The following is a 288358-nucleotide window of genomic DNA, read 5'->3' as shown; positions in this document are numbered from 1 at the left end:
CTTCCCAAGTGAGTGAAGGGAGTAGAGAAGGGGAGCAGATAGAGAGATCAATGGCAGAAAACGTACGGGTAGGCATATGGAAGAAGGTGTTTGTTGCAATATTTAGAAGGGAAAGGTTATTGTCATCTAGTATACGCTCTATGACTCGTCCCCTTCTATTGAAGCTAGCACTACCCCACAGAGTGTTATGTCCATTAAAATCTCCAAGAAGTAAGAAAGGGGAGACAACTGCGTTACAAGATCATTAAGGTCTTTCTGGGAGATGTTAGTCTCAGGTGGCAAATAAATAGGGCAGACGGTAATAAAAATCCCCCTGAAAGGTGAATTGCAACAGTCTCTATGCTGGTTGTAAGCAGCAAGGCCTGAACAGGGGTCCGGCTGCGTACAACGATAGCCACTCCTCCATGAGCAGGACCATCCGCAATTCTATCCTTACGAAAAATTGTGATGTTACGAATGTTGGTTGTTGTTGTTGTTGTTCTGGAGGCTTAATGGCACATAAGCTGCTAAGGCTATAATGTGCCTATTCACTTATTTTATTAAAACATGAGTTTTCCCTAAATCAAAAGAAAATCTGAAATCAGAAATAATTGAAAAGCCCAGTTTGCCTGAGAAAGTCAAAAAATTCAGAAATATTTGCCTTATCACCAATGAGATTTTCAAGAGTTATTGGTTTATGGAGATTAACCAGTGAGATCAAGGATGAAGTTCTGGCTTGTTTATAATAGGGGCAGCCAATAAGAATATGTTTTACTGTCAAATTATTAGAACAATGTGTACATTGTGGTGGATCATCTCCTGTGAGTAAATGAAGGTGGGTCAGATGGGTATGTCCTATTCTTGCCCTTGAAAGGACTACTTCTTCTTGTCTCGATGTACGGATACTGGACTGCCAGATTTTTGGATCATGTTTAAACTGAAAGAGTTTATTATTAGTCTGAGAGTGCCAGAGTGCTGTCCATTGTGATATGCAAGCAGCATGAACTGTTAGTGCATAATCTGATGCTGGAACAGGGATATTGGTTAAATCAAAAGTAGTTGGATTTTTTGCAGCTTTATCGGCCAGTTCATTGCCTAAAATACCAGAATGGGATGGAATCCAGCAAAAAGTGACCAGTTGGTTGCGTTTTTTAATTTTCAGTAATAAGCTTCTGATTTCATTAAGAATAGGGTGGACTTCATCTGAGGAATTACATAACGACATGATTGAGCTGAGGGAATCAGTGTAAATAACTGATTTGAAGGAACTGTCTGAACAGAGATTTTCTAAAGCTAGTTTGATTGCATATAATTCAGCAGAAAATATACTAAATTCTGATGGAAGGGAAACTGATACAGTTGTATTCGGAAACACTGCAGCTGCTCCAACATTTGAATTAGATTTAGAGCCATCTGTATAGATTGGGGAGAAGTCAGTATATCTTTGAGTGTGAACTGCATGAATTTGTTTGACATTTGATGCTTGCAAAGTATTCTTTCTCCATTGACAGAGGTAAGTGTCACAGGTTGGAAGAGGAGGAGGAGTCCATGGTGGCTGAGTACATGTGGCTACTTGTTGTACGGAATGGACGGAAATATTCCAAACTTGCTCCAATTCAAGAAGGCGAAGACCAGCTGGCTTTACTATGCTAGGTTTGTTTCTGTATAAGATTTCAAATGGTGGGTTGAAAAGGTATGACTGAACGGGATGAGAGGCACAACTTTGTATCTTTACAGCATATTTGAGTAACAGTGTTTTCCTGCGTAAAGCTAGTGGGGGCTCGTGAGCATCAATGTAGAGACTATGTGCTGGCGACGTTCTGAATGCACCAATTGCAATTCTCAAAGCACTGTGCTGAATTGGATCAAGCCAGCGTAATACACTCTTTCTGGCAGAATCATAGACAGGAGCACCATAATCGAGACGGGATCTGATTAATGCCCTGTATAAACGAAGAAGCGAGGTACGATCTGCACCCCATGTTTGGGCAGATAAAGCTCTGAGTATGTTTAACTTTTTTAGACATGACGTCCGTACATTTTTAATATGGTCTAGGAAATTTAACTTGTTGTCAAGGATTAATCCAAGAAATCTGATGTTGCTGGTGACTGGGACAACGATGTTAGAAATTTGAAGTTCAGGATCTGGATGGAGTTTGCGTTGTCTACAGAAGTGGATGGCAACTGTTTTCTGCTGCGAGAGCCGATAGCCGTTGAGGCTTGCCCATTGTTGAATTTTATTAAGTGATATCTGAAGCTGTCTTTCAACAGACCTCATGTTTTGAGAATGACAGGAGATGGAAAGGTCATCTGCATAAAGGTAAGTCTCAACTGTATTTGGAAGCTGCTTAGTGATAGAATCTATTCTCAGAGCAAAAAGAGTGGCACTCAGTACTGATCCCTGTGGAACACCTTCTTCCTGGATGAAAGTTGTGGAAAGGGCATGTTGGTATCGAACTTGAAATGATCTAGTATGTAAGAAGTTCTCAATAAATATAGGGAGGTTGCCTCGTAGTCCTAGAAGGTAAAGATCACTAAGTATACCATACCGCCAAGTGGTATCAAAAGCCTTCTCTATGTCTATTGAAACCATTACTAGATGTTCACGTTTGACAAAAGCATTACGGACGTCAAATTCAGCCTTGACCATAAGATCTAGGCATGACCTGTTTTGACGAAAGCCATATTGACTATGGCTCATTAGCTGTTCCGACTCTATGATCCAGACGAGTCTTCTGTGGATAATTTTCTCAAGAATTTTGCTGAGGCAGCTTGAGAGAGATATGGGTCTATAGCTATTCGGGTTGGATGGATCTTTTCCAGGTTTCAGGAATGCCAAAACTGTACAGTGATGCCAAGAAGCTGGAAAAACATTTTCTAAAAATATGCGATTGTAAAAGACCAGGAGGCAGCGCAAAGCTTTGTCATCAAGATGTTGTAGCATGACATAATAAATCCCATCTGGCCCGGCAGCACCATTGCGGGCAGTTTTAATGACATGTAAAAGTTCAGAATATTGCAGAGGTTTGTTATATGGGAGAAGACGGGCAGTTTGAAAATGAATAGCATGCTTTTCGTCAGTGTTTTTAATTCTTTGGAATGAGGTAGGATAGGCTGTTGCTGCTGAAATTTCGGCAAAAGTATTTCCCAAAGCATTAGCTATATCTACTGGATTAGAGAGATCTTTCCCATTCCAAGAGAGGATTGGAGAAGGTATGGTAGGAAACTTACCAGACAGCTGTCTAATTTTTTTCCATATTATTTTGGAATCAGTATTTCTGTGAAAACTAGAGGCAAAACGGATCCAGGATTCTTTCTTTGCTTGCTTTTGTATGAAGCGTGCTTTTGCCCTTAATTTCTTATAGTTAATAAGATTGACTGTGCTCGGACATTGCCGAAACAAATTCCAAGCTTTATTTTTTGCTCTCTTTGCTGTGGTGCATTTGTCATTCCACCAGTAATTATGATGTTTTCGGCCCGGGGGATTTGATAGTGGTATTGTATTTTTAGCCACATTTAGAAGATGCGACGTGATGTAATCTGTGGCATCATCAATATGTTGGAGGCGGATTTTTTCCTCATCAAGGTCGATTGACGATTGAAATTTTGCCCAGTCTGCTCGGACAAATTTCCACTTTCTGCACGGTTGAATTGAAGGAGTCTTTGCTATCAGAAAGTTGCATACTATTGGAAAGTGGTCACTGCCCATGGGATCATTTATTACATTCCACTCTATGGTTGGGACTAGTACTGGTGAACAAATTGTGAGGTCTATTGCTGATGTGTGTCCTGCTGGGAGCTGTACGTGTGTCGGTGCACCAGTATTGAGTATACTGAAATTTAGTGCCTCTAAAAAGCTTTCAATTAGTCGGCCACGTCTATCCAATTTGGGAGAACCCCATAATGGGTGGTGCCCGTTAAAGTCCCCTAATATACAGAGAGGTGGAGGTATCTGTATAAACAGGTCTTCAAGATCTCTTAAAGAGTAAGAACGGTTTGGTGGTAGGTAGATTGAGATAAGTGTTATTGCACTATGGAGAGTTATGCGAACAGCAACAGCTTCTATTTCAGTTTGGATTGGGATATGACTAGTTGGGATCTTCGAGTTTACTAGGATTGCTACCCCACCATGGGCAGCATTAGCGGTATTTCGATCTCTTCGATAAAGGCAATAGTTCTTTATCGAAGGAGAAATTTGTGAGGTCAGGTAAGTTTCCTGTAGACAGAAGGCAGCTGGAGAATATCGGTTAATTAAGTATTGAATATCGTCAGTGTTGCAACGAAAACCTCTGCAATTCCATTGTAAGATATTGTGGTTCATTTAGGTTTAGTTGAGGATGATTCATCAGACTGTTTTTTGTTTGAGCACTTTTTCCGGTCTTTTTTTGGGAAGCTGGGGCGCCCAGTATCCATAGTGTCATTTGCATGAAGTTCTAGTATGGGTTCCTCAAGATCTGAGTGTACATCTACTTCCATACTATTGGTGGATGATTCAGGTTTCTTGTTGTCTTTGGTAGTTTTTAATTTTTCTTTATCATGCGAGACTGTCCGAGTATCAGTTGGGATGCTGATTGGAGTGTTGGTCGATTCACTGGTTTTAGTTTGATGTGTGTCTTTTCCTGAATTAGATAGTGTATTTTTAACCCAATTAGCCATAGATGTGCTGGGGGGTATTGATACATCTGTTTGTACTGCTGTTGAAATAAAGCTTCGAGTGTGAGACGCATATGAACGACTGGGCATGGTCAACATAACCTGTCTGCGTGCCTCAGGGTATGTGACTTTGTGTTCAATTTTATATTTTTGAATTTTCTTCCCTGTTTTCCACATTTCACAGGATTTTGAAAATGCTGGGTGACTTTCTTTGCAGTTAGGGCAAATGGGACTTGATGCTGAACAGTCCGCTTGTGTATGTTCCTTGGAACCACAAATAGGACAAATAGCTTCTCCTCTGCATGCTTGTTGGGAATGTCCATATTTTTGGCATTTAAAACAACGAATCGGGTTAGGAATATAAGCCCGAATTCGGCAGTTTAAATAGCCAGCTTTTACTGAGGATGGCAAATCTGGGGTACTGAAGGTTAAAATGATTGACCTAGTTGGGACGAGATTTCCATCTTTTTTGGTCATTATGCGTTTGGCGTTGGTTACTTTTTGATTACTCAGTTCTTTAACTAATTCCTCTTCTGATATTGTAAGTAGGTCCCATTCGGTTATAACGCCTTTCGAGGAATTTAAGGTGTTGTGCGGAGTAATAGATACTGGCAGGCCACCGAATGTCGTTGTTTTGAGCAGCCACTCGGAATGTTTGGAGTTGGCTGTTTCAATTAATAGGTCTCCAGATTGCAGTCGTTTAACCATTTTTGGAGTTCCAGCAATCGATTCCAGAAATCTTTGGATGACGAATGGTGATAATTTGCCTACAGGTTGGTTGGAGAGAGAGTGTATCACCAGAAAGTTTGGCATTTCATTGCACTGAACTTCTCTTCGGAGCCTTTTTGCTTGGTTCACGTCTTCATCATTAGGTTTGTCTAGCCTTGAGTGTGAAGGCTCTAGAGGTGGATATTCATTTTTATCCATCGTTGCTCCTTTTAGCCCTGGGGGATAACTTTTCCCCCAGATTACCGGCCCCGCCACGGGGAGGCAGGAGCAGTGCCGCTCGGAGGCCAAGCGGTTGAAGTGTTAGTTGGTTAATAAAACAAGAAATATAGGAAAAAGAAAGGTGTGTTTCCTTTCTGTGTTCTAACTTGTGGTTTTCAAGTATAGAACTAGTTATAAAAGAAAGGCTTTTGCTAGAAACGTAGGAACTTAAAAGGAAATAACTTCAATCACTTTAGAAGAGCGCTCTATATATCACCAGAATATCGCTTGGCCTCGAAATACGCTTGGCACCCGGGGCCACGAATGTTGGGTTCATCATTTGCCATTAGATAAGTCTCCTGCAAGCAAAAGCAAACTGGCGCATGCTTTTGCAGGAGCGCCTTGATGTCATCAGTATTTCGCTGGAATCCATGACAATTCCATTGTAGGAATTTAGACATTATTTTGGCTTGGTGGGTCCATCAGGCGGCTTCCGAGGTGCTGAGGGCTTACTTTTGTCAGTCTTGGATTTATCTTTTTTTGGGGAAGAATGGACGCTGTTCCGTGTTCATTTCTTCCTCCACAAAGAGTTCCAAGACTGATTCATTCGGTACCTCCTTATTTTCTACATCCATTGTTTCTGGTATTACGGGTGACTCTTCAGAACGTTTTTGCTCTTTTTTACCACTTGTCATTGGTAGTGGTGGAGCACTAGGAGGTACGGATATAGGAGTGGCAGCCGATTGTGTTTTTTGGTGGGCTTTTGTGAACTCAATAAATAGCGTGCAATCGGAGTGAACGACTCTCTTGGTGGTATAGTCATCTCAGTTTGTGTACCGATCTTGCACTTAGCAGAAACCTTTTGGGCATATGAAGGTTTCCCGCTATTTATTGGTTTTCTGGCCTCTGGATAGGAGATATTCAGGTCTGTTTTCAGTTTTTGGATTTCTCTTTCATCCTTCCACCGCTGGCATGCTCTAGAGTAGGCGGGGTGCTCCCGTTGGCAATTGACACAGATCGGTTTTTAAGCTGAACATTCCTTGCTCTCGTGGTCTTTAACCCCACATCGAGCACAGGCACGGTTATCATGACAAGATGTTTGTGAGTGGCCGTATTTTTGTCATTTAAAACACCTCGGTGGGTTTGGGATATAAATCCTCACTGGGCAGTTTATATAGCCTGCCTTGAAGAAATTTGGAGGCCGTGGGGTGTTGATGTGAGGATAAGAACTCGGATAGGGACGAGATTCCCATCCTTTCGTATCGATATTCTCTTGACAGCTGTCACTCCTTGGTCTTTAAATTCAGAGCAGATTTATTCTTCGAAGACATGAAGGAGGTCCCACTCTGATATAACACCTCGTGAAGAATTCAGAGTTTTGTGGAGGGTTACGGTGATAGGTATTCCCCCTATGGATGTAGACAATGATTTTTGCCACTTGTTTTTTTTTGTAGAAGCTTCGACCAAAAAGTCGCCAGAACGCAGTCTTTTTGCAGATTTAGGTGACCCTGCCAACCCTTCTAATCCTTTCTGGATAAAGAAGGGTGACATCTTTCGAATTGACTGCTCTCCAGTGGAATGGAGATTGAGCAAAAGCGGTGCCACAGATGGTGGTGGTGTATCCTCAGTCCTGGCTCTTTTTGCAGAAGTGTTTCTGCGTCATCATCTCGATTAGGTAGGGGCCTTGTTGGGGCCCCAGAAGAATTTGAATTTATAATACTCATAGGAGTAAAATAAAAATTTCCGATTCCCTAAGTACCTCACCCATCACGGAGCCCTACGAGGGGACGCCCACTCGTGAACTAGCAGGTACTGCATACACGAATGGGACGCCAAGTTAGCTTAGGAGCACCATACCCACGTTTCCCATAAGCCTTTATCCGGGCCCCAGGACCAAAGGGAGGGAGACTTATTGGAATGCAGTTAACCCTAGCAGTAAGAACCACCCGCCGATTGATCTCAGTCGGACCGGTCCGGGACCATCCGTCTTGTCGAAGAAGGGGCCAAAGTGGTGTATTAAGGCTGAGCCCCTCAACCGCCAGGATCCCCCTTTCCGAATTCCACGGGTCGCGGCGCACGGCTGCACACACCGGATTACAACGATGTAACCCTGGAACCCAGTGATGCTAGTCTGGAAAACCAGCAGCATCACTGGGAGATCCCCTCACCACCTACAGGTACCCACGTCGAGGAGCTTTGGTTTGGTTTTTAATGGCGCATCGGCAGCTAAGGCCATAATGCGCCAGCGTCGAGAGGCAGAGCTAGAAATATGATGGTTAGTATACTAATAATTCAGAAACAAGTCCTAACTATTGATAATAAATAGGGTACAGGCCTGTTCCTTTTGAGAATTTCTCTTTTTGGCTGTTTTGAGCAGAGGAACGTGTAGTAATCGTATCATAACTTCGGCTTGTGCCTTGTAAGCCGAAATGAGAAACACTTATTTACGAGACAGAGAGAGAGAGAGAGAGTACGTACGTATTCCTGATAGGTCTTGTCCACTTCTCTTATCAGTTCTTCCTGATACTCAGGATGTAAAGCCAAGTGGTAAGCGACGAATGACAAGGTGGTTGCTGTAGTTTCGTATCCCACGACGAAAAATAGGACGCATTGGGCAAGAAGTTCTTCGTGCGTAAGATCTGTTGTAAGAAAGAGACAGTCTTAGTGCTATTCAACTATAAAGCAGCAGAATAACTTCACTGAAACTGGTATAAAAGGCACTTCGAGTATTTATTAAATACGGGGATGCTGAAGAGCCTTAAAGTGTTGTTAAAAACGCCCATCTTGTAAGAAACAGTGAAAAAGCAAGCAGTCTCAGCGAATTTAGAATTTTCAAGAAACCGTTAGCTTCCCTTACGGCCTTTACTATTCGTGAAACGCATCCCTACCAATTTTTGCAAATGTAATCCGATATTTTCCATTACATTCAGCCTTCAAAACGGCGACCAGTTTTAGCTATTTTGGGGGGGGGGGGATTTTTGTCTCTTCTCACACCCTCGACAATCTAATTCATCCCAGAGGTTTTCTGTAGGACGGTCAGGATTCTGGGCCGGTCATTCCAAATTTTGCACGCTCATGTCGAGGTGCAAAGAGAAGACGTAGAGAAGTACGATACGGAGCGTTGTCCTTCTCATACAGGTACGGGCCTTCCCCGACGGGCAGCCACAAGGTGGGTGAGCACTACTGTCCAGAACACATAGCTAGAACTCAGCATTCATGGTTTTGTCCAAAACAACCAATGACCCCAACAATAAAAAACAGCCCCAGACCACTTCGATGCCTCCGGGAAACTTCAGTGTCGGGATGATACAGTCTCCACAGATAACTTTCTCCAGGCATCCCACACACCCAGGTACGACTGTTGGAAACGATATATCATGTACCGTGACACGCCACTCCAACGCACAGCTTTCCATTGGTCTATGGTCAAAGAACTGTGAACTTCATACCAAGCTAGACGACGTCTGTCATTAGTCATAGTCATCATTTGCTTGTGGACGGCTGCACGACCGTGGTAACACATTATGCAGCGTCCTGCGCACTGTACTGGGTGTTGCCGCGTGTCCCAATTGTTTCAATGTGGGCCCGAAGCTGAAGATTCTTTGTGGGGCTCTCCTGTTTTGTGCTGTCAGCTTCAGAGATTTTCCGGATCGTTTAGTAATGGTTTCATCACCAGTCGTCTTCCATTAAAGCTGTAATTCGTCGATCTCAAGAGGAAGGATTTTCCAACGAGTTATTTCGGGCTTTTCAGCCCGCACATTATTGTTGTGCGCTAAAACTATATTTCAATAAAATTTTGCAAGAAATCAGTTATACATCTTTTACAAAGAAACTAGAGGAATATTTCTTTTTAAGATAAATATAATTTGCGATGTTAAGTGATATAATCAATCTAGTCTTATAACAAAAGTCTTACAGAAAAAATTTGATAGAATTCTAAGAAGTGCATATTTTTCTTGATGTCACAATTTTACGTTAAACAGTATTGGTGTCCAAAATATGAAGTTTGACTATCGAGATCATCATGGTATGGCTCCGTATAACATTTACAAAATATAGTGCAAAAATTCTCCACTGTATTATTAAAGGTGGGGAGAACGCCTCCTTTCTTGAGGACGTAATTCAACCGCTTAACACTAAAGTGTACTCTGTGATATACACTCGTTTTTTTTTTTAAAGATCGAAATCTGATGTTTCGTATGTGATATGCAATGTTAAGCGATATGCAAAATGACTGTTACCATAGAATTACAATTTCATTGAGTTCCACTCACTTTTGTATCGAGGAGTATAGCGAAACAATTCCTCGTTCCCCTCTTCGTGTCCGTATTCGGTGTACGTATCTTCCTCCTCTGGTGGGGTTTCCTTTGCAGCTTCCATCATCATCTGAAGGAAGTCGTTGCTTGGCTAAAAGAGTAAGAAATCAGGTTGGTATTAAAAATATTATGGCTTATATACGTTGGGAAACGTTTGCTGTAAAAAACAAATCACAAAGGATGTATTGTTATATTATGTACTGTCGTACCAAAGGTCGTATATCCTTCTGATTGCAAGAAATTTTGAGTACAAAATATGCAAATATTTCGTAGTCAAACATGTACTCCGGATGATCAGCAGAAGAGAATGATAGTTCAGTATTGTGTGAGTAAAATGTGTGCGTGGTGGAAAGGAAATATTCAAGTCCACGTGCTAAAGAAATGAAAGTACAGAGGTAACATTGAGCCTGAAATACTGACTTTATAGGAGCCGACGCAACTTGAGATGGCCGGTTACCTCATGTCGGCATCAGATCCTCAACTGTATAGAATCCAAGTTAGGTGTGGCCACAAGAGCGCCTTGTATTTCCATCATGAAAATGCTAAACACAAAATTTAAGCATAGCTAAAAACATAATTTAGGCATAACAGCTTGGTTGCGTTTACAGAGATACTTTAGAATTTATCATAAAGTCCAATTATTTTCAGATAAGAGAAAAACTCGTTGATGTTTGCATCATCTCCAATAATATGTTGCAATGTCATTGGTTCTCGTAGATTTCTCAGGGAACAGAGGACGGATGTTCTGTCCTGTTGATATTGAGGGCAGTCTATCAGAATATGTTTTACTGTTAAATTTTCTGAACAGTATGGACATTGAGGAGGATCTTCGCCTCTGAGCAGATGGAGGTGGGTCAGATATGTGTGTCCAATACGTGCCCGTGCAAGAACCACTTCTTCTCTTCGCACTGTTTTGGTGCTAGAGCGCCAATGCTTTGGATCCTGTTTCAACTGATAGAGTTTATTATTCTTTTGTGTGTGCCATAGCTCTTTCCACTTCGCGAAACCTGCTGTTCGTATGATGTGACAGTAGTCAGAGGCTGGAACCGGACTGGAGGTTAAATCAAAGGTTGACGGATTTTTAGCATTTTCATCAGCAAGTTCGTTACCCTTTATCCCCGAATGTGCTGGGATCCAGCAAAAGGTCACTGATTGATGACGTTCTTCAATTTGTAATAGGAGTCTTCCGATTTGATTTAACACAGGATGAGCCTTGTAGGAGGAGTTTTGCATTGCAGTTATTGAGCTGAGAGAGTCTGTGTATACAACATATTTTACAGATGGGTTGAGATTCAGGTTTTCTAAAGCTAATTTTATTGCATGAAGTTCTGCGGAGAAGCTGCTGTACTCAGGTGGAAGGGCAGCTGAGATGATAGTAGAGGGAAATACTGCCGCTGCTCCAACGGCTGAATGTGATTTGGAGCCATCAGTATATATGGGCAAAAAATCAACGTATTTCTGAATATGGCTTGCATGGAGTTGCTTCATATTGAGTGTTGGTAGACGATTCTTTCCCCATTTGTCAAGATAAGTATCGAAATATAACTGAGGAGGCGGAATCCATGGCGGTTGGGAGTAATTCATTAAATGTTGCCTGTTGAAAATCTGAACATTCCAACTCTGCATTAACTCAATGAGGCGTAAGCCTGCTGGTCTTATTTTACTGGGTTTATTTCTATAGAGGTTTTGAAGTGGTGGATTAAAGAGGTATGGCTGAACAGGATGATGACCACAATTTTGTATTCGGGCTACGTACTTTAGAAGCAGCGTTTTTCTGCGGAGGTGAAGGGGGGGCTCATCAGCTTCAATGTACAAGCTATGAGTAGGAGATGTCCTGAAAGCACCAAGTGCAATCCGCAATGCGCTATGCTGTATAGGATCCAGCCATTTCAATGTACTCTTACGGGCGGAATCATAAAGAGGAGCACCATAATCCAATCGGGATCTGATCAATGCTCTATATAAGAGCAACAAAGATGTACGATCTGCTCCCCAAGACAAGGCAGATAAAGCTCTTAGTATGTTCAGCTTTTTGAGGCAGGATATACGCACAGATTTAATGTGCTCAAGGAAATTCAGTTTCCTGTCAAGGATTAAGCCCAAGAATTTGATGCTGTTAGTCACTGGAACAGTAAAGTTTTGCATCTGAAGTTCGGGATCTGTATGCATTTTCCGTTGATTACAAAAGTGGATTGCAACAGTTTTCTGCTGTGATAGATGATAGCCATTTAACTCTGCCCACCTTTGGATTTTATTTAAACATATCTGCAGCTGCCGTTCAATGGATCTCATATTCAGAGAATGGCAAGAAATAGAGAGATCATCGGCATAAAGGTAGGTCTCAACAGTATTTGGAAGATCTTTTGTGATGGAATCGATTCTTAGGGCAAACAGGGTTGCACTAAGTATGGACCCTTGTGGCACTCCTTCTTCCTGTAAAAATGTCATAGAAAGCGAGTTGCGGTATTGAACTTGGAACGAACGAGTCCTGAGAAAGTTCCTGATGAATATAGGAAGGTTGCCTCGTAGACCTAGAGCATGGAGGTCACTGAGAATGCCACGACGCCAGGTAGTATCAAATGCCTTTTCTATGTCTATGGAAACCATAACAAGATGTTCGTTTTTCACAAAGGCATTACGAATTGCAAACTCAGCTTTGATCATGAGATCTAAGGAGGACCTGTTCTTTCGAAAGCCATGCTGATTATTGCTAATTAGTTGTTGCGTTTCGATGATCCAAACAAGGCGATTATGGATCATTTTTTCAAGTAATTTACCGAGGCAACTGGATAGAGAAATAGGTCTATAACTGTTAGGACTGGTAGGATCTTTACCGGGTTTCAAAAAGGCAAGAACTGTGGCATGATGCCAAGAGCTGGGATAAATGTTTTCCATAAATATCCGGTTATAATAGACCAGCAGTATTTGTAAATTTCTCTCACCAAGGTGTTGTAACATAATGTAAGAGATTCCATCTGGTCCAGCGGCACTGTTGCGTGTTGTTTTAATGACATGTATAAGTTCATGATATTGCAGAGGCTGATTATATGGAAAGAAAACTGAAGTTCGAAAGTTGATGGCTCGTTGTTCAGTCTGGGTCTTTATTTTCTGGAAATCCGGAGAATAATTTGATGCCGCAGAAACTTCGGCAAAAGTTTTAGCCAAGGCATTTGCAATGTCTTGAGGAGCAGATAGTTCTTGCCCATTCCATGAAAGAATTGGTGAAGGGGTGGTTGGAAATTTTCCAGAAATCTGCCTGATTTTCTTCCATATTAACCTGGAGTTAGTGTTTCTGTTTATGGTGGATGCAAACCGAATCCAAGAATTCTTCTTTGCTTCTCTTTGAGTGCGACGTGCTTTTGCTCTTAGTTTCTTGTAATTGATAAGATTAGCTGTGGTTGGGGATCTACGAAATAAATTCCACGCTTTATTTTTTAACTTCTTAGCTATTGTGCATTCTTGATTCCACCAATAGTTAAGGTGCCGTCGGGACTGGGGATTCGACAATGGAATCGAACATTTAGCTGCAGATATTATATGTGAAGTGATATACTCTGTGGCTTCATCTATCGACTGTGTTTGTATATATTGTTCATCCAGGGTGACAACTGATTGAAATTTGACCCAGTTGGCTTGAGAGAACTTCCATTTCCTGCAGGGTATGATTAATGGTGGTTGTGCAGTGAGCAGGTCGCAAATAATCGGAAAATGGTCGCTGCCCATGGGATCGTCTATAACAGACCATTCTATAATTGGATACAGAATCGGGGAACATATTGATAGATCGATTGCAGAGGTTTGTCCAGTTGGTAGTTGTATGTGAGTAGGTGCACCAGTATTAAGAACAGTAAGGTTTTCCTTATCCAGAAAGGTTTCAATTAAGCGGCCATGGATATCTAATTTTGTCGATCCCCATAAGGGATTGTGGCCATTGAAATCACCCAAGAGACAGACAGGGGGTTCTAGTTGCATTAGCAGGTTTTCAAGGTCTTGGTAAGAGAAGGTATGACTTGGTGGGAGATAGACTGATACCAGTGTTAAAGCAATCTGGGTTATCAAACGTACGGCGACAACTTCAATTGTAGTTTGCAAAAAAATTTGCTTGGTCGGGATATTTGAGCTGACTAAGATGGCCACACCCCCACGGGCAGTATTTGAATTATTACGATCGTGCCGATAGATTACATAGTTCTTTATGTTGGTGGAAATTTGCGGAGTTAGATAGGTTTCCTGTAGGCAGAAACCAACTGGAGAGTAGCGGTTAATTAAGACTTGAATATCGTTAAGGTTGCTACGAAATCCTCTACAATTCCATTGTAGAATGTAAGGCATTACTGATGTTTAGTAGAAGAAGCTGCTTCTGACTGTTTTTTTAATGTGACTGTCTTGTGACGTTCAGGCCTTGGTTTATCTTTTTTTGGGAATAATGGTCGACCGGTGTCCATTTCTTCTTCCGCATATATTTCTAAGATCGGTTCTTCCTGTCTGGATGAGTCAATAGTATCCATAGACGTTTCTTGGATATTCTTTTTTAAATTTGAGTTGCGATTATTCGGTATAGAAGAAATCACTGGGGAAGGAGAAGAAGTTGTAGCTGGTACTGTAAGTGCAGTATTACTTGCCTGGTTCAACTGTTTCGGGACATTGGACTGTTGCTGAGAGAGAACAGTCCGAGCCCAGTCAGAGATTGAGGTGGTAGAAGGGACTGTAACATCAGTTTGAGTGGCTACTGATTGATATTTTTGCGTAATATTGGCGTACGTACGTTTATTCATACTGGGAGCAATTAATTTCCGTGCTTCCTGAAAGCTCACTTTATTTTCAATCTTATATTTAACGATTTGCTTTTCAGTTTTCCATCTATCGCACGTCCTTGAGTAGGCAGGATGGTTTCCCTTACAGTTGGGACAAGTCATTTCTTTTGCCAAGCAGTCAGTTTGGGTGTGGTCAGCGGACCCACAATTAGGACAAACCTGGTTTCCTCTGCATGCCGTTTGAGAGTGGCCATACTTCTGGCACTTAAAACATCTCAATGGGTTAGGTATATATGGTCTAATGCGGCAGAGTAGGTAGCCTGCTTTTATCGATGGTGGTAGATTTGGCGTGTTAAAAGTTAGAATAATATTCCTTGTAGGTGTGAGTATATTTTCTCTTTTCACCATAATTCTTTTCACAGCAGTGACATTTTGATCTTGAAGCTCTTGTGTTAACTCCTCCTCCGTGACATTCAATAGATCCCAGCTGGATATAACACCCTTAGATGTATTTAGGGTGGCATGGGGAGAAACCTTTACTGGAATTCCAGCAAAACTTGTAAGTTTTAGCAGTTTCTCTGAATGTCTACTGTTCGCTGTTTCCAATAGCAGGTCGCCTGATTGTAATCTCCTGACTGTCTTAGGAGATCCTGCCAAACTTTCCAGTTGTTTCTGGATAAGGAACGGAGAGAGCTTACTGAGAGGCTGATCTGCAAGAGAGTGCATTATAAGAAATGCAGGACAATTTGTCGCTGAGGAAGTGGTTTTCAACCTCTTGGGTTGCGACGTATTATGGTCAGGGTCTAACTCTGGCCGAGAGCTTGTCGGCTCGAGAGGCGGAAAGGCATGTTGATCCATGTTTGCTCCTTTTAGTCCTTGGCAGATGAGCTTTTCTGCCAAGACTTCCGGCCCCGCCACGAGGAGGCAGGAGCAGTGCCCGGTGTGACCAAGCGTAGAGTATTAAGTGTTAGTAAAAGAAGTATGAAAAATAAAGAAAGGTAGCTTTTCTTTCTTGCTCTGTACAAGTACTTTTTGTGACAGTAGCTGATATAAAAAATAAATTTCTTAAGGGCAGTAACTTAATATAACTTTAAATCGCTTTTATATAATCACTTTTTAAGCACAGAGAAAACGCTCGATCACATTCGCTTGGCACCCGGGGCCCCTCATGTCGGCATCAGATCCTCAACTGTATAGAATCCAAGTTAGGTGTGGCCACAAGAGCGCCTTGTATTTCCATCACTTTCATCAAGCTGCATGCCACAAATTTTCACGGATTAGCTGCGGAACACAAGTATTTAATAACAACAACATAATTCGCTTGGCAGGGCATAAGGCACGCCGAACCTTGACTATGAATCAATGCAATTTACTCCTGTGGAACGAAATTTCAAGCTACATCCATCTTCCAGTCAGATGGACCTGTTTGGATATGGAGAACGTTAGGAGGGTGCTTACTACCAAAGTGCGGTTTCCCCAACTGCGAAGTGAGTTTCCCCAACTGAGTGGTGTTTCTTATGGATTAGGTCTACCGGTCGGTTCAATGAACCATGAATGCCACGTCTGCATTGATATTTTGGACAATTGTCTATGCCCTAAATGTGCAGTATTGTGGAAGATGCCTTTACAATTTCTAACTCGACAACGTACCACGAGAGAAATCAAGAACGTAAATGTGAACTTTTCAAATAGACCATCAACCTTAGTTTCATACGTCATTCGAAAAAACTAGGAATGTATTTTTACAGATTGGATTGGTGATTGGAATTTATTTTAGACATTTTAAAAGGAACGGGGAAACATAGACTAGTTGAAAATAGTTTTTCTAGCATATTTGGTTCTCTTCATAAAAGTGAATGTAAAATATTGGTTCGATATTTCTTTTAGAATTTTTAAAATCTTCGGGACGGTACGTGTGTTACAAATAAACTATTACGAAGGTCATCAATTTTATAAAATCGGAATACCCCTGTGATCGAAGCTTTGAAAGAGTAGTTTGCACTAATTCCGTTTCGGCCTTTAGAGAGGATTCCTTTTGATGGCAGTTATAAGTGTGCTCATAAGATATAAAAATGTACTTCGTCCACTTATATTTTACAATTTGAGTTGGATCAAAATCTATAGTTGACATCCGTCTCTATTTCAAATGAGCCACTCATCGTATTGCCTTAAGTCCTGCATAAATCGAACAATAAGAATATTACACGTGAGACTTACCCCTTTCTTCTGCTTCCTGTTGTCGATCACCTGCAGAACTACATTTCGGAAGAAATCCACTACACTCTTATCGAACAATTGAAGCTTCATGATCTTTCCTAAGAATGGCAACAGAACTGCAAGAAAAGTAATATTTCTTTGAAATAACTGCATTGCACGGTGATCTAATAGCTACTTCTAATAGTAGGAAAATACCAGTCATTAGCATTTATTTGTTTTTATTATTTTAATAGACAATGCAAGGTTATCCATTCATCATTGCTATGTCACAGTAGTAGTAGTAATGGCATGTGATGCAAGAAAGCAAGTGCAGCATGCAGCATCAGCCAAAAAAAAAAAAAAAAAAAATCACACCATTCCCTCCAAATGCCTGTCGAGTTCCTCCTTAAATTTATTCAACCTATCAACTTCCACAACGACAGATGGAAGTTTGTTCCAGCAATTAACCACCCGCTGGCTAAAGGCAAATTTCCACACATCGATTCTACATCTGTCTTTTCTTAATCTGAATTTAAGCGCCCTTAGGTTGGTAAACTGAACAAGTGGAAGGATCCCATCAGAATTCAGCGTGCTCAACCCGTCCAAGGCTTTATATACCTCAATCAGATCATTGCGCATGTGCCTAGTCTCCAGCCACTGCAATTTGCAGAACTTAAGCCTCTCTTGGTAAGAGGATCCCTTCATTCCCCTCACCAATCGTGTTGCTCTTCTCTGTACACGCTCAAGCAAATCTACATCCTTCCTAAAATGAGGCCTCCAGACCTGTACTCAGTACTCAAGGCGTGGCCTGACCATTGCTTTATACAGAGGGATAATCACCTCCTTTTCCCTGCTAGCAAAATTCCTATATATCATTGACAAAACCCCATGACCTGCCCTAGCATCCTGTCTGCATTGCTCAGAAAACTTCATATCTGACTGCACAATTACTCCCAGGTCTTTTTCATTTTCTACCACCTTAAGTGTAGTACCACACAGTTGGTACGTTTCTCCGGGGTTACTTCTCCCCATATGCAGTACTTTGCATTTGTCAAGGTTAAACTTCAGTTGCCACTTCTTAGCCCATCTGCCCAAATTATCTAGATCCTGTTGCAGTAGCACACTGTCATTAACAACTCTGCCAACCTTTGTATCATCTGCAAACTTCGACATTAAGCCTGATATTCCTTCATCATTATCATTGATAAATAGACAAAACAACAGTGGACCGAACACCGAGCCCTATGGGACTCCACTTATAACATTAGTCCAAGAAGAACAGCACCCATTGATTACCACCCTCTGTCTTCTCCCACTCAACCATCCTTTTATCCATTGTAGCAACTTACCCTTAATACCAATTTGTACAATAGTCTTCCATGCGCAACAGTGTCAAAAGCTTTCCTGAAATCCAAATATATGATATATGATATCCAATATATGATAAAATATATGATATCAAAATTATTTTTTGCATCCAGTTCCTTTGTAGCCACATCATAATATCCTATTAAATTTGTCAGACAACACTTTCCCTTAACAAACCCATGCTGTGTCTGAATTATTGCTGCAGTCTTGTCTAGATGATCCTGCAATGCATCTTTAACCAGCGACTCCATTATTTTACCCGGAACAGAAGTTAAACTAACTGGTCTGTAATTACTCGTGTCACCCTTCGATCCCCCTTTGTGAATTGGGGATACATTTGCACATCTGCAGTCCGTGGGAACCTCCCCTGAGTCCAAGGACGCTCTCATAATTATGGCTAAGAGTTTGCTTAGTTGCTTTGCCGCCTCCTTTAATATAACTGGATAGATCCCATCCACACCAGGTGCTTTTCTTACGTTTAACTTCAACAATTTCTCTTCCACTTTGCTCTCAGTTATTACAAAATCATTAAGTATCCTGCTACAATTTGATAACCTTCTGTCATTTTCAAATCTTAATAATTCCTCACGTGTGAATGTCGATGCAAAATACTCATTCCGTTTGTTTGCTATCTGAGCAGGATCATCAACAGTTTAACCATCGATGTCAAGTGGACCAGTCAGATTCATCCCCTTCCTTTTAGAGTTTATATAAGTAAAGAAATCCTTGCTGTTTTTCTTAGCATCTTTTGCCAAGGATTTCTCGTAATCTGCCTTCGCCTGCCTAACCTCCTTTGTGACCAGATTAAAGATCTGCCATAGGCTTCTGAGTCGCTTGATAATTTATATGCATCCCATGCATTTTTCTTCTCTGTTACGAGTCTCATTAGTTCATTTGACAACCATTTAGGCCTAAACCTTGAACAATATTTCTTAATAGTAGCTTTTAGTAGCTTCCACGATTAATTCCTTGAATGTTTCCCACTTAGAATTTACTGTTGGTAACATCATCAGTTAATCCCACTGTTGTTACTGATGATGTTACTGTTGGTAACATCTTCAGTTAACTGTACAGAATTTAAAAACTGTCTGAGACCACTGTACTCACCTTTAAGGAAGCAAAAACAGTTTTCTTTACCCGTGATGGTAATTATATCTTAATTAACAGCACATAACACCTCCTCCCTTCCTATCCTGTCTATCCTTTCTGTACACATTGTACTCCCCAAATTCCAATTCTGCATTCCTAATATCAGTGTGACACCACGTCTCTGATATCCCAACAATATCCGCCTTTGATGTCTTGAGAACACCTGAAATTCATAAAATATATTTACTATACTTCTAGTATTGGTATACATGCACCTATTCCTAGTTACCCTAACACATCCCATATACCCACTTGTTTCACGACGACTGCCATCTGTCCCTGAAACCCCCAACACCCCTCGCTCTAGGTCGCTACTTTTTCTAATAGAAGTTGTGCAAGAATCACCTTCTCTGCCTGCGGCTACTTTTAACCTTTTAGTTTGTGAATCCTCCCCAAGCTAGCAGTTTTCCGACCCACCTAACATTGCCTCGATAGCATCAGCAAATGTACCAAGGTAGTTATGGCAACCAGAAAAACACGACGTCATTGAGTTTGCCGTGAGATATTTTTAGGCAGATGGTAGGAGGGTGTTTCAGATTGCTCCGCATGTACTGTCTGAAAATTATGTGTGATCTGAGATCTATATTGTTTGCTGGACGAAAAACCCGAGATTCGGGAGTAAAAGCCATGCTGCCCTCCCCTGAGGCCGACTAACTGAGCCACTTTTTGAAAAAAGGCCCATAAACTTTGCTCTGGTCATCGACGGGACTCGAACTCTAGTCTTTTCACCCGGTGTGGGGATGAGTTTTTCCGAGAAAGAGGCATATTTATTTTGGATCATTGCCTTTCATTCAAACTCTGTGCTATCCTGAATGACCTCAATCAAAGAATTAAGAACTGTATTCCCACCGATGGGGAACATATTGTTAGTAGAATTTCAGACTATGGAGTGGATGCGCGTTTACTCGAAAGATGGAGCTTCCAAAAGAATCTTTTGGAAGCTCCATCTTTTAATAGCTTTGTAATGAGATGGTTCTAAATATTGTCTAAATTTAAGGCTTCCTTTCGTTTTGAAGAGCAAATTAAACTTACAGCTAACCAATATTACTCGTACTGGCATGTTCCCATCATGCATGCAGTTCTCAGTGAGATAAAATCACGCTTTATAATCAAAAACTGAAAATTTATTTTAACAGACAGCCTTTCTAATGATAATTCCTAATGCTGTTAATAAAATAAATTACTAAAAGAGAAACGGAAAATGGTACTTACACACAATCATAGCTCTGATGTTCACATTCCCGCCGAAAAACTTCCTCGCGTGCGTAACCATGGGGTTGTTGGGGTCATTGTGAGAGTCGATTTTCACTCCAAAAGCGCTGCTACTTATAACATCCATCGTGAAGGCACCAAACAACCTGAAATATTTCAAATCCTCAGTTTCAGCGAACCGCACTTACACTACCTCTTTGTTTCTGAAAATATTAATCTGATTTTAATTAAGTAGTTAATTCTTAGTGTATTTCTTTGTCATTACTTTCTAGGCAATACTCGATTATTCCACACTGGCTGCTCAATCCATCTTTTGTACATTTTTGAAGTCCTTTCTCTTCTCGGGGATCTCTCGTAATCCCATCTTGGAACTTGCCATTATCAATCTGCTCTCAGAATTCATATTTTTTGTTACCACTTTGCAAGTCTCTTTAGGTTTGTTCTTTGAAACAGCCAATCCTCTTCCTCCTACTGAGTTCATCTTAGATCTGATGGTTTATTTCAGCTCTCACCCTACTGCTAGTAGTTCTGTCGAAATTTTCTCAACGTACGACTCTTCGCAAGTATCCATTTCTTCCCTGCAAAGAACCGGACGTTGTCACTTTCAGGTTGGGGACCTTTTATAGTCATAATGATCTCCAAATACTGTCAGTGAATGGCTTGTTTCTTCACAACTCGATAGCGAGAAAATATATAACGACACGAGAGCATCTCCTTCCGTTACGGTGGAGAAAAATGGGGAATCTTATTCTGCTCTATTCTGGAATTTTTCACAATCTCGTATTACACCGGATTGAACACCCTTTTTTCAATTTAACTCCAAAGGTTGACATCCAGCGTGAATAGTTCTGGATATGTTTCTATAGTCATGTAAGAGCATTCCAACACTTATTCACTCGCATTAAAGCAATCCAGTATGTATTACTTATCAGTTGAAACGGATTAACAGATTTCTAGGATTATTTCTAGGATTAACAGAGAACTGGAATATTTGTTTCATCTGCGAAATTGTCAATTTACGTTAGCTTGGCATAGAGCTAAAAGATTAATAACTTTTCCGTGGCATTCACCATAACTCGATGCCATAATAATATAAAAGGTAATAGGAATCATTTTTCTAGATTAGAAAGAGGATTCATGTTACTCGAATTTCGACATAGATCGGCCACTTACCTTCTGCAGTCAACCGGGTTTTCTTTCTTCGCTATTTCCAAGAAGTTTTTTGTAAGTGTGTCAGCACAATCGTTAATGATCATTGCCATCTGAAAGAACAAAACAAAAAATGTGTAGATGCAGTATTTATCAAGATCAACTTACATTTTCGTATTCATAATTTATGAAGATGAATTTCATTCGTAACTTTTCTCATTTTGACTGTAATTACCTTCCTCATTTTGCCAGATGTGAATGCAGGTGTCATGATGGTTCGCACCCTTTTCCACTGTTCCCCATGCACGAAGGTCAGCATATTTTCTAATAATTCATCTCCACTATAGAAAACCTAAACGGACGAAAAGTATTAGCATTCTCATTTGCAAAAAAGACAAGGTTATAATTAAATTGTGTCAGTATCTGTTTCTGACGATTTAAAACAAGATTTTATTCGATTGGTGCGTATTCGCAAGCCTTTATTCCAACCACAATTATTCAGGGTAAGAATAAAAATGTACCAAACTGCAAGAAACGTTTAGCAGTTATTAAAGTATATTTTATAGTATAATAAAATTCGAATCAGGGGGGAAAGAAAAAAGAAACTGTGGGATAATCAACACCGAGGAAGTCATCTGAACATGAGAAAAAACTCAAGAATTTATGTAGAGGTTTATCATATACTAACAAACAAAATATATCATTTATATTTATCCAGTTTTTTTATCACGGCTGAGAAGCTGTTTTTTTTGTGAAGACTCTGTCATAAATTGACTCCATCAAAAACTTTTTCCAAACTGAAGCCTTGACTCGTTAATAAAGGTAATTATATCGCGTGAAGTATGGCTATTTTCCATACCAGTGAATCTAACTCCTACTAGTTGGATTACTGGTTGTTGAACACCTTTAAATCGTATATGTATCCTTCTATGGCTCGTTCTGTGAAGAAACGAAGTGTTTATGTTAGTAAAAGTACTACCCGTCTTAACACAGATGTAATTCAGAATTAAATTTCGAAATATAAGCGAGCCATGTCAGTTTACTGAGAAGAGATGCAACGTATCAAGAAGTCGGTTACCAAAAACAACTCATTTGTTTCATACCATCGTGTAAATTTAATATTAATGAAGTGATCTGGTAAATTGACATGTGGCTCACCCAGTATTTCGTTCAGAGCTTACCCTTCTTTTGAGAAAATGATTAAAGTCCTTCACCAAGATCTGCTTGACAATATCCGGGTCAGCCACAAAAAGAGTCGGACGCATACCCTCGTATAATCTGAAAAAGAAGCGCACATCGTGCTTAGTATTAACAAGAAAATAAAGTAGCAGTTATAAAGTGAAACCTGAAACATCTTTGAATATTTCAAGAGTTTAGCAACTTTATTTCTGTCTATCTGATCGAATTAAAACTCATCAAAGGAGTAATGAAAGGTTTTGACAACAAGGAAATGTCTTAATATCTTTTTAACCAGAATACAGTCTCGAAGAACCGGTTTATATATAAAGGATACTTCCCAAATTAATGTTAATAAGGGTAACACTCTAAAGCACGTGAAATGAGATAAATTATGTTTTATTATGGACAAAGGATTGTAATTTATCATAAGTTGGCTAAAATCCACAAGCAACACTTGCAAGTGGCGACGTTATGGATTCCATGCTGAATCCTATCATCAGGCTCAACCAACAAAACGCTAAATAAAATTTTCTTCAATAGACTTCTTCTGGCTTTCATTTTTGTTGATTAGACTGATGGTAAGATTGAACACGGAAGCCAGAAAGGTCATCATCGGTCAGGCGGTCTCTCCCAAATTTTGGCAACTCGTCGTATATTCACAACTATACATACAGTATTACAGACACCATTTATTCTACTGTACAGAGAATGAGGTACATCTATTTAAAAGTAGGCGACAATGTCGAAATTCCATGCAGCCCACTCAAATTAGTTCTACCCTTACTGTGAGCTGCAGAATGTTAGTTTCAAAATGTCTCATTCACTCTTAACCAGGGAATACAGTGTTAAAGCCAACTGATGCACTAAATAACTTCAATTTTTTATTTTTTTAGCCATAAGCAAAATATTAGAGCATAAATTGGGTTTTTAACGCTCAGTTAATCTGAGCCATCATGATTCTAAAAGAAAAGGTGCACTTTAAAATAAATAAAGTCAGTGCCGATATTTAATCATAACCTTATACAGAGCCACCCTGATAACACTCGTTATGAAGGTGATTCCTCCTATTATGTACACAGAACAGTTGAACATCTTATGGAGAAAAAATGCACTTACCCTATAAGTCTTCCATATTTCTTGTATACTTTCAGTTGTTTTTCATGAAATGACTGCGGAGAAATGAAATAGAAATCTCTTAGGTTTTGAAAGGAGAAGGTCTTAATGCAAATGCAATCAAACATTTAACGGTCACGATGTTGCGACCATCGAAAAGTAATTAAGCACCAGATAAGGTAACAAAAATAAGAAAGTTTAAAGAGTGAGGTTTCTTTTTCGATTAATTCTAATGCAAAAATTTATTGGAACCTATAGTCGGGAGAAAATGTACTGGCGGTTAAAGGTCATTCACTAGCTCCTCTTTCCTTCCTCCCCTATATACCTTGAGATGATAAATGTTGAATTTCTGGAGATGAACTGTGAATGGGGCGTGTATATTACTTTTGCGTTAACCCTGAAACCTTTAATTTATTGGGCCAGGTTACGGCATTACCCTGGCATTACATTGGACGAATCTGTACATAGTGTATATTCTGCTGTGTTCCTGAAGAAGAGGATATTGTACATATTGCACATAGTGTATTTCTGTGGAGCTTTTCAGAATTCGTGGAATTTGCTTTCACTGTGTTTTTTGTTAGAAGATCAATGATTTCTTCAACAACTGAAGACGTTCTGCCTACAAGGGGTTAGGCAAACTGTAAATTAAGTTGTTTTGCTGATCCTAGTTCCTAGGATGGGATTTTCCATGAGATAGGTCTCCATGGTTAGAGAAGTTAGTCCACTTCTCCACTTCTTCCTACTTTATTCTTGCTTTACTTCTTTTCACTTCTAACTATTGGAGAGTCCCTCTGTTGATTCTCCTCTATTCTATCCATTTACCTCCCCAGATCCCAAACTTCTCCCTCTGTATTCCTCTTTTTCCACTTCATTCTCTTTTTCGGGCACTCTCAGGGGTTATGCCCTGGGCTTGCCCAGCAGGAGATAATTGATCCTGGCCGCCTCCACGTGGCGGGGATGGGGGGTGAAACGTAGTGACCAGGTGTTACTGCTTCTTACCTGCTAAGAGCCAGGCACCGACCGATAACATAACAACAGAACACATCATAACACTTACACGTCCAACACACTACATACAATTGGCCGGTTTTGACATAAGCTTCAACACAAGAAGTACAATAGGGGCTTATGGGGGAAGCCCTGGGATCCGCCACAACAACACATGAATATCCATGAATATCCCTGTGAATGGGGCGTTTGGTGTACAAAGGCCATAATGGAAAAGAACAAGCGTAAACTTGACTCAATTCAAAGCTTCATGCTGTTGTCTATCCGCAGGGCATGTCGCACTGTCAACACCCCTGCCCTACAGGTTATTACTGGATGCTTCCCACTCTATCTTGAGGTGATTAAAAGGGGACTTTACCATCGATTAAAGAATGGAATTCCGACAGTGTTGTTAAATCTTCAACTGCAGCTTACCAATGACCTGAAACAAGAAAGAAAACGTATCTTCAAACACCCTCAAGGACTTTGGCAGCATTCTTGGGAAACCACGCCCAAAGGAGAAATTACCAGAAGATTCCTCTGATCCATTGACATGACTTTCCCAAAGTCTCCTTCCTGGTTTTCACCTGGTCTGCAAGTTACATTCCTGATCACAGGACATGGGCCCTTTCAACAGAAATTGACAGCAATGGGAATTGAAAGCAATCCATTCTGCCACTGTGGCGAAGAGGAATCATGGGGGCATCTCATGTATGAGTGTCCTGCTCATGATGATTGTAGGCTCAAATTTTTTACTGAAATCCAGGGAAACCCTCGTAACCATGAAACATACCTGCTTCAGAATGAAACAACATACAAAGCCCTAACGAGTTACGCACAAGCTGTCTTTACCATCAGACGGGCAAAGTTTGCTGAACTTAGAGCTGCTCAAAACAACGACCCTCAAGTGCAAACACAAACTGGGGTCGGATAGCATTTTCCCAACTGATAAAAGAGTAAGACAAAAGATTGTACTGAAGATTAAAATACTATGCTGGCATCATCATGGTTGGCACTCCTTGAAAAGCTGACTCCCAGAGAGTGCTTGGCCTTTGGCACTCGCACAGTGGCGCCTGTCCCTGTGACTTTTGATCCCTCTCCCCATCCCCTATTTCTCCTTACTCGGGTGGACTGCCTTCTCTATCTGTCCACTTTAGCTTGTTCCTCCCTCACATTCAGACCCCCTTCCGCTTGTTCCCCAGGCCTTCTCTTCTCTTCTCTTTTTCTGTCTTTTTTTTTTTTTTTTTTTTAACTTGGTCTTCGTCCAGGACACTCAGGCGACCCTGGCGGAGACCAGCCAGAGAATAAAGGGCAGCCTGGCTACCTCCTAGAGGTGTGTGCGGGCAACGTGAGGTCCCACCAGGGGCCCTGCGGCCAAATGCCAGGACACCCAACAGAACCTAACGGAACATGTCATATACAACAGACAACACTTTTCTGGCATTTACGGTAGTTCTGTATTTCTTCACAGCGAACATATGGCGCAGATGTGAGAAATCACAGTGGGGCCTGACCCTAACACTATGCACACTATGTGATGGGGCGTGCCACCTGCTCAAACACCCTATGGGAGGCCACTATTGATATCACTATGGTCTCAAGGCGGGGAGAGGGAACGGGACTGTCCCCTCCCTGCCGTCCTCCCGTTTACTTCTCCTGGTGCGGCATGGGCATGCCGCATTGATATCTGGGGTCATCTTCCCTATTGGCCCCATACTTCTGTCTTTCCCCCCACTCTCTCTCTCTCTCTCTCTCTCTATACATCACAGTGTACGCCACACACGACAAAAACTTAAACTTCCAAATTATAACAGCCAAATCGTGCATCAATTCCGAAATTTAACCTCATTAGCGAACCACCCCTTAAAATCGCGTTTTTATATTTATTTATTATTATTATTTTATTTTAATTTTTATTTCTTTTTATTAGGCCCTAGCCACTGAAATCTCAGGAAATTAGGTGGCAGGGCCTGCCAGAGTAAATAATTATGCTGGGTGTACCTGGTCTGCCTCCACGGGGCTGAGTGTGGGCAACGTTGGGCCCCAGCAGGGGTCTAGCGGCTAAATGGCCAGTGGAACAACGATACACAACACAATACTTCCAAATCCCATACACTTTTAAATCTCTGGCCTTAACAGTGATCTGTTACACCCACAAAGAAAACCATGCGGAGATGGGGGACACCCCTGGTGCCGTTTGACACGAACAAACTTTATTTTACTTTATGGTCTCAAGGAACATTGTAGGCAAAATTTTCAACTGGAAGGTCAACGAGGCGTGGACTACATCGGATCACAGGGTTATTTCCTTCCAGCTAAACCGATCTCTAGCTAGATCCCCAGCCATACCAGTCATGTTAAATAGATATGCAATTGGAAAGGCGAACTGGGACGTCTTCAGGACAACCCTAACTAATGAGACCCAACCCCACCTACTTCCCGACAACGCAGATGCCCTCCAAAGACAAGTCACTGATCTGATCACAACCGCCTGCAACTTGGCAATCAAAAGGAAACACCCTACCCCGGGCGCAAAGTCCTGGTGGAGCCCAGAGTTGCATAGGTTGCGCCGAGAAGTCATTATAAGAAGAAAGACTTTCCAGCGTGCCCGGAGGACCTGGCCGGCACGTGAAGTAGAGGCGCTCAGACAGAACTACAGGGAAGTGCGAAACCAGAATATGGCCCTGATCCGCAAACGAAAACAAGAATCCTGGCAACACCTGGTCACCACCACTGGCAATACCGACTCCTAGGGAGTGGTGTACAAGATCACCATAACCAAACTGCCCAGGGGAGATGTCACCACTGCACCAAGTCATTACAAGGTACGGAAGCAACCACCTGGCAGCAATCCATAACAAACATTTTGGACGCCATCATACAACCAGCAACAAACCCAATCACTCAGGAACAAAAATCCCTCTGTGCAGAGAATGAGACTTACCACACTGAAGAGCACGAATCTCGCTTTGACTTAGGAGAACTACAAACTGCTGCGGTCCTAATCAAAGATAGGAAATGCCCAGGACCGGACCTGCTGGAGCCGGAGCTTATAAAGAAAACAGTGGAGTGTGCCCCCGAATTAATACTTCATCTATTCAATACTTGTCTACGTGATGGTCACTACCCAACAGATAGGAAGTCGGCCAATGTAAAATTAATCTTGAAGAACCCGACGAAACCACCTGAACTCCCGAACTCCTACCGTCCCATCGCTCTCCTGTCGGTACTTAGTAAACTCTATGAAAGACTACTCTACTACAGACTTCTCAAACACTACAACAATGCAAACATGGCTTCTCACAGACAATTTGGATTCAAAACGGGACACTCCACTGTGCATGCACTCCTCAATCTCCTTGAAGCAGTAGGAATTACCCAAAAGAAATACTTTCTGGTCATCGCTGTCGACTCACTTTGGTGGACGAGTGTCCTAGGCAGACTGCGCCAATCAAAGCTTCCAGTAAAAGTATATAACTCAATCAAAAGCTACCTTTCCAACAGGCCAATCACTGTCAATGCTCCATATATGAAAATCACCAGACAGGTCTACAGCGGATGCCCACAGGGCTCGGTTCTGGGCCCATTCTTGTGGAATCTTGTCCTTGTTGAATTCCTTGGCATGGACCTGGGAGAAGTCACCTCTCAGGCCTATGCAGATGATCTTATTATCACCATTACCGGCGATTCTAGGGCACGACTGGAGACTTTGGCGAATAATGCACTACAGAAGCTACAGGACTGGGCTAAACACCATAATCTCACCATCTCTGCCACCAAAACAGATTCTATTCTTCTCAAAGGAAGTCTCAATGAAGCCAGACCGCCACAGATAAAAATCGACAAGAAGACCATAAAATTCTCCACTCAACTTAAGTATCTGGGAGTTATCCTTGACAGCAAACTAAATTTCCAGCCACATCTTAAATACCTAAGAAGAAAGATACGTAATTACACCGCTGTTGTCATCAGGGTCTCCAGACGGGACTGGGGACTCAATAGGCACACTCTGTCCTTATTCTATAAAGTGGTATTTACCCCGATTATCACGTACGCAGCAGGCATCTGGTACCCGAAAGCAATCACTGTTAGTGGTAGAAGAATCCTCGACTCTCTGCAAAAAAACATCCTGCTAGCTACAACCCATGCCTGCTGCACTGTCAATACCCATGCACTGCAAATCCTGGCAGGCGTCATGGCACTGGACCTGAAGGTGGTCCGCTGTGGACTACTCTTCCACATCTTCAAAGCAAATTCCAAGACCATCCTCGACTTCACAACAGACCCCGTAAACGACAGAACAGCAGAAAAGAAGCGTCTCCTCACGCATCTGCAGTAAACATGGCAAGCGAGATGGACTACTTCCAGCAAAGGCGAAATCACTAGAAAGTTCTTCTCTTACATTAACAGGGTGTGCCCCAGGCTTCCCCCCCCTGGTTTTCACCTGGCCTTTATGCTGCATACCTGTTAACTGGCCATGGATCATTAAAAGGCAAATTGACGGCCCTGGGAATCATCGATGATCCCACTTGCACCTGTGGTGGGACTGAGAGTTGGTCGCACCTTATGTACGAAGCACACGCTTCTTGATTAGACCGGGGTTCGAGCCCGTGAGCCACCAAATACGGAGGATGCGGAAAGGTCAGGGAATGACCACCGCAAATCCCCGGAGCAATATGGCCTTAGTTGCTAACGCTCCTAAAAACCAAACAAACACACCTTATGTACGACTGCCCCCAGTATGAGGATCTCCGCTGCACCTTCATCACTTCCTGGACCTACATACCCAAAGACCAAGAAACACACCTGCTTGATAGTAGGGAGGAATATACAGCTTTTACGCGTTTCGCACAAGAGCTCTTCAGCCGAAGGAAATCCTTATGTACAGTTCCTGTACCGGCACCACAACGGTCCCAACGAAGACAACAGACGGTTTAAGACCATGATGGACTTTCATCCAGACAAGATAATCATGAACTTGACCGTCACACCATCAAACCGACAACTATCCGACGATTGGAGTTTGAAAGCTACCATTGGATCGAATTAAACCCCTGGATTGGACACTACCCGATGTCAATGATGGCCGACCGGGCTAGCCGAGTGGGTAAAGTACCTGCCCGGTAACCCAAAGGTCGCGGGTTCGATTCCCGCGTCGGGCTTGGATCAAAGTACTGCAAAAACCTTGGGAGGTGCAATATGGCCACAGAAGCCGATGCGCCAACAACTGCCAAATCAAAAAAAAAAAAAAGATGTCAATGACAGAGGCGCCAAATGGCGATTCTATCTGTGCTCCCTTGTACAGTCACTTTCGACCTCATTCCTTCCCTTTTCTTCACCTTATGGACTGAGTGTCCACTGATTTGTTGGAGATGCCTTCGCCTATATCCCCTTCCTCTTACTTTCATTTCCCCTCTTCTTCTGTGCACCCTGCACTAACTCACTCTATTTAATCGCTTTTTTTTCTTTTAATTTATTTATTTATTTTATTATTATTTGTATTGGTATTTTTTTTTTTAACTTGGTCTCCGCTCAGACGACCCTGACGGAGACTAGCCAGAGAATTATGGGCAGCCTGGCTACCTCCTTGTGGTGTGTGCGGGCAACGTGGGGTTCCACCAAGGGCCCTGCGGTCAAATGCCAGGACACACAACAGAACCCAACACAATACTACACATCCAACACAGAACACTTTTCTGGCATTTACATTAGTTCTGTATTTCTTCACAGTGTACATATGGCGCAGATGTGGGAAACCACAGGTGGCGCCTGACCCTAACACTATGCACACTATGTGAATGGATGAATATCTATGAATATCCCCTGTAAAGAAACGTCTTCAGACCGGTTATAAAGGAAGAGGTACGAATGCACATCCTAATTCAAAAGAACAGTGCCCAAGGAAATATCTGTAGAAAAGCTGAGCAGCAGGAACTGAACGAATGTGTGGTAGGGAGTGGAGTGTGAGATCGTGATGATCATTAACTACTGCTTACCCGCTCGAGAAAGTCTCCTCAACTTCTCTGCTCATGACTAAAGTGGAGAAGCAAGTTGAACATTCATCGCTGTTGTTATTGGGTTTCAGGAGCATCGGCGACTAAGGCCATGTTGCTCCGTGTATGCTGTCTGTAAATGCTTGTGTCCTGAGATCGATTTTCTGTTTGCTGGACGAAAAACGAGTTTCCGGGAGAAAAAACCATGCTAACCTCACCTGAGACCGACTAATTCGGCCATTTTGTGAAAAAGACCCATAAAAATTCCTCTCGCCTTCGACGGGATTCGAACTCCTGTCTTTTCCATCCAGTGTGGGAAGGATGGTGATCCTTCCAACTGTGCTACCCAAGAGGACAGGGTTCATCGCATTAACTCCTTTAGTCAGATAATTGTAATATTTTTTGCTGGAAATAAAGATAAGAAGTAAAACTTTTGGGAATTAGAAAATAGATATTACACTTTAAGTACGAGTGTTAAGAAACATAAATCCTTATTTCATATTTTAAAATATTTTATTGTTATTCGTTCAGTTCTCTCAGTTGTGACGTCATTTCTTACCATTTACATTTCTTCCGTTTTATTCAGTTCAGCAGATTTCATCAAAGAGAATCCGAACTAGTCAAGAAATTCTGCTTCCAGTGTCTCTTTACCAATTAAATTCTACTTTTGTGTTAATGCCAGGATTAATTTAGATTTCGATGCCCGTGAGTTGCCCTTGTGGGTGACACAGTTGGTAGGGTCGCCGTCCTTCTCACACCGCTTCGACAAGACGTTTAGTTGGTCTCAGGCGAGGGTAGCACGTTTTTTTCTCTCCCGGAAACTGGGGTTTTTCATCCAGACAAGAGAAAATGAAGCTCAGAACACATGCTATTTATAACTTCAGGTTGCATTGTTCCATAAAAATAAGACACAAATCTTTAGCTGGAAGAGTAGAGTCTGACGTTACTTTTCCTTGCGGATGGTGATCAGCTTTGGTTCAAAATATTTTCTGAATTTGGTAAGGAAAAAACTAAGAATTTCGAGTTGTATTTCAGGTAATTGCTTTCGAGGGCAACTGCCTTCTGCGCAACTTGTTCTGCTTCTACAATTCATTTAAATAAATTGTTTTCTGCACGTGAACTGTTGTAGAAAACCGCTTTTTACAAAAGGAAAAAAAATGATTTACGTATGCAATTCAATTAAAGTTCCTTACCTTCCCAATCAAATGTATAATCGATCCAAATATTGGATAGGGTTTTAAATATGGAATGCCCCTCGATTGCCAGTAGTTGTGGTTTTTCGTTAAGTAGCTGAAAAATAAAGAATTTCGTTAGAAATTGTTAAATTATAAATTTCCATTAAAAGAAATAAAATACAAATAAAAATTTATTTCAAAAATCCACCATTTCGTTTTTAGTGCAAAAGAACGTGGAAGTATGTAGAAAAAAAAAAAAATCATTCCAATATGAATGCAGAGGTGGAACTACGAATTTTATCCCCGCCCTCCCGAGTGGTAGCAGGCCTGGCGGTTTGGTGGTGTTGCCGCTGAAGTAGAACGATTATTCGCGGAGAAGATTAACTGCGTACTTAACTGTCCACTTCAAGGAGACAGGAAATGATTGTTTTTTTTTTATGAGAGAGACAGAGACATTCATCGGCCTTATTCAACTTCCTCTCGTAGTTTGCTTTTGTATACCTTCATTACCGTTTTATTTGTACCATATCTTGACCCTTTTTGTCTCTCTAAATTAGAAATATCCTCATAAACAGTTTAATATTTGAACATAAACGAGCGTCTACTCACATGTATAAGATTGTAATGAGGCAGAAGAAAAGAGCGCCGGTGTACAGCGATCCTGCAGGAACGTCAACTCCGAACAGATCCATTCCGACGGCAAGGACGTGGCCGATTCACGTGGTAACCTGAAGAGACATCAATCACGATGTGTAGCATGCTTTTATTCAGCTACTGCACACATGATGCAACTACTGACGTCACCAGAGCACGTGGCTTTGATACGTCATGATTGCAGCGTCGTTTCATCTATTTTAATCTTTCGTGTCCGACCTTGGTTCGCGTTCATTGCCGTGCGCGTCTCTTCCAGCGCTGACGAGGGTTAAAAAATTATGCCCCTACATTTGAAAGCTTTCAGTGGGGGCGCTGACCTACCAAGCTGCAGTGTTGTTGCCAGTTGTCCGACGCCTCACCACCCTCTGAAGAGAGAGAGAGAGCAGCAATCTTCGAAATAGTTATGCGTAGCAAACAGACCAGTCCTAATGTACAAATCTGCGGTCATCGATTATTGTTATCTGACTGCAAATTGATAAACATTCGATACCATTAATCTCTTCTCTGGCTTCGTGGCAAGTTCTTCTGTTTTAAATAAATGGAAAACATAAAATTATGATGGTAATAATAATAATAATAATAATAAAAATCTCAGGGGGATATTGATGTGTTGTTGAGGCGGATCCGAGGGTTCCCCCCATCAGCCACCGTTGTACACCTTATGTAGAAGCTAAGGCCAAAACCGGCCATTTTTATGAGTGTGTTGGATGTGTAAGTGTAGTGATATGGTGTGTTATTATATTTTCGGCCGGTACCTGGCTGTTAGCAAATGGGAAGTATCCACACCTGATCACCAAGTCCCAATCCCATCCCCGCGACGTGGAGGCGGCCAGAGCAAAAGATCCGAGAAAGCCCAAATTACGATGAAATGAAAAGACTATAGAGGAGAAGTTTGGGTGCTGGAGAGTTAGGAAGAATAGAAGAAAGGAGGATCAAACAGAGGAACCCTCCAATAGTTAGAAGGTAGAAGAAATGAAGCAAGACTAATGGAGATAGAGGTGGAGAAGTGGACTGACTTCTCATGTTATTGGAAATAATCCCACGGAGAATCCCATCGTAGAAGCTAGGATCAGCAAGATTTCTTAAAATATAATTATGTCTAATCTGTTGTAGACATTGCTCCAAGAACTTTAATTTTTGTTCTACCCCAATCACGCTATAAAAAGGTTCCACGTCTTCAGAAGAACACCAAGAATTTACACACACTAGATAGAGGAGCACGTTCGATGTGCTGCAGGGTATATTTGATTACAATGAGTATCCAATCATCATCAACTTCTGATAAAATTATCCCAAATTAGCGAGTCTAAGCTCCTCTCTTCTTTTAAAAGCACGTGAGGCAAAGGTGTTTGTTCAGTTCTATAAATGTCACTTGAGATTGGAGAAGCGCAGGTTTATTTCCCACTGTGAAGGTATCTGAAACAAGCTGTAGTTCACGCCTGTAGTCTTGATAATATTGACAATCGAAAATAATGTGGTCAACATTCTCTTCCTGTCCACAGAGACAAAGCGGGGTAGGAGACAGTCCTACCCCGCTAATAATTTGCTATTAATACTCCCGTGGCCGGTGAGTAAAAATGTACCATGCAAGCCAGGTGCAAACCACAAAGATTCCCTCTTCCTTAACTCCTTCACCGATGGTAAGAACTCTCTGTTCACGGCGTCAAGTTCCGAAGCTGACCAGTCTCTTTGCCATTATCTGCATAAATGGAACGAAGCCTTCTTTTCTCAGGTGTTAAAGAAGCATCTAGGTCAAGTTGCGCATCATCCAAAGTGACAGGAATTGATTTCTTCAGGTGATACCTCATATATCTGCATTGTATTTCATAGTGCAGGGGAAATTTTCCCGATAACACCTGCAAAGCCATAGTAGAAGTGGTTCTACACGCCCGTGACATCATCAGGAGGGTAGCACGCTCGGCCTGCAGAAGCTGTTTCATAATTGCGGACTTGTTGGCCCTATGTCTCCACGCTCTAACTTCATAAGCAATGATAGGTAAAAATACACAATTGCAGCATAACCTGAGTGAATGACCTCTTAGGTCCCATTCCTGCCTGGTTACTTGTCTCAATCGGGATAAGAAGGACTTGCAGTTCTCTTTCACGTGTCTTGCATGGAGTAGAAAACTTAAGGCATCATCCAGTTGATGATATATGTTAGGAAGAAAGATAAGAAGGTGGATATTCTAATATGTAAAGTAATTGCAGAATGTTGCAAAAATGGGAAGCAGATACCTTGAGCATATTAATGTGTGTAAAAATTTTGTATAATACTGGGAATAAATCTTGTTCTGTTATTAAATTATGTTTCATCTTTGAGAAATAGCTCCACAGCTTCATAACAAATAACAGAATTGTCAAGGCAGAAGGGAAGCTAACAAAAGGAAAACGTACCTCAGTACTTGGATCTTCTGATTAAATTAAAAAAAAAAAAAAAATAAATAAATAAAATTTATTTACTAAGCAGCAGATAGCTTGTGGACCTTGGAAGGGAGGTTTTCTAAATTTAATTTAAAGCTACAGCCTGTACAGGTTCCAAGGTAGCGTGCAAAAAAAATACAAAAAAATATATTGTATGCAGATCGCGCATTTCCCACAAAGTCACAGACCACCACAATCGGCAAATAATACACGAAATATATTACATTATTTTCCGATCAGTTACCTCTATAACAACGTGGCACTTCTGAAGGCCATCCGCACAGTTGAATACTGGGCTGCCTGCCGTAGGCCACTAGGATCAGTTGAAGAGGAACGAGAGAGGAGAATAAACGAAAAAACAAGGAGCCACACGCTTGGGAAAGACGGCTTCAGCAGACGATAAAAGAATTAAGAGTCAAGTTATGCCAATTGATCCAGTATGAACGGGGGAATAGGAATAAGAACTTGATTGGAAAAGTCAAGAGTATCCTCAAAAAAGGCAGCTTCCGCAGCAAACACGAGAGCAAATATCAGAGAATACTTGGACATTGAAACAGAACCTTCTCGCATTCAGCAAGAGACTCTGGCAATATAAAGAGAGGTCCCAAAGGAAAATAACAAGAGTCTTCGATGAAAACTAAAGGGTATCGGACAAGACGGCAACGGAGCATCCGAACAGAAGGCTATCGAGGAGATGTACACAATGCTCACAAGCTGCTTAACAATGAAGATACTAGACAATTTGGCGAGCCAGAACATCCTGGACAAACAGCAGACAAGATGCAAGCGGGTGAGCAAAGGATGAAAGAGCAATTAACCATTGGTCCCACAGCTATAGAAGAAGCCTACAAGCCCCAAATTGTACTTGGTGCAAATCGATTACCGCAAGGCACTCGATTCTGTACCTCACAGTTGGCTAACAGAGACATTGAACATCTACGAAGTCAAGCCGACAGTGAAAAACCTCCTAGAAGAAACCATGGCGAATGGTGTACCACCATCAAGGTTGAGAGAGCACTAAAACTAGATTGATCTCTATCAGGAGAGGAATCTTTCAGGGAGATGCCCTGAGCCCACTGTAGTTCTGGCTAGCACTGAACCCGCTATCCACCATTCTCAATAACAGCAAGTGTGGATATACCCTCAAAGAAGGAATGAAAAACCTGTACACCCTCTGCCATCCGATTTACTTCGGTGATATTAAGCTCTACGGGACAACCGAGAACCAACTTCAACAACTACTCCGGATCAATGAAGAATTCAATAATGATGTTACGATGGAAGATGAACTAGACAAATGCAGCACCCACGGACTGAAGCCGTATTTCGGTACTCTTTCCATGTTCCGACTGAAAAGGCACTGCGCCTCTCGAATGCGGTGAACTTCCTTTCTTCAGATCAGTTGCATCTTTCTCTGTTTTCTTAATCCTACTATCGAACTGCCTGCCACGAATCATTAATTCAGGGTATGTTTTCTCCTGCGGTTTCTCCAGATACGCAATGCATTCAATTCCTTGGTCAAAGTCATCTACAGAGCTTAAAAAGGAATTCTACAGCAGGACTTGTGAAACGAGTTCAGTTGTTTCAGAATGAGTGCCGATCCAGCTAAGCCACGAAGCATCCGATATCGTACTTGTAAACTGCGTATATTCTGTGAAATAATATCCTGTGCTTCAGTATAATATACGATATATGGATAGCCTGTGTGTATGAAGAGGGTGGGGGGGGAGAGAAATTGGCGGATTTTTTATTAGTTCGGTTTTAATGAAATTAGTGAAAACGCAGTAAATCGTAGCAAACAAGCCAAATAAAACATTTTAGGAAAATTCATCCATTTACTACATGCGGACGGACAATGAAATAATAATAGCCGGATTTTTATTGAACCGAATTTAATGAAATTTCGGATTGATAAATTTTATTCTGAAAGGGCCAAATATAAAATTTATTGAAAGTCCACTGACTGGGAGTAGACGTACTACATGCGGACGGACAGCTATGATGAAGGCAATAGTACTTTACATATAGATGACAGCACCTAATAAAGTTTATTCTTCCTTAAAAAATAAAGTAAATTGTTTCTATTTTTATTTCCTTTTGCTTGAGAGCATTCGCCAAGAGATACACCATTAGAAGAGTCACGAAGAGTCATCTTTCCATTATTTAAAGACAATATTTAACCGCTTCTCCACTGAGACATCGCATATCTCCATAGATACTATCAGCTGATTGCCGAGTACTTGACAAAAAAGACAAGGGTCATTCAAACAGGCGCACTCTTCATGAAGAAACAGCTCCGAGGAGGATATTAATTGAAGATAACGCGTTTCTAGATTTCACAAACATCACTGAATACTTGAAACAGTTGTAAATTTGCCCTTTAATCGATTACTTCAAATGAGCAGTCCTGCTAGAAATTTTAATAGATTTCCTCTATCAGCCAGTAAAGCAATGAGTGTAAACACCAAAAGCGCTTTATCACACAAGTAGAGGCTATACAAAACGTGCTCGAGAGCTTAATTTTGGTGGAATTGAGCGAGGTTTTGGCTAACATAAACTGAGTTACACTTTTATCCATACAACCATAGATGACAGCAGTAACGGAAGACCGTTTCCAAGCAACGCATACACATACCATATTTGATACTGGTCTACAACACGGTGATTATCCCCAAGCGATTGTTGTCTGGAACTATCTGAACCCTGGTGCATTTATCCTTGAAGTGGATTCTTCACCATAAGCTTGCTTGTTCGTGTCACTTTTCGGACAACTATTCGACATCTGTAACAGTAGAAAGAAACCAATCCAGTGGTTTTCAAAAGGGGTGCCACGCAATTTGCGATTAAGTTACTTAAACTTATTATTATTTTTTAATTTATGCTTATTTCATTATAAAAGGGTGTACAGTATCTTTTTAATTTTGTGGTGATCTGTAATTGACGTTTACTTAGTATCTCTATATAAGGAATAAGATTATTATTATATATAATTTGCATTATGAAATGTAACTTTTATAATTATAAATATCATATATTTTTTAATATTATATATATACATAGAGAGAGAATCAGAGATAACAGGGAGAAAATTGAGTAGGGGTGCCGTTATTAAAAAAATATTGAAAACCACTGATTACTAATCCAATAAATTGCAGAGAAACCCGCGCATGTGCAGCGATTACGAAGAACAAATTTTTTTTTGGCTGGACCTCGTGTAGGAAATGGATGAAAACCTCGTTGATGGCACTGAAAGACATCGTAAAACATGTCCTGAATACCATCAAGAGCGATGCAACCATTTTATTTCGGCAAGTGGAGGAGGAGAGAACTTTTAAACAGAATATCATCGAGTCCATTTGAGCTGTGAGATTGTTTCCCCACAATTTTCTGTATTCTTCCAAGACATATTCTTGTGTACGTAATGTGAATATGAAGTAGTACGTGTTTGCTACATTTTACACTCAGAAACTGCTAACGAATGCATGGTACATAGTTGAATGGTGCACGATCATTGTCCTCATAATTCCAACACATCCATCTCGTCTCGATTTCTGCGCTTCTTAAAAATTTCGTCTCGACGCCAAACAAACGAGTTTCGAAGAAGCTGCAGTAAAACCTATCCGGACTTCCACACGTATTTGGTTGAAAAATAATTCCTCGAATTATTTCTCGCAATTTTCAGCAATAAATCCGGATTCGGTTCCCGTTGACAATGTGAGGAACTTCGAGACTTTTCGACCTTGACTCAGTGGGCTGTTTCAGTGCGAAGGTGAAGCATTTTTCATCCCACAAACAAACAGGATTTAAAACGCGCGATAATAAATAAGATTAACCCAATCGGTCCCGGAGTTAGCGCATACAATTTGTATGATTCATACTTGTTTTTGCAGAGAAATAGCTGCAAAATATGGCAGGGGAGGGCGTCTCTGAACTGATAGTATCTGTCGGGTGTTTCATTTTAATATCCTTTTCGGAACAGGACATTGCAGCATTCCTCAATGGACTCAAATAATTGGCACCTGTTGCTTAAAGAAAAACAATTCCGATTCCGTTGTCCGTAAACTCGGTGTTACTGCGCTATCCCACGGTTATGCAACGCGAGCTTGTAAAGGATGTTGTCACGTGCAGTTATGTTGCGTCATGTACTTCCAACTATCGCCAATAGAGCATGTATTGCGCCCGCAGAAGAGATTACGCAGCTGTCCCGGATAAAGGCTCATTAACGCCTTCTGTGTTTTCAGTGAAATTTTGTTGCAGTTGAGAGCATTTCGATAAATTTCCTCAGGTACAGCGTTCCTGGTTGGTTGTTATACGTGGTGCCGCTGTTGGCCTTGGTTGCTTCGTACTTGTAAGTACTCTTAGTGTGTAATAGTTAGTTCTGAGAGCATCGGCGTTTAATCACTTGTAAGACAGTCTGGCAAATATACTTCTCTTAGAAAGAATGGTTGGTGGAAGTAAAGCATTTCAGGAATAAAGAAAATCATTACGGAAATATTTCGATTAATGGGAGTAGTCGTGGAAGTAGGGCATTTGAGGAATATGGTGAACGATGGTATGGTACAGTAGTAGGTTAAAATTAAGTTCTCGACAATAGTTTAATCCTTCTATTACAACTTGAGGACGCGGCACTTCATGAATTTTGGAGAGGACGTCTGTATGGAGAAGTTCAAAGGTATGGTCAGCAGGAGATCTGTCGATAAAGATGAAAGAGTTCCGTTGTTTGGGAAAAAACAGGATGGGAGTTATGGAGGTATGAGAAGAGCGAGTTTAAAGAGTAACACCGTCATTGGGTCAGGTTTAAGTTAGATAGGTGGAGATAAGTGAATGAGGAGGAAATAAAGTTTTCGCCCTAAAAGTTGAGTGTTGTTGTTAGGCTTTTACAATAAGAGGTTTTATTTATACGATGTGTATTTTAAATTTAAATAAAATGTCTTTATTGTTACTAAGTACGATACAACAAGTACTAGAAAGAATAATTCCCATCACGGCGACATGGCCAGGAGTTTCACAGGAATAGTTCTACATTAGGAAAAGTTTTACAATAAAAAATGATACATTTTATTAAATTGGGAAAATGAATAGTTACATGCAAATTATAAGTTACGCAAAATTAAAACAGGTAAAAATAGAATTAAAATGGGAAAGCTGTTTGTTAAAAATTTTAGATAGTAGAAACCAGCCTCCCAGTGGACAGAGGTTACGTGGTTGATATATACTTTCAATTTTAGATTTCAGCATTGTTTAGCCCATGGCTCAGGTATATAAGCTGGACTGTAGCTTGGAGAAGGCAGTACCATCTCGAAGCAGATTGATGTTCTTCCAGTAAGAAAACAATCATCCAATAATTCATGTTCAAAAATAATCGAACGTGAGCCGTAGAAGAGGCATCCAATTATAAGAGTAGCACAACAATTTATTAAAGAAATCGGGTCATACAGGCTTGAGTTACCTTAATGAACATCCTTTCTTTTTATTTTTGGCCATCCGCAAATATCCCAAAGTTGAATAAAGAAAAATTCAACCAGGTTTCATTGAAAAACTTTTTGAAAATTTGTTATTACTTATAAAATTGTAATTTTGATGGTTATCTTTGTGGAATTCGTAAGAATGTGGTAGATATGTTAAAGATTTACGAAGAGCTGGACAGCATATAATGTATTAATAGCATGTTTTATTAGAAAATTAGACATTCCAATATTAATCTTGTCTTGTTTTCTGCTAGGTCCCTCTGGAATTTTTCAGTTCTGGTCTTCTACAGCCGAGAGCGGTTCAATTAGCAGTGGAGATTAGATCTGATGTGTCATCAACTGAGGAAACAGTTGTTTTGATGCCCAGATAAACAATGGAAAACAATCGACAAAAATTAGCGTATAATTTGCTGATAACCTTTGCCACAGTTCTCGAAGAAAACAGCATCCCTCCCAACAGTACTCAGGCTGTAGAGCAGGAAACGCAATATCACCTTAAATCATTCACGGTAATAATTACGTAATGTTATCGAACAACGTTCCTAAAATCTTCTATAATGTACCAAAGAAGCATTTACCAAAACCTTACCATGTTTATATTCACCACGTGTAGAGCAGTCTTATCTTCCTTTGTTAAATTCGTAAGATTTCTGCACCAATACTCTTATGTTGGTTCGCCCCCCCTTTTAGGAGGTGGGGAAGAAAACCGGATAGAAGATTACGTACAAAGTACAGAAGAATATTTTAAATGTCCTGAAATTTTGAAAAGGATCATATATGGTGTTACAAATTTATCGCATTTGTCTATACGGGGAGGGGACGGAAACATATGGAATTATAATTGGTATTGAAGGTGTCCCAGGTACCAACGGTACCGACTTTTCCTTCGAGTGGTCTGGGGAAGAACAAAATTGCTGAACGTCAAATCTTTTTAAAAGACCCAAATATAAATTTCAGGAAAATTCGTCCACCTCAGTGGAAATTCTCAATGGATTGTCAAGTTAAGTTCTACATGCGGACAGACACCGCTGAAGACAATAACACTAGAACAGAGAAAGTATACAGAATTGCAAAGGCATGACAAGAAAATAAATGAATCAACGTTAACAAACGATCCTCCATCATCTTAGATTACCTACATACATTATTAGTGGAAAATAGTTCCTTGGGAAACCTGTTCCCGCATTGGGTTACATGTTTGTTACACGGGGCGTTGTCCTAACCTGCGTCACGTAAAATACACAAATAACTATAAAATAATGTACGTACCATAAATGTTTACAACTTAAATCTAGTAGTTTTAACCATAAAGCAATTTTGCTCTGGTGACTTCAAACATGGCAAGGTACAGCCGCCGACCGGGCTAGCCGAATGGGTAAAGCACCTAACCGGCAACCCAAAGGTCGCGGGTTGGATTCTCGCCTCGGGCTTGGATCAAAGTACTGCAAAAACCTTGGGAGGTGCAATATGGCCACAGAAGCCGATGCGCCAACAACTACCAAATCAAAAAAAAAAAAAAAAAGTACTGTATTTAAATTTAGGCCTGTGGGGCTTCGCTAGCGTGAAGATAGATAGGGGGAAGCTGAGGTTTGGGGGAGGGGAGAAAGACAGAAGTATGGGGCCAATGGGAACACAGCCCCAAGTTTCAGTGGGGCATGCCCATGCCCAACAGAGTAGGAATGAGGTTGGGGGCCGAGAGAACCGTCCTCCCGGGAAGTAGAATTTAAAGTTGAAGGGGGCTAGGGTGTCCTCTTCAGGCTGCCTTAAGGCTTTGGGAGCTAGGCTGCGGTTTGTTGTCTCTCTTCCTGTCCACTTGATTTAGGTTGGGACACTCATAGAGCAAGCCCCTTCCTTTTTCTTCTTTGTTCCCTTCTTCTTCTCTTTATCCCTTTTCCCCTTTCTTTTCTGTTCATTTTCTTTTCTTCCACAGTTTTCGTTTCCAGGGGTTGACTCTGTTTTATGCGATTTGTTTATGATACTCTACTATCAGTCTCGATGTATGGCAATTAACACCTTTCTCCTTGTGAAGAGGTCCTGTGCGTATTGAAAGCACTCGGTACTCCTCTTCCGAGTCAATGAAGTGATGTTAAAATCCTTTGGGAAGGTAATGGTTTTTCGTGATGAGGGTGCATCTGTGATCTTCGTATTGTGGGCAGTCGTAAAGCAGGTGGTTCCAGTTTTCGACCTCCCAGCACGTGCAATTCGGGTCATCCGTGAGGCCGAAGCCGAACAATTTTTGGTTGAAGGGTCCATGTCCTGTGAGTAAAGAGGTCAGGTGCAAGACCGGGAAAAACCAGACCGGTTCCCTTGCATATATTTTGTTCGGTTCGAGTGATTTCGCGTTTTGTCGTCTCTGTCCATCTTTGCTGCCACTCCTTAAGGAGATAGGTCTGTAGTCGGGCTCTTTCCGTTTTTCGACTGCTTTCTGGGTTGATTGTGAAGTCCTGATGATTTGCAGCCACTCCCTTTGAGCGCAGGTACAGCAGTCCTGCTTTCACAGATACTAAATCCATTGGAAGCGCTCAAGTCAGCACCTGCAGCGCAGGTGTACCTACCGTTAAGCAAGCTCGTGTGGTTGTCAATAGGATGGTCCTATGTGTTATGTCCAGGAATTTCTTGTTGGTTGCTAGTAATGTTTTGGTTTACCATACTGCAGCTGCGCAGGTTACTGCTGGGGTGAAGGTTGACTTATAATATAGCATTAGAGTTCGTCTTTTCAATCCCCGGTCCTTCCTCATAATCCTAGTCACTACGGCTGAGTATCTTCTTATTTTCATTCTTATGTATTTTAGGTGGGGTAAGTAGGATAGTTTATTATCTAAGATGACTCCTAAGTACTTCATTTGCTTGGTGAGTTTGATGGTCAGGCCATTTATTTTTATTTGGGGCGGTCCCTGTACCTGAAGAGTTCCTTTCAGCAAGATGGATATGGTTTTCGTCGGTGAAATGTTTAGCTGGTTTTTTTCTGTAAAGCAATTTTCCTGGTATTTTTCTTAACAGCTCTTAGTTGTAGTTTCTTCTCTTGGAGGGCCGTCTTTAGCTTCTCTTTTTCTATCGCTTTGTCTAGTAGAAGCCTTTCCAGGTGGCTCCATATTTCTGTTATATCTGATATCAGTTTCTCTCTGATTTGTCAACCTTCTTTCATAGTGTCTAGGAGATTTCGCCTAAGAGCAATGACGAGTCTATTGTGGAGGTACCAAGAGAAGTCTCATCAGCTGTCTGAACTTCCTCTGCATCGTTTATTGTGGTGTCTTGCTGTTCTTGTATCCTTGCCGGGAACCTTTACATAAAATGTCCACTAGTTGGATGGAAGGCTCCTGTGATTGGTGCAGCGTTGTTGGTAGTTTTCCCTGCATTTCCTTCATTATTGGATTCTTCTTCGACTGAGATAAGTATATTTCTTTCCCTAACAGTGGGGTTGTTGTCACACTTTTTTGGCATTTTTGTTGGAGTGTGCCACGTCCGTTTTTATACAAGTAGTGTGTTTGGAAACAAGAAAACTAAGTTTGGCTGCCTGTAATTGAGGGATGCTCCCTCTTTCCGGTAATATCCTACTGCCACTTTTCCGATCTCACTATCAGGAGAACGGAGAGCTAGAAAATTGCACACGAATTGTGATTGCACTACACTGTGTACACACCAAATGGCCATGGGGAGGGGTGGTTCGAAAATTAAACAAAGACATAGTAACGTGATAGGGCATCAGACTTAAAACATTAATGGACTTCAGTATGTGTACTTAAGTCAGTATTTATTATTATTTAAGCCAATACTTCAGAGGAAAGCCATTTCTCCAGTAATCGCGGCGATAGAAACAACAACGGCAAGTAATGATTACAAATAACGGAAGGCACTTGTAATCGCAACGTGTACAAGAGCAGTTAATAAATTACAAGCATTGTAATAAATCAAATGAAGCACTGTAGCAGATAATATAGGCATTGTAGTATATCATTGTAATATGTATAATCACCAACAACAAGCAGTTAATTAATTAACGCAGCTGTAAACAGTAACTAATATCATCGCCCTAGAAACGTATTTAATGGCGCCTTGCCGACAAATAGAGCAAAGATGGCCACAGGAAGAAAACCAAATAGCAAGTAAAAAAAAAAAAAAAAAAAACCATAGAAAATACATAGCAACCAAGCAAGAACATTTAACTAATCAGTTTATAATAGGAGAGCACCAAGATTTGTGGACCATATAAATTAACATTTCACATTCCCAGATCATGGGTAATACACAAATGCATGGTAATAGACAGCAAAAGGGCCAGTTATCATAATTTTTAACAGGATTCAGTGTCATTCCAGAAGGGCATTATAAGATTTGTTGGCCTCAATGTAGTCTGTACACTAAACTCTTGATATACAGCTACATAAATATTGACCTTGTATCCGTGGAACAAATCATATGCCACAGGCATACGTCTCCTAAAAGTCCTCAGGATTTTGCAGGACTTACTATTGTATATCACATATACATGACTAAATATGTACACAGTAAATATATACAAAGGAGGGGAACAACGTGTGAGTATGGTCCACAGGATACTTTGTAAACTGTACTCTAAATAGATCATTGAGTCTATATAGATACATAAATTGTTCGTCTACATAAATGTTTCTCTGTAGCCGTACAGCCAAGCAGAGTGTCTCTCTCGCCAGCACAGCGTATTTTGTGGTAGAATATTATCCCTCCGCATAAGATAGAAGATAGGGAGGGTGGTACAGAAGAATTCATACCAATGTAGTTCTTGTTGCAGTTGAGGTAACGCAGTGATTTCTGATGATGAAAGAGATGCAGCAGTGGTCGATGAAGACGTAGTTGTTGTAGGAACAGTTGAAGCTGTAGTTGTTGAAGTGTCCACGGGAACAGAAGTTGCACTATTTACTTCTACTCTTAATGTCATTGGTGCCAACCTTTATTACAATATCACCTTTTGTGCCCTTAAAAGATGATATCTACTCTACACAGTCATCTCCTGCTCCTATTACGCCTATCCTTTTAACAAATTCTATACTATTTCCCATTTCACTGACAACAGATTCATCGACAACTAGCTCCTGTGGAACCAGATCATTCTTTCGTGGGGATTGCTGCTGTTTTAACGGATAATCAAGTGCAAACTCTGGTATTGATGTAGGTAGCTGAGGGCTGGATGGCCCCCATTTTTTAATTCCTTCGAGAGCATCCGCCCGGTTCTTCGATCTGTCATAAAGGCCCGTAACAACGCTGAGTTCGTGCCTAATATCCTCGCACTCCTTATCCACACACAAAGACATCACCCTTGGAAATATCATGTCACGATCCGGTCTTGACAGCTCTGCAAACATCAAACAATACATACCCCGGTCCAATCCTTGCACAACATATTTGCTGTTTCCCTGACAGTAGAATCACCGACAGTAACGAGCTCTTATGGTTCCAGCGCATTTTGTTTTGAAGATTGCCGCTGTGTTGTCTGATTCACAAGAATCAGCTCTGGCGTTGAGTTCTGCAGCTGAGAAAGCGTGTTGGGGCCCCCATTTTAATTCATTCAGGGGCATTTACCTTACTCTTCAAACTCTCATAAATGCCCATCAGAACGCTGATGTAGGGTCTGTCTCCAAAAACAGTGCTAAATTGGCCCTCCACTTTGAAGACGGGGTAGCGAAAATATCGGAGGGCATTTACCATAAAGTATGGATAGTGTCTGACCGAGACAAGAGGCTATCTTAAAGGTTAAAGGTTTCAGTACGCATTATTAGTTTCCTGTGAATAAAGTTTATTTTTAAATATGTAGGTGTCCCGATATTAACTGGTGGGGAGGATTTCTTAAATATGGACATGGCACCCTTTCTATTAAAGCAATACATTGTAAAAAAAGTTAGGAAACATTTCGAAACGTTATTACACAAATATTATTCCAAATATATTCTAAGGAGTCTTTCGAAATGACATTAGCAATGGAGGAAAATGAGTGTTCCAAATAACAGAGAAAGAGGAACAAAGGTCAGTGGAAACAATAACATTCCGGAAATATAACAATTTTAAGTGTTCTTAAAAAACAAGAATGGAGGTAACGTCACTCATTGTGATGTCAAAAAATATTTGAATAAATAGGATGACAAACGAAAGTCGGCTCATTGGAGATCCAGAACAGATAGACGTTAGGACAGTAACCTGGAAATTGGGATTTTATTTAATATACAGTGTATTTCAGTTAAAATGCAAGGGGATCTGTTTAGCTTATTTTTAGGTTTAGACTTATGTTAGATTTGTGATTATTGTTTTTCCAGAACAGTTTTACAACAAATAATGGTACACCGTAACGAATGGGCCTGGTGTACTGAGGCATTTTCGACTGATTTCTGTTTGTGTAATCCATTTGAGACTGAAGAACAGTTGAAGGTCTAGTTTTTGATACCGATTGGTTTGTAATTGCCTGAGAAATTTTGCCCTTTTATGAAAAATGGCTGGACAAGAACCTGCTTTAAATGGTTTCGATAGCTACCAAATATTTGTTGTTTGGAATCTATCCAACTTGAAACACCCTGTATGGAAATGTAAGTTTTAATGGCCTGTCTGGATTTCCAAATGATTTTTGAGGATTATTGTAAGAGTCGAAATTTGGGTCTGGGGGTGTCAGGGAAAAATTATCATGGTCAACTAGCTCCTCAAATTGACAGTGTTTGATTGTCAGCTTGGGGAGGCGGTTCACAGTTTAATGATCTGACTGCCGATCCGTAGGATTGAGGAAAGGTATTTCAGCTGGAGGTGAGCGATCTAGATTTTGCATTTTCTAAATTTAGAAAGTGCTATTTAAATATAGAAAGTTCACCCAATCATACACAAGAGGAAGAGGATGTTGGTGAGGTAATGTATGTGATACGTCGGACTGGTGGATATTCCATAATCGCACTGGACGGTGTATCGGATTGGTGGCGCAAGTTGTTTAAGGGCGGGGATGGTCAGAGGCCAGCTTGTTACCCAATTCCAGTGAGATTTACCCTGAATCAGTCACGGACGGATATGTCTCTCATAAACTGGCGTAATGCATAAGGTAGGGGTGGTGAGTGGGGCATTATGCTATGTGTTGCGCGCAGCGTATTCTGATTAGGGTTTATGGTCCAATAATTAGTAAAGTGCTAATACTTCTTGAATACCCATTTACAAATGGACTTATAGAAGACTATAAGTATCTGAAGGCCTTTGAATTACTTTATATTCTTTATTAGAGTATATTAGGGACTCTTAATCATTAGAGAATCCTGCTGATTAGAGTGCCTAATATACACAATTAGACCTTCAGATGCTGTAAATCATTAAAATTATTTTTCGAATTCAAAATTTGTTTCAAATGTTTCATGAAAATATTTCAAATGAAACTAAATACATGAATTTATAAAGGTTTCTTTGTTTAGAATTAAACTTTTACAATATCCAATTTGTTTTATTTCATTTCACGTAAATTAAAGTTTATTCTGATTCTGTAATACGGATAAATTATGGCGCAATTTATAAAATGACCATTATAGTTTCAAAATAACGTTTTTAGTTTCGTTACAAATCATTATTTGTTTAAACATATTTTTCAGCAGGATCTGAAATTTCCTTTCGTTTCAAATATACTCCATAGGAGAAACAATAAAAACAGAAAAAAAGAGGATAGTTGCAAGGTTAATCCAGTTATTCTCCTCTTGAACACGGCAACAAAATATTGTTGCAATGCTTCGAATCAAAATTTACTACACAATAAAGAAATTTCATTGCCATATTTAAAATTGTCAATTTGAGATATCAAACTTTCGCTTTGCACAATAGATACATTTAGTGATCACTGAAGAAGGCCCGCTTGTGCCCCCAATACAGTAGCTATCCGTCGTGTCATTGATTCAGGACCACTTAACATAGATGGGTTGACTATTGATGATGCTCAGGTAGCTGATAAACTGAACGAGTACTTTTGCATCTACATTCACACATGAGGGGTATTCGATGTGTGGAGTGCCAGAACTTTAAAGAACTATAACAGGAAGCTAAGTGATTTTGTGATAACGCAGAGCAAAGTGGAGGGGAAATCTATCCAGTTGTATTAAACTCTTATGTTCTGGCCACTTGGCTACCCAGAAGCATCAGTCACCTAGATACATGATTCTGGGTACTCGTACACACCACGGGAAGATGGGCTAGTTCCAGTAGATGGGACACCCATGGTGTGAGACAACAGAAAAAACAAAAGAAAAAAAGAATTTCCTTCTCTGGGGTCCAATCCAGATGAAAAAAAAAAAAAACCCAAAAGGAAGAGAAAGAAAAGAATAAAAATAATTAACTAAGATAACAAAAAAATATATAAATATATATACTTAGTATATATATTTATATTTATATATTTATATAATGTAAAATCCAATATATATATTTCATATATATATTGGATTTAGATTATATATATACACATACATACATACGTATATATATATAGCAAAAACCGAATGGGGGAAAAACCGAAGGGGGGATAGAGAGAGAGAGAGAGAGAGATAAGGAAAAGAAGAGTAGATCTTCCAGTTGTGCAACCATTAAGAACGGCAGCATAAAAACACTTCGATGCCTCCAACCAGATGGATTCGATCAACCTCGTATCACTGGAATCATACTTTTCCTCAGTTCAAACACTTCTTTAGCAAATACCTGGAACATCTGAAACTTACTACAGTCTCTTAAAAATATAGCTTCTTCTCCTGGAGCTATACTATCAAGAATTTCACGTATCGCTGTCCTGGCCTTGTCATATATTCGACAATCATACAGTATGTGCTGCCAGCCTTCTCTGGCCCCGCAAAAACAAAGGTCCATGTTACTTAGTCCTAATGCGTATAATTTCTCCTTCTTTGACCCCTGCCCTGTTAATAAAAATGACGACTGTAAACTAGGTGCAAACCAATTGCGAACCTCTTAATCATTCAGAAAAGTCACGTTCGGGATAAACAATTTGGACACTCTTCCAGTAGGTACGGTATCCCATCTTGTCTGCCATAAATTGATTACAGTACAGCCACAGATAGACTGTAATGCTTGATGATAGTTGGTACCGGAAATTTCTCTATGAAACAAACCAAATCAGGGCGTCCGGCGCGAACAACGTTGACGAATATTGCTGGTTGGGTCGATGGTAATTTAGTACCGCTCACCCCTTCATGTCAATTGCGTTTTCTGTTTTTACAACGACTGTATTGAAGATTAACCTCTGCCCTCGTGGGTAGCACAGGTGGTACGATTGCCATCCTCCCCACACCAGGTGGAAAAGACCTGAGTTTGAATCCTGTCGATGACGGGAGGAATTTTTATGGGTCTTTTCCACAAAGTGGCTCAGGCGAGGGTAACGTGGTGTTTCTGCCAGTAAACAGAAAATTGATCTCAGAACTTAAGCAATTTACACGAATCAACATGGCCTTAGACACCGATACTCCTAAAACCCAACAACAACCAACCAGTTTAATCTTGTGATATTGCATCCATTTCTCTGATACGAGAAGTGTCATCATGAAAATTGAATGTTTTTTTTTTTTTAAGTATGCATTTTTGTATATTCTTATTTTCCTAGGTTAACATATTTCATTCGTTCTTTAATGGAAATTGAACTTACACAGATCAGATTAAACAAGTTTAACTTGTTTAATCTGATCTGTTTGCTTTTTTGTTTTTGGGTTTTTTTTTTTTTTCATCCCAAAATATTTTCTGGGCAAGCATCAACAAAGTGCTGGCGACCAAATTTTATGCCTGAACCTTCTGGCAACTTTAAAAAGAAGAGTTTGGAATATGTTATGTTATGTTTATGGACGCTACCCACTGCCACAGATGCCACGGGGATAATTTAGAGTGCGCCGAAGGAAATTCGAAGATCAGGAATGTGTCCCACATTAAGATTAGTAGAGGTTTCCGTCATTTTAATTTTACTTTTGGATCCTAGCGAGAAAAGCTGACACGACCCTAATGAAATAAACTTTCATGGGGAAATGCGATTTTTATTGTAACAAAAATTAGATCGCGTTTATAACAAAAAATCAAATTTTAACAAAACAAGTCACCAACTGGTACTGGAAGCAAATTCAATTAAAACTGGAAGATTTTAACCACAATAACTGAATTGCGGGTGGTACAAGAAAGAGTCTTTAAAAACACGAGTCACTTCGTATTTCGAACATATCAAATGCATATTTATCTCTGATAAGATTGGCGCTATCCTGACATCACGTGATGTAGCTGCTGTCTTTGAACAACCAAAGTACCACACTCTTTCAAATATAACATCACAATATTCCGAAACAACTAACATTTTTCATTAGCGTCCCACAAACGGCTTGTTCACTTCCAGATTTTTAAGAGCATATTGGGATGATATATTCCCTTGACCCACAAAGATTGTTGAGTAATAATTCGAAAAGGAAAGTAACGATGTTTTTAAAACTATTTATTCACTTTTCCGATTTTTTGACAAGGGTATGAAAGGGGGAGGATATTCCCCAATTTTTCATAGTTTGTTGGTTAAAAACCCGATATCGGAAGTAACTTGAATTTCAAAATTGTTCCATTATAATTGTCCATTTACCTTTCCCTGTATTCTAATTTTCCCTTAAGCTGCACAGCAAAAAATGCGAAAGAGGAAACAATTCTGGTTTAAACAAATTCAATAAGAACGATTCATTCAGTTTCCTGCTTTTAAACACTGACATAAGGGGATATATCTCACTCTACTCACAACCTGTAGAATTTTTACCTGCTCTCCAATTCGATGTGTGTTACTAGGTTGTTGTTGTTGATTAAGGGTTTAAAGACACAAGGGCATCAATGGCCAAGATGTGTCTTTCCAAGTTTTTGATGGAAATCAAACATTAGATTTGTTTATCGAATCTGATTTGCCGAATAAAATTAAGTAATTCATCTATATTCGCAGAATTGTCTAAGATCTGTTGAAGGGTAACTGGATTATGGTTATTGCATGAACTCTGAAAACAAAGGAATCTGGAATTTCTGAATCGAGGGCATACCAAAAGAATGTGTTTTACGGAAAGCTGAACTTGGCATTGGACACAGCGTGGGGGATTTTTGTTTGCCAATAGATAAAAATGAGTAAGATGAGTATGGCCAATTCTCAGTCTGGCAAGTATTACTTCTTCCCTGCGACTCTCTCTGATGCTGGAGTTCCATATTTCTGGATTAGGTTTTATTTCCTGCAGTTTATTGTTGATTTCATTTTTCCATATTTGAGCCCATTCATTTTCACTTTCTCTAATAATGATTGGACTAAAATCAGTGTGTGGAACTATCATTGTTTTATTTGGCAGTTCTGATGCTGACTTAGCTGCAATGTCTGCTTTTTCATTGCCTTCTATTCCGCAGTGTCCTGGGATCCAGCAAAGAGTTATTTCAGATTGTTTCTTGTGACAGAGGTTGATTAGAAAGTCAATTTCTTGTAGGAGAGGATGACGAGAATGTCGTTTACCCTGTATGGCTGAAATAGCACTGAGTGAATCCGAATATATTAAGACAGAGAGGGACGACTGTTGACGTATTTCACTTAATACAAGCTGTATAGCATAGAGTTCTGCAGATAGAATGCTGCACTCAACTGGAAGGGATTTTGAAATTACATGCGAAGGGAACACGGCTGCTGCACCTACATGTGATTGGGTCTTAGATCCATCCGTATAGATTATGAGTTTCCCACTGTGTTGCGAAGTATAGTTGGCATGCAACTGTCGGATATTACATAGTGGAATGGTATTTTTTGGCCACTGAGCGAAATAAAGATCAGATTTTATATGATGTCTATTCCATGGAGGTAAAGGCATATTTTCACTTTCCGCAATTTTATTGAGATCGAGTTTCCACTTTTTGATTACTTCTTGAAGACGAATCCCAGCAGGTCTGGGTTCATTAGGCTTGGATTCATAAAGTGTTGGCCATAAAGGTTGGTTGAGGTATACCCAACAGGGGTGAGTTGGAAAGCTTCTAATTTTGACAGCGTATTGGCAGAGTAGGCGTTGTCTTCTAAGATAAAGCGGAGGGTCGTGTGCTTCTATATACAAGCTTTGTACAGGCGAGGTTCTGTAGGCGCCTAGTGCTGATCGAAGGGCACTGTGTTGAATGGTGTTCACAGACCGTAAGATGCTGTTTTTAGCTGATGCATATACTATAGCTCCATAGTCTAATCGTGACCGGATTAGAGCACGATACAAATTCAGCAATGACTGTCTGTCTGCACCCCAAGATGTTGAGGATACTGCACGAAGGATGTTTAGTTTCTGGAGGCACGTAGTTCGTAGATAGGTCACATGTTTACGAAAATTTAATTTGGTGTCTAAATTCAGACCCAATAATCTTATGGAGTCTGTCATCGGTATTTCTCTGCCTTTCAGTTTTAATACAGGTTCCGGATGAAGCGATCGTAATTTACAGAAGTGTATTGCTGCTGTTTTTCCTTCAGTTAATTGATAGCCGTTGCTTTCTGTCCAAGTTTCAATTTTGTTTATTGCTATCTGTAGTTGTCTTTCGATGGTAGCCATGTTCGATGATTGACAGGAAATAGCAAGATCGTCTGCATACATATAAACTTCTACCGTGGATGGGATGTCTCTTATAATGCTACTGGTACGTAATGCAAAGAGTGTGGCACTTAAAATCGATCCCTGAGGTACTCCTTCTTGTGTGTGAATTTTGGACAGCTCATTCTGGAATCTTACTTGAAAGGTCCTGAGGTGAAGAAAATTCTGAATGAATCTAGGCAGGTTACCTCTAAGTCCAAGTTTGTATAAGTCTTGGAGGATTCCATATCTCCAGGTTGTATCGAATGCTTTGGTAATATCGAAAGTTATCATTACCATGTGCTGTTTTTTAAGAAAAGCATTTCGAATCTGAGCTTCGACCTTGACGTGGACATCAGTTGTACATCTATTACGGCGGAAACCAAATTGATGGCATGATATAGCATCTTGATCTTCAATAATCCAGACAAGTCTCTTGTGTACCATCTTTTCCATTATCTTTCCTAAACAGCTGGTCAAAGATATAGGACGATAACTATTGGGAGAGGAAGCATCTTTCCCGGCTTTCGCTATGGCTACTACAACTGACTGATGCCATGTATCAGGGTAAACATTCTCCTCAAAGATTCTATTGTAAAATTTCAGTAGTATAGATTTTGAGTTTGAGTTGAGGTGGCAAAGCATTATATAGAAAATGCCATCTGGTCCAGCAGAACTATTTCTAGAATTCTGGAGAGCTTCGTTGAGTTCATTCATAGTGAACGGAAGGTTATAAGAATGAGATTGTTTTGTAACAAAGTTAATTTTATATTTTTCCATGGAAATTTTTTTGCGTCTAAATGAGTCTTCATAAGATTGAGATGAAGAAGTGACTGCAAATGTTTGTGCTAAAGCCTCTGCAATATCAGTTGGAGAAGAAATATCTATTCCTTTCCAGGACAAGATTGGGGCTTTGGTTTGTTGACACTTTCCACTGAGGATACGGATCTTTCTCCAAATTATTCTGGGGTCAGTGTTTCTGCAGATGGTAGAGCTGAATCGAATCCACGCATCCTGTTTAGCTTTTCGACGAATTCGGCGTGCTTCAGCTTTCAGCCGTTTATAGTTTATAAGGTTCTCCATTGTAGCATTTCGGCGAAAGGTGTTCCAAGCTTTGTTTTGTTTCCTTTTGGCAAGATAGCAGTCCCTTGTCCACCAATTATTATACCTTTGTTTCGTAAGGTTAACTTTCGGTATTGCGCTGGTAGCAGCTCCAAGTAATTGTTCTACTATATGTTTAGTGGCATTATTAATAGATGCAGAAAGAATCAAATGGTTATCAAATTGCACTGTTTTCCAAACCTTTTCCCAGTTATCTCTGTGAAAATTCCACGTAATTTTTTGGTTAGATGTATAGTTTGTATCCGTCTGTATTTCACAAATTATAGGAAAGTGATCGCTGTTGTGAAGGTCAGTTAATACTGTCCAATCAATGCTAGGATAAATGGACGAGGAACATATGGACAGATCCAGAGCAGAGCTAGAACCTGTAGGCAAGTGGATATAAGCATGCACACCGGTATTCAGTAGTGTTAAGTGATGGTTATCAAGTAGAGTTTCGATCATCCTCCCTCTACGATCCATGTTCGGGGAACCCCACAAAGGATGATGAGCATTTAGATCACCCAGAAAGCATACAGGTTGGGGTAGTTGATTATGTAAATTATCAAGTTCTGCAATGGAACATGAAACGTTTGGTGGAATATAAATGGAGACAAGAGTGAGATTAATCCCAAGAACAATACGAACGGCTATTGCTTCTAGATTAGTGGAAAGCTGAACGGGTTTCGCTGGTACATTACTACGAACTAATATTGCTACTCCTCCTCTTGCTGGAGAATCAGAACATCTGTCACGTCTATATAGTGTATACCGTGAGAAGTGTGGGCTATAATTTGATGATAAATAAGTTTCCTGTAGACAAATACATGCAGGATCATGCTGGTGCATTAGGTATTTTAATTCGTCAAGATTGCTTCTTAGTCCTCTACAATTCCATTGAATAATTTTCTGCATTACTTGGGTTTAGGTTAGATGGATTGGTCTGATCGTTTGTTTTTCCCTCGATCCTGTTTATATTTCTCTCGTTTTGAAAACACTGGGCGAGTGATATCCATCTCATCATCAGCATGAAGCATGAGAACAGCATCATCATTGTCTAATTTCTCATCGATTTCCATGGTTCGTTCAGTTGGTTTGTTTTGTGTACGATGAACATCTTTCTCTTTTAATAATGTACCTGAGTTTGGAATGTCTTGTTGTGGCTTGGATGGCTTTGTATTAGTAGAATTTGATGGACTCTTTGTCTTTGTTGCTGTTAGTGTCTCACCCTCCGCAAGGATGGATCTAGCCCATTGAATCAGAGATAATTTAGGAGGAATAGTAATATAAGTCTGTGTAGAAAATTCTTTAGTGTTTTTGACTGCATTGGAGTATGTTTTGGCAGGCATCACATTTAATATCTGTTTACGTGCCTCTTGGTAAGATACATTTTTCTCTACCTTGTACTTCATTATTTTCTTTCCCGTTTTCCATAATTCGCAAGTTCTAGAATATGCGGGGTGAGTACCCTGGCAATTGGGACACTTTGGCGTTGCAGCTGTACATTCAGTTTGGGAATGGTCTGATGAGCCACACAGGGGACAGATTGCTTTACCTTGGCATGCTGTTTGAGAATAGCCATACTTCTGGCATTTAAAGCATCTAAGTGGATTTGGTATATAGGGTCGGATCTTACAGGAAAGGTAGCCAGCTTTTACTGATTCTGGGAGATTCGGACTGCTGAAGGTAAGGATAACATTTCTTGTGGGTGTAAGGACACCATCTTGTTTGGTCATAATTCTCTTAGCTCCGACAACACGTTGTGCTTTAAGTTCTTCGGCAATTTCTTCCTCAGAAACATTAAGGAGGTCCCATTCCGAGATGACTCCCTTTGAGGTGTTTAAAGTTCTGTGAGGGGTTACCGAAATGGGAAAGCCTCCGAAGGTCGTTTGCTTCAGGAGTTGTCTAGAATGACTGGGATTGGAAGTCTCTATAAGAAGATCTCCTGAGCGAAGGCGTTTGACAATTTTGGGAGTACCTGCTACAGCCTCTATGCTTTTCTGCACAAGAAATGGCGATAAGCTACTAAGAGGTTTCGTTGATAACGAGTGTACAATTAGAAAAGCAGGTAGGTCATGTGAAGAATCATCTTTTTTGATTATTTTTGCTTGAGATGACTCAAGTTCATGCGAGCACGTAGGCTCTACAGTCGGTGATATTAATGGATCCATAATTGCTCCTTTTCGCCCTGAGTATTATATTAATACTCAGACTACCAGCCCCGCCACGTGGAGGCAGGAGCGGTGCCACCAGTGACCAAGCGATACGAGATTAGTGGTTAGTTTGTTAGAGAAATGGGTTATATATATATATAAAAAAGAAAGGTGTATTTCCTTCCTTGATACTAAGCTTAGTTCTTTATTTAGAAAAAGCCAAAATTAAATAACTTGAAATAAAGAAGGTTTTAACAATCTCTACAATCTATCACTTAGAGAAAAGACGCTTTCAAATCACTTTGGAAATATCGCTATGATCACTCGCTTGGCACTCGGGGCCTGTTACTAGGTTTTAAAGAACAACAGGAGAACTGTTATTATTATTTCTCCCTGAAGGGGGGGTGGGGTTCCATCACGTGACGGATAATCGTATCAAGTATACAGGGTGGGTGTTATGTCCGGCTATTATTACTGTAGGATAGTCAGAGGGGCCCCCTTCACTATCCTACAGGTGTTCAGGATTGCGACTTTCTGGAGTTCCTTGTAGGTGTTCTCTGGGAAACCTTTTGCTGCTAAGCTCTTGTGTAGGGTCTTTGGCACCATACCGGTGGTTGACACGATGATCGGGATGGCCGTTACTTGTTGCTTATGCCACACCGCTTTGATCTCCTGTCTTAGATTCGTGTACTTTCTGATTTTTCCCCATGGGTTTTCTGCAGGTTGCCAGGGTTGGTTACCGCTATGTCAATCAGATAGGTAGCCTTTTCCTTCTTGTCCCCAAGGGTTATGTCCGGTCTGTTGTGCGGGATTCATTTCCGTATTTATAGTTGTCACCAAATATCAAATTACTGCAGTAGCGCAGTGGTTCCAATCTTTGACTTTCACATCATATGGGGAGAAAAAAGAGTCGTTGATTTGAATCCCTTCAATAAGAGAATTTATGGACCTTTTTTTTTCTCGACTGATACATGGAAGGAAGAATTATGAGAATCTTCATGTGGGGCCAGTTAGTTGTTACAGTAGTTTTATGAGCTCAACAATTAAGGCCAAATTGTCCCGTATATAGTATGTATCTAAATTGTGTGTTCTGTGGTAGATTTGCTGTTTGTTCGATGAAAAACCAGACCAAGAAGAAAACTCAAATTTTTATTGCTTGAGTCACTGACGGGATTTAAACTCGGGTCTTTTCCATCTGGTGTAGGGGGGATGGCGATTATATTAACCGTACTACTCGTGAGGGAGACACTCTCGTGAGCAGCACATCTGGTATTCGTTGGTCTCCCTACACCAAGTGGGAAAAAAAAAAAGTTCGAAACCCATCAATGATGCGAGGAATTTTTATGGGTCTTTTTTCACAAGTTGGATGAGTTGATCGGTCTTCTCATGTGAGGATTGCGTGGTTTTTCTCCCGGGAACTCGGGTTTTTCCTCTATCGAACTTCAAATCGGTCATAGAATACACGCAATTTACAGGATGTCTCAAAAATACACGGCATAACTTCAGGAATGAGTCCCTCATATTTAGACAGTAAAAATATTTTATATCAACGTAGCTCCGGAAATGCTTGGTTTCTGATTTTTGAAGGTCTGTCTATGACACTTAACTGTTCATATCACCTTATAGTAATTGTTCAAAATGTCCACCTTCTGCCTCAAATACATGCCTCACATCGACGTCTTATGGACTCGCGAAGACGATGCCAAATTCCTACCATGTTTGATATTGTCTCAGAACCTGCCACAATTCGATTACGGAGAGTTTCCACATTAGCTACCAGATTCGAATACACCAATGACTTTAAATGGCCCCACAAGAAGAAATCTAGTGGCTTTAAATCAGTGAGCGTGGAGTCCAGGCAAGTTGGTCCACCTCTACCTATCCACCGACCAGGAAACTTCGCTTCAGGTAATTGCGGCTAGGTGGCTGAAATGTGCGGGAGCGCATTCGTGCATGAAGTGTGCTTGTTGACGAATGATTAGTGGCGTGTCGTCCAAGAAATCAGGCATGTTGTTTTCCAGAAAGAATCTGTTCGCCTGCCCTGTGAGTTTGTTTGGAAGTACATGGGGCCCAAATAACATATCACCAAAAACACCCGCCCAGATGTTGAGGTTGAACCGCTGTTGGTGATGTGACGGAAGAATTGCATGTGGGTTTTCCTCAGCCCATACATGCTGATTGTGAAAGTGTTGGATTCCGTCTCGTCTGAACTGTGCTTCATCTGTGAATATCACTAAGGCAGGAAAGTGAGGAGTTGTACCACATTGCTGCAAGAACCACTGGCAGAACATTACTCGCGCAGGGTAATCTGCTGGTGACAAGGCCTGTAACCCGTTGCAGATGGTAAGGATACAGTTGGTGTTCTCGCAACACTCTCCAAATAGTCGAACGTTGAACAGCCAGTTGCATTGCTGTTCTGCGTGTGCTGATTCCAGGAGTGGCATGCACAACATCCAAAATCTCCTCCTCTACTTCAGGAGTCGTAGATCTTGGTCGTCCTCTATCGACAGCACGAGGTGTAAAGGTGGCGATGGATACCTTCAAACGTTTTCCTGTCTGGACATCTTCGTTCTGGGAACCTTTCGCGGTACAAACGACGAGCTTGCAGAGCATTGCCGTCCACCAAACCGTACATAAAGTGCATATCCGTTTGCTCCTTATTTGAGTACATGGTCGGAATGGGAAACCACCAGATTCTGTCAGTACCTTGTGAGAAGGAAATCACCTGCAGGAGATAAGACATTCTGGTTAATAACTCGGGAACCAAGCATTTCCGGAACTATGTTGATATAAAATATTTTTATTGTCTGCATATGAGGAACTCATTCCTGTAGTTATTCCGTGTATTTTTGAGACACCCTATATACGCCACAATATGGCCGAAAGTTGCTGATGGGTCTAAAACCGTACACATTCCTTGGTCAATGGCCTTAGAATATGAGAACTGTAATCATGACTGTTCGTATACATAGAAGGTTTATGAATATTCGATGTCGAATTTTTGCAGAAATGTTTGAGTTTATGAACACCATAAATCAATGCGCACATCAATCAACGCAGTGTACTTCAGACATAGTTCACTCTGCTGTGAAATGCGTCAATTCTTTTTTGTTCCGCGATCACAGTTCTTGAGTAGAAAGTTTCTTGCTTATCAGTCTTTCATCATGCAGTGATATTAATGTTATAAACTCGTATATTACACGTTTCGTCGAACATATTCTCCTCTCTTGCATGAAAACTGTTGATTTTTTTTTCAGAGATGTCTAGAAAGGAAAGTCTGTGGTTACCGATCCTGCTTGGAGGTGATTCCCAAATGATTGTTTTTCTCCATTCAGCCTAAATTTTGACTTCAAAATAAAAAAACCAATTACATTACACCACAGACCTTCTGCATCCCAAGAAACACTGATTCCCGATGGCCAATTCAGCTTTCACATCTTAAGTATTTTCACTCTAAAACAGGAAGTGAAAACTATTTTATTTTCTGTATATCATTACCATACTGGATGTATAGTGGGCAAACTGGACTTATCAGTCGTTGACAAATTAATAAAATCGACTTCGCCATTGATTAAATCTGTTTCTCCACCCACGTATCCAATGCACTGCAATTAACCGATTCTTTTCGTCTAATAGTACTGTGACTTCCGAATGGAATATAATTCATGTCGTCTAATTTATGTTTCTTAAAAATAAAAAAAGAAACACGTTGGCCAATAATATCCTGTGAAAAACAATGTATGGCTTTTTCTAATATTTTATTATATCGTTGAACGGTTGAAGATCCAATAGGGGAATGCAGATACTTCGATCTCTAGGATTTCCAGGATGGGGCCCATGAGGACTTTAATATACAGGGACTCAACATTGTATGTGTGTGTTGTAAGCTGTTTGCGTGTATTTAGGATAAAAATCCAAAACTGCGCTTGCTACAAGCTGAATCCTCCCCTCATATTCATTTACATAATCTGTGCAATGTTTTCTTTAATGGAACACCGGACAAAGATTAACAATAAATATGACAGACTCGCATTTATTCATTAGAGAAACAAACTTGGCGATATCAAAAATTTTATTAAATATACATATAGAATACAAATGATGGGAGTTTTATAGTACAAAATAATGCATGCTAGCTTTTTATGAGTTGGTATTTAAGAACATTCATATAAAAATCACGGAATAAGAGAATTAATATTCGGATCCATTTATACTTTTCAAAGAAATCACTTCAAATTCTTCAGTTCTGTTGCCTGCCCTGGAGTTGAAACTTGCCATGCTATCACAAAGAGTTGCATTGGTATTGCACTATATACAATAGTTCCCTATCGAGAAGAAATTTTATTGATTCAGTGGAATTGCCATTTCATCGGAGTGGGAAAGCAGACCCCTGTTTAGTTGTTGTTGTTGGTATGAAAGTTTCACGACACAAGGGCAACTGTGGCCAATATGTGTCTGTCAGCGTCATTACGTTCATTTTAATGATTTAGGATGGATATATCAGAGTGTATTTATTATTCCTAGATGTTTAATGTATATAAAGAGCTCACTTAGGTTTGCTTTGTCACCAAGTACATGAGAGAGGGTTAGAGGAGTTTGCAAGTTTGCTAATGATTGGAAGGATGTGATACGAACAGCTGAATAGGATGGACAATCAATCAGGATGTGCCTTACTGTAAGTTGTATCTGACAGACGGAGCAGAGCGGGGGATCTTCTCTTAAAAGTAAATGTTTGTGAGTGAGGAAGGTATGCCCAATGCGCAGTCTTGCTAATATAACTTCTTCCTGTCTATTTGTACGTGAGCTGGAATGCCACAAACATAGATCTTCTTTTATTCTGCGAAGTTTATTGCACGATTGGTCCCTCCAAAGTTGTTTCCAGATGGAAGTATATTTCGTACGAAATACATCCCTATAATCTGTAAATGGTACAAACTGAAAGTTATCTTGTATATTTAGATCTGGATTTTTTGCGGCTTGGTCTGCATGATTATTTCCAGGAATTCCAGCATGGCTGGGAATCCAACAGATAGACACTTGTTTTCTTGCTCTATGCAAAACTTCGAGTTGTTTTTTGATATGCTGAATCAAGGAATTTGAGGAATATTTGCTGTTCTGTAAAGCTGCTACTGCACTACGGGAGTCAGTATAGATTAGAGCAGGTAGAAGTTGATGTTTGGTGATATCATCCAGTGCTAGTTTAATAGCATATAATTCTGCTGTGAAAATACTGCAAACATGAGGCAAGGAGACAGATATAATATATTCCGGTAAAACTACTGCGGCACCTACTGCGTTGTTCGATTTTGAACCATCTGTGTAAATCTGATGACTGTTTCTATTTTCAAAACTGTGCAGTGCATGAAGCTTCTGTATAACGATTGGAGAGATCTCTTTTTTATTCCTGTTTGTAAGATGTGATATGGATAAAGGCACAGTCGGAATCCAAGGAGGTTCTGAGTTTATATCTACTGCAGAAATGTGCTGGAAATGTATTTCCCAAACTTGAGCTAAGTGTCTGAGGCGCAGTCCTACTGGTTTATTTTCATTTGGCTTGTGATCATAATTACTCGTCCATGGTGGATTGTGAATAATGGACCAATTTGGATGTGATGGCTGACTGTATATTTTTGCCGCATACATGCACAGTAAATAATCTCGTCGAAGATGCAGCGGGGGTTCCGATGCATCCGCATACAGGCTGTAAATTGGTGAAGTTCTAAATGCCCCTAGAGCTATGCGGAGAGCATTATGGTGAATGGTATCTAAGCGACGTAAGAGGCTCCTTCTTGCTGAAGCATATATAGGAGATCCATAATCCAAACGAGATCTAATCAAAGTTTTATATAATAGTAATAATGTGGACCTGTCGGCTCCCCAGGCCATTGAAGATACTGTGCGCAAGATATTAAGTTGTAAGAGGCAACTAGTTCGAAGTCTTAGTATATGTTCATGAAAGTTTAGTTTTCTATCTAATGTTAATCCCAAGAAGGAGAAATTTTGAACAACAGGTAAAGCAATTTTGTTTAAGTATAAGACCGGTTCAGGATGAAGACCACGCATTTTACAGAAGTGTATAACAGCTGATTTTTTCTCAGATATTCTATATCCATTATTTTTGGTCCATACTTCTATTTTGTTTATGGATATTTGGAGCTGTCGTTCTATTGTGTTCATGCTTTGTGATTGAAATGAAATGGAAAGATCATCTGCATACATATAGATTTCCAATGATGGTGGTATAAATTTCGTGATATTGTTCACACGCAGGGCAAACAGGGTTGCACTTAATACTGAGCCCTGGGGAACCCCTTCATGTTGTATATATATTGTAGATAAACAGCCTTTATAACGTACCTGAAATGTCCTGTCAGCAAGGAATTTTTCTATAAATTGTGGAAGTTGTCCTCTGTATCCTAATTGAAAAAGATCTCGTAGAATTCCGAATCTCCATGTTGTGTCAAAAGCTTTTTCAAGATCTAGATTTACCATCACCATATGCTGCTTTCTTATAAATGAGTTTCTAATATTTGTTTCCACTTTGACATGTAGGTCAAGTGTTGATCTATTTTTTCTAAATCCAAATTGGTGGGGTGATAAAACATTATCTTTTTCCAGCAACCACGTAAGTCTATTATGCACCATTCGTTCAAGGATTTTCCCTAAGCAGCTGGTCAGTGAAATTGGGCGATAATTATATGTATAGGAAGGATCTTTTCCGGGTTTCGGAAATGCAAGGACAATTGCATGCCGCCATATGGATGGATACGAATTGTTCAGAAAAATTCTATTATATAGAGCTAGTAGGATTTCCAGACAATCAGAGTTTAGGTGTTGTATCATAGTATAATAAATGCCATCGAGACCTGGTGCGCTATTAGGCAATTTTTTAATGATTGTAAGTAATTCCTCTTTTAGAAATGGTAGATTATAGGGATGAGATGTCTTAGTAGAGAAATTCAACTTACTCCGTTCAGCTTGCTCTTTATATTTTTGAAAGTCAGTGTTGTAGCTTGTCACTGCTGATATGGAAGCGAAAGAGTCAGCCAGTATTTCTGATATCTGGTCTGTTGCAAAAACGTCCTGCCCTTTCCAATGGAAGATTGGAGATTGTGTGCTTGGATATCTTCCACTTAAAATCCGAGTTTTTTTCCACACCAAACCAGGACTCGAGTTCCTAGTAAGTGTGGAAGCAAACATGATCCAAGAATTTTTCTTTGCTTTTTTCTGAATTCTCCTCGCTTCAGCTTTGGCTTTTTTATACGCAATCAAATTGAGGGTAGTTGGATATTTTCGGAATCTATTCCATGCACGATTTTGTTTCGTTTTGGCTGTTCCACATTCTGCATTCCACCAAGAGTTGTACCGCGTCTGCCTTGCCTTACTTATTTGAGGTATTGTAGCTTTGGAAGCTTCTAATAGTTGTTCGTTTAAATATAAGACAGCATCATCTATTGGTAGGGATTCTATTAATTGCTTATCCAGTTTGATCAATTGAATATATTTACTCCAATTAGCTTTTTTAAAATTCCATACTGTTCTGGTTCCTTCTGTGAGAGTCGATTGTGTCTGTATGGAACATACTATCGGAAAATGATCACTGTTGTAAGGATCATTCAACACGAACCATTCTATATTAGGATAAACTGATGGAGAACACATTGTTAAGTCTATTGCAGAAGTGATACCTGTAGCCAAACTGATATAAGTGTGAGATCCGGTATTCAGTAAATTCAGTTGTTGATCATCTAGGAAAGTTTCGATTAAGTTACCTCTACTGTCTGTGTGAGAAGATCCCCACAAATGATGATGGGCATTCATATCTCCCATAAGGCAATAGGGAGGTTGCAGCTGCATAGTAAGATCGTTTAATTCCGATCTGGAAATGGGAGTATTTGGTGGAAGGTATAGGGACAAGATAGTGATAGAAATTCCGATGGCTATTCTCACTGCTACTGCTTCTAAGTTGGTTCTTAATGTTGTTTGCTTAGCTGGTATATGAGTATTCACCAAAATTGCCACTCCTCCTTTGGCAGTTCTGTTATCATTCCTGTCTCTCCGGAACAGTGTATAATTTTGAAATGTGGGTGAAGATTGAAGTGTTAGATGGGTCTCCTGAAGGCAAATGCAGGCCGGTTTATATTGCTGAATAATATCTTTTATTTCATCCAATTTTCCACGTAAGCCACGACAGTTCCATTGTATAATAATGTGTTGCATTATTTAGGTCTCGGAACGATTTGTTGAATCTGACTGCGCTTTTGAGTTTTTTCGTTTATCATATTTGGGTCTGTCTTTCTTCGGAAAATTAGGGCGAGGTGTGTCAATATCTTCTGCAGGGTGTAGTTCTAATACGTTCTCTCTCTGTTCATCAGTGTCCATTTGGTCTATGTTTGTTTGTTTCTGTTCAAATAGTTTACTAGATGCCGTTTGCTTTGTTTTTGAAGATGCTGCTTCTGATTTCTGCTTTCCAGGCACGGAAGAATCTTGCTCTTTAGCACTGGGTGTTTCTTCTGAAGCTGTTTTTGTCATTAATATTACTTTACTCCAGTCTATAATTTGATTTAGAGGTATTACTACCTCCGTTTGAGTGGCTATAGTTTGCTGTCGTTTCACTGCTGAAGCATAGGAACGTGAAGGTTTGGTTGCAAGTATCTGTTTTCTTGCTTCCGGATAAGACACTTTATTTTCTACTTTGTATTTTTGAATTTGCTTTCCCAATACCCACATTTCGCATGTCTTCGAAAATGCAGGATGATTTTCGTGACAATTGGGACAGAGTGGTATAGCAGAGGTGCAGTTTGCTTGATTGTGGTCTTTTGATCCACAGAGTGGACAGATGGGATCACTGCGACATGTCGCCTGAGAGTGTCCGTATCGCTGACAGTTGTAACACCTTATTGGATTAGGTATGTATGGACGGATTTTGCAATTTAAATATCCTGCTTTAACTGATTGGGGAAGTGAAGGATTGTTAAAGGTGAGAATTACTGATCGGGTTGGAATGAGAATTCCGTCTTTCTTCATCATTATTCTCCTAACATGTATCACTTGTTGTTCTGTTAGCTCACTCAGTAGTTCTTCCTCTGAAACAGTCAAAAGGTCCCATTCGGTAATAACACCTTTCGATGTATTCAGGGAATTATGTGGGGTAACTTCAACAGGTAGTCCTGCAAAAGTTTTCATTTTTAACAATTTCTCAGATTGATGACTTAGTGAGGTTTCTACTAAGAGATCACCTGATTGTAATCGTTTTATCATTTTTGGTGATCCAACCATGGACTCTATAGTCTTCTGAACTAAGAAAGGGGATAATTTCCCAACAGGTTGTGGTGATAAGGAATGTATCACCAAAAAGAAAGGAACAGTAGGCTGAGAACTGTTTATTTTCATTCTCTTAGCCTGAGACATGTTCTGCTGTAAGTCATCACATTTATTGGAGTTAACTTTCTCCAATCTTGTGTTGTTAGTTTTTTGGTCCATGTTCAACTCCTTTTAGTCCTGGGTGATGGCTCTTCACCCAGGTCCAGCCCCGCCACGGGGAGGCAGGAGTAGTGCCACCAAGTGACCAAGCGAGTAAAATAGAAGGTTAGTACACAGAAAAATTAAGAAAGGTTAATTTCCTTTCTGAAACTTCTTCCTTATACTTTAAGAAAGGGAACTTTTATTATATATTTGAATAACGGAAGAAAAAACGTGTGAACTCAAAAAGAAAACCTTATCTCTCTAATATAATCGCAATAGAATTCGCAGGGAAGATCGCTTGGCCTCAAGATTCGCTTGGCACCCGGGGCCCCCCCTGTTTAGTGCAATCTTACTTTCTTACACTCTGCGTAAATGATTAATGCTAGAGAATATGGACGGAAATCCCGAATTATGCAGTGAGAACAACAAAAACGGCCAATGAAACAATTTATTACATTTGTGTGACGTAGGAAATAAAAACCAACGTGTGCATACCCGTTAAATAACAGGCTCTAATTAAATATATTAAATATATTTAACAAAGACCTGTTCAGTATGACCATCTGGCATTAGTCAACTTGTGCGCAATTTTCGTTCATACTCTATAAATGAGAGGGTTGTAAGTGAACAAAAGGAGAAGGCATAAAAATCAAACAAAAACTGACTGGAAATTAAAACACCAAGTATAATTTTATCGATTGATTGGAATGAGTTTTCAATTTCAAGTTTTCCATTGTTTATCTGGGCATCATAACATTTTTTTCTCAGTTGGTGGCACATCAGATCTAATCTCCACTGCTAATTGCACCGCTTTCGGCTGCAGAAAACCAGTATTGAAAAATTCCAGAGGGACCTAGCAAAAAACAAGACAAGATTAATATTGGAATGTCTAATATTCTAATAAAACATGCTATTAATACATTATATACTGTCCAGCTCTTCAAAAATCTTTAGCATTCTCTCATATCTACTGCATTCTTACAAATCCCAAAAAGGGTACCATATAAAATATAATCTTATAATAACAAATTTTTAATAATGTTTAAAAAATAAAATATTCACAGTACTCTAAGAATGAAAAATCGATCTTCTAAGGATCCTATCTTAATTATTTTAAGATTAAGATTAATTACTTCCGAATAACCTAATAAGAAACGTGAAGTAATTGTTTAACCAGTATTAACGAATGAGCTTCAAAAAGTCATACGGATGCATGAATGAGCAAATGTGGGAAAGACATTAGCATGAATCAGGTGACAACTCTGCTTTAATCGGTGTGTATAAATTTCTAAAACGTGCCATTGTAGGCAAGTTGAGTCTTTTGAAGCATTACGATTTAAATACAAGACCAGACACCAGAACAATATTCTTAAATTGCCACATTAAATTTGTAAACAATTGTCCAAATATTACCTTTGTATCCGAGCACCTCGAGAACTTGATGTGACGTAACACCTTTGCCAGACACAGTTTGGCTTCCATCAGCGCGAACCTCATAGCGATGCAGTTCCTCGGCCCGGCTCCAAAAGGCAAATAAGTAAAAGGTGATCGTTTGGCTTTGGCTTCAGGCGCCCATCTTTAAATGAAAAAACAATTCATTTCATTTAAATTACTTCCAGATAAGGAAAGCTTAAAAACTTACGACAAGTGGATTATCGTGTGGTTATTTCAGAAACAACAACTGATGCAACCAAATAATCAACTTTTCTTTTGTTATATAGTTTGTTCAATGGAGTCCTTTGTGACATTAGTGGATCATCATGAGGGACGGAAATAAATGCTTCAACTTCTTCAGAATCAATGGCAGATGCGATCCTCAAAATTGTCATCACTTGTTAAGAAAGTTTTGCGTTATGTGGAAAAGATAAAACTTGATGAATTCAATTTTATTTCTAATCACAATGGACTTTCATGGCCATTCAAAGACGAAGTTCTTACCTTTCAGGAATAAACTCTTCTGGTTCTGGATAATATTCTGGGTCATGATGCATACCATACACTGGAACAGACACAATCATTCCTTTAGGGAGGACGAGACCCGTATCTCCTAATTTATAGTCGTATTCGACTCTTCGCTCTAAGCTGCACAAAAGGAAAAAAAAATAAAATTAAATAAATAGAATGCAGCACATGATGCATTAAACACTGTTCAGGAATTAGGCGAGATATGTTTTACAATTAAATATTACGAGATTCGAATTTGATTTGCTGGCGAAATTCCACACACACACGAACATTTCGAAATAAGGGGATTCAGTTAAAACAAGTTGGAGCTTTTTAAAGTATTTTGGTAAAGGCCAGAATGTGTAAGGATAGGGTTGAATGAAGTGTAGTGTTGAGTTCTGTTATTCTTCTGGCCGTGGGGCCTCTATCGGGACCTCACGTTGCCCATCACTAACCCCGTGGAGATAGGCCAGACAATGCAGTAGAGGGAAAGAACTCTGGCTCGGCAATACGCAGAGTCGTCTGAGCTTTCCAAAAGAAAAAGAAAAGGAGGAAATTAAAGCGAGTGCGACAGATAGTTTGAAAGTAAAATGAGAAGTGAGGACGAAGAATAAGGGCATCCTTTAATGAGTGAGGTGGGGAGCAGCGAAGAGTTCGGATGTCCCTGGGTTGGGGAGCGAGTCCACCCAGGGACAGGATAAAAGACTGCATGGCTAGGGTGCTGCGCAAAGATGAGCTCCATAATGGCATGGGTCATCCGAAGATGACAATTCCACCTGTTCCCCAACAAGGTATGCAGGTAAATTTCTACGCTTTGTGGGTTAGATGATTATATAGTCACGTCCGTGTAGATTGTCAAGTTCTGGTATTTATCTTCAGATTCGGAAGAAATCAAGTTGGTTTGCTCCTAAGTTTGGTGAACTCTTCCTAGGCGAACCGTGAGAGCGCGATGGAACTGTCCTGTACAGCGAGGGGAGATTGCTCTTGTCCAGATGGAAACAATATAATGGATGTAATAAGATGCACTCTCGAGTCTACATAGTTTGAGCAGTAGTAGTAGTTATGCTCCCAGCTTTCTGCTTGATTGTGGGTGCATGTTCCTGTTTGATGAGCCGTAGCAGGCTGCGCATCCTCATGGTGCAGTGGTCCAAGATGTTATTGACTGTGGCATTCAAAGAGCAACTCATAGTGCTTTCAGGAGTGATCGTCAACTGAGCAATTTCTCCTGTGGGGAGCTTGTCAGATACAACACGGTAGACAAGCCCACATGGGTCAGTGTTTTGCGTAGTCGACAGCAGGGTGCGCCAAGATTCTTTTTAGTTGGTATATCAAATCAACTGACAAATGGCAGTGAGTTAATTTTAAAGTGTACGTATATGAAAGAAAAACAGCATTTTAATTGACTTGAATAACTTATTATGATGGGCGATTCATCGCTATGTTTAATTATTTAAATAATTATTTAATAAAAATTCACATTGAAAAAAAAATACATACTTTATTGCAGGAGGGAATATTCGTAGAGTTTCTGAAACAACCCAGTCCAAATATTTCATATTGTTGATGGTGTCGTAGCTTAGTTCCCCCTGGAAATGAATACATTTAAAAATTAAAATTAAATTAATTTTTAAAAATTAAAAAATGAAACAAATTGGCAGAAAATTAAAAATCACAGAAAAAATGTTTACAATTTTAATCTATTAAAGTATATATTCAGTGAAAGGTAAAAAACGAAATTTAAATTTCTTATGCATGTTTCAAAACAGTAGCTTTAAAAAAACAACAAGACAAATTCTTAACATTTAAAGATAGCTCTAAATAAGATATTTTACTTTGGGTTGGAAAAGATAACTACAACATGGTTAGGCCGCATCTTGAGTACTGTATACAGGTCTGGAGACATCATCTTAGGATGCAGATCTGCCGGAACGAGTGCAGAGAAGGGAGAGGAGATTAGTGAGGGGAACAATGGGGTACTCTTACCAAGAAAGACTTCAGTTCTGCAAATTGCAGCATCTGGAGACTAGGCCCCTACGAGGTGATCTAACTGAGGTGTTCGCATCTGCCCATGACGTGATCGTCCTATTCCTGCAACCAACTTAATTTGTTTTTATTTTAAATGAAAATCCCCCAAGCACAAGTACGAAAGGTATTAGAAATTATATTGCTGAGTATCTTGCATGGATTGAAGGTTGAGAGGACAGAAAGTACTTGTTCACATTACATTGGCTTTCTGTAGATTCTAATACGCGCAAAGGAAAGTTGTTCGAAATAACAGAAGTAGAAGAATAGATGAAGAAAAGTTCGTTTTTTGAGTGCATAGTCGATCCTGGAGTTGGAGGGGGAGGGTGTTAGAGCTTTTCTCTGGAGACTGAACATGGTTTTTACCACTTCAAGCGTCCAATAAACACAGTAGAACAAAGGTCGATAAAGAAAGTAGAGGTAGATAAACACAGAGTAGTAGATAAAGAAAGCCATCTATGATAAGCTTGGTGAAACAAAGGAGCAGAATTTCTCTGTGCGATTTCAACGCCATACCTCGTTCTCTGATTACTTTGATTCACATCTGATTGGTCACTTCCAGTGTAATAGGTGCAGTGTATCTGTTCTTGCACGTGTGGAATACCCAAGTTACTAAGAGTCACACCATCGTGCAGGATTTCTTTGTCGCAGAATGATCATTCATTGTCGAAATTCGCCTCACCCTACTAATAAACTAGACCTGAATTTCATCACTTAGGTTTTAGACTCTACAGTAGCGTATCTGTGACAAATGCTGAGACTCCCTTAAATTACTCGAAGTTTATAAATGCATCGCAGCTCCGATTAGAACGAGAACTCTGGAATGGGTTACTCTCTAATGTGGCGTCAATCTTTCGGCCGCCCTTATTAATAGGAGGCCAACTACATATCAAGGGGCTGGTGGATCCTAGCTGAAGCGTTTCTTTCATCAGAATTAAGCACCTCACAAGCAAGCAGAAGCTGTCGTGCCCTGTGGGGTTTTTATTAAAGAGCACGGGAAGTATTCAACACATCAATGCTTGAATAGCGAAAGGCAAGAGACCATATCGTAATCACTCTCAAGACCGATTACGTGACCTTGGTCAAAGCGAATGGATGTAAATTATAAGTATAATAATGTTTATACTACGAGACCGTCACACAGGCTAAAATTCTTTGCTAGAATAGAGAATACAAGTAGGGTACAGTATTTATTCACGTGGTCAACTCAAATGCATGTACCACACCTCGTTTGACAACTCTTTCGGCGCCTCCGTAGCCAGGTGGGAAGGAGCAGCAGTGCGTAGCACACGCTTCTTGATTAGACCGGGGTTCGAGCCCGTGACCACCAAATACGGAAGATTCGGAAAGGTCAGGGAATGACCACTACACATCCCCGGAGCAATATGGCTTTAGTTGCTAATGCTCCTAAAAACCAAACATCAACAACTCTTTCTATCTGAACTGAATACAACTCGACTTCAAAGAGGTATTAGTGTTTTCAAGAGTGGCATAGTGGCTATAATCACCATCTTTTCCACATCCAGTGGAAAAGGCCCGTGTTCGAATCCTGTGAATGACGCATAGAGGTTGTGGGTTTTTTCACTCTGTGCTGAGTTAGCTGGTCTCAAGCGAGATAGCAAGGTCTCTCTGTCTCTCCTCTTTCGAAACTTGGGTTTTTCGTCCAGCAAAACAGGCAAACCGACCAGAGGGCACAAGCAATTTATGAACATAATACTCCTAGGTGGATGAAGTTATTGAGTCAGGTATCCCTAATGTGTATATATATATATATTTTTTTTTCTTTTTTTTTTAAATTAAGTATTACTTATTTGCTATAATGTGCAGTTAATGTTGAATTTCCAGGGAGTTCGTAATGGATTGCCACAAGAAACAAATACTGTATTTTAAAATAATAATAGTAAATACAAGGCTAAATCATAAGATACGTACATATTCGTCGAAGGTCCTGTCCACTTCCTCTATAAGCTTCTCCTGACAAGGTGGATTCAAGGCCAAGAGGTAAGAAGCAAAAGACAGCGTAGATGCAGTGGTGTCGTATCCAGCGATGAAGAACAGAAAACACTGAGCCAGCAACTCATCGCGAGTCAGTTCTGTAAGAGGACAGCGTGTGTCAGTCTATTTTACTACGCACAATGCAAGGAGTGGAGTGGTTTTTTAAATTTTTTATCACAAATGGATAAATTTCAGTCATAGTAAAGTACATTAAGTAACAACCGACTTACAGGAAAAATTCGACAGAAAACTCAATGAATCATTAAAAGTGTGCCATGGGAACAGTACGCAACATCAGCAACACAAGAACATTGGTTGAGGCAGAAATTCAGTTGCGAAGTCTAAATATACCGAACTGTCTCGACTTAAACAAAACACAGCGATTTCGAATTGTCATAATCGTGCATAATTGCTCAGTTACTACTTTGAATCAAAGAAGGACAAGGTTTGCTCAATATTTATGTGCTGAATTTTAACTGAAATTAATAGAAAATACTCGCGCCTTTCAACACGAAATACTGACAATACACGGTCTTGTCAGATCACAAAATCGAATCATGAAAGAATCACTTACAGACTCGCTTTCTAACTTAGGGCTCGGAAATAAGATTATACGTAAATTTGTAAGACGTAAAAAGCCAATCCATAGAATCAATAGATCAAAACAAATTATGTCAGCTGAATTTAAAATCTCTAATTGTTTTATCAGATGTTTGGATAGATCATATTTTTAACGACATAAATATGGAACGAAGAAACCAAATGTTGCGCTTTCCTTGACAAGAACCGGCCGTCTTAAGGTTTGCCAGGCCTGATTTACGAAAATTCAATATCCTTCTTATGTGTTTTTTAAAGATGTTTGTATTCTGTTACAGAAATGTATTCTCTTTAGAAAACTGTGAAGACCATATTCTACCTTTGTACTGAGGTTTATAACGAAACATCTGCTTAACGTTGTCAGTTCCATTTTCGGCGTTCTCGACGTCTTCAGTTTGTGTCTCCTTAGCTGCGTCCATCATCATCTGCAGGAAGTCATTTCTAGGCTGAAAAAACAATTTTGGAACAAAAATTATACGGATTTCTGTACTCAAAAAAGCAAACTAGATTTATGTAAGTTTAACATCCATATTTAACACCAATTTATCATCCCTAACCAACACCATTCTCAGTGCAGTAGAAGCTAAAGCAGAGCTTGCCGTCACGTACATTGAACTGGCAGCTGCCTTCGACTCCATCAGTATCCCCTCGCTTGTCCACCTCCTAGAAAACTACTTCTACATAAAAGGTGACATGTGGTTTATCACAACCCTGCTCTCTCACAGAACCATTCTTCTTAAAGCGGATCAACACACAATCTGGAGAAAGATCACTGCGGGAGTTCACTAAGGCGGAGTCCTCTCCGGAGCATTATTCACTGCAGTTATTATTCCGATTGTGCAACAGAGAGAAAACATAATATGCTATGCCGATGATATTAAGATGTATACTCTGATTAACCTAGGCGAACATTTCCCAAACATCAATAATAGGATCGATGAAACGTTACACGACTTAGGATCCTATCTCCATCAATTTGGTCTTCTGATTAATCGTGCCAAATCAGCCCGAATTGTCTTTTCTCTGAAGTGCAAACCCACTGAAATCCAAGCTTCTCTTGTCAGCATTCCCTTTCCAGTGGTCAGGATCTACACAGACTTGGAAGTCTTCGACTATAAACTGAGCTTCGCCCCAACATTGACAAGCTCACAGCAAAATTCTGTGAAATGAGCTGAACTACTAAACAACAACTGCTCCACGTTAGGGATCTGGATGTGACTCGTCGGTACATAGTGGCATAGTAATAGTATGGTATTTAGGGTTAGGCACCACCTGTGGTTTCCCACATCTGCGCCATATGTACTCTGTGATGAAAAGCAGAACTACTGCATAAGCCCGAAAAAAGTGACGTGTCTGATTTATGTTATGTTCTGTTATTGTGTCTCTGGCTACTTGGCCGCAGGGTTAGGGGTCAGCGGCCCCTACCAACATCAAGCGCGTGTACTCCGCCGAATACTAGCTCCTTCGTTGGATCATGCATAAACATCGTCGTCCACCCAGAAAAGGCCAACTGCGATGGCAATTCACTAAATTTTGCTCGACTTCCAGATCTTCCATTGGAAAAACGCCTTGTTCTCACTACCAAAATGACAACCGGAATGGTTTCGGAGCCAAGCATCTGGGAACTGTGCAGCTGGAGAATCACTCTACCCGGACTGAGGTCAGCTCCCACGTTCACAGCCCACTATAACAGACTAGCCCTTAGTGACCGCTTTCTCCCCAGGCAGATGCTCCCCACAATCCAACAAGATCCTTAAGAGCCTAACCCTGGCCAGGCAAACTGCACATTGATATGGGCAGCATAATAATGCCCAATATATTGTACATAATGTTCAAAGCACGATGTCTTTATGAATGTGTTGTGAACAAAGTCAAGAATATCTTTATGAATATAAATATTAATATAAATATAGATATTAATACATTGTAAATGGTGTCAAAAGCATAATATTCTGTAAATAATCTGATACTGATTCTATTGTTGGCTCTGGGGAATGAGCCCGAACTTCGATGTGGGTCCGTTCCCTCAAGGCTATTGTCCACCAGCCAATGTAAAATCCCTGGCATTACTCCTGTGAAGGGTGTATTGTACATACCACTTTTGTATACAATAAACATTATATATATATAAGTATCAAACGTCTCATTGAGTTAAAAATCACTCGAATTGCTTCAGTAATGTACCACAAATAAGCTTATAGTATAAATGCAGCCATTTATAGTCTTATACTATAAATAACAATATTTTTTCAGCAATTCCAATTCTTCAGCAACTGAATCCTTGATTCATAACTATCTTAAAGATCTCCGTTCACAATGCATTTCTCTATGAAATTTTGCACGCATCTCCATTGAGTATTTTTCCAGTCATTAAATAACCTTTTCAGTAGCAACACATCAGGGTTCAATGAACACGCGCTTAATTTTTGCATATTTTAACTGGGGTTTATTAAAATTGGTCAAGTTACCTTAGAATTATTATTAAGTGAGTATTATCGCAATAGCATCTTAGGCCGTATTGCACTGGTATAAACAGATTCTTAGATGATGCAATAAGCATGGCAAGTGTAGAATGCATAAAACCTTAACTCAGGCGGCGAAACAACATAACTGGTCAATTTAGTTCTTCATTACTCAAATAAGACCACTCGTTCTGCAAAAACAGGCAGCACAACCATCACCATGAAAGAATTGGAATTTAAGGAAAAATTTCGATCAGTGGGAAAGCCTTCCAGTGGCATAAACGATTTTTTAAAAAGCCTTCGCAATGAAGCAAAGCTAATGCCACTTTAAATAAAAGCTTTAAACCAGGACGTACTGATTTTGGAGCGGCAGCTGACTGTAATTTTTTTTTTTTTTTTTTGGGCAGGCTTTTGTGAGCTCAATAAATGGCGTGCAATGGGAGTGACCCGCTCTTGGAGTAGTCATTTCAGTTTGTGTCCCATTGGTACTCTTCCCAAAAACTTTCTGGGCATATGAGGGGTTGCCGCTATTTATTGGTTAGATGCGTTTTATGACGTCATGATAAGAGGTGTTCAGCTCTGTTTTCAGTTTTTGATCTTCTTTTTCTTTCTTCCAGCGCTGGCACGCTCGAGAACATGCAAGATGCTCTCCTTGGAAATTTGTATAGATCAGCTTGGAAGCTGAATCTTCCTGGCTGTCGTGGCCTTTGGCACCACATAGAGCACAGGCAGGGTAGCCTTGACTGGCTATTTGCGAGTGGCCGTTCTTTTGGCATGAAAAACAACTGTGGCTTTGGGACTTACAGTTTAAGTTTTCAAGCATTCGCTCAATATTAAATAAATTTTCTATTTATACTCCGGGACGACCAAACGATCAGGGGAGTTTACAAGATACAAGAAACAGCACCGTATTCAGCAGTCACGGGCTTGAACCCCGGTCACTCAAGGCACGTGTACTTATGCACCCGCGCGCCTGACCACTAGGCTACTGCGGCCTTTCCGATCCCTTCTATTGATGTAGCACCACCCAAAGAGTACAGTGTCTATTGAAATTTCCTAGTAATAGAAAAGTGGATGGCGACTGATGGCGAAGGTACTAAGAAAGTTTTAGATAACAAATATTTGATGGGTAAGAGTGTAAAATCTAGTACATTAAGTAACGTTAATGCTTCTGTGCCTTCAGCTGCTTGTACCTCAGGGACAAAGTGTTTCTACAGCCACTACTTTGGCCGTTAGCGCAGGCGTCAATTTGGAGGTTGGTGACACATTTTTGGAGGTATTTGGTGAGAAGCAGGTGGAAGCAATTGAACAAGGAATACAGATTTCGAGAAGGAATTCAAAAATTTCCGCTTTACCCTGAACAGTGTATTTCTGAAGAGTTGGAAAAGCAACATGATTTTTTGAACGTAGATGTTAACCTTTTTTGTGGTTAGTAGGAGGTCTACTGGAACTAATGTCAGGGAGAGTGATATAACAGTAGCCAACATACACGAACAGAGGTGCCGTTATGGTGATGTCAAAAACACATGAATTAATTATAAATTAAAAAAAAAAATGTTGATTACTCTACAAATGAACTTAATAAGGTGACAAAGTCAGCATCTAACTTTATACTCGATAAATGGGGGGTGGATATGGAGATCGTCATGACTGCACTTCTAATAGACAACGAAAGATTGAAAGCACTAATTGATGAGCTCCAAGTAAGGGCAAATTTGTTTGACAATTGGAAGAGGGGCCAACCTGCGGTAAATCCTTCAGAAGTTTTAGGAGAGTATCAGCTTTCTTATGCTGAAATATTGAAGGCAGGAGTTACGCAGAACAGGGGTGATGAAGTTGTAAGGAATTCTCATGTAGTAGGGAAGGGGAAGAGTAGGGAAATTGACGAGTCTAGAAATATTAAGTCCAGGGTTAATAATACGGTAATTTTGAGGGCTGATAATGATGCCAAGTTTAGCACTAGTCAAGAGGTTAAGGTTGCAGTGGTCACTTCTCTGAAAAAGGATTTCAGAGATATAAAAGTACGGAATCTGCGAATTAAATCTGATAGGATTAGATTAGCTAATCCAACAATTTTAGTATTTGATGTGCCCAAAGATATTAACCAAGGAAGAAATACTGGAAGATCTATATTGAAAAAATTTCGGGGATTTTGGTTTTACAGAGAAAGAAGTACAAGAGGGTGTGGCTTTTAGATTTAGTACAGGATCTAAACAGCGAGTGACTAATTGGGTAATTAGCCTGGTCCCGAAGATGTATAACAGTATCTTGCAGAATGCTAGAATATTTATTGGGTATAATTCCCATAAGTTTCGAAAGTTTGTAATAGTGACTAAATGTTTTAAGTCTCTCGGATACGGACATTCTTCAGTCTATTGTACTTACAAATCTATTATTTTGTGTCAAAATAAAGATTCGCCTCCTAAATGTATAAACTGTAAAAGGAAAGGCAGGAAATGTAAACACTCTGTGAGGGATTCACAGTGTCCAGAATACATAAAAGCATTAAATTTTGCCAGTACGCGTGTTTCTAATGAATAATAGTGGTATAAACTCTAGAGGTTGTGATGATAATAATGTAGAACTGATTAAGGTTATGCAATGAAATGGTCAAAGATGCAGAAGGGTTATGGATGAGGCCAGAGTTGTAATGATTGATTATGGGTTAGATGTATTATGTTTGCAAGAACCATATGTTGGTGTTTTTGCAGAAACCTATAAAGTGACTGGTTTTCGAGTAACATCCAAGGTAATCCATACAGTAACTGTGAAACCAAAAACAGCTATCGTTGTTTTAAATAAAAATTTAAATGTCACTGTTATATCCAGTTTTTGTTCAGAATGTGCTACATGTGTACAATATTGTCACTTCTGTTATATCGGTTTATGTAGTGTCTCTATACTGTTCTCCTGCTATAAGTATTGATGTTAGTATTCAGTATTTAGAAAGACTTATGAAATTTGTGGCTGGCAGTAATGTAATCATAACATTAGATGCAAATACTAAATCGAGAATGTGGCATAGCAGTTTTGGAGACGGCAGATGGGCACAGTTGGAAGATTTTATTTTATGTTATAATTTGAATATTTTAAATTTGCCTAATAAGCCGTATACATTTGACAATTTACATGGCAGTTCTAATATTGATATCACTTTAGTTAGTCAGTCTTCAGATAGAAGAATTTCTTATTGGGATGTTAGAGATAACTTTACTAATAGTGATCACAGATCCATTTCGTTTTATTTGAGTTTATACAAAGGTCAGTTAAATAAGCCTGTGTTACAAGATCACACTAGGTCAAACTTTAAATCAATTAATTGGAGAAAGTTTGTCTTGTTTGCATAATAGTATAGATTCAAATAATGTCCAATCTTTGAACGATGTTACAGCGACAGAATATGTGTTTTATGAATGCTTTATGTTTTACTGTTAAGCATAAGAGAAACATTTCACATAAAGTACCTTGCTGGTCAGCTGAATTAAGGCACGAGGTGTTTGACCTAAGGAGGAAGTATTACAGGCTGAGAAGTTGGGGTGCTTTTGAGGCTGACGTGTATAAGGATTTGTATAAAATTAAAAGCAGGTTGTATCATAAAGCCATTTATAATCAGAAGATTAAGGCATGGCAAGATCTGGTTTTTAATGATGGGAATACTAATCCCTGGAGACTTCTGTTTAAGTTAACCAGGAATAAACTAAATTTAAATAATGAAATAAGTACAGTTACTTCTGATAATGGGGAAACTACTGATTGGTTAACGACTATAACTACAATAACTGATAAATTATTTTTGATGGATGACCATAGTGACGATTTTGAGTATCAGAGGAAGGTTAGAGAAGAGAATATTGGTAATAATAATGTTGAATTGTTTAATAATACTGAACTTAGGTCAGTTTGCTCCAAATTGAATGTTAATAAAACTCCAGGAATTGATAACCTTGAGAATAGCTGCATTATTAAAATTGTAGATGTTTCCTTCCTGATCTTATATTAAATATGTTTAATAAATGTTTTATTTCTGGGACTGTACTTGGGTTCTGGAAGATGGCGTTGCTAAAATTAATAAGGAAACCTGGCAAACCAGTTACTGATCCAAGAGGATACCAGCCTATTTCATTGTTACCAAATCTTGGAAATATTTATATTAATCAGATTGGAGGCTTTATTTTTGGCCAGGAATTTAGATTTTCCACATCAATTTGGTTTTAAAAGAAAAAGCTCGACAGAGGATGCAATACATGTTGTTAATTATAGTATAAACTCTAATTGCAAATATGTCTTGGCCCGCTTCATTGATTTTGAGGGGGCCTTTGGCACTGTTTGGCCTCTTTGAGAGCACTACAGTGCCAGGATATATTATACAAAATAATTAGAGATTATTTAAATGGGAGGAGAATTATTGTTAAGGCACCACATTCTAAATTTGAAAGAGACATTATAACAGGGGTTGCCCACAGGGATCAGTGTTAGGTCCAGTCTTCTGGAATCTGGTACTTAATATGTGGCTGCATAATGATACAATCAGGGTAAAATTAAGATGGTTGTGGATAGTCTCGCCAATTGGGTTACAGATAATAAACTTAGTATATCCTACTAAGACGGTTATGATGTTGACGAAATGGAAACTTTATTACATTAGGCCTCCTCGTATACTTATTAATAATAAGCAGATACCTTTGGTCTCTAAGGTCAAGCACCTTGGTCTAATAAAAGACGATGTTGTTTGTGGCACATCTTGAATATCTGAGTGGCAAGGTAAAAAAATTACTGACTCTATTGTAAGGATTACTAGAAAGGACCGGGGACTCGGTAAAAGGGACCTTCGGTTATATTATAAGGTTATATTCTTAGCTATAGTATCATCTGCTGCTTCTGTCTGGTTTAAGAGAAATAATGTAATTAAATTTAGGAATAAGATTAACTAAATTCAGAGATCCATGTTGCTATATATATATTTTGCTCCTAGGTTTGGGCAGCCTAGAAGAGGGAGACACTGGCAGCCATCAGACTTGCACAGCTGCTGGTGGGTGCGGAAGTTTTGTGTTACTTAGACAGTATAGTAGACCCATGTGCGGAGAAGGACACCGGAATGCGGTTGCCTGTGTGTTGCCTACTGTTCATATATATATATATATATTTTTTTTTTTTTTGGATGTTTGGATACATTAATATATAAGTGGAGATGGACATCAGTCTAGGCGCCACCAGAGACAATTATACATAAACTAATGAAATCGTCAAGACCTGCCTGAGTGATGTCGTTTGATGAAACAGACAACACTTTTGATCGATTAGGTAGAGGCCGTTTTGACCCCGAGAAGAAACAGAAAGGTTTAATTACTCATTAGAAAAATAAAATTTTCTAATGCCCTAAGTATCCATCACGCATCCCTACGAGGGAACGTCCACTTGAACTAGCTGATACTGAGTGTGAATGGGACGCCAAGTTAATTATTACAGCATCATACCCACATTTCCAAGAAGTTTTGTCCCTGTCCCAGGCCAGAGGGAAGGAGACCTATTGGAATGCAGTTGAACCTAAGAGTAAGAACCCGTGAAGCCTTTGTCCAGTCGAAGCAGGGGCAAGGTATTAGGGTTGGGCCGCTCACCCACCAGGATCTCCCTCCCTTTTCGAGTTTCCAATGGTCCCGGATCCAAATAATGTGACCCTGGATCCAAGGTATGAGCATTGAATCCCAGTGAAGTTAATAAGGAAGCTTAGCAGCATCACTGGGAGGTCCCCTCATCACGTACAGGTGCCCACTTAGAGGGGTTTTGCGTATCAGTTTTGTCAGTAAGGTAACATTTTAATGAAAACGCATTTATTATTTATAATTCTGAGGAAGTCTGTACATTAACAAATCGATTACTAAAAGCCATTGAACTGTAAAAAAATACGCCAATGTAAGATTTACCTTGATTTGTTGCTTTCTGTTGTTAATTACTTCCCGAACTATGTCCTGAAAGAAATTCGTTTCTTTCTTCGACAACAAGCCCAGACGAAATAATCTTCCTAACTTTGGAAACAAAACTAAGTAAAAATAAAGAAATTTTATTATAACTATGTATCGATACTCAATTTAATTTGGTAATAACGTAAAAAACTTTAAATTTTTACATCTACTTTAAATATACTTCGCTTAAAGGGAAAAAATAAGGAGACTTTTCCCCTAATGTAAAGTGGCCAGATCTTAGGTATTCCAATGCGGGACATCCAGGGAGAGGGATTTTAAACCCCCCCTAGAAACAATATACACATAGAAAATATAAATTAAATATATATACTTCTTTGAAGTAAACATAAAATAAAATATGATATCTTATAAAATACCTTCTTTAAAAAAACTAAACAAAACATATCGTATAATTGTTTTCTTTTTTTTCACAGAAAGGCCAAACTGCCATTAATGACATATTCTGTCCAATCATCGAGTTTTCCTTTGTGACCTTTACTTCATTTGTCTCGCTGCAGATTTTTCTCATGAGAAATCATTCAAAATATTCTGAATGAATTTCAGGAATAATTTTCCTTTATCGGGATTGTAACCCCAGTTTCGTCAATGAGCCACTCTGCTAATGTTGATGAATCCTTACCCTCTGAAGACAATAATTGTCTTCAGAGGGTAAGGATTTAGCTTTCTAAATCTTAAATTGAGATATATGATATAAAAACACGATGTGACATATATACACACACTTACATTGAATAAAGAAGAACACGGCGATATCCCTATTGAACAATTTCCTAGCATTTGTTACCATGGGGTTGTTAGGATCATTGTGGGAGTCGATCTTTATACTAAAGGCACTGCTGCTTATAACGTCCATAGTAAACGTTCCGAATAGCCTAAAGAAGGATGAGTAATAATAATAAAAATTAGTTCAGAGAGTTTGCACAGATCTATCACAATTTAGTTCTAAAATATAATTCGAACAGTGCACTGAAATAACCCTGATTGGCACATTTCTTACAGCTAAGATGGTCGATGGTAAGATGGTCGTGTAATTACGATAGAGTTGCATACTTGACCATGGGCTGCGGCTGTCCTATCAAGGAACATATAAGAACTTGCATGTCACATCATGTATTGAACATGATGTGACATGTTACGTTCTCATCCACGAAAGATTTATTATGATCAATTCCCAAGGACCGATTTTGCAACTTAACGTACATTAAGTTAAACAAAGGCAGTGATACGTTTAAAAAAGATACGTACAGTTAAGCGATAATAAATGGTTTAAATTAGCACATCACTCAGTAGGGTCAATGGGTTATGGAAATAATTAAAATAATAAAAGAACCAAATCCCAAGTAGATGGGTGTCCTTGTTAGGCTCAAATATTTCACCGCTTGCTAACCTTCAAAGATTACATCAGATCTAAAAAAGGATTTCATTTGAAAATATAAAAATAAAGATTCCTTTTATGATTTAAGTTTTTTCTTTATAGGCTCTGAAAATAAGTTATATGTTAATGATTCACTTACTTCTTACAGTCAACTGACTTCTTTTCCTTTGCCGCTTCCATGAAATTCTGTATTAAGGTGTCACAACATTCGCAAATAATCATTGCCATCTAAATGAAGGGAAAAAATTAAACTAAATCATTTATCACTTTCTAAATCTAAATCAATTTCAATATTGAAGCTCCAATATTAATTTACCACGAATTTAGTATTCAAAAAGAGCTCAATCTGAAAATATATATTTAAGGAATGGCATTACCATCTTCATCTTTCCCGTTGTGAACGCTGGGGACATGATACTTCGTATTCTCTTCCACTGCTCACCTTCTTGCAAAGAAAGCATCTTATTTATAGTTTTATCTCCAAACGAAATAGCCTGAAAAAAAAATGTGATAGAAATTATGAAAATTAGAAGTAGTTTACAGCTGATAACTTCTTCAGGAAGATAGCTTCCTATTGATTAAAAAAAACAACAACATACTATGTTATATTAAGGTTCTTCAGAAACTGAAAAAAAATTGAATGATAAACAGTGGTAAGAAGAAAATGAAAACTAATGGTAATCACGAAATTAATAATTGGTTTTCTTAGAAATGCTACAGCAGTAAGATACATAAAATTTGCTGTAATTTTAAATGAAGTGTTTTGGCCAATTGAAAGTTACTTTATATTCAAGTGAAATTCCCTATCACCGGTTGAATTTTTCTTTATTCAACTTTGGGATATTTGCGGATGGCCAAAAATAAAATGAAAGGCTGCTCATTAAGGTAACTCAAGCCTGTATGACCCGATTTCTTTAATAAATTTTTGTTCTACTCTTATAATTGGATGCCTCTTCTACTGCTCATGTTCAAGTAATTATTTGTCGAACATGAATTATTTGATGATTTTTTCTTACTGAAAGAACATCAACTGCTTCGAGATGGTACTGCCTTCTCCAAGCTAGAATCCAGCTTATATACCTGAGCCATGGACTAAACAATGCTGAAATCTAAAATTGAAAATATATATCAACCACTTAGCCACTGCCAACGGGGAGGCGGGTTTCTACTCTCTACAATTTTTAACAACAAACAACTTTCATATACTTCTATGTGGGTGATTTCAATTTGCTTCTAATTGATTGGAGTAAATGGGAAGGAAACTCGACATGGGGATCAAAATTTTTAAATCAACTAGATGACTGTTATTTGTATCAATATATCAGGGAAAGTACTAGAGAAAAGAATGTCCTAGAACTCATCATCACCTAGGGCCGACCGGGCTAGCCGGGTAGGTAAAGTGCCTGCCCAGCAACCCAAAGGTCGCGGGTTCGATTCCCGCCTCGGGCTGGATATCACGATGGTGCCGAACCAACCGGTTGGTTGGATATCCCGGCCACGATACACGAAGGAAGCAAGAAAAAACTGGTTCCTTCGTGTATTGATCACATCATACGAAATAAATAAATAAATAAATCACCTATGAATCGGATGACATAACAGGGCTGACAGTAGAGGAACCAGTAGCAGGAAGTGATCACGGGGTTCTACGGTGGATGATAATGAGAGAGGTAGCAGCAATAAAAGGCAAAGGAATGGGTTTTAATTTCAGAAAAGGAAATTACGATGCCTTAAGGTACTAACATAGCCTCTATTAACTGGGTAGATATCGCACAGAGAATGAATACATTTGAACTGTGGTATGCTTTTAAAACATTAATCACAGATGCCTTGAATGCGTATTTACCATTAAAAAAATACTCCACGAGGAGGGTTCCAAGTCGGTTGAATAGTGAAGTGAGCAGAAAAAGGTGGAATGGAAAAGTTACAGAGCAATAAAAAGTATTGAAGTCTATAACAGCTACAAGGTGATCTGTAATACAGCCACAGAAAAGGTTCGACAGGCAAAGGGTTTATGAGAAATCGCTAGCAAACAGAGCAAAGGGGGGGGGGATAAGGAATTCTTCACATATATAAATGCCAAGAAGAGCGGGCCAAACCAGATCGGACCTTTACGTAAGGGAAAAATGGGAGAGTATTAAATACACCAGCTGCCGTTGCAGATGAACTCAACAGTTATTTTGCATCGATATTTACAAATGAAAAACCTTTTGTGGCAATGGGATATTGTGGGTGCGAAGTTGAAAAATATGTAATTAATGATATTGAAATTTCGCAAGATTATTTAATAAAAAAAATTTCGAGCCTACAGGACAGTAAGTCTCCTGGAGATGATGAAATATACTCAATAATCTTAAGGGAGGCGACAAGTCAGTGCATTGAACCATTGAAGTTAATTATGCGAGCATCACTAGACTCTGGGGAGATTCCGTTGGATTGGAGAAGTGCCAATGTATCTCCCATACATAAGGGTGGTTCTAAGAGTGAAGTGGGAAATTATCGACCTGTCAGTCTGACTTCAGTGGTAGGGAAAATCTTGGAGGCAATGATCAAGGGTGGAATTCAGAATCATTTGGATAGAATTGAAATTCTCAAGGATACTCAGCATGGTTTTGTAACGGGAAAATCATGTTTAACAAATCTGGTTCGCTATTTTGAAAGGGTCACTCACGAGCTGGATTTAGGGAATAATTTTGACATTGTTTATTTAGATTTCAGCAAAGCTTTTGACTCAGTCCCACATGAGCGGTTGCTTTATAAGCTGGAACAGGTTGGAATCACTGGGAAAATCCTTAGATGGATAGCAGGATGGCTTCAGGGCAGGAGGCAGAGGGTTGTGATAAATGGCTATTCCTCAGATTGGGTTGATGTAAGAAGTGGGGTTCCCCAAGGATCAGTATTAGGACCACTGTTGTTTTTAATTTTCGTAAACGACATTGATGAAGGGATAGAGGGCGTGATGTCTAAATTTGTAGATGATGTTAAAATTGGTAGAGTAGTTAATGATCACTGTCAAGCTGAGCTTCTTCAGAGAGACCTAGATAGACTTCAGGAATGGTGAGAAAAATGGCAGCTATGCTTTAATCCAACAAAGTGTAAGGTATTATACCTGGGAAACAGTAATCCCAAAATAACTTATTCACTTGGTGGAGTTAAACTAAACCCAGTACTGGAGGAAAGGGCCTTGGGTGTTACGATACGGTCAGACATGAAATTCTCTCAGCATTGTAAACAGGTTACAAGGAAGGCACATGGTGTCCTATCGATGATCTATCGAACTTTTGCAAGTAGAGATAGGGACGTGATAATCCCAATATATATTAGGCTTTTGTTAGACCACACTTGGAATACTGTGTTTAAGTATGGAAACTGCAACTAAAGAAACACATCGAGCTTCTTGAAAGGGTGCAAAGACGGGTAACTCGCCTGGTGAGATCGGCAAAAGGGCGTCCTTATGAAGAAAGACTTCGAATATGTGGGTTGCAGAGTTTGAAAACTAAACACCTCAGAGGAGATTTGATTGAGGCGTTTAAGGCATCAGTAAAATGAATGAGGACGAAATTTTCAAGATTATAAATGATGCTAGAACTAGGGGACATAAATTCAAGTTACAGGGGGAGATGTTTAGATTTGACTGCAGGAAGGTTTATTTTAGCCAGCGAGTTATAAATTATTGGAATAAGTAGCCTACATGGGTGGTAGAGGCTGACAGTTTGGGGAAATTCAAAGGTCATTTGGATAGTTACCTTCGGGTGAGGGAAACGCATAGAATGATAGGTTTAATTTCCTTTTCTTTTATTATTATTTTTTTTTATCATTGTTTTATTCGTTTTTTTTTTTTTTTTTGGCTGGTCCACGCCAAAAAAAAAAAAAAAAAAAAAAACGCCTTTTAATAACATTATATACGATATAAATTATTGTGTATGCTGATATTGAAGCTGCTTTTGACAGCCTAGACATCACAGCCCTTCTCAGTCTTCTGCAATCCTTCTTCAGGATTAATGGCAAGCTACTAGTTTTCCCCACCGTTTTATTGAGGAATATAAATGTCCACCTCACGACGAAGAAGACCCACTTTGCAAGGAAAATCAACGCAGGAGTGTGACAAGGTGGCGTCCTGTCTGGCCTCCTTTTCTCAGCCATTCTAATTCCTTTCATCAGCCCCCGTGATGATGCTCTAATATATGCCGATGATATAAAGTTCCTGACCTTAATCCCATCTGCAAACCCAAAGGCAATTACGCCTTCAATCACACGGAACTTGATCGCTCATTCAACTTAACTTGAAGATGTTTGGGTTAAACCTTAACTCTTCAAAATCTGAAATAATGAATTATTCATTGAAACAGCAACCAACAGTAATCCAACATTCAGCTTCTGGCACTCTCATCTCAGTGGTTACCTGCCACAAGGACGTCGGTGTCTATTTTGATCCGAAGCTGAGATTTGACGGGCACACAGAATACCTCCGGAAGTGATTTATCACCTTACGCTGGAGAGGGAAGCACCACTTACTTCATCCCAACGATGCTGCAACCACTACTAGATATCTTCAAACCACTGTTTATCCGGTTATTTTACACGCTGGTGAAATTTGGGCATCTGCGTCGCCCTCACTTCAAAAAAAATACCGTCGCATTCTCCTCGAGTGGATCGCATCTGTTGAACTTCAATTAAATTCTTCCAAATCGTGTTACGATGTTCATTTCTGTTTCTCTTTATATTTCCTATTTATTATAATTCCATTTTTACATGTTTTAATTTTGTGTAACTTATAATTTCCCATGTAACTATTCATTTTCCCAATTTAATCAAATGTATCATTCCTTATTGTAAAACTTTTCCAAATGTAAAACTCCTGGCCATGTCGCCTTGATGAGAATTATTGTTTCTAGTACTTATACCGTACTTAGCAGCAATAAAGACATTTTATTTAAATTTAAAATACTCTATTTACAAAAAAAAAAAAAAAAAACATTTACATCGTAGAAATAAAACCTCTCATTGCAAATGGATTGTAAAAGCATTTAAAGAAACTGTAAAAATGCCCCAAGATTTACCGGTGTCTTTCCACTGCACAATCGTTCACTATTTCTGTGATGCAGGTACGATGGACATAATCTTTCTTCATATAAGACTTTAAGGCAGAACTGTACATTCTGAGGCAGTAAGACGTGAATCAACTTAGTTGCAAACGCTACCTGTATTTTCTATAAATCTATTATAATTCAGTCTTAATCTACTAAGGCAAAATCGATGGACAGATGAGAAAAAGGCTGGAGGATCCCAAGGTCGGGCTTAGGATTGGTGTCAGAATTCCTATCACATGAAGGATTATGAAGTTAGATACTTTGTGAACACTGACCCAATGTCTGTCGAACTTAATTTATTCAGCTCTTTCGTTCAGTGAGTTTTCTTGTCGACAGTGTACTTTTAATTTTTTAATCGTTGGTATTGCTGTCATTTGTGAACATTTTAAACTAGCCCTACTAGTTAAATCTGTGTTTCCATCACTGTTCACTTTTTTGGTTTTTGTGTTTAGCAGTAAAGGAATATCCTATACTGCCAAAATATCCTGGCACACCAGAGATTTTAGAAAAATAAATTGCACCTGCCATCTATGCGTCATTTGAAATTTTTTTTTCAATAGTCTTTTAGCATTAGCATTAGTAGAGGCATTTGATGCAAGAAAGCAAGCTTATGCAGCATCCGCCAAAAAAAAAAAAAAAACCCACTTCCAGTTCACCCCTCTGTTCGTTCAAAATACCTGTCCAGCTGAGCCTTAAACTTATTGAGGCTATCAACCTCCACCACAAGGGATGGCAGTCTGTTCCACCAACCAACCACCCGCTGGCTAAAAGCAAATTTCCGCACGTTTATCCTACATCTGTCTTTCCTCAATTTGAATTTATGCCCTCTCAGGTGATTTTTCTGAGCTAGAGGAAGAATCCCATCAGCATTGAGCATGCTCAAACCATTCAAGGCTTTATACACCTCTATCAGATCACCTCGCTGGTGCCTAGTCTCCAGGCTCTGTAATTTGCAAAACTTAAGCCTTTCTTCGTAAGAGCACCCCTTTGTTCCATTCACTAATCTTGTTGCCCTTCTCTGTACTCGTTCCAGCAGCTCTACATCCTCCTTGAAATGAGGCCTCCAGACCTGTATACAGTACTCTAGGTGTGGCCTGACCATTGCCTTGTACAATGGAATAATCACCTCCTTATCCCTGCTGGAAAAATTCCTGTATATCATTGACAATACTCCATGAGCTACTCTTGCAGCCCGTCTGCACTGCTCAGAGAACTTCATATCTGCCTGCACAATCACCCCCAAGTCCCTTTCATTCTCTACCACTGTCAGTGTAGTACCACAGAGTTGATACGTTGCTCTGGGGTTGCTGTTTCCCATGTGTAGTACTTTACATTTGTCAATGTTAAACTTCATTTGCCACCTCTCAGCCCATCTGCTCAACCTTTCCAGATCCTGTTGCAGCAGTGTAGTGTCAGTAGTGTCCTTGACAACCCTGCCAACCTTTGTATCATCTGCAAACCTGGACATTAAGCTTGATATACCATCATCAATATCATTTATAAATACAGAAAACAATAATGGACCCAACACTGAGCCCTGAGGGACTCCACTAATAACATTAGTCCACGATGAGCAGTATCCATTGATTACCACTCTCTGTCTTCTCCCCCTCAACCACCCCTTTATCCATAGCAGCAATTTGCCTCCAATGTCACACTGCTCCAATTTGTGTAGCAGTCTTCCATGTGCAACAGTATCAAAAGCCTTTCTAAGATCCAAGTATATAATATCAAAGTTATTCCCTGCATCCAGTTCTTTTGTGACTGCATCATAGTATCCAATCAAGCTGGTCAGGCAAGACTTCCCCTTAACAAAACCATGCTGTGTCTGAGCTATTTTTTTTTTTTTTTTTTGATTTGGTAGTTGTTGGCGCATCGGCTTCTGTGGCCATATTGCACCTCCCAAGGTTTTCGCAGTACTTTGATCCAAGCCCGAGGCGAGAATCGAACCCGCGACCTTTGGGTTGCCGGGCAGGTACTTTACCCACTCGGCTAGCACGGTCGGCGTGTCTGAGCTATAACTGAAGTCTTGTCTAAATGATCCTGCAGTGCTTCTTTAACCAGTGCCTCCATTAATTTTCCTGGAACAGAAGTTAAGCTCACAGGTCTATAGTTACTTGTGTCAGCCTTTGATCCTCCTTTGTGAATTGGGGTCACATTTGCACATTTCCAGTCTATGGGTACCTCCCCTGAGTCCAAGGAAGCTCTCATAATTATGGCTAAGGGTTTGCTTACTTCTTTGCAGCCTCCTTTAACATAACTGGATAGATCCCATCCACCCCGGGTGCCTTTCTTGTGTTTATCTTCAACAGTTTCTCCTCCACTTTACTCCCAGTTATTTCAAGATTCTGTAGCTTACTGCTAGAGTTGAATACACCTCTGGCATTCCCCTTGCTGAATAACTCCTCATGTGTGAATGTCGATGCAAAATATTCATTTAGTTTGTTAGCTACCTGAGCAGGATCATCAACAGTTGACCCATCAATATCAAGTGGACCAATCTGATTCATCCCCTTCCTTCTAGAGTTTACATAAGTAAAGAACTCTTTGCTGTTTTTCTTTGCATTCCTTGCCAAGGATTTCTCGTAATCTGCCTTCGCCTGCCTAACCTCCTTTGTAACTTGGTTGCATATCAACTTGTATCTATCATAGGCTTCTGTGTCATGTGTTAATTTGTAAGTATCCCATGCATTTTTCTTCTCTGCCATATGCCTCATTAGTTCATCTGACATCCATTTTGGCCTAAACCTTGAACAATATTTCTTAGTTGGTATGTAAAGCCTAGTAGCTTCCAAGATACGTTCTTTGAATGCTTCCCATTTTGAATTTGCTGTTGGTAACATCATCAGTTGGTCCCACTGTATAGAATTTAAATACTGTCTCAGTCCATCGTAGTTGCCTTTACGGAAGCAATAACCCTTCCCTTTACCCCTAATGGTAGTTACCGCTTTCAGTAAATCCCACTTCAGCACACTGTGATCACTGCCACCTAGTGGTTCATTTATCTGCAGATTCTTAATGCATGAAGAATCACTGCTGATAATCAAATCAAGAGTATTACTCCCTCTAGTTGCCTCCCGAACATGCTGATGTAGAAAACAATCATCCAATAAATCCACAAAAGCCTTGCTAGTGTGTGAGTAACCAGCCCCCAAATTCCAGTCAATATCTGGGAAATTAAAATCCCCCATTATAAGACTCTCTGATTTACTGGCCCACTCTATTTCCCTGTACAGTTCCTTATTATACTCATCAGAGTCATTAGGCCTATAGCACACTCCTACGCTCAATTTTGATCTCCCAATGCTTATGTCACACCAAACTGACTCGACACTGCACTGTCCAGCGATGTCGACTGGCTTCACTTCCTTGGTTTTTATGTGTTTCTTAACTAATAGCATAACCCCTCCCCCCTTCCTATCCTGTCTATCCTTTCTGTAGACGTTGTACTCCCCAAATTGCAGTTCTGCATCCCTTATATCTGTGTGACACCACGTCTCTGATATCCCAACAATATCTGAATTTGATGTTTTGAGCAATACCTCAAATTCATCAAATTTATTTACCAAACTCCTAGCATTGGTGTACACGCAAGTATACCTGCACCTGTTTCTATTCTTAGCTACCCTAACACAACCCATGTGTTTATTTGTACCGCAATGGCTCCCAGCAGTCTCTGAAATACCATGCATCTTGTTTTTCAGGCTTCTGCTCATTCTAATAGAAGCAGTGCAAGAATCTCTTTCACCTCTGCCAGTGGCTACTGTCAATCTATTGGTCTTTGTCTCCCCCCAAGCTAGCAGTTTTCCGACCCACCTAACACTGCCTCGATAGCATCAGCAAATATTCTTGCACCCTTTCTATTTAAGTGTATCCCATCCCTGTAGAAGCAATCTCTCCTGTTAACAAGTACAGTCCTGGCTGAAAAAAATTCTACCCCTTGAGCCTTGCACAATCTTTCCAGGGCCGAATTGATCGACAAGGCTCTCATCATATACTCCCTCCTATCGTGTCTGGGCAGAATTGCAGACACTTTCAAATTCAACCCTAATTCACGGCTTTTCTTCAACAGTGACCTGTACTTGTTAAGTAATTCTGCCGGTCTCCTACTCTTAATATTATTAGTGCCAACGCGTACAACTATATCACCTTTTGTGCCCTTAAAAGATGATATTCGCTCTACAACGTCATCAACCTTTGTCCCTGGCAGACATACCCTGGTCCTGTTCCACCTATCTTTTTTACAAAGCATGTTCCCCGTTTCCCTGACAATAGAGTCACCAACAACTACTAGTTCCTTCGGGACCAGCGCATTCTGCCTTGGGGGTTGTCTCTGTGTCACGCGATGCCCAAGTGCAAGCTCTGGCGTTGATGTGGGCAGCTGAGAGCTTGATGGGCCCCTCAATTTAGTTTCTTCGAGGGAATCCACCCTGTCCTTCAAGCTCTCATATAGGCCCACAAGAACGCCGAGTTGTTGCCTGATATCGATACACTCCTTGCATCGCGCACACACAAAGACATCCCCCTTGGCAGAATCATATCCCGTACTCGATTGCTCTGCAAACGAGACTGAGTTAGAAAATCGAGACTTTTCAATCGAGACTGAGTTAGAAAACTTTACGTGATGGGTTGAGGTTCCTACTCTGGAGTTATTCGGATTTCTTTCGGAAGATTCGTCAATTGGAAGGTTCACGCTTGCACAGACATAAGGCACTTGCAGTCCCCAATCTGTCTGATCAGGTAGGGAGTAATGACCAATATACTCCCATGTAGCAGGAAACAGACGATCTTGTGGGTAGCAAAAAAGTCTGATGAAGATTCTTGTTATTTAAATCAAAGTTGAAATTAAGGTTAGGATTCGAGTAGTATCAGAACAGGTCAACCCTTCTCTCAATTCCTCAACGGGTCACGCTCTACAGTTAACGGCTTTCAAGGAAGATTGATCAAATTAAACTATTACCACAAGTAGCACTCCTATTCTATCAATAAGTCCAAAATTGCGCTTTTACATTATTAATTTTCTGAATAAATATACACTTTATTGAAAAAGTACTGTCAGAATATTTTTATTATAAGGGACAGAACTATTCTGATGTGCTGCATAGAGTTTATATGTTTCGCTCACTTCTGAATTGTGATATTTCGCAGTTTGAAACCAATAATTCGGAAAATATGCGCCTTTTTAACTTACCCTTCTGTTTATAAAGTACTGGAAGTCCTTGACTAAGATCTGTTTAAGGAGTTCGGGTTCGGCCAGGTTAAGAGTAGGTCGGGTGCCTTCGTACGTTCTGAAAGAAATAAATAAAAATAAATATTGAAAAGTTTTAAGATTGATAAAACGATGAAATAAAACTGAAAATTTAAATCTGTGAATGGTATATTTTTGGATGTCAATATGCGAGAAAATTTTGCGTTTGAATTTATAAATGACAAAAGGTAAACTAACCAAAAGCTGTTGTAATAGTTGTTGTTGTTTAAGAGATATTGGCGCAAGAGCAGCTTAGGCTATTAAGCGCCTAGCCTAGGTAGGAGAGTTTCGTATATCAGCATTTTTCACTTTTGTGGTTTAAAATAAAGCCAAGATTCTGCTTTATAGTCATGTAGCTTCTCTATAAATGGTATACTATTAATTTTATATGTTTTTGAAGTATCCAATTAACTTAAGAAAGAAGAAAACGTCAGTAATATTTGACTGGTTATCTAAAATTGTTTTAAGCATTAAGTTATTTTGTGCATTCGTTATTGTTTGAAAGGCTTTTAGTCGTTCTCTATGAACATCTGTTTATGTTTGATTTGGTTTATAGCTATTGAAATGACTTATAATTCGGCATTAAAAATACTGCATTCTTTTGGGAGTTGTTCGATGAAGGTACGATCCTCAAGATGAATTGCAGCTCCTACACATGTGGATATTGTTCTTTGTATGCTGCATATAACTGCTGGTAGTTTTTTCTTGATAGAGTGTTTTTTCCCCCCAGGTTTTAAAAATACATATCATATATGGGTTGAACTATGCACCATGGTGGAATGGTCTGTGCAATTGCAGTAGCTATGTTGTCATAATCAAGCTCTCGGCTTAGTAGTAAATCTTTCAGACGGATATTAGCAGGTCGATTCATCCGTGGATGGGCTTGGTATGTTTTCCCAGTTATATGAAAACAGAAAATCACTATTTGGATGATCACTGATAGATTTTATCTTGACTGCATAGTGTAATAACAAGTTCTGTCGTCTAAGCTCTAATGAAGGTTCATGGGCTTCTGCATAAAGACTTTGTATAGGTGAAGTTCGGAAAGCTCCGAGTGCTATACGAAGTGCACTGTGGTGAATGGGGTCTAACCATATCAATGCACTTGGTTTCGCTGAGTCGTAAACAGCTGCTCCATAATCTAGTTTGGAACGAACTATAGATCGATAAAGTTTGATAAGTGTATATCAATCTGTTCCCCAAGTTGTTGCGGAAAGAACTCTGAGAATGTTTAATTTCTTTAAGCAAAAAGCCTGAGTTGTTTAATATGATCAAGGAAGGTTAGTTTCGTATCCAAGAGAAGTCCTAAGAATCTTATGCTTATCTTATGCTTGGTAACTACTGGGATAATATGTCCATCAAGTTTCAATTCAGGATCAGGGTGTCGGTTTAGTTTTCTACAGAAGTGTGTGTGTTATGGGTGTTTATTGGCGCATAAGCTACACTGGCTATAGAGCGCCTGTCCATAGAGATGTGTTAGGAAATAATTCAGAATTGAAGACATTTCAATGTCATTTTAGAAATTATTCAGAACCGATGATAAATTCCAATTTTTTTCAAAATATTGGAATTTATTGGAAAAGTTCGTTAATGTTTGCCTTGTCGCCTATAATATTCTCTAGTGATATTGGTTCTTGTGGTTTATTCAGAGAAAGCAGGACTGATGTTCTGTCTTGGTTATATTGAGGACAGTCAACAAGAATATGCTTGATTGTTAGATGTACTGAGCAGTGTGGACACTGAGGAGCATCATAACCTGTGAGTAGATGGAGGTGGGTCAGGTGAGTATGTCCTATCCTTGCCCGTGCAAGTACCACTTCTTTCCTTCTAGTTGGTTGGATGCTTGAATGCCAAAATTTTGGTTCCTGTTTCAATTGGAAAAGTTTGTTATTAGTCTGGGTGTGCCATAACTCTTTCCACTGTTCAAGGCATGCTGCTTTTATGATGATATCATGGCCTGAGGCTGGAATATGAGCGGAGGTCAAATCTAATGTGGAGGGATTTTTTGCCGATATATCCGCCAGTTAATTTCCCTTTATCCGTGAATGTGCTGGAATCCAACAGAAGTTCACCAATTGCTGACGTTGTTCAATTTTAATTTTCAAGAGCAACTTCCTGATTTGGTTTAAAATAGGGTGATTCGTATGGAATGGATTTTGCATTGCTCTAATTGAGCTGAGAGAATCTGTGTAAATTAAATATTTTGAAGATGGGTAAAGATTGAAATTTTCTAGAGCTAATTTTATTCCATGTAGTTCTGCGGTAAAGTTGCTATACTCAGGTGGAAGGGAAGCTGAAATAATAGTGGCGGGAACCACTGCTGCTGCTCCAACGGCTGATTGAGATTTGGACCCAACGGTATATACTGGCAGGAAATTAACGTGGCTCTGAATATGATTTGCATGGAGTTGTTTCAGGTTGAGAGTCTGTAGAAGATTCTTACCCATCGAAGAAAATAAGTATCAAATTTCAGTTGAGGAGGGGTAGTCCAACGTGGGTGAAAGTAATTCATTACCTGTTGACTATTGTGAAGAGGAACGTTCTAACTCTGTGATATTTCAAAAAGCCTTAGGCCTGCTGGCCTTATTTTATTAGGTTTATTTCTGTAGAGATTAGTTAGTTGAGGATTGAAGAGGTATGGATGAATAGGATGCAAACAGCAACTTTTTATTTTGGCTGCAAACTTCAGTAGTAACATTTTTCTGCGGAGGTGCAAAGGGGGTTAGTGAGCTTCAATGTATAGACTTTTCTTTTTTTTTTTTTTGTTAGTTGTTGGCGCATCGGCTTCTGTGGCCATGATGCACCTCCCAAAGTTTTTGCATTTTCTAATCTGATCCAAGCCCGAAGCGGGATTCGAAACCGCGATCTTTGGGTTGCCAGGCAGGCACTTTAACCACCTGGCTAGCCCGGTCGGCTATGTATAGACTGTGAATTGGGGATGTCCTGAAGGCTCCAAGTGCAATCCGTAATGCACTGTGTTGTATTGGCTTCCTGCTATTTATTGGCTGTATGCGTTTTCTAGCCTCTGGGTAGGAGATGTTTAGCTCTGTTTTTAGTTTCTGAATTTCCTTTTCATCTTTCCACCGCTGGCATGCTGGAGAATATGCACGGTGTTCTCCTTGGCAGTTAGTACTTGGCTTAGAAGCTAAACAATCCTTGCTCTCGTGGTCCTTCGCACCACATCGAACATAGGCAGGGTTACCACGACAAGATGTTTGTGAGTGGCCGTATTTTTGGCATTTAAAACACCTCAGTGGGTTTGGAATTTAAATCCTCACTGGGCAGTTTAAGTACCCTGCCTTGGTGGAACTTGGAAGCCGTGGGGTGTTAAACGTTAGGATGAGAACTCGGGTAGGGACGAGATTCCCATCCTTTCGCATTGATATTCTTTTGACAGCCGTCACTCCTTGTTCTTTCAATTCAGGCAGATTCTTCAGAGACATGAAGGTCCCAGTCTAAAACAAGAACTCGTGAAGAGTTCAAAGTTTTGTGGGGGGTTACGTTAATAGGTATTCTCCCTATTGATGTGGCTTTCAGGATTTTTTCAGCCTGTTTCTTATTTGTAGCTTCGACCAAAAGGTCGCCAGAACGCAGTCGTTTTACAGATTTAGATGATCCTGCCAACGCTTTTAATCCTTTCAGGATAAAGAAGGGTGACATCTTCCCAATTGACTGCTCTCCGGTGGAATGGAGAATGAGGAAGAGAGGTGTCACTGATGGTGGTGTATCCTCAGTTCTGGCTCTTTTTACAGAAGTGTTTTCATTTCGATTAGGTAGGGGCCTGTTTGGGGCCACAGAAGAAATGGAATTTAAATTACTCATATGGGTAAGAAAAAAAAAATTTCCGATGCCGTAAGTACCACGGAGTACTTAGGGCATCGGACATTCATCCACCCACCACGGAGCCCTACGAGGGGTCGCCCACTCTTGAACTATCAGATACTGCGTACACGAACGGGATGTCAAGTTCGCTTATGAGCACCATACCCAATAAGCCTTGATCCCGTCCCAGGACCAAAGGGAGGGAGATTATTGGAAAGCAGTTGACCGTAGCAGTAAGAACCACCCGCCGATTAAGCCCTGTCGGGCCGGTCCGGGACCACCCGTCTTGTCGAAGCAGGAGCCAAAGTGGTGTATCAAGGCTGGGCTCCTCACCCACCAGGATCCCCCTTTTCGAATGAAACGGGTCGGGGCGCACGGCTGCACACGCCGGATTCCAACGATGTAACCGTGGAACCAAGGTACGGCCGTTAGATCCCAGTGATGCTAATCTGGAAAACCAGCAGCATCACTGGGAGGTCCCCTCACCACGTACAGGTGTCCACGTCGAGGGGTTTTCAGACACGGCATGAAAATTAGTTCTTGAACTTACACTCCTACAGATGCTGTGATAAGAAAACTAGATATTACAAATGAGATACTCCAATTTCAATACAACAGCAACTCTATCCATTTTTGGCAGATATTTATAAAGAAAATCACACGATATTTATGTTTTCTACCTTGCAAACAAATAGCAAAAATTTATAAAAGGTTTTATGAATTAATAAATAAATATTTAATTAATATTTGTATTTAAAAGTTATTTATTTATTTTTATAAATATATATATATATATATATATAAACGCGCTTAAATGAATCGAATTCTTACCCAAACATTCTTCCATATTTCTGGTACAATTCGAGTTGTTTTAGATGAATCCCCTGAAAGGACGAATAAATAACAGTTACCTGTAATTACAATGAAATTCTCAGTATGCAGAAAAATTTTAAAGAAGAAATGTTGTTAATGAATCCCCAAGTAGTCTATTAATTCAGAATCAGTTAGGAATAGAATACGCAAAAGTCCAGTAGCCAAATGTAAAATAATAAGCAAAAGTTTGGTTGTTTTATTTACTGATTTCGGTTATTCTACCGTAGGAGAGGGAAAAAGACCCCGACACTAGGACCCCAGGTTACTCACTCTATAAAAAAATATTTTATAATCATTTGGGTTTAACATACCGTGTTTCTCGCTTGAATTGTTTCACTATAAAATCATTTCTTAAGACAAAAATGTAAGGTTTCCAACTGAGTAAGCTGTCAATTGGCCTACTAGTGCCAAAACCCACTAAGTTTCAAAACAGTGTATTCCTAGGATATTGAGTGTTGAACAGCTGAAATTTAAAACCTGTAATTTGTGGACTTCTTGGCAGATCAAGTTAAAATCACTTCTCAGACACCGTTTCACTGCTGCTGACATTTCAGTGGGATGAAAAGCTTATCGATGGAAAAGCTAACGAAATGAAAAGGAAATAAATGTTTCAATCCCATCTATTACTGCAATCAGTTTTTAATTTTAATTAGATTTATCCATCTAGATGGCTGTCTTCCGAGTACATAAATGCCAACAACATTGAAACTATCGTCTAAAAGGTGTTTTATTTATTTATTTATTTTTTAACTTGAACATTAAAAATTGTAATTGGTGAAAAATTCCAATTTCGTCTTTTCAGAAATACAAGAACGGACTGCAAGTTGAACGCAGAAAGTCTAGACATCTGAAGCGTGGTAGACTACCGTGAACGCGATGAATGCATTGAACGAACCTGGTGTACAGGGTATTCTTTCACTGTAATTACATAAATGATCAACTCTTACGTATTTAAGTTTTAAAAAATAAAAGTACTTTACCTTGCCTAATACCTCTAGAAATGTTCCAAAAATTGGATAAGGCTTCAGACACGGAATACCTCTTGATTGCCAATAGTTGTGTGTCCTGGTGAGATAACTGAAATAAGATACAATATATAAGAACCTTCATTTATCTCACTTCACGTATAATTCTTTAAAACTTGCAGGGGAAATGGCCCTTTCACCAGGTGGAGAGGGGCCCTTCCGCTCTCTTCTGTTTTGAACTGATTTGGATCGGAAAGACTTGGTTTTAGGAGAAGTGTTTAAAGTGGTATGAGAGAAAACTTTTACAGGAATTCTTACGAATTCCTGTAAAAGTCGAAGTTGTAATTTTTAGGAGCAAATTCAGAATGCCTGAAAGGTAATATTTCAATAATGTTTCCGATTTGTAATGATCCTAACCTTTTCGGTGAGTCAGCAGCATTTTTGAATTAAAAATGGCGAAGGTTAACTTACTTATTTATATTTCGTAATTTAAAATTGTAAATTTTAAATTAAAAACTCCATAAATTTAATCATAAATATGTTCAATTGGAAGGTCCGATTAGTATCTTTCATTTGGCAACAGAATGATTTTTGTTAATTTTGCTGTCTGGTAAAAGCTGGATCACGTCAAATACAGGAACGTATTCTTTAAAATCATTAACAATACATCCAAAAGAGGGCGACATTATTTCTTACTTTCGAGCCAGATTTCTTGGAATTGGGTTAGATAATAAGCTAGCTGGGATATACTAATTACTACTGCACGCAACAAGACTTCCCCACTTGCGGTAATCTTTGCTAGATCCGCCACGTGGGTATATGTTCCCTTCTCAGACTAAAGTAGAGAGAAAAACAACAAGTAGTTCATTCATTGGGCTTCCCACTCGGTACTAACGCTCTGAAAGAGAAGGCTTGTAAGCTACCTGTTGTTTTGCTCTCTGTTACACTCTTTTTAATTCGGATACCAACAGCTAAGTAAACTTTACGAGAATCGATTCCATTCTCAAGGCAATCAATTTTAGACTTGTCTTGGATTGCATCACGGAGCGCGAGATACAAGGAACATCGTCAACATCTACCAGCTGTTCCTACAGAAATCTGAGACTGTCTTTGTTTCCAAATTCTGAACACACACTTCCTTCGTGTATTCAGGTCCTTTTGCACAGCAATAGAACAAAAAAAGACTTAACTTTGTTTTTTTTTTTACTTTTAAGGAAGCTGACCTGAAGGTCCGTTTTTCATAAAAGCCATCGGACAAAGACATAAAGGAGTAAAAGTCAGAAAAGCCTTCCTATGAATTAAAAAATTCTAACTCACCGAACAGGTTCAAGAAACTTCTGATAGAATACATTTGAAATTCTAATAAACTTAAGAATCAACTTTTCTAAACGTTACCTTCCTTAACTCCTGAATTTTTAGGAAGGTACCGTAAATGTGCTACCAATGTGTAAATACGCTGTTTAAATGTACAGTGCTCAAGAATGTTCTTCGGTGAAAATGGAGATATTCTGCAATTTTAAATTGCGGCTACTTCATAATTTTGATTATAAAAATGTTCATAATTCAATTGTAAATAATCACGTGAACCACGTAACACACGGATCGCTCTCTCTATTGTGGTTCTTTCATCCTTGCAACAGGTAATATTTGAAATCTTAAAATAATATACTGAATTGTATATAAAAATTCTACTTTATTTTCGATCTGATATCTTCAATATTACCTGTACCATTTCATAACTGTTCAAATTTCATACTTCTCTTTGCATCTCTTATCTTACAGGATACTCCTTTCTCCCCAAAAAAAGGCCTTTTTACAGTTATTTCCATACTAATACAACGAAAAAGGGCCAAAAACTTAATACATTATTATGTATCGCTTTAAGCGCTAATTCAGTGAACTTCGTAACTTAACGAGAACTGCTGTTGCATATTAGAGATATGCGGCTGGTAGCAGAGCGTTTGTAAGAGCCAGTGACCAATTTTATACCAATTTAGAACATCTGAGAGCGAACACAAGTTGAAAAGGCAAGTGTGGGTACAGCTGGTAAATTGTAAGCTTCCTTAAATTTATGGTTAATATCTTCCATAAACAGCGATTTATTGATACGCACAAACAGATTTATTCTCACATAAAGGTTTTTCCTCCATTAGATCTATTCCCACAACTCGTCAACTGTATGAAAAGTTATAATGGCGGCCAGAACAAAACTTAGCGATCTCTGTTATTCGATTGAATTTTTCCACGGTGCATTGTACTTGCTAATTATCCTCCTGCCAGAAGTTATGACGTCACTACTCACGCGACGCACTGTTTAGCTTAAGTTAAGGCCTTACTTTCAGGTCTCACCAAAACTAACCAAAGTATCACTACAGTGGTGACGTCACAACTACTGGCTTGAGGATAACTAGAAAGCACCCCGGTGCATTATTGAAATGAAATTTCATGCAAAGTTATAAAAATAGCACATATCTCGTTATAATTTTATCCAACGCCACGTGATAATACATTTATCAGGTGGCGTTGGAGTGCGACGCCAGCGCCACCTGAAAAATGTATTGTCTTTTTATAGTTTTTAAATAAAGGCTTTACAGTGATATTTTTTTATTTATTTTCATCAGTACTACTATATTTTATTGATTAAATTTTCCATTTATTTGTGTTCTAAGTTTTTGTTCTTCTTTGAAGGCTATCTTTTGCTTCACTAATCCGGATGACCTCTTCACCCATTTAATTCGGATTAGCGAGGATTTACTGTATTTCCATAAATTTTCTCTCAAATAAATAATTTTAATTCTTTCTACAACTGCAATCATTGAACTAATTCAATCCTACTCATTTATGCATATTGCAACTTCAAAATTAACTCAATATATAACAATTCCATTTCTCTCTCTCTCTCTCTCTCTCTCACACACACACACATTTTAACAATATAAATTTTCTTTACAATTTGAACCAACCGAATACTAACTAAACATTTCCTTATATATTTCTTGTAATTTCTTCAACTTCACCCTTACTTTTTTCTTATAATCTACAAAGTATTCTTAAAATAATATACAAAGTTGTATGTTATTTTAGAGTAGAATAATTTCCGATACAACACAGTTCAGAGGACTTTTGTTCCTTCTCTTTCAAGGTTCGGGTCTCTTTGTGTGGATTCCTTCCAGGGAGTGCGGTGAAGTATCTCTTCTTAGTTAAAGTCTGCCCTATGCTTCTTCCAGTACTCTTATTTTGGGAACAGTTGGCTATTAGTACTAAAGGAAATTGCCACTGCAGTAGTGAGGGGCACTGACTGTCTTGGCTTGTTACCCACCTTCCAGATCAACTTCTAGCAAAGGAAGATGCCCGACGACAGATAAGCTAAACTTTCCCTAATAACGTTACTGCTTGAGGAGTGACTGGACAAGAAGTACGTTTTACTTTACTCTTTTCGATACTTTCTCTCCTAACACTGAGACTTCTCTCTTTAACCCAGTTCTGGAAACTCTCCTAGAACTACAACAGCAACAACACTCAACTTTTAGTGCGAAAACTTTATTTCCTCCTCATTCACTTATTTCCACCTATCTCATTTAAACCTGACCCAATCACGGTGTTACTCTTTAAACTCACTCTTCTCATACGTCCATAACTCCCATCCTGTTTTTTCCAAACAACGCAACTCTTTCATCATTATCGACAGATCTCCTGCTGACCATACCTTTGAACTTCTCCATACAGACGCCCAGTACAAAATTCATGAAGTGCCGCGTCCTCAAGTTGTAATAGAAGGATTAAACTATTGTCAGGAACTTAATTTTAACCTACTACTGTACCATACCATTGTTCACCATATTCCTCAAATGCCCTACTTCCAGGCTTACTCCCACTAATCGAAATATTACGGTAATGATTTTCTTTATTCCTGAAATGTTATGTTATTTGGTTTTTAGGAGCATTAGCAACTAAGGCCATATTGCTCCGAGGATATGCGGTGGTCATTCACTGACCTTTCCGCATCCTCCGTATTTGGTGGTCACGGGCTCGAACCCCAGTCTAATCAAGAAGCGTGTGCTACCGCTGCTGCTTCTGCCCACCTGGCTACGGAGGCGCCTATTCCTGAAATGGTTTTACTTCCACCAACCATTCTTTCTAAGAGAAGTATATTTGTGAGACTGTCTTACAAGTGATTAAACGCCGATGCTCTCAGAACTAACTATTACACACTAAGAGTACTTACAAGTACGACGCAACCAAGGCCAACAGCGGCACCACGTATAAAAACCAACCAGGAACGCCAATCTCGAATAGTTCCATCGTGGAGATGAACTCGAACTCCGTGCCTGAGGAAATTTATCGAAATGCTCTCAACAGCGACAGGAATTCACTGAAAACACAGAAGGCGGTTAATGAGCCTTTATCCGGGATAGCTGCGTCATCTCATCTGCGGACGCAATACATGCGCTGTTGGTGATAGTTGGAAGTACATGACGCAACATAACTCCACGTGACAACAGCCTTTCCAAGCTCGCGTTGCATAACCATGCGTATAGCGCAGTAACACGGACAACGGAATTGTTTTTCTTTAAGCAACAGGTGCCAATTATTTGAGTCTATTGAGGAATGCTGCAATGTTCTGTTCCGATAAGGATATCAGAATGAAATACCCGATAAAAATACCCGACAGATACTATCAGTTCACAGGCTCCCTCCCCTGCCATATTTGGCATCTATTTCTCTACGAAAACAAGAATGAATCATACAATTCGTATGGGCAAACTCTGTGAGCGACTGTGTTAATCTTCTTTATTAATCCCTTACTAGAGGATTTTGTGGATTCTCTACCATGCAGATAGAGAATTATGTACGTGCACGAAGTCAGTTGCAGTAACGACCTGTGCGTTTAGCTGCTATAGAAAATAACTGTAAACTCCTCTGGCATTACATCTGTCCCGGAATACATAAGCAGAGAAGGATTAGATTAGCGCGAGGTAATTTAGGTCATGAAGCCCTTGGTCACGCTTTTAAATGCCGTTTGTTTGTGGGATGAAAAAATCCTTCACCTTCGCTATGAAACAGCCAACTGAGTCAAGGTCGAAAAGTCTCGAAGTTCCTCACATTGTCAACGGGAACCGAATCCGGATTTATTGCTGAAAATTGCGAGAAATAATTCGAGGAATTATTTTTCGACCAAATACGTGTGGAAGTCCGGATAAGTTTAACTGCATCTTCTTTGAAACTTCTTTGTTCGGCTTCGACTCCAAATTTTTAAGGAGCGCAGAAATCGAGACGACATGGATGTGTTGGAATTATGAGGACAATGATCGTGCACTATTCAACTCTGTACCATGCATTCGTTAGCAGTTTCTGAGTGTAAAATGTAGGAAACACGTACTACTTCATATTCTTTTTACGTGCACAAGAATATGCCTCGGAAGAACAAAGAAAATTGGGAGGAAACCTCACAGCTCAAATGGACTCGATGATATTTGTTTAAAAGTTCCCTCCACTTGCAGAAAGGCAACGGTTGAACCGCTCTTGATGGTATTGAGGAAAATTTTTTACGATGTCTTTCAGTGCCCTCAACGAAGTTTTCATCCACTTCCTACACGAGATCCAGCCAAAAAAAAAAAAAAAATTGAATTTAAGCGAGGTTTTTAGTAACCGCAGCACATGCGGAATAATGGAGCTGTTTCACAGCATTTTACTGGATTAGCTTCTTTCTACCGTAAAAGATGTCGATTAGTTATGCCCGAAAAATACACCATGCACGAACAAGCAAGCTTATGGTGAGGAATCAACTTTAAGGATAAGTGCACCAGGGTTCAGCTACTTACAGCAACAATCGTTAGGGTATTTTTTTTTTTTTTTTTTTTTTTATAGGCTTTGTGGCCATAATGCACCTCCCAAGGTTTTTGCAGTACTTTGATCCAAGTCCGAGGCGGGAATCGAACCCGCGACCTTTGCTCAATTCGACCAAAATTAAGCTCACGAGCACTTATTGTATAGCTTTTACCTGTGTGATAAAGCGCTCGTGTTTACACTCATTGCTGTTACTGGTTGAAGAAGCAGCATTCTGTATCGAAGCTGATAGAGCAAATCTGTTAAAACATAACAGCTCCTGCTCACTGGACGTAATCAATCAAAGGGCAAAGGCTACAACTGTTTCAAGTATTCAGTGGCCTTTGTGAAATCTAGAAACGCGTTATCTACAATTAATATCCTCCTCGGAGCTGTTTCTTCGTGAAGAGTGCGCTTCTTTGAATGACCCTTGTCTTTTTTGTCAAGTACTCGGCAATCGCTAATAGGATCTATGGCGATATGCGATGTCTCAGTGGAGAAGTGGTTAAATATGGTATTGTCTTTAAATAATGGAAAGATGACTCTTCGTGGACTCTTCTAATGGTGTATCTCTTGCCGAATGCTCTCAAGCAAAAGGAAATTAAAATAAAAACAATTTTATATTTGGAGCTTTCATAAAATTTGTTCTACCAGAAATTTCATTAAATTCGGTCCAATAAAAATCCGGCTATTATTATTTCTTTGTCTGTCCGCATGTATTAAGTCTACTATCAGATGAATTTTCGTAAAATATTTCATTTGGCTTTTTCGCTACGATTTCTGTGCTTTCACTAATTTCATTAAAACCGCACTAATCGAAAATCCGCCAATTTCTCTCTTCTCCCCTTCCCTCTTCATACACATAGGCTATCCATATATCGTATATTATACTGAAGCACTGGATATTATTTCGTAGAATATAAGTAGATTACAGGTACAATATCGGATGCCTCGTGGCTTAGCTAGACCGGCACTCATTCTGAAACAACTGAACTCGTTTCACAAGTCCTGCTGTAGAATTCCTTTTTAAGCTCTGTAAATGTCTTTGACAAAAGGAACTGAATGCATTGCTTATCTGGAGAAACCGGAGGAGAAAACATACCCTGAATTAATGTTTCGTGGCAGGCAGTTCGACAGTAGGATTAAGAAAACAGAGAAAGATGCGACTGATCTAAAGAAAGAAAGCTCAGCGATTTGAGAGGGGCAGTGGCTTTTTAGGGGGAACATGGAAAGAGTACCGACATACAGCTTCGGATCTTAATCCAGATGGCTGACAGGCCTTTATAGTAACTACAAGGACCGATCATCCAACTGAGAAACGGTTATATTTAGGCTTAATAGTCGGCAGTGTTATCTGTGGGAAGCTGGGATAGCTCTAAAGGATTTCCAGGGTCAAATCGTTTGATATACTCTATTGCTGATTATGCGTGGGGATGCAGAAATTCCCCTCCCCCAGGCACTAGAAGAACCATTGTTCGACCTGATAATGGATGTATAGAGAGCGAGTGGAGAACTTTAAGTGGAATTAAAGATACAATTAAATGTGGTAATAAACGCAAATCATCATAACTGTCAGTTGTTGTTGTAGATGGGTTTTAGGAGCATCAGCAACTAAGGTCATATTGTTTCGTGTATATTGCCTGTAAATTGCGTGTGTTCTGAGGTCGATTTTCTGTTTTCCGGATGAAAAACCATGATACCTTTGCCTGAGACCGACTAACTCAGCTAAGTTGTGAAAAAAGCCCATAAACGTTCCTCATGTTATCGCTGGGACTCAAACTCGGGTCTTTTCTACCCGGTGTGGAGAGGACGGCGATTCTTCCAACTGTGCTACCCACGAGGGCGTAACTATCAGATTATTATCGCTAAGCAGTTGAAATATCGATTGGTGATGGAGTGTTTTCAGGAAAAATCAAAAGACAGATCTGCAATTGATTCTAAGAAATATCAAAATTCAAGCAGGGTCAAAGAACAAATTAATTTCAAACTTCGTATATTATTGCGAACGTCGATAAAGCTTCAAGTAATTCTAAGTGCACTGAGAAAAGTTTCTCAACGGCGATTCAAAGAAGTTAAGACTGATAAAGGCAATGAAACTTGCGAGAGTGGGGGTTTGTGACTTTCTGGATATGCAGCCTAATCAAAAATAATTTCCATCCCAATTGGGGCGAATTTAATATTACTTTATGTTACTGCACGTGTTTCTTTTAGAACGCATATAACTTTCAAAAGTATTTAGATTATTAATGCCTTCCTTCGCACATTTTGAATTATGGCATTGATAAGGTCCTAAAACTCTACAACAACTTTCGCAGGACACTCTGGTTTTTCATCCAGTAAACACAAACAGATATTAGAATACAATCTACAGAACCAATATTGAACGGGTTTTTTACTGAAATTTGGTCAAGCATAATAAAAATTTAATTCCTTTCGATAATCTCGAAGATATCTTTTAATTAAGAATTGTCTTTGATTATTCTCCAAAATATTTGTAACCCATAAAATATCTTAAGAGTAACACCTCTAAAAAAACTTATCCCAAATTGTATGACGAAACTCACTGTCAAAGAGAATTCGCACTGCAATGAAGTGTTTCAAAGTGAAATAACGTAGCTCCATGAAAGATAACCTCGCATGCGATGAAAAAAAATACTGAGCTTCGCTTTCTGACAAAGGGAAGTTTAATAAGCTTCGCCCACTTCGCTGAAGGGTGTACGTTATGACGTACATCCTCCGTAGGGTTCATAATCATCGTTCATTTGGAAAGTGCGTGTGGCAAATTACAAAGACTACGTCACATTTCGTGTGTGCGCAAGTGCAATTATATCCGCGGTACTTAAGTACAGTTAACTGCTTTGGCAGAATTTCAAGTTCAGTTTGTTATTCGGCCAAATTAGTACATAAATTGCGGATAACCTTTGCCACAATTCTCGAGGAAAACAGCATCCTTCCTAACAGCCTGAGGCAGTAGAGCAGAAAACGCAATATTACTTTTGTGAAAATTATTCGTCGGTATAATTTTGTAATGTTATCGAACAACGGTAACACCCAGCTGTCTAAAATCTTCTACCCTACACTAACACGTGTAGGGTAGTCTTATAGTCTTATCTTCCTTGGTTAAATTCGTTAGATTTCTACACCAATACTCTGGTGTTGGTTCCCTCCCCCCTTTTTGGAGTTGGGGAAGAACGGTGGATTGGAGATTACCTTAAATGTCCTGAAATTTTGAAAAGGATCATATATGATGTTACAAATTTATCGCATTGTTTCTATACGGGGAGGGAAACATATGGAATCGTAATTGGTACTGAACGCTTCCCAGGTACCAATGGTAACGACGTTTCCTTCGAGTGGTGTCCAAACGTCTGAAAAACAGAAAAAAAAAAAAAATGCTGAACATTAAATCTTTCTAAAAGACCCAAATATAAATTTCAGGAAAATTCTTCCACCTCAGTGGATGGATTTTCTTGAAATTCTCAAATGATTGTCAAGTTCCTACACGCGGAGAGACAGACACGGTTGAAGACAATAACACTGCAGAACAGCGAAAGAGAAGTATACAGAATTGCAAAGGCATGACAAGAAAATAAAATGAATCATCATTTACAAGCCATCCACGAGCATCTTAGATAACCTACATACATTATCAGCGGAAAGCAGTTCCTTGGAAAACCTGTTCCCGCATTTCGTTACATGTTTGTTATACGGGGCGTTATCGCACCTGCCTCACATAAAATAAAAGTACAAATACCTATAAAATAATGTGCATACCATAAATGTCTATAACTTAAAGAAATCTAGTAGTTTTAGCCAAAAAAACAATTTTACTCTGGTGACTTCAGACAAGATCTATCTGTACATTAGCATTAGCATTAGTAGAGGCATAAGATGCAAAAAAGCAAGCTTATACAGCATCAGCCAAAAAAAAAAAAAAAAACTCCCATTTCACCCCTCCGTTCGATCGAAATACCTGTCCAGCTGAGATTTAAATTTATTTAGGCTATCAACTTCCACAACAAGGGATGGAAGTCTGTTCCACCAACCAACTACACTCTGGTTAAAGACAAATTTCCGCACATCTATCCTACATCTGTCTTTCCTCAATTTGAATTTATGCCCTCTCAGGTTCTGAGGAAGAGGAAGAATCTCATCGGCGTTGAGTATGCTCAAACCATTATACACCTCTATCAGATCACCTCGCAGGTGCCTAGTCTCCAGACACTGTATTTCGCAAAACTTAAGCCTTTCTTCGTAAGAACAACCCTTTGTTCCATTCACTAATCTTGTTGCCCTTCTCTGTACTCGTTCCAGCAGCTCTACATCCTTCTTGAAATGAGGCCTCCAGACCTGTATACAGTACTCAAGATGTGGCCTAATCACTGCCTTATACAAGGGAATAATTACTGCCTTATTCCTGTTAGAAAAATTCCTGTTTATCATTGACAAGACACCATGAGCTACTCTTGCAGACTGTCTGCACTGCTCAGAAAACTTCATATCTGCCAGCACAATTACCCCCAGGTCCATTTCATTCTCTACCACTGTCAGTGTAGTACCACAGAGTTGATACGTTGCTCTGGAGTTGCTGTTTCCCATATGTAGTACTTTACATTTGTCAATGTTAAACTTCATTTGCCTCCTCTCAGCCCATCTGCTCAACCTTTCCAGATCCTGTTGAAGCAGCAGCAAACTGTCAGTAGTGTCCTTAACAACCCTGCCAACCTTTGTATCGCCTGAAAACGTGGCCATTAAGCTTGATATACCATCATCAATATCATTTATAAATACAGAAAACAACAATGGACCCAACACTGAACCCTCAGGGACTCCACTAATAACATTAGTCCACGATGAGCAGTGTCCATTGATTACCACTCTCTGTCTTCATCTCTTTCATCCTCAACCATCCCTTTATCCATAGTAGCAATTTGCCTCCAATGCCACACTGCTCCAATTTGTGCAGCAGTCTTTCATGTGCAACAGTATCAAAAGCCTTTCTAAGATCCAAATATATAATATCAAAGTTATTTCCTGCATCCAGTTCTTTTGTGACTGCATCATAGTATCCAATCAAATTGGTCAGGCAAGACTTTCCCTTAACAAAACCATGCTGTGTCCGAGCTATAACTGAAGTCTTGTCTAGATGATCTTGCTGTGCTTCTTTAACTAGTGCCTCAATTAATTTCCCTGGAACAGAAGTTAAACTCACAGGTCTATAATTACTTGTGTCAGGCTTCGATGCTCCTTTGTAAATTGGGGTCACATTTGCACATCTCCAGTCTAGGGGTACCTCCCCCTGAGTCCAAAGATGCTCTCATAATTAGGGCTAATGGTTTGCTTACTTCCTTTGCTGCCTCCTTTAATATAACTGGATAGATCCCGTCCACCCCGGGTGCCTTTTTTTATGTTTATCTTCAACAATGTCTCCTCCACTTTCCTCAGTTATTACAAAATCATCTAGCTCGCTGCCAGAGTTTACTTCACCTCTGGCATTTCCCTTTTTGAATAATTCCTCATGTGTGAATGTAGACGCAAAATATTCGTTTAGTTTGTTAGCCAACTGAGCAGGATCAGCACCAGTTGAACCATCAATATCCAGGGGACCAATCTGATTCTTCCCTTTCCTTCTAGAGTTTACATAGGTAAAGAACCTATTTCTGTTTTTCTTTGCCTCCTTTGCCATGTATTTCTCCTAACCCGCCTTTGCCTGCCTAATCTCCTTTGTGACATGGTTACAGACAAGCTCATATCTATCATAAGCTTCCATGTCACTTGTTTTTATGCTCTGTCACATATCTAATTAGTTCATCTGACATCCATTTAGGCCTAAACCTTGAACAATATTTCTTAGATGGTATGTAGTAGTTTCCAAGATAAATTCTTGGAATGATTCCCATTTTGAGTTTGCTGTTGGTAACACATCAGTTGGTCCCACTGTATAGAATTTAAATACTGTCTCAGACCATCGTAGTCTCCTTTACGAAAGCAAAAACCCTTCCCTTTACCCCTAATGGTAGTTAACTCTTTGAGTAAATCCCTCTTCAGCACACTGTGATCACTGCCACCTAGTTGTGCCTTTATCTGCAGATTCTTAATGCATGAATAATCACTACGGATAATCAGATCAAGAGTATTACTCCCTCTAGTTGCCTCCCGAACATGCTGATTTAGAAAACAATCATCCAATAAATCCCCAAAAGTCTTGCTAGTTTGTGAGTGACCAACCCACAAATTCCAGTCAATATCTGGGAAATTAAAATCCCCCATTATAAGACTCTCTGATTTACTGGCCCACTCTATTTCCCTGTACAGTTTCTTATTATACTCATCAGAGAGCGATGTCGACTAACTTCACTTCCTTGGACTTTATGTATTTCTTAACTAATAGCATAACCCATCCTCCCTTCCTATCCTTTTTGTACACATTGTATTCCCCAAATTCGGGTTCTACATCCCTTATAACTGTGTGACACCACGTCGCTGATATCCCAACAATTTCTGCCTTTGATGTTTTGAGCAATACCTCAAATTCATCAAATTTATTTACCAAACTCCTAGCATTGGTGTACACGGAAGTATACATGCACCTGTTCCTAATTTTAGCTGCCCTAACACAATCCATGTGTTTACTTGTACTGCAATGACTCCCAGCAGTCTCTAAAATACCCTGAATCTTGTTTTCCAGACGGCTGCTCATTCTAATAGAAGCAGTGCAAGAATCATTTTTACCTCTGCCTGCAGGTATTGTTAATGTTTTAGCCTGTGAATTCTCCCAAGCTAGAAGTTTTCCGACCCACCTAACACTGCCTCGATAGCATCAGCAAACATTCTTGCACCCTTTCTATTTAAGTGTATCCCATCCCTGTAGAAGCAGTCTCTCCTGTTAACATGTACAGACCAGGCTGAAAAAAATTCTACCCCTTCAGTCTTGCACAATCTTTCCAGGGCCAAGTTGATCGACAAGGCTCTCATCATATACTCCCTTCTATCGTGTGTGGGCAGAATTGCAGACACTTTCGAATTCAACCCTAATTCACGGCTTTTTTTCAACAGTGACCTGTACTTGTTAAGTAATTCTGCCGGTCTCCTACTCTTAATATTATTAGTGCCAACGTGTACAACTATATCACCTTTTGTGCTCCTAAAAGATGATATCAGCTGTATAACGTCAGCAACCTTTGCCCCTGGCAGACATACCCTGGTCCTGTTCCAGCTATCCTTTTTACAAAGCATGTTTCCCGTTTCCCTGACAATAGGGTCACCAACAACTACTAGTTCCTGTGGGACCAGATTCTGCCTTGGGGGTTGCCGCTGTGTACAGCCACAGACTCTACTGCTTGATATCAGTTGGTCCCGGAAGTTCCTATAGAGAACAGACCACAAAAGGGTGTCCGGCGCACAACTTTGACGAATATAGCGGGTTGTGTCTATGATTCTTTAGTCCCGCTCACCCCTTCACGTCAATTGTGTTGTCTGCTTTTACATTGATTGTATTGAAGATTAATCTCAGCCCTCTTGGGTAGCATAGGTGGCAGGATCGCCGTCCGCCCCACACCTGGTGAAGAGACCTGGGTTTGAATCCCGTCGATGAAGGGAGGAATTTTTATGGGTCTTTTTAACAACGTGACTCAGGCGAGGGTAATGTTTGTTTGTTATTTTTCCCGGAAACTCGGATTTTTCGTCCAGTAAACAGAAAATTGACCTCTGAACTCAATTTACACAGATCAACATGTCCTTAGACACCGATGCTCCTAAAACCAAACAACCACCAACCAGTTTAATCTTGTGATATTGCATCTATTTATCCGATACCGGAAGTGTCATGAAAATTGAAAATTTTTGTATATTCTTATTTTCCTAGGTTAACATATTTCATTCGTTCTTTAATAGAAATTGAACTTAGACACTGTTAAACTTGTTTAATCTGATCTCTTTGCTTGTTTGTTTCTGGGAATCTTTTCTTCCATCCCAAAATGTTTTCTGGGCAAGCATCAATACGGTGCTGGCAACTTTAAAAAGAAACGTTTGGAATACGTTGTTTACAGACGCTACCCACTGCCTCATTGCCTTAAATGCCACGGGGATAATTCAGAGTGCGCCGAAAGAAATTCGAAGATCAGGAATGTGTCCCACATTAAGATGAGTAAATGTTGCCGTCATTTTAATTTTACTTTTGGATCCTAGCGAGAAAAGCTGACACGACCCTAATGAAATAAACTTTCATGGGGAAATGCGATTTTTATTGTAACAAAAATTAGATCGCATTTATAACAAAAAATCAAATTTTAACAAAACAAGTCACCAACTGGTACTGGAAGCAAATTCAATTAAAACGAAGATTTTAACCACAATAACTGAATTGCGGGTGGTACAAGAAAGAGTCTTTAAAAACACGAGTCACTTCGTATTTCGAACATATCAAATGCAGATTTATCTCTGATAAGATTGGCGCTATCCTGACATCACGTGATGTAGCTGCTGTCTTTGAACAACCAAAGTACCACACTTTTTTCAAATATAACATCACAATATTCCGAAACAACTAACATTTTTCATTAGCGTCCCACAAACGGCTTGTTCACTTCCAGATTTTTAAGAGCATATTGGGATGATATATTCCCTTGACCCCCAAAGATTGTTGAGTAATAATTCGAAAAGGAAAGTAACGATGTTTTTAAAACTATTCCATTACGGGTTTATTCACTTTTCCGATTTTTTGACAAGGGTATGAGAGGGGGAGGATATTCCCCCTCTCATAGGGGGAATATCCTCCCCCTTTTAACCAACAAACTATTTTCATAGTTTGTTGGTTAAAAACCCGATATCGGAAGTAACTTGAATTTCAAAAATGTCCCCTAATAATAGTCCATTTACCTTTCCTTATATTCTAATTTCCCCTTAGGCTGTACGGAAAAAATGCGAAAAAGGAAACAATCCTGGTTTAAACATATTCAATAAGAACAAATTCAGTTTCCTGCTTTTAAACAAGGACATAAAGGGGTTTATCTCACTCTTCCCACAACCTGTACAATTTTTACCTGCTCTCCAACTCTATGTTTGTTACTATGGTTTGAACAACAGGAAAACGGTTATTATTATATTATATTATTTCTCCCTGAAGGGGATTTCTACCCCGTGACAGATACTCGTATCAAGTATACAGCGTGGGTGTTATGTCCCGCTATTATTACTATACGATAGTCAGAAGGGGGAAGATACTTGAGTAACCTACAGGTGTTCAGGATTGCGACTTTCTGGAGTTCCTTGTAGGTGTTCTCTGGGAAACCTTTTGCTGCTAGGCTGTTATGTAAGGTTTTTGGCACCATACCAGTGGTTGTGTAAGAACAAAATTCTTACACTTATCCTAGCGAATGTTATGTTATAAATATTATAACATAACAAGAAAAAAAATGTATATATTAAATAATATTATTTACATAGGATGATTTTCAGCTTAGATTGCGATCGCTCTGTACCATACAGTCAAGTAGGGGAGGATTAACGTAACAACGGGGGGTAGCAGGACGGTACACAAGACAATGGGAGTACTGGAACACTAGTACAAAGGGAGCACCGTAAGGCCAGTTCATGGTCGCATAAACAGAAAGTGAGCAGCTCTTTGGAAGAAAAGAACAAGGGAACCGACTCCCCCTTGTGGAGAGGAAGATTTTAAGAACTAAGAGGGTGAAGGAAACCCTGGATGCGACATACACCTGTGGTAATGGCTAGCCGCTAGATGAAACAGACCGATTCCTTGAGCACTTATTAATTTCCAAGGAGCGGTAGAGAAGAAACAGAGTGGACTAATGGCGGTGAGTGAATCGGGAATGATCACAAGGAAATATCTAGAAATTTCTAGACGCCAGTAGTTCATCGAAGTTGCTGAAAAAAAAAACGTAAACAGGAAGTTACCCCAGGAGAGGGAAGGGCCAAGAAAAACGGAAGAAGTGGGAGAGAGCGAATGAGAATAATGAGATGATGGAGAACGAACGACGATTGGATAAAAATTAGAATGAGCGGCTGAAACAAAAAGGAGATGCAAGACAGGAAAGGGGAGTTAGGTTTTTTTTGTGGGAGAGTTGTGAGTTTTGGCAGTTTGGAAGTTTTTGAGAGTTCCCGTGGAGATGCCTGAGTGATGTGCGGCTGGAAAGAAATCCCGAGAAGTGCCGGGAGAATCGCCAGAAAGTAGCGGACAGAGAAATGAGTTGTGGGAGTTGCTGTTTAAGAGTTGTTGAAATAGGAAGGAGATAACCGATGAAAGATGGAAACACATATGCTGGAGCTGAGTAAAAAGGATCGAAAAGCCTCGGTATAGAAAGATAAGGAAGAGCTACATAGCCAGACTTCTTGATAAAGCAGTAAGAAGAGTCCTGATAATTCTATTATGCTTCCCAGTTTCGTCGAACTGATCAGACGCCCAAAAAGCAGGCCGGAGCAACTTATTTAATAGCCGTATGGAAAGAAGAGCGAGTTCCTGAACGTAGGAGAATCCCTGTAAATGAGCAGCAGTTCCTTTGCCGATGAAAAATTCCAGTTGGAGCCTGATGATGCCCTATGCCGTTGATGATGGTCGCCCCTGAACTGAGAAAAGGTAGTGTAGAGAGTGATTCCCTAAGTTATTATGTAAGTACGAGATAATAATTTTAAGCTAGATTTGAGGGGAAGGACTTTAGAAAAATGTCTATTTAGTTGATAGTAGATTTGGTATTGTCTAGCATAAAAGGAAGGAAAGGGTTCATAAGATATAGATATATGTACTTCATCTCAAGGATAAGTTAAAGCAAGGGAGATTTAGATAATGTACTCGAGACTGGTATATTCTAAGTTAAGATGTAAAGGTGGTCTATGTACATGAAACGTTACAAGATATTAAGATTGAATTATTTTGGAAGGGATAAATTAATGAAAGATTATAGCGGGGATTTATAAATCTAGGACAATATCCATAGAGGTGTTAAGCTCACTGCTGTAATTCCAGTTGGAAAGTTTAACTGTTAGAAAGTAAAAATAATGTTATGAGATGCAACCTAAACCAGAAGGAGAAAAAGCAGAAAGACACGAAGGGACATATTATATCATTTGCCATTAATTTTACACCTTAACACACATATAATGCCAGTTATTAACATTATACCAATTGATGTTGTATGAAACAATTCTTTAATGTATATACTGTGAAATAAACAAATTTGTATATGTTTATCATGTGTAGTATTGAGTCATTCTGAATACTCAGCCAGTCCAGAGGAGACATTCATGAACTATTATTCCCCCAGAATCTGTGATCTTCTGTGCAGTATACAAGTCAGGTGTTAACGTGGAGGAGGATAAATTAAGGGGGAAATTTAATTGAGAAATATAAAGTTAAAAGAGGTGGGTCTGGAAGGTTAACGTGATTTATTATATTAAGAAATAAATAATAATAAAAATAAAAGGGGTATTAACATAACATACACTAACCATCCCCCACAGTTGACACGATGATCGGGATGGCCGTTACTTGTTGTATATGCCACACCTCTTTGATCTCCCGTCTTGGGTTCGTGTACTTCCTGATTTTTCCGCATGGGATTTCTGCTGGTTGCCAGTGTTGGATACCGCTATGTCAATCAGATAGGTAGCCTTTTCCTTCTTGTCCACAAGGGTTATGTGCGGGATTGTCTTGTCCGTTATTATGGCGCGGTCCCAGTAGAGCTTGTGGATTGGAGCCTCTGGTACAGCCTGGGATTTGATTCGTACTTGTAATACGGTACACTTTCTAGAATCCACTTCTGATTCCTTGCTAGCTTCTGATGCGTTATCCTGGCTACCTGGTCATATCTACGAGTGTACTCAGTCTGGGTGATCACCTTGCACCCCGCGGTGATGTATTGGATCGTTTCTGAGGTCAGGTGGCATCGTCGGCATGTGTCATCTCTCATTCCCTGCTCCTTTCTCATGTATTTCATATAGTTCTAAAAAGTTTATAAAGCTGAAGAGAGCAATGACTCCGTTCCAATCATTGCTCTCTTCAGCTTTATAAACTTGTTAGAAACTACTTCGCTGATTGCACTGTCACCGTCATCACTAAAAGCACGAAGATTCACAGATCTTTTATTTAAAACAGAAGAACTTGCCAAGAAGCCAGAGAAGAGATTAATGGTATCGAATGTTTATCAATTTGCAGTCAGATGACAATAATCGATGACCGCAGATTTGTATTATGACTGGTGTGTTCTTTTCTACTCATAACTATTTCGAAGATTGCTGCTCTCTCTTCAGAGGGTGGTGAGGCGACGGACAACTGGCAACAGCACTGCAGCTTGGTAGGTCAGCGCCCCCACTGAAAGCTTTCAAATGTAGGCATAATTTTTTAACCCTCGTCAGCGCTGGAAGAGACGCGCACGGCACTGAACGCGAACAAAGGTCGGACACGAAAGATTAAAATAGATGAAACGACGCTGCAATCATGATGTATCAAAGCCACGTGCTCTGGTGACGTCAGGAGTTGCATCATGTGCTCAATAAAAGAATGCTACAGATCGTGATTGATGTCTCTTCAGGTTACCACGTGAATCGGCCAAGTCCTTGCCGTAGGAATGGATCTGTTCGGAGTTGACGTTCCTGCAGGATCGCTGTACACCGCCGCTCTTTTCTTCTGCCTCGTTACAATCTTATACATGTGAGTAGACGCTCGTTTATGTTCAAATATTAAACTGTTTATGAGGATACCGAAGATATTTCTAATTTAGAGAGACAAAAAGGGTCAAGATATTGTACAAATAAAACAGGAATGAAAATACACAAAAGGAAACTACGAAAGGAAGTTGAATAAGGCCGACAAATGTCTCTCTCTCTCATTTAAAAAAAAACCACAATCATTTCCTGTCTCCTTGAACTGGACAGTTAGGTACGCAGTTAATTACCATTGTGCAATCTCGATAAGATTGCACAACGAATCATCTTTCTACTTCAGCTGATTCTTTTTTTTCTTTTTTTTAAATTTAGCGTGAAAATTTCAAAAGCGTGTTTTGGCAACATCCACTTAAGATGAAAATAAAACAACGATAAAAAGAAAATCAGATCGATTAGTGGGTGTCTACGAGTACACATTAGGGGGTGCTGGATGAGCGCCTCATCGAGCAAATCTGGCAAACTGATCATAATTTCATTCCAAAAGCGTTGAAGAATTTTTAAATACCGCAAATATTTCTCGATATTTTACAAACAATCCGGAAATATAATTTGTACATTTTTTTTTTTTTTTTTCTGCGTACCTCCACGTTCTTTTGCGCTAAAAACGAAATAGTGGAAAAGTGGATTTTTGAAATAAATTCTTGTCTGTATTTTATTTCTTTTAATGGAAATTTATAATTTAACAATTTCTAACGGAATTCTTTATTTTTCAGCTACTTAACGAAAAACCACAACTACTGGCAATCGCGGGGCATTCCCTATTTAAAACCCTATCCAATATTTGGATCGACTCTACAGATGATTGGGCAGGTAATGAATTTTAATTTGCATACGTAAATAATTTTTTCCTTTTATAAAAAGCAGTTTTCTACAACAGTTCACACGCAGAAAACAATTATTTAAATATAGTGCAGAAGCAGAACAAGTTGCGCAGAAGGCAGTTGCCCTCGAAAGCAATTACCGGAAATGCAACTCGAAATTCTTAGTTTTTTCCTTATGAAATTTAGAAAATATTTTGAACCAAAACTGATCACCATTCGCAAGAAAAAAATAACGTCGGACTCTACTCTTCCAGCTGAAGATTTGTGTCTTATTATAGGGAACAAAGCAACCTGAGGCTTATGAAAGAAAAGGCAGAAGCCCTTTCAAGGTCACTTCCATTTACTTCGGTTGGATCTAAAAACACACCCAAGTATCACGATAGAGCTATTTTTCACTTAGGGACGAACTGATAAGACATTTTCTAACGTTTGAGAACACGTTTTACTGTCTACAAGATAGTAACATCCGTACACGAATTCCATAAAAGATTTAAAGTAACTCAAGCAGTTGCTTCCGATATATTAATCCCCTTTGTGTGGTAGTAGGAGGACTCGCATCATAGCGCAATGATTAAACTGACAGTCTTTTGTGTCACTGCGTAAGCGGTTATGCACAAATGATGGGCTGTTGTTGGGTTTTAGGAGAATCAGCAACTAAGGTCATATTGTTCCATGTTAACTGTTTATAAATTGTATGTGTTCGTTCTGAGGTTGATTTTGTTTGCTGGATGATAAACTCCAGTTTCCGGGAGAAAAAAAAAATTGTTTGATGAAATCTACTAAAAAAAACAGAAGAAAAGTTAATAGAAAGAAATGACATCAAAACTGAGAGAACGAAATATTTAAGAGAAATGAACGAAAAAGAATAAAATATAAAATAAGGATTTATATTTCTTAACACCCGTAATTGGGGCTTAGAGGGGAACAGGTATCCTGTGTGTTATCAGACACTCAGCCTAAAACACTGATGGATCCAATATCTCTCTATTACAGAAGATTTAGGAGAAGTCCGGTTGGCCTGCCTCCCTAAAATCCACTCATGCACACCTTCTCGATGGTAAGCCCTGTTACGTCACTTAGGTGGCAACGAACGTGTAGAGTGGTTCTCTTCAAGACGCCTGGTCAGCGTGAAGAGGAAAAGACCAAACCCTCCAGCAATGAGAGCACAACAATACAAATGGCCCTCAGTCCCCAGCAGCTTTCACTCTCCCTCTTACGGCAGCGAGAGGATCAGAGTGGAAGCAGAGGGTGCTAAGAATCTCTGGGTACGACCAGGCTGCCATGCACGGAAATTGAACTTGGCCTGTTATAACGTACGATCACTCATCGGTGAAGACAGGATATTAGAGCTGGAAAAGGAATTAGAAAATGTGAATTGGAATATCATCGGTTTGGCTGAAACAAGAAGAAGAAATGAATCACTTATAAGTTTATCAAGCGGAAATCTGCTGTACACCAATGGAAACAGTGAAAGGAGTGAAGGTGGAGTTGGGTTTCTGGTCCATAAAGATTTTAAAAACAACATTTTGGAATTCAAAAGTACATCACCAAGGGTGTCAAGACTAATACTCAAGATTTCTAAGAGGTACAAGCTAAAGATTATAATGATTTATGCACCAACATTGAGCCATGATGATGAAGAGGTTGAAGAAATGTACACTGAAATTGAGAGTCTTCTAGATGAGCAGAAAACCCACTACACTATTATTATGGGGGACTTCAATGCTAAGGTTGGAAAAAGGCGAAACAGCGCAGAAAGAGGAGCTATAGGAAATTTTGGAATTGGTGAAAGACTTGTGGAATTTGCAGAATCTCAAGGAATGTCAGTAATGAACACTTTTTTCAAGAAAAGGGTGAACAGAAAGTGGACATGGAAGAGTCCAAATGGATTAACAACTAATGAAATCGACTTCATCCTCACTAACAGAAGATATATTGTGACTGATGTTACCGTCCTGAATAAGGTAAATGTTGGAAGTGATCACAGAATGGTAAGATGTACACTTGATATAGATGTAGGAAAGGAAAGGAAAAAACTGACTCGAGTAAATAATACAAAGGTCTTTGAGATAACAGAAGAGGAGAAAAAGCAGTACGTACTGGAACTTAAGAACAAGTATGAGCTTCTGCAGACTGCTGAGGACCAAGATATCGACGAGGAATATTACAACTTTTTGAAAGTGATAAAGCCCAAGAAACCTATAGGGAAACAGAAATCCAAAGAAGAAAAAATTAGTCAAGAAACACTTGTCATGATGAACCAAAGACGACAAATGAAGAGCAAGAAAAACACTGACAGGGAGAAAATTGAGTATACTGAGTTATGCAAAGCCATTAGAAAGAGACTCAGAGAGGACATAAGAAGATTTAACACAAGAAAAGTAGAACAAGCATTAAGGGAAAACAAAGGATTTAAATCAGCAGCCATGAGCAGTAATACAGAAAGACAAATGATACTGAAACTGAAGAATAGCGATGGTGTACTTATAAACAGCAGAGAAGGCATAATTCAAATAGCAGAAGACTACTATAGAGAATTATACAAGGAGCGAGGGAATGATACCAGCAGTGGGGAAGATGGATTGCAAAGTAGCAACACATACGACATACCCGATATTCTTCCTGATGAGGTAGAACATGCATTGAAGAAAATGAAGAATCAGAAAGCCGCGGGGGAAGATGAAGTTACTGTAGAGTTGTTAAAATTGGGAGGAAGAGACATAACACAAACTGGCAAGGCTCTTCACAAAGTGCATTAGAAAAGGTGCGATGCCTAAGCAGTGGAATAATGCAATCATAGTTTTGCTGCATAAGAAAGGAGATAAATCAGAAATTAGAAATTATAGACCAATTAGCTTGTTATCCCATATCTACAAGTTGTTCACAAGGGTCATTACTAACAGATTAGAAAGAATACTTGATGAGAATCAACCGAAAGAGCAAGCTGGCTTTAGGAAAGGATTCTCAACTATGGATCACCTTCATGTAATATCACAGCTAATGGAGAAAGCAAATGAATATAAAACACCATTATGCCTGGCATTTGTGGATTATGAAAAGGCATTTGACTCCATACAGCATAAGGCAATGTTTCGGGCACTGGAAAGACAAGGCATAGATACTCCATATATTATGATTTTGAAGAAAATATATGAGAGTGCTACATCCTTTATTAGACTAGACAAAGACAGTAGGAAATTTAAAATCGAGAAAGGAGTTCGACAAGGAGACACAATATCTCCGAAACTGTTTACTGCTGCCCTTGAGGAAGCTTTCAGAAGATTAGACTGGTCGCAGAAAGGAGTCAATGTGAACGGAGAGTACCTAAACCATTTACGATTTGCAGATGACATTGTGGTCATAAGCCACGATCCCAAAGAATTAGAGGAAAATCTTAATCAGTTATGCACAGTTAGTAAGGATTTTGGACTAAAGATGAATATGGCTAAAACAAAAGTAATGATGAACAAGTATGCCACGGAAAGGGAAATAATGATTGAAGGAGCAGTAATTGAAAAGGTGGAGTCATATACTTATCTGGGACAAGTTATTAGCTGTAATAATGATAAATGGCTGGAAGTCAAGAGAAGAATAAATTTTGGATGGATAGCATTCAGGAAATATAGTCACATACTGAAGAGCAATATCCCAGTTTGTCTGAAACGTAAAATAATGAATCAATGTATACTCCCCACCATGACTTATGGAAGTGAAACTTGGGCACTCACCAAAAGAATGGAAGAGAAGCTAAGAACTACACAGCGAAGAATGGAACGAATTATATTGGGAATCAGACTGTTAGATAAGAAGAGAAACACGTGGATTAGGCAGCAAACTCAAGTAAAGGACATTCTTATCAAAACTAAAGAACTAAAATGGTCTTTGGCAGGACACATAGCTCGAAGACATGATGACAGATGGACTAAGAAAATAACAGAATGGTACCCAAGAGGAGCTAGAAGAAAACCTGGAAGACAAAGGCGGAGATGGATAGATGAAATTCATGAGTTTTTGAGTAGTAAATGGATGGCCAGTGCTCAAAACAGAAGGAACTGGAAAATTGCTGGAGAGGCTTTCATCCTGCAGTGGATTGAAAATGGCTGATGATGATGATGATGATGATGAACACCCGTAATTAAAGCATAGTATCTATTTTCTAATTCCCAAAATGTTTTACTTCTTATTTTCATTTCCAGCAAAAAATATAACTAGCTATAAACTAACGATGAACCCTGCCCTCGTGGTAGCGCAGTTGGAACGCTCACCATCCTCCCCACACTGGGTGGAAAAGACATGGGTTCTAATCCCGCCGATGACGAGAGGAATTTTTTATGGGTCTTTTTAACAACGTGGCTGAGTTAGTCGATCTCACGCAAGGTAGCTGGTTTTTTCTCCCAGAAAATCCACCTCAGAACACAAGCATTTACAGACAGCATACACGGAGCAACATGGCCTTAGTCGCTGATGCTCCTAAAACCCAGTAACAAGAGCGATGAAGCCACGTGCTCAACTTACTTCTCCACGTTAGTCACGAGCAGACTTTCTCGAGCAGGTAAGCAGTAGCTAATGATCTTCACAATTTCACTCCATTCCCTACCACACATTCATTCAGTTCCTGATGTATAGTTTTTCTGAAGATATTTCCTTGGGCACTGTTCTTTTGAATTAGGATGAGCATTTGTACCTCTTCATTTACAGCCGGTCCGAACACGTCTCTTTACCATCCATTCGCAGTTCATTTTGGGGTGGTTGAAATGACTTCCCCCCTGGGAAGTTTACTGGTGACTATCTTGTATACCACTTCCCAGGGTTCGGTGTTCCCTGTTGTGCTGACGAAAGTGTCCAAGGCCTTGCGTTTGCTCTTAACGATCGCATTTGTGCAGCTGTTTCTGGCGTCTCTTTATCTTTCCCTTAAAGTTTCAACCTCATGGGCCGGCCATGTGCGCCTTGCCCGTTCGAATTGTTTTTATCTTTTAATTGTTTCCCGTCTGAGCTGTTGAATTTCCAAAGTCCACCAGGGGACAGCCCCTCGGATCGGGTTTCTTCTTTTTAATGCTGCATTGCTGGCTTCTGTTATTATCTTGGTTACTTTAGTTGGGTTTTATTAGGTTCCTCGAGCTGATATGTCTGAGTTAGGTGGTGGGCCGTTGCTGGTATTAGGATTTCCTTAAAACGTTCTCAATTTGCTTTGCGAGTTGCATAGCGGCTTTGTATTTGCTTGGATATTGGGGCTATGTCAAGTGACCTTGCTATCTGATAGGTAACCATTCTGTGATCGGACGTTGCCCACGAATCCTGAACAAGCCAGTCCTTTATATGGCCTGCGACGTTCCTAGTGGACAGAGTGACGTCAATCGTGGCCTCCCACAGTGTGTTACAGAACGTTGGCAGTTGGTGCGGCCTATTTAGCACCACGATCGGGGAGTTGGAAAGGTATTCGTCTAGTATATGCCCATTCTGAGTTCCGCTTCTGTCCGGAGTCAGGCTGTGCCAGATGGGGGAGCGGCAATTGACATCACCTCATATGATTATTTTCTGGTTCGGGAGCATGTCCACCAAAGCTTGAAGGTATTTTGTAGCTGGGGTAATGTCCTCCCCCAGTCTCCTCATGGGCTACTTGTGCCCACGTCAATACGTGGGCACAAGTAGCCCACGAGGAGCACAGTTGTTTAACTTTCGTGATTGTGTAATCTGGGCTGCGCACCACTACCGCCGCCCAAGGGGTATCTTCATCTTCGTGTACTATCTTAGTTGGGTATCCGCAAACCCGTTTAGAGTGGGTGTACGGCTCCTGGAGTATGAGAATATTTGCATTGATTTCGTGAGCTTTTATCCTTAGTTGTTCTGCCACTGCTCTAGCTCTCTGCACGTTTTATTGGAGGATCTCTATTTTGGATGTATTATATTTCTTATTGTTTGTCTCCATAGTCGGTTCTCTTTTGGTATTGACCCTTTGCTTTGATATAGACCGGGCAGTTTGGATCTCTGATCGAATGTGTGTATTCTATTTTGGCTATTTTACAATTGGCACAGGTTAGATCCTGTTCCCTGTTGGTGCAAATTTTGTACTCATGGCCCTTGCCAGAGCAGTGGCCACAGATAGGCGTTGTCTGAGTACAGGTGTGGGTTGTGTGTCCGAACTTGCAGCACCGGAAGCATTTCGTCACTGCTGAATGCTCCTGGAACCGGTGGAATCCCCATTCTATATATATTCTGTTGCAGTTTTTCAGCTGTTGCCATGCAGATGGGGCTAGTTCAACTACCCAGTTCCTATTGGTTCCAGATCTGGTATCGGTTTACTGTGCATTTTTCTTGCGTTTCCTGTGCTAAATTCCTTAGATTTCTGGTGACAATTTCAGTTGCTAGTTGTTCAGGTTTGGTTTGGATTTTTATTGGCGCATTAGCAACTAAGGCTATAATGCGCCAAAATCAGGTGATATATAAAAAAATATAAGCTTTCACTGTCCTAATTACTTGGGTCACCATGCCAAGATATAAAATAACAAAAGGTATAAAATGTAGAAAAGATAAATCAATAAAGAAATAACAATAACATGTAAATTTTAAATACAAGTAAACACCTTTATTGATTTAAAATAGCTAAAAACAGCAGACACATTGTCATTGTCAGATAAAATCTGACTGAGTGTATACGGCTCAGTCAGATGGTTAAAAGCGGTAAAACGGATATTGCTAAAATCTGGACAGTCAATTAAAATGTGTCTGATAGTTAAAATTGTGCCACAGGACTCAACACATAGGAGGGTCATCAGCCCTCAGCAAAAAAGAATGTGTCAAATGATTATGTCCTGTGCGAGTCCGGGCAAGAACAACTTCCTCCTTACGATTCCTGCGCAGACTTGACTGCCACGGTTCAATTACAGGCTTTATACGATTTAATTTATTCGCAGTCTGTCTATTCCACGAATCCTGCCATTGGGAATGTATCTTCTACTGTATTGTTTTCCTGTAGTCTGTATAGGGAACTGACAGGCAGAGATTATTATTGGGAATTGCTGATTTGGCAGTGGTGTCAACCAAATCATTTCCCCTAATCACAATTTGGCTGGGAATCCAGCAGAAGTGGATATCGTATTCACGTTCACGGAGAAAGTGAATCTTCTGCTGAATGCTAGACAGAACTGGATGAGAATTATATCTCACAGTTATTAAAGCCTATAACACGCTGAGAGAGTCGGAATATAAAATTAACCGTTGGTGTTGGCATTTACTAACGTGATCCAAGGCTAACTCAATAGCGTGTAGCTCTGCAGTAAATATGCTGCATTCAGAGGGAATCTGCTCCGATGTAGTGCTGTCTGTAAAGACAGCGGCAGATCCCACATATGATTCCGACTTCGAGCCGTCTGTGTAAACTGGCACGAAGACTGAATGTTCAGCTCGGTGTGCTGAATAAAGCTGCAGGTAGACAGATGATGGAGAGTCCGACTTTCCCCAATTTCTAAGGGACAAGTCACATGCTGAAACATCAGCATGCCAGGGTGGAAGAGGTTGCTTTGGTGTTTGGGCAATCTTGTCTACCTTGATCTTAAGTTCTTTGAGTAGCTCTTGGAGACAAATACCAAAAGGACGATTGGCAGTCTTACGGGTGTTGTACAAATTTTCCCTTCGTGGCTCAAAAACGAATAGCCATGTAGGATGGTCTGGCCAGGAATTCAGTTTTAAGGCGTACTCTAGAGACAACTGCTTACGTGGAAGTGATAACGGTGGTTCGTTTGGTTCGACGTATAAGCTCTGGACAGGAGATGTTCGATATGCTCCAATAGCGATACGGAGAGCCTGATGATGTACAGGATCCAGCCAACGAAATACGCTGTCTCTGGCCGAATTGTATACCAGGGACCCGTAATCTAGTCTGGATCGTATAAGCGCACGATAGCGTGCATCTGTCTGCACTCCAAGATGTAGACGAGAGAAAGCGCAGAATATTCAGGCCTGTTGTGCACTTTGTGCGGAGTTGACGGGTGTGATCCAGAAAGGTCAGCTTTTTATCGAATAGGAGTCCCAAGAATGTTGTGTCCGCCTCTACTGGAATAGCATTTTGTCCGAGCATTAATTCAGGTTCAGGTTGAAGATTACGCTTACGACAAAAGTGTACGCAAACGGTCTTCTGCGGCGAGCATCTGAATCCATTAGACAGTGCCCACGAATTTAGGCAATCAATGGCTTTTTTGCAGTTGCCTTTCAATAACCCTCATGTTGCATGACTGACAAAATATGCTGAAGTCATCAACATTGAGAGCAGTCTTTACAGTTGGAGGAAGTTGTACGGTGATGGAATTTACTTTGATTGCGAAAAGTGTGACACTTAATACTGATCCTTGTGGTACTACCTCCTCTTGACAGAAGGGATGAGAGAGTAAGGATACCACGCGAACTTGGAAAGATCGATTGGCTAAAAAGTTTTTAATAAAAATGGGGAGATGCCCTCTAAGACCAAGGCTATGCAAATCTTTTAAGATGCCAAATCTCCAACTTGTGTCATATGCTTTCTCCATTTCAAAGAATACAGACATCAAATGTTCACGTTTTAGGAAAGCATCCCGGATGGATGTTTCCAATCTAATAAGATGGTCCAGAGTGGACCGGTTCCGTTGAAAGCCGCACTGGATGTTAGAGAGAAGGTCATTCGATTCTAAATGGCACATTAAACGAAAGTTAACCATTCTCTCTAGGATTTGGCACAGACAGCTAGTCGGAGCAATAGGATGACAATTAGTAGTTACTTTTGGATCCTTTCCTGGCTTAGCAACGGCAAGAACGATCGCTTTGCGCCAGGAATCCGGAAACTGCCCTTCAATAAAGATTCTGTTATATAGAAGGAGCAGGTGATCCATAGATTTTGGTGGAAGATGCTTAATCATTTCATAATGGATGCCATCTGGTCCAACAGCACTCGCCTTGGAAAGAGTGAGGACTCTTTTCAGTTCCTGTATAGTGAATGTCCCGTTGTAGGGATAAAGGCTCTTAGACTTAAAATTAAGTGCCTGGTTTTCGATTTTATATTTCAGGACCAGGAACTCAGGGGAATACGATGTCGCAGAGATGTTAGAAAATGTTTCCACAAGAGCATTGGCTATTGCAGTCGGCTCTGCAATAGTGCATTCATTATAATCTATGATTGAAGAATTCTGGGATGAATAATTTCCCATCATTTTCCGGATTTTGTCCCAGTCCAACTTTGTACTAGTGGACTGAGTAAATGATGAAGTAAAACGTATCCACGATTCCTTTCGACTCTGACGGCGGATGTAGCGTGCTTTGGCTGGTGCGCGTTTAAAGACAATAAGGTTGGTCGTGGTAGGATATTAGCGGAATATCCCCCACGCTTTGTTTTGAGCCTTTTTTGCTGCTGTGCATTGTTAATTCCACCATGGTTTGGGAAATAGTGGAAACTGGGCAGTTGTTTTTGGGACGGCATTCGCAGCTGCTTGGACAATAATTTCTGTGATGTACGTTACTGCATCATTGACAGGCTCCTGACTGACGGTACTGAGGTCAAAATTTGCCTGATGTTGGAAGGTAGTCCAGTCAGCCTGATCAGTCTACCCCCGTGGTAACCTGAAAGGAAGACACACACGGTCTCCCACTGTGTAACGAGGGAAGTGATCACTTCCGTATGGGTTCTCCTCCACTTCCCAAGTGAGTGAAGGGAGTAGAGAAGTGGAACAGATAGAAAGATCAATGGTAGACGATGAACGGGTACGCATGTGGAAGAATGTGTTGGTTCCTACATTTAGAAGGGAGAGGTCATTGTTATTTAGCATATGCTCTATGACTCGTCCCCTTCCACTATTGCTAGTACTACCCCACTGGGTGTTATGTCCATTAAAATCCCCTAGAAGTAAGAAAGAGGGAGGCAACTGAAAGCAAAGTGGAGGAGAAATTGTTGAAGTTAAACCTAAGAAAAGCACCTGGGGTGGATGGGATCTATCCAGTTATATTAAAGGAGGCGGCAAAGCAACTAAGCAAACCCCTAGCCATAATTATGAGAGCATCCTTGGACTCAGGGGAGGTTCCCACGGACTGGAGAAGTGCAAATATATCCTCAATTCACAAAGGGGGATCGAAGGGTGACACGAGTAATTACAGACCAGTTATTTTAACTTCTGTTCCTGGTAAAATAATGGAGTCACTGGTTAAAGATGCATTGCAGGATCATCTAGACAAGACTGCAGCAATAATTCAGACACAGCATGGGTTTGTTAAGGGAAAGTCTTGTCTGACAAATTTGATAGGATATTATGATGTGGTTACAAAGGAACTGGATACAAAAAATAATTTTGATATCATATATTTGGATTTCAGGAAAGCTTTTGACACTGTTGCGCATGGAAGACTATTGTACAAATTGGAGCAGAATGGTATTAAGGGTAAGTTACAATGGATAAAAGGATGGTTAAGTGGGAGACGACAGAGGGTGGTAATCAATGGGTGCTGCTCTTCTTGGACCAATGTTATTAGTGGAGTCCCACAGGGTTCGGTGTTAGGTCCACTGTTGTTTTGTATATTTATCAATGATATTGATGAAGGTATATCAGGCTTAATGTCGAAGTTTGCAGATGATACAAAGGTCGGCAGGGTTGTTAATGACAGTAATGGCAGTGTGCTACTGCAACAGGATCTACATAACTTGGGCAGATGGGCTAAGAAGTGGCAACTGAAGTTTAACCTTGATAAATGCAAAGTACTGCATATGGGTAGAAGTAACCCCAGAGAAACGTACCAACTGTGTGGTACTACACTTAAGGTGGTAGAAAATGAAAAAGACCTGGGAGTAATTGTGCAGGCAGATATGAAGTTTCCTGAGCAATGCAGCCAGGCTAGGTCATGGGGTTTTGTCAATGATATATAGGAATTTTGCTAGCAGGGAAAAGGAGGTGATTGTCCCTCTGTACAAGGCAATAGTCAGGCCACGCCTTGAGTACTGCGTACAGGTCTGGAGGCCTCATTTTAGGAAGGATGTAAATTTACTTGAGCGTGGACAGAGAAGAGCAACAAGATTGGTGAGGGGAATGATGGGATCCTCTTACCAAGAGAGGCTTAAGTTCTGCAGTGGCTGGAGACTAGGCACCTGCGCGGTGATCTGATTGATGTGTATAAGGCCTTGAATGGGTTGAGCACGCTGAATTCTGATGTAATTCTTCCACTTGTTCAGATTACGAACCTAAGGGGGCATAAATTCAAATTAAGAAAAGACAGATGTAGATTAGATGTGCGGAAATTTGCCTTTAGCCAGCGGGTGGTTAATTGCTGGAACAAACTTCCATCTGTCGTTGTTGAAGTTGATAGGTTGAATAAATTTAAGGAGGAAATGGACAGGCATTTGGAGGGAATGGTGTGATTTTTTTTTTTTTTTTTTTTTTGGCTGATGCTGCATAAGCTCATAACACTTGCTTTCTTGCATCAAATGCCACTGCTGCTACTACTACTACAAGGTCATCAAGATCTTTCTGGGAGATGTCAGTAACAGGTGGCTCATAAATTGAACAGACTGTTAATAGAAATTCCACTGCAAGGCGAATTGCAACAGACTCTATGCTGGTTGTAAGTAGCAAGGCCTGGTCTGGTTGCCTACAAGGATAGCCACTCCTCCATGAGCAGGACCATCCGAAATTCTGTCCTTACGAAAAATTATGTTATGCTTGGTGGGGGTCATCATTTTCCTTTAGATAAGTCTCCTGCAAGCAAAAGCAAACTGGCTTGTCCTTTTGCAGGAGGGCCTTGATATCAGTATTTCGCCGTAATCCACGTAAATTCCATTGTAGGAATTTAGCCATTACTTTGGCTTGGTGGGTCCATCAGGCGGCTTCCGAGGTGCTGAGGGCTTACTTTTGTCAGTCTTGGATTTATCTTTTTTGGAGAAGTGTGGACGCTCTCCCGTATCCATTTCTTCCTCCGCAAAGAGTTCGAAGACTGATTCATCTGGTACCTTCTTATTCTCTACATCCATTGTTTCTGGTATTACGGGTGGCTCTTCAGAACTTTTTAGCTTTTCTTTACCACTTGGTTTTGGTAGTGGTGGAGCACTAGGAGGTACGGATATAGGAGTGGTAGCCAATTGTGTTTTTTGGTGGGCTTTTGTGAACTAAATAAATAGCGTGCAATCGGAGTGAATGACTCTCTTGCTGGTATAGTCATCTCAGTTTGTGTACCGATAGTGCACTTAGCAGAAACCTTCTGGTCATATGAAGGTTTCCCACTATTTATTGGTTGAATACGTTTTCTGGCCTCTGGGTAGAAGATATTCAGCTCTGTCTTCAGTTTTAGGATTTCTTTTTCATCCTTCCACCGCTGGCATGCTCTAGAGTAGGCGGGGTGCTCTCCTTGGCAATTGACACAGATCGGTTTTGAAGCTGAACATTCCTTGCTCTCGTGGTCTTTAACACCACATCGAGCATAGGCACGGTTACCACGACAAGATGTTTGTGTGTGGCCGTATTTTTGGCATCTAAAACATCCTCAGTGGGCAGTTTAAATAGCCTGCCCTAATGGAACTTGGAGGCGGTGGGGTGTTGAACGAGAGAATAAAAACTCGGGTAGGGACGAGATTCCCATCCTTTCGTATCGATCTTCTCTTGACAGCTGCACTCCTTGGTCTTTCAATTCATAGCAGATTTCTTCGGAGACATGAAGAAGATCCCACTCTGATATAACACCTCGTGAACAATTCAGAGTTTTGTGGGGTTTACGGTGATAGGTATTCCCCCTATGGATGTAGACTATGATTTTTGCCGCTTGTTTTGTGGTAGAAGCTTCGACCAAAAGGTAGCCAGAACGCAGTCTTTTTACAGATTTAGGTGACCCTGCCAACCCTTCTAATCCTTTCTGGATAAAGAAGGGTAACATCTTTCTAATTGACTGCTCTTCGGTGGAACGGAGAATGAGGAAAAGCGGTGTTACTAATGGTTGTGGTGTATCCTCAGTCCTGGCTCTTTTTGCAGAGGTGTTTTCTGCGTCATCATCACGATTAGGTAAGGGCCTTGTTGGGGTCCCCAAAAGAATTTGAATTTATAATACTCATAGGAGTAAAATAAAAGTTTCCGATGCCCTAAGTACCTCACCCACAACGGAGCCCGACGAGGAGACGCCCACTCGTGAACTAGCAGGTACTGCGTACATGAATGGGACGCCAAGTTAGCTTAGGAGCACCATACCCATGTTTTCAATAAGCCTTGATCCCGTCCCAGGACCAAAGGGAGGGAGACTTATTGGAACGCAATTGACCTTAGCAGTAAGAACCATCTGCCAATTGATTCCAGTCGGGCCGGGCTGGGCCGAGACCGCCCGTCTTTTCGAAGCAGGGGCCAAAGTGGTGTATTAAGGCTGGGCCCCTCAACCACCAGGATCCCCCTTTCCGAATTCCACGGGTCGCGGCGCATCTGTGGAATCCGGCTGCACAGGCCGGATTCCACAGATGTAACCCTGGAACAAAGGTATGGGCGTTAAATCCCAGTGATGCTAATCTTGAAGCCCAGCAGCATCACTAGGAAGTCCGCTCACCGCGTACAGGTGCCCATGTCGAGAGGATTTGTTCAGGCATTACGTCTTTGTCTACATTAAATATTATATTATAATTGCAGGCCCACTCTTTTTTGGCGGTTCCGCTGTTAGTCCTTACTTGGCAAGTTTTTGGTTTTCCATTATTGTCTGTATATCTTCCTTATTTTCTGTTTCTATTATTAGTCCTGTGCTTCTTGTTTTTCTTATTGCTTTCATTCTGGTAGTCCTCAAGTCATCTTTCATAAATTTAGCCTTTAGTTCTTCGCTGGATTTGACATATTTAGTGTTTTCCAGGGCTGTCGGTCTGAGAACCACCAAGTTTGGTGTTACAAAGAGTGGTGGCCTTTTTCTTGTTGCCCTTCTTGGTTTGGTTGTAACTGGTTTGACCCATTCCTCAGCGCCTGGGCATATGTGGCGTGGGAGCACGCTGTTGCATTTGATTTGCCCCACATTGTTTGTAGAGTTGTATCTTAACGTTTGCCTTTTCATTTTCTAGGAAGGTCTATCAGCATGGCTTCCATCTTACTGAAAATCTTTGCAATCTGCGATCTGATACCTGTTGTAATTCTGTTTGATGGTTCTTTGAAAATATTCTCTAATACCGTCTTCAAGGCTAGAGATTTTTCATACACTGTGCCTTCAGGCAAGGTAGACGTTCCAGGGGAACGTCTGGTGGCTTCTCTTCTCCGGTGTCCTTTGTAGATGGCATACTCTCTGGTTGTGCCCTTGCTTCAGTTTGGGAACGTGTTCCCCGCCTTATTTTTCAACCAGTCGACTTTTTATTTTTTTCTCTCCATCTCCTTAGATTTCGGATAAACGGCGTTTGCGGTTAATCGGGAGTGTTATTTCTGGTCAGCTTGTGGCTGATAACAACAGCAAAACGATACCCGCTACAAGTCCGTAGCCCTTTTGGTTCTCGTACAGGTCACTGTTTAGGTAACTGGGGAAAGGGGGGTAGCCGGATGTGAAAATGCTTCTATAGAACCAGGGGTACTGAAACGGTGCAGTTTGGTTGAGCTGGGGTAACACCGATCACAGAAATTAGTTATTTCGATGTGGGAGCAACGGAAGAAAAAAGTTGCAGCTCGCCCATGTAATAACTATTGGTAGGGAGGGAGGGGGGAGAACTTGAAGACATTTACTTCACTATGTTGTTTGCAAGGTAATAGATTTGATGGAGCACAATCCTACGCTATAGTAGCACACAGGGGTGGCCCAAATCCCCAGTCTATAAGTGTGATTCAGGCGTGGTGACCGTTTGTTGTTACCTGGTCACTCTCTCCAATTCTAAGACAATGGCGCTTTTAACGGCAGACCCATTGTCGTTAACGTTGGATAAATAACGCAAATAGAATCTCACTTCTACCCAAAGTAAGTTAAAACAAAACTCACCATGGTGTTCCAGTTCCTTAATGGCTTTGATCCAACACAAATCCAGAGTTTGGCGCTAACTTCAAACTAGTAAACCTGAAATTCAATATTTATCATCTCAAGGTACATAGAGGAGGAAGAAAAACAGAGAAGAGGGGAGCTAGTGAATGACCTTTAACCGCCAGTTATTTTTCTCCCGACTATAGGTTCCAATAAACTTTCTTATTTTTGTTTACCTTATCTAGTGCTTAATTACTTTTTTATGATCGCGACATCGTGACTGTTAAATGTTTGAACTAAGCATTTGCATTAAGACTTCTCCTTTCAAAATCTAAGAGATTTCTATTTCATTTCTCCGCAGTCAATTCATGAAAAACAACAGAAGGTATACAAGAAATATGGAAGGTTGATAGGGTAAGTGCACTTTTTCTCCTTAAGATGTTCAATTGTTCTGTGTACATAACAGGAGGAACCACCCTTATATAGAACCACCCTCATAACGCGCGTGTGTGTGTGTTTAATGGCGCACAAGCTGCTGTGGCTGTAGTGCGCCTAACGTATGTTATTATGGTGGTTCTATATAAGGTTATGATTAAATTTCAGCACTGACTTCATTTATCTTAAATTGCACCTTTTCTTTTAGAATCACGATGGCTCAGGTTAACTCAGTATTAAAACCCAATTTATGCTCATGGCTAAAAAAAAAAATTGGCGTTATGTTAGTGGCTTTACCACTGTATTTCCTGATGAAGAGTGACTGAGATGTCTTGGAACTAACATTCTGGAGTTCATAGTACTGATTTTATTCTTGAAATGAGAATAGCGTCATCGAATATGGGTAGAATTAATCTCAGTGAGTCAGAACTTTGGACATTGTTGCCTACTTTTGAATAGATGTCGCCCTCATTCTCTGTACAGTAGAATAAATGGTGTCTGTAATACTGTATGTATGGTTGTGAATATACGGGGGATTGCCAAAATTTAGTAGATACCGCTTGATACAATAAATAAATTAAAAAAAAAGAAAACACTTAACCGATGACCTTTCTGGATTCCGTGTTCAATCTTACCGCCAGTCTAATCAACAAAAATGAAAGCCAGAAGAAGTATATTGAGGAAAACTTTATTTAGCATTTCCATCATCGTATACAAAAGAATCTGTTTCATTTTTGTTCGTTGAACCTGATGACAGGATTCAACATGGAATCCATAACGTCGCCACTTGCAAATTTTTAGCCAACTGATGATAAATTGCAATCTTTGGCCACAAAAAAACAATTTATAACAAGCCACGTGCTTTAGAGTGTTATTCTTACTTAACATTAATTTGGGAAGTATCCTTTATATATAAACTGGTTCTTCCAGACTGTATTCTGGTTAAAAAGTTGCTAAAAACTCTTGAAATATTCAAAGATGTTTCAGGTTTCACTTTATAATTGCTACTTTATTTTCTTGTTAGTACTAAGCACGATATGCGTTTCTTTTTCAGTTTATACGAGGGTATGCGTCCGACTCTTCTTGTGGGTGACCCGGATATCGTCAAGCAGATCTTGGTGAAGGACTTTAATCATTTTTTCAAAAGAAGGGTAAGCTCTTACGGAAATACAGGGCGAGCCATATGGCAGTTTACCAGATAACTTCATTAATATCAAATTTACACGATGGTATGAAACAAATGAGTTGTTTTTGGTAACCGACTTCTTGATACGTTGCATCTTCTCAGTAAACTGACATGGCTCGCCTATATTTCGAAATTTCATGCTTAATTACATCTACGTTAAGACGAGTAGTACTTTTACTAACATAAAACACTTCGCTTCTTCACAGAGCGAGCCATAGAAGGATACATACGATTTCAAGGTGTCCAACTAGTAGGAGTTGGATTCACTGGTATGGAAAATAGCCATACTTTACGCGATATAATTACCTTTATTAAAGAGTCAAGGCTACAGTTTTGAAATATCGTTTTTGATGGAGTCAATTTATGACAGTCTTCACAAAAAAAAAAAAAACAACACCAGACTTCTCAGGCGTGATATAACTGGATAAATATGAATGATATATTTTGTTTGTTAGTATATGATAAACGTCTACATAAATTCTTGAGTTTTTCTCATGTTCAGATGACTTCCTCGGTGTTGATTATCCCACAGTTTTTTTCTTCCCCCCCCCTTCTGATTCAAATTTTTATTATACTATAAAATAGTTTAATAACTGCTAAACGTTTTTTGAAGTTTGGTACATTTTTATTCTTACCCTGAATAATTGTGGTTGGAATTAAGTCTTGCTAATACCCACCAACCAGATAAAGTCTTGTTTTAAATCATCAGAAACAGATTCTGACACAATTTAATTATAACCTTGTCTTTTTTGCAAATGAGAATGCCAATACTTTTCGTCTGTTTAGGTTTTCGATAGTGGGGATAAAGTATTACAAAATATGGTGTCCTTGATGCATGGAGAGCAGTGGAAAAGGGTGCGAACCATCATGACACCTGCATTCACATCGGGCAAAATGAGGAAGGTAATTACAGTCAAAATGAGAAATGTTACGAATGAAATTCATCTTCATAAATTATGAATACGAAAATGTAAATTGATCTTGATAAATACTGCATCTACACTTTTTTTTTGTTTTGTTCTTTCAGATGGCAACGATTATTAACGATTGCGTTGACACACTTACAAAAAACTTCTTGGAAATAGCGAAGAAAGAAAACCCGGTTGACTGCAGAAGGTAAGTGGCCGATCTGTGTCGAAATTCGAGTAACATGAATCCTGTTTCTAATCTAGAAAAAGGATTTCTATTACCTTTTATATTATTATGGCATCGAGTGACAATAGATTTGTTTTAGGCACATCCTGGTGATTGAACATTGTAGATTAATATTTAAAACAGTGGCATAAACCGTTGATGTGAAAAACTCAACCTTAATCTTCGAAATACTACCAATGGCTTCTGCACGCCAAGTAAACACTTCTGCCACCTAGTAGCATTTAAAGAAAATGCAAAGGGCAAAAACAGATTCCCCAAATTTTCTGAGTACAATTTTCGTCGATCTTAAAACAATCGGACTGTCCAGTGGGTTTTTATATTTTATATTTAATTAAAATTTATATTTTTATATAATATTATATCTTTTGTGTTTATTATACTTTTGTAATTTCTGATGTTTATAAGCGAATTAAATACCTACAAATGATCAAAACCGATTCGAAATTATTTCTGTTTTTACGTAAAACAATATGCTATGTAAGGATTTGCTGAATCTTGCAAAGGAACTCAAACAATTTTTGCTTTCCATTAATTCAGGATCGTGTGCGCTTGTAATTTTAATTGGTGAATGTCAAGCAAAAGTTATTAATCCTTTAGCTCAATGCCAAGCTAACGAAAATTGACAATTTACCAGATGAAACAAATATTCCCCTTCTCTATTAATCCTAGAAATGATGTCTGAAGGACCGTTTCACCTGATAAATAATGCATTCTGGATTGCTTTAATGCGAGTAAATAAGTGTTGGAATGTTCTTACATGAGTATAGAAACATATCCAGAACTATTCACGCTGGATATCAACCTTTCGAGTTAAATTGAAAAAAGGGTGTTCAATCCGGTGTAATATGAGATTGTGAAAAATTCCAGAACAGAGCAGAATAAGATTCTCCATTTTTCTCCACCGTAACGGAAGGAGATGCTCTCATGTTGTTATATATTTTCTCGCTGTCGAATTGTGAAGAAACAAGCCATTGGCTGATAGTATTTGGAGGTCATTATGACCATAAAAGGTCCCCAACCTGAAAGTGACAACGTCCAGTTCTTTGCAGGGAAGAAATGGATACTTGCGAAGAGACGTGTGTTGAGAAAATTTCGACAGAACTACTAGCAGTAGGGTGAGAGCTGAAATCAACCATCAGATGTAAGATCAACTCAATAGGAGGAAGACGATTGGCTGTTTCAAAGAACAAACCTAAAGAGATCTGCAAAGTGGTAACAAAAAAGATGAATTCTGAGAGCAGATTGATAATGGCAAGTTCTAAGATGGGGTTACGAGAGATCCCTGAGAAGAGAAAGGACTTCAAAAGGGTACAAAAGATGGATTGAGCAGCCAGTGTGGAATAATCGAGTACTGCCTAGAAAGTAATGACAAAGAAATACACTAAGAATTAACTACTTAATTAAAATCAGATTAATATTTTCAGAAACAAAGAGGTAGTGTAAGTGCGGCTCGCTGCAACTGAGGATTTGAAATATTTCAGGTTATTTGGTGCCTTCACGATGGATGTTATAAGTAGCAGCGCTTTTGGAGTGAAAATCGACTCTCACAATGACCCCAACAACCCCATGGTTACGCACGCGAGGAAGTTTTTCAGCGGGAATGTGAGCATCGCCACTACGATTGGATGTAAGTACCATTTTCCGTTTCTCTTTTAGCTATTTATTTTATTAGCAACATTAGGAATTATCATTAGAATACATGTCTGTGAAAATAAATTTTCAGTTTTTGTTTATAAAGCGTGATTTTATCTCACTGAGAACTGTATGCATGATGAGAACATGCTGCTACAAGTAATAGTCGTTAGCTGTAACTTTAAATTGCTCTTCAAAACGAAGGGAAGCCTTAAATTTTAGACAATTTTTAGAATCATCTCATTACAAAGCTATTAAAATTTCTCCGTTTTCATAATACACCATATTTAAAAAAAAATTAATACAGAATTTAAAACTGTAACAGTATTTTTTAGAAGCTCCATCTTTCGAGTAAACGCGCATCCACTGCATAGTCTGATGAAATTGTACTAAAAATATGTTCACCATAGGTGCGAATACAGTTCTTAATTCTTTGATTCAGGTTATTCGGGACAGCACAGAGTGTGGATGAAAGGCAATAATCTAAAATAAATATGCATCTTTCTCGGAAAAACTCATCCCCACACCAGGTGAAAAGACCCGAGTTCGAGTCCCGTCGATGACCAGAGCAATCTTTATGGGCCTTTTCCAAAAAGTGGCTGAGTTAGTCGGCCTCAGGCAAGGATACCATAATTTTGCCCTTAGTCGTCGATGCGCCTAAAACCCTAATACAACAACAATACGTGTTGCATTATTTCTCGAATGTAACTACTGTCACAATGAAACTTCCTCCTACCACCTACCTAAAAATATCTCACGGCATACTCAATGACGTCGTGTTTTGCTGGTTGCCATAACTACCTGATAACCTTGCATTGTCTATTAAAATAATAAACGCGTTTAGTAGTCACGGGCTTGAACCCCGGTCCACTCATGGAACGCGTGCTATGCACTGTCGCTCCTGACCACTCGGCTACGTCAGGCCTATTGACTCATATTTCCCTATTATTATAAGTAGCTATTACATCTCCATGCAATGCAGTTATTTCAAAGAAATATTACTTTTCTTGCAGTTCTGTTCCCATTCTTAGGAAAGGTCATGAAACTTCGTTTCGTCGATAACAGTGTATTCGATTTCTTCCAAAATGTAGTTTTGCAGGTGATTGACAGCAGGAAGCAGAAGACAGGGGTAAGTCTCACGTGTAATATTCTTAATGCATAGAGAATTGTCCAAAATATCAATGCAGACGTGACATTCATGGTTCATTGAACCGACCGGTGGACCTAACCCATAAGAAACACCACTGAGACAAAGACAACTCCTCATCCTTCGCAGTTGAGAAAACCGCACTCTGGTAGTAAGCACCCTCCTAACGTCCTCCATATCCAAACAGGTCCATTTGACTGGAAGATGGATGTAACTTGACTTGTCACTCCACAGGATTAAATTTCATTGATTCATAGTCAAGATTCGGCGTGCCTTATGCCCTGCCAAGCGAATTATGCATTTGTTGTTGTTATTAAATACTTGTGTACCGCAGCTAATCCGTGAAAATTTGTGGCCTGCAGCTTGATGAAAATGATGGAAGTCAGTATTTCGGGGTCAATGTTACCTCTGTACTTTCATTTCTTTAGCACGTAGACTTCAATATTTCATTTCTAGCACGCACCCATTTTACTCACACAATATTCAACTATCATTCTCTTCTACTCATCATCCGGATGATATGTTTGTAACTACGAAATATGCAAATATTTCGTAGTCAAAATTTCTTGCACTCAGAAGGATGATTGTTTGTTTGTTTGAATTTCTTGGCGCATTAGTAACTAAGGCTACAATGCGCCAAGGCCAGGTAATATCTAAAAATTTAAGCTCTCGGTGATCTAGTTAGTTAGGCCACCATGTCCAGATATATAATTACAAATATCTAAAAAATAAATCAAAGAAATAACAGTAACATAAATTTTAAATACAATTAAAAACCTCTATTGATTTAAAATAGCTAAAAACAGCAGACACACTGTCATTGTCGGATAAAATCTGACTGAGTGTATACGGCTCACTCAGATGATTAAAAGCGGTAAAACGGGTGCTGCTAAAATCTGGACAGTCAATTAAAATGTGTCTAATTGATAAAATTGTGCCACAGGACACACACATAGGAGGGATATCAGCCCTCAGCAAAAATGAATGAGTCAAATGACTATGTCCTATGCGGGTCCGGGCAAGAACAACTTCCTCCTTACGATTCCTGCACAGACTTTCTAAGGGACAAGTCACATGCCGGAATATGAGCATGCCAGGGTGGAAGGGGTTGCTTCGGTGTTTGAGCAACCTTGTCTACCTTGATATTAAGTTCTTTGAGTAGCTCTTGGAGACGAATACCAAAAGGACGATTGGCAGTCTTACGGGTGTTGTACAAATTTTCCCATCGTGGCTCAAAAACGAATGGCCACGTAGGATGGTCTGGCAGGGATTTCAGTTTTAAAGCGTACTTTAAAGACAACTGCTTACGTCGAAGCGATAACGGCGGTTCGTTTGCTTCGACGTGTAAGATGTAAAATCTTACAAATATATTAATTCATAGAAAAGTGAGATTTATTTAAAGTAAAATTTATAATATGGCAATCTGGGGGAGCGAAACCATACGTCAAGAATATTACTAAGATCACCCAAGGGATTAAATTAGACAACGTCTTTACAAGGGGAGCGGTAAGTGAAAAGCTATTAGCAACCTAGGGACACTCGACTCTCAGCTCACACAAACAAACCAAACAATAGAAACGAGTAGCAACTGCTATTAGTAGAAGGGTCAACTCTGGTAAACAATAGCGCGGTGGACCATTTCTTTAATCGGTGACACCTGAAGAGGATAATAAGGTGGTAAAAACGGAACAAATGCTGGGAATTAGATTTAAGTCTGTCTGGCTGGCAGTGATGGCAAGTTACATAGATCGTGGGAAATTAGTCTGCTAAAGTATAACTATAAGCGGCTGACTTTAAAAGGTACAGACACAGCCTGAGAAAGTTTACAAACTTCTTAAAATAAGAAGTTAGATCGAGCAATAAGGAATCAGTTTGAGAAAATAAAATGGGCAAATAAGAAGAGAGAGAAAGTTGATAAAATGAGTAAGATTGGTTAAACAGAAAACTAGGGCGTCTTTGACATATGTAGGCGGTACAGAAAAGGAGATGAACAAAAAGTGAGTGAACGGGGAGAGAAAAAACACAGAGTTGAGAATTTGGGAGTGTTTTGCGAAGATGAGTTAGTGTCAGATCCCAGAGTTGAGCTATGTGGGTGTTGATGGAAATGAGTAAGGGGGAGACAAAGTTTAGATTCTCGTCGGTGTTTGGGAAAGTGAGTTAGAACGGACAGTTGAGTTTTTGTCGTGTTAGAAAATGTGAGTGGCAGACACAGAACTCCGAGTTGAGTTATGTGGGTGGTTATGGAAATGAGTTAGGAGGGAGACAAAAGTGAGATTTTGTTTGGGCTAGGGAAAATGAAATAGTCAGCGGACACAGTAGTCGAGATTTTCGTCGATATAAGTAAAAATGAGTTAGTAACATGGGCAGTTGAGGATTCTGTTGTGGTAGGAATTATGTGTCAGTTAACAGTGGAGTGTCTGGTCGTGGTGGGAAAAGAGAAGGGTAGCGCTCTGGGAAGTTTTCTTCTTAAAATAGTTCTTAATAGGTGGAGCGGAAAAACGAGGGTAGCACCCTATGAGTTTTTCCTTGTGATAAGTTTTAATAAAGTGGAGAGGAGAAGGAGTTAGTGTGAGATGTCCTATGAGTTTTCCTTGTGATAAGTTTTAATAAGGTGGAGAAAGAACGCCAGTTCCATGCAGCCAAGAGTTCCTAAAAAAAATTATCTGTAGCAAATTCAGGTGAAATCAGATGAAGGAGATCCTCAGTGATCCAAAAATAGCAGTTTGAAACCTCCCCGGAAAGGAAAGAAAAAAGATAATAGTAAGTACTGTAAGTTAACAAGGACTGTGAGTGCAACAGTATAGTGATTAATTAATGAAAAAGGGATAACACTAGAAGTAAATTGATTGATAAATTATCTCTTAAGTAAATTATATATATACTAACAGAGTTTAATTAATTCAAAAAGGTTATTGTAAAATGCAAAAGAAACGAAAGATAAGTAATAGATTAAATTTTGTTCAAATGATTATTATCCTTCTAACATAATATAAAGTATATAGTGAGAATATTTGAATGTTCTAAGGATAGATAATTGAATATAGTGTTTGTATCGACGAAGAATTGTTGGTCCAACTGAAAGACTAATAACAAATAGAAACTTTAGGAAAGTTAAGATTGGTCTTCAGTGTATTGTAACAGAATGGCGAGAACACAGAGTATAATGATGAAAATAGCATATTGATTGGTAATATAAGAATAATATATGCAAGGTATCCTTGACTTAACCTTGTATGCACATTACATGTTTTTTATTCAATTGTATATTATGTTCTGTATATATATGTAAATAAACTTTGTTGTTATTAATCTGAGCTTGTTATTTCTGAACACTCAGCCTTTCCGAAAGGAATTATACACAATTGAGAAGTTCCCACGAATCTGGAATTCTCCTAGGAAGTAAAGTCAGATGCGTAAGTGGGGGAAATAAGAATAAAGTGGACAACACAACGAAATAAAAACAATAAAACAATAGCTAAATATATAAACAATCATCATTCTTTTCCACCCCCCACAGACGTATAAGCTCTGGACTGGAGATGTTCGATATGCTCCAATAGCGGTACGGAGAGCCAGACGATGGACAGGGTCCAGCCAACGAAGTACACTGTCTCTGGCCGAATTGTATACCAGGGACCCGTAATCTAGTCTGGATCGTACAAGTGCACGGTAGATGCGTAGTAAGGTGCATCGACCCGCACCCCAAGATGTAGAGGAAAGAGAGCGCAGAATATTCAGCCCTCTTGTGCACTTTGTGCGGGCACTCAGAAGGATATGACTTTTGGTACGATACTATACAGATAACAATATATCTTTTGTGATTTCTTTTTACAGCAAACGTATGTAAGCCACAATATTTTTAATACCAACCTGATTTTTTACCCTTTTAGCCAAGCAAAGACTTCCTGCAGATAATGATGGAAGCCGCAAAGGAACCCCCACCAGAGGAGGAAGATACGTACACCGAATACGGACACGAAGAGGGGAACGAGGAATTGTTTCGCTATACTCCTCAGTACAAAAGTGAGTGGAACTCAATGAAATTTTAATTCTATGGTAACAGTCAATTCGCATATCGCTGAACATTGCAAATCACCTACGAAACATTCGATTTTGACCTTTTAAACAAAAGGAGTCTGTATTCTGTAACACAGAGTACACTTTAGTTTTCATCAGTTGAATTACGTCCTCAAGAAAGGAGGCATTCTCCCCACCATAATACAGTGGACTATTTTTGTACTATATTGTAAATATTATACTGAGCCATAACCATGATGCTCTCGATAGTTAAACTTCATATTTTGGACACCAATATAGTTCAAGTTACAAACCTAAAAGTGGAGACATCAAGAAAAATATGCACTCCTTAGAATTCTATCAAATCTTTTCTGGAAGACTTTTGTTATAAGACTGGATTATCACTTAACATCGCAAATTATATTTAACTTAAAAAAATATATTCCTCTCTGTTTCTTTAAAAAAATGCATAATTCATTTCAAAGTTTTTGAAATTTATAATTTACTAATCAATCACACTAAAAACAATTTTCTTGGAACTTTTTCCTGAAGTATAGTTTTAACTCACGCACAACAATATTGTGCGGGCTGAAAAACCTGAAATAGCTCATTGAAAAATCCTACTCCCTCTTGAGATCGACGAAATACAGCTTTAATGGAAGAGGACTAGTGTTGAAAAGATCATAAAACAATCCGGAAAATCTCTGAAGCTGACAGCACAAGACAGGAGAACCCCGCAAAGAATCTGCAGCTTCAGGCCCATAGTGAAACAACTGGGGCACGTGGCAACACCCAGTGCAGTGCGCAGAACGCTGCATAATGGGTTACTACGGTCACGTAGCCGTCCACAAGCTAATGATAGACGTCGTCTAGCTTTGTATGGCGTCCACAGTTCTTGGACCAATGGAAAGTTAAAAGCGTTGGAGTGACGAGTCACCGTACATGATCTATCGTTTCTCACTGTCGCACCTGGTGTGGGGGATGCCTGGAGAAAGTTATCTGCTGGAGACTGTATCATCCCAACTGTGAAGTTTGGCGGAGGTGGTCTGGGGCTGTTTTTTTATGGTTGGGCTTGAGACCATTGATTGTTTTGGAAAAAAAACATGAATACTGAGTTCTAGCTATGCGTCCTGAACAGTAATGCGTTACCCACGTTGTGGTTGCTCGTCGGAGAAGGCCCGTGCCTGTAGAGAAGGACAACGCTCCGTATCGTACTGCTCTTGTCTTGATGGTTTGAGGACATGAGCGTGCAAAATTTGGACTGACCAGTCCAGAGTACTGACCGTCCTACTAACTAACTACCAAATTATGATATTAGGGTCCCTTGTGAATGATTACATCTACCTATATATTTATTTTGTCTGTAAATTGCGTGTGTTCTCTGAAAGTAAAAACATCACTTTCTGGGAAAAAACCTTGCTATCTACGCCTGAGACCAACTAACTCAGCCACGGAGTAAAAAAAGCCCACTAAAGTTCCTCGCGTCATCGACGGGATTTGAACCAGGGCCTTTTCTACCCGGTATGGGAATGGCGATGACGATACCACTGTGCTACACGCGCAAACTTCCTGTCCGTCCGACAGAAAACCTTTGGGACGAATTAGATTGTCGAGCATGTGAGAAGAGACAGCCCCTCCCCCCCAAAAAAACCAGCTAAAACTGGTCGCTGCTTTGAAGGCTGAATGTAAGGGAAAATATCGGATTATATTTGCAAAAATTGGTGGGGAGTGGTCCACGGAGAGTAAAGGCCATAAGGGAAGCTAACGGTTTCTTGAAAATTCTAAATTCGCTCAGACTGCTTGCTTTTTCACTGTGTCTTACAAGATGGGCGTTTTTAAACAACACTTTAAGGATCTTCACCAAACCCGTGTTTAATAAACACTCGATGTGCCTTTTATACGAGTTTCAGTGAAGTTATATTTGAATAGCACTAAGACTGTCTCTTTCTTACAACAGGTCTTACGCACGATGAACTTCTTGCCCAATGCGTCCTATTTTTCGTCGTGGGATACGAAACTACAGCAACCACCTTGTCATTAGCCGCTTACAACTTGGCTTTACATCCTGAGTATCAGGAAGAACTGATAAAAGAAGTGGACAAGACCTATCAGGAATACGTACGTACTCTCTCTCTCTCTCTCTCTCGTTTCGGCTTACAATGCATACGCCAAAGTCATGATGCCATTACTATACATTTCTCTGGCACAAAACAGCTAAAAACAGAAATTCTCAAAAGGAACAGGCCTGTACCCCATTTATCAAAAACATTTAGGGCTTTCTCATTCATTATTAGTATACTAGCCGTCATATATTTTTAGTTCTGCGGTTATCAGCGTTTCGTCGGAGTGTGGCCAGGCATTCATTGGTGACGATCTTGCATCGCAGAAGAGGAATGTCAGAAGGTGCTACGAATTCGAATAGTAAGAATTTGTGGATGTGGACATGTGTTGTTTCCTACGTAAAGCTGTTTCTAAATGTTATAAGCAGCTCTACTCTGCAATGGTTCTCTGTGTTGATATACAAGACTCTGTACATGGCCAGAAAAGAGCGTGGTGCTGTGCTTGTGCAGTGTGCTGTTTAGTTGTTTCTGACCACCTTGCTACCGGGAAGCAACGATCAATAGGTAAGCTGCTTCGTGGTATCTGTGGATGTCACAATGAGGCGGACGACAACTATGCACGTATTGTCCTAAGTGGACTAGGGCCAACACCTATAGGAAGTAGGTGTTGGTTATCAACAGCTCCTATATTCAAGAATTCCAAGTCTTGGTACCAGCAGGAGAATAATCCAGTCTCTAGTAAACTGGAGACCACCGAATCTTCGTCATTTGTTTCTTGGTAGCAAGAATTTGCGTACAACTTAGTAATGATTCTATGATGACAATTTTTGTTTTGGTGCATCGATCACCTCCACATAGTACGCCACAACTTACATCGTAGATCAGTTAATATGGTCTTTATCATACATTTTCTTTTAAAGCGTGAACATACACTTTACAAGATGCTTTTCTGTGATCGAAGAGCTCTTAAAAGAATTATTCAGCATTCGATGAGATTCTACCCAGAATGGGATGTTCGAAAATTTTTCTTTAGCCAAAGAGTGGAATGAACTTCCACCCAGTCTTGTGTAGATTGGATCTTTATCTTAATTTAAGGTGGAATTGGATAAACATTTGAAAGCAATAGGGAATGAAGAGAGGGAAGGTGAAATTGGTTACTTTATTTTTGGCTGGTGCCACATAAACGTGCTGTCTTGAATCACTGCACCGCTATTAGTAGTTCAAGGAAGCAAACTTTCATCGCATCATCCAAAAAAAAAAAAAAAAAAAACCCCACAACACTTCCCATATCCCCTATCCATCCCCCTCTAACAGAATTTACTTCTTCCTTTAATTTATTCAAACTACCTGCCCACAACAACAACAACAGACTGGATTTTGTTTCAACAATCAACCACTCGCTGACTAGGGGCAAAACTCAGGCATCTATTCTGCAATTTTCTTCCTCAAATAGAAATAATTCATGATTTATATTTAAAAAAAATAAGAGAAAAATTAAAGACTTTTCACAGCGAACGATCAGAGAGCAGTATGTTTCTCAATCCGCAAATACCCATTCATTCATGTAAAATTTCACGAAAATTCATCTATTTGGGAGTCAAGTTATTATATGCTGATGAACGGATAAAGGAAAATTATCAATTCTACTCTTCCTGTTTTAATGAAATTTGGAATGCCTTTAGAAATCTTTCTGAAAGACGCAAATCTAAAATTTCATGAAAATCCATCCATTGGAAACAGTTATTACATGCGGACGGACAGACCAATGTGGCGAAGACAATAGGCGTGTTACACTCACACACGTGTGTGTCTATATATATATATATATATATATATATATATATATATATTTTTTTTTTTTTTTTAATCCCCCTAAAAAAGACGAGGTTTTTAAGCAAAGCTATTGTTTGTTAGATTTACGTAAATTTACAAATATCAATTTAAACACAGAAAACCTTTCATATAATAAACATTTCTGAATTGTTATTGAATTTATCCTGAAGTGTACAAAGGGAAAATAAAAATAAAGATTCGAAAATGAATGAAATCAGGAAAAGAAGAAATTAATGACGAATTCCAAATGATTATTTAATTGTAACTTTTCAGAAAATAAAAGCCTTGCACCCACACTGTACCTTTCGCACAAAATAAAAACTGACACTTTACTAAACGAATGTTCACTAATACAGTCTTGTACATGGATTTGTGCTATTGTTTTTGAACATAATTCTCTTTCTTTTCTCTAGGGAGAATTTAATTACGATGTTGTTCAGAAGATGACCTTCTTGGATTGTGTTATTGCTGAGACGCTACGAATGTATTCACCTTTAATAAGGCAAGTAATACCAATATCTTGATATTTGTTTTTCATGTTATGACATGTTTACATATACTCAACAATTTGTAGCTTTTTAAGAGTTACAGTACGCTTGTTTGTTTGTTATTGGGTTTTACACGCATCAGCGACTAAGTATTGCGTGTGTTCTGTGGACGATTTTCTGTTTTCTGGAAGAAAAACCCAAATTTTCGCGAGAAAAAACCATGCTACTTCCACCTGAAACAGACTAACTCATCCACGTTGTGAAAAAGGCCCTTAAAAATTCCTCACTTCACTGACGGGACTCGAACTCAGGTCACTTCCACCCGGTGCGGGGAGGACAGTGATTACACCAACTGTGCTACCCACTGTACAGTGAGTTCTCATACATACGACAGCGGTTACAAGAAAAAAGCCAAAAAGGACAGGTGAATTGTCGGTGACAATTCCTCCGTCAGTCACGACATCCTGCAGTATGCGCACCTTTTCCAGTTGAGTCCGTAGTTTAAGTACGGTAAAGATTTATTTAATAAAAATATCCAAATAAGCCTAATAAAATACCTTTAGAATTGTCCTCCCTAAAAATTAAACTAAAATTACTAATCTATCGCGATATCCTCTGCAATGTTGAAATTTTATTTCTGATGGCTGTTGGATTGCTTGGTGACAGTGGACGACTTCAGGGCTGCAAAATCTGCCATGGATATCGATCTCTGTAGGAGTTCAATGGCTAGTTCAGCTTATAGTTCTGTAGGGTGTCTCTTATGGAAGAGATGATGCAGTGGACCGAATTTAAAAATTTCAGAGCTTCTTAAATTCTTTTATTTACCACAACGAGCTCAAATAAAAGCATGGATGAGGACATCACAAAAAAAATAAATAAATAAAAAAAAATAATAATAAAACTGGTTGGTGAATACGACAAAAATAGTTGGACTGCTATACTTTTAAAAGAAATGAAGTTCTCTTTAAAAAAATTCAATAAGTGATTTTTTTTTATCCATTGCAGTCTGGACCGAACAGTAACTGAAGACTACACGTTAGGGAACACTGGACTAGTTCTTCCTAAAGACATGGTCGTTAATATCCCCGTCTATTCGATGCACCACGATCCGGAATTCTATCCTGATCCAGAAAAGTTCCTACCTGATAGGTACGTATATAAATGTCACAATTCTACGGTTTATTCTTTCTGAGTGTGCGCGCGCGCCATTCAGTATCTGCCTTATTTGGAGACCGCTTTTCTACATTACAAAGCAAAACATCGTCATTCAAAACCAGGCACGTTTTGAATGACGTGCCTGGTTTTGAATCATATCATATCGTTATCACATGTTCTATCATAAGAACTAATTTTTAATGGCTTTCTGATATTTTTCTAAAGCACATTTCTGGAAGTCACGACCATAAAAGAATGAAAACAATTTGCACTTTCCGGTTTATTTGGCTTTTCTTTTACTGCAAGCAATTATAAACGAGTAGGCCGCCGTAGCCTAGTGGTCAGGCGCGCGGGTGCCTAAGTACACGTGCCTTGAGTGACCGGGGTTCAAGCCCGTGACTACTGAATACGGTGCTGTTTCTTGTATTCAATCTATCATGCGAACTCCTCTGACCGTTTGGTCGTCCCGGAGTATAAACAGAAAATTTATTTATTATTTATTTAGTAAACTCGATGTTATTGAATTTGTGAAAATATCGATAGCAGGAATTGTGGGTTTTTACGTTATTATGGTGAAATGTGTTTGCCCTTTACTGAAATCTTCGATCGTATAAAAAACAAATAAATTTACAGAATCTTCTCTTCATTCGTTTTTTTAAGCTTCGTAAACTTGTTACTCCGCCCAAATCGTGTCAGTTGCAATTTGTGTGTTCCGTTAAAAAATGCTAATGCATGCTATTGAAATTTATAAAGAAAAGACATTATCTTGGAAATAAACGCCTCTTGAATCATTTCTGAAGAAGACGACTCCTTGTGCAACAAACCAACGTGTGCCGAGCCAATAATGAGTGATAAACGAGTGTGCATTCCGTCGATGATGATGATGAAGAATAAACATTCTTCAATATTTGTAAGTCGTAAATAATTTCTCTATTATTATAATTTGCTTGATTTTACGGGCAACGTTTTCATTTCTTTGGATAAACCAATCATTGTTTAAACAAACTAATTAGCTAACTAATTTCATTCCTGATAACATAACCCCTATTTTTAACGTTAGGTCTATGGGTAAATAAATTTTGTTTATGGGAAATGAGTTTTCGCTTTACGAGCGCGCGCTAGGAACGAATTAACTCGTAAAGTCGAGGACTACCTGTACTGCCACTACAAGTCAAACCACTTTAAATGACAATGCCCCATTCCATTCCATAGACTATGTACACAACAAGTATCCTTTATTAGGATTCATCTTACATGATCGAACTACAAGATTAACTATGATTTATCCAGCATTCGCTCCACATTTGTTATACTCCAATTTAAAGCTGATCTCCTTTGGTTAAGTCTAATTATACTGATTTAATAAATAATTATTTAAATGTCTTTTTTATGTTTTAATTCTTTTAAAAATTTGATATGCCTTAATCTTTTCAAATTTCCAGAACTCTTACTGAGCTCAGATTTGTGATCAATCAAACATTAATCAATAAAACCCTCAAACATCGTAAAATACTAAAAAAAACAAAGGGATGTTCCCCTTAAATAACCATTTCTAAGGTGACTCGTTACTCTGTGGATAAATTCTGTACGGATAACAAAAGAAAGATTTTTGAATTTTGCAATCTTCAAGTGGAATCCAAGCATTCAGGAACTTTTTATCCATGATGCGTTTTCCATCGTGGATGTTGGATTCATTCCAGTTATGTTCATCGGGTAAACAACACAATCGGACACGACACTGTGGTACCCATGCATTTCTACATTGATTAGCCGTGCCGGGCACAGTATCTTCCCAATACAAGAGTGAGTTTTCATAGTCGACTGGGACCGTCTACATATACGAAATAATTAATAACAATTACAGTAATAAAATCTTATTATAAATTATCAAGATTACACTTTTTATTATAATTTATATTTTGATTCCGACTATTTTTTTTAAACTAATGAGTTGCGTTTAAGAGAAGAGACTCAAATTGATACTTGTAGAACTGGCAGATAAACTCTCGCACTTTGGATGCAGATCTTAAAAATCTGTGTGTTTATTCTAAGAAGAGGATGTTTTTTTTTTTTTCTTTCAAGGTTCTCTCGAGATCAGAAAGCTGATCGCCATCCCTTCGTATATCTCCCATTTGGAGCGGGACCCAGAAATTGCGTCGCAATGAGGTTCGCCCTGCTGGAAATCAAGCTATGTCTGGCCAAGGTGATGCGCCATGTGAAGTTCTGCGTGTGTCCCGAAACAAAGGTAGGTGTTCTGTTCGACTTCAGACTGTGCTATTTTCATTCTGAATTAAAGATAATTCGACGAAACTAAGTCCTGAGCGAAAACTACAAAGAAATTTAATTTTTAGCATTTTGGAATTTTTCGTCGTGAGGTGTATCATCAATGAGTTGTCAATCAAGGGTTGTTGTTGTTTGGTTTTTAGGTGCATTAGCAACTAAGGCCATATTGCTCGGGGGATATGCGGTGGTCATTTCCTGACCTTTCCGCATCCTCTGTATTTGGTGGTCACGGGCTCGAACCCCGGTCTAATCAAGAAGCGTGTGCTACGCACTGCTGCTCCTGCCCACCTGGCTACGGAGGCGCCGTCAATCAAGGGTATGGCTGTCCTTCTGCCATTGAGATGGCAACGATCAAAGAAACAGCAGTCTTCGGTGGAAGCGAATACCGCCATATTGCAAACTGGTAGCCAGTGGCTTCCTATTCGAGAAGTGCTATTTATTTGTAGTGTAACAGTGGGGAAATTCATAGGAACAACTTCATATGGAGCTTATTGCAGTTGTGAGGATTTCTTTCTTTTATTTAGAGAAACTTTGGCTTTCTGATCTGTAAAATATGCCAGGTAGGGAACGAAAACGATTGCTATCTTTTGATTGAAACAGATTCCATTTCTTATTATTATAAAACATCAAATAACTACTTCATTTTGTCATTTCAGATTCCTTTGGATATCTTCTCTGGTCGTGGCCTTTTGCAGCCAGTAGATGTCACCCTAAAGGTTAAGTGCAGGGAGAGCCTGACAGGAGTTACGGGGGGAAATTCGTGATCAGATTTAGAGGAACACTGGGAATGAATGCTACTTTAATATTGTCAACACTTTCCCCGATATCTTCGGAATTCAGTGCTTTATCAGTTTAATGTTATGTAAAGGAACGAATACCCATCGACTTGTTGAAGAACACAAACTTGTATAGCAGTGAATAAATGACATACAATCTTGAGATAATAAACGTAAGAAGTTTTAATTTGTACGATCCTTTCTTGACCTTCGATACCTTGTAGATACAAACGTTAACCAAATTTCATTTAAAATGTTTTCGAAAATGCGAAAGTGGCCATTAATCGTCGCTTTCGAATATCAGAAAAAAATAAGGGGTGGGGTGGGGTGGGGTATAATGCTTATACGCTTTTGCTGCTCAATATTACTGATCTGGTTGTAAGTTTGCAAGATTGGAGCCCGACTATTTGACTGTATTGTTAGAGTAATTAATATTAAATAATTATATGATTAACTATTAATATAATAATTACAACTACGAAAATGAACGTGATACTAGTTTTCACGTAATTCGTCTAAGAGAGGAAGGCTGTAGCTTTGTAATAAACAATTTCATTTGTAGAGCGATTTTTCAAATTACTGTACTTTTTCTTGATGACATCACGTGGTTGTTCGTAATAAATTAATTTGAATCGTAAATAATACTAATCAAATCACGTGAACCGTTTTTTTTTTTTTTTTTTTTGATTTGGTAGTTGTTGGCGCATCGGCTTCTGTGGCCATATTGCACCTCCCAAGGTTTTTGCAGTACTTTGATCCAAGCCCGAGGCGAGAATAAAACCCACGACCTTTGGGTTGCTGGGCAGGTACTTTACTCACTCGGCTAGCCCGGTCGGCCACGTGAACCGTTGCTCTTGGCTGAATGTTAATATGTATAAAAGGGTTCCACTAATCAACTCTAACAAAACAAACTACTGTACTTAAATGACGTTCCTTGATTCCATGTTGAATTTTGTCAAAAGATTTAATAAGGAAAGACTAAGGCTGTTATCAGCTGTACAGAGTAATACTCTTCACATTTCAATTTATTTTTTGAAATAACGAGCAGAATATGGTGCTAATCCTAAACTATATGTCCACATGATCATTGGAAACGCTGTAACAGGCGAGAACTGCTGCAAGGTTCACCATCTCATAGCTGTCTGGAATGCTTTGCTAGCACAAATGTGGACAGGTCTACCAGATGCACCATGCTAGATCCAGAGGGAACGGGCGCCCTTAATCCAACCACTAAGCGTACTCAACTGACGGAAATGTCCTTGGAAACTCTCCAGCTCAAACAAGTTTGCGAAACTTACATCACAGCAGTGACTTCGCGGGCGAAGCTGTTCATCAATAGGCTAGCGCCTACTACCCAGGACACTGCTATAAAAAGCTTCCTGGACATAGAGCTTGGCGCAAAGGTAGATGTTAGAGCCATTAAAACAAAATACTCATTATATTTCTCGTTTGTTCTGTCTTTCCCGCGGACACATCTGCACAAGGTGCTTAACCCGGCAGTATGGCGGACAGGGACCTTAATTAAGCCATTCATGGAAACAAAAAAAAAGATACTAACCACAAGTCCCCTAGTGTACACCAATAGCAATCAATTTACAAGGTGCAAATGGATGTAACCCAAACAACAGTAACATTTTTTCTACAAAATGTTAGGAGCCTTACTAACAAGCTACACATCTTGCAATCCCTGATCCTCCAGGAAGACATTTATTTCATTGGTATCTCAGAAACATGGGTTGACGAGGGAATATAACTTTGATTGCTCTCTCGTCCACTCATTATCAATATATTGCAAACTCCAGAAAGGATAAGAGAGGAGGTGGTGTTGTCATATTCTACAAGACCTCTTTCAGGCGGATACATGTCTACAGCAGTAAAACATCAAACTATGAAGCAATCCCTGCAATTTTCAACAAAAATGAAAAAAGGATCCAAATCTGCCTTGTGTATCTCCCAAAGGACACACCTCATCAATCAGAGAGGATCTTATCTCATGGAATATCCAAACAACTATTTTAGGATATTTCAACCTGCCTCTTCCAAGGTACAATGATGCAAGGCAAGAAATGGTAGATACCATGCGGACCTGGGAGATCATCCCACTGAATACACCACCGACCAGAGGAAATCAGGTCCTGGACAGCGTCCACCAAAATTTTGAACAAATACAAATCATACGGTATATCTCCAAATTCGTGTCGGACCACCTACCAATAGTGTTTGAAATTGCACAGGCACCGGCAGCCTCAGTCGCTGCGACCAAACCAGCGGACCCGGTACAAACAGTAGCAACGTTTTCAGCCAACCTACTCAGGCCAAATGTTATCCTCGCTGTACTCAAAGCATTTAACTGTAATAATTTCTGCTTCAAAACAGTGGAAGAGGCAATTAATGCCATTTCTAAAGAATTGAGACACATTGCTTTCATTGGTGCGTCGAAGACAATCAAAATCTCTTCAAACTCTAAGTGGTGGTTCAACTCCGAAACGAAAGAGGCTTTTAATCTAAAGCAAAAAGCCTACAAAACCTGGAAAAAGTCTGGTTCCATGCTAGATCACATCACGTACAACAAACAAAGAGCGAATTTCCTGCGCGTTCGGAAAAAGCCACATCGTATATATATCCAGAGAAGACTTAGGCTTTCCAAGCGTATCGTTTCCACATGTGGTCGTCAGTTGGAAATGGATGAAAATAACGATAAAATTGTGGACACAGTCAACCTTCCTCTCTGACCAGGAAAAACATCCGCCCCTCCCTATAGCGGCCATCACAGATAACGCCAGGACCGAGCTTGCACACGTTAAGGTATCAAGAGAAGTGATTATGAAAGCAGTAAAGAGCCTTTCCAATAAATCTACAGTTGGTACCGACGGATTCTCACTCTTTATTCTAAAAATATGCAGTTTCTATGTGATTGCCCTATTACATCACCTCTTCAACTGCACCCTCGAGACTGGTATCACACCGATAATATGGAATGTCTACCATGCTTTACCAGTTACAAAAACCAATAAACCAAAAGATCCCAGAGACTACAGAGCAATCTCTATTTCCTGTGGACTACTACAAGTGTTTGAAAAAAACGATACAGTCCACCTTAGTCGATCACTGCTTCAATGGCCAATCCACAGCATCTTCATGCTGTTATTCCTAGGAGGTCTACGCTATCAAATCTATTAATGACCAGCTGGGAAATCCAAAAAGCCCTTAACTCAAAGAAACAACTTGAAATCTTATTCCTAGATATACAAGCAGCTTTCGACACACTCAGCACAACAGAGCTAACTGTGAAATTCTGAAGCATTATTTAAGAATCGAAGGTAATCTTCTTACTGTCCTCCATCAACTCCTCATCAACAGACAAATATTTATCAAATATGATCACAGATTGGAGATGATCACCACAACCTCTGTCGGCATCCCACAAGGGGTAATTCTCTCATCATGGTTTTTTTGCCGCAGCACTAGAGCCCTTCCTTGCGAAGCATCCAAACTTCATTTCATACGCTGATGATCTTAAGATGCTGGTCATATGCGATGATCCAGCAAAAGCTGAGGCAGTCGCCTATGAAAATCAGATAGCACTGTTCGAGCTCCAGGATTATCTAGGATGTATGGGACTTAAACTGAATCCTCAAAAAGCAGCTGAGATGACTTTCATGAAAAGGACTATTAATGAAATTATGCTCACAATAAATGGGACCACCATTAAAAAGGTTCACTCTCACATGGATTGGGGTTGAAGTGGGATGATGGACTTACTTTCAAAGACCCTTCAAGATGACTAGGCTAAAACGCTTACGGCGTACTGGGCAATCCGGCAGGAGTTGGTCGGTCTTAGGCCTCGGGAGTTCCTCTTGGAATACGTCCGAAGAAATTTAACACCCGTACCGCTATATGCTTCGGTACTCTGGTCAGGAGCTTCCTCTACTCAACTGAAGAGATTCCTGGGGGTTGAATATTGGCTCCTGAGATGGCTAAACAGGGAGATGGGCTACCCATTCACCATCTTCATGAGTGTAGTCTATACAAACCTGGGCATGAAACCCTGGGAAACCATAGTCAAAGAGAGGAATCTACACACCTGGCACAACTTTTATGTGGCCAAATGGATTCGCTTGATATCTGGGATGTTTCTGCAAACCCTCGGACCTCACAAAGAACCCGGTGCATTTCAACACTTTGTCTACAATCTTATCTGCAAAATGTGCAATACCTTAGGTCAGTGTTCCTGGCAAATACGTTTAGAATGTATAACTCCCTAGGAATTGATGCTTCATCTTTCTGCAGCTCGAAGCGCTATAGACAGGGCATAGTGAAAGAACTCTATAAACACGAACAATAAGCGCGTTGTGGAAAGAATTCCCTGTAAAAGTTTTCCTGGATTCACTACTGTGTGTTTTATTGTTTGGTATTTATTTATTTTATTGTTTATTATTTAATGTATTGATTTTTAGCTTGTTATGCATTTTCAATCTGTCTTGATCTCTTGCAATTCCAATGAATGTAATCAACTGGAATTTGCATAATGTACACCCTTCTAGCCGAACCAGGCTGTTTCAGGGCATTTTGTTGTGGAAATAAAATGATATTAATAATAATAATCTGTTTTTGATAGTACATCATTCTGTCCTCTATGCCAACTTAGTCGGCAGGATACATCGTCGTCTGCCTAAGTTTAGAGAGGTCGTAGTTCAATTCCGTCAATGAGTGGAGGAATTTTTAAAGTCTTCTTCAATCGAGGCTATAGCAATGAAGATAAGTCTGCGAGTTAATTCGATCATTTATGATTGAATATTTCTTGCATCATTTTGTGTAGCAGATTGCGTGTACTGTTAACACCATTTTGTGAGGAACCATGAATGCCAACGCCTACTTTAACATTTTGGACAAATCTATGCTCCCTGCGATGCGGCAGTCTTTGGTACAGACCCATGTTTATTTCAACAGAATAATGATCCAACGGTACTGTTCGAAGACCTGAATGTGCAAAAGTTGAACATGGTCAGTGCAGAGTTACGATTTGAACCCCATGGAATGAACCAAAACGTTGAATGAGGGTCAGAAAAACACCTCAGTAGTTCAGCAAGTTACTGTTCTGTAGGAGGAATCGAAACCATGTTTCTTATTTTAATAAACAACATCGATTAAGGGATAAACGGCGTGATGCATAGATTTTCAGACGGCGTAAAGATTGGGTATGTTATTAATGATTGGTCCAAACAGCGCTCTTTCAGGATGACGTGAACATGCTTCAGGAATGACAGGACAAGTGGCAGCTAAGTTTTAATACAGCAAGATGCATGGTCTTACACTCGGGGAATAGCAACCCACAAAAAATTACATACTTAATGGGGTTGAATTAAAACTAGTGGAGGAAGAAAGGGTTCTGGGAGATACGATACGACCAAATATAAAGTTTTCTGACAGTAAACAGGCAGCCAGGAAAGCCCATGATGTCCTATCGATGATTTATCGAACGCTATTCTGTAGAGATCATAATCCCATTGTATAAGGCAATTGTAACACCACATTTTGAATACTGTGTTCAAATATGGAGATTATCTTAAAAAAGATATCGAGCTTCTTGAAAGGGTGCAAAGACGGGCAACTCGAATGGTGATATAGGTAAAGGACGACCATATGAAGAAAGACTCCGATTATGTGGGCTACAAAAGTTTGGCAACCAGGCGCCTCAGGTGACCTGATCGATGTTTATAAGGCTCTGAGAAGTATTAGTAAAATGAATGAAGGCAGAATATGTTATAGCGAATTCCAGTACTATGTGCCGTCAACTCAAATGACAGGGCTTGAGGTTTAGATCAAATTGTAGAAAGTTTTCTTTTAGTCAGCGAGATTGATAGCCGGTTGCCCTCGCAGGTAGTTGAGACCGACAGTTTGAATAAATTCGCAGGTCAACTGGATAGTTAATTGTGTGAAGAGGGAAGCGCATAATTTGTCTTTTATATAATTTTTATTTATTTTTTGCAAACGCCTGTGGCTTCCTTGCACTATATAGCTAATCCCCTGCACTCTATCAGTCATTAGTGAGAAGCATATCCATGATGGCGGAGTGTGTCCTAAGCCAAAGGGCGACTGACACGCTATTGGAGTAGTGGCAGTAACGTGAATGTAAAACCGAGATGTGTCCAGATACTTTCTGGAAGGTAGTGTATTTCCTTAAATAAAACATTTTATAACAAAACTAAATAAACTACACCTTCAATTCCTTGTACTTTAGTCAATATATTGATTCTTTAAAGTGTTTTCCATTTGAAGGAAAGTTAGGAATTGACCGAAAATTGTCTCGCCACCAGCAAAAGGAAACCTTAGCAATAGCGTAAACGTAGAATAAACAGCAAAGGAGATATTCTTTAATCATGACGTACGTACAAAATCACGTGTTCTGCAGCAAATTACGTATTTGTGAACTCTGCTTTGCTTCAGCACATGATTGCAAGCTGTTCGCGTTGGGCCACTCTCTGTAAAGAACCCTGTTAAAAACATCAGAATGGATCTTTTCGGTGTTAACATTCCCGTGGGACTACTCTACACGACTGCACTATTTCTTTGCCTTCTCACAGCCTTATATATGTAAGTAGACACTTCCGTTTATTAAAACGAGGTCGCTTAGCGTCGTTCACGTTTGGCAACCTAAATCTTCATTCACGATTCAACTATAGTATAACTTTCTTTCTGTTCGATATCAGGGCTTGGCAACCTTTTTCCTAGCGAGTGCCATTTTTCATTACAATTATAAAAATCTTCAGGACTGAGTGCCACTTGAAAAGAATGCAAACGTAGAAATAAGCATTCTGAATCAACAGGAAAATCTTGTTTTCATTAATGCCCTTGTGAATTTTTGTCGTACTTCATTCCATATAGTGCGTATCAGGCAAAACAATACTGATTAAAGTCCTACAGTATCACCAATGCGATATGGATTTTCAACACAATCGCAAACTTAATAGCAAGATACTCCTAAACTAGAGTGTCTCGCTATTAAATACGTGATAACTTTGTCCAGAGGATAACCTTGAAATTCAATTGATATATTAAGATAAGAGACATTTTGAAAACTCAAGCACTATCATACAAAAGACTGAACCATCACTGAGAAGATGTACACTCCCGCTTAAGTTTGGAATCACAACGTTTGACAAGTTTTCGTTAATATTTTTGAAATTAACTATGACAATGCGAGGTTTAATATAAAAATCAACATGCTACAAATTATTTTAAGATTTTTTTTTATTAAGCAGTGAAAAATTTACAGCAAAAAATATTGAAATGATTAATATTAACAATTATGCAAATTTTTCATCAAAATATTCTCAATGTGATTTTATCTCTGCCTTAAGCAGACGTACTATTCTGGCGATTTACTTTATAATAGTGTCTTGACTAACATTCCAAGCCATCTACAAAATTACTCAAATTTTGTGAAGGTGGGCAAAACCTCACAGACTTTGACGGTCTAGATCAGTATTTCTCAGCCTTTTTTCCTCATGCATCCTTTTCACCAATGTAAGAATATCATTCAGCCCCTCTCCAAGATTGTCTGACTCAAAAGGGGCATTCCAAAAAGATAAAAAAGTGAAATATTTATCTTTATTTTTAATTTAATATGTGACTTCCAATAAAGTGTGATGTCCTGTAAATTACGTACAATCTGTAGAATTGTAGTAAGATCAATATTCCAACAGTTTGAGTCTGTCAATCTGTGGTTCCAATTCCCCCCCTTGAAACACTAAAATTCTCCCTTGGTTGAGAACCCCTGTTCTAGATGATCTCCTAAAAGCTCTATTGGATTTAAGTCAGACGATTGAGGTGGCCACACCATAATTCGCAATATCCCATCCTGTTGTTTAGTTTCTAGAAAGTCCCTGCACAGCTAAGAGCTGTGCTTTGGGTCATTGTCTTGTTATAATATAAAATTTAGTTCACAGTGTCGGAGTCCAGAGGATATTGCATGATGTTCAAGAATGTTTTTGTATCCTTCTTTTCTTAAAGTTCCTTCTTACGATGAAACCCACTCCAGAAAAATAGAAGCAACTGCAGATCATGATGGGGCCACCAATACTTGACTTTAGGCACTGAACAATGTGGGACAATTTTTTCTTCAGTTGATCGTCTCACATATATTCCACGCTTGGATTAAAAAGTTTTCAAATTTGGATTCATCCCTCCACAGTACGTTTTTCCACTCTTCAATTATCCAATGTTGATGGCTCTCAGCCCAAGCTTCTTTTGATTTTCCGGTTTTAATAAGGGTTTCGGACCTCTACCCGACCATGGAGTCCTGCTTGTTTAAGACGAAGTTTTACAGTTGATGTATACAGGGGAGTTTCTCTGTTAGTATTGAACTCAGCTCAGATTTCAGGTGCAGTACGTTGTCAATTGCGTTTAGAAATTGGAGTTATGGTCTTATCTTGTGCTTCCGTTGTTAAGCGCAGTTTTCCTGATCGTGGTTTGTCCTTTAACCTACCAGTCTCCTTGAATCGTAGTCACTTAAATGAACGCTTAGTTTTTGCCAATACGACTTATGGAATAACTTTCTTTACACAGAGTTATAATAGCACTTCTTTTTTAACATTCAGTTCCTTATTTCTTGCCATGTTTATCACTTGTAATAAAAAACGCACCAAACTTACCCTAAACACTTTCTGAATTAGGGGTGTTCGATTTTATAAGTTACATCTTTTACCTCGCAATTTATATTTTTGCAAAACCCTCTAGAATCGTCTACAATCTTCTATAATATCATAACAGTAATCCCAATTTCTGCGATATTCTAGAATCATCCACAACTTCCACCATATTCTGAATCTTCTACAATATTCTACCATATTCACGAGTCTTCTACACCTTTCTGGTTCTTGAATTTTCTTAATTTCTTAAATATCACGTAAGTTTTTTTTTTTGATTTTTATACATAGAAAATATTTTAATAAATATTGGTAAATAAGTTGGTCCTATTTTAATAAAAACAAAAAAAAAAAAAACACTTTGAAAATTAAGAAGTTGGGAATGGGATTCCCAACTTTTTTGGCGGGAGTGTACACGAAGTGTTTCCTGAGGGACACAATAACAAATAAAAGACCACAGACTTGAGATGAGGGAGTGGATTTTGCTTCATGAAAATGCAAAAGGATTGCTGCAAAAGGATTGAGAAAATATAAAACATTTTGATAAATGTTTAAGCTGTTATGTTTAAAAAGAATTTTTTTTCATCGCGCATTACGGCTCTACAAGAACGTGTTGTGGCAGATTTTCATATTATGCAGGCAAACTTCTGCTCCCTCTGCCTGAGATTGGCTAACTACCTTCTCGATTGAAGAGGCCTTTACGAATTCCCCCTCTCTGATAGAATTCGATTCCAAAATGAAATGGAATAAAGTGAATATTTAAAATTCAATTTTGTTCTTATATTTGTTGTCTTTAACAGATATTCGTTAAAATCTTAGAATAATTTGTAATGAAGAAATTCCTTATTTTCAGCTACGTCACCAAAAATCACAACTACTGGCAATCACGGGGGATTCCCTGTTTGAAACCTTATGCAGTGATTGGATCACTTCATAGGCTGCTTGGAAAGGTAATAATGAATTTGACTTACAGTTTTTTTTCTGTTCTAAGTAAGTTTTTCTAGGATGCGAAAACATGAGCAAGCTTTAAAATGTTTTCAGTATACTGTAGTCTGTAAGCTAAAATATGACAAGTTTCGGTCGCATTTTAGACGCTCTTAAACTCATACACAACCGAAGACTTATTTTAAATGCAAATTGGAACCAAGCTAAAATAAGCTTCTACTTTTAAGCTTGATATTATTCGAAATAAAATTTTGTACGAAACCGACTCCACTAGAAAGTCGAGATCATTAAATATGTATTTCGTGTTTTCCATACCTTCTCTGGATCAAAAATGAAGAATCGAAGACCAGATAGGAAACCAATCAAACCGCGGTTTCACAAAAATCCAAATCATCGCAGGAAAAATCAAAGGTCATCGATGGATCTAAGGGCATGCGATGCCCTTAGATCTAGCTTATTTTTTTGATGATTTTCCAATGATCTCCTTGTTCCAAAAATTGTCAATAAGGTTTGACGAAAGAGTCTTGCCATGGCAAAGCAGTAAAGGAATTCTGCCACAGTCCTTTCTTCAAAAAAGTAGTCTAAAAACAAAGTAATCACCATTTATTCAAAAAATAACAGGTTCGTTTTATTTTTATTTTGATAGCCGTGTGCTGTAGCTGTAAGTTGCGATAACTACTGTATTACAATCTCTACATTTAGGTGTGAATTTATTATTTGAGTTAAACATGCCAGCTCTTCAAAACTCATGGGATTTTTGTTTCTTTTTCACCAGTCATTCCATGAAAATCAACTTAAGGCATACAAGGAATATGGGAGACTTTTCGGGTAAGTGTGTTATGTTTTCATCGTAAACTAAGTCCTATGTCCACCTACAGAAACATGGAGACGATTCTCTCATTAGAGAGGGAAGTTTCTCCCAGGAAAATATATTATTTATTACTTAATTATCCATTACATAATGTTTAATATCTCCAAAAGTAAGTATCATTTACACAGCACTAAAGGTTATACCAAGTTTGCCCAATAATTTTATGTCCTGGATTTGATTAAATATGCTTCCCCCGGTCTAGCATTATTCTTTATCAAGGGTGAAAATGTTAAAACTTGTATTTGTTGGGCACCAGCTAGACAATAGAGGTGGCTGGGAGACTGTACATACACTCGGATGGCTGTGGCTGTTTTTTCCACATTATAAACTTTAAAAAAGAAGTAGACTCTGCTGTTTCTAAAGAATGCATTCAATTAATTTTTTATTTCATTAAACAAAAGAAAAAATCGGCTTTAACCACCTTCTTCCCGACAGAGGTGAATTAAAAACTCAATGTCTAATAACAGCGTTATCACTCATGCGTTATGCCTGGTATCAGACAACGCATGGGTGATAAAGCTGTTATCAGACATTGTCTGTGTATGGATACACGAGGATCACCTAAAGTCAAAACCGTTTACACACAATATACACATATTTCACAACACAGAACCTTGTCCACTGAAAAATGCTCGTACAAGCTGAAAATCTAAATTCGTCATTGTAATAAATATTATATACTTGTACATCTTACAATAGGTGTTTTAATTAAAACATAACCTCAACATAAATATCACATTTCAACGCAATGGAACTTGCATTATAAATTATAAACCAAAGATTGATGCAATGAAATCTTACACTTTAGAACTAAGAATATCTTTGTTAAATCAGAGTTATTTCTTGCCAACATTGATTCAGATGTAACCCGAAATTTAAAAAGCCACCATCTTGTTTTTCTCCAACTTAACTTTTGACTTTTTTGTACTTGACTTGAGTCTTGCTCCATTGACTCCAGGATGGATGAAAATTAAATGCATATTCAGGAATAGAAAAGCTCTGCTACTAGAAAATGTCGAGTACCGAAGATTGCTTACTGCATCACAATGTTATTTGGTTTTTTTTAGGAGCATTAGCAACTAAGGCCATATTGCTCCGAGGATATGCGGTGGTCATTCCCTAACCTTTCCACATCCTTGGTATTTGGTGGTCATGGGTTCGAACCCCGGTCTAATGAAGAAGCGTCCGCTACGCACTGCTGCTCCTGTCCACCTAGCTATGGAGGCGCCCCTTAAGGAGAGATCGCTGGATTTTTGGGAAATCCAAGTTGCAAACCATGCTCTATTCTCATAAGGTAGAATTTCTTCGTAGAGGACATTTAAACTTCACAGAAATACAGTGATGGTGTGTTCAAGGGAATAAAGAGTTATTAGAGAAGTTTATGGAATAAGAGGAGTGATGAATGATCCATAATTTTACTTGCCTGGGCTCAATTTGTTTTCATTTCAAATTCAGATGTTATCTCAAGTAATTTAAACACTTGAGGTATGTTAAAATCTTTTTTCGCGCTGTTCTTAACAGCAAAATTAAGCTTTGTAAGTATCCATAAGTGGCACAAACGTCGACGTCCTTACATTTATATGACAGCCCCTTTTTTGTTGGTCGTTAAAATTGTCAGTAATGTCAAATTTCTTTTCAGATCGTACGAAGGTATGCGTCCCACGCTCCTTGTGGCCGAACCAGATCTCGTCAAGCACATACTGGCAAAGGATTTTAACCACTTTTCCATGAGAAGGGTAAGCTTTGGATGAGAATACTTTGCAATTTAGTTCCTGATTACATTTCACGTACCTATAGTAAATATGACTTGCATAGAACGTGTTTCTTCGTAGAGGAATACCATTTGAAATTATTTACCAGTCAATAGCTGTTAAACACATGATTGACAGACACTTGGCATAAATATATATATATTTTTAAAGACAGTACATTGTCCTTATGATTTAAACGCACGCAAGATTTTATAATAGCAGTAGTTTGAAACAAATTATGTGCTTAAGCTTGTCATAAGAAAACTTGCAGAATCCAAAATATGCATAATACCACAAACCGAAGGGTCTATTACATGCTTTTAAGATAACGTTGAGGAACATTTTTGGTATCTAGCTGAGCCCATATTCAAATCATTCGAGACTGTTCCGAGAACTAAAGAAGCTTGTGTTATTCCAGATATTCTGATTCATTTCGAGAATTCATTTAGAGAATGTAACTTAAGTAATCTCCTGATTTACGAATATTTGACCTTATGAACGCAAATCTGGCACTACAAATTCCATTTAAGGACTCTAACCTCGATCATGCGAATTTTAGCTGAAATTTCAAACTCCATATAATGTCGAATTGGCCATTTGAGAATTCTCCCGCTATTTCCTCCCCCAAAATTGTTGAGTACCATCGTAATACAGCAAAATTATCATCTAATGGTAAGCTATGACATGTTGGTGTAATTTTAACTTAATTTTAAATTAATAAGATTATTTCAATCAAATATTTAATTGTTCATTTCTTTGTTCTTTTTGTGATGAAAATCTAATAAGCGCACTTTTAAAGAATGTCTCTTATTTAAGATTTTCATTTGTTCAGCTTTTTAAAGTCGGAGAGAAAATATTAGATGAGATGTTGACGTCATTACACGGAGAGCAATGGAAGAGGGTGAGGACCATCATGACCCCGGCATTTACATCAGGCAAAATGAGAAAGGTAATCAGAACGGTAAAAAGAGAAACTTTAATCATAAATTTTGATATAATTTTACTATGGCAAAGTTGTTCGAGGGATTAAATTTCAACCATGGCTCTGTTAATTGCGTCCTGATTATATGAAAAGATGTATCCTTTAATTCTTTTATCATGTATGGACAAAGTGCCGTTTCAGAGGAACTGTGGCTGAAGAGAACTCCCATATATTAATGTCATCAAGGAAGGGAGCGGTCTTCAGCTGTTTAATGGTAATATTATGTATTATTATAGCAGATCTATGATGGTTATTAAAAGATATTCTTCCGCTTTGGCCCAAATGTCTGCTTCTGTTTCTAACTTTTACAATTTTCAAAGAATTTTCTGATAATCCTCCAAATTCTTTTATTGCAATTAAGCTCCATTTCTTTTTGTGCATTTCAGATGGCAATGATTGTTAATGATTGTGCCGACACGCTCACAAAAAATTTCTTGGAAATCGCAAAGAAGGAAGATTCAGTTGACTGTAAAAGGTAACTTAGTCTGGATAAACTATTGAGCATTAATTGCAAGAAATATAATTTCTACTACAACGCGGCGTACTAAGGTTTAAGGTATTGCAATGCATATGAATTTCTTTAAAAAGAATAAACTTATATCTGTAGTACTAACTTTCAACATTTACAAGCACATATTCTTAAACATCTTTCAATAATGCCAGATTTTGAAACATTTTATTTCAAAATCAGACTCTAAATCCTTCATTTATATCGCTTCGTTAAAATTTTCTTGTCAAAAGAATCAAGAAAAAACTGTCTGGATTTGATCACATACACCAGACGTAATGAAAACTAAAGTCTATCTGGTGAAAGAATAACAAAAAATTAAAAAAAAAGATTAAATTCGAAATGCTCAAATAAAACTATAAAAATATGCATTTCTACTAAAGGCTTCTGCAAAAGATAACTTCGTTTAATGTTTTCAAAAACTTCAATCAAAAAGCCAATAACTGATGTAAAAAAACTAAATGACCTAAAATTATATTTCAAAACCTCCCCCAATACTTTTTAGTACTGAATTTGATGGATCCAATGAAACAAAATGTACTAAAGAGGAATGTGTCTTCCATCTGTTATACAAAGCTCAAAGAATTGTTGAACAGCATCTTTGCCAACAAAGATTATCAGTTTGTTTGTTATTTGGTTTTTAGGAGCATTAGCAACTAAGGCCATATTTCTCCGGGAATATGCGGTGGTCATTCCTTGACCTTTCCGCATCCTCCGTATTTGGTGGTGACGGGCTAGAACCCCGGTCTAATCAAGAAGCGTGTGCTACGCACTGCTGCTAAAGTTTATCAGATCCGCAGAATCAGCATTGCAGTACAACCTTCTTATTTGTATGATCCTGGAGAGTTTTTGAGATCCTTTATTTGAAGAGCTACAGCCCGTTTCCAAAGGTATTTGAAGTCCAAAAATTGTGGGTCAAACCAAGCGAGCTATTTTTTCTTCCTTTCCTACAATCAATCACACTAGGTTTGAACAGAAGAGCATTATTGCCAATGAAACTAAGGATTATTTTTACATCATTTTATAGAACTTTGGGTACAAGGGATCCGTGCGACCTACTCAAAGAAATTCCTATCCACAGAAACAGGGTCTGGATCGAGAAAGATTCGCATAAACTTATGACAGAACTACCCCGTAAACATTATTGAATATATACAGCACTTGGCCCAAAAGTAAGCGTTGTCTTGTCTAGGAATGCAGGGCAAAGGCAAGTGCAAACCATAGGCCGCAGTGCATCAAGTTCATCTGAAAATTTTGCATAATGTTCTTCAGGATACCGATACTTCTTTGACTGTACTTAAGGTCACGTCTTAGACGAAAAATTATTGCTTTATTTTTTGTATTCAACTGTTACTGCCAAATATGCATCTGCTCATGTTCGTCAATGTCCAGCTGTTCTAGAGATGCTTTCCGAAGAGAATCGGAAAGGGAGATGCCCAGTCAAATGTCTTCCAATTGGCTAACGTGGCATTTAGCGATCGCTGTGATCAGAAAACCGCTGACAGAAAAGATCGTAAACGTTCCCTTGATTTCTATAAATAAATAATATAAGGAACAACTTGAGAAAAGTAATGGTAAGAAAACTACAGAAACGGTCCCTGCAAAGAGAACCCAATAAAGAATACCCGACGGTAAAAAGTCAAGCAGCACAAGATTATAATTAAAACTAATATATAAATTAGGTTTTATTACGTACCAAATATTAGAGAAATAAGTCTACTTAACTTTCGTTCAAAATAATTTAGTAGTTAATTTGTAGCTGAAAAAAAAAATAATAATAATAAATAGGGCTTACTATTAGTAAGATTCCTTATGGTGCCCGACTTTGTCCTACTCTGTAGTAGGAAGAGTGAATGGCCAGTCAGTGGACTAATCAAGGTCTAAGCAGCAAAGAAATACAATAAACAGAATGGATTTTACTTAAATCACATTAGAGTTTTTGAGAAAGGCGAATATTGTTGATTAAACTCATTTTATTATTTCAGATTATTTGGAGCGTTTACCATGGATGTTATAAGCAGCAGCGCCTTTGGGATGAAGATCGATTCTCACAATGATCCAAACAACCCCATGGTGACTCACGCTAGGAATGTTTTCAGCAGGAGGCTAAGCATCGCCACTATTCTTAGACGTAAGTACAATTTCCCATTTGCTTTGCATAACTACTCTGACAATTATCAGTAGAATATTTGGTATCTTCTGAAATACAAACTATTATTTATACCAGAAAAAAGAAATTCATGGATGTAGTTTTAATGCAGTATTGTTAGCTTTTTGGACAATTGGTGCACCTTCTCGTATCGTTATGTACGACTCGTGAACGTACTATGGTTGTGCATAAACATGTACAGAAAGAAGAAGAAAAAAAAAAGACTTAAAAACAGTACACGGGAGAAGAGTAATGAATATTACACAGTTGTAATTAAACTGAACGGCTAAGTTTCGAGAACATAAAACTAGGTGGCCAGTTGGTGTGCTTTGTGCTCCTGCCTTTATTTTTAATAGTTTAATACTTCATTTCTGAAATAATTACACGCGGAGCAACGACTGTTCACTCTGAAGGTGACTTATCGACAAATCCTCCATGCTAAGTAATCTTTTCTTCTCTCTTTCGTGCTGTGTTTAGATCGCCATATAAGCGTATATCATTTCAGACCAGTTGCTAATTTTAAGTGTTCAAGATCATAGCAGAACGTCAGTGTTCAAGATCAGTAACATCCCTTCCTAAGATCAGTTGGCTTTCTACACTGTTTGCCCTACGATATATTTTCTCCACCTTTGTTTTGTAAAAGCTGACAGACTCTGTAGAAGTCCGTTAATTCTCACAATCTAAACAACAGCTATAAGTTATCTCCCAGACAGAGTCAACAAAAATGGGTCTCCCTACCACTACTTGCTCAACATTTTTTTTTTATTTAATATGAGAACCCCAAAACACGAAAGATATCAAAACCTATAGTACCATGCGTGGGTTGAACAACAGAGGGAATGCCGGAAGCTTTGCTCTGGAGACTAAACAGAGGTTTCACAATCGAACACTTCAAGCCTCCAATAAGGAAAGTGGTGGTATTGCGCCGGTTGATGAGAGTCAACTACCACCTAGTGAACTTAACGTACTGGTGAAATGATTCTCGTGATGCAACCCTTCTGAATTGCTCACGAACAAGTTTAGCTGTAGCTAATAAGAAACCTGTGCCATCTGAATGCAGTAAAACGTCCGTTTCAAACTTTTTCTGGTCTGGAAACTTCTCTTGTGCAACCTCGCCTGCTTACACTTGAAGCATCCCAGAAAATATTGAAGACGGAGATAATTTAATCGAACGCTACCTATCCTCCTGGGTTTTCTAATTTTTGGTAGACAATCTCGATGAGATAAAACACACAGAAGGCGACTTGACTGAATCACATAATCATCTTTTGCAGAAATACTGATTACAAAATCCCAGATGAGAATGGAGTGACATATACAAAATTTGTACTCCATCAAACTACGACTCAAGTGATGACGGCAATGTACTAAAAGAATTCCCACAACCCCTATTAAAAGCCAACAAAGTCTTCACCAATCTTCTTCAGTCAGAGACAATAAAGGAATATAAGGGTGGTCTCGAGAAGTATTAGCAAACCTCACCAATGCCACCTGGGTCAATGACATACATCAACTAGCTCAATCCTTTGGGAATCGCCGTGTGTTGTTAACATGTATTTGGACAAATACTTCCGAGATTCGAGACTGTTGACCTCCTCTGTCAGAGTGATCTGTAAAATGGCCCCCGATACAGTGTTATGAATGATAATACGCAGTCACCAACAACTGACCACATTCAGATGTCTTCCTCCGCTTATTTTTCCACTAATCCAAAATTAATTAAAATGCGGCATTTCATTGCAACGCTCCCATAATGTAAAAGCGGCAAGCAGGCCTGAAGCAATCAAGTCAACCCAAACAGCTGCAAGAATTCAACAGAACATTTTCACTTTGAACATAAGGATCTTCAGAGTGACTGTGCATACCAGGAAAGTCAAGAACACAAAAACGTAGACGACTTATCCAAAATATCTCAGATTGAAGTAGTGTTGGAGATGACGAGACAAAAACAGGGCAAAAACTTTCGACCATTTTTTCAGGATTATTATTCGAATAGAAGGTATCTTGCACACAATCACACCAAAGAAGGGTTCATTCGTGGAACTGCTGTACAGTCTACTCTAAAATCTGCCTCGGGGAAAGCTGAGGTTCATTACACGACTCCATCCACATACTAGTTTGGTATCCGTTAAGGAATTAATTGCAAAATAAAAAACTGGAGTTCGCGCGCAAGTCAGAAAGATGAATCATTCGCATTGTTTCATGTTTCCTGAGAATTCCACAACCCTCAGACGCATGCCTAGCAATTAAAATCAAAGAAATCTAGATCGAGAACCGATAACATCACCTGTTTTCTTCAGAATGTTGAGTATCTCAAACCCTACTATTTCATGATGAATTTTCACTCACTTGTCTAACGGAAACTTGACTTAATTATGAGAGACACTGCTAGCTGAGCAAATTTACAAACTATCACTTCATTAGTAAAAACGGAACGGACAAAAAAAAAGTAAAATTTAAAAACTCAGATATCCAAATATGTCTTATCAATCTTTGGTCGGATAAAACGCTGATACTAGAATCGAACGCCACGTGTTGATATCACTGAACTTGCAACCAACTTCTCCAAATTTCATAATGAGAGATGTTAACACGCCATTTACTGCACCTTTGGATTAATACAAGAAGGCACTGATCCTACAAGGACAAATCAGATATTGGACCTTCTGTACCATAACTTCCCAGGGCTAGAAAGAATAACACAGAATTTTGCTTTTTATTGCCTTCAAGTGTTCCATGAAATCCGAAGGCACCCAAATAAATGCTGTGACCTAAAGGAAAATTTCCTCCATTTGTATATGCATTTCGAAAAAATTCTCAACCTTCTAGAATCATATAACTGGGAAAACATTTGTAACCTCCAATTTGAAGAAGCAGTTAACCAACTCTCTACCAATCTCTCAAGAATTGCGGACCTAGGTGCTTCTAAAGTTATTCGTATTTCCTACAGAACTAACCATAGGCTTTCTTGCGAGATTGAAAAGTGCCTTCCTGAGAAAGAAAAAAGCGTTCCGAAAATGAAATAGAACAGGGGCACACCAAGACAAGAAATTTTATACAGTTGGACCAACTGATGATGTTACCAACACCAAATCCAAAATGGGAAGCATTCAAAGATTTAATCTTGGAAGATACTGGGCTTTTCATACCAACTAAGAAATATTGTTCACGATTTAGGCCTAAATGGATGAACTAATGTCAGACGAACTAATGAGACATGTGACAGAGAAGAAAAATTAATTAATGCAATTAAAATTAATGTATAAAATAACAGGTGACACAGAAGGCTATGATAGATATAAGCTGGTCTGTACCTAAGTCACAAAGGAGGCTAGGCAGGCGAATGCAGATTACGAGAAATCTTGTCAAAGGATACTAAGAAAAACAGCAAAGAGTTCTTTACTTATGTAAATTCTAGAAGGAAGAGAATGACTCACATTGGTCCACTGAATATCGATGGTTTAACTGTTGATGATCCTGCTCAGGTAGCTAACAAACTAAATGAATATTTTGCATCTATATTCATACATGAGGTGTATTAAACTCTGGCAGTAAGCTAGATAATCTTGTAATAACTGAGAATAAAGTGGAGGAGAAATTGTTGAAGATAAATACAAGAAAGGCACCTGGGGTGGATGGAATCTATCAGGTTATATTAAAGGAGGCGGCAAAGGAAGTAAGCAAACCCTTATCCATAATTATGAAAGCTTCCCTAGACTCAGGGGAGGTACCCATGGACTGGAGATGTGCAAATGTGACCCCAATCCACAAAGGAGGATCAAAGGGAGACACAGGTAATTACCGAACTGTTAGTTTAACTTCTGTTCCAGGGAATTTAATGGAGGCACTGGTTAAAGAAGCACTGCAGGATCTTTTAGACAAGACTTCAGTTATAGCTGGGACACAGCATGGGTTTGTTAAGGGGAAGCTTTGTCTGACCAATTTGATTGGATACTATGATGTAGTCACAAAGGAACTGGATGCAAAGAATAACTTTGATATCATATATTTTGATACTGTTGCACATGGAAGCCTGCTGCACAAATTGGAGCAGTGTGATGTTGGAGGCAAATTGCTGCTATGGATAAAGGGATGGTTGAGTGGGAGAAGACAGTGAGTGGTAATCAATGGACACTGCTTTTCGTAGACTAATGTTATTAGTGAAGTCCCTCAGGATTCAGTTTTGGGTCCAGTGATTTCTGTATTTAAAATGATATTGATGATGGTATATCAAGCTTAATGTCCAAGTTTGCAGACGATACGAAGGTTGCAGGATTGTTAATGAAACTAATGGCAGTACGCTGCTGCATCAGGATCTATAAAAGTTGAGCAGATGAGCTGAGAGGTGGCAAATGAAGTTTAACATTGACAAATGTAAAGTACTACATATGGGAAGCAGTAATCCCAGAGTAGCGTATCAACTCTGTGGTACCACACTGACAGTGGTAGAGAATGAAAAGGACCTGGGGATAATTGTGCAGGCAGATATGAATTTTTCTGAGCAGTGCAGACGGTCTACAAGAGTAACTCATGGTGTCTTGTCAATGATATACAGGAATTTTTCTAGCAGCGATAAGGAGGTGATTATCCCCCTTGTATAAGGCAATGGTCAGGCGACACTTTGAGTACTGTATACAGGTCTGGAGGCCTCATTTTAAGAAGGATGTAGAGCTGCTGGAGTACAGAGAAGGGCAACAAGATTAGTGAATGGAACAAAGGGTTGCTCTTACGAAGAAAGGCTTAAATTTTGCAAATTATAGTGTCTGGAGACTAGGCACCTGCGAGGTGATCTGATTGAGGTGTATAAAGTCTTGAATGGTTTGAGCATGCTCAATGCTGATGGGATTCTTTCTCTAGCTCAGAATAATCGCCTGAGAGGGCATAAATTCAAATTGAGGAAGGACGGTTGTAGGATAGATGTGCGGAAGTTTGCCTTTAGCCAGCGGATGGTTGATTGCTGGAACAAACTTCCATCTGTCGTTGTAGAAGTTGATAGCTTAAATAGATTCAAGGCAGAACTTGACAAACATTTGGAGCGAGTGGATGGATGAAATGGGAAGGGGTTTTTTTTGGTTTTTTTTTGGCTTATGCTATATAAGCTGGCTTTCTTGCATCATGTGCTTTTGCTAATAATGCTAATGGTAATAAAGACCGCATCGGTTTCAAGAAAAGGAGAACCAACTTTCTAAAATTGAGGACTACGAACCATAAGTTAATTTACAACCACCTGAAAGAAAATAAGCAGATTTGTTGTGAGCATCTGGAGAAGTGCAATATGAGTCAAACCACGTTTAATGCATGGGCTGAACCAAACTTCAGGCAACTTGAAGATAAAAGAAGTATATGCAATTTGAGTATTAAGAAAACCACAAGACCGATCCTTGCGACTATTCACATTTCTAAAGAATCGATAATAAAGGCAGTCAGTACATTTCCTAATAAAGCTACAATCCGCTCGGGTGGATTTTCCTGATTCATATTGAAAGTTCTATTTACATTATTGATATCCTTCACTACATTTTTAATGGAATTCTAAAAACTGGCTCCATGACTTTAATATGGATATCCTGTTAGGTCAAACCAGTTCCAAACTCCAAATCGCTAAAATATCTGAAGAATTAAAGACTAAATATCGATTGTGTGCTCGCTTCTGAAAGTTTTCCAAAAAAGCGATCCATACAAGAACAGTTGATCACTATTTCAGCCATAGACCTCCATATCTTTATAATGTGATCAGTGGGCAATCTACCATCACTAAACTACTCCAAACTCTGACCTACAAAAGGAATGCTTGCTTTATCTTTTTGACATTAGCGGTGTCGGGAAGCATTGCCATTTTAAATAGTCAATTCTCATAATTACAGTACTCCAAACATCAGGCATAAACACAAGGTCGTAAATAAACAAGAACCTTTTATGACAAAACAATGGGCTCTGTTCTTCTGAATTGGCGTCTATAATTCCTATTCTCTCTTTCAAACAGTCCGAACACGTGCCGAACCCAGTCAACATCTTTTTACTGTCCAACCTCAAAACACAACTAAGTTTTTCCTTTTCCTCGTTTTATTCATTCAACTTCCGTTTTCTGGAACAACCTCCCTTCATACGTATTTACTGAAAGTTAAAATCTACAATAATCTTATTTCATCTTCTCAACCTTCAGAAAGGATGAATCTTTAGTTAGAAGAAAAAAAAAATTGCAACTTGCTCGGGTTTGTTTTCTTTTCTGTGCCTATTGGTTATCTTTTACTCAATGACCTACAAAATGTTTATTAAATTGTGCGTTATAGATCGATACTGTTTCAGTATAGTAAAAAGAAGTTGAATAGCAGCCGTTCATAAATGAATCATCTGACAGATTATGAGGAAACATCCATAAAATTTAAATTGCACTCCTTTAAAATTCAATTTTAAAATGTTCAAATTCAAAAAACATTTTTTCCAGTGCGACTGCATTTAAACTGATAAGTGCGCGTGCTGACCACTGTTTATAGGATAACTTTAATGTCAATAAATTTCCTTACAGCGATTTGATTTAATTCAATCAACCCCAAATACCACGTGCAAGTAGCCGTAATTAAGTTATGCGTTCCCACTAATAATGAATTTTCATATTCAAATAATTAATGAAAGCCTGATTATTAACTTACACAAGCATTTATAGAAATTTCAGTGCAATTCGAGCGACATTTCATTCTTTGCAGCTGCATTAAAATTCCTGTTTTTCTATTTCTAAAAACTGTTAGGGCCCTAGGGGGTATTACTCATTGCGTTCAAAGATACGGATAGTTGATTTCACTAGTTGTACTTGGACTGTTTCCATCCTTCCGTTTCCAGGAGGAGGGGCGTTATTAATCCGGGCATCTTCCTTTCAATATTGTCGGTTGTGACATTTTCCTCTTCTTTGTTCATCCAAAGACAGATAAAACCATTTCCACTTTTTTTTTCTTTTCAAGTGGGCAGTGTGCACTTCAACATTGTCCTGTTGCATAAGTACATTTAAATTGGTTGTATGGTTCAAGAGTTGTTATTCAACAGCTTTTGGCGTACGTTGTATCTTTAATAACAACTAAAAGAACTTCGCAACTACCTTCTACAACTGCAATTTTACAAGGACGTGTATTTTGTAGATACTCTAACAGAGTTACATAAATAGTTCACATATGGAAAAAAAAAATTAAGTTTTGTCACTGATTTCAATAATGTTTATTTCTGGAAATAGCCTCTTCTTTTATCTAAATTCATGTCATAATAACTGCTTCTCACCCCCATATTTCTTAATTTAAGTTAGTAAAAAAAAAAAAAAAAAAAAAGGGAACCTCCATATTTGAACCACTTTATATCATTATGATCAAAATTTCAACATCGAGAAACAATAGACGCAAGTCTCACGAGACCATGGGCTGCCCGATATTATGAAAATGATTACAAAAAGGTAAACTTCAACCATTATTAATCCATCCACTGCAGGATGAAAGCCTCCTCAACGATTCATGTTGAGAGAAATGGACCATAATCTGCCACGCTGGTCCAGTGTGGGTTGGCAGATCGACTGTACTTAGCAGTCACGGGCTTGAACCCCAGCCTACTCAAAGAGCGTGTGCAGGTCAATGATTACAGTTTAAGGCAAAATAGCAAAACAACGCAATTTTATTCAGTAACGAGCATGCCCAACCTCGTGCTGTGATACATATGGCTAGATGGAGAGGTATTTAATTACTTTTCCTACCATCAATAAGGTGGTCAATTGTTTTTTGGGATGTAGCAATCCATTCGTCATTGATTCGGACACAACATCTGCAAGTCGGACGCAAGAGGGTTTCGGCTGAGTCGATCGTAATCATGGAAACCCATTTTCTTCATGCGATTTGCATGGCACAACGTCTATGCTTTCTCGATGTTGCAGTTTCAAGCGTAATCTTGATCACGACTCAAACCCACGAGCAAAGATGGAAATTATCTATGAAAAACAGTATGCAAATGCAAGTAAAGAAATTTAATGATTTCGACAGTCTTCGCGGTTACCACATTGGTTATATCACCGTGGTACACCATTCTTCCCACACCAGGTGGAAAAGGCCCAGGTTCAAATCTCAATGAAAACGAACTTTTATAGGGGCTTTTTTCACTCTGTGGCTGAGTTAGTCGGTCTCAAGAGAGGATAGTATGAATTTTAACGAAACATTTCTAGTAAATTTATACTTCAAGAACTACAGAACATTATTGTACAGGTAGAGCATAGTAATGTACCCTTCCCTTGGAGAGGTGCTTTTTATTAGTATTGAAATGGCAGGGCAACTCATCGTGAAGCGCTTCCACAACGAGATGGATGCATTACGCAAGAAACTTACTTCGCTCACTGGGATCTACGAAATGAGGCTATGCCCGACATGAACAATAATGTTTTACAACGAAAATTATGAAATTTTCTTCGTGTACAATTAAAGTATCTGAGTAATATTCGCCCTGAAATATAGTTTATTAAAGAGATAAAAATCATTTTTCTTGCAGTTCTGTTTCCAGCCTTAGGAAAAATTATAAGTGCTCCTTTTATCTCTAAGTCCATAACAGAATTTTTCCGCAATGTGATTCTACAGGTGGTAGAATCAAGGAAACAGAAGACAGGGGTGAGTCTCGTGTTTCACGTACCTGCAGTATTCAAAGGCTCATTTGTAACACAGCTATGACTACTGCCGATCTATATCTAATTTAAATTCTAGAATATAACTAAAATATAAATAAAAATAAATTAGTGTATTGTAAATTATATGCTGTATTTCTGAACTCTTTTATTCTGTTAAATATAAACTTAATTCCCACTTGTGAAAGCAATTGGACAATTATTATGCAAAGGGAAATTAATTTAGATGAATTTGCGCCATTTAGAATCTCATCTGGAAATTTAAATCTTAATTGGGTCTATCACAGCTCGGAGAACAATCTACAAAACATTTATTATGATAGCGGTAATTTACTATGAATAAATAACAGTATTTTTCTGATGTTTTTTCATAGTACACCGAGACAATTCGTGGTGAAAGAATGGCAATTGTCTTTTTCAAAGTGGATTTTTTGTCGCACGATTTTGTACGATATAACTAGTGGATGTAAGTCGTATTATTTCAGACTAGTTTTAACGTTTTCTCTTTTAGCCAAGCAATGATTTCCTTCAGATGATGATGGAAGCGGCAAAGGAAACTCCAGCAGAGGAGGAAGATATGTACACTGAGTATGGACACGAGGAAGAAAACAAGAACCTGTTTCGTTATACTCCTCGATACAAAAGTAAGTGACAAATGGATGGAATTACAGTTCAATTGCAAATAATTTCAGATTCACAACGTGTCCTTTTATAAGAAACCACCTTACTAACAACAATGTTATGTTTTGATGGGTGATGACAGGGTCAAACCATAAGGCTTTCTCAAGAAGTGCACCTTATGTTTAAGAAAATGTGATTAAAATACTTCCCAAGGTGTGGGGTGTCACTGAACCTGAGTACAGCCCAACTGAAACATCTTTTGCCACTTCTGGACTCATCAGAAACTGGTTTGGGTGACTATCAACCCTAAAAGCACTAACAGTTGTCCAATAGTACATCATGGGCTTTTAAATCCCCACTTAGCACTTTGCTGTCCAGGAATAAGATTATGATCTCCAACTGAATAAATAAATAATAATACTAGAGAGATTTTATTAACATTAGTAAAAGAAATGAATTACATAACCTCAAAGCAGTTCAATGATCATATTTAGATTATAATTGTCCCAATAATTAGAGTTTATCCCCTTTCTTTACACATGAAGTTTAAGTAACAAGTACGTAAACCTCATGTTGATCGTTTCCAGGAGTATAAACAAAAAATTTATTATATCAGCGCCAATGTACGTATGTTTCGGAAGTTAGGAACTGGGTTGTCAAGAATCGGCACCAAATGGAGGTCAAGTCAGACTACAGGCTCCATATCCGTAAATTTAGTTGAGTTCCGAGGCCCATACCATTAAGAATATTAAATAACTATTGGAACCAGATAAAAGGAAACGCATCCGTTACTGTAAGCGTCTCCTAAAGCCGGTAAGAACAATCTTGATGATATGCGTTTTACGAATGCATTTCAGATAGTGTTAATTAAATGAGTAGCTGTTCGTGGTTAAGCGAACAACCAAATACACTATAGAGAATTTCATTACAGTCAGAAAATTTGTTTTGGTGCAGTGCAAGCCAAAGTGCAACCAGGATTCCTTTCTTTTTCCTGAAAAAGATGTAACATCAGAAAGCCTGAGTTTTGTCTTCTGACAGTGCCCGATCAAACTTGATAGTGCAATGTCAGGGAATGAAATTCAATTACATGAGTTCAATAGGATGCTGCCTGAACTGCGGATACCCTTAAGTAAGTCCATCTAGACTCTAGATGGATTAGATTCTAGAGCCAATGATCTGCTTTTTCGTGTTTTTCACCAACGTTTAAGGACACACGAATGGCAAAGTTTACGTTCATTCTTAGTTAACTTAAAACGAGAATGAACTAGGTTAACCAAGAACATTCCCCAAGAAATGCTGTAGTCCGCGTGAGAAAACATCAGAGGAAAAACGTTTATTAGTCCAAAATGTTGTGAATGGAGCGTTTATACATCGAATATGGAAGTGCTCACCTTGATTTAAAATAAATTATGAATCTCTTAAAACATTGCTACCTTTTTCGCAATTCCATTAAAGCTCTTAAATATTTCTTACTCTGAGTTCTATAGCTTCTTAAGATATTTTATTGGAAATGCTGTAATTAATGAACAGTTTAGAAACACCAGTGCTTTTTGTATTAGTTACAGCATATTCTTTTCCCATTTTCCTACTTTTACATCTTTTTTAAAAATTATTTTTAGAAATATACTTTAACGGAAAACACTTTGACCAAGTGAAAGTATTTTTAAAATTTAGTTTATTGAGAAAATTAAGATACAAACACTATTAAAACGCTCTCAACATCAAAATATACAATACGAATATGAGATAGAGGATTCAGAATCCTTACCAAGTTGTGTATTTTGAGGTTAAAAGCGCTTTAAGGGAGTTCTTACCGCTTAAACTAAAATTTAAAAATATTTTCACTTGGTAATGTTTTACATCAAAATATATTTCGCAAGAACCATCCTGCAATGTCCTCTCCGAATTGATTGTATAATATAAATACGTGTCTGTCTTATAACAGATCTCACTCAAGATGAGCTTCTTGCCCAGTGCATTCTGTTTTTCATCGCGGGATACGAAACCACAGCAACGACCTTGTCATTCGTCGCTTACAACTTGGCTTTACATCCTGAATATCAGGAAGAACTGATAAAGGAAGTGGATAAAACCTTTGAAGAATACGTACGTACTCTCTAGGTTTCCCCCTTCTTGGTTTGAGTGAGTAAATATTTACGAATATTTGACGAGTTTGAACTAAAAATAAACTTATTTTTTTTTAAATAAAAGATATAAAGAATGTATAAATACACAAAAAGCACATCAATACTATCAACCATGATGGTACTGATCAGTACACGATGATTGACAAGACTTCAACATTAGTGCCATCTACACAGTGTTTTGGAGTTAAAACTCAAATGGAAGCAGGTATAGCAAAACGAATCTGTAGTTCGGGATTGATATAAAATAATAATCTTAAATACATCGCGTGTTGTCAATTTTTATTAGAAATGGTATTTTGTACTGAAATCTTAATAATCTTCGAGAGCTACCACGAGCCCGCGAATCACCGGTTGATCATCACTAGTTTATAGATACAATACAGTTGCACAGAGAGAGGGAGAGATCCACCTTAGCATTGTAAATGATGGGGTTTAATTAGACCTAAAAGTCTGCAAGGCAGGAGGAAATTTTAATATATATAACTAAGGAATACATTCCATTAATTCGATTGCACAAAAACTATTACGGAAACAAACTACAAAATTACTTCTAATTAACCAATTTTTTCTTTAAGTTACTATCATAAAGAAAATAAAATTAATTTATAATGATTCAACGTGGACAACGAATTCAATATTACACTGTGGCATCTATGATAGGTACTGTCCAAGGGAGAAAAAAAAAAAAACCTATTCAAGCCTTCTCTAGGTACTTTGATTATAATTTGGATATTCTGATTCCTAATATGACTAGTTCTTGCATACCAAGAATGCTTTGCCCGAAAATAAAAGGAAAGCAAGTATGCAATTATACTATATCACATGTATTAACGATTTTCTTTGGTGTACAAAATTGCGTACAATTGGAAACCAATAAATATGCAACCTTTCACTTTTTCACGAAACAATTTTGGATATAGAGACTGCTTATGCTTGAAGGTGTCACCTTGAGGATCCAATGTTTTAAGCAAGTGTTTGATCAGTTCCAGTTTGATATGGAAAGATGGAAGCAAAACTCTTGGAACCAAGGGCTTGTCTTTTATGTGTGGGCGCCAGGATACACCTCAATTTTAGCACACTATTCTCTTCTCCAGTAGTGTTCATCTACTGCCCTGCTATCTCAGAAGCAGAGAAAGCAAGAAAACTTGGAGAAACCACCTTGCAAATTCGGAAGGTACTCTAGCGTCTTGAAGTCACCCCATTTATAATGGTCATACTTGACCTTCTCTGACACGTTTCACGTTTTCGTAATCTTCTTTAACATTAAAGGTGTGTATATTCCCACTGCAACAGTGTAAAAACGTGTATAAGTGACGTGGCTTCTTCTGTATGACGTTTTGCAGCCGGGCTTCAGTATCGTCTTCACTTTTAAACGAAATCTCAGGAGATATGCACTGGATTTGGTTAGACAAAAAAAAATCTAAGTCATCCTATCCTCAATGATTAGGGAAATGTGTCATTTTCCGTGAATAGACTTCTGAGGTGTATTTTCAATTATACACCTCTTCAGTTTCTTCATCATATTCTGAAGACATCTCTCGAGGGTGGATTGGAAATTGACAGGTCTTTGTGTGGCACCGGAGCAACAGAGGGCATCCTCTGTTGCTCAGTACAGCTTTTCTGCCCACATTCTTTTTAAACTTGAATATATCTAACACAAAAGTAGAAGTCGTCATGATGTTTGGTGTGTTTTCTCCATATTCGAAGTATATAGGGAAATAGAAAAAGGCATACACTTACGACTAACACGAAACTATCCCGCAGCCATTATCAATCCACTGCAGGATGGAAGCTGTTTGTTTGTTTCGGGATTTATTAGGCGCATCGGCAACTATGGCCATAGTGCGCCATAGGATGGAAGCTTCCTCCTGAACAGTACAAGATGATGGAAATGGACCATAATCTGCACGCTGGTCCAGTGCGGGTTGGCAGATTGACCATATTTAGCATTCATGAGCTTGTACCCCGGCCTGCTCAAAGCGTGTATGCTACTGCATCCCGCTCCTGACCACTCGGCTACGGGGCCGTCTAGTGTTGACTTGCAACTATCGCAGCTGAAATGAGGTTTCAGCTGTGATAGTTGTTGATCAACCTGCAGGGCATTCCAAATTAGGCTTCACATGCACCGCAAAACTTGGTTCCACCAACGATACAATTACTTCATCTAATTCGGAGCTATGCAATATCTACACATGAACTTAGTTGTATAACAATCTCTAAATGGTACACGATGCTTTGATGCACCGTTTCAATATAAATTCTCTTCTTCGCTAGGGCGTGTTTGATTACGACAGTGTGAAGAAGATGCCCTTTTTGGACTGCGTTATTGCCGAGACACTGCGGATGTATCCGCCAGTGATAAGGTAAGTTGCAACTTGATTCATTTCTGTATTTACAGTTGTCACCAAATATCAAAGCTAGTGCGGGTGGCGCAGTGGTTACAAACTTTGTACTTTCACATCATACGGTGAGGAAAAAAAGAAAAAGACCTGGATTTGAATCCCCTCAATAAGAGAATTTTTATGGGCCTTTTTTCACTTTCGGTGGGGGGGGGAGAAGTTAGTCGTACATTAGTTTCAGGCCATATTGTGCCGTATGTAGTATGTATCTAAATTGTGTGTACTGTAGTCGATTTGCTGTTTGCTCGATTAAAAACCAGACCAGGAGAAAAACGCAGGTTTTTCTTGAAAGTGCCAAGTTTGTTACGCTCGCCTGGGACCGAATAACTTGGCCACGTTGTGAAAACGACCCATAAAAATTGCTTGGGTCACTGAGGATTCGAAATGAGGTCTTTTCCACCTGGTGTAGGGAGGATGGCGATTATATTAAGCGTACTACTCGTGAGGGACACAGTTTAAGGAGGATCGCATGGGTTTTTCTTCCAGAAACTCAGGTTTTTCATTCGAAAAAAATGAATTCTGGATAACATTCACAGTAAGGGTATAGTCCTTTGTTATTTTCAAGTTCCATACAATATGCACAGCAATATCTACTTTACAAAGATATAAAGGTCGATTTCCGCTTTTGTTGTACACTCAGCGGCACTTTTATTAGGTACACCTAATTCGCAGAATCATGTGTTTGTATCATGCGATATAAAATAGTTGGGCAGATACGTAGGGATTCTGTAAATGTGCAATTTATTGCAAGAATGGGCAAGACGCAAGATGAACGTGGTAGGGTAGTCTGTGCCAGACGCGACAGTACGAGTATCTTAAACTGCTGGGTTGTCATGTACGACTGTCTCCGAAGGTATTGAGAGGGTCAAATAGTCAAATCTTATCGTCAGTGGCGATCCTGTGGTAGAAAATAGCTCGTTGAAGGCCGACGAAGGCTACAGTCAGCGAAATAACCAGGCATAATAGCGGTAATCAAAGGGAGATTTCAGAACGCATAGCCTGTTACGCCTTGACACGGAGAGGGTATCGAAGCCGACAACCCAATGAAGTTCCACTATTTTCAACGAAAAACATGCTTTGAAGGTGGGAAAAATAATTAACAGTTTGGGCCAGGTCACGTTTCATCAAAAAAAAAAAAAAAAAAAAAGACTGATCGTTTGCATACACGGTCCGAAAATCGACAACTAGATTCAATGCCTCGAAATGTACACAGAAAAGACAGAATTTACGGTATACCTGGTTGCTGGGCAACGCGACGCTGTCACCCCCTCTCGCTAGTGGATGAACCCATCGCTTGGCAGGTATATAAGTACACTGCATTCACGCAGACGGTAATTCAATGTCAGTATGGCTAAACGTTGTGAATTTACCGACTTTGAAAGAGGGACGATAGTGGGCGCCCGAAGCATGGGTCACTATCGCGGAGTTTGTACAGAAATTGCACTGTCCCTGTTCGACAGTATCAACAGTGTATCGGGAATACGCCACTTCCGGAATCACATCTCACCGTAGACAGCGCTGTGGGTGGAGAAAGGTGGTGGATGAACGTGGTCGTCGAAGTCTCTCTCGTATTGTTTCAGCCAACCGGAGAGCGATAGTGGCACATATCATCGCCGACTTCAATGTCTCCACCGAGACCATAAAACGATCAATATCCGCAATAAGTCATGGGACCCACCAGAGTCCCATTGCTAACACCACGACAGAGGACTCTACGCCTCAACTGTGGCAAAGAACATCGGCACTTGACATTCGATGATTGGAGACGGGTCTTCTAGTCCGATGAGTCCCGTTTCCAGTTATTCCGAGATAAATAAACAAATTGTAAGAATATTGGGTTGGCTAAGATGTGGCAGAGGAGAATTTATGGAAAGGAAGTTTCGAGAGGTAGAACAGAAAACAAAAAAAAAAGGGGAGAGAGAGAAGTGATGTGAGGACCGGGGGGTCGAAGACAGGCAGTAGTGCAGTATGGAATGATGGAGAGAAGAAAAGGAGTAAATTTTTTAGTGAAAATCGCATGAGCCACGAGTGCGCGCTGTACGCAGAAGTCCGCCAAGAAAACTTGGCGTAAGATGGAAGAGATGAATGCAGTGGCAGAGTAGTTTAAGGATAAGAATATGACAAGCATGAGTATGAGACGCGCAAGTTGCATAAAAGCTCAGCTGGCGCAGAAGAGTGCCCAGGAATCTTTTGCCGAGGGACAATGTTTTGGAGGAGCAAGTATCATGAAGATGAAGTCTAGTAGAAAAAAAAAAAAAAAAAAAAAAAAAATGGGAGGTAGCCTTATGTGAGTACGCCGAATCCAATACACTCCGGAAACTAGAGACTTGACTTGGAACAGTACACGTTCTCGGAGAGTTTCAGCTAAGAAAGAGAGAGAAAGGAAAGAAAGTCTGCAATGATCGAGAGAACGAACAGAGGAACAGAAAGAGGCTTTCGGCGGAATCAGCTGTACTTTTTGAATGGACAAAAGTAAGTAGGGATGCTGATTAAGTCATCATCCCTAATGGTTCAAAGAAGTCTACAGAATACGGCAGTACCATCTCAAGTAAGGAAAAAAGGGGTGATTGATTGATTTAGCTGATGAAATTAGGATTAGTTTTACTTGAGAGTGAATGCGAGAGATAAAAGAGTAGAAAGAGAGCAAAGAGTTCCCTGTGAGGTACAGGCATTGGTATTAGATATGGTTTTGACTTACTGTAGTGGTTAACTGTAATTCTGATATGATAAACAAAAATAAGAAAATTATTGTAATTAGGAAAGGGAATTGTTTTTATAGGTGTCAGTTGCAGATGACGAGATTGTTTAAATCCAGTCATATATAAATATAAAGTATGATGATTTGTAAGATTTCTCTGGAAAGGAGAGAGTAGAGAAATATTGTTGATGTATAGTTGGGTTGAGTCTGTATATTGTGATTAATTCATTTGAGGATTGAGAGAGTAAGTGATAAATATAATCAAAGTTGGAAATAATCAGGATTATGTAGTTTTAATAAGATTTCGTGGAAATTTCAAAAGAAAGTGTGTTCATTTTTCATATTCATGTAAATATGTAATAAATATCCTATTAAAATTAATAATGTTAGCGTCCTGATTCTGGAGAATATGCACTGTCTATTTTAAGAACTTGGGTAAATCCTGGAGGTAAAAGAAAATAATCCTCCTTATCTGGAAGAATTCTGTTATGAACCACAGTTGGGTTGCTGAGAAGTGGACCTTGGAGAGACTGAGGAAACCTGTTGTGAAAAAAAGGGTTATGCAACAGCTACAATTTGTAGTTTGTAAGCTAATCAGATCGGACGCTTATGCACTGGATGTGGGAACTCTTAGATAATCCAGCCGATGTTGCGGATGAATTGAACAGGTACCTTGCATCTGTTTTTACTAAGAAAGAGCCTTCGTGGTGAGAAAAGGCTGTGCAAATGAGGCTAAGTCACATGCAATTAGTGATTTCGAAATTACAGATGACTGTTTATTAGAAAAACTTTCGAACATAAAGGCAAGTAAGGCTCCTGGTGTTGATGGCATAGGCCTCCGTAGCCGAGTGGGCAGGAGCGGGAGTGCAGTAGCACACGCTCTTTGTGTAGACTGGGGTTCAAGCCCCTGACTGCTGAATACGGTCGATCTGCCAACCCGCACTGGACCAGCGTGGCAGATTATGGTCCATTTCCCTCAACATGAATTGTTGAGGAGGCTTCCATCCTGCAGTGGGTTGATAATGGCTGCACTTGACTTTTTTTTTTTTTTTTAACCCAGTAATTTTAAGGGAGACCGCCAAGGCGTGTATGGTGCAATTGAAGTTAATTATGAGGGCATCTTTGGACTCGGGAGAGATTTCGTTGGATTGGAGGAGTGCAAAAGTATCACCAATACATAAAGACGGTTCTAAGGGCGAATTCAGTAATTATAGACCAGGTAGTCTGACCTCAGTGTTGGGGAAAATCTTAGAAGCAATGAATAAGAGTGCAAACACAACATGGTTTTGTTAAGGGGAAATCATGTTTAACTAAATTAAAAGCTATTTTGACAAAGTGACTTATGAGCTGGAGAATGTAAGTAACAATTTCGACCTAGTTTATTTTGGATTTAGCAAGGAATTTGACTCAGTCCCTCATGACAAGTTACTGTATAAGCTGGAACAAGTTGAGATTACTGCAAAAATTATAAAATGAATGGCTGGGTGGCTGCAAGGCAGAAGGTTGTGATTAATAGATATTCTTCAGATTAGTATAAAGTCAGAAGAGGGGCTGTTGTTGTTATTATGGGAGTTTAAAGGCGCATAAGCTACTATGGCTATAATGCCAGAAGTGGGGCCTCCCCCAAGGATCGGTTCTTGGACCATTATTGTTTCTGATTTTCATAAACGACGTCGACGAAGGGTTTGAAGGTGTGATGTTAAAATTTGCAGAAGACGTAAAGATTGGTACAGTAGTTAATGATCAGTACCAACCAGCGCTACTTCAGGATGACTTGAATAGGCTGCAAGAATGGTCAGAAAAGTGGAAGCTAAGTTCTAAAGCAGGAAAATGCAAGTTCTAGCAAACCCAAAAAAAATTATACACTTTATGGGGTTGGATTAAAAACAGCAGTTGAGGAAGAAAGGGATCTGGGAGTTATAAGGCAGATATGAAGTTTCTTGAGCAGTGTAAACAGGCAGTCAGGAAAGACCATGGTGTCCTATCGATTATTTATTGAACATTATCCTGTAGAAATAGGGTGGTCATAGTCTCACTGTACAAGCTAATTGTAAGACCATATCTGGAATACTGTGTTCAAATATGGAGACATCACTTAAAAAAAAGACTGAGCTTCTTGAAAGGGTCCAAAGAGGCAACTCGCAAGGTGTGATCATCAAAAGGGGTGCCCATATGCGGAAAGACTCTGTATGTGGGCTGCAGAGCTTGGCAACTGGGCACCTCAGATGTGACCTGATTGAGGTTTATAAGGCTCTGAGAGGGATTAGTAAAATGAATGAAGACGGAATTTTTGCTGTTATAAAGAATTCCAGAACTATGCAACACACATTTAAATTACAGGAGAAGAGGTTTTTAGACTAGATTATTGGTAGTTTTATTTTAACCAGTGAGTCGGTGATCGCTGGAACAGGTTGCCTTCGCAAGCAGTTGAGCTCACGGTGAATAAATTGAAGTCTACTGGATGGTTACATATGTTAAGAGGGAAGCAAATAATATGTATTTTCTTATATAATTTTTATTTTATTTATTTTTTGGCCAGTGCACCAAAAAGTCTGTGGCTTCCTTGCACTATATGGCTATTACTAAGTTCAGATTGGAATTGAATGGTTACCTTGTGGGAATGGGGTAGCATGAATATATTAGTTTATTTTATTATTTTTTCTGGCTGATGCAAGAAAGTTATTTCTACGCATCATTTCGCCTTACTAATACTATAATAAGACGATGGTCTCAAGAACACAAATAGTTGAGGTTGAAGAAACGCTGCTTGGTCAGATGATTTCCATTTCACGCTGGTGGGAGGACAGAATATGGCAAAAACAGCATTAATCCATTGGCTAATCCTACCAAGTGCCGACAATGCAGGCTGGTGGTGGTGGTGTTGTAATATGAAATGTTTTTGTGGTGCACTTTGGGCCCTTCGGTACTAGTGGTCCAACATTTAGATGCCACACGATATCTATAAATTGTTTCCAAATAGGGACATATGTTCACGTCTGTTGTGTATCTATCTGCGAATGGAGTTCTTCGAACGGGATAATGCACCTTCGCGTGTAGCACAGTTAGTAGAATCGCCGTCCACCCCACACCGGGTGTAAAGACTTGAGTTCGAATCGCATCAATGACGTGAGGAATTTTATGCTTTGGAAACGTGGCTGCATTATTTGGCGTCAGGGAGGGTAGCTCTGTTTCTTCTCCCGAAAACTCGAGTTTTCGTCCAGCAAATAGACCACAGAACGCACTCAGTTTACGGACATGCACGGTGCAATACGATCTATGTCCCAAATGCGCCTAAAATCCTACTAAAACATGAGGATGTACCACGTCACAAAGCCAGAACTAGTGCCAGGAATGAGAGCGAACTCAGCCCACTGAGCTGGCCTCCCCATCATCAGGTCTCAATATAATGGAGTATCTGTGGGTTAAGGTGGAACAAACTCTTTAGAGGAGAAATACATAACCATCCAATTTACAATAACTCTGGGAAGCAATCGAGTCAATATAGACCACCATCTCTGTGGCACGCATTCATCACTTTGAGTCCATGCCGTAATGAATCCAGGATCTTCTGAGGGAAAAAGGGCTAGTCGATGTTAGGTAGGCATACTTAATAAAGTGGCCACTCAGTGTATATATCTGCAACAATTAAGGCAGTACAGAAATTCCACTTATTCAAAGAATGGCAGACTTCCAAAGCGGAAAGTTTTAGTGTTTCAGAAACGTTGGGTATTCTCAGAATCCTCTTGAATGTGCAGAATGTGACAGTGGCAAAAGAAATGTTATCTTGTTGAAGACATGAGCTAACAAACCCTCTAAGAATTCAGCTAAGAATATGGCGCTTCGGACGTTAAAATTCTTCTAAATGTTTAACGAGAGAGAGTGCATTTTTAAACTTATTAAATACACTACCCTACTACATATACAAGAACATAATGATTAATTTTTAATTCACACGACAGGTAAACATGGTCCAAGCAGTACCAGTTAAGAGCAGAATATAAAAAAGCAGTGGCGAAACTACCATACCGCCAGATCCGCCACCGCAGAAGGGGAAGGAGTGAAGGGGCTCAACGGCTAGTTTGATATGGTTGTTAAAGAACACGTGGGGCCATTCGGCAATCTGATAGGGGCCAGAAATTTAAAATTTTCGCTTCTGTATAAGAGTAGATTCAGAAGGTAAAAAAAAAAAAAATAAAAAAAAAAATCGCGTTAAGTTAGAGAAGTAATCCTCTTTACACATTAATGAAATGTATTGATACTTTAAAAAAAAATCGATGTTAGTAAACATGAAGCATTTCTTTTATGGTAAAGAACGATTTTCGGTTATGATAAAACATATTTTAATCAGTTTTATAATAAAAGTAATTCCACGAACAAATTCCAATCATAAAAAATGGAGTTGTGAATTGGCTTTCTGAAATTTGTTGTTTGATACTCTGCAGCATAGAACGAACGACCACCGAAGAATACAAATTAGGAGACACCGGATTAGTCCTCCCTAAAGGGATGATTGTTTCCATCCCGGCCTATTCAATGCATCACGATCCAGAATTCTATCCTGATCCCGAGAGATTCATTCCCAACAGGTATGTATTTTAACCCCATATTTTGACCGCTATTCTCGCATGAAATTTTTTTTTTTAAAATTTCATTATGCGAGTGCGAATGTAGATAAGATTGTTCTAAATTGTATACGAATGTGTAGAGTATAAAAATTATCCCATTATCCACGGGATTTTTTCCAGCAAATAAACAGGATATAAAATTTAAAGTACAAAGTAAAGATTTACAATAATTATTCAAATATAGTTATAACTATTTTATCAAAAGCATTAGGGCAATATTTAATTAATTAGTAATTAGAGATTACAGTTTAATACGTTATAACAGGGTTTCTTTTCTCAACTGGTGGTACGCGTATAAGTTTTTGGTGTTTAACTGCATATCAGAATGCTATCAAGGAAGTAACACTTCTAGAAGAAATGGAGCAACTTGAGTGTACTGAAGACGTAATTCATGGAACTTAGCGATGGCTTCATATTCTGGCAGAAAATAAAGGATGAAATGATGTTGAGTCCACATGGCTCTCATAGAACAATTGGCATCAACCCATTCATGCGAGAGAAGTTTTTCTGTCGATCAATTAAAAACAAAACTGAAAAACGGTACCTCTCCAGAAAATGAGTAAGCTGTGGTTGTCAGCCATATAGAACTCAAGTTCAAAAGTTTGGTTTCGTCCAAACAAGCTTTCAGTTATTTTTATTTTTTTTATTTTTTTGCTTTAAACGAAATTGGGTCCATAATAATTGACGTATCGTAACCATGCAGATTTATGTAGTTTGTTCCAGTTTCATTTCCAGCTATCCCAGAAGAATCAATCTGCTTCGTTACTGTTAAAATATTGTAGTCTTTTAGGACATTACTATAAGCTTTTTGTTTTTAATGTTTCAAGGTTTTCTCCAGATAAGAAAGCTGAGCGTCATCCCTATGTGTATCTTCCATTTGGAGCTGGACCTAGAAATTGCATCGCAATGAGGTTCGCGCTGCTGGAAATCAAGCTGGGTCTAGCTAAGGTGCTGCGCCACGTGAGGTTCTGCGTATGCCCCGATACTACGGTAGGTATTTTTCGACTTCATTATTCATTTCATCATTAAATATTCAACATAACTTCGCGGAAAGCCAATACGGATTCATGCTTATGTAAGAAAGGCCTCTTCTTTGAAACTCCCAAAAATTCTAAGCTCAACTTTAGAAATGTTGGCCGGAATTAGTCTCAAGATTATCTGGAAACGACAAAAGGTATTTAAAATTAACTAGATAATTATGCCTGAAATGAAGCCTGTTTAAAACAAATTTAAAATTCGTTTAAGCCGTTTGAAATTGCTTAAACAGAGGAAAGCACATCACTTACATCTTTGTCTTTCTAGACTTGAAGTTACCATGAACTATAATTTTTACCTATAAATACAGAGTTGGTGCATACAGATACCTTCGGTAAAATGTAACCACCTAATACTTGCAATTACTCTTTAGAAGAGCCATCTTAGAAAGGTGAAAAACGTAAACGAATCTGTTCAGGAAACAATAGATTTAAATATAACAATTATTCAGAATTAACTTAAAGATCTCAACCGTGTTTTTTTCTTTTTTGCATATAAAATCACTACAAAGAAACTTCAGGTATTTAATTCATTTCTTAAAATGAATCAGGCTCTTTCGTGATCATAAGGAAATCGATCACTGTAATGACTCAGAACTAATTATGTAATAAGGCGCTCCCGAAGTTTTTAATAGTCCGGTATCGAAACAAACAAAAACTATCTATTATTATTATTAGCCATATGATGCAAGGAACCCTGAGGCTTATGCTGCACCAGCCAAAAAATATTTCCCGAGTTACCCTGAGAGAGAAAGAGCGGGAGGGAGAGGAATCACCAAGAAAGAGAAGGATGATGATATCCAGCTCAGGACCCTGGGTTTGCCAAGCTCATACTCACCAGATGTGAGCCCCATTTTTCTACGGCCTTGTGCAATCATAGGGATTGCACCAAGTCCGTAATTTGAATCTCTCAATGATTAGAGAATGTTGGCGGATCATCATCCAGTCTGGAGATGTTTCAAGGCCATTGTCCCGTTGCTAGAGGATCGTGCCCATATTTTCTAATCAACCTGAATTGTTATTGCTTAATATCCACTGGGTGTGTGATTCTCGAAAGGCTCCTTTTATGCAGAATTGGTGATTCTGCATAAAAGGGTTGGCAGGGTTGTTCATGACAGTAACGGCAGTGTGCTACTGCAACAGGATCTAGATAATTTGGGCAGATGGGCTAAGAAGTGGCAACTGGAGTTTAACCTTGACAAATGCAAAGTACTGCATATGGGTAGAAGTTTTTTTTTTTTTTTTTGTAGTTGTTGGCGCATCGGCTTCTGTGGCCATAGTGCACCTCCCAAGGTTTTTACAGTACTTTTGATCCAAGCCCGAGATGGGATTCGAACCCGCGACCTTTGGGTTGCCAGGCAGGCACTTTACCTACCTGGCTAGCCCGGCCGGCAATGGGTAGAAGTAACCCCAGAGAAACGTACCAACTGTGTGGTACAACACTTAAGGTGGTAGAAAATGAAAAACACCTGGGAGTAATTGTGCAGTCAGATATGAAGTTTTCTGAGCAAAGCAGACAGGATGCCAGGGCAGGTCATGGGGTTTTGTCAATGATATATAGGAATTTTGCTAGCAGGGAAAAGGAGGAGATTGTCCCTCTGTATAAGGCAATGGTCAGGCCACGCCCTGAATACTGCGTACAGGTCTGGAGGCCTCATTTTAGGAAGGATGTAGATTTGCTTGAGCGTGTACAGAGAAGGGCAGCAAGATTGGCGAGGGGAATGAAGGGATCCTCTTACCAAGCGAGGCTTAAGTTCTGCAAATTGCAGTGGCTGGAGTCTAGGCACCTGCGCGATGATCTGATTGAGGTATATAAGGCCTTGAATGGGTTGAGCACGCTGAATTCTGATGGGATCCTTCCACTTGTTCAGATTACGAATCTAAGGGGGCATAAATTCAAATTAAGAAAAGACAGATGTAGAATAGATGTGCGGAAATTTGCCTTTAGCCAGCGGGTGGTTAATTGCTGGAACAAACTTCCATCTGTCGTTGTAGAAGTTGATAAGTTGAATAAATTTAAGGAGGAACTGGACAGGCATTTGGAGGGAATGGTATGATTTTTTGGCTGATGCTGCATAAGCTCATACACTTGCTTTCTTGCATGACATGCCACTACTACTACTATTCCGCATCTGTTTGTTTAATATTTGCCAGTAGCGGCTGGCTATAAGTGCCACTGAACCATGAAACTGTCACACTGAAAACAAAAGTAATTAAGCTTTTGTGTTTATTTTCTGTTATCACTGACTTCAATTTATTTGTATTCATAACCGACTTTATAAATTATTAAACTGTTTATAATATATTCCTTCCTAAGTCACCAGAACGAAGTCAAGTGTCGCGATACTCAAACTGGCTCTCACGTTCCAGAGGAATATTGGCGCCGGTTTCTTAACATAGTGTGTTTATTAGTGATTAATTGCAATAAATATGATTATTTATTAAAATAACCTTTCGTTGCTGTCACACGATGGTAAACTTGAAATTAAACGAATAGGCAGACTTCTACCGATTTGAATATTGTGGATTTATCTTCTGGCATGCCACTCATTTTTAAACAAAATTAAAAGGCCACGTGAAATCTTTTAACCAACATGATTACACGTTTCTTTTTATGGTTCAGGACAAAATCTTGATCAATCAACAATGACCTGTTCATATCGCTTGAGAAACACATTTATGAAAATATTTTCTCGTTCCAGATTCCTTTAGATCTCTTCTCTGGCCGTAGTCTCTTGCAGCCAAAAGACGTCACCTTAACCATAGAGTGTAGAGAAAATCTCACAGGAATTACAGAAGCAGCGTCTTGATCATTATAGTTTCCCTCCAAAAAAGTTTCGGGGTCACTGTAACAGTCCACATGGATCTGATGTCTAATCCATTGTACTCAATGTAAAATCACAAGTGAATGTAAATGAAATTCTATAATTACTGTAACGCATAAACACAAAATCGTGTATAGTTAATGTACATACAATTTAAAATAAAAATAAAAAAATGCAGAACAAAACAAGCATTATTTCCGAGTAAACGTAAGAATTATTTTCTATTTTCGCTTTTAACGTCTGATCTTTTGTACACACCAAACTGTAACCAATTTTATTTAAATGTTTTTGATTAGTCTCAAGCTGCTTACAGTTTATTATTCACAATCCTTTGGGGATAATGACGTGTTGAGGGTATATATAATTCGTTAAGCATTTTTAAACGGAATAGTACACATTAATGACGTTCGCATATTGGAAGAATTAAAAGTGAATGTTGAATCAAAAATTTCATAGATAATTGTTCGAATACTGTGTCACGCCTCATCATAAATAGTGAGAGTATACGCTTACATTTGGGAAAGACACTCAAAATTTACTGCAATCGCAATCTCTACTATAATTATGTTTATAATAATAATAATAAATAAAACTAAAAATATACTATGAGTTTGACAATGGTATTACCCTCTATCTGATACTCATCTAGAAAGGTCTGAAACAAGTTACTTGTATCAAGAAAAAACTTCCAAAACTTAGGCAAGTGACAGAAACAAATAAATTATCGCGGGACCTCGTGAAATATTCGACTAAAATTTCGCAAGTAGATTTTCTTTAAAATGAGTGCTATAGAATTGTAAACAAAGTGTTACTTTTTCATTAATGACATGATTACACGTACAAACTGCACTCCCTGAGATTAGTCAGTTATACCACAAGTAAAAATTGCACATATCAATACCACAGTTACCACTTCCTCTGTCTACTTATACTCAGTATCCACCACATTTTCCTTTTCTTCATCCAGAATTCTCATGATGCATTTGGAAACACTTAAAAATCCTTAGAAACGGTTGATAAACCACATTTGAAATTCACTGTCCATACTTTGTAAAGACATTAATCACTTAAACAGAAGGGATGGTTTTTGTCAATGCCATTGAAGAGCATCAAGGGTCAGGGCAACTGTTAGTTCGGGGGGGATAGGGAAGTCGGCAAATGATGGATTCAGGTCAGTGGCATGGGATAAAAATCACCCTCTCTGAGAACAAACATTAATTATCATAACCACTAAAAGAGGGACTGAAACAGAGGTAAAATCCACAAAACACTAAAACCATATGGGAAAACACTTAACTGTAAGGGGTGTTGTCAAAGCAGTCAAAGCCATACTGTATAAAACTTAATTTATCTTAATGTCGGGAGTATTGCAAATAAATTAAATGAATATGAGCTTTTAATCAAGTCACCTAATGTTGATGTATTTGGACTTACTGCAACATGATGCCACTCAGAGATGGAGAATTTCATTTTGGTGAATGTTGTGTGTCCAGCAGAGATAGGGAGGGTTGAGATTGCTGTTTCTCATAAAAACTTCTTGAAGCATGAATATTCATAGAGTCAGATCAAGTAATGTAAATGTTGAGTCGAGGTCAATCACTGCGCCATATTACAGGTCCAATGACTGAGGAGCATGAAAATCTTAAATAGATCGAATGAGCTATTAAGTACGATTGTCTCGTATGGACAACAATCTCCTCTTAAAAACTGGAATACGTAACCATTCCCCGTAAGGTATCTTGATTAGATTCCAGCATGGATTCCTTGAGGAGAGATCACGCCTGACCAATCTGGTAAATTACTATGATGTAGCCGTTAAGCATGATGCAGGTAACAACTTGACATTTTTTTTTTCAATCTATACAGTAGTCTTCCCCGTGGAATGCTGCTATATAGACTGGAAGATTGGAAACATTGGATCGCACACTGGATGAAGACAGGAGAGGAAAGGGTTGTCATAAATTGTCAGTCTTCAGCATGGACCAGTGCAGCAAGTGAGGTCCATCGAAGACGATGATATTCATGAGTGTGTCCAATGTATGTTGTAAAAGTTTGTTGAATTGAAGGTGGGAAGGGTAGTTAACAATTCACGTGTTTTCTGATCATATATGGCCTGAAAAATGGCAATTAAAGTTTGATGTATCTAAATATGAGGCTATGTATTTGGAGAACTGGAATTACGTAGAAGCTAGATAGAGAGGAGCCAGAAGTGACTCAAAGTGAAGACTTGGGTGTTAGGATTCAATCTGACAAGGAATTTTTCCACGCAGGATTAAACAGGGAGCAAGGAAGTAGAGCGCGTGTTGTTTTATGATTTATAATGCCTTTGAAAGTAGGGAGAAGGACGTCATGATAAAACGCGATGGTTAGATCACATTTGGCGAGGGTTCAGGGAAGGTAGGAAGGGCCACTAGACTGGTGACAAATGCGAAACAATGAACATGTGAAGAATGGCTTAGAAAGTAAACTGCACAGTTTGACAAGTAAATATCTGACTGAGGTATATCAGACGTCTAAGGGGTTGAATAAAATGAATCTCGTGAAGTTCATCTATTGGCAGGGGGTTGTCAAACATAGGAATAAATTGACTCCAATATGACAGAGGCAGTCAATCTGACTAAGTTCAAAACGGAATTAGATGGTTACCTTGTAGAAATAGTAACAATATGAGTACATGTTGCGTTTTATATTGTTATTTAATTTTCTGGTCGATGCAGAGCAAGTTCTCAATAGTTGAACTGCTCATTGGAGCTGAACGAGACAGCTTTTCTTCTTTAATTCTTACTGAAGCATATCATCAAATGTAAAAACCATCCTGAAACGTTTAAGTTCTGGATGAACTACATGAAGTAGTCTTTTGTTGTTGATACAATCCATATTTTTGCAAATATTGATATGTTTTTTACTGATCTTACGCCCATAACGTTTCTCCTTTCTATTTAAATGAGCGAGTCTTTTTTGATGCCAACTTGTACGATAAAACTGTCTTATGAGAGTTAAGTCACATTCGCTGAAAGTTTGCAGATTTTCTCTGCAAACCTAAAAGCCTATTGTCGACGACTTCATCATATCCTATTCGGAATCAACGTTATATTCTTATCTGGGCTTTTACTTTTAAAGGAGAACCACTGATCGAAATAATTCTCACTCTATCCACTGGAAGATAACCTCATTGCTAGCTGGTTTTGTTGATTGGCAGATAAGTTGTTTTTATTAAGATTTTTTTTTTCTCGGTTGTAATAACTTTCCATTGAGTTTCTGAAACTAATTTTGTAAACAGCTGATAGCCATATTAGAAATGGCAGATGTTTCGAGCTATTTTGAAAGCTTTTTGATGAGTCATTAAAGTACCTTTCATTGGACTGGGCGTACTTAAAATAAATGATCCATGACCTTGAATTAAACGGAACCAGTGATAGTATTAAGTCCAATAATTTTGATCCTCGCAGAAAGATCAAAAGTATCGAGTTTGCCATTTTTCACGCATTTTCAGTTTATTTTTGTACTTCCCTTGAATATGGCTTCCTTCTCTTTTCATCGAAAGAGATTACAGTATTTTAATCGGAGACATCTTAATGTTTGTTTCTTTTAGTAAAAAGCTTGAGTGATGCAAAAGAAGGTTCTAATAAGACGTCTGTTTAACAAGTAATAGCCGGATTACCGTATATTCCAGAGTGATATACTCGGTGTCAAAGGTTGATTGTACCTTTGAAGTATTAAAAAGCCGCCTGAAATTATTGTCGATTTAGAAGCAGGGAATAAAATCCTAAACCTAAATTAATATCAGGGATTTAGGATTAGGAAAACGCGATTTAATGCAGATTATTTGAAATTCATTACATACAAATATAGACTCATGAACCAAAACATTATGATCATTAATCTAATAGCGTGTTGGGCCGCCTTTCGCCGTGATAACCGCTTGCACTCGGAGTGGCATCTATACTCCACGAGATCATGAAAGGTGTCCTCAGGTATCCCAGACCAAGTGGACAAAAAGGCGTCCTGTGTTTGGCAAAGGAGTGAATGCTGTTTCACTGAGTCCCACAAGTGCTCGATTGATATCAGGGGAATTTGGCTATCAAGGGAGTACATGAAATGCTTGGGCATGATCTTGGAACCATACTGCATAATGCGGCCTTGTTTCAACAAGACGACGGCCCGAACTGCGAGGCGTTGTCTTGTTGAAAGAGTCCAGTGCCATTTGGATACACAGCCACCATGTACGGCAAAATGTGTTCAATGGGGAGGAGGAAACTCAATGATATCCATGAAAACATCCCTTAAACCTTGATACCACCACACCCACAGTATTTTCAGGCGCCTCCGTAGCCGGGTGGGCAGGAGCAGCAGTGCGTAGCACACGCTTCTTGATTATACCGGGGTTCGAGCCCGTGACCACCAAATAGGGAGGATGCGGAAAGGTCGGGGAATGACCATCGCATATCCCCGAAGCAATATGGCCTCAGTTGCTAATGCTCCTAAAAACCAAATAACAACCGTATTTTCGTCGAATCGTGCGGTCTGGTTGCAGCTGTTCACCTGCGCACCCGAATACGTACATCGGCATGGAGCTGGAACCTCGATTCATCAAAACAGACGACTCTATTCCAAGAGACCAATGTGCTTCGGCGCTCACTGCAGACATGTGAACATGAACAGGTCGCCAAACCCATAGCCTTATCCGCAAAAGCGCTTGCTGGATGGTGTGCTCGTAAACGTTACTTTCTTCACCCTGATTATAATCTGCCGTTAATTGAAGGATGGTGAGCAGTTCGTTGTTCCTGACAACACGTGTCAACAGCCGTTTACCTCGACTGTGAACTAGTGGTGGTCTTCCTAGCCTGGCACATTGGGTGGTTGTGTGTCCCTCTTCAGACCATTCCGGCCACACCTTTACTACGGGGGTCTTCGAACAACCCGCAGTTGCCGAGATGGTGGCACGCCTACTTAGCGCTGCAAATCTCTCCTCTTTCAAACTCCGTCAGGTCTTTCCTTTCCCTATTAGACGGCCTTTTTTGACAAACTGACAGGCACTACCGTGCCATGGCTATATCTGCTCGGCCGGTCGGTGACCGCACTCTTAGATGACGTGAGATGCGCTTACTCGTGGATACAGGGGTAGTCATAATATTTTGGCTCGTGAGTATATTTTCACACAAACAGGCTACACGTTGCTCACTTTTAAAAAGTAAGAATTTGTCCATCTTCATCCGATGAAAAGAATTCGTGAAGTTTGTCGGGAGTTACGTTTGCTGGTTCACTTTTAGAAAAGTAAGCTTTCGAGATCAAATTCTTATAGCAAACGTGCTTTCATATTGACGCATTGGACACAGCCGAAACTAAGCAATCCTACGCCTGGGGCAAAAGTGTTATAAGTACACCCCCATTATATGCAGGTAGTCAATCTTTCAGTAGCATAGCTAGCTAGGGTTGTCGACGCCCGGGGGGGGATACATGTCTTCCAGGGGCCCCTAATTATAATAGATAATTCCTTCAGTTTGCGGCCCTGAACTCAGCACCCGGGGAGAAATACCCCTACCCATGTTACGCATCTGAAAACTTTGAATTTATAAAAATTACTATTACAACGGTCTACGATTTGCATTATATTTATTAATAAAATAATTTAAATAATACAATAATTAAATAATACAACGTATCAACATTCCATACTGTTGATACGTTGGAGAACGCAGGTAGCGCAGAAAACCAAATCAGAGGTAAACAGCGAGTCAAAATTTAAACATCTTGCACTAACCTAGCTGGGATATTTTTAATTGTCAATGTCAATCAGTTCTGGTTTCATGTTTTATATTGAGGTGTAAACGAAAGAAGACAGCCGCTCACTCTGTTAGAGATGTCTTGTGTCCAGAATGAGAGCTATGGAAACAGTAAGACAAAGAACCAGCCCTAATGATCATAACAGTGAATGCTGAAGAATCTATACTCTTGACCGCCAAATTAAAAATCAGTCAATTAAATGCCCATAGATCTAAGACGGTAACTGATGAAATTCAAAGACTTGCAGATATCCTTTGTCCAGACATTGTTTGTTTACAGGAACCGTATCACTATCACGGTAAAATTACACTATCCTTTATCCACCAGAATAATAAAATCCCCTCATGAAGATCCAAAAACAGCTATTATTGTATTCAATAGAAATCGAGACATTCTCACCGTCACTTCTCTCTGCTCACAGCATGCTACCTGTATACAAGCTACTAATGAAATTATGTCCTTCTACTTAAATTCTTTATACTGTCCGCCATCTTCAGATATTAATCCATTTCTGGAGTACCTAGACTGCTCTTCTTAAACTTTTACCAGAACCTGTTATTATCCAATGGATGCAAATGCCAAATCTTCACTGTGGCATAGCGAAACTACTGACCACAGAGGGCGGTTATTATAAGATTAATTTCTGCTCATCAATTGCATGTTCTTAATCTCCCAAATAAGCCTTCTACCTTTTGTAACACCCTGGGGCAGTCTTACATCGACGTCACTCTGGCAACAAGCAATATCTCTTCTCTAATTTCTGAGTGATATGTACATACAGATTTGACAGTTTCCGATAATCGACTTATCTTTTGATCTATGTTCTTCTAAAACTATTACAGCTCCACCTAATGATCTGATCAGATTTTCCCTACGAAATATAATTTGGGAAAACTTTAACAAATCAATGTTTAAAGATCTTCCATCTGATTCTACATAAAATCTACCAAAAATGTACCCAGTGGTGGACAATGAGCCAACAATTCAACGTCGCAAGGTTCATCACCCTAGGCGCTGTTATCAAAGAGCAAAACGAAACAGACAGCCTTTACTCGAGGTCAATAGGTTACATTCAAATTATAAAAATGAGAAGAGGATATATACTAAAGCAATATTTAATAGAAGAAACTTTAGTAGTTTCTTCTATGAGTAAAAAGAAGATTTTATTCATAGAAGAAACTGCTTAAAAACGCAGTTTCTTCTATAAGTAATAACAAATGCCCAGGAACTGATCTACTGGAAACCATTTTCATAAAAAGGTTCTTCTCTATTAGACCAAACCATCTTTTGAAACTCTTCAACAAGTGTCTTGTAGCTGGGAATTTCCCTGTTATTCGGAAGACTGCTCTCAGAATAATCCAAAAACAAGGTAAACGACCAAGTGATCCTAAATCATGAAGGCCTATCGCTTTATTATCCCACTTAGGCAAGTTACTAGAAAAGCTCATGGCATACAGATGTAATCAACTTCTTTTGGAAAGTAATCTAGCTTCCTCTCTTCGTTATGGATTTAAGCCTGGGTGTAGTTGTGAAGATGCGCTTTTTGAATTGAAAAGGTTAATTGTTAGCTCTTAAAGATCTACACTGGCAGTTTTTTATTGATTTTGAAGGCGCTTTCGACAATGTTTGGTGGGAGAGTTTCTTAAGGCGCCTTAGAATCGCTCGTTGTTCTAGACATCTCTTCCTTTTGTTTAAAAGTTACTTTGCTGAACGTACTGTCTACATCCAAACCAAACATCAGTCGGTATCCAAAGCTGTTTCTCGAGGGTGTCCCCAGGGTTCCATTCTTGGCCCTCTTGTGTGGAACCTTGTCCTTGATGATTGGCTGTCTTCTCCCTCCAACACGACCGATGTGCAAATGATTCCCTTTGCAGACGATCTCTCCATCTTAGTAAATGGTAACTCCAGGTCCCAATTGGAACAACGGGCTAACTCTGTACTCCATAACTTGCTTGATTGGACTCTGAAAAATAAATTAAGAGTGTCACCATCAAAAACCAAGATGATGATATCTCGCGGAAAACTAGGCCATAATAGACCTCCGGTTGTCAAGTTTAATGGAGTATCTCTGCCACTTGTTACCACTCGTAAGCATCTTGGTATTATTTTTGATGAAAAATTGTCATTCTTACCACACTTCCAAAATCTTTCCAAAAAAGTGAAAATTTTTATGGCCATGCTATTCAAATCTCTGACAGCAGGACTGCGGTTTAAAAAAGGGAACCCTCAGAATTCTATGCTACACAGTGTTTATTCCAATCGTTACAGATGCAGCCAGCATATGGTTACACAGAACCAAACTTATTACAGTTCAAACCAAACTAGACAGTGTTCAATGGACCTTTTTGCTAGCTCTCCTGAGAACTTGTAGAATAGTTTCAACTACATCTTTGCAAGCCATCGCAGGCTTGTTACCTCTGGATCTGTATCTTACGTACAAAGGCTTTGTTTTCTATATTCGTAAAGGATATCCTCTAACTTTGTCCGATTTGACCTATGATCCCACTGCCGATCCATAGATGAATGGAATTCCTTGACCAAAAGGAGTAGTGACCAGATGTTAAATTCCCTATCTCAAAAAGTAATCAGTTTTGGTTGTACCCAAACCTTGTTACATTCTAACTGGTCACTGTTCTTGGAACGCTCGCCTTCTTCAATTCAATCTATCCACGACAAATACCTGTTTCTGCGGCGCCTCTGAAGACTGGAGTGATGTCTTATTCTTCTGCCCAGTTTACCAAGATTTAAGACAAACATTATCTAGTACAGTGCGTAGTTTATCTCGTGGAAATAAAAGATATCTTATTGAAAAATCAAAATGCCTTCTCAGCTCTACAGGAATTTGCCACACTGGTTTTCAACAGACGACGTGGATTGCTGAGCAGACTTCTTTACTCAACAAAACTACTTTTTTTTTCTTTTTTTCAATAATAATTATTTTAACATTATCTAATTTAATATTATTTTTTATTTATTCTTTTTTCTTTATTTTTATGTTTTGAAACTTAATATTTTGTCCATTAAATTTTTTTTTTTTTTGCTAGCCCCTTAGGAGGCAGGATTCGCTGGACTCCAGTTTATTAGAGACGGGATTTTAAACTGCTTGTACCCAGATTTGGGCTTCCTGGCTACGGGAACTGCTAGTATCCATTGCTATTACACATTCTGCAGTGGATGCGGGATTCTTTGTGGTATTCACCACCGTACGTGATTATAGGAGACTGCGGCACCCATATGACTTGCGCTTATTCCTATGGGTGCTTGAAATGTTACATTTAGTTTAATACGTGTATAGTTGGGCCCGCCTCCTCGTGGCGTTGACGGGTACTGGGAAGCAGCCTTCCTGGTAGCAAAGCGGCCAGAAACAGCTAAACAACACAACACCACACAAACAATACTACACTGATTTCTGGCCATTGTATAGAGTCTTGTATATCATCACAGAGAACCATGGCGGAGATAAATTAACGTTTAGGAGCCGCCTTGCGTAAGACAACACATGTCCACATTGAGGTGTAATGGTTTGAATTTTATTTCCGGCATAAAATCAAAGATCAGATTCTGATCCCATAACAAGCCTAGATATTCGCATTTAAAAAAACATCAGGCGTTTGTTATCCAACCTTCTGTTCACGTGTAACAACGAACCACTGAATAAATATTGGGTATGCTGAAAAAACATATCGGAAATGAGGTCAACGTCTCTTTGTCTAATTCTGCACAAACGCAATGGAAGACTGTATGCTGAAAGCCATTTGGTTGGATTAACTCAATCTCAGGAACCTGCAACGTTAGTTTTATTTTTGGGGTGGGATTTATTTTCTCAAAGTGGATGCTGTAGTAGGTAACAGGAATGTATTTTATTTGGGTGGTGAAAGGATCCTTAGCAAGGAGTTGGCATGGAGTGATAAGGTGGTTGACGATGAGGGAGGTCACTGCCGTCAAAAAGAAGGGTTTCAATTTTACGAAAGGGCACAACAACAATCTAAGATGCTACATATCCTCAATCAACTAAGAAGCCAGCATGGATGGGAAGAAAACAGACACAGAATAACTTTACAGCCTCCATAATAGCTCAAGTCAAGAATGCGTAAATATCATTAAGGAAACATAAAACGAGGAAGATGCTAAAGAAGAAAATGGTTAGTCTAATAATAATAAAAAAAACTGAAGAGTGAATTAGTCTTAAAGCGCCGAAAACAATTGATGCATACAACAGTTAAGCTGGTGTCTAAAAGCTGGCAAAGGCCGAGTAAAGAAATCAGATAAACACATCAGCTCCTTACTTATAATTGCAGAAAGTCACTGAGGAGGACTGCAAATCATCTGACAAGATATTGAGCAAGGAAAACTTATGACGTATAAAAGGCGTTCCCAAATTACGTCAACAAAACGAGAGGTGGCGCCACGTACCTAAACAAGAAGAAAAGATAATTTCAAGGCAACGTTTTCCGGAAATGCATCTCTTTCGAAAGGGATGAGAAAAAAAAAACGCCTTTAACAGATGTGCTCTGAAATACAACGAAGAGTGAACACACGAAAAGACTTTAATGCGAGAGGAGAGCAATAAATATCACACAGTTGTAATTAAACTGAAACGAGCCAAGTTTAGAGAACGTAAGGGTTTTATTGAGCGTTTTATGAAGTCAATCTTAGAAATTAAAAATAAAACTTAGAAATTGACGAGGAGATAACTATTCACTCTTTTAACGTCTATTAATTACAAAAAATCAATTAAGGGGAAAATCAAAAATGTACCGCACTGAGTACATTAACTTGATTGTTTTAAATTCTGACTAAGCTCGTTTGAATTGGGATTTGAAGAGAAGTTCAGTGTTAGATTTAGCATTGCCATGGGAACACCTGTATCTTTTTCTGCGAATACTGATCTCAACACCAGAACAGTTGGCAGTCTATATTCTATTATTCCCTCAAATAGACTTTAAATTAAAAAAACGCTCGCGTGTCTCAATAAATATGAGTATCCATTGAACACAGATCGTGCGTCCGGGCTAAGTGTGGGTCGCCTTAATAAACAGCACGGTCGCAGATCAGTTGCGAAATACAAGGGTCTGACGTCATCTCACGTGAGTTACTGACATCATCGCAAGTACTGCGTTTGCATTTTGAAAGAAGCCAGCAGGACTAGGTGGGTGCTCTGCTTTTATAGTTGTGCTCGACATTCGGAGCTATCAAGTGAAAATCCGGAATTGGTGCTCCACACCACGATGGAATTCTCAAGCTCACCTGCGTGGCTCCTGTACAGCGTGCTTTTCCTGCTGCTGGTCACATACCTGTACTCGTAAGTAGAACTGTCCCTTTACGTGTCATTAAAATATCGTAGCAGAAGCAATATTACACAGCTTCAAAGCAGAAGCTTGGAGTATACATTGCCAAAGTAAATGTACACAAAGAGAACACAAAACAGTAAATTGAAGTCTATAGATAAAAATAGAACTAAATAAATAAAGAGGACGGATCAGTCAGTTTAAGTGAACAGGTAGTCGTAAAGTAGAGCTGGTGTTTCTTCATACACACATTACAGAATCAGTCTTAGAACTTGCAAGAAGAGTCAATTTTAAGGTCCATGTAACGGATGAAGTTAGCAATTTCAGTTGCCTCTTGAAGTGTCCAGGGGTGTCAAATATCTCCAGATTTGCTTTCTTGATTGATCTTGCAGTCCTGTTATAGAAGTTGTAGTATCCATAATTTGTTCTCGCATAGGATGGTTTCTTAAGGCTCTTGTCTCGTGTCAGTTTATTTTTGACACGAGATGAGGGGAATTCACGGTACCGTTTAACAGCTGGTTAAAAAGGAGTAATCGGCTTTATCTCTTCTTTCAGAGTTTCAGGTCCAAAGAATACACAGCACTCTTGGTAAGATTTCTCATTGTATTCAAGGCCACTTTTAAAGCAGACGTATTGGATTGCTCTTTTTTGAATATTTTCAATTTCTAATTTTTGGTAAGCAACATGTGGGGACCAGACCTGTGAGGCAAATTCTAGGGCTGGCCTAACAAATTTTGTAGATAAAGATGAAAGTGCCAATTGATTGAATTCTCGGTTAATTATTTTCAGGAAACCTAGTTTTTTGCTAGCTGCACATAGCCTTCACAATGTTTGAGACATGAACATCAAAGGAAAATAATTCTTTAATCACACTTATTTTCATTGACTGCCATTTTGTTCTCCTTCAGCCACTGAATAACTCGTTGAAGAGCTTCGTTTAGGATGATGCAGCCACTGGTACTGCGAATTGCTTTATAAATTTTTGTGTCTGCAAATATGTTGATTTTGATTTGGTAGTCTCCAAGAGTACTTAGTAGGTCGTTGATGTAGATAAGAAATAATAGCGGGCCTAAGGATGAACCCCGCAGGACACCAATTTCAGGCTTGAAATATGAGATTTTACCTTTAGATGTCACCGACATTTCTCTACCTTCCAAGTAGTTTGAAATCCAGTTTAGTGCCTGTCCTCCGAGACCATAGCGATGCAGTTTATTGATTAGTCTCTGATGGACTACCTTGTCTAAGGCTGTGCTTAAATCAAGGAAGATAGAGTCTACTTGTTTTCCTTCGTCAAGCGCCTGGGATATATTCGAGTACAAATGAAATCATGCCTGTGCAGGTGCCTGGAGAACGCCTGTTAGAACAGTGGGCAATGAGAACCCATGGGGATTTGTATATAAGCTATATACTGGCAAGACTAAAATATATAATGGAGATACAGCATACTCTATTGGAGGTGTTGACCAGGAAAGTACGAGTTGGAGAGAAAGTATGTCTGCGATTTTGGATCATGCTTACTCTGGGATACATGATGAGGATCAGTTTAGCCTCATTGAACTCTGTCATGCAGCAATACGCATAAGGAACAATAAATGCCCAGGGATAGACCTCATTGAAGGAGATGTTATTAAACGGGTTCATCGACTGATACCAGGGATCCTTCTTGAAGTTTTTAATAGCTGTTTGCATGATGGGGGTCTTTCCATCACCATGGAAGGATGTCCTATTAAAGCTGATACTGAAGGGACCATCTAGGCCAAAGAATGATCCACGATCTTATCTACCTATTGCCCTCCTCCCTGAATTAGGAATAATGTTTGAAAGAATGCTGGCGAGACGGATTACTGCCTATACTGAAAAAAAACTTAGGCTGGTCTGGCAGACAATATGGGTTTACTCCAGGTCGTGTGGCACAGAAGATGCGCTTCGGGCAGAGCATTGCGAAACTATATATTAGGCTCAAACAATATGCTATTGGAATCTTTATTTACTTGAGGGAGCTTTTGACTCCATTCAATGGAGCAGCGTTCTTATGATGTTGAGACTTGCAGGTTGTTCAACTAAGATCTTTAGTGTGGTAAAGGACTATGTCACGCACCATACAGTGACTGTTAAGTTGTTGGTTGGTTCTATTGTACGAGAGGTGACCAGGGGATGCCCACAAGGATCGGTTTTGGGACCACTAATGTGGAATCTAGTTTTGGAGGACTAGTTGTATATGGACTTCGAGCATACAGAGATGGTGGCATATGCAGATGATCTTGTGCTGCTTATTGAAGGTAATTCACGGATGCAACTAGAAAGTAGGTCACAGCAGGTTTTGCCTGAACTTAACTGGCATAGGTTACATAAATTGACTGTACCAGGAAACAAAACAAGGACAATGGTCATTTTTCGAGTAGAAGACCCCCAGTTGTGAGAATGAATGGGTCTAGCCTAAAATCGGCAAGTCAATTAAAATATCTAGGCATTATGTTTGACAGAGCTTGGACCTTCAACTCTCATGTTACTTATCTATCAGAAAAGGTGAGGAAATTTATTGGGATGATTACTCAAATTACTAGAGTTGGCTGGGGAATAAGAGGTAAGGCGCTGAGCTTGCTATATGAATATGTATTTATCCCCATGGTAACATTCTTCTTCTAGTCACATAGCTCCCCGAGGAGCTCTTGTGCCACCAACAAATTCCTCCAAGTACATCGATCGTGTGCTATACGAGCAGCATTACAAAGTGTCATGCCCAGAAGTTCACTGATCCCGTCCTTCCACCTAGTTGCAGGACTTCCTCTGCACCTCTTCCCCTCGGTTTTTCCTTCCATTATATTCTTCAAAGAAAAAGTTTTCCCTTCTTACTATATGACCAAAAAAACTTGAGTTTTATTTTGTTAATGCTATGAAGAAAAATTTTAGGCCTGCCAATTTTATTCAATACCAACTCATTTGTTCTTCGATCCAAGTAAGATATACGTAGTATTCTCCTTTAACACCACATTTCAAATGCCTCAATTTTCTTCCTGTCAACTCTTTTCAGATTCCATTCTTCACATCCATAAGTGGCAACTGGAAAAATTAACGAATCAATGATTCTCGGTTTCGTCTTTAGGGGCAGATCATGATCTCTCCATAATTTTATCAGATCAGCGACCAACGTTTTAGCAATTGCCTGTCGTCTTTACATAGTTTCAGCAGTCACTATTTTTATTTATTCTTGACCCTAAATAATCAAATTCATCAACTTCTTCGATATCTTGCCCATTAACCTTTACTTTACTGGAATCAAGATTATCACCAATCACCGTACTTTTAGTTTTACACACAAATTCAGAAACCATCTTTTTTTTTTAATTACTTGCTTCATATACTCTCCTTAGAGTTTCTTTAAGATGATCCTTAGAATTACAAATTAGCACAGTATCATCTGCATAACGAAGGTTGTTTATCTTCAGTCCTCCAATTTTGATGCCAGTCTCTAAATCTTCCAAAGCTTCACGCATGATATCTTGGGCATAAAGATTAAAAATGTGAGGTGACAAAATACAGCCCTGCCTGACACAGTTACCTGTTGTGAAAAAGTCCGTGTTTCCTATGTTCGTTCTCACAGTTCCTTCCTGTTCCTGCTACTCAGCTGAATTATGTGGATTGGGAAACCCATAATAATCATCATTTCCCATAATTTCTCATGTTGAACAGAATCAAATGCTTTTGCATAATCTATAAAACACAAAACGACTGGAACATTGAATTCTCTGCATTTTTCAATAATCAGTCGTAGGCTTAAGATCTGATCTCTGGTCCCTCTACCCCTTCTGAAACCTGCTTGCTCTTCTATCATTTCTTCTTAAAGTTTTCTTGAGATTCTGTTCAATATGATTTTAAGAAGAATCTTGCTAGCGTGAGAAATTAGGCTAATCGTCCTGTAATTCGAGCAAATTTTCAGATTTTTTTTTTTTGGTAAGGGGATGAAAACTGATTTCTTCCAATCTGATGGCCACCGTCCCGTTTCCCAAATTTTACAATCATTTTATGAAAAAACTCGCCGCCCTTCACACCTGTAGCTTTAAGCAATTCCGCTGGGATTTCATCAATTCCAGGTGACTTGCCACACGTTAGTTCTCTGATGGCTTTTTCAACTTCTTCCTTCAGTGGAACTGGTTCATGATCAAAATATTGAAAAGGGGGTGGCAGATCATTAGTGCCAGCAGGTGCTCGGAATAGCTGCTCACAGTATTCTTTCCACCTTCCTTTGATTGTGTTCTCTGTTAAAATATCTCCTTTGGAGTCCTTAATTACATTAAGTTTTGGTCGGAACATTTGTCTTAAGGACTTAATTACATCACACATCTTTTTAGTGTTGTTTCGTGTGTTGTGGTATTCGATTTCTTTACACTTTCGAGTGATATAATCCTGTTTGTCCTGGCTTAAACAGCGCTTGATGACTTGCTTAGTTCCTGATACTCTTCGTTTCCTTGTACACCCTGGGCTTTTGCGGTTCTTTTCTGTTCAATAAGTTTAAAAATGTCTTCTGTAATCCAAGGCTTCCTGATCTTTGACCTTTCTCTAATGTGTCTATTTGTTGAATCCTTAATAATGCTTTTTGTATTTTCCCACATATCCTCAGATAGTATATCGTCATCTAGTTCTAATAGAGCTTGAAAACGATTGCCTGTTTCAAGCATATAATCGTTTGGAATATTTTCTGCATCCAATCGTCTAGGAAAAACCTTATTCATGATCTTTTTCAGCTTCAGCTTGAGAACGATGTGGAGTAGCTGATGATCACTGCCACAATCTGCTCCAGGAAGCGCTTTTGCTGTGATTACACTGGAACGCCACCTTTGCTGCATAAGGATATAATCAATCTGATTCCTTGTTTTATGATCAAGAGATTTCCATGTGCAGCGCCTTCTCGGTGCTGCGGAAAGCAGATGTTACATATGACAAGATGGTAACGTATGCTGCACAAATTTGGTTTGGGCGTGTAAGTGGAGAAGTATTTACTAGAAAGTTCAGTTTCATTCAAAGAGTAATGCTCCTTAGGATGTGCATGGTATGCAGAACAGTGTCGACCCCAGCTTTGCAGGTTGTGACTGGAAAATTGCCTATTGATCTGTATTTGGTGTATTGTGCACTGGCTTACTTCATCCGTCGTGGCATTCCCTGTTCTTTTTCTGAATATACAGGTGGACATCTTGACAGATCCCAGGAAGGAAAGGGCAAGAATCTGGGATGCTTTGGTAAAAGTCTGGCAAGAGCGTTGGATTGTTTGTGATAAAGGGCAGATTACACAAATTTTTCCCAGATTTAAGAAATGCAACCTCGATAAAATTCAAATGGTTTGCCCCAAACTTACAAGTTATGTTCTTATTCACTGGTCATGATTCGATTAATGCAAAGTTGCATGATTTAGGAATTACTGAAAGATCTAGTTGCCATTGTGGCGAAAGATAATCATGGGAACATTATGTACAACTGTGAGGAATACAGCGATCTACGAATTGAATTGGTATCTCGGGTTAGTAATCTCAAACTTATGGCAGAAGGCTGCGAGAAAATTGTAGTTGATAAACAGAACTTCTTGGCTTTCCAAGCATTTGCAACTGCAATATTTCTTAGGCACAAGACTCGTCTGCATCTGGAAAGCCTTAGATTTGTAATGGGGTATGATGTAGTGCCGAATTACATAGAGTTCTGTGAAATCGTGGAGGCTTTAGTCTGATATATTCACTGCAATTCCAGTTCCTTGCGCTGGCATTTCTATTCTCGGCAGCTCCTGGCGCTGCTGGCTTTCCAACAGATTGAACGGATATGTAGCTCTTTCCAATGAAGTTTGGACTTTGTCTGAAATTTAATTATATGTATATTTATTTTTTATGTAATTTGATTATTTTCAGTTTGTCCATATCAATATCAATCTTTTTTGGTCATGGAAGGTTTTTTCCCTCCCTGTACTTGGGCAAACCGGAGAGGGAGTATATAAGAGTACTGCTAAATTATGTGTAACTGACAGCGGGGTTGCCAGTGGTTGGTTGGGACCGCTTTAAGTAATAAATATCAATGTGCACGTGGAACGACCGTTGATAAATCCATGAAAATAATCCGACAAATTAAGTTTCATAAAGTTAAATAGCTGCTTCATTACAATGGATTCAATTATCTTTGAGAGTATTCAATTGACAAACTGGTCGGTAGTTGTTGGGTGAGAATGGGTCTCTTTTTTGTAAAGAAGGTTAACAAAGGCCTTTTTTAGTTGAGCTGGATAGATTCCACGCTCAAAGAACAATTTTATTAAGTGAAGTAATGGTTTTACAAGTGTGGTTCCACATTTGTTCCATAATAAACACAGGTGCAGAAGACAATTAATGAAAACCACCATATAGTGTCTACAAAATCGCCAAAGACAATCCAACACAGTTAAAAGCGCATTTGGAAGTGTAATATCAACTTTAATCCACTTGTATATGAATATCATATCTTTTAATATCTAGAACCTTTCCCCAAATTTTTAAAAAAGGTTCCTTTCTCGCAGTTTGGAGGCACTGACGTTTAAGGTCTCCGAATTAAGCAAGATGAACTACAATGCCCTTGAGAAAATTGCTTTTTATTACACAAATTAACGTAATAAGGGATGTGAAACTTCCTTGATGCTAACCTGTTTTAAGAGGCGCATCGTATTTCCTAACGTACGAATTTTGAACCATCTCTTGGAGCAAGGAACGTGGCCGAAATACCAGAAGAAAAAATAAAAATTGAACTTTGTTTATTTGACACAACGTACAATATTAATTAATATATTACACATAACAACAGGCATTTCACGCTATTTTAATGCGCGTGTTAATAAAAATAAGACACAAAATATTATGCGTAATAAAAATATAAAAGTAAGAGCAGAGAAATAAAGCAGATGTGCTCTAACATTAGTACGAGTTCAAAAACACTACCATAATCTTTAAAAGAATTGTGTAAAACTAGATAACATAAGTAGGTAAGATAATAAATGATAATCCTTGGGTTCGAGGTACGTATTTCAATGGCAGCACTTTTTTTAATACTAGTATTAAAAAAGAGTCTTACTGCAACCTTTAGTGCCTATTATAGCACAGTTAAAAGAACAAGCATACAAACCAGATTAAATATCCTAATGTTGGTACGAATTCGTGCTTATTTTTTCTTCGCTGTTTATTATCGTTTTTCACTGCAAAAAGAAATAAATCTAAGTTTTGTTCACAACAAGAAGCTTTACTGAATTACTCATATGACACACGTCGTATATACACTTGTGGACAAAAAGTTAAGGTACAGTTGAATTTATAGTCTTTCCCGTTGTAAATCAAACTGAAACGCGCTTACACGAAGTAATTGATACAAATAGCGCATGCGCACATTATTCTAAAAATATTGTAGGTTTTAAACAGAGCTGTCTGAAGGCGCACAATCGAGTCGTTACTCCATTCGATTGTGCAGGGACACAAAGTAGCTTTGTATCGATACTAGATGAAAATTGGTTCAATTAGATTTCGCGTATCAATATTCTGTGTGTATTTAGTTAACAGCTGTAGTTGTACTAGTCTGTTGCGCTAATCATTCAAAAAAAAAAAAAAAAAAAAAAAAAAAAAAATATATATATATATATATATATAGACATACACATTGACGTTCAAAGAAAGTGCATCACTTAGGAATTTCACATTTCTAACCCTCTTTCAACTGATAGTTCGTGGTTCCAAACACGAATTATGGCTTCCTGAGGTTCACGAAGGGTCTTTGATTTCTTTCTGGCAACTTCAGATTCCACACAATGCCAACAGTCCTTTACAGGAATCAGATCCGAGCTGTTTCCTGGCTAGCTAACAGTTACAATGGACCGTTCTTCCAACCAACTTTTCACCTGTAACAAATGTAAACAAATTACTGTCGAATCTCTAATGCAGAAATGAAACTAAAGTAACTACAGAAGTGCCTATTTAAACTTTTCGTCCGATGACAAGGAGCAGGGTTGTCCTGAAAGATGCAGTTACTTGGCAGGTTGAAATTATCTAACGGTTGACAGCAATTTGCCTTCCAATATAGCCAGAGTATCCACTGGCATTTATTGAACCTTTTATAAACTGTAGGTGACCTATTCAGTGATACGAAATGCACCCCCATATAATTTGTCTGGTAGGGAATTTCACTGTAGACACTATAAAGTCTGGATGGTATTCTTCACCACATCTACGGCGAATCGTTTGTCTCCCATCAGAGACATGCAGGTTGAATTTCTTCTCATCCGAGAAAATAACTGACTTCCGCTGCTCCGGGGTCCATTTGACATGTTCCTTACACTAAATTAATCTGGCCTTTTTCATTTTTTGTGAGGAGGGGTTCTTCTTAGGACGACTGGCTAAAAGTCCATTTTGAAGAGGCGTCTTCTGACTGTTATGCACTTGCTACCACTGTTGTATGTTCTTCCCATTCTTTTTTTCATCTCAGACGAAGAAGCTTTACGGTTTTTAAGGCATAAGCGCTAATATTTAGTTGGACTGCCTCTGGCCCTGATGACAGCAACACACCACGTACAGACTTATTTGTGTCTGGTTCCTTTTTTCCTATCAGCAGAACCAGTATTCTTGAGTTTGGAAAGAAATCTATTCACCGTCGGCTGATTACAAGACACTCTTACAGATAAGCAATATGACAGCAAGAACATCCTTCCTCACATAAAGCAACAATAGCACTCTCTTCTTGGCGTCACCCTTTTTTTTTTTTTTTTTTTTTTTTTATGTGAACCCCAAACACGAGAGGTATTAGAACCTCTAGTACTTAGTACCGTGCTTGGGTTGGAGGATGGGAAGACGAAAGAAGATATTTGTTGACATTGGACTTGAACTTCTGTAGATTGTAATATTCAGGAAATACGTATGAAGGAAGGTTGTTCCAGAAAACGGCAGTTGAATGAATAAATGAGGAAGATGAAAAGTTGGTTCTGTGGGTTTGAAGGTGGACAGTAAATGGATGTTGGCTAGTAGCGGCACGTGTTCGGACTGTTTTGAAAGAGAGAGTGGGAATTATAGAAGCCAATTCAGAAGAACAGTGCCCATGGAAGTATCTGTAGAAGAGGCATGCAGCAGAAACAGAAACTAGGAGAGAGCGAGTGGAGAGACTCTGTTAGAGATGAATCATAATTAACCTAACTGCCCTCTTCTGAATGGAATCGAGAAGCCTGAGAGAGGTTTTGGGGGCACCACCCCAGATGTGGGAACAATATTCCATGACAGGGCGGATTTGCGATTTATACAGAGTGAGCAGCTGTTTGGAAGAAAAGTAACGCCGAGAGTGAAAGAGAAAACCAAGTTTTTTAGATGCAGAGGAAGCAATATTTGTAATGTGCTTGTGCCAAGAGAGATTAGAAGTCAGGGTAATCCCCAAAAGAGATATATCATTTTGCCTAGAAATCGTAGTGTCACTAAAGGTAAGCATAGGAGCAGAAGAATCCTTTTTGCGAGATATAAGACAAGACTGAGTTTTAGAAGGAATCAAATCAACTAAGTTGTCATTGCCCCACTGGAGAATTACCTGAAGATCGGCATTTAAGGAATTGGTAGCAGATTTTCAAGAAGTTGAAGTTGATTGAGCAGGACAAGGTTTCTCAAAATGGAAGGTGGATTGCAATGTGCTATCATCAGCAAACCTATGGATAGGATTTCCAGTCAAGGGAAGAATGTCATTAATATACAAGAGGAAAACAGTGGGGGAAAGAACTGAACCTTGGCGGACATAGGCATTAGTGGAGAAGTTAGAAGACAGAGAACCATCTACCATCACCCTCAGCGAACGATAAGAGAGAAAACTGGATAACCAATTACTAAAAACAGTTGGCAAACCATAAGATGGAAACTTGTTTAGAAGACCTTTATGCCAAACACGATCAAAAGCCTTTGAGAAGTCAAGAGCAACTACTTGTGTTTCACTGAACCTTTCCATTAAATTAGTCCATAAATGGGTGACATAAGCCAGAATATCACCAGTGGATCGACACTGACGGAATCCATACTGGCGATCGTTGATCAGACGGAAGGTTTCTAGTTAGTTTAAGAGTTGGCGGTTAATTGATTTCTCCATTACTTTAGAAAGAGTAGAAGTAATTGCAATGGGACGATAATTGGACGGGAGGGATTTGTCACCCATTTTAGGGACTGGCTGGATATGAGCAAATTTCCAAGCAGAAGGAAAACCACCTTTGGAATAAGAGAGTGAAAAAAGGCGGCAAAGAATAGGAGTAAGTTCAGGAACACAGGTTTTGAGAACAAGTGGAGAAATACCATCAGGACCTGGAGCTTTCTTAGCATCAAGATTCATCAAAATCCTTCTGATATCCTTTTGACGGAAGACCACAGCAGGCATTGAATGGAGCGTGTTGGGAATGGTGAGAGGTGTTTTACCAAGATCATCAATACATGAGCTGGAAGAAAAATGGGATGCTAGCAGGTCAGCATCCTTGGCTAAAGTGACGATAGAACCATCTGGTTTGGACAGAGGTGGGAGCAGAGATGGGCAAAAGTTGCGGCCAATAGCTTTGGCAAGAGACAAGAATGCTCGGCTACCATTAGGTTTTCGACTCTTAGCCTGTTCAAACTCTAGTTTGGACTGATTAATAACTGCTTTACAATTGTTGCGAGCTTTGGTATAGGCAGAAAATGCACCGAAGAATTAGAAACAAGCCAATTACGATATGCAACATTCTTCTCTTGAACAGCCTTAGCACATATATTGGAAAACCAGGGTTTAGATAAAGGACGAGATTTTAAAGTGGAGTGTGGGATAAAGGATTCCATTCCTGCAAGAATAATTTCACTGACACGATCTGAGCAAACGTTGACATCAGAAGTTTGAAACAGTAATCCGACCAAGGAAAAGAAGAAAATAAGTCTCGCAGGTCATCCCATTTTCCATTCTTGTAATGCCAAACAACACGAGGTTGGGAATAGCCATGAGATAAAGGCTCCATTGGAGAAGAGACAATCACCAAGTTGTGATCTGAAGTGCCTAAAGGACCTCTCACTTCGACCGTGTACTTAGAAGGGTTGTTTGTGAGAAAAAGATCAAGCGTATTGGCTATATTATTAGGATTGTCCGGTATTCTTGTAGGTAAATGAACAATCTGTGCAAGGTCATTACTAATTGCAAAAGCCTCAGCATCTCGACCTGCTGGGTCGGTGTGACTAGAAAACGGAAGCCAGCTGGAGTTTAAAATCACATTAAAATCACCAAGGAAAATTGCCTCACTGTTAGGAAAGTTGGACTGGAGAAAGTCAAGTTGCAAAGAGAGGAAGTCAAAGAGCTCCAAGTGATTAGTGGAGTTGGGAGAACGGTAGAGACAAAAGATGAATTTGACACAATGAGGTAGAGAGATTTTAAGCCAGAGAAGATCAAAGAGAGGAGATTCCAAATTGCCAAGTCTCTGGCAGGGAATATCAGAACGGACATATGTACAAGTACCACCTTTGAGGCGAAAGGAATCATACAGCGAATAATTTGGGCAACTAAGATGAGCAGTAGTTGAATCAACCGATAACTGAGATTCAGTCAGAAAAAGTACATGGGGTTTGGCAGACTGCAAGTGGAAATGGACATCGTTGAGATTAGAATTGAGACCACATATATTTGTGAAATGAATTAGGAAGTGGTTGGGAGGTTTAGATCTTTTCGCAGATAAGCTTGCTCTATTAGTTTGACAATTCATGGTGTATTCAGTAATAAGAAAAAGTGGGTGGAACATGCTGTATGACGTAATGAAATTTTTGGATATGGCGTACACGTGGTAAGAATATACCCAATCCTTGACATAACCTGGCCTCGATCATGCCCCCCCCCCTGCATACACACTACTCGGACTCCCTCCAGTCACTATCTGACAGAGTAGAGGTAGCAAGATTATACACTAGCTGATCCGGAAGCCTCCTAGAGAGTTACCAATAGGTTCGGTCCGGTGTACTAACTAGCGGCCGGCCTGCGAACACCGTTTTAGAGCTGTACTCTCGAAATGTAAGAAATAATGGATCTTGCCACGACGTTCATCATAACCTCAAAAGTCAATCATACTGCATGATGGAAGAGATATGGAAGGGTTGACCGGAACTTAGCTCTAGAGACTAAACATGGGTTCCACCACTTCAAGCCTCCAATAAGCGAAGTGGTGGTATTTCACCGGTTGATGAGAGTCATCTATCGCCTAGGCACGTAACTAACTGCACGTAACTCACCATCCTGACACAAGCAAGGATGGACTGCAACCCTTGCAGAGCGTGCTTATATAGCTGAAAGTAACAGCTGATGCAATATTACATCATCACCTAAGTGTGTCAATCTTATCTGATGCAATCTGTAAGACATATTGCCACATACTTACGTTATTCGAACGACAAATACTATTTTAAGTGATGATGCACTTTCTTTGAACACCAGTGTATATATACAGAGTCCAGTCACAATATGACACCCCCAATGCAGACATATCACCACCCTAGCGAATCATACAGCACAGGTGTTCAAGTTCACACACCGCAAGCATATAAGGCTTGATGTTCGGTATCCGTAAACACAGTAACAGCCTCTGTCATGGGCAAAGCACATGACCTATCAGACCTTGAAAAAGGCATGATCATCGACTATCGGGTCAAGGGTGGCAGCATTTCTGAAACAGCTGACTTTATGGAATGCTCACTGGTTGCAGTGATGAAAGTGTATCAAGACTGGACGAATGGGACAGTTTTGATGACCCGACGTGCCAATTGTGGAGCCCCATGCGTCATTGATCCCAGAGGTGAACTTCTGCTAAAATGGTTGGTTACGACCGATCGGGCGCTACTGTTGCTCAACTGGCCGTCCATATGAACCGTGGGGCCACCAGAAATGTCTCCAACACGACAGTGCAGTGAACCCTGTTGCGCACTGGGCTCTGAAGCAGACGCTTGGTGACAGCACCTATGCTGACGGCCATTCATCGCAAACAACGCCGTCAGTTTGCACAGCAATATCAACACTGGACCCTGGCCGAGTGGCAACGAGTGGCCTTCTCCGATGACTCACGGTTTCTGCTCCATCGAGCGGATGGACGATGGCGTATAACCTCCGAGAAAAGACACCCGGACACGATTGTTGGCAGAAGGCAGGCTGCGTTATGGTGTATAAGGTATGTTGGTGTCTAACGGCTCCTGAGATTTCTCCCATGTCCGCGAGTGAGCTTTGTACCGGGCCAGAGAATTTGAGGTATGTGGATTATACCCTTTGTTCATGAGGTCAATTAGCCGCCGGGCCCCTCGTGGGACCCAACGTGACTACACCCTGCCTGGGGGAGGCAGACCAAGTGTACCGTTGTTTTTAAGTAGGTCCTGGCATCTACTTTCCTGGGATTTCAGTGGCTAGGACCTAAATAAAGGGAGGAAAACTATGAATTAGAGTAGTAGTAGTAGTGGCATGTGATGCAAGAAAGTGTGTATGAGCTTATGCAGCATCAGCCAAAAAAAAAAAAAAAAGAACACACCATTCCCTCCAAATGCCTGTCCAGTTCCTCCTTAAATTTATTCAACCTATCAACTTCCACAACGATAGATTGAAGTTTGTATCAGCAATTAACCACCCGCTGGCTAAAGACAAATTTCCGCACATCTATTCTACGTCTGTCCTTTCTTAATTTGAATTTATGCCCCCGTAGGTCCGCAATCTCAAAAGTGGAAGGATTCCATCAGAATTCAGCGTGCTAAACCCATTCAAGGCCTTATACACCACAATCAGATCACCGCGCAGGTGCCTAGTCTCCAGCCACTGCAGTTTGCGGAACTTAATCCTCTCTTGGTAAGAGGATCCCTCATTCCCTCACCAATCTTGTTGTCCTTCTCTGTACACGCTCAAGTAAATCTACATCCTTCCTAAAATGAGGAATCCAGACATGTACGCAGTACTCAAGGCGTGGCCTGACCATTGCCTTATACAGAGGAATAATCACCTCCTTTTCCCTGCTAGCAAAATTCCTATATATCATTGACAAAACCCCATGACCTGCCCTGGCAGCCTGCCTGCATTGCTCAGAAAACTTCATATCTGACTGCATAATTATTGCCAGGTCTTTTTCATTTTCTACCACCTTAAGTGTAGTACACAGATGGTACGTTTCTCTCGGGTTACTTCTAACCATATGCAGTACTTTGCATCTGTCAAGGTTAAACTTCAGTTGCCACTTCTTTGCCCATCTGCCCAAATTATCTAGATCCTGTTGCAGTAGCACACTGCCATTACTAACCCTGCCAACCTTTGTATCATCTGCAAACTTCGACATTAAGCCTGATGTACCTTCATCAATATCATTGATAAATATACAAAACAACAATGGACCGAACCCTGTGGGACTCCACTAATAACATTAGTCCAAGAAGAGCAACACCCATTGATTACCACCCTCTGTCTTCTCCCACTTAACCATCCTTTTATCCATTGTAGCAACTTACCCTTAATACCATTCTGCTCCAATTGTACAATAGTCTTCCATGCGCAACAGTGTCAAAAGCTTTCCTGAAATCCAAATATATGATATCAAAATTATTTTTTGCATCCAGTTCCTTTGTGACCACATCATAATAACCAATCAAATTTGTCAGACAAGACTTTCCCTTAACAAACCCATGCTGTGTCTGAATTATTGCTGCAGTCTTGTCTAGATGATCCTGCAATGCATCTTTAACCAGTGACTCCATTATTTTACCGGAACATAAGTTAAACTAACTGGTCTGTAATTACTTGTCACCCTTCGATCCCCTTTGTGAATTGGGGATACATTTGCACATCTCCAGTCCGTGGGAACCTCCCCTGAGTCCAAGGACGCTCTCATAATTATGGCCAAGGGTTTGCTTAGTTGCTTTGCCGCCTCCTTTAATATAATTGCATAGATCCCATCCACCCCAGGTGCTTTTCTTATGTTTAACTTCAACAATTTCTCCTCCACTTTGCTTTCAGTTATTCCAAAATCATTAAGTATCCTCACTGAGTAGATGTCAGTGAGGATACTTAGTCTCTGTTTAGAGGGCTATAAGGGGACAATCGCTGAAAGATAGGTTTTCTAACAGGTCGGGCATGAATTTTGATGTTTTTTAGAATTTTGACATATGGGACGGATGCTGCGTAAGAAGAAACTGTGGGGTGGAAGGATGGGGGGTTGGAAGTAGGTGGTCAACAGCGAAGATAATCCCGGTTTGGTGGGGCATGCCCATGCCCCACCAAAAAAGGGGGATGGGAAAAGCTGTTCTCCCTCCCCGCCAGGAAAATAAAAGTTCCGCTCAAGGGAGTGCGGAAGTAAGATCACCCACTGGGCAAACGATCAGCAGAGCTGCTACAGGTCGACGAAGCTACCAGATGTATCTAGGGGTGCACGGCTACCCCGAAGTCGTTTAGTGAGACAAATCCAGAGTATGGTTGCCGATCAGGTCTGGTCGCTTGAAAGGACGTACAAAGAACGTCTTCAGAGCGGTCTTTGTTCTGGTGTCTGAGACAGTCGTCCGGGACTGGGTTGGTGCCCCATTCACGTTGGTGTCCGTTGGTCAGGTTCCACGATGGGACTAGATAAGGACTGGCACGGGACCAGAGTCCGAACTTCGTAGTTGTTGTAGGTTTATCTTAAGAGGTTTCCATAATTGGTGAGGTCTAGTTACTTTTGACTGGTGTTCCAGTCTCTGGTGAAGGAAGGGTTCTTCCAAAAAGCTCCTGGGAAAAAGAGAAAGCGTTATGTTTCTTTAGATTCGAGGAGAAAATGCTCCTAGTGTTTGGGGTTGATTTGGATTCTTGTGATTAGGATGAACCTTAAGTCCTCGTAGATGGGGCAATGATACATCAGATGCTGTCATGTTTCTGGGAGACCGCAGGAACAGGAAGGGTTTTTTCGTTAATCCCATTGCGATTAGCTTAGCATTAATGGCCCCGTGGCCAGTCAGAAGATCTGGAGAGAACAATGGTGGTGGGTCTGGGTGGGTTCTTCGAAGTTCGGGTAAGAATTTATTTGTTATGGCGCCTTTTAGCATTAGCAGAGGCATACGATGCAAGAAAGCAAGCTTATGCAGCATTAGCCAAAAACAAAAAAACAACGCTCCGATTTCACCCCTCCGTTCGTTCCAAATACCTGTCCAGCTCAGCCTTAAATTTATTTAGGCTATCAACTTCCACAACAAAAGATGGAAGTCTGTTCCACCAATCAACTACCCACAGGCTAAACGCAAACTTCCGCACATCTATCCTATAACTGTTTCTCCTCAATTTGAATTTATGCCCTTTCAGGTAATTATTCTAAGCAAGAGGAAGAATCCCATCAGCATCGAGCATGCTCAAACCATTCAAAGCTTTATACACATCAATCAGATCACCTCGCAAGTGCCTAGTCTCCAAACACTGTAATTTGCCAAACTTAAGCTTTTCTTTGTAAGAGCAACCCTTTGTTCCATTCACTAATCTTGTTGCCCTTCTCTGTACTCGTTCCAACAGCTTTACATCCTTCTTAAAATGAGGCCTCCAGACCTGTATACAGTACTCAAGGTGTGGCCTGACCATCATCTTATACAAGGGGATAATCACCTCCTTATTCCTGCTAGAAAAATTCCTGTATATCATTGACAAGACACCATGAGCAACTCTTGCAGACCGTCTGCACTGCTCAGAAAACTTCATATCTGCCTGCACAATTACCCCCAGGTCCTTTTCATTCTCTACCAGTGTCAGTGTGGTACCACAGAGTTGACACGTTACTTTGGGGTTACTGCTTCGCATACGTGGTACTTTACATTTGTCAATGTTAAACTTCATTTGTCACCTCTCAGCCCATCTGCTCAACTTTTCTATCTTCTGCAAACTTGGACATTACGCCAGATATACCATCATCAATATCATTTATAAATACAGAAAACAATAATGGACCACAACACTGAACCCTGAGGGACTCCACTAATAACATTAGTCCATGATTAGCAGTGTCCACTGATTACCGCTCTGTCTTCTCCCACTGAACCATCCCTTTATCTATAGCAGCAATTTGCCACCAATGCCACATTGCTCCAATTTGTGCAGCAATCTTCCATGTACAACAGTATCAAAAGCCTTTCTAAGATCCAAATATATGATATCAAAGTTATTCCCTGCATCCAGTTGGCAGGTCGAAATACCATCTTCCTCCTTACAGGACACTGCCCGTGTAAAGCTAAGCTTTACCAACTTAGCATCATAGATAACGCGAACTGACGCTGTGGCAACCCGGAGTCCTGGAGACATTTAATGTTTGACTGCAATCTGCATGACGACCTACGACTACGCCTAATAACGGCAGTTCAATATATACCAGACAACCAAGAACCCAGACTGTTAGACACTCAGTCTATATGCCCAGGATCTATTTTCCCAGAAGGAAAACAATGATAGAAATACACCAAAGGCAACCCGACTAAATGGACTGCAGGAGGTCAAACAAGTACATGACCATGACGTAAAAAAAAAAAAAAACCTCACCATAACACGGAAAGATAAGACTTCAGGGTGATTTGGATGGCCTACCCAAAACCGCAATCCCTTGTTTGGACCTTTTTTTTTCCTATTTCCCTGGGAGGGGGGAAGGAAGATATTCGCTCTTCTTCCCCCTATATTTTCACTCTGGTGGGGCATGCGCCTGCCCCACTGTAAATGGGGGTCATCTTCCTATCCGACACCTCTTCTTCCTATTTCATCTCCTATCTTCACCTTCCCCTCCCAACACTTTCTCTTGTACAGCGACTGCCCCACATGACCAAATTTAAATCAAATTTTTCCCGACCTTTTAAGCTCTAGAAATAGTTCTTTCAGCGTAAAACCCCCACGCAGCGCTTTCTAAATGCAATTTTACTTAAAAGAACCGCGATCGCGCCAACTTTTATTTTAATCCTAGTCACCGAAATCCCAGGAAAGTAAGTGGCCAGAGTATAATTAGTCTCTTGGTACACCCGGTCGGCGTCCCCGTTGCTAGGTACGGTAACGCCGGGTCCCACTGGGGGCCCGGCGGCCAACAGGCCGGATAAATCGAGCACAATAAACTACATACCATATGACTGGGAACCCTCTTCTGGAACATAGTTTTGGACAGCTGGCTCACGCAAAAACCTGATAATATCTCTGCCTTCGCCTACGCCGATGATTTGGTTCTTCTAATTCCAGGTCGATCGCGTCTTCAACTAAAACAATCAGCCAATATAACTCTTTCTGAGCTAATCAAGTGGTCAAGTATACATAAACTGCGAATATCTGCCACAAAAACAAAACTGATGTTTGTAAGGGCAAGTTAGATTACAGAAGACCTCCAAATATAAAGATAGACGGAAAGCAAATCCTTTTTATTCCTGAATTAAAACATCTTGGCGTAATTTTAGATGACAGGTTAACCTTCTTCTCTCATATTAATAAACCTCACCTCGAAGATTAAGAAGTTCACTGCAGCAGTTATCCGAATTTCCAAATCGGACTGGGGACTAAATAGGAAGACTCTCTTACTATATTATACAGCAGTATTCGTACTAATAACATATGCTTCGGGAGTCTGGTTTCATAGAGCCGTTAATGTTAAACTCCGTTCCAAGCTCATCTCCATTCAACGGATTATGCTGCTTGCCGTGCTCCGGGCCTGCAGGACAGTGTCCTCTGCTGGTCCTTGCTGGAGTCTTACCACTAGACCTGCATTTCATCTTCAAAGGACTATGCTATCGTCTAAAGCACGGAGTTCCCGGCGAGATTCTCAGCATCTCATGCAACCTAACTGCTAACATCAAAGACGAGAAACGGAGAATCTGGAATGAACTTATCAGTGTGGCAATCACGATGAGATTCCAGTACTACTGGTCAAGTCACTCGCTCTTTTGTTCCTACAGTTACCTTCTCTCTCAACAAGAACGTCCGCCAATGGTTTTCTCCCAGCCTAACAACATCGTATATACTTACTGGGCACGGCTCCATCAACTCCAAACTATTTCAATTTGGCTTGTGTGGTGTTGAGGAAACCTGGACGCACATTCTGTATCGCTGCAGTCTGTACCACGATGACAGATCTACACTAAAAGCTGCTGTCAGCAACTTCTCTGAAGGAAATGAAGTGGCGCTGACTGAAAATTCTCTATCGTTCTCAGCTCTACCATTTTGTTCTGCTGTTTTCACCAAAAGAAAGCAACCGTTCTCAAGTTTATCAACATATCAACAACAAAGAACCAACCCAACACCTGCAATGTCTATCGATATTTCTTAAAACTGATATCGCCTGCCATCTACTTTTTTTTTTAAGCTGGTACCCCAGTTTAGGCAGCTGTGGACACAGAATTAGCTAACACCCATTGGTATAGCACAATCTCCAGTGGGTACGGTTTTCGTTCTTCCTAGAACAGAAAAAGACTGCTGTCTTGTGGTTCCTGGGCCACAAGTAATACTTCTGATTAGTTGCGTGATGTGATTTGCTCTGTGAACATGTTACATGTTCATTACACTTTAACATTGTAATTAACAGGATTGTGTGTGTGTGTGTGTGTGTGTGTGTGTGTGTGTGTGTGTGTGTGTGTGTGTGTGTGTGTGTGTGTGTGTGTGTGTGTGTGTGTATACATAGCGGATTTGCCAGTTTCTGGCTTGGGGCCGCTTGTTGTTTTGTTAATAAAGAACAGAGAACAGAAAAAAAAAATACCACATGACCCATACATTACTATTAAACCTCTGGCATAGACAGGGTACTGTCACTTGATACATAGAACATACGCGGAGATGGAGAAATCCCTGGAGCAGTCTGACCCTCAACATACCTATATATATCACATACACACACGATTCCAGAGGGATCGTGTACATTTGAATAAGTTTATAGTTATTAACGTTTAACACATTCTTTAAAGTTTGTTTAAAAAATCGTATTATTCGTGATCTATTTGATTTTAGATCCGTGTTTCTAATAAAGTTTTATATTCCTCATATTTGTGTCCTAATACTATTTAAAATTAACATATTTCTGAATTTTGAATGAAATTGCTTGTTTTTATGAATCCACAACCAACCCGAAACAGGCCTTCAGGACCTTGCACAGGTCACCAACCCTGAATACCTTTAAATACAAAAAAAATAAGCATGGACAGTCTTCACGCGTACCAAGAAACAAGCTCGTCCACACTCTTATGGGAAGGCTTGATAGCTAAAAAACAAATTTTCCCAAGTCAGGTAATAACTGCTCTCTGGATCGAAATACACTCCTTGATTAAGCAGATCGCACCTTTCTAGGGTTGGCTTCCGATCCCTCTTGTGGTGCTGGTGTCTTTACCCCACTAACTAATAAAAACTCCACTTTCTTCCATCGGTCTGGCTTTTCATGCTGAAAAATATAATCGATCCTTCAGCTGAATACACGCGTTTGCAACCATACCTCTATCAGTAAACCGCAAAGTCCAAATAAAGGGCAAAATTCCCGTAAGGAATATAGAATAGTCTCAGTAGGAAGCAATATGCTAAAAATCTTTGGGAGAGCCAGTTTCAGACACAATAATTGCTTTGGCCACAAATCCGGTTACCTACACTTCGCTAAAAAGAACATCAACAACCTCAAACTTTCTTCAGATCTTCTGTTGAATCAAACGTTCCCTACACAATATATAAAATTCATATGCTTTACGCGGGTATCAAAGTAGCATACGGCAGACACTCCAATTCTCTACAAATCCTTGAGAACCATTTCCCAATTAAATCCCAGCAAGCCCGCCCAGAACACCATTAATTAATATATTTAGGAAAAAAAAAAGCTAATCTTTGACACCACCATTTTGTTTTCGTTCTGCGATTTTATTAAATCACAAAATGAAACTTAAAACATGAATTTTTCCTTGTCTGATGACATCTGACAAAGGAATAGTGCTCAGCCATATTTCATATATTTTTATTAATTAATAATATTATTAATATCATATATGCAATAATAATAAGTAATACATTCAATAAATAATTTAATACATATTTTTTCTATTTATTTTTTTTTACAGTTACTTCACTAAAACCTTCAGTTACTGGAAGGATAGGGATATTCCTTACATCAAACCGTACCCAATCGTTGGAACATTATATGAAATGGCCGGAAAGGTAATCTTTCTCTTTACGTTAAATAAAGGTGATAATAAATGGTGAGCATCAATAGTTGGTGCGAAATAATACACAATGCTATGTTGGAAATAATTGTTTTATAATACCGAGCTAAAATGTTAAGAGTGAACGTTACATAACGTTGTATTTGATAATTGTAATAAACTAATGAAATATTTCACGATTTTTATTTTTTATTAAATTTTCTTTCCTGGTGGCATTTCTTTAAACCTTTAGATGTAATTTGGTTTATTATTTATTTATTTATTTATTATTATTTTTTTTTTACAGGTAATCCACGAAAGGCAAAAGGTACTATACGATCAATTAGGCAGAATATATGGGTAAGTAACAAAGTGATTACAAACACGTGGTTTCAGTTTAAGCCATTTCTTTCTTTCCTTTAAATATTCGATAATAGTCGCACACTTTAATTCATAGGACTGGCAAATTTCTTATATATGAAACGTTCACTGAGGCGGGCTATCTGGTATTTATAACCAATTTCATTTGAGAACTATCAAAAGAAAAGAAAAAATAAAACACGCTTTTCAACTCTAAAAGACAACACATCTCTGGGAAAAGGGGTTCAGTGTGTAGAAAGTTCTGCTTTTTGCGTAGTGATCAAAATATGCTTTAAAAAAAACTTACAATAAAAAATACAAACCTCTTTTTCAAAAAATAGGTTTGTCATTTTTTGAAACCAAACCAAAAAGAGTTTTAGCTTCAAAAAGTCGTTCAGTAAGAAGTGTAGTGTCAATAATCTGATTTGTACGTGACTAAAACAGATCTGGAATCGAGATTAAATGATATGGTAAAGTAACAAGTATATCTTGCCATTTATTATAATTTACCAACTCGAAACATATTTTAATGAATTATCTACACACTCTCCAGCAGTAGCGAACGTGTAACGTTAAGTTTCTTGTCGAAAAGAGCAGTAAAAGTTTTGCTTTCACAGGGAGTTGCTCTGGTAGTATACTATCTTTCAACAGAGACCACCTAATATCTGATGAGAAAAAGGCCCAGGTACAAGAGTACAATCCTCCCAGAATGCAAAATGGATCACTCACCTCTCAGCAGAAGCTTGGCAAGTAATTAAGCAGCAGGATAGGGTGTACCTTGAGTGTATCAACCAGAGGTTCAAAGAACACATGAGTCCCAAAGTGCTTCGTTGTTGCATATTCGGCCATACTACACACACATGTACACAGGTCAGTGGTACGTGAGGGTACTGTGCCCCGAAAGCTTTAACACCTGTCCTAACAAAGCTGAAGTATGTACTAAATGCAAACTAGCTTATCTGAAAGCAAGAAGCACACAACAACAAAGAATCGACTATGGCCCCACAAAAGACATATACAATTGTACAATCATGAAATTTATGCAACTGAATTCCCAGCGAGCGTGCTGTCGTGGATCAAATAGGAATAAAGTATGACGAAGACAATACAGACGTCCTGTACAGGGGCTATCTCCTTACGTACAAAATTATACAGTCAGAAGAGGCCGTCCTCTTGGTGGCTATCCTTGTTAGGAACCCGCACATAACTGCCACCAAAATCGACACCTTCTGCACCCCCTGGGACGTGTGTGCCCAGCTTATAGGGCCAATTGGATCGTTCCACTACAACTCACTGTACTGTCTCCCAAGCGAGGACATAGCCCCTACCATCAGGTATCTACAAGCAGTCCCAAGCCCTCCTCCAAGATGGACACACTGTTCTCCATGTGGACGTCAACTGTCGTTCTGTAATGTGACACAGCAATTCGGAATACCGCCCGGGCAACTACAATGGCTGGCAACTCGGATTTCCTCGCTAAATCCTCTCTTATAATCCTTAACATGCCCAACAACCTGTCCAATTTCAGTAACTACCTATGGAAGTCCACAATACACATCTCAGCAGCCACAAGATCCATCGCTAATAAGATCTCCGACTGGCAAGTACGTAAGGCTTGGACAACTTCCGACCATAGGGCGATTACTTTAAACCTTGAATGCTCAATAGAATCAGCACGTCCTTCTAGAAACAATATCATCCGTTACGCGGTTAACGAAGTAGACTGGAACCTAATCTACAATTCAAAATTGTTATTTCAAAATAAATTCTTAATTCTACAATTCAAGCGCCAATCTTACCAACCTTAACCAGCATCAAAGGAAAATAAAAAAATAAATACTAAAATTAAGACAGTTTGGGTCTGTGGGTTAAAACAACAACTGGAGGAATTTCTAACGTCTTCTTCAATCGAGGCTGTCGCCAATCTCAGATGGTTTTCGGCGAGAGTTATTCCGAGTTTTTCATCCTGCACAACATATAAATCGAGCAGTGAACACATTTCTACAGACATGATACTTTTACTGTTATGAGCGCACGCTTGGGGAAATTAATATTAATATATTTATACACTTACAGTTAAAATGAGTTTCATAAATAAGTTCAGCTTATTTAACTCATAAGTGTAGCATTTCATTAGAATGCACTTCGAATATTCAAACTTCGAGGAATTCCATCCTGGTCTGATGAAGAATGACAAAGATGAATTCGAAACGTCACCCATAATATTCCTTCATACACATTTTCATAAGTGAAAGAGCCTTCATTTCAGTTACATTTGCTTTTTTTTTTTTTTTTTTTTTAGGTATATAAACATTTAATTACGATGTAATTCTAGGAGATTTTAACTGTTCCTTGTACTGTTTTAAATATGTAAACTTCTGAGAAGTGTAGCACTGAAAGAACTCGCGATTGTTGCACACATTTCTTTCCCTGATTTCTTTTCTCAATGTATTTTCAGGGCATTTGAAGGTTCCAGTCCGACCATTTTTATTGCCGTACCAGATCTTCTCAGGCGAATCTTAGTGAAGGATTTTCACGCCTTTTCTAGCAGAAGGGTAAGTTTGAGATGTAATTTTGTATTGTTTCATATTTAGAATGTATTTGCCACCATGAGAAAGTCAGTCATGTATTCTGTTCCTGTAGTAATATTTAAACACGATTGTTGTTTTTCAGTCTGTGAACTGTCGTCCCTCGTACAACGCAATTTTAGTTTTTATCACGCATCCATTTGTGTGTTTTCCAAAGACTACAAATACCATCCTAAAAATTGTAATTGTAATCTTCGCAACCCTTGGACACACAATTAATGAATTAATTGAATAATGAAAAATAAATGCAATACACGATGACTCTCCATAACATGGTACCATCACAAACTGGGTAATGGATTCAAAAGTGTCATCGAGTAATTAAAAATGAATTTATTGCTCGACGATCAGTTACCGTTCATCCATAGAAAAGGTCGACGCTGTTCACGACTTAACCTTGAAAGAACGCTGTAATGGATTAGAATATTATTCGCGTCCATCATACGGACAAAGATTTGAATGCAAACTTGATAACTGTGCAAAGATAATTCTTGCAAAATTTGATCATGAGTAATGAAGTAATCAGTGACCGTGTATGAAACTTCAATTTAATACAATGATCCAAAGACAAAATAATAAGTGGAGTCGCAATCGAAGGATCTTTCTATTAGTATATTTGTGTCCTCGTCCTGCTGAAAGCCTCATGGATTAAATAAAGACTTGAGGAACTCTGAAAACTTTTGCAGGATAATTTTTTTTAATAAGCTTGTTCTGCCTAGCACGTAGAAGGAATCCGTTTTATAGAGAGAGAGAGAGAGAACACATTTTGAACAAACCCCATTTAAAGGTCCTTGCCATATCATGGAAGAGAATTACGGGTTCAGGGAAAGTACTAATTAGGGAAGATAGGGTTGGTTTGCTACTGTCGGAATTTAGGCGCATCAGAAAATTAGATCATAATGGCTATAAATTTAATGTGTTCTGTGATCGCTTTTGTTTTCTGGCAGAATTGACATTGACAGAATTCGTACTCTGATCTCTTTCACCCGGTATGGGGTTTTAGGTTTTATTGGCGCATCAGCGACTAAGGCTATAATGCCCGAGGTGGGGAGGATACAGGTTCTTCCAACTTTGCTTGCTACCAAGGATAACGTAAGACAAGGGTGTTACAGTTCACAGTGATTGTAAGGACAACTTTACTTCTGATTACTAATCAGTTTCGGTCACTGAAACAAACAAACAAAAAAAAAGTTGAAAGGGTAAAGTTTTCGGAAAAGCAATGTTGTTCATACCGTCTAGGAGTTGTTAGAGAGCCGAGACAAAGGATTCAACCTAAGGGGATCTACAAAAGAAGGGAACGTTGCATCAAAGTATGCAGTCTTCAAAGATTACAATGTTGAAGAAAAGTCGAATCATTTGACAATTGTCTCATTCTTTCCGTGGTAGGCAGAGACTTTCCAAACACCCTACGCTTCACAAGTCTTATTATTATGGTATCTTTTATTATTTATTTCCAGGTGATCAAATCTGTTGACCCAGTAATAGACAACATACTTTCTGCTCTACATGGCGAACGTTGGAAGAGGGTGAGGACAATCGTCACTCCTGCATTCAGTTCTGGTAAAATGAGAAAGGTAAAACAGTCTTATTCTATTCATTTATAAAGATAGCTAAAGCAGTTGGTTGTTCAGAAACGGCTTTGAGTTCACTTAAGTAAAACTTACAACACAAAATACTATTTTTTTACTGTAAAATATGAATTAACTTTAAACTTAATTCATATACCCACGTGTATTGCGCCTAAATTACGCGTGTTCTCTGTTCGATTTGCCTGTTCTGTTGGACGAAAAACCCAAGTTTCTGTGGAGAAAAAACATTTCTATCTACGCTTGAGACCGACTAACTGAGCCGTGGATTGAAAAAAGCCCATAAGAGTTCCTCGCCTCATCGACGGGATTGGAACCCGGGCCTTTTCCACCAGGTGTGAGGTGGACGGTGAAGATACCACTATGCTAGGCGCGCCGATTAAACTTGATACAATAGAGAAAATAGAACGAGGCGTAAGCAGAAGTGAACGAGGCGTAAGCAGAACGAGGCGTAAGCAGAATATAACATTGGATCGTCAACGTGTTTTTTTTTTTTTTTTTATGTGCGATTAATAAAATTGAATTCTTATTCTCACTATTTCTTATTTAGCACACTGCCATTACTTTCATTAACAACCCTCCCAACCTTTGTATCATCATTAAGCCCAACACCGAACTCTGAGGGATTCCACTAATAACATTTGTCCTCGAAGTTCAACTTCCCCCAAGGTTCAGTGTTGGCCCCAGTGATGTTTTGTATCTTTATCAATGATATTGATGAAGGTATATCGGGCTTAATGTCCAAGTTTGCAGATGATACAAAGGTTGGCAGGGTTGTTAATGACAGTGTGCTACTGCAACAGGATCTAGAAAAGTTGGGCAGATGGGCTAAGAAGTAGCAACTGAAATTTAACATTGACAAATGCAAAGTACTGTATATGGCTAGTAGCCACACCAGAGAAACGTACCAACTCTGTGGCACTACACTTAGAGTGGTAGAGAAAGAAATAGACCTGGGGGTAATTGTGCAGGCAGATATGAAGTTTTCTTAGCAGCGCAGTGAGGCTGCCAGAGCAGGTCATGGGGTATTGTCAGTGATATACGGGAATTTTTCTAGTAGGGAAAAGGAGGTAATTATCCCTTTGTATAAGGCAATGGTCAGGTCAGGTCAGGTCACGCCTTGAGTACTGCGTACAGGTCTGGAGGCCTCATTTTAGGAACGGATGTAGAGTTGCTTGACCAATTACAGAGAAGGACAACAAGGTTGGTGAGAAGAACAAAAGGGTGCGCTTAAGAAGAAAGGCTTAGGTTCTGCAAGTCGCACCAGCTGGAAACTAGGCGCCTGAGAAGTGATCTGATCGAGATGTATAAGGCTTTGAATGGTTTGAGAAGGCTCGATGCTTCATCTTGCTCAGATTACGAACCTGAGGGGTCAAAAATTAAAATTGAGGAAAGACAGTTGTAGATTAGATGTGCGGAAATTTGTCTTCAGCCAGCGGGTGGTTGATTGCTGGGAAAAAAAAAAAAAAAAAAAAAAAAAAACACTTTCATCTGTCGTTGTGGAAATTGATAGCTTAAATAAATTCAAGGAGGAACTGGACAAACTTTTAGAGGGATTGGATGTGTGAAATTTTTTTTTTTTTTTTTTTTTGGCTGATGGCTACATAAGCTTGCTTTCTTGCATCATATGCCTCTACTACTACTATTTTAAAAATAGGTATTAGTAATACGTTTATGTATAATGTTGGAATTCTGATTTATTTTTTGGTTATTAGCAACATTTTTAATATACAATCAAGAGAACTGTTACAGGCAGATCAAGGTCATTTCACTAGCTATTCGCTCTACAATTCCATTTCACCTCCTCGTCAACAAACTGTTGGTCTAAGAAATGCATTGCTTACGAAAACAGTCAGTGCCACGAAATGTGGCACAGACTGTTTGCGGGTGAAAGGTAGAAGGAATAAAAGAAAGAGAGAGAGAGAACAACTAGCGAATGAACTTCAACCGCCTTTAGAATCTCTTAAATACAGAATACTTGACGTATAAAAGTCCTTGACAAGGCAATACTCATATTTTCGGAGTGGACTGTCCTTTGATGGAGGTCTGAGTCTGCTTTATTTATGATAATTTTATTCAAGCAGATTAATAAAAATAAAATATCTGTGGCGGTTGGTTATAAAGGTCAAAAATAAAGTCCAGTTTAACGTTCAGTGGCTAGTTATTTAATCATTCAATTCCCGATACATGCTTTATTATTTGTATCTCTCATTTATAGCACTTCGTTCATTTTTTATTTATTTTTTGTGTCAAAAGAATGGAGAAATAGTTAGGGAGTGCCTACACTTGAATTTGATCAGGTAAACTCGAAATAATAAATGCTCTTTATTATTTAAAAATTAACTCGTTTAATTCTGGTTAATATCAGAAACTCTCATCCTGGTTGACACTATCTGAATGATACATGATTAATCTGGATTTCCCCCCCCCCCCCAGAAATTGGGGTTTTTCATCCAGAAAAACAGGCAAATCGAGGAGAACACAATTTACAGACATAATGGGTTAATGAATTAACTTCCTGGGTGCCCTAATGTAATAGTTTGGAATCTTTGGATTATATCAAGTTAGTCACTAAGCCTTAATGTTGTTGTTCTTTTCTTCTCTGTATCAGGATTATTAACTTTGGGAGTCATAGTGAGGGATTTTTAATTTAAATTAAATGTAAAACAGCGGTATCAGTACAGAATTCACTTTGAAAACTGTGAACGTAAACAAATACAGTAATCACGTGAGTTTCCGTTTTTTTTTTTTTTTTTAGGCGCTGCAAGACATCTGCGCTGAATATATTTTTGCAGACTTTGGCTTGCTTTAAATTGGTAGAACCGTGAACGAAATGGTACTATGAACAACTAACCCTTTATGTATGTGATGCATCTCTGGCAATGAATTGGTACTTACTTCAAAATGTGCGCTAATATTAGCAGATTCTAATCATTTTCATAATAATACAGAATCTTCCCATCTCCACGTAACCATTATGGCCGTACTGGGGCGAGTTTAAAAAAGTGGTCGTTATCACCAGAATGAAAGCAAGGTAATCCCCAGACGTAGTCTATTTTTATGAGTAGAGATGGTTAGGTTATTTTGATTTTTAAGTTACTTTTTTTTTTAAATTTATATTAAATGTATAGAAGGAATTCGGATCCAATGTCGCTCATGGGACATAATAAAAATAAAATCTGTACTCTCCCTCTTTCTCCTGTTTCATGCAATAGTTCAGTAATCATTCTTGAATATGACGGTGACCTTAAGTTTACCCTCTTTGACCTCACTTTGACTGAGGGAGACAATAAAACTGAATTTCGTTATTTTCAGATGGCGAGAATCATTAATGATTGTGCTGAGACTGCCATACAGAATTTCATGGAGGGCTCTCGGAAAGGAACACCAGTGAATTGCAAACGGTAAACACAATTCTCTTCTATTTCAACCAAGACAAATAGCGCATGTGACTGTCATACGTTGAAACTAAACTAGCAATTGCTTCATTATAACATAATTATCTTACTAAAGGGCTAAAGTCTTTCAGTAAGAACCCTTAGCTTTTAAAATCTAACTCTTAAACACTAAATCCTATGGAACGGACAGACCGAATAAGTGAGGACAAACCGCCATTCTTTCATTACTATGGTTTCTCAGTGTAGGTACTGCATCTTCATTGTGAATGTGGATGATTGCATAAGGCAGCCTTAAATGAATTTTTAAATTAGATTTTAAAACAAGTGAGATTTAAGACAGTGTAAGTTATAATTCGTTGCGGTATTCCGAAGGTAAACATTTAATGTTTCATTGGCTTTGGACAAATATGCACTGATAAGTAGCATATAATATTTTCGTCCAAATTGCAAAACATCTGATAAAAGAAAACACAAATTTTGCAGGTTATTTGGAGCTTTCACGATGGATGTGATAAGCAGCTGCGCTTTCGGCGTGAAAGTGGATTCCCACAACGATCCCAACAATCCCATGGTAAGGAATGCCATGAAAGTTGTTAACAGGAGTTCCTGGAAGAATATCATCCCTAGTAGGTACTTTTCTTTTATTAGAAGTCTTAATTCAACTGCTTCTGTTGCTCTAAACTTCTTATAAACTTAAGTAAATTATATAAATAGGGCCGATTTGGACCATTTTATCCCCAACATCGCTTCCAGCCAAATATGTTATTTCAGTCGATATGTTTTGTCAATTAACGGACAGATACAATCGCTATATTTTTTTTTTTTTTTTTTTTTTGATTTGGTAGTTGTTGGCGCATCGGCTTCTGTGGCCATATTGCACCTCCCAAGGTTTTTGCAGTACTTTGATCCAAGCCCGAGGCGGGAATCGAACCCGCGACCTTTGGGTTGCCGGGCAGGTACTTTACCCACTCGGCTAGCCCGGTCGGCTCAATCGCTATATTCTGTTCCTGCTATTGTTCATGACAGTGTTTCAACTTTCTACCTCTGACATTCTATTTTGAACAAAACCAGAATCGGCGACTTTACCACGATCTCTTTGTTGATCATGACAAACTCTAGTTTGTTCAAATTTGTGATTCCACAGGACATTCTTAGACACCCCTAAATGACCGCAAACCATAGTTTGAGAACAGCTCTAAGTGAAATAGAAAATGTACTCTCTTCCACTCGCATGACCTTAGTCAAGTAACCTCTTCTGATCCTGTGTTGTTGTTCTGGATTATAAACAGAAAAGCAGGGCGTTCTTAGGGTATGCTGTACCCGGGTGTCAATGCGCCCGCGTGCCAATTGAAAATTTCCGCGCCTTTAAAATTTTCTTCATATGTGTATGTAGGTTTCAAGTTTTAAGGCGCCCTTTGAACGTTGGCGCCCGGGTGCAGTGCACCCCTTACACCCTCGGGACGGCTTGCCACCGCAGAAAAGTTAATTTTCTTATGATTAGAACTGTATCGATTGATATCTTATTGCTCAGTGTGAAAAATGCACAAAAGTTCCCATTTCCTCACTGAAAATGCTCTAGACACTCCGTCGGTTCTGTATTTTCGACGTTGCGATCTTCTGGTCCATTTCAATGAAAATTTTCTCTCTTTGAAAGTTGTTGTTTGTACTCCGGCGCAGTCAGGGGAGTTTACTATTAATTATTTTGACAATGAATTCAATCATTAGCCGTATTTAGCAGTCATGCAGGCTTGAACCACGGTCTGCTCAAATGTATGTACATTACTCCCAACCAGAAACTCCTTGTTCGGCTTCCGCTGCTTCAACAACAAGCTCAGCTTCCATGATTCAGTTATTGTCAAGCAGTGTAATGCCAGGCATTCAGCGCTGCTACTTATTTCTTCGAGTCCTTACTAGTCTTATGCATGAGCCTTAGCGGTGTTTTCAGAGACGATAATACCAGAATTTAAAGGTTGAAGCTCATCTGTAGAGTTTGCCTATATTATCCACTATGTTCTACAGATGGACGTTTGCTAGTTGCGCGTTTTATAGTAAAGGAGCGGAACTTTCTGCTACGGCTCCCATACAGTCGAAAGCTCTGCCTGAATTCACATCTATCGACCCAATTTATTACAGAATACATGCATAATACGAATTTCCCCTGAATACTTAGACTATGTCCCTAACTTTCAAAAACAAGAATTTTCAAAAATCCAAAAAGATTTTTAGAGGGCTGTTCTGAAGCTTTCTGATATCACCGATCATCAAATTCATATATATTTTTTTTTCAGTATCGTTCCCGCGGCTGGCGAAGATTTTGGGTATTGGATTTATGGAGAAAGATGCACGACAGTTTTTCCTCGACGTTGTCCTAAAAGTGATTGAAGAACGCAAACAAGGAAAGCCAGTAAGTCTTCAGTTAATTTGTTACTTTTTCAGAAAATTGTGGTTTTCTAAAGAGCCCCATTTTAAACTTCATTCAGAGTCCACAGAATGAAAACAGTATTTAAGTTAAATTTGTTTCTCGATTCTCAGGCCAAGAACGACGTGCTTGACTTAATGATATCAGCAGCCAAAGAAATTCCAACAGAAGAGGAAGATGTAAATACAGAGTACGAGGAAGACTGCGAGATGTTCCGTTACAATCCTCGATATAAACGTAAGTTAATTGAAAAGGCCTAATCGAACATGCACTTCACTTCTTCAGTTTAATATGATTTGCGACCTATTTCCCAAAAATGGAAAGCAGGCTTAGGAGATCGCAATGTTTGCCCGTGTCTGTTCTCCATTAACAACTGTTTTCAGTCCAATCGAAACCAAATCAAGTTTATCATACACATGGTAAATAACATACGATCTTTATTATGAAAGTACGATTTTCGTAAAAGATTATACCGGTACGTTTCTATTTCGATCTGTCATCATGAAACAAAGATCACCACTCAAATTATAAACACCACCTGTTTAGAACACGTAATTACAGTCCAGTCAAAATCATATTCAAAGTATAAGTGAAGAGATCTCGGGGATTCTCTCAATTACATCGAAAAGGGTATTTTGTACCAAAGCCTTTATGTACCATAAAGGTTATATTTTTATTATAATACATATAATATTCAGACTTTCTTTCTGTCTGCTCTCCTGAAAAAAGATGTTCGATAACGGTAGATTAACTTCTGTCGCTTAGAACTTGTAAAGGAAGATTCAAACAACAATGAAATGATTGGAAATTTAGTTCACAACCATCTGCGTAGTTCAGTTATTCGTATGCTGTTTGAGTTCGTATTCTGATACTGATTTATGTTGATATTTCAGATCTTACTCCAGACGAGGTGATAGCGCAGACTTTACTTTTCTTTATCGTGGGATATGACACCACAGCATCTACCCTATCGTTTTCTGCTTATAACTTGGCATTAAACCCTGAATGTCAGGAAGAACTCATCAAGGAAGTGGACAGGACTATTGAAGAACATGCAAGTACACTTTTAGTCTTATGCAACGTAATTTGCAAAATAATCGATTATTACTAGTTATGGAGAAGTGTTTTTGCAATTTATTATACGAGGGGAGGGGGGGGGGCTCGTAAAGTTCGTGGCCTGAGTATGAAAGGGTAGTGCTAAAATTTCTGTACTTAATGTATAACACTTCAAATAGTAACCCACCAAGTTCCATGCAGTTTCAATAACGTATTTTTTTAATTTCAGATTATGAAATCAAGTTTCGTGAATGAGTCGGTCACCGTATAGTCATCTAATATTTTAGGGAAAAGAGGACTACCTACAAAGGCAATTCATGAGGATATGGTTATAAGAGCTTGACAAACCCAGGGTCCTTAGCTGGATATCATCATCCTCTTTCATGGCGATTCCTTTCTACTTCTGACTCTTGCGCTCTCGCTCTCTCTCTCTCTGGAAATTTTTTTGGCTGGTGCAGCATAAGCTTCAGGCTTCTTTGCATCATATGGATAATAACAACAACAACATTGGGGAGGTGAAGCCAGCAGCAGAATTTAAAGGAGTGAGAACCTGGAAGATGATCCACGCTGTCAGGGGCGTGCCGTCCTGAGGGTGCACTCAAACAAGCGACAACGTTAAAGGGGTGCCTAAAAACCTAAAACTTACATACACATATGAAGAAAATTTTAAAGTGGTAGCCAAACTGCGATTTGCACCCGGGCGCCACATTCCCTAGGAACTCCCCTGAACGCTATAGAGGACCAGCAACGTCCATCATTCCAGAAATTGTTGACAGTATCAATGATCTGTTAATAAGTGATCGATGAATGACAGTTTGGTACACTGTCAGCGTTTTGGGAATCTCATCTGAATGTGTATACACCATAATAACAGAGTTTCCCACTATGAAAAAGGTGATAGTACGATGGGTCCCATAGTTGTTGACAGCAGATCAAAAACGCACATACATGAGTTGTCAACTGAACATTTTGCATCGTTTTCAAGCAGATCCAGCAAATTTCCTTTCAAGGTGTGTGACCATGAATGAAACGTGGTAGCATCACTCAGCCAGAGACAAAGGAGCAGTCTGAACAGCGAAAACAGTTCTCTGCTTCGAAAGAAAGCCAAGTCGATTCCTTCTGCTAGCAAGCTGATGGCATCGGTATTTTGGGTTGCTGATTGAACGTTGCTAATGGATTACCTTTAGAAAGTCCAAACAGTCACAGGGGCATATTACGCAGACCTGGTGAGGAGTTTGCGTGAAAACAAAGACAAACGACGAGAATAACTCAGCAAAGAAGTCTCGTTCCACTATGAGAATGTCGTCGCTCAAAAGTCTGTCATTGCCTGGCTACACTGCAATGATTGGGTGCTAGACCCAAGATTTTAACGCAGTTAAAATCTTGGGTCTAGCACCATCAGACTTTCACCTATTTCCTAATTTGAAAAAAATACCTGGCTGGTATCCATTTCCTCACTGACAGTGAGGTCATTGCTGCAGCGGATACATTCCTCGAGGTCCAAGAGAAAGCTTTGTTCGCAACTGGAATCAACGCATTTTATCATCGGTGAAAAATTGAAGGACCTCACAGGGACCTTTATTGAAAAGTAATATGTTACCAGACCCTTCAAATAAACCTTTTATGCTCAATCCACTAACTCTTTAAACGACCCTCGTATTAGGTACCTAACTTAGCTTCACAACTGCTTTCTCAGTAGTAGTATCGATATTATTGAACACTAAATAATATTACTTTTCTTTCATGTATATTTGCTGTCTTCTCCCCGTCTCTTGGTCTGAATTTCATCCTGATGATCCCCAGGGAGAATTTAATTATGACATCATTCAGAAAATGCGGTATTTGGATTGCGTGATCTCGGAAACCCTCCGAATATATCCTCCTGGCATAGGGTAATTATATTCCATTGCTACACAACTTGCTGTTTAATTTAATTCTTTGTTTTTATTACACTTGACTCGATTTCTTAACATGTTTATTTGAAGATCTTACAAAATTTATTCATGATTGTGATCGACATTGTCCGAGTCTCGTTTGTACTGATTACCGCGTGTTTTATTTTAAAAAAGGGGTCTTCCACTTTTTATGCTGATGATTACTACGTAACTAGAAGTCTTACACTATAAACAACTATCTTAATAATCTGCAAGTAAACACCACAATTTTAATCCAAAAATGTAGCACTACAGTCCCTCGCTTTCAAGAAAGTGGAATCAATGACAGGGCATAAGGAGGAGTGAGGGCACTTTGAAACGATTTTGTCAGCGGGTGGTCTACCAAAAGCCTGTTAGTCTAACAGCCTTCGGAAGGTACTATTTCTACCGATATCGGCTATTTTCAGTCGAAATACTGAAATTAAAAGGTGACGTTTCAAATGTATAAGTTTCCAGTTAAAAATTCTCTATTTTTCATGTGTGTGTGCTTCGAATTTTTCCTTTTTTCACGTATAAAGGTAAGGTATTGGATTGGTAAATGACGAATTATATAATAAACTCCGCATCTTATTATTTTATTATTATTACTAGCCATATAGTGCAAGGAAGCACGAGGCTTATGCTGCACCAACTAAAAAAAAAATTGAGTTACCCTGAGAGAGAGAGAGATAATCACCAAGAAAGAAGAATGATAATATTAAGCTCAGGACCCCGGGTTATGCCAAGCCCATACTCACCAGATGTGAGCCCCTGTTAAGTTAGTATTTATTTAGGAATTGAATTGTTAACACCAAAGGATATCATCAAAATTATAAAAAAATAAATATAGCTCTTTATTGTTTGTTTAGACCGTTTATTCAAAAATACAGGAGGTTGTGTTGTTTATGCCGTTTTGGGTTTTTCGTGAAATTCCGTCTACTCGGCGGTCATACACCCATGTTCAGCACGTTTACAGGTCGGTTGATACCTTGTTCATGAAATCTAAAAACACCTGGAAAAACAAATGTTATTCTGAATTACAATTCCAAACTACAGTGGAAATTATACCGTTCAACGCATTTACGGAGGTGCTGATTTTGGGTTTTTCTCAGAATTCTACCTATATTGAGTTTTCCAGGAAGCAGACAGGATTATGGACATATCAGTATACAAATTAAATGCTGGGAAAATTTTTGAAAAAAATAATGTGGATATCATTTTTTGCTTGTAATTGTGCAAAGGTGGTTTATGATTGGTTAAACTCGCACGTGATCATTGTGTTGACTTCAGCCGTGGGGTTGGTGTTATTACAATTTCTGTATCTTCAAATGGATTGCTCGTGTTGGTTTTCTGAATTTTCAGCCCTCCATTCAGATTCTTGTTTTGTTGTTATTAAAGTGGAGAAGAAATGTCCAGTATTGATAAAATTATTTGCAGCAAAAGGAAGACAACGAATCAGGGATTGTCAAGAGTCATGATTACTGCCAATGGAAGCGAAAAACACCTTTAAATAGTCGTGACATCAGAACAAAGGGACACTGCCCCCAGACCTTGCAGCATAGACCCATTATATAATGACAAAATGTAGTGCGAAGATTAGCTAACATCACGGAAGGGATAAAACCCCATAATGACAGTCAGTAGAGACTTGATTATGACCCCAAGATAATGACCAGAAAATAGGACCCAGACCACATGCAGTCTGGAAGGATGACAGCTCAGATTTAACCCCCTATTAGTGTCCCACCAAGATTAGACTCAACGGCCAGCTTTTTAGGGCCTGCAAACTGATGGAGACGACATACTGTGGCACTCTCCCGCCGGGACAGCCTATTGGCGACCCAAATCCGCACTCTCTTGAGCGGATCTTTCTTCCCGAACTCCTGGTGAGGGGGGAAGAAGAGGCTTGCCCCCCAATTTTCTCACTCTGGTGGGGCACGGGCATGCCTCACTACCTTGCAGGGGCCATATACTCTGTCGACCCCTTATTTCCAATTTCTTCCCCCAGTCTTCATCCCCCCCTAAACTTTTGTCTTGCACAGCGTTTAGCCCTACATTTCAAAATCAAAAGAGAACATCAAAATTCTTGCCCGAACCTATTTGGTTTTTAAAACTCACTTTTACCGCACAGCCCCATGTCGCATACTAACTTGCTAAGTATCACTAATATCAACCTCGATTTTTTTTTTTTTTTTTTTTGTCCTAGCCACTGAAATCACAGGAAAGTAAGTAAGTGGCAAAACCAGCCAGAGTACAAATATTGGTAACAACCGGCCGGCCTCCCTGTGGCGGGTACTGGTAACGTCTGGTCTCACTAGGGGCCCGGCGGCTAACAGGCCGGACGAACAATGAGCACAACAAACTACACAGTACATATCCCACACACTTTTAAATCTCTGGCTTGTCCTATACAGAGAACATACGCGGAGATGGGAGAAATCTCAGGTGCCGTCAGACCCCGAACATACCTAATGCACTCCATCATTTAACTCCTTATCAACTACAATACCTACTCCATTTCTTCCTCTCTCATCCGCTCACCTAAAGAACAATTTGTACCCTTCAGCGAGCTCTATTTCCCTTTCACCTTGTCTCTTGTAGGCATAGGAGCTTCACTCTTCTTCTTTGCATCAAATCTACAATCTCTGCACTCTTTCCATTCATCGTCCCGATGTTCAGTGTTCCTATTCTAACACTTTTCATTATCTTCTCTATCTGGACTAACTTCTTTAACCGAACCCGTCCTTTATTCGGTAGCCCTGACCCTTTTCTCAGTTTCTGGGCGATGTGACTGCGCGTCGCCTATGGGGTACGCCCTAGCCGTTCCACATCCACATTCTATCATTTTCTTTTGTTTTGGCATAGTTTTTACGGCCGAATGCCCCTTCCTGACGCCAACCCTCACCATTTATCCGTGCTTGGGACCAACACTTCTGAGGATAAATAAATAAATAAATCTTTATTGTGAAGTAGAGTTACAGCACAATATCCCATCACGGCGACGAGCGCCAGGGGTTCACATCTAGATAAGATAAGTACGGCATACAAATACAAAAGACTACAACATACAGCGAACATACAAAAAGACTACAAAATACCGATCACAAATGCAACAGAAATACAAATACAGCATAAAAACACAGAGCTAGACACAAATACAGAAATAAATACATAAGAAATACAAATAAATATCAAGGTTCAAGGGCTTTGATAAAGTTGTGTCCTTCTTGTTCCTTATTATGCTATCGATGTCGGCGTCCACACGGTTGAGTACGGGGAGCATCTGCTTGGGAAGAAATCTCTCAGTGAGTACAAGCCTATTGTGGTGAGCCACGAGTGCTGGTACCGACCTTGGGCTTGGCTGTGGAATCCTCCAAGAGCAAGCGTTCCAAATATTTGGAGATGATATCTGGCCTGTGATGAGTTTGGCTGTGAAGACCAGCCTCTTTTCCACGATCAGGAACTTCAACCTCGGGATGTCGAGTGCTTTTGCCATCACAGTGGTTGTGGTAGCGGGAGGTAGCCGAAGCTTGTTATTGGCCCATTTCAGTAGCCAGCACTCAGCGGTGTACACCCGCTTGAGGTTTGTAGGTGCAGCAGAGGCCCATAGGATGGCTTGGCCCCCCCCCGGTGGCTGGTTAGTTGCGTTCAAATAATGAAACTAATTTAAAATTGAGTTCAAAATAAGACAATTTGTTGATTAAAAGTAATAAAAAAATAACAGTAATTTAAAAAAAATAATCAGTTTGTGCTGCGTTATAATAGGAGTTTTGCGGTGCAGTAACTAAATATCTCGGTAGCCCAGTGGTTAAAACACTTTGGTTAAGGTCTTTGAAAGAGGTTAACCCCAGTTCAAATTCAACCAAATAATTTTTATGAAAAAACCCTTGGCGTCATCCAGCAGCAAAATTAAAAATTAAATTAAAAATTAAATAAACAAAGTTCTGCAAGCGCAAAGGATCATGGGAGCAACACATAAGCGTTCAGCTACGCGCAAAGCATTATAGGAAGGCGAAAATATCTGTCAGGAGGAGATCGCGCAAAGCATCATGGGAGAGAAAGTCGGAGATCGCATGATTGTGACGTCATCTTCGGTAGGCAGGCAAACCACCCACTGAAATGTAGGGCGGGTAGCGGACCAACCACTGAAATTCTGTTCAAAGTGCCCTCACTCCTACTGGCATATTAAAAAAGAACCGAAATAATCTGCATAGAATGCAAATATACAACAGCATGCATATTTTCGAGGTTAGTTCTTTGGGAGAGGGTGATGTGGATTGTATTCATTTCACAAGTGTACCTCAAAGCACAGCCAAGTCCGGGCTTAAAAATAGATCTAAGCCATTAAAAAAAAATCATCTAAACTACAAGAAATATTCTTTTTATTTGCCATACCTCGTTTAAAACAAATTAAATACAGTAATAATAAATAATAAAATTTATTGGACGGCTCTATATATCCAGATGCCAGTTGCACAAAACTAATTATTCTATTATAGTGATAGTGGCATGTGATGGAAGAAAGCAAGCGTATGTATGAGCTTATGTAGCACCAGCCAAAAAAAAAAAAAAAAAAAATTCACACAACCATTCCCTCTAAATGTTTGTTCAGTTCCTTCTTAAACGTATTTAACCTATCAACTTCCACAAGGACAGATGAATTCCAGCAATTAACCACCCGCTGGCTAAATGAAAATTTCCGCACATCTATTCTACAGCTGTCTTTCCTCAATTTGAATTCATGCCCCCTTAGGTTCGTAATCTGAACAAGTGGAAGGATCCCATCAGAATTCAGCGTGCTCAACCCATTCAAGGCCTTATACACACCAATCAGATCAACCTTGCAGTTGCCTAGTCTCCAGCCGCTGTAGTTTGCAGAACTTAAATTTTAAAAAAATAAATAAAAATTTCTGTTTACACTCCGGAAAGACAAAACGGTCAGAGCAGTTCACAAGATAATACACAGACAGAATAAAAAGAAACAGCACCGTATTTAGCAGTCACGGGCTTAAACCCAGGTCACTCAAGGCACGTGTACTTATGCACCCTTGCCTGACCACTCGGCTACGGCAGCCTTACTTGAGCCTATCCTGGTAAGAGGAACCCCTCATTCCCCTCACTAATATTGCTGCCCCTCTCTGTACACGCTCAAGCAAATCTACATCCTTCCTAAAATGAGGCCTCCAGCCTTGTTCGCAGTACTCCAGGCCAGGCGTGGCCTGACCATTGCCTTATACAGAGGGCCAATCACCTTTTCCCTGCTAGCAAAATTCCTATATATCATTGACAAAACCCCATTACCTGCTCTGGCAGCCTGTCTGTATTGCTCGGAAAACTTCATATCTGACTGCACAATTACTCGCAGGTGTTTTTCATTTTCTACCACCCTAAGTGTAGTACCACACAGTTGGTACGTTTCTCTGGGATTATTTCTACCCATATGCAGTATTCTGCATTTGTCAATGTTAAACTTCAATTGCCACTTCTGAGCCCATCTTTCCAAATTTTCTAGATCCTATTGCAGTATCACACTGCCATTAACAACCCTGCCAACGTGTGTATCTGCAAACTTCAACACTACGCCTGATATACCTTCATCAATATCATTGATAAATATACAAAACAACAGTGACCCAACACTGAACTCTGTGGAACTCCACTAATAACATTAGTCCACGAAGAGCAGCGCCCATTGAATACCACCCTCTGTCTTCTCCCACTCACCATCCTTTTATCCATTGTAGCAACTTACCCTTAATACCATTCTGCTCCAATTTGTACAGTAGTCTTCCATGCACAACAGTGTCAAAAGCTTTCCTGAAATCCAAATATATGATATCAAAATTATTTTTTGCATCCAGTTCCTTTGTAACCACATTATAATATCCTATCAAATTTGTCAGACAAGACTTTCCCTTAACAAATCCATGCTGTGTCTGAATTATTGCTGCAGTCTTGTCTAGATGATCCTGCAATGCATCTTTAACCAATTACTCCATTATTTTACCCTGGAAGAGAAGTTAAACTAACTGGTCTGTAATTACTCGTGTCAAAAACAGATGTTTAAATGTTTAACTGATGACCAGAACTGTTGGGAATCTACGATTCATACCCTTATTTTTACTTGCAGACTGGAGCGAATGGCTGTAGAAGAATACAAATTAGAGGATACTGGAATAACTCTGCCGGTAGGCATGATTGTCAATGTACCAGTGTACGCTATTCACCATGATCCTGAATATTACCCTGATCCAGAAAAGTTTATTCCTGAAAGGTACGTTTGGAAAGAGTGTTTTAATTTTAATATATAGAACTGTTTTTTTTTCCCCTTCTTTGGAGTAACTTGTGTCATTGCTTTTAAAAGACAAATTAATAATTATAACCAAAATAAACATCCAAACTAGAGATTTTTTAATGAAACCGAAGGAGGATGCATTTAAAACTAAATAACAGCGGATGCTACGATTTTTTTTTTTTTTTGTGTTCGATTTGTAACAAAAAATCTTTAGATGAGTTTCACATATATTTAGGACGGTTTATATATATATATATATATATATTAATAAAAACTTTCAAAAGTTATTAATTTCCTATTTTAGTTAGCTTTAAAATTAAGATACATAGCTAAAAGACAGCTAAGCTTTCTAAAAAGTGTTTTAGAATAAAAAAACGCATTCATGTGGTTCAAGTCCTCGTTGTCGGTCATGCCAGATAGATTTGGAAGTATTAAATTTAGAAAATTACTCATACATAAACACAGAAAATGCTATTGAGGAAAAACAAAAATCAAGGATTCAATATTAATATAAAATTGAGAACATCTGAAATATTTGAACATACAATCCTGAAAACATCACAACGCTCTTTAAAACTATTTCAAGCTTATAATAATTACCAGGTTTAGTCCAGTCCATTATTTACAGGACTTGGCCAATCTCAGGAACAGATTGTAAAACAGTAGACTTAACTCATGATCAAACCAAAAGGCTTTTTAAATGAGTAACTCTGAAATACATTGCTAGTTCATTTTATTTTCTCTAATCACGACTTTAAATATGTCATTTACTTCGGGTTATGTCTATTAAACGTTAACTACTGATAAGTACACTTATAATAATATCAGCATGTTCCGGAAACTCTTCTGGTCTTTGGAGACATGCAACTAACACTCGGCAGACCTGATAAAACGCTACTAAAGTTGATAGATCGGGTAGAACGGGTGTGCTGATTAATAAGATATGTTGTGTTCCGTAGAAATGTTGAAGCAAGGAAAGCGAAATCACTTTGGGTCGGAAGAAATTCCTCGGTAGACTCAGAAGAACTGTACTATTTACGCATTCCATTTCGGTCTCAATGTCACCACAGTCTTCTCTGGACTAAAAGTACATTTGGTGTCGAGGTTTGTATTCCGAGCAGGTTAGTTACATTTGACAAGGTAGTGTTGGTGGTTGAGGAAGATGAAACGTTACGTTAGATAGTATGGATGCAGTGCATGGCGTACAGAGCTTCAGCTAGCTTAGTGATTGGCAATTTCTCTGAGAAAGTAAGCGGAGATAGACCTTCACAACACTTGTTGTCGCAAAGATCCATGGGTAAGATTCTTGTTCTAAAGACCAACCTTTATTTTTAATTTGCCGATGAAAGAACATTGCACTCTTCGTTCATCTAATGTTTAACTTGACTGACAGCAACTGTCAATTACCATTAAACCAATAAGAAATGCTTGCTTGTTTGTTATTTGGTTTTTAGGAGCATTAGCAACTAAGGCCATATTGCTCCGGTGATATGCGGTGGTCATTCTCTGACCTTTCCGCATCCTCCGTATTTAGTGGTCACGGGCTCGAACCCCAGTCTAATCAAGAAGCGTGTGCTACGCACTGCTGCTCCTTCCCACCTGGCTACGGAGGCGCCTAAAAGGAATCATCAAGAAAGAGAAGAATAATGATATCCAGCTCAGGACCCTGGAAGTACCAAGCCCATACTCACCAGACGTGAGCCCCTGGGTTTTAACTATTGGAAGAGTAACTTACAAGGCAGGATTAAAGCGTGTTACTGCTCTTGGTTTTGCAGCGCATCGTAGGCATATTGCTTTGGTGTAGTTGTACAATTCCTTTTTTATTGTTAGTATATACTGCTCTTGCTTAACTATTCCAATACTGATTAGAACAACGATATATTTAATACACTGCCATTTTCTTTAAGATTTTTACCAGAGAATAAAGCCGAGCGCCATCCGTTTACCTATTTGCCATTTGGAGCGGGTCCCCGGAACTGCATCGCAATGAGATTTGCACTGATGGAAGCAAAGTTATGTCTGGCTAGACTGTTACGACATGTCCGATTCGAAGTTTGCTCTGATACCAAGGTAGGTTGGTTCTTTAACTTTATTTATTCTTCTTAAGTAGCAGTTAAAGTGCATACAGAAATCCAGTAAGAAAATTCTTTACAATTCATGTGGTGAAAAATGAAATACGGGTGATATGTAATATTAATTTAAAGCACATTCCGCTGATAAATTAGCAAGGTCACTCCGGATCTAAGTCACACGATCAAATTTGACCTATTCAGAATACAGGGAAATCTCTACCTTTTTCCCTGATGAATATGTAAATTCGTGAAAGAAAGACATCAAATTGGGGTCGCTCTTTGCTTAAAGCAGATTTTATTCACATATGCCAACGATAAAGTGTTCCTCACTAAGATTTACCCAACAGCAAACAGAGCTTGCCTGCTGTTCTGAGTCTATATCGGAATAACTGGTAACCATGTGACCCGAGTGAGTCTTTCAATATCATGTTCCACGCACATTTTTTTACAACGCCCTCACTTATAAACAGGCGCATGAGACGCTGGCCTCTGGCCTCACCATAGAGGGGGCCTTCACATGGCCAAGGTAATATCAAATTTTTAGAGAATTCTTTGTATTGCAACATTTTGCAACGTTTGTGTTTAAACAGAGTTGTAAAAATAATTGTTTTTACAATTAAAACAATCGACAAAACGCCACTAAAATTTGTTATTGTCATTGCTGGGAACTTTTCACCCAGGTGTGGAGGATGGTGATTATATCTGCTTGCTAACCATGAGCAGCAGGAATTCGCAACCTGCTGAAGAAATGGAAGTCCAGTACCCATGAAACGATGAAGTATTCGTTAAATACTGACTGACAGGTGTCAATAGGCCATCGGACGGCTGCTTGCCTGATCCGGCCATGAGACTCGTTGAGAAACTGATTTGGAGCTGCAAGTAGCAAAAGGCAAAACTGTTAAAAGTTTCTACGACAGGAAGAGAGCTGAATGTTATGAAGTTTTATGCAACAGCTTCTGAAAACTGTAACCCTTTCATAACAAAAACAAATGTACTCTAGCGACTGGCATGGTGCAAGACACCTGGACTGCAGATCAGTGAATGGTCCTGTGGAACATGTAATCCCACTACATGCTGTTCCATCATGTCTATATGGGTAACAGTGTTATGATTATCATCCTACCTACAAAGGGTGGAAAACGCCCAGGTTGAAATCCCGCCGATATATATACCAGCGCAGACCTTAGCAAGGAACTTATATGGGCTTTATTCACTATGTGGCTGAGTTATCCAGTGTCAGGCGTAGAAAGGAAGATTTCCCCTGAAAACTTGGTTTTTCGTCCAGAAAAGGCAAATCGACAAGAGTATACATGCAATTTATCGACATAATATACTTGGGCATATAATTTAGTTCTGTGACGACCCTAATGACAGTTTTTGTTCCATTCTGATGAAAGAATTTGGGAGTGGAAGACTTACTACACTGCTTGACAAAATTAATGGAACACAAAGTTTGGTGTAACTTGTGCAGCTTGCATTGAAACAGGACAAAATTTGGCATAGTGGTATACCCTAGAATAATGATGAAATGATGAGACAGCGAGAAACTTCGGAAAGGCATAAGGGACATTTATAGAGGTTGTATAAGAATTACCGAAAAGATCACATTACTGAAGTTGATACAATACTCGAAAATACGGTCACATGACATCAGTACAGTGTATGTTCCTCTCCAACTAATAAACAGCCCTGTTAGCTGTAAGCCATACTTTATATTAGGGTGTCGATATCATTCTCTGGCAACAAATCCCCATTCTTCCACAAGTGCTGATTTTAAGATGACTGAGGAGTTGTCTGTCGGCATGCAATGCGATGCCGAAGGGTATCCCAAACGTTTCAGCGGATTTAAGTTAGGTGATCAGGCTAGCCATGGCTATTGTTGGATGCCTTCAGTTCCAAGGTATTCCTCCACCACTCGAAATCTATGTGCAATGGCATTGTTGAGCATGAAAATAAAATCTGGGCCAATCACACCCTTAGAAAGTTGCACAGAGTTCAAGAATCTGTTCTCGGTACCTCTCAGCAGTTACAGTACCCCTAACAAAAACATAACGAGAGTTACAGCCGATGATCAGCAGCTGAACTACTGATAATCAGTGACTTTGCTTTTCATTATTTTTTAATAAATTATTAATAATTAAATTAATTAATGAATTTAAAGTTCTTTATTATATAATTTAATTAAAATTAAATATTATTATAATATAATTGTAATTATAATATTAATCTAATTACAAAATAAAATAGCAATATTAACAATTGTAGTAATGTTTTATAGTATTTCCTATAAATGAAATTAGGTATCTAAGGTAAATCGGCCCAGTAGCTGGGATCACATTTTCCCTACTAGATATGCTACTGCTGATTATAACCACCCTGTATCTGATGCCGGACTCATCATATGAACTTTGAAACAATTCTCAAAAATGCAAATTCTCATCAAGTCATTCTGTTTCTTGCCAGATTCCTTTGGAGTTCCACGCCGGTCAGAATCTTCTACAACCGAAAGCAGTGCATTTAATGGTGAAGATTAGAAATGACGTTCCAAAAATTCAAGAATCGCAGTTGTAAATACTACCTGTTAAGATCACTGTTTCAGTGGCAGAAAAGGATCTTTCTTTCTCTCTCAGGGCTTGTACAGAACCAATGCAATTGATGCAATTAATATTATTTCTATAAAGAGTTTGCATGAAATGAATCTGAATTTTTACAAGTGAAATTACTGTTTGATATTAAGAATATACTGCAGTTGATCAAAACACTCCTATTTCACGTACAGTGAACTGATATATTAATTTTAAACTAACTATTCTTTCCAAAATGTTACATCTAAAGTCTATTCTATCAAAATAAAAGTTCCTTTACTTGAAAAAGTAAGCTAAGGTCTAACACAATGTCTTACAGATAACATGGATTAACTTGTACTGAATATCAGTGGCCATTGGATCAAAATAGCTTTGCTTTTCTTTTTCTACCATCACCCCTCAAATGGAATCGGAACTTCAAAGTGCTCGCAGACGAAGCATATTTCATTTCAAATGAGCAACTTTGTCAGTCTCGAAATGATTAAGAGCAGTGGCAGAAATTGTCACCATCAGAAACAAGATATCACTTTTAGTTTTTGCCCATTCAGCTATCTCATTAAATTCTATCCTCCAAGGCATGGCTTCAGCCCTTCACCATGATCCAGCCTAATCTCACCCTGATATTTTTTATTGGGAACAGCCGGCCTACAGAACATGGCTACGATAAATATCATTTCAAATCAGAGTGACTGCTTTTAATTGGGCTCGCCTTTGAATGCCTCTGTGGCCAAAAGATACAAGACAAATGTACTATAATAAAGTGTAACATTTATGGTAAAGACAAATAAATATTTATTAAAGCTTCTTGACATATGATACATGCTCAAACTAGAAGGAAAAAGAAAGGAATGAACAATTCTTATGGTGTTTTGGTTCATAAAATTTCATTGTGTAAGACATTAGACATTTTGATCAATTCAGCCTAGATACAAAAAGAGATTTAAAGAAAGTATATAGACTACCATTCTTTGCATCGTTTATATGCAATAAATGTGCAACACCTTAAATAATTAATCTAGAGGGGAACTGTGAGCATCTGAATAATCAGCCAAAAAAAGGACTGGTTCAATTTGATGTGATCTGTCCAAGTGCTCAGTTGTGTACGAAACAAGACCTCACTGTCTTCCAAAATGTGTGATCATATTATATAAATGAGTCTATATTATAATAATAATAATATAATTCAAGAATAATAAATGCCTACAAAACTGCATAAGTTCTGTCACTTTCTACAGTATGCAACACTTCGATATCCATCACTTACATGTTGCAATGAACACCGTTTAGTTCCAAAGCCAATTTTACTAAGTCAAATTTGCATTTATTTGTAAGATATCTAAAACTACACAACTACCAGTTTCATTTGAAATATCAGTCACACTTCCAGTATCAGTAACCTTTGTTTGCACGAATCAAATTTGTAAAATTGGACGTTTATGTACTGAAGGATTACCCAGTGGCAAAACTACTATACAGCCGCGTTTGCCACCGCAAGGAGTGGAGAAGAAAGAGTCAGGAGAACCTGAGAAATTGGTTTGGTATAGTTGATAATGAGTATACGGGTCTCTTCTTGACTCTCTGTGTTGGGTACAGATTTATTAGTTTCATTACTGGCTGGATGGCACAGATATTAGATCTTATGCACAGAAAAATTGAAGACAGAGACAATTCTCAGGAATGCCTTGCATGGCATCGGGCGTAAAATCGACCCTCCTCTTCTAATCTGCTTTCCACGAAACACCGCATTGTGGTATAAACGAATATTTTGATGACCACTTTGGCTGGATGATTGCTCGAGCAGGCACCCTTCATGAATTTTCCATACCATGCTGAACTGTAGGTCTACTTGTTGGATTCTTTTTAAACTGTGTTTAAAATTTCCACACAACAGCTGAAAAAGGCTGCAGCTTTTTGTACCAAAGTAGGCACTGCACCTTCTTGGTGTTGGTAAACTTTTTGATGATGCTACCATCTACTCTGTTGCACACATTTTCCAGGTGGCAGGGAAAAAAAACAAAACCTTCAAGTGACTTTCAGGTGATAGAGCTGTTTTCATCATGTACCCTATTCACGTCTGCGCGTGTAGCACAGTGGCATCGTCACCATCCTCCCCACATCGGGTGGAAAAGGCCCGTGTTTGAATATTGTCGATGACGCGAGGAACTTTAACGAGCTTTTTTCACTCCGTGGCTGAGTTAGTCTGTCTCAGGAGTAGATAGCATGGTTCTTTCATGGCAACTCGGGTTTTTCGTCCAGCAAAACAGTCAAATCGATCAGAGAACACTCAATTTACAGACACAATGCACGGTAGATGAATTCAATTATTCGGGTGGTCTTAAAATAAGTTTTTTTTTTAAAAAAAATAAGTTTTTCTACCCTATTCACACAACGTTTGAGTTAGGAAGTTTGTGCACAACTTGTATATACAACTAATTAAGGAAAGTTTTACTTTTGATTATATGCAGTTTTCAAAATACCTTTTACTGATACAATATTCAACTACATTGTAGGCCCACCTAAATTACTTACTACTAAATTAGTCTATAATAAATTCATAAAGGAGGGTAGGCAAGTTAAGGCAGATTATGAAAAATCTTTGGCAAAGGATGCAAAAAGATTTCTTTACTTATGTAAGCACTAGAAGGAAGGGGATGAAGCACATTGGCCCCTTTGATGGTTCAACCGTTGACTGCTCAGGTTGCTGGTAAAATTGAATAAGTATTTTTCATCTACATTCATGAGGAATTCTGTAGGAAGTGGATGTCGGAAGTTCAAACTCTAACAGTGAACTAAATGTTTTTCTAACAGCTGAGAGGAAAGTGGAAGAGAAATTGTTGAAGTTAAACATAAGAAATGCACCTGAGGTGCATGGGATCTATCCAGTTATATGAGGCAGTAAAGGTGGTAAGCAATCCCTTAGCCATGATGACTTCGGTTTTTTGGGAGTGTGGAGGGAGTGTTGCTAGTGGATTGTCTTCAGAAAGGCCAGAGGATATTAGCAAAGGCACATGATACAAAAAAGCAAGTTATATAGAAACACAAAAAAGCCCTCTTCTCACTTCACCCATCCACTCACTCCAAATCTTTGTCTAGTTCTACCTTGAATGTAATTAAGCTATCAACTTATATGACAGACGGATGTTTGTTCCAGCAATCAACCACCCGCTGGCTAAAGGTAAACTTCCACACATCTATCCTACAACTATCTTCCCTCAATTTGAATTTATGCCCTCTCAGGCAATTATTCTGAACAAGAGGAAGAATCCCATCAGCATTGAGCATGCTCAAACCATTCAAGGCTTTATACACCTCAATCAGATCACCTAGTCTCCAGACACTGTAATTTGCAAAACTTAAGCCTTTCTTTGTAAGAGCAACCCTTTCTTCCATTCACATAATCTTGTTGCCCTTCTCTGTATTCGTTCCAGCAGATCTACATCCTTCTTAAAATGTGGCTTCCAGACCTGTATACAGTACTAACGGTGTGACCTGACCATTGCCTTAAACAAGGAAATAATCACCTCATTATCCCTCCTATAAAAATTCCTGTATATAATTGACAGACCTTCTCTTGCAGACCTTCTGCACTGCTCAGAAACTTCCTATCTGCCTGCACAATTACCTCCAGATCCTTTTCATTCACTACCACTGTCAGTGTAGTATCACACAGTTTATACGTTACTCTGGGGTTACTGTTACCCGTATGTAGTACTTTACATTTGTCAGTGTTAAACTTCAGTTGCCACCTCTCATCCCATCTGATCAACTTTTCTAGATCCAGTTGCAGCAGCACACTGTCATTAACAACTCTGCCGACCTTCGTATCATCTGCAAACTTGGACCTTAGGCCTGATATACCATCATCAATATCACTAATAAATACAAAAAATAATGGACCCAACATCGAACCCTGCGGCACTCCACTAATAACATTAGTCCACGAAGAGCAACGTCCATTTATTACCACTGTCTTCTTCCACTCAACCATCTAATCAAGGGAAGAAATTTTCCTCCAATGCCACGCTGCTCCACTTAGTGCAGCAGTCTTCCATGTGCAACAGTATCAAGTCATTCTAAGATCCAAATATATGATATCAAAATTATTCTTTGCATTCAGTTCCTTTGTGGCCACATCACAGTATCCAACCAAATTGGTCAGACAAAGACTTCCCCTTAACAAACCCATGCTGTGTCCGAGCTACAACTGAAGTCTTGTGCATAAGATCTGTCAATGCTTCTTTAATCAGTGCCTTCACTGATTTTCCTGGAACAGAAGTTAAACTAACAGGTCTGTAATTACTTGTTTCCTTTTGATCGTCCTTTGTGTATTAGGGTCACATTTGCACATCTCCAGTCCATGGGTACCTTCCCTGAATCCAAGGAAGCTCTCATAATTATGGCGAAGGGTTTTGCTTACTTCCTTTGCTGCCTTCTTTAATATAACTGGATAGATTCCATCCACCCCAGGTGCCTTTCTTATCTTTATCTTCAACAATTTTTCCTCCAAATTACTCAGTTATTACAAGATCATAGAGCTTACTGCCAGAGTTTAATACACCTCGGGCATTCTCCTCCCTGAATAACTCCTCATGTGTGAATGTAGGTACAAAATATTCATTTAATTTCTTAGCTACCTGAGCAGGAGCATCAACAATTGAACCATTGATATCAAGTGGACCAATCTGATTCATCCCCTTCCATTTAGAGTTTACATAAGTAAAAAACTCTTTGCATCCTTTGCCAAAGATTTCTCGTAATCTGCCTTTACCTACGTAACCTTCTTTGTGACTTGGTTAGATCAGCTTATATCTATCATAGGCTTCCGCGTCACCTATTAATTTATATGTATCTTATGCATTTTTCTTCTGACATATGTCTAATTAGTTCAGCTGACCTCCATTTAGATCTCTATCTTGAACAATATTTCTTAGTTGGTATGAAAAACCTAGTAGTTTCCAAGATTAATTCTTTGAATGCTTTCCATTTTGAATTTGCTGTTGGTAACGTCATCAGTTGGTCCCACCGTATAGAATATAAATACTGTCTCAGACCACCGAAGTCACCTTTACGAAAGCAAATACCCTTCCCTTTACCCCTAATGGTCGTTACCTCTTTGAGTACGTCCTACTTCAGCACACTGATCACTGGAACATAATGGTTCCTTTATCTGCAGATTCTTAATGCATGAAGAATCACTACTGATAATCAGATCAAGAATATTTCTCCCTCTAGTTGCCTTCCGAACATGCTGATGTAAAAAACAATCATCCAATAAATCCATAAAAGCCTTGCTAATGTGCGAGTGACAAATCCCACAAATTCCAGCCAATATATAGGAAATTGACTGGAATTTGTGGATTGACCTGTACTTGTTAAAATCCCCCATCATATCTGATTTACTGACCCATCTATTTCTCTGTGCAGTTGTTTATTATACTCAGAGTTATTAGTCCTATAACATATTCCTACTCTCAGTTTGATCTCCCAATGCTTATGTCACACCAAACTGACTCGACACTGCACTGTCCAGCGATGTCGACTGGCTTCACTTCCTTGGATTTCATGTGTTTCTTAACTAACAGCATAACCCCTCCTCCCTTCCTATCCTTCCCTGTACACACTGTGCTCCCCAAATTCCAGTTCTGCATTCCTTATATCTGTGTGACACCACGTCTCTGATATCCCAACAATATCCGCCTTTGATGCTTTGAGCAATACCTCAAATTCATCAAATTTATTTACCAAACTCCTAGCATTAGTGTACATGCAAGTATACATGCACCTGTTCCTATTCTTAGTTACCCTAACACAACTCATGTGTTTTCTTGTACCACAATGACTCCCAGCAGTCTCTGAAATACCCTGCACCTTGTTTTCCAGTCTGCTGCTCATTCCAATAGAAGCAATTCAAGAATCACTTTCATCTCTATCATCGGCTACTTAACAGTAGCCAATATATATTAGTTTGTGTATCCCCCCCCTCCAAGTTAGCAGTTTTTCGACCCAGCTAACACCTCCTCGATAGCATCAGCAAGTTTTCTTGCACCCTTTCGATTTAAGTCTATCCCATCCCTGTAGAAGCAGTCTCTCCTGTTAACAAGCACAGACCAGGCTGAGGAAAATTCTGCTCCTTGGAGACTTGGCCAAACTCCTGAAAAATTCTCCAACGCCGAATCGGTCGACAAGGCTCACATCATATACTCCCTCCTATCGTATTTGGGCAGAAGTGAAGACACTTTCAAATTCAACTCTAACTCACGGCTTTTTTTCAACATTGACCTGTACTTGTTAAGTAATTCTCTCGGTCTCTTACTCTTCATATCATTAGTGCCGTGTGCAACAATAACACCTTTTGTGCCCTTAAAAGATGATATTTGCTATATAACGTCATCAACCTTTATGCAGACTTCGCGAGATGTTTACGTATAAGCATCAAAGGAAAACTCAAAGGAGTCTTGTTCCAACAGGACAATGTGCCTACTCACAAGTCTCTAATGGCTATGGCTGCACTGCACAAGTGCAGCTTTGAAATCTTGGACCATCCTTCATATTTATCACATCTAGCACCGTTTCACCTATGTCCTAATTTGAAAAAAATACCTGGTGGACATCCATTCCTCCACGGACAGTGACTTCATTGCTGCAGTGAAGCATTCCTGGAAGCCCAAGAGAAACCCTGGTGCTGGAATCAATACATTTCAGCATCGGTAGCAATGGTATATTGCAGTGCCAGATTAAGGTACGGGCTAGCAGGGCTCTTTCCCAGTTCGCTATTCTTTAAGGGGATGCCAAACACAGAACAATGAGACAAATATATATACATATCCTTAGTAAAGGCAGCCGAAAAAAAAAACTTTCTACCCGGTGTGCAGAAATACCTTGGTATCGAGCTGGTGTATTGACCCCCAAAGGGACTATATGTTGAAAAGTAATGTTGCCAGCCTACTCCGAAAAGCGATCCAAAGCCTATATAAAAACTCAAGTCTATAAAATATTCTAATGGCCAACTAGCAGACCCAATTAACACCAATAAAGGAGTCAAAGAAGAATGTGGACTATCACCAAATTTATTTAATATCTGAATCAATAAAATTCTTAAAGAATGGAAACAAACAATTAACAACGGAATACAGTTGATCAACAGGAATAAAATCCAAACTATATTATATGCTGATGATCAAGTTATAATTGCAACATCCGAAGATGAACTACAGATAGCGGCAAATGAACTTAATAAAATAGGTAAAAAGTACGAGATAAAAATCTCCACCTCAAAAACAAAACCAATGGGAATATGTGGAAAAAACATACAAAGAGTCAAAATTGTTATTGATGATAAAATAATAGAACAAATATCTGACTTCACCTATTTGGGAAATTTAATATCAAATGAAGGGAAAGACGTCCACACTAATCTACAAAAATATAATAAAATGAATGGAACGATTAAACGCCTCTTCGGAAAACAAATGACAACCGAAACAAAATTACGACTGCACGACATCACTTCAAAACCAGCCCTCTTCTACAGCTGTGAGACTCGGGTAATAATTAAGAAAGATGCACACAAACTAGAAGCAGCACAAATGAGATTTTTAAGACCATTATTAGGCTTTACAAGACTAGACCACCAAAGAAATTTAGACATCCGCGAGAAATTAAAAGTAGATAACAGTAAATGACATGAAACGGTATCAGGAAAAATGGATCAGCCACATAGAAAGAATGAACCCAGACCGGATCCTAAAATTATCCTTTAACTACAAACCTACAGGCAAGAGAGATGTTGGTCGACCAAGACAACGATGGCGAGATCAAGACCACCTCCAAGAGCTACAACGGAACGGGTCTTAAAAGACCTAAGCCGGACCAAGTTCATGATGATGAATGAAGTTTTGAGACCCATATACAACAACATTCAAGATGTTATGTGATCTTTGTTCTTCAGCAGTCGGCTGCTGTCTGCATCGTGAGGTCAGTTACACTCCCACCACTCATAACAAAGCCAGTTGTCAGTCCAGCGGTTTGGCAAGTGCCACTCGGAATATACAGGAAGATGGAGTGCACAACTGTCAGAGCTCGGCTGCCTCAGAGGCTCCGTCCCTCTCATGTCCCATCATCATATCCTCCTCAACCTGGTTTCATTTCAATCACTGCTGAGCAAATCAGCGAAAACTTAAGAGAAAAAAAAAATAGGACGGCAGAAGTATCCTACTGCACCACCCCACTTCCAATAGTATTACGCATCCGCCTTTGCCAGAAACAAGTGGCAACACGTCGAATGGGACCCACACTATTGGTAATATTGTCTAGCAGTGTACAGCACCTTGCTTTTCTAATCGCAAGGGTCGCGGTACTGGCGTTCGTAGCACATCCAACCGAGATTTGAATAGGCTGGCCAAATATAATATTACAGCTGTTCCTACACGAGAGAAGATCTTCATCTCCAGATTAGTTCCTGCAACGCAGCCCAGTAACATTAAAGACATGTGTAAAACTGAGTTTGAATTAACAGTAGAAGTTAAACAATTAAAGACGAGGCATCCTACTTACGCCTCATTTGTTGTCACGTGCCCAATGGGACAGTCCTCGTTGCTACTGAATTTTCAGGACAGGCCGGCAGGATCACTGTTCAAACCATACAGGGATAGATGGATGATAAAATCAAATAGCCCTTCTGAAACATCACATTAGCAACCAAATCCTCCCCATTCTCTGAGACAGGGCAGCCTGCGGTGTTTTTTTTTTTTTTTTCAGAACGTTCGAAGCATTTCCAACAAACTCGCTAATCCGCTTGGATACAAATGTACTAGAAGAACTGAAAAACGGGGTGGAGGAACCATGATCCTGTATAAAGATGAATATCAGTCTTCAAAGGAACACCTCTCCAAATCAGATAATTTTGAAGCAACTTATGCTACCTTTGTCAATGGGAAAATAAAATTACAAATCTGCCTTATATACCTGCCTCCTGAGCACACCAGAGATTCAAGAAAAGAACTCCTTGCATGGCTTACCATTAACCTCAATCCAGCTGTAGATGCGATCCTTTTAGGAGATGTTAAGACTATGTATAAATATAGTGCAAACGCATCAGAAATACATAGCTATATCTGAATAAATCAGAATATTAGTAAAACGGCATCGTTTTAAGTTATATCTCATATTGTGAATACCTTCACAACGAGTTGCCATGATATTGCACTACTTCGAATAAGTAACGCTTCACCTAAGGAGAAGACTAATGTTATTTATTCTCAGATGGATACCACCACCCAGACGGCACCGTTTCAGGGCTACTTGGCCCTTCTTCGGTGGGTGGGTAGGTACCCGAGTGATGCAATGATGGCAAAACAGTTATGAAGTATAACTCCACAATATGAGAGATGCCTGATGGTGTATCATATATTTAGACTCAAGCGTTTAGGGCATAAGCCTCAAGCTATGAAGGAGTCTAGACTATGTATAAATATATCTCATATTGTGAAGGTATTCACAATATGAGATATAACTTAAAACGATGCCGTTTTACTAATATTCTGATTTATTCAGATATAGCTATGTATTTCTCAGAGCACTATATTTTGCACTATATTTATACATAGTCTAGACTCCTTCATAGCTTGAGGCTTATGCCCTAAACGCTTGAGTCTAAAAAGGAGATGTTAAGCCAATTCCAAAACATACCGACGCAAAAAGAAATCTTGACTATTGTTGCACAACTAAATCTGAAACAGCTGGTTACTCCATCAACTAGAGGGAATCAGCGGTTAGATGTCTATTACAATACACTCAGCATTAGATTAGCAGATAACTTGTTTCGCTTTAAGTCAGACAACAATCCCATAGCTGTAGAGACCACACTCAATGTTGCTGGAACCAATCAGAGGGATGGCAGAAATATTAAAGGCATGCACAGAACGACCTTTTCTTTAAAAAAAAAAAAAAAAAATCAAGCCAAACATCATTCTCAAAGAACTTCGAGAATACAAATGGCAAGAACTAAGCACTAAGCCGGCAGAGGAAGCTCTCCAGCTACTGGCCCTAAAGCTCACAAAAACTGCCTATGAAGGAGCATCGAAGGTCATAAGAATAACGGGGAAATCCAAAAACTGGTTTAATCCAGAGATTAAATATGTCTTTCGTGAAAAGCAAAGACTTTACAGGAAGTGGCTGAAGACAGGACATCTTAATGACCACATTCTGTACAAAAAAGAGAGTACTCACTTTATAAAGCTGAAAAGACAAGCACATTACGCAGATGTACTATCAAAGCTCAAACAAGGAAAAAGGATCGTTCGGGACAACAGAAAAAAAGGGTCTCATGATTACCGAGATCTTCACCGAATGGTCCAAGAAGGCATTTGGACAACCTCCCGCGCCCAACAATTAGCAACAGAAGAAAACAGGAAGAGAATAACTGATCTCCTTCACCGAATCGTAGAAAAATAAGAATCCGTTTCAAACTTACTAAGAAAAACACCTCTAACAACCATCACAATTACCAAAGAAAACCTCATGAAAGCCATAAATGAACTTCCTAATAAAGCAACTATTGGTCCTTATAACTTCCCTCTTTTCATGGCAAAATTCAGCAGCCCTTACATTATTGAGGTGTTGCATCACACTTTCAATCAAATCATTCAAAAAGGTACTCTCCCCTGTATATGGTACAGCTACATAGTCAGGCCCATTCACAAAATAAAGAAACCAAAAAACGCCAAAGACTATAAGACCAATAGCTATAAGCTGCCCCATCTTGAAAATTTTTAAGACCCTTCTCTGAGCTCTAACCCAACACTGCTTCGGGTATCATCCTCTGCACCTACACTCCGTGTTATCTGGAAGATCAATCGTCACAAATCTCCTTGAGGCCCTTTTCCGGATGCAGAAAGCTCTCAACAATAAGAAACAGCACGATATTATCTTCCTAGACATGTACATCTAAAATATCTTCGCCCACGTCCCGGTCTATCAATTCAAGCGACATCAACCCCCACGATTGACGCTGGTATGTGTATGCACGTTGTGTATATATACGCACTTGTGTGTGTATATGTATCCTGAGCAGACTGAGGGTATACAAATACATATAAATATACGTATTTGTTGTATAAATACGTATATTTATACAACAAGTATAAATGTTACTGGCGTAACACTTATTTACTCATATGAATATTTCTGGTGATCTAACTAGTGATTTGGCCACGTCCAAGAAGGATATATTACAGCAGTTAATGTGAAAATGGAAAGAAAGTGGGATTCTAGTGACACTGGGGAGGTAACCAGGTTATTTGTCGCCACTGTCAACTTTACTTTTTATAATAATATTAAAAGGTTTTTCCTGGCAATGGAAACATTACATGTTCTTACTGGTCATGGGTCACTGAACTTTAAGTTGTATTATTTTAATTTGGTAAGTTCCCTATTGAGTATTTATTGATTGCCTGAAACTTGGAGGCAAATCCTCTATGACTGTAATCTACACTGAGTGATCACTTTATTATTACCACCCTTATGAAAAGTGAATGCGACTCGTTGATCACGTGAGGTACAAGAGTGCGGAGTTAGTCGTTCTACGTAGCATAGATAAGGTTGATTGATTGGTTGAGTTTTATTGGCGCATCAGCAACTTAGGCTATAATGCGCGAAAACCATAGATAAGGTGTTAGTGGTTCAGTGGGTAGTAAAATTCCGAGCGTGATGGGTAAAAGGAAGGATTTATTGGCTTTGATAAATTACTGACTGTGGGTGATCGACCAGCTGGTGTCTCGATTTCCCAAACGGCTGAACTGGCGGGGTGTTCGAGAGTCGCCGTAGTTGAAATGTACCAGGACTGGCGCCAAATTGATCAAACAACGACCCGACGGAAAACTGCAAAGGTCAGCGAATGGTTGAAGTTAGAGGTGAACGCCAGGTCCGGCGACTCGTACAGGTGTCCACTGCCGGGCTGTAGGTGTTGCCCGGAGCGCTACCCTTGGATCTACATTTGTTGTATCGTGGTTTTTGCTACGTATTAGGAGGGAAATTCCTAAAGAACTTTTTCGTATAGAGATCAATATTCGCTCTGACTGTAGAGGCCAAAACAAAAGATGTAGGAATGAAATAATCAATTTATGGCAGACAAGATGGGATACCGTACCTACTGGAAGAGTGTCCAAATTGTTTATCCCGAACGTGACTTTTTTGAATGATTAAGAGGTTCGCAATTGGTTTGCACCTAGTTTACAGTCGTCATTTTTATTAACAGGGCAGGGGTCAAAGGAGGAGAAATTATACGCATTAGGACTAAGTAACACGGACCTTTATTTTTGCGGGGCCAGAGAAGGCTGGCAGCACATACTGTATAATTGTCGAATATATGACAAGGCCAGGACAACGATATGTAAAATTCTTGATAGTATAGCTCCAGGAGAAGAAGCCATATTTTTAAGAGACTGTAGTAAGTTTCAGATGCTCCAGGTATTTGCTAAAGAAGTGTTTGAACTGAGGAAAAGTGTGATTCCAGTGATACGAGGTTGATCGAAACCATCTGGTTGGAGGCATCGAAGTTTTTTATGCTGCCGTTCTTAATGGTTGCACAACTGGAAGATATACTCTTCTTTTCTCTCTCTCTCTCTCTCTATCCCCCCTTCGGTTTTTCCCCCTTTCGGTTTTTCCTATATATGTATGTATGTGTATATATATACTAACATCCAATATATATATATATATATATATATATATATATATATATATATACACACAAAGTATATATATTTATTTTTTTTTTTATCTTAGTTAATTATTTTTATTCTTTTCTTTCTCTTCCTTTTGGTTTTTTTTTTTTTTTTTTTTTTTTTTTTTCATCTGTATTGGACCCCAGAGAAGGAAATTCTTTTTTTCTTTTGTTTTTCCTGCTTTCTCACACCATGGGTGTCCCATCTACTGGAACTAGCCCATCTTCCCGTGGTGTGTACGAGTACCCAGAATCATGTATCTAGGTGACTGATGCTTCTGGGTAGCCAAGTGGCCAGAACATAAGAGAACACACATAATACACACAAACTTCCGTCACACACGTACATGGCCCATTTTTAGTGATACTGTTCTTCACAGAGATACGAGGCTGAGTTGAACTGAGGTTCTAGGAGCCGCCCCTTACATAAACACATGTCCGCACAATGATTGGCCTACTAAATCCACCGATATCAATCCCACAGAGCACTTGTGGGATATTATGGACAGGCATACCAGGCGTCTGGGTACACCAATCACCTCCGTACCTGCATTGCTGACCGCATTGCACACAGCACGGTTGGCCATACCACCCGAACACTTCCGACATTTTGTTAGCATTAACATTAGTAGAGGCACACGATGCAAGAAAGCAAGCTTATGCATCATCAGCCAAGAAAAAAAAAAAAAAAAAAAAAACACCCTCCCATTTCACCCCTCCATTTGTTTCAAATGCCTGTCCAGCTCAACCTTAAATTTATTTACGCTATCAACTTCCAAAACAAAAGATGGAAGTCTCTTCCACCAATCAACCTGCCGCTGGATAAATGCAAATTTCCGCACATCTATTCTACATCTGTCTTTCCTCAGTTTAAATCCGTGCTCTCTCTTCATCTGAGCAAGAGGACGGTGAAGAATCCCATCAGCGTTCAGTTTGCTCAACCCATTCAAGGCCTTATACCCCTGAATGAGATCATCTCGCGTGTACCTACTCTCCAGGCATTGCAATTTGCAGAACTTAAGCCTTTCTTGGTAAGAGCACCACTTTGTTGCCCTCACCAATCTTGTTGCTCTTCTTTGTACTCGTTATAGCAACTCTACATCCTTCCAAAAATGAGGCCCCCAGATCTCTACACAGTACTCTAGGTACCATTGCCTTGACTATTGTGATTATAAAGGGATAATCACATCCCTGTCCCGGCTAGCAAAATTGCTATTATCATTGACGCTAACTTACTACTTGACTGTACAATTACTCCCCAGGTCTTTTCACTTCCCTCATTGTAGTACCGCACAGTTAGTAGATTTCTCTTCGGTTTTTGCTACCCATATGCAGTGCATTGCATTTGTCAATGTTAAACTTAGTTGCCACTTCTCAGCTAATTTGCCCAACTTATCTAGATCAATTGGAGCAGCATACTGTCTTTACTGTCGTTAGCATCCCTGCCAACCTTTGTTTCATCTGCAAACTTAGACATTAAGCCTCATATACCTTCATAAATATCATTGATAAATATATAGAAAACAACAATGGGTCCAATACTGAACCGTGGAGTACTCCACTAATAACATTTGTTCATGAAGAGCAGTGTCCATCGATTAACACTCCCTGTCGTTTCCCACTCAACCATCCAACCAACCTCCAGTCAACGGGAACCTCCCCTGAGTCCAATGAAACTCTAGTAATTATTGCTAAGGGTTTGCTTACCTCCTTTGCTGCCTCGTTTAATACAACTGGATGGATTCCGACCACCCCATGTGCCTTTATATGTTTAAAATTTCCCCTCCACTTTGCTCTGCGTTATCACAAAATCACTTAGCTTCCTGTTATAGTTCTTTAAAGTTCTGGCACTCCACTCATCGAATACCCCTCATGTGTGAACGTAGATGCAAAAGTACTCGTTCAGTTTATCAGCTACCTGAGCATCATCAACAGTCAACCCATCTATGTTAAGTGGTCCTGAATCAATGACACGACGGATAGCTACTGTATTGGGGGCAAAAGCGGGGTGATCACTAAATGTATCTATTGTGCAAAGCGAAAGTTTGATGTCTCAAATTGACAATTTTAAATATGGCAATGAAATTTGTTTATTGTGTAGTAAATTTTGATTCGAAGCATTGCAACAATATTTTGTTGCCGTGTTCAAGAGGAGAATAACTGGATTAACCTTGCAACTATCCTCTTTTTTTCTGTTTTTATTGTTTCTCCTATGGAGTATATTTGAAACGAAAGGAAATTTCAGATCCTGCTGAAAAATATGTTTAAACAAATAATGATTTGTAACGAAATTAAAAACGTTATTTTGAAACTATAATGGTCATTTTATAAATTGCGCCATAATTTATCCGTATTACAGAATCAGAATAAACTTTAATTTACGTGAAATGAAATAAAACAAATTCGATATTGTAAAAGTTTAATTCTAAACAAAGAAACCTTTATAAATTCATGTATTTAGTTTCATTTGAAATATTTTCATGAAACATTTGAAACAAATTTTGAATCCGAAAAATAATTTTAATGATTTACAGCATCTGAAGGTCTAATTGTGTATATTAGGCGCTCTAATCAGCAGGATTCTCTAATGATTAAGAGTCCCTAATATACTCTAATAAAGAATATAAAGTAATTCAAAGGCCTTCAGATACTTATAGTCTTCTATAAGTCCATTTTTAAATGGGTATTCAAGAAGTATTATCACTTTACTAATTATTGGACCATAAACCCTAATCAGAATACGCTGCGCGCAACACATAGCATATTGCCCCACTCACCACCCCTACCTTATGCATTACGCCAGTTTATGAGAGACATATCCGTCCGTGACTGATTCAGGGTAAATCTCACTGGAATTGGGTAACAAGCTGGCCTCTGACCTCTATTATCCCCGCCCTTAAACAACTTGCGCCAATCCGATACACCGTCCAGTGCGATTATGGAATATCCACCAGTCCGACGTATCACATACATTACCTCACCAACATCCTCTTCCTCTTGTGTATGATTGGGTGAACTTTCTATATTTAAATAGCACTTTCTAAATTTAGAAAATGCAAAATCTAGATCGCTCACCTCCAGCTGAAATACCTTTCCTCAATCCTACGGATCGGCAGTCAGATCATTAAACTGTGAACCGCCTCCCCAAGCTGACAATCAAACACTGTCAATTTGAGGAGCTAGTTGACCATGATAATTTTTCCCTGACACCCCCAGACCCAAATTTCGACTCTTACAATAATCCTCAAAAATCATTTGGAAATCCAGACAGGCCATTAAAACTTACATTTCCATACAGGGTGTTTCAAGTTGGATAGATTCCAAACAACAAATATTTGGTAGCTATCGAAACCATTTAAAGCAGGTTCTTGTCCAGCCATTTTTCATAAAAGGGCAAAATTTCTCAGGCAATTACAAACCAATCGGTATCAAAACTAGATCTTCAACTGTTCTTCAGTCTCAAATGAATTACACAAACACAAATCAGTCGAAAATGTCTCACAGTTCTGGCGAAATCGTAAAATAGTCACTCAAATACATCGCTGTCAAATAATCATAGCAATTTGTCCATCTTCAATAACAACATTATGTACCATTATTATGAAAAATATATACAATGATAACCCAGTTTAATATAAGTTTTATATTAGACTGGGTTATCATTGTTTATGTTTCTCATAACCATGGACCTCAGTACACCAGGGCCATTCGTTACGGTGTACCATTATTTGTTGTAAAACTGTCCTGGAAAAACAATAATTACAAATCTAACATAAGTCTAAACCTAAAAATAAGCTAAACAGATCCCCTTGCATTTTAACTGAAATACACTGTATATTAAATAAAATCCCAATTTCCAGGTTACTGTCCTAACGTCTATCTGTTCTGGATCTCCAATGAGCCGACTTTCGTTTGTCATCCTATTTATTCAAATATTTTTTGACATCACAATGAGTGACGTTACCTCCATTCTTGTTTTTTAAGAACACTTAAAATTGTTATATTTCCGGAATTTTATTGTTTCCACTGACCTTTGTTCCTCTTTCTCTGTTATTTGGAACACTCATTTACCTCCATTGCTAATGTCATTTCGAAAGACTCCTTAGAATATATTTGGAATAATATTTGTGTAATAACGTTTCGAAATGTTTCCTAACTTTTTTTACAATGTATTGCTTTAATAGAAAGGGTGCCATGTCCATATTTAAGAAATCCTCCCCACCAGTTAATATCGGGACACCTACATATTTAAAAATAAACTTTATTCACAGGAAACTAATAATGCGTACTGAAACCTTTAACCTTTAAGATAGCCTCTTGTCTCGGTCAGACACTATCCATACTTTATGGTAAATGCCCTCCGATATTTTCGCTACCCCGTCTTCAAATTGGAGGGCCAATTTAGCACTGTTTTTGGAGACAGACCCTACATCAGCGTTGTGATGGGCATTTATGAGAGTTTGAAGAGTAAGGTAAATGCCCCTGAATGAATTAAAATGGGGGCCCCAACACGCTTTCTCAGCTGCAGAACTCAACGCCAGTTGTTTTTTTTTTTTTTTTTTTTTTTGGCGCAAGGGCTACTATGACCAAATTGCGCCTATTTCTGTGGAGAGACACTGTACAGGTCAGTAAAGGGAGTTTATAAGAGCATATATATATTAATCTGTTTCAGAAAGTGAAAAAATTCAGATAGATTAGAGTTGTCTCCAAGTATATGTCTTAGTTGAAGAGATTCATTCAAGTTACGGAGGGATCTAAATGATGTTAATCTGATAGACTGATAATGGTCGCACTCTACAAGAATATGTTTTATAGTTAGTGGTGAATCACAATGCAAACATAGTGGGGGGTTATTTCCTTGCAATAAATAGAGATGCGTAAGGTGGGTATGTCCAATACGTGCTCTGGCAAGTACAACCTCTTCGTGCCTGTTTGAGCGGAAACTAGATTTCCATACCTGCGGATTCTGTTTTATATTTCGTAACTTGTTTTTTAACTGATTGTGCCAAATTTCTCTCCATTTTTCATTGCATATTCGATGAATGATTAATTTATAGTCTGTGAAAGGAATCTGGATATTGTCATTGTCAGTGGGATTTCTTGCTGCTTTATCTGCATGCTCATTACCTGGTATTCCTGTGTGCCCTGGGATCCAACAAAAAGTAACACTCTGCTTATTTTTATGGAGATCCAATATTTGAGTTCTTATTAGAGTTATCAATGGATGTGGAGAGCGAGAATTGCCATGGAGCGCTGTCACTGCACTCAAAGAATCTGTATATATTATAGTCTTCGGTGTGGAGTTAGTAGCAATGAAAGTCAAACCCATCTTAATGGCATAGAGTTCTGCAGTGAAAACACTGCATTCCTGAGGCAACGAGACAGAGACTGTTGATGTTGGTAGAACCACAGCAGCTCCCACAGCTGTGTCACTTTTGGAGCCATCAGTATAGATTTGCAGAGTTTGTGCATTTGCCAAGGAGTGGGCTGCATGTATTTTCTGAAAAGTTTCATTGTTCAGGGATTGTTTCCCCCAACGTTGAAAGTAATAATCACATGAAGGTATGCATGCTTTCCATGGAGGTTGCACAATTTCTCTATCTTGATGAATATTGGTCAAATGCATATTCCACTGCTGAATTAGTTCTTGTAGACGGATTCCTGTAGGTTTGTTTTCATGCGGTTTATTTCTAAAAAGGTTTACCCATTGGGGATCATAGAGGTGTGACCAGATAGGATGATATGGAAAACTATTTATTTTAACTGCATAGTTGAGGAGCAGCATCTTTCTCCGTAGATGGAGTGGAGGTTCATTGGCTTCTATATATAGGCTTTGGATTGGCGAAGTCCTGAATGCCCCAAGAGCAATCCTGAGCGCACTGTGTTGTACTGTGTCAAGACAGGCCAACAGAGTCTTTCGAGCGGAATCATAAACTGGAGCGCCGTAATCTAATCGCGATCTTATTAAAGCTCTGTATAGATGGAGCAGAGTATAGCGATCAGCTCCCCATGTCATGGATGAGATAACTTTAAGTATATTCAGCTTTTTCATACAGATAGTTCGTGTTTGTAGTATATGCTTCTGGAATGTCAGTTTGGTGTCAAATGTCATGCCCAAGAATCGGATATTGTTAGTGATTGGTATCGGTTTATTTCCCAATGTTAATTCAGGTTCTGGATGTAACTGACGTTTTTTACAAAAGTGAATGGCTACAGTTTTGGTTGCGGATAGACGATAACCATTATGTGAAGTCCATGACACTATTTTGTTTATGGAAAGTTGCAGTTGTCGTTCAATGGAACGCATGTTCTGTGAATGGCAGGATATTGCAAGATCATCAGCATACAGATAGGTGTCTACGTTACCCAAAATGTTGGGCACTAAATTGTTTATCCTGAGAGCAAAGAGTGTAGCACTGAGTACCGAACCCTGTGGTACACCTTCTCTTTGGACAAAAGATTGTGAAAGAGCATTACGGTATCTCACTTGGAAAGTTCTTTTTTTAAGGTAACTCTCTATGATCATTGGGAGCCGACCTCTGAGTCCTATGGCATAGAGGTCTTGTAGAATGCCATAGCGCCAGGTGGTGTCAAATGCTTTTTCAATGTCTAGGCACACCATGACAAAATGTTCTTTTCGGATAAAGGCGTTTCGTATACTACACTCTGCTTTCACCATCAAGTCTAATGTGGATCGGTTTTTGCGGAAGCCATATTGATTACAGTTAATGACTGAATGAGATTCTATGTACCATATAAGCCTATTGTGTATCATCTTTTCTAATGTCTTGCCCAAGCAGCTGGTAAGGGATATTGGTCTATAGTTGCATGGATTCGTCTGATCTTTTCCAGCTTTAGGAAACGCTAGCACTGTTGAATGACACCATGAGTGAGGATAGTGGCTTTCGGAGAAGAGCCGATTGAGAAACAGCAATAGGGAGTTTAACGCCTTTTTGTCTAGATGTTGCAGCATGAGATAATAAATCCCATCAGGACCTGATGCCCCATTCGTTGATTTTTTTAGAGCGTCCTGTAGTTCCAAAAACGTAAACGACTGATTATATGGATGTGTTAGTTTTGTGCTGAAATTTAATTTGCATTTCTCAACCCTTCTTTTATGTTGCTGAAAGGATGATTGATATGCAGCAATATCTGATATTTTGGCAAAGTTTTCTGCAAGAGCATTGGCTATATCATTTGGAGAAGATAAGTCTTGTCCGTTCCATTTCAGTATTGTATTGGGCGTTGGTAAGAATCGTCCATTCAGTTTTTTTATTTTATTCCAGATTATTCTGCTATTGGTATCTTTCGTTATAGTAGAGGCAAACTGAATCCAAGAATCTTTTTTAGCCTTTTTTCTTACAAATCGTGCTTTTGCTTTAAGTTTTTTGAAATTTATAAGGTTCTCCGTTGTTGGGTGTTTTCGAAATAGGTTCCATGCCCGATTTTTCTCTTTTTTGGCAAGCTGGCACGCATCACTCCACCACAAATTTGCATGTTTAGAAGAACCGGTACGGATTTTGGGTATAGCCTTGGTTGCGGCATTTAGGATCTCAACTGTGATGTGTTGTGTAGCATCATCGATGGATTTATTTCTGATAATTTCATTGTCGAATGAGATATTAGAAGCAAACAACTTCCAATCTGCTTTGCAAAATTTCCATTTTAAGTGCATATTATTAGCCTGAGGTATTCTAGATGTTTGGATTTCACAAATTATCGGATAATGGTCACTGTTTAGGGGATTATCCATTGTTGACCAGCGAATGAGGGGATACAATGTTGGAGAGCAGATTGTTAAATCTATAGCTGTAGTTGTTCTAGTAGCGAAATGAATGTAAGTATCTGCACCAGTGTTCAGCAGTGTTAGATTACATTTGTCAAGTAGCGATTCCAGAATTTTTCCTCGTCTGTCTGTATGCGGGGAGCCCCAGAGTGGATGGTGGGCATTAAAATCCCCCAATAAACAAAAGGGGGGTGGGATCTGCAGCAGAAGTTCTTCTAGATCATTATAAGTATATACTTTGTTTGGTGATAGGTAGATAGACACTATTGTTAACAGGATTCCTAGGGAGACACGTACTGCTACTGCTTCTAAGGGGGTCTGCGGTGGAATATGGTTAGTAGGAATTCTTGAGTTTACAAGAATGGCCACACCTCCATGCACAGTGTTATTGTTATTTCTGTTATGCTGATATATAGTATAGTTCTTGATTTTTGGGATTACTTGTGATGGTAGATTAGTTTCTTGTAAACAAATGCTTACCGGACTGTACTGTTGGATTAGGTCATAGATATCATCAATGTTGCTACGTAGGCCTCTACAGTTCCACTGTATGATGTGATCCATTATTTGTTTTTAGTAGTTGGGTTTGGTTCAGTCTGCCTTTTAGGTCCAGTCTGTTTCTGTCTCTCCAATTTTATTCTTTCTTTTTTCGAGAAAATAGGTCGTCCGGTGTCCATGTCATCTTCTGCGTGTAGATCTAAGATTGGCTCATCCTGGTTAATGGTTTCATCTGTATCCATATTTGTTAAATTTGGCTGAGTTTTTTGCATTGGAGCTACTATCTTAGTTTTTATGATTTCTGAGGAGGACTGCGATACATTTGATGGTACTGTAATTGGTGTATTACTTGCACGATCTGTTGCATGTTGTTGTTTAGTGAATTGCTGTGAGGTTGAGAGTATTTTTCGGGCCCAATCTGAAATAGATATGGTTGGGGGAATTGAAACGTCTGTTTGAGTGGTGGCTGACTGGAATTTCTTTGCTGCTGTTGCATAGGTATATTTTGGTGTCGTAAGCATAATTTGTTTCTTCGCCTCCTGGTACGTCACTTTCCGTTCTACTCTGTATTTTTGTATCTTTTTTCCTGTTTTCCATAGTTCACAGGTCCTTGAATAAGCGGGATGTTGGCCTTGACAGTTCGGACAATGTGGCGTTTCAGCATCACATTCCGTTTGTGTGTGAGATTTTGAACCACAGTTTGGGCACACTGCATCCCCTCGACAGACGGTCTGAGAGTGCCCAAACTTTTGGCACTTATAACACCTGATGGGATTAGGAATGTATGGTCTTACACGGCAGTTTAGATAGCCGGCTTTAACATTCAATGGTAAATTTGGTGTGCCAAACGTTAGGATGATGTTCCGTGTGGGAACAAGCTGACCATCTTTTCTGATCATAATCCGCTTAGCTTCTGAGACTTTCTGTTCTTTTAATTCTTGGACCAGTTCTTCATCTGTGACATTCATCAAATCCCACTCAGCAATTACCCCTCTGGAGGTATTTAGTGTTGCATGGGGTGTAACTTGTACTGGAATACCACCAAAGGTTGAGAGGTTCAGCAGAGTCTCTGATTGCTTACGACTCGCACTTTCTATTAGCAAATCTCCGGATCTAAGCCTTTTCACCATTTTAGGCGAACCTGATGAGCTTTCCAAGCATTTCTGTATCAGAAATGGGGAGAGCGTATTCATGCATATGTTTGTCAAGGAGTGGAAAATTAGGAAAGATGGGAATTCCTGTTGCTCTTTGTCAGTTCGCAGTCTTTTCGACTGTGATGTGTCATGATCTGTGTCATTGACTTTTGGACCTGATGAGCGTCGAGGCTCAATTGGAGGAAAATTATCAAATTCCATGTTTGCTCCTTTTAGCCCCGGGAGAGGGACTTTCTTCTCCCAGGTTACCGGCCCCGCCACGTGGAGGCAGGAGCGGTGCCACCAGTGACCAAGCGAAAAGTGGTTAGTGGTTAGTGTGTTAGAGAAGTTACTTATATATATAATAGAAAGGTGTCTTTCCTTTCTTGTCAGGAAGCTTACTCCTTTATTTAGGAAGAGCCAAAATAAATAACTTTATAAAAGAAAAGGTTTTAACAAACTCTCTAATCAGTCGCTTGGAAAAAAGACGCTTTCAAATCGCTTTGTATATCGCTTTGATCACTCGCTTGGCACTCGGGGCCACTCAACGCCAGAGCTGATTCTTGTGAATCAGACAACACAGCGGCAATCTTCAAAACAAAATGCGCTGGAACCATAAGAGCTCGTTACTGTCGGTGATTCTACTGTCAGGGAAACAGCAAATATGTTGTGCAAGGATTGGACCGGGGTATGTATTGTTTGATGTTTGCAGAGCTGTCAAGACCGGATCGTGACATGATATTTCCAAGGGTGATGTCTTTGTGTGTGGATAAGGAGTGCGAGGATATTAGGCACGAACTCAGCGTTGTTACGGGCCTTTATGACAGATCGAAGAACCGGGCGGATGCTCTCGAAGGAATTAAAAAATGGGGGCCATCCAGCCCTCAGCTACCTACATCAATACCAGAGTTTGCACTTGATTATCCGTTAAAACAGCAGCAATCCCCACGAAAGAATGATCTGGTTCCACAGGAGCTAGTTGTCGATGAATCTGTTGTCAGTGAAATGGGAAATAGGATAGAATTTGTTAAAAGGATAGGCGTAATAGGAGCAGGAGATGACTGTGAAGAGTAGATGTCATCTTTTAAGGGCACAAAAGGTGATATTGTAATAAAGGTTGGCACCAATGACATTAAGAGTAGAAGTAAATAGTGCAACTTCTGTTCCCGTGGACACTTCAACAACTACAGCTTCAACTGTTCCTACAACAACTACGTCTCCATCGACCACTGCTGCATCTCTTTCATCATCAGAAATCACTGCGTTACCTCAACTGCAACAAGAACTACATTGGTATGAATTCTTCTGTACCACCCTCCCTATCTTCTATCTTATGCGGAGGGATAATATTCTACCACAAAATACGCTGTGCTGGCGAGAGAGACACTCTGCTTGGCTGTACGGCTACAGAGAAACATTTATGTAGACGAACAATTTATGTATCTATATAGACTCAATGATCTATTTAGAGTACAGTTTACAAAGTGTCCTGTGGACCATACTCACACGTTGTTCCCCTCCTTTGTATATATTTACTGTGTACATATTTAGTCATGTATATGTATTATATGTGATATACGTGTTTTGTTCAATAATAGTAAGTCCTGCAAAATCCTGAGGACTTTTAGGAGACGTATGCCTGTGGCATATGATTTGTTCCACGGATACAAGGTCAATATTTATGTAGCTGTATATCAAGAGTTTAGTGTACAGACTACATTGAGGCCAACAAATCTTATAATGCCCTTCTGGAATGACACTGAATCCTGTTAAAAATTATGATAACTGGCCCTTTTGCTGTCTATTACCATGCATTTGTGTATTACCCATGATCTGGGAATGTGAAATGTTAATTTATATGGTCCACAAATCTTGGTGCTCTCCTATTATAAACTGATTAGTTAAATGTTCTTGCTTGTTTGCTATGTATTTTCTATGGTTTTTTTTTTTTTTTTTTTTTTACTTGCTATTTGGTTTTCTTCCTGTGGCCATCTTTGCTCTATTTGCCGGCAAGGCGCCATTAAATACGTTTCTAGGGCGATGATATTAGTTACTGTTTACAGCTGCGTTAATTAATTAACTGCTTGTTGTTGGTGATTATACATATTACAATGATATACTACAATGCCTATATTATCTGCTACAGTGCTTCATTTGATTTATTACAATGCTTGTAATTTATTAACTGCTCTTGTACACGTTTTGATTACAAGTGCCTTCCGTTATTTGTAATCATTACTTGCCGTTGTTGTTTCTATCGCCGCGATTACTGGAGAAATGGCTTTCCTCTGAAGTACTGGCTTAAATAATAATAAATACTGACTTAAGTACACATACTGAAGTCCATTATTGTTTTAAGTCTGATGCCCTATCACGTTACTATGTCTTTGTTTAATTTTCGAACCATCCCTCCCCTCCCGTCCCCATGGCCATTTGGTGTGTACACAGTGTAGTGCAATCACAATTCGTGTGCAATTTTCTACCTCTCCGTTCTCCTGATAGTGAGATCGGAAAAGTGGCAGTAGGATATTACCGGAAAGAGGGAGCATCCCTCAATTACAGGCAGCCAAACTTAGTTTTCTTGTTTCCAAACACACTACTTGTATAAAAACGGACGTGGCACACTCCAACAAAAATGCCAAAAAAGTGTGACAACAACCCCACTGTTAGGGAAAGAAATATACTTATCTCAGTCGAAGAAGAATCCAATAATGAAGGAAATGCAGGGAAAACTACCAACAACGCTGCACCAATCACAGGAGCCTTCCATCCAACTAGTGGACATTTTATGTAAAGGTTCCCGGCAAGGATACAAGAACAGCAAGACACCACAATAAACGATGCAGAGGAAGTTCAGACAGCTGATGAGACTTCTCTTGGTACCTCCACAATAGACTCGTCATTGCTCTTAGGCGAAATCTCCTAGACACTATGAAACAAGGTTGACAAATCAGAGAGAAACTGATATCAGATATAACAGAAATATGGAGCCACCTGGAAAGGCTTCTACTAGACAAAGCGATAGAAAAAGAGAAGCTAAAGACGGCTCTCCAAGAGAAGAAACTACAACTAAGAGCTTTTAAGAAAAATACCAGGAAAATTGCTTTACAGAAAAAAACCAGCTAAACATTTCACCGACGAAAACCATATCCATCTTGCTGAAAGAAACTCTTCAGGTACAGGGACCGCCCCAAATAAAAATAAATGGCCTGACCATCAAACTCACCAAGCAAATGAAGTACTTAGGAGTCATCTTAGATAATAAACTATCCTACTTACCCCACCTAAAATACATAAGAATGAAAATAAGAAGATACTCAGCCGTAGTGGCTAGGATTATGAGGAAGGACCGGGGATTGAAAAGACGAACTCTAATGCTATATTATAAGTCAACCTTCACCCCAGCAGTAACCTGCGCAGCTGCAGTCTGGTAAACCAAAACATCACTAGCAACCAACAAGAAATTCCTGGACATAACACATAGGACCATCCTATTGACAACCACACGAGCTTGCTTAACGGTAGGTACACCTGCGCTGCAGGTGCTGGCTTGAGCGCTTCCAATGGATTTAGTATCTGTGAAAGCAGGACTGCTGTACCTGCGCTCAAAGGGAGTGGCTGCAAATCATCAGGACTTCACAATCAACCCAGAAAGCAGTCGAAAAACGGAAAGAGCCCGACTTCAGACCTATCTCCTTAAGGAGTGGCAGCAAAGATGGACAGAGACGACAAAAGGCGAGATCACTCGAACCGAACAAAATATATGCAAGGGAACCGGTCTGGTTTTTCCCGGTCTTGCACCTGACCTCTTTACTCACAGGACATGGACCCTTCAACCAAAAACTGTTCGGCTTCGGCCTCACGGATGACCCGAATTGCACGTGCTGGGAGGTCGAAAACTGGAACCACCTGCTTTACGACTGCCCACAATACGAAGATCACAGATGCACCCTCATCACGAAAAACCATTACCTTCCCAAAGGATTTTAACATCACTTCATTGACTCGGAAGAGGAGTACCGAGCGCTTTCAATACGCACAGGACCTCTTCACAAGGAGAAAGGTGTTAATTGCCATACATCGAGACTGATAGTAGAGTATCATAAACAAATCGCATAAAACAGAGTCAACCCCTGGAAACGAAAACTGTGGAAGAAAAGAAAATGAACAGAAAAGAAAGGGAAAAAGGGATAAAGAAAAGAAGGGAAAAAAGAAGAAAAAAAAAAAAAAAAAGGAAGGGACTTGCTCTATGAGTGTCCCAACCTAAATCAAGTGGACAGGAATAGAGACAACAAACCGCAGCGTAGTTCCAAAGCCTTAAGGCAGCCTGAAGAGGACACCCTAGCGCCCTTCAACTTTAAATTCTACTTCCCGGGAGCACGGTTCTCTCGGCCCCCAACCTCATTTCTACTCTGTTGGCCATGGGCATGCCCCACTGAAACTTGGGGCTGTGTTCCCATTGGCCACATACTTCTGTCTTTCTCCCCTCCCCCAAACCTCAGCTTCCCCCTATCTATCTTCACGCTAGCGAAGCCCCACAGGCCTAAATTTAAATACAGTCTGTCCACGTATAGCACGATAGTTGTGTTCCTAGAAACCCTCGTGCAATGCAAAATCGTGCAATATAAACAACAGGCCCTATGGGTAAAGTGGGGTTAGGTGCTGACCACCCAAGATTGAACACACATTTGGAACCAAAACATTACCAAACACAATAAATAATCGGGTAATTTTAATCGTTATAAAATACTTACGTATTTTATAACGATTAAAATACGTAAAAAAATATTATTATATTTTTTTTTATTATAATATAATAAATAATAAAAATATTTTTTATTATTTATTTAAATAATAAAAATTTATTAATAAAATAGTAAAAATTATATTAAATAAAATAGTCGTAATAAAATACTTATGTATTTTATTACGACTATTACGTAATAAAATGTTGCTAATGCTTTTGCTTCTATCGTAAGCAAACTTGTTTTTTGTTTGATTTTCTATCCAAACAGATGACAGCCGTTCCAACTCTTCTAATTCTTTGTGTCTTAATCTAATGGATTTTAATTACACTTTGAGTTGTTCCCGCTATGAAAGTTGTTTTTATTTTCTCCGCATTCTTTCTAATTCTCGGCGTTGCCTCATTTCGGTCTGTAGCACGTGCAATATCACATGGTCTTTCATTTTGCTCAAAGCGTTTCACAATTTCATATTTTTTCTCTATCGACAGAGGCGGACTGGCCATAAGCCTTACCCGGGAAATCCCGGTGGGCAGAGGCCGGTGTGATTTTGGCTATAAACCATAGTATGAGGCCACTATAAATTTTCCCGGGTAAGTATTTTTGACCCAGTCCGCCTCTTTTTATCGATATTGCTTTTTTTTTTTCTCTCTGAATCTGCAGTGTCTTCGCCAGGACGCTTCCTTTTCACACCTTTTAAGTATCTTACTAATTTTTAGGGAATAAAGCACAATTACAAAACGAGGAGGCACACTTGATACACATAAACAAAGCTGCGCCCGTGTAACAACTGAATAAACGACACCGTAAAGGCCGAGATACACTGTTAACACCTCACATTTTATTAAAGCACATTTCTGGGGGTTACTACCATAAAACAATTTCCAGTTGCCTTTCTGTTGGTGGAATCTGTTATAAACTGGTAGTAAACGCCATCTAATTGGATTTGCGATTATATCGATAACTGGAATTGTGTTGGTTTTTACGTTATTATGGTGAAATGTGTTTCCCTTTCACTAATATAAAAAACATAAATACATTTTCAGAATCTTCTCTTCATTCCTATCGTGTTGCGTTCGGTTGGGGTGATTCTGCGTTCGACTGCCATTTCTTGTAAACACAAAGGCGAATCGTGTATAAGCGAATTCGGTCGTGTTATATAAGATATCGTTCCCCTATTTATAAATCGTGTATGATCGAATTCGTGTAATGTAAACACGTGTTATACGAGGACCAATTGTATCCGCAGCTTTTGATAATATCTCGATAACGGCTCTGGAACAAATTTTATCTTTCTACTTCAAAATACAAGGCAATCTCTTGAAGATTTTATGTAGCATTCTGAAGGAAAGACGTCTCATAATTCGTAATGACGATTTTATTGCCCATTGCTCCATTTCGCAGGGAGTGCCACAGGGAGGCGTTCTCTCCCCACTGTTATTTGCTGCAGCTCTGGAACCATTTTTTGCATCCCATAAAGACAACTTCATAACATATGCTGATGACCTGAAATTCTTCGTCAAATCTAAAGATCTACAACAAGTTAAGCAAACAAATCAACAAGCCAATAATACAATAAATGAACTAGAGCATTACCTCGATTGTATTGGACTACGTTTAAACCCAAGCAAATCCGCCCAGATGACAATTACAAAGAAAAAGAGCAGGAACAATATCTCTATGCTGGTAAGCGGATGCGAAATTCCAAAGGTTAAATCGCACCTAAACCTAGGCCTAAAATGGGACTAACATTCTCCGAGCACTTTGATTACATCAAAGCTAAAACATATGCTGCGCTCTGGGTTGCCACCAAACAGGAGTTAATTGGCATTAGAAATCCAGATCTTGTTAAAAAGTATATCTTGAAATGTATACTTCCCATTCCACAGTATGCGTCACAGATTTGGTCCTCAGCCCCACAGAGCAACCTGAAAGCATTCCTTAGTATTGAATACTGGCTCTTGAGATGGCTGAACAGGATCTCGAACCACCCATTTACTATCTCTAGAGCCATCCTACTTTCCAATCTCAGCATTCCTCCCTGGAAACAGACAATCAACACAAGAAACATTTTCACGTTAGCCCAACTGCTAACAGGAACATTAGACACTCCCAGTACTGACGGTTTGTTTCACTCTCGTCGAGAAGCGACCAGAATTGCTAAAACAAGACATCCTCTTCAAAGCAACTTAAAAAACCTGGACAGCCTAAGTCGCTTTTTTCCAGCAAACACAATAGAACTCTTCAATCAACTAAGAATTGAACCGGAAAAGCTCTGTAACGAAAGAGCTTACAGATGGCATGTCTTTGCCGACTCCTGTCGTCTCCTGTAAGTAGTGCACAGCCACTCGGCTCAAAAAACTATATATTCTCGGTACTCTAGATGCCAACCTAAGATGTCAAAATTTTAAATATTCTATGGTGTTCAAAGATGCCAAAAATGTAAATATTATATTATAAAATCATAATTACTCACGTATTCCAAAATTCCGTATTTAACCTTTCAGGGTGAACGTCCAATGAACTTTGTAACCTTTTGCTCATGAGTCCACTTCACATTTTAGAATGTAACTCACCCTTCTAGCCAATGGCTGTCCCAGGGGTGTCTCTTAAACAGAGAAATAAATTGATAATAATAATAATATGTAAGTAAATTGCATACGTCTTTCCAATATTATAACATTGTGAATAACGTTTTTGAATATGGGAAATTAAATCTTGGTTTTACATTTGATTACCATGTCCATGGAGTCTTTTTACTCAAAGAGAACAACACACAGCCCGAAAACATTATGCTGATACCACCTTGGCTGGGAAACAAGAAAGAAAAAAAAAAAAACTCAGAAACTGGAAACTTCTGATTTAAGAACTTAGTCAGGTTGCTTGTGGATTGATCCCATCTTTGAATTTAAGAGGGAAAAAATTTAATTAGAAGTAAGTTCCCACTACTGGCGATAGCGAACAAGGATCATATAGCGTGGTAGATGGCTTTCATCAACCGGTGCAATACCACCACTTTGCTTATTGGAGGCTTGAAGTGGTGAAACCCATGTTTAGTCTCTAGAGCAAAGTTTCCGGCATCCCCCTCCCCCCATACTTCTCCTTCAACCCATGCACGGTACTAAGTACTATAGGCTTTGATACCTTTCGTGTTTGGGGTTTTCATATAAAAAAAAAATCCCCACAATATGCTGAAAAAAATATCGGAAATGAGATTAATGTACTTGTGTTTAATTCTGCACAAACACAATGGGAGACTGTATGTTGAAAGCCATTTGGTTGGATTAATTCAAAATTTCAGGAACCTGCAACGTTTTTTTGTGGGAGGGAGAGAGCGTTATTTTCTCAAAGTGGATGCCGTAGTAGGTAGCATGAATCTATTTTATATGGATGGAATATATTAGAACAAAGGTGGTATAGGTATATTTGGGTCTAACAGCTCCTGGGATTTCTTCCATCTCCGCTTGTACACTGTATCGGACAAGCCAGGGATTTAAAAGTATTCTGGCGGGTCCTGGCACCTACTTGCCTGGTATTTCAGTGGCTAGAACCTAAAAAAAAAAAAAAAAAAAAAAAAAAAAATGCTGCTCGCGGTTAGTTATTAGCGTTTGTTAGAATAATTTAGAAGCTTGCAAAGGGCTATACGCTGAAATAATAATATTTTCTAATGGCTAAATGGGTCGGGCAGGAAATTGATGTAGTTAAATTTGGACGTGTGGGGCTGAAAACGCTGTGAAAGCCAACAGTAAAGGTGGTGTGAAGACTGAAGACAAGAAAAGGAAGTAAGGGGCCTATAGAGAGGATGGCCCCGCGACTGCAATGGAGCAGGCCCGTGCTCCACCAGAGGAAAAAGATTTGGGGAAGGGAAGGAGTGGGGACAAAGCCCCCTCTCCCCACGGGAAGGGAAAGAAAGCACCGTTCAAGAGAGAAACAGTATGTTGAGTCATATGACAACCTTGGATGTGCTTTAGTCCAGGTGCACAACAGGGCAAGATGGGGTTCTTCTGGTCTTCTGTGGTATCTTTGAATAAGTGGAGTTAGTCTTAACTGTGTTTCCATTACTCTGGGCCATTGAGGGATTGCTGTTGTCTCGTGATTGATATTGTCCTATTCATGGATTTGTGAACTTTTGGGATACCTCCACTCAAGGGGAGGAGAGGGTCTGTTATCTTGTGAACAGATTTTGCGCAAAAAGTGCGAATGCTTTGTAGGTCTCTTCCTCTTGTAGAAGGATGTTTTCGAAAAAGCGAGTGAATCTTGGTGTATGAACAAAGGTGGTCAAGGTATCAAGGTGTGTGTGTTTCAATTGCGGTCTCCAGGGTTTCCCCTATATGCCGCTGTAGCATCTGAAAAGATGAAGGTCGGCAAGTGTATGCATGTAGGTGTGTAAGTATGTGTCTTGTTATGATGAATGTTGAGTGCCGGCACTGGCGACTTTGCAGCCAGGGGACAGGGGACACCTGGTCTCCTGACTGCCAACCTTGGCCACGAGGAGGCGCGCCAGGGTTCACTTTCTAGTTGAGACTCTTACTGGGGCTATCAAGCAAGCCTGGGAGCCCCAAGGGAAAGGAAGTGGGGATGTTGGTGAAAGAGTCTTTGCGAATGTCACAGAAGAGTCGTTAAGGGATAAGAGCATAGAGAATTAATGGAGCGCCCTGTTGCAAAGTGCGTCACAGACCACATATATTTGTCTGAGCCCATATCAGATCAAAGGGTTTAGAAACAAAAGGTCATATTCTAACGTATAATAAATCAATAAAATAAAAATATTTTTATTATTTAAAGTTCGTAGTATACTTCGCGATTATTAAAAATAAATTTACTTAAAATATAACATTAATTGTGGGCACAGCACCTCGAGGAATTGCGGTCCCGGGTAATTACTACTACACCCTGTCAACTGGACCGACAGCACATGTCATTTACCCCACGAACTACCCTAGGATATGACAATCACCATAGAGACTCATGACGACGGAACAACTGAACAGGACACAGATTCCAGGAGTGACAACACTGCATCGGCCCCCAGACAACAGAACAAACAGTGGAAGCGACATTATACCAATGACCACTCAAATGGAAATAGAAGTACCATGGCCACGACCAAACTGGTTGGGACCTTGATCCCACTACCAACGCCAGCATTCAACCGATCTGTGAAAAAGTCGGTAGAGATCCTGTCCCTGGATGTACCTCCTGGTGGGGCCACTGTCAGGATGCCGTCCTGAACTTACTGACCTAGCCACTCTGCACACAGGCCATATTGGCGATCAGTGCCGGCTCCTTTGTCCGGCCCTTTCTACCGCACCCCGGCGGGGGAAGAGGTTGTTGTTATTTGGTTTTTAGGAACATAAGCAACTAAGGCCATATTGCTCCGGGGATATGCGGTAGTCATTCCCTGACTTTCCGCAATATCTCCGCCAGGTGGCGTCTAGTTATATACCTTGTGCATTTCGTGCTCCTAATTAAAGGTGATTTATGTGAATTACAGTGAATGCTGGACCGTTCAAGTGATACAGAGGTCATCAGTGAGTGCCTGTCTACTGGTGCATGAAATTTCAGCTGCGTTGCTCCAGCCAAAGATAAGTATTTTACAATTTTCCTTTTTTGGCCTGCGACAATGAATTTTTCCAAGATGGACGATATCTTGTCATTTCTTATATAGCACGATGGCAGTTAGTGGACACTAGCACAACTGACCAACAGTGTTTTCCCTCGCTCTCGCCCTCTCCGTGTCACCTCCCTGCCTGCGGCAATCACTGTACAGCAGGAGGTCCCTTTCACATTTGGGGAGAGCCTCGTTTTTGCAGCAGTGACTAATGGGATTATGTTGAGTGCGCGGGTGATATACTGTACGTAGTTCCCACTCTCATTCATACCGTTCTCTATGGAAGGGGAGACTCGACCGAAAAATGCAGACAACTGCAAATTATGCAAAAAAGAGGTTAATAAAGACTGCAAAGGAGTCTACATCAAATGTTCGAAGTGCAAATGCCAAATTTGCCAAAGCTGCTCAGGTCTGTCCCAGATAAGCCTGAAAAAATTATCAAGCGCAGCCCGCGCGAAATTCGTTGCTTACTGCTGTCGGAAAAAGCCGACGAATGGACAAGGGAGCCCTTTCCAATCAGTACCGGATTCCTCCCCACAGGAATTGCTGCTCGACTCCAACCTGGCGTCGCTCTGCCCACTGCAGCATAGTAGAAGGCGGCACGCCAGTGACAGCCAGGTGTATTTCACCCAACTTGATCAACACGGCCGTGCTGAAGCTGTTTCTGTTCAAGGAGAGCGAACAGACCACGAAAATGGAAGTTCACACCAAACGTACACACTAATCCGGAAGATTCAAAGTCTAAAAATACAGTACAGAAAGCTACTGGCACAGTTGATGACAAAACTGAACCAACAAATCCAGAAAATATTGAAAATATTAGCCCCTCCCAGACAACAGGGGTTCAAAGCACGTCTTTCACCGATACCTTGGAGCTTCTTTGGATCCAACTATTGTACACGCCACAGTTATAAAAATAAAGAAGGCGCTCGGAGATTTGTCAGCAGATACCAGTATGGTTACGAAAATTGCATCAAACTTCATTCACAGCCTTTGGGCTGACATGGAGGCACTAACAATGTCTCTAATAATAGATAATGAGAGGCTGAAGGCCAAGACGACCAGCACAGAATGTCGGGCAGATATTTTTGATCAACATATACTCTCCCCAGGAGGTTCCCATGGAGGAAATCAATCGTTGATGAAAGACTTTTGCAGAGGCTGCAAAACCAAATTGGGGCCGACTTGATCCCGAGCGATCCCATCCATTGGAGAAAGTTAATTCCGGAAGACGGGGCGAAAAGCCTAGACAACTATCAACAGAAATGTCAAATGAACCACAGATGGTGGCCCATTCAGAGCCTGCCAAAACCCCCTGGATTTCTCGACCTGGTGATCCACGCAATATACTAATCCTAAGACCCACTGCTAACTCAGTGATACAGTCCAGTCAAGACATTAGGAATGCGGTGACAAACACACTCAAAACCGAGTATAAAGAAATGAAAGTTAAGAATATCAGACTCCTCCGGAACAAGGGTTTGTTAGTAGAGACTACAAACTCATCTGATGCCACCAAAATCTGTACCTTGCCTGCACTCAAGAATGCAGGACTTTCAATAGAAAAGCCAAAAATGTCAAACCCAACAATTCTAGTCTATGGAGTTCCAAAAGATTATAGTAAGGCAGATATCTTGGACGACCTGTATCATAAAAATTTAAAAGATTATTCCTTCTCACAACAGGAGGTAAAAGAGGGTACAACATTTAGGTTCAGCTCAGGTTCTGGAAACAGTATTACTAACTGGGTGATTGGATTCAATCCTCAACTTCTCCACTGTTTACTTCAAAACAATCGAATATATTTAGGCTTTACATCGCATAAGTTCAGAAAATTCACCGTAGTTAACAAATGTTTCAGGTGCCTGGCCTACAGGCACTCTGCACAAAATTGCTCTCATAAAACCGTGTCATGTAGTCACTGTGCCAATGGGGGTCACATCTTCGCAGAGTGCCCCAACAGAGAAGAATCACCAAAATGCATAAACTGTAAACGCAAGAACAAGGACTCCAATCACTCAGTCAGGGATGGAAAGTGCCCCGAGTTTTTAAAAGCGATGGAACTAGCAAATAAGCGTATCGTTGATGGATAATACAACTACAAGCAGAAATAACTTTGGCTACTCTCAAAATACAGACACAATTAGAATTTTACAGATAAACGCACAGCGCTCTCGAGCCGCAGCTGATGTGATCAGAAACGTAGCCATAGAACATAATTATGATATTGTCTGTCTACAGGAACCATATTATTCATCCCAAGTAGGTGGAACAGCGCATAAAATCATGGGCTACCCCAATTCCACTAGAATCATAGCAACTTGTGATCCTCCACCCAAAACTGCAATTGTTGTGTTTAATAACGAACTAGTTATTACTGCGATTACAGGAGAATGCTCAGCGAATGCTACCTGTATCCTCGTATCCTCTAGTTCCATCTCTTTTTACCTATCTTCACTATACTGTCCCCCCTCAGAAGATGTGCATATAGCATTGCACCTACTGGACAAGATCTGTGATAAATTCGCAAATAATAACTTGGTGGTGGCGGCGGACCTGAACGCCAAATCGACGTTCTGGAACAGTGGCTTCACTGATCCTCGGGGAGCCCAATTTGAAAATTTAATTATGGCTCACAGCCTTTGTATTAAAAATGTACAAAATAAACCATTTACTTTCTCCACTACCAACGGAGAATAAACATTGACGTCACACTTACTTCCATAAGGATGGATGACAAAACTGGAAACTGGGACGTGAAACCCTCCTTGGTGAACAGCGATCACAGGGCTATCACGTTCAACATATCAAAGAACTCCCAACACAATGACTTGACTGCCCATGACTTACGAAGATACCGTACGGATAAAGTCAACTGGAAAAAATTCGAGGATTATCTGCGTACAGTATTTAATGGAGAGGATGCTGAAGCATTAAACCAACTATCGGCTTCAGAATATGTAGACACTGTTCAGCAACATCTATATATAGCTATGTCAAACTCAAGTAAAAGGAAACATATAAGAAAGCCTTCAGTGCCATGGTGGAACGCTCAGCTTTCTGCTTTGAGGCTTCAAACTCAACAAGCCAGACGCTTATATCAGCGTAGTAGACATCTTTCTAACGAGGACGTTGAAAGGCTGAAAAACAGTTAGAGAGAAAAGAAAATTATTCCATCGAGCCATATCTGAAAGTAAGAGGACCTGCTGGAAAAACTTGGTCAAAGATGTTGGGAATACCAACCCCTGGGGGATCATATATAAAATAATGAGGAATAAACTGATAAGTGGAGATATCTATCAGACTGTAATTAGTAATAACCTAGAAACAACAGACTGGCACTCTACTGTCGGAACGATCGTTGATAATTTGTTTCCAAAGGATCTACCTCACTGTGATACTCCAGAACAGGCAGAGATCAGGAGGAAAAACCAGAATTATGTTGGATCTACCGATGTTTGCCTTTTCACTCTCGTGGAACTAGGAGCTGCTACTGCTAAACTCAATAAGAAAAATGCCCTGGCATTGACTTGCTAGAGAATTTGGTAATTGTGAAATTTTTTAAACTGTTTCCCAATATACTACTGAATATGTACAATAAATGCTTCCTCGAAGGACTTTTTCCCAAACCCTGGAAAATAGCTCTACTGAAAATTTTATATAAACCTGGAAAAGTCAAAACAAACCCAAGGGCGTACAGACCAATATCCCTCCTGGCTAACTTAGGGAAACTTTTTGAGAGATTAATTTCTCCCAGAATTGCAAGCATGTTATCGGACCAGCAATTGTGCCGGATCATCAACACGGATTCAAAAAGGATCACTCGACCGAAGATGCTATAATTTCTCTTCTGAAATACATCCAGGATTCTCACAGCAAGTATGTCTTGGTGGTGTTCGTGGACTTCGAGGGCGCATTCGACTCCCTCTGGTGGGAGAGCGCCCTCGGGTCGCTACGATCAGCCATGTGTGATAATCATATCTACCAAATTATGAGATCATACTTTCAAGACAGACAGATCAAGGTTTGTGCCAAACACCTGACTTACAGCACGACTGCTTCCAGAGGGTGCCCGCAGGGTTCAGTCCTGGGGCCTCTCCTCTGGAATGCAGTCTTAGACCAATGGCTGACAAAGAAAAATGGAGATTGCAAAAAAATTGCATATGCAGACGACTTGGCGGTTGGCGTTACTGGAATGTCGAGAACAATCTTAGAACAAAAGATCCAAACAATATTGGATGATTTATCCAACTGGGCCAATCTAAATAAGCTCAAAATTTCCCCTACAAAAACTAATTTCATGGTTTTTCGAAAGCAATTCAATTATGGCAGACTCCCAGAGTTATCCTAAATGGCTCACAAATCCCCTACGTATCCAGCACCAAGTACTTGGGACTTACAATCGATGACAAACTAAACTTTCATACTCACGTATCCAAAATTTCTGAGAAAATTAAAAACTTCACGGCTGGAATTGCAAGAATTTCCAGAAAAGAATGGGGCCTCAGCAAAAAGACGTTGTCTTTATACTATAAGACTATCTTCCTACCAATTGCTGCGTACGCAGCAGGTGTTTGGTTCTGGAGGGTCTCAAAAACTAAGACCAGGACTAAACTTCTTTCATTACAGCGTTCGGTGTTGCTCACACTTCTACAAGCTCCTCGGACGGTGTCGAATAATGCCCTACAAGTTCTAGCAGGAACCCTGCCTCTGGACCTTTATATCTCCTACAGGGGTATGGTCTACAATCTCAAAAAAGGAATTTCTGTAAATATTTTTAACATTGTAACAGACCCTACGAACAGAATAAAAGAGGAAAAACGAAGACTCTGGAAGGAACTCACCGTTGTCTGGCAGCAAAGATGGGCTGAAAGTGAACACGGTGAGGTTACACGAAGATACATTTCAAATGTTGAATTCGCATCATTACCCACAGTCTCAAATTGGTTTGTGCCTAGCATGACTACATCATATTTAATGACTGGCCACGGATCGCTCAGGGCTAAACTTTTCGAAAGGAGCCTTGAGCCTGATCCTTTCTGTCACTGCGGAGCATCTGAGACATGGCAGCACGTTCTCTTTGAATGTAACGATTATTCGAATGAAAGACAGGTACTGCTGAGTAAAATAAATAATCTCTCAGAAAATAATGTACATTTGCTCGTCGAAAATTCTGATGTCTTCACTACATTTCAACAGTTCTCTGCGGGAGTTTTCAAGAAAAGACTTGCGGCTAGAAACTCTACTGCGGGATCATAATGATCCAGATTAACTCACTTTTGGGAAGAACATATAGGAAGATAGCCATCAACGCAACAGGAAATAACAGGTAGACCCCTTTCTCCTCTAAGTGATGGTGGATGGGATTCCAAGAAGCTTTGTGTATAAACGGGCCTAAATTATTAAGAAGCTAACCTCGAAGAATTGTAAATAATTGCTTAACGTACAGTTAAGAATACCCATACTTCTGCGCACCCCAACACGCTTCTCTCTCATGAAATCTTATTTAAAAAGGAAAAAAAAATAAATAAATAAATAAAATCAGATCTTCTCCCCATAGGATGAATCCTGCAATAATCTGAAATGCCATCAAGCCAATTGAACACAAAAAACTCCAATTTCTGCTCTCTGACTGATAATTTATAGCTACACGTATACAAAAACCTTCTGCAAGAACGCTAGTGTTACTGCGAGTGCTTTAATGCACGCTGGGAACTTCCTCTCCTGCCTCAAGCTCAGGAGTACTATGTGAACTATCTACATGGAAATCGCCTTGAGGAACTTCTATAGCCCTACTCTACAAGCTCAGATTCTACCGGGGAAGAAATTAAACGAGACTATATTTCCTGAACAGTTAGACTACTGGATTGTCTTTAAAATTGTACAAACCAGAAATACATGTAACTATTGGTAAGTAACAACTAATGTTGCTGTAAAACGACTGTAAATAATTCCCAAATTCTGTTGCTAGAACTGTCAAACAGAGAGATTGGTAAACCTCACTGTAATGTAAATAGTGTAATCAATGTTAACAGTTTATTTCCTTGTTAATGCTAAACTTAATAGGATAACTGATATATAATGCTATTGAAAATTGCAGTTCTTTAAAAATGTTTGTCTTGGCTGTGTGACTTCAATGGGTTTTTGGAGCTCCAGCCTTGTTTTTTTTTTCTTTTTTTTTTTTTGCGGGCTCTAGGCCTGGGCAGCCTGTGAGCGGGATAGCGGGCACCCACTCGTATTGCACTACCTCCAGTGGGTGCGGGATTTCCTGCACTTTGGCATGTAAAAGGTTTAAAAAAAAAAAAAATCAGGCCTGGCTACTCGCGCCTGGGGACAGGCACCAGACAGCAGCTGCACAGGTATTGGCTGCTCCTTTGCAGAGGTCCTTACATTCAATACAGATCCACTAGGTGGAGATGGGCTATGCCTAGGGGCCACCCTTCATACCAGGACACACACGTGTTTTGTACTGTGTTCCCTCAACTGTATTCTAAACAAAAAAAAAAAAAAAAATATTATATATATATATATATATATATGCTAGGGTAATTATATATATGAGAATGAAAATGTACATAAAATTGTATATAGACTATTGTTTATGTTTCTTGAAATTGTACATAATATTTGGGTGTGTAAATAAATGAAAAAAAAAAAAAAAAGACCTTTCGCATCCTCCATATTTGGTGGGAGGAGGAGACAGTCATGCTGTTTCCTCCCCTCCTCGCCGCCTCCATTCTTCCTTCTCACAGGGAATGGGCATGCCCTGCAGCCACCAACTTGAGGTCTCGTACTCTATTGGCCTCATCCTTCTTCCTTTGACCCCCCAAGTCTTCAGTCTCCCCCTCCATCTTTACACAAGCGAATGCCCCCACACATCCAAATTAACTTACGCCCATATGTCGATCTTTCCTTATTCAGGCGACATCCCCCTACGCAATCGACATATATCACATATATTTATACATATATGTGTAAAAGAAATTTTTTTTTTTTTCCTTTAGGTCCTAGCCACTGAAATCTCAGGAAATTATGTGGCAGGACCTGCTAGTGGGTACCTGGGCTTAAGTAGAGCAACGTTAGGCCTCAGCAGAGGTCCAGCGGTTGAATGGCCAGAGGAACAACGGTAAAAAACACCAAACTTCCATAATCCATATACTTTTAAATCTCTGGCCTTCCCAGTGAACTGGTACACCCACAATAAAAGCAACGTGAAGATGGGGAAACCCCGTGTGCCGTTAGACACTGAAAACACTTACTACGACAGAGATGAGGCGGAGTTGAACAGACGTTCTAGGTGCCGCCCATTACATGTACACTTCCTGCTACTACTACTTGGCTACACGTGCAAGGAAGACTGAGGCTTATGCTGCCCAGCAAAATAAAAATTCGAGTTACCCTGAGAGCGAGCGAGAGAGAGAGAATCACCAAGAAAGAGAAGTATGATGATATCCAGCTCAAAACTCTGGGTGTGCCAAGCCCATACTCACCAGTGTGAACCCCTGGGATGATGTATGGCTCTAATCCCACCTCCCCCTCAGAGCCTAGTTGGCAACACAGGAACCCTTAACAGCGAGTGGTAAGGTGGTTGACAATGAGTGAAGTCACTACCGTCAAAAAGAAGGGTTTTAATTTTAAGAAAGGGCACAACAACAATCTAAGATGCTACATGCCCTCCACCAACTAGGAAGCCAGCATGGATGGGAAGAACACTGACATATTACAGAATAACTTTAAAGCCACCAGAACAAGAATGCATAAATACCATTAAGGAAATATAAAACTGGGAAGATGTCGAGGAGGCGAATAAGAAAACGATTA

The 288358-nt window shown here is 39.4% G+C and overlaps 4 protein-coding genes across 4 annotated transcripts in view; 2 read left to right on the top strand and 2 right to left on the bottom strand.

Moving 5' to 3' along the window:
* Window positions 1–32882, bottom strand: part of LOC150085913 (uncharacterized) — a 137052-nt gene extending 104170 nt beyond the window's left edge. Inside the window, exons 1-10 of the mRNA XM_090374739.1 lie at window positions 32760–32882; window positions 32169–32265; window positions 23999–24051; window positions 22885–22981; window positions 21939–22055; window positions 21728–21816; window positions 20555–20700; window positions 16847–16962; window positions 9834–9966; window positions 8038–8198 (exon numbers count right to left, since the gene is read on the bottom strand). Coding sequence (XP_090230865.1) covers window positions 8038–8198; window positions 9834–9966; window positions 16847–16962; window positions 20555–20700; window positions 21728–21816; window positions 21939–22055; window positions 22885–22981; window positions 23999–24051; window positions 32169–32265; window positions 32760–32842 — 1092 coding nt within the window. The 5' untranslated portion in view covers window positions 32843–32882. The remainder of the gene's footprint in view (window positions 1–8037; window positions 8199–9833; window positions 9967–16846; window positions 16963–20554; window positions 20701–21727; window positions 21817–21938; window positions 22056–22884; window positions 22982–23998; window positions 24052–32168; window positions 32266–32759) is intronic.
* Window positions 32883–66646: 33764 nt separating this feature from the next.
* On the bottom strand, window positions 66647–102781 carry LOC150085912 (cytochrome P450 3A8-like). The gene is made up of 14 exons (XM_090374294.1): window positions 102581–102781; window positions 98371–98467; window positions 97349–97401; window positions 92639–92735; window positions 82735–82851; window positions 82497–82585; window positions 81709–81854; window positions 80923–81038; window positions 72859–72985; window positions 71880–72040; window positions 69423–69511; window positions 67920–68063; window positions 67395–67557; window positions 66647–66834 (listed from the first exon to the last, which is right to left on the bottom strand). The coding sequence occupies exons 1-14, from the start codon at window positions 102655–102657 to the stop codon at window positions 66730–66732; spliced, it is 1581 nt and encodes a 526-aa protein (XP_090230420.1). The 5' UTR covers window positions 102658–102781; the 3' UTR covers window positions 66647–66729.
* A 13958-nt stretch (window positions 102782–116739) lies between these two features.
* LOC150085911 (cytochrome P450 3A24-like) lies at window positions 116740–150810 on the top strand. The gene is made up of 14 exons (XM_090374738.1): window positions 116740–116845; window positions 117573–117669; window positions 132937–132989; window positions 134065–134161; window positions 134983–135099; window positions 135224–135312; window positions 136833–136978; window positions 137997–138112; window positions 142021–142153; window positions 144105–144265; window positions 146454–146542; window positions 147534–147677; window positions 149766–149928; window positions 150623–150810. Exons 1-14 carry the CDS (start codon window positions 116763–116765, stop codon window positions 150728–150730), a joined length of 1596 nt encoding a protein of 531 aa, XP_090230864.1. The 5' UTR covers window positions 116740–116762; the 3' UTR covers window positions 150731–150810.
* A 1122-nt stretch (window positions 150811–151932) lies between these two features.
* On the top strand, window positions 151933–249046 carry LOC150085910 (uncharacterized). Its single transcript, XM_090374737.1, has 29 exons — window positions 151933–152189; window positions 160244–160340; window positions 161111–161163; window positions 162846–162942; window positions 163790–163906; window positions 164326–164414; window positions 166433–166578; window positions 175108–175223; window positions 175749–175881; window positions 177804–177964; window positions 180280–180368; window positions 187545–187688; window positions 188555–188717; window positions 191464–191564; window positions 198645–198739; window positions 202504–202672; window positions 223694–223790; window positions 224082–224134; window positions 226593–226689; window positions 228180–228296; window positions 231624–231712; window positions 232190–232332; window positions 233995–234110; window positions 234239–234362; window positions 235019–235179; window positions 236985–237073; window positions 243225–243368; window positions 245297–245459; window positions 247925–249046. Exons 1-29 carry the CDS (start codon window positions 151933–151935, stop codon window positions 248030–248032), a joined length of 3528 nt encoding a protein of 1175 aa, XP_090230863.1. The 3' UTR covers window positions 248033–249046.
* Window positions 249047–288358: the final 39312 nt, after the last annotated feature.

This window comes from Mastigoproctus giganteus, chromosome 5 (assembly GCF_048544385.1).
Source record: "Mastigoproctus giganteus isolate SK-2022 chromosome 5, ASM4854438v1, whole genome shotgun sequence".
In the NCBI taxonomy this organism is placed as follows: domain Eukaryota; kingdom Metazoa; phylum Arthropoda; class Arachnida; order Uropygi; family Thelyphonidae; genus Mastigoproctus; species Mastigoproctus giganteus.
This window is presented reverse-complemented; position numbering and strand designations above follow the sequence as displayed.

Excerpts from the sequence above, each read along its gene's own strand:
- LOC150085912 (XM_090374294.1), bottom strand. The coding sequence starts at position 102,657 with ATGGAACTATTCGAGATTGGCGTTCCTGGTTGGTTTTTATACGTGGTG. Across the intron at positions 92,736-97,348 it reads AAATATGGAAGAATGTTTGG|AACGTACGAAGGCACCCGAC; the intron begins GTAAGAATTCGA and ends TATTTCTTTCAG. Across the intron at positions 81,855-82,496 it reads AAGTCAGTTGACTGTAAGAA|GCTATTCGGAACGTTTACTA; the intron begins GTAAGTGAATCA and ends ATCCTTCTTTAG.
- LOC150085911 (XM_090374738.1), top strand. The coding sequence starts at position 116,763 with ATGGATCTGTTCGGAGTTGACGTTCCTGCAGGATCGCTGTACACCGCC. Across the intron at positions 116,846-117,572 it reads CTCGTTACAATCTTATACAT|CTACTTAACGAAAAACCACA; the intron begins GTGAGTAGACGC and ends TTTATTTTTCAG. Across the intron at positions 135,313-136,832 it reads AACCCGGTTGACTGCAGAAG|GTTATTTGGTGCCTTCACGA; the intron begins GTAAGTGGCCGA and ends GAAATATTTCAG.
- LOC150085910 (XM_090374737.1), top strand. The coding sequence starts at position 151,933 with ATGCTAGATCCAGAGGGAACGGGCGCCCTTAATCCAACCACTAAGCGT. Across the intron at positions 232,333-233,994 it reads CTGGAAGAATATCATCCCTA|TATCGTTCCCGCGGCTGGCG; the intron begins GTAGGTACTTTT and ends TTTTTTTTTCAG. Across the intron at positions 243,369-245,296 it reads GAAAAGTTTATTCCTGAAAG|ATTTTTACCAGAGAATAAAG; the intron begins GTACGTTTGGAA and ends ATTTTCTTTAAG.